The following is a 288,358-nucleotide window of genomic DNA, read 5'->3' as shown; positions in this document are numbered from 1 at the left end:
TCTGGACAAGCCGAGGAACTCCTAAGAGTTCTTTTATGAATAGATTTTTAAGAGTGTAAGTATTCATGAAGAAAGAACTATAGCCTACCCAAAGTATGACGGAACACCAAGGGCGTGAGTTAGCGCCCTAGAAACGAAAGATGTAGAGAGGGAGCAAGGTCAACGAACATGTATGCTCAAGCAAAAATATGGAAACGGAAGCACTCTGGAGTCGGGCGTAGCGATGGAGCAAAAACAGAGAAGATGGCGGAAGTCGCCGAAACTTTCGACGTGGCGATAGCGAGTTTCCGGCTCATCTGCCCTCGATCCTGGGGACGAGATACAAAAAAATAGCAGACAAAACAAAATGGCGCAAGTAAAAAGAAAAAGAGAGAGAGAGAGAAAAAGCGAAAGTGGTGAGCTTCCTCTCCGCACCCAAGAAAGTTATTGGAACTCGGCGCCTTTTTTCCTTCCCCCCACTGCTAAGAATGGTTGTTGAGATATATTTCTTCGTACGCTTATCGCTTTGAATTAAGCAAACTCTGGAATAGCGCGAGTCGGCCAATGATTTTCAACCGACCGTAAAGAGTGTACCCTTTCGGTGGTATTCGCTCCTCGACTTTATTTTGGCCCCGCTTGAGAAGATTAGAATAAAATAAGAGGGCTTCGGTGCAGGCGAACTTAAAAATGTTTATTCAAGCAGCCGCTTCCTACGAATAAACTTTGAGACAAATAATTTTGTCGTCCCAGAGACAATCAAGCACGATCGTGTAAATTTCGTTTTGCATTTTGTGGGCTCGTGTTTTGTTTGTTTTAGTTTGATCCCCCAAACACTGCGAGAAGAAAGTTTTATTCGCATCGACCGAGCGGAGTAAATGAATTATTAGTTTGCGCGTTCCTCCTTAAGCGAACGCGGACTGATAAGTATACATGCGGTTTAGAGAGCGTAGAATAAGGAGTATTCACTGGGCGCCATATTTGTGGGTGCTGTCTAGAGCGCATGCTCAGAACGAGCCCACATTAATAGGCTGCTAAGACCGGCAACCTTGAGGGTGCGGAATGCACGTTGCAAAAGAACTGTGGAAGCTCGCCATCAGCACGCGCTCAGCAGTCGCGCACACAGCTATGGCCGCCAGCGAATACTTTCTATAGGTTTGTTTAAACATTTCTTCCATTGGCGATTTTTATTCGTGCGTTTGTTGTGCTTTCGTAAAGCATGTAATAAAACAGAGATTTATTGCACAAGAAGCCAAGTGAACAAAAATGTGCTCTTTTGAGATTACCTCGCAATTTTAGCTGTTCCGCATCTTAGATAGGAATTTAAAAAAAATAAACAAGAAAAAAAAAACATTATTATAAAATAATATTTTAGCAGTTGAGAAATGATTTAGTGAACAAGTATGCATATTCATGTCTGAGTCAGATCCCTCCATAACAAATGACAATAGAGCCCTCAGAGTGTCGAGGACGCCTCGGTCCGGTTCCCAACATGTTTTTTTTTTTTTATTGTTCTTAGGTTTTTTATCTCTTTATTGATCCTCTTGGAGAACTTTTTATATTAGGAATTTCCAGTGAATCGGACATGTTAAAAAGTTCTTCGCGTCATATTGAGACACGCAGATATCTTCGTGAAAGCACACATAAAAAGAGTTTTTTTTCTTCTATTTATAACAGGAGTAAAGTGGGTCAGCCTCAAACTACGTACATTTGTTTGATCGTTCTCTTGGAAGGGTTAAAAAAAATGAAACTAACAATTTCTGAAGACACGAGTTCCTCTTCTTGGCTTTTGCTTCAAGGAAAGTTGGGAAGAAAATTGGAAAGGGAAACGGGCGGGGGGGGGGGGGGGGGGGGGGGCGGGGGCGGGGGCGGGGGGGAGGTTGCAAGGCAGAACGGATAATAGCATTATTCCGTCACCAGGATGTAATTATTTGGAGTGTCTGAGATACACTAATGAACGAATAAAATGAATAAACGAAGCAAGCACACGCTTCAATAAAAATAATTAACAAGTTGCGCTTTTTTTCTTTTTGCTTAAGTGAATTGACACACTTATACAACTGGACCAAAGTTCAACGGCTGTTTCCATGCAAAAGTTGGTCCAACCTGACTTTCGTTGAATAATACGAACCGCTATGCACTCTAAAAGAAATGTCAGTGAGTTCACTTTTCTGCACAACACACAGACAAGCAATACGAGCGAACAACAGGAGCCTCCTAGCAAATGACAAAGCTCATAATAAGACTGGGCAAAAAATAAATGCGATGTGCGCTGCGACAATGGTCATAACATTGCACTGGCACGTTATTGCTGCAAACATCTCATTTTTCAAATCTAGTCGTAATTCGTGCGTCGTCATTGGCTTGGATATTTTGTTGTCCATCGTGATGATTACTGTCTCCTTGTGTTCTACAGGGAAGTGAACTCATACTTTTTTAGAGCGTGGAACAAAACATTCACAAACCTGAAATAAAACAAAATAAAACGTGGACTCCGGTGTCTCCCTTTTTCCACATACACGTCCGCGGCAAAAAAAAAAAAAAAAGAATTACATGGTTAGTTTTTCTTTTTTTTTTTGATAAATGGCTTAACAACACTCGAGCAAACTTAGTTTTAGCGAGTGAATGTTGATAATTCATAGTGATGGATCTAATCTCAGAACGTGCATCCAGACGATCTTTGAAAGAAATCAAAAGAAGCTAGGGGTAATGGTAGAGAGAAAGAGAGAGAACAAGCGAGCGAGATAGTAAACATTCATTTCTTGCTGAGGCACGCCCAACTATCCTGCTGGCTCCGCAACGTAAACAACACTGTTTTTTCTGTCCGCAAAATATTGGGAAACGGAGACAAAGGATGTGTATTTTCGCTGCCACTTTTTGCCCCTTTTTCTTCGCCAACGCTGCCTGTCCTCGGGGCGCGTAAGGGGATACGGGCGCGAAGCAATTTTTCACGCGCCGACGACGATGAAGGCAGCTCAAGCACGAATATATAAATATAGAATTTATTATCCGCGCCGAAATGCCTTTTATTCATGAAGGCGAGACACAATCCTCATAATAACGCCATCCAGAAACGCTGCTCTCCTTTCCTTCCTCTTTCGATGGGAAAGATTATCAAAATGGTTTGGCGTTTCCGAAATATTTCCACGACGTACTTCCGGGTGAGGAAAGATATTGCCGCGCGCCAAGTAGGCACCGCGGCCGTAGCACAACGGTTATCGCGCTTACCTCCCACGCGATGGGCCAGGGTTCGATTCCTGGCCGCGGCTACGCATTTTTGTTTACACTCTAATGTGATGTTCTAGTGAATTCGAGAACCGTCTAGCTGATTCGAGGTTAGAATGTTCTCTGCGTCGAACCTTCTACATCGAACGCTCCAGAAGCCAACGCGTGTACAAAAGCGGCTCCGCCTGGCAAGCAGAGTTCAGTTTTCGCCCCAGCGTTCGACTGTGCTGCTACGCCGACTTCGACGCCCGCGACGCTCTGTTATTATCTTTTGTACCCTTTTATTTTTGGCACAAGTTCGCCACATTAAACGTTTATTTATTCCTGTTTACTTCTTGTTTATTAGTCACCACCCGTGACAATATAAAGCGTCTGTTTGATGTACCAGAGCCCGTGTAAACGTTCTGGCATTGCAGTCTTCTTGTGTCCACGCCAAGGGACGAATGGTGGTGATCAGGCTTTTCTGAAGTTGTGGCTCGGAAGCTGACATGTCGGACAGTTTTCGTCGAATTGCCGTTTATGAGCGGCAGTCGTTTAAAATTCATATAGTAGTGGCATTGCAGACTCTACCATTTGGCATGAATATAATTGTGTTTGTCTTATTTTTATTCGAAATACATGCTTCCAATATCGTGCGAAAATGCATATGCGACGCTATACGGTCATCCTCAGTGATGTTTTTAGACCTATTGACGAGGATACCTGCGCAACATTGCAGACGCCCTTTTTTTTTTTTTCACCAAAGCGTTATGTTTTATTAACTTCACACTCGTAAGTGCAAGTCTATTGTACCTTTATAAACAGTTCTCATATTTCTGACACTGTAGATGTCTGTCGTTTTCTTTCGCTCCATGTCACGTGGGTCCCGCATCTGGTATGTGGAACATCGCAAACGAGTTGCCTTTTTCGCGTTTTAGAAATAATGCGCCATGTTTTATTACCTTCACACTCGTAAGTGCAATTCTATTGTACCCTTAAAAACAGCTCTCATATTTTCTGACAATATAGATGTCTCTGGTTTCACTCCGTTCTCAGTCACGTGGGTTCCGCATCTAGTATGCGGAACGAAAAAATAATAAAACATTTCAACCTGGAATTTGCGAGAAAATATAGGTGAAGCAATACAAGAACGTGTGACAACCACGAAGGTTTTCGCAAACACCTTCCAGAGGTGTGGAAAGATCAAAACGATGCTTTAACGCATACCAAAAATGACGACATTCAAGATGGCTGCGCCCTCCTGGAAACGCTGCATAGGGAGTATTCACTGGCGGCCCTATACTCCGTTTCACCTTATCTTGTACCGCAGCGAAGGCTAGAAGCGCGAGCTCATAGCATTGGCAGCAGCCCGTAGTGCAGGAGAGCTTGTGCCGCCAAGACGTGCCCTAGAGCAAGGAGCTCGCGCTTGTAGCCTTCCCTACGGTAGATCATAAGGTGAAACAGAGTATAGCTGTGCTCGACTAATGAGCGCGTGCTGACGGCGAACTTCCCCAGTTCTTTCGCCACGTGCATTCCGCACCCTCAAGTTTGTCGATCTTAGCAGTCTATATTAATCTGAGCTTGTTTTGAGCATGCGCTCTAAACATCGCCCTCAAATATGGCGTCCCGTGAATACCCTCTATAGTCACATAAAAGTTATGAACGCGCCCGAAGGTCTTCCTACGCCCCATTACCACCAGGCGCTGTCCATCCGCGATGCTCAAATGGCCCCTACCTAGGCGCCTCGTCGCACTCACATCACTTAACTCGTCATCACTTCTTACCGCAATATTTTTTCTTTTTTTTGGAGGGAGGGTAAGTTAAGGGTTTGCGGAGCGATGCGATGCTGTAGCTGGCACATGGTCTCGTTTTAATGCGTCCTCAAGCTGTCCCCGACTATATCAGTTCTGTATTTGTATTACCATACTCTACGAGCTCGCAGCAAACAGTACAGAAAATAACGGTCGTTAAACCCACGTCCATTCGTGCAGCCGATGTTACGTAATGCACGTGAAAGACTCTACGTTTGCACTCGTATACTTCACTGGCAAGACTGTCCATCCAAGCGGACACCATCGGACGCAGGTTGGAAACAGACTACGTTTCTTGCTTTCTAAACAACGATACGGGCTTTGCTTTTTATTCATGACCAAACAACCACATAGCTGGATTTCTTTTCGCTAGCAAATTAATATTATGTTTTATGGCGGCCCAAGCGAACTTCAGAGGTCACTTGTACTTTTTTTTTTTTTTTTAAGATTGTTGATGACGTTGAGGCATAAAGAACCTCGCTAACAGTGTGAATGTGTTGTCTATTCTTCTAAGAGAAGGACATCTTAACAAAACATTACACAAACATAAAATGAAAGCTTCAGTTGTTTCTTAATTACCTGAAAAAATATGTAGTCAAAAAATAAAGTCGTCGTGAATTTTCCTCATCGCTTATTCGGGTAAAATAACCAAGACGTGTCGATACAATTCCCATTCCTTCCAAAAGGAAATCAGCGGAGAAACATCCAAGTTTACTCCTTTATTGTTTTGTCCTGCTAGCTGTAGGAGAATATACGTATTTTCTTAGAAACACAAAGGTTCCTTGGGTACGGATAATGACGTGTTTATTTCACGACAACGCCACACGTTTGCCCGAGGGCTAACAATGGTGGAGATGACGGCGCTGTCTCTTTTGACAGGATCGCCAGTCGGGAGGGGGAGGATTAGATAAAGATAGGAAGGCTCCGTCCAGCAAAGCCTCCCCCAGCGAGAGTCCTGCCCGTTGGATTAGGGCCGTCTTATATAGCCTGCGGGAATGGACGCGCCCGAGGTGAGTCGGATGTAGGTTGGCTTCCTCGGAGGGGCGGACGCGTCCAAGTCATGATCCCGAGGTGAGTGCCTTCGGCAAATCACCCGAGAAGGGCGAGGGAAAGCCGTTTACAATAGGCACCTTGCACTGACGTCACATCACACGCTTTTCAACACCATGTAAAAGGAGGAGAGGGAAACTGCTTTTGTAAGAATTTTGAGTGACGGATTAATCTTCGATAATTTTCTGGGAGGAGAACAGCGACGTCTGTGCTTATCCAGGAGGCACAAAGCTCCCCTCTTATCCTGATAAGAGGGGAGCTCCTTCTTCCCCTTTTCTCTGGAGGTCATCGGAAAAGACGTCTTGTGCAAGCCACGTATATATTTCTCTGGAGGTCATCGGAAATGACGTCATGCGCAAGCCATGTATATATTTCTCTGGAGGTCATCGGAAATGACGTCATGTGCAAGCCACGTATACGTGGCTTGCACATGACGTCATTTCCGGTGAACTCCAGAGAAAAGGGGAAGAAGGAGCTCCCCTCTTATCAGGATCCTACTTTGTGCCTCCCGGATAAGCACAGACGTCGCTGTTCTCCTCCCAGAAGATTATAGAAGATTAACCTGTCACTCAAAATTCTTACAAAAGCAGCTTCTTTCTCCTCCTCTTACATAATGTTCAAAACCATGCGATGTGACGTCAGTGAAGGAGCCTATACGGCTTCCCCTCGCATCCGGGGCGCGCCCCCACGGCATGTCTGAGCTAGGCCTAGATAGGGATGCGAGGAACGCGTGGTTCCCACAATATATACATAATGTGGGAACCACATATATATATAAATAAATATATATATACATATATATTTTTTTTTTTGAAAAGCAAGAAAATAATTTCCGCCTCATTTTTTTCACGAACAGTCAGCTTTTTTATTGTTGCTCCGGTGAAACAAAAGTTCAAATGGACAGGCGTTACCTTTTTTTCTTTTTTGTCCCATTTTTGTGCGATTCGGAAAGCTAAAAAAAGTACTTATGGGCCCTGCTGAAGGCTAGAACACATGAGCCGAAAATTAACCGAAAGATCGTGCGCAAATTAAGGACACGGGAAAATTTTTTCATGCTATCTTCGAGAAACCAGGGTATACACGAACTCATCTCTGCTACGTCTCGCCGCGGTGGTGACGCGTCGGGCGTACTTCCGGTCTGGGGCGGTAAGCAGAAGGCGCCGTGCGAGACATGCCTTCCTGTATCTTTTGGGAGAAACCAGAAAAAAAACCTACCTTCTCGTCAAAATGCTGCGACGGGGATTGTACCAAGAGAGTCTGGAAAAACTTGAAGATCAGTTGTCATGTGTTTCTGCCCCCTCCGTTCGTCCGAGAACGGGGATAGTAGCCGTGAAAAGGGCAAACCAGACGCTATCAAACTACGATTGCTTGTGCTGGAACACCTTGTGGTCGCCAGATGTATTTGTTTTGTTCCAACATGAACGAGAGAAAACCGCCAAGATGTACGGACCACCCGCGGGTACAGTGCGTCTTGAAATTCCCACGGCCGCCTGATCGTTCGAACTTTCGTCTGCTCGTTGAAACTTGTCTGTTTTTTGTTGTCTGGTCGTTCAAACAAAAGCGGCTTGTACACAAACCTTTGATCCGGTGATTGCAATAAGGAGTAGTTGCAGGCCTCAAAAAACTTAAGTAGGCTCGGTAAACAGTAGATACACGATCTTGATCATTGGTACCAGTGGCCATCACCGACTTGTTACGCTCGGTCTGTTCCCGCTTCCGATTTTCAGTATCAACGTCGATCATCGCCGCTACCTTCTACACTTTGGCAGCACGAGCGACGTCGTGAACGAAAATAGCTAGAAGAATCTCATCATGGTTTTGGCGTCCATTCTGCGGCGTTCATGCGAATAAGTCGCCGCACGTCAAATTATTTACGCAAAGTTTAGCGGAGTAACGAGCCTTGATAATTTCGCTCAGGCGAATAAAGTGCTAAGACATTGCTACGAGGACGCAGAATCGAGAATTCCAACGCGAAAAAGAGTATGCACACTCACACAGACGCCGACAACGTGACATTCCAATGGTGTGTTGACGCGGGACACGGTGCGTCTTGCCCGCACTCCATTGCGCATGCGCTCGAATTGTTGTCTGCTCTTTCAAACTTGTCTGCTTTTTGTCGTCAACTCGATCAAACGACAGCGGCCCGTAAACCAAATGTTGACCCGATAATTGCGATAACAAGTAAGTGCAGGTCTCAAAACACTTTTGAAAATTGGTTGGGGTAAGTAGGCTATGTGTAAACAGTAGATACAAGAAGATGTGAGGTTAAAAGCGTTAAAAACAACGGAAAAGTAAAAGCGCTAAAAACAACGGACAAGTACTTTTACTTGTCCGTTGTTTTTAGCACTTTTAACCTCACATACATGAATCAATACTAGCCCAAGGGCATACGCTTCTACAAGAAGATGTTGATCATTGTTACCAGTGGCCATCACCTACTTGTAATGCCCGATTCTACTTGCGGTTTTAGTATCGACGTCCACCATCTGAGCTACGGTCCACGCTTTTGCAGCCCGAGCGACGTCGCGTCTGAAAATAGCGAGCAGAATCTCATCGCGAGAGTAAGACTTTAGCGCCCATTCTGCGGCGTCCACGTGAAATGAATCGCCGCACGTCACATTTATCACGCGATGTTTTGCGGAGTAACGAGCCTCGTTAATTTTGCTGAAGCCGCTCAAGTAGTCAGACATTGTTATAAGGACGTAGAATCAACAATTCCAATGCGAAAAAGAGCACGAGGACTCACACCGACGCCGACAACAACGCAATTCAGTGGTTTGTTTATGTGCGACGGCAAGTTTCTTGTCCACCGCGCATGCGCGGCGCCGGTGGCGTCCGCTAGGGGCGCTCTGGTTTGTTTGTAAAAATGATTTGGTGTATATATCGAATAAAATAGAAGATGTGGTTTTCGTAAGAGCATATTAAAGATTGCTTTGCGCTAAATAGCAGCCAGTGCTTCGTTTTTCAACTGACGGCCCGTTCATACACCTGTGTTTGACTCCGACCGACGGAAGCAAGACCGATTCTTAAGCCTCTTGCGACGGCTCAGGACCGGGTTCGCAGCAATGCGGCCGGTTCTAAGCCGTCACAAGAGCCTTAAAAACCGCTCTTGCATCAGTCGGTATAGTCAAGCGCAAGTCCGGGAGTGGGCCTCAATGGGGCAGAACTATTTTTCCCTGTTGCAAAATTTGTGCGATTGTCACACGGTTTTTCGCGCGTGTTCCCGCCTTAAAGGATGGTGAACCGAAATTTGGATTTCAGAAAAAAACAATGCAGGAGATGTAGGCGGGACGCTACAATCCCTACAACACTACTCGTAAATCGATATCTTGAATGGACGGCCGTATTTTTGGAAAAACAGGTCGAGATTGAACCAGGCCGACGAGGCGCGTGACGTCAAGATACCTAGTTTCCTCCTCTCTTCGCTTCGCTCCCTGAAGGCTGCGAGGCGGAGAAGACGCGAGGCTGTTCCCTCTCCTTCTCGGAGAAACATGACGTGATCATTTCTCTCAAATGCGCCTCCTTTTCTTGAAAAGTATAATCATACGTTCAAGATATTGCTATATGAGTGATGTTTTGGTGTTTGTAGCATCCCGTTGCACGCTTTTGCCGCGTGTTTTGTGGAATCCAGATTTCAGTTCAGCATCCCTTTAAGTCCTTTGCCTCACGTCATCAATTGAATCGCATAATAACCAATCTCAATATAAGTGAGCATTATATGGTGCCTTTTAAAGTGATAGCTTCATGGGCGACACTTTGCAGAGATTTCGTCCTCGTCGCTTGTCGTCGCGACGCGTTCGGGTAAAAAGAAAAAGTATTCATTTTCTTCCCTTGCCGGGAAGAAAAGGAAGTCGAGATTTCCTGTACGGCCGTTCCGCGCAGAGAGCGAAGAGGGCAGCTCGGGCGTCCCGCCAAGAATTGCGCAACGAAGGGAGATATTTTTTTTTTTTTAACTTTTATTTTGTTTCACGGATCACTGGTCGCAGCCGTCAGTGGCATCCAAGACGATAACCACGACGGCTATGAGAATTAACCATGTCGCACCTCCGTCCTCAAGTGCGTGACGTCACCATTCCACCCGCACTGCGCGACCGTGCTACAGATATCACTTGCGTTTCTTCGCACCAATCTGGGCAAAAATATATTTTTTTAGTCTTTTCTTTTTTTTTAATTTTTAAATAATTACCAACGAGTAATGACGTATACCATCCGTAACTGCTTAGGTAATTTTGTGTTGAATGCAAAGTGTATTTTAATTCAGCATAACATTGACCACTTTGGCAACGTTTTTATTTAGCGCGTGCCTTTTGTTTTGTTTTGTTTATCTAGATATACATCTTTTGACACGCCCGCCCAATGTATCACTTAAACTTTCTTGCTGAGTATGGTTCGTATTCTATTCTAAACAAGGCAACGTCAAAGGCTCGTCTTCTTCAAGTATCAGAAAATAAAAGACGGGCTTAAACAAGAACTTTCGAGAAATCGTACTTCTTACGTGAGACTTTTTTGGCCATCCTTCTTCCGCCCTTCCGCCATTTTCTTTTATCCCCAATCCCTGGATTACGTTAAAAAGCAGATTTCGAAGTCTCATAAATTGCTTTAAGACATACGAGGCATGAGCTATAATATAATACCAAAAAACGTCGCAGACAAAAAAAAAAAAAATAACCGTAGAAAACGAATTGCGTTTCCCAATTTTGTCTCGTGCCTTAGGCGCTTATTCAAATCCTTCGTGTGATTAAGAGCACGGCAACCTCATTTCTTTTCCGTGTACTGAGCGAGAAGTTGATACGACGCATTCAGTATTTTTCGAAAAGAAGTGCGAGATACGCAATCGCTAAAATGTACCGAAAGACTCTACTTTCGTTTTATATTTATTAATGAACATCTCTATCTAATATGTCCGCGAAAAAAAAAAAAAAAAACAACTTCAAACGTGGAGTGCATAAGGCAAAGACAGAGGTTTTATTCCGTATCCCCCAAATTACAGAATAAAGCTACTATAATGAACGTCGACTATTGAGACGTGCATCGGTAAGGCGCGAATCAACCGATATGAGGCAGTTTTAGTGAACCGTTTTTTATTTTGATTTGTGTGTCAACAACTTTTTAATTTGAGTTGTGTGTCAACAACTGAGGGGTACCTTGGCTTAAGTTATGCTGGGGTTTGTTTGTGAGTTAGTTCTAGTTGGTTGTGTATGTGTTACGGAGCTTGTTGCAGAGGCCTCGGGAAGGCAAGTATTTTTGTTTTTTGCCCCCGCAGCCTACATTAGTGGTTTATGATGCCTGATTTGAAATAAAACGTTGATTGATTCATGATTTAATTGATGTACTGCTCGATATGCTGGTTGATTGGTTAATTAATTGATTGATTGATTGATTGCATCGACGACTTTTTATGTCTTGAACACAAGCACTACTATACGCTTTCGGATATCTGTAAACGTCACCTTCTTTTCAAAGTCAGCACTGGTTGAAGTAAACAGATTATTTCGATGCTTTCAAACAGAAAGGAGAGTGACAAAGGAAAAGAAGAATGGAGACGAAGACGGACACACATGGAGTGCCAGAAGGATAACGACTAAGACAAAGACGGGGTTTAAAATATATATATATATATATATATATATATATATATATATATATATATATATATATATATATATATATATATATATATATATATATATATATATATATATATATATATATATATGTATATATATATATAAAGAGAGAGGGAGAAATAGACGGTGAAAAATAAAGAAAGAGGATTTCTGAAGACGGAAAGATGCTAGCTCATTCAAAATCGGTACATAAAACGAACAACTCTCGTTTAATTGTTTTCTTGCCTTTTATTTCCGGTGGGAGCGGGGGAGATTGGAAGAATGATGAACAAAAGGCAACTTAAACCAAAGGGACAGAGAATCCTTGCTTTGTTTTTGGGTGGCACGCGAACAGCGGTGCCCGAACGAGCACGCCGGCTTTCGCTCCCCGAAAACGGACAAAGACTACGTATCGATTGAATTAGGCCCTCGGGGAACGCGGTGCATGGCGAACAAAGGCGCGCCGACTTCTTCCCGTCACGAACGAGTAGAAAAAAAAAAAAGAAGAAAAGAAACATGATAAAGTTGGCCAATGAAATTTTCAACTTATCAAATTGCTCGGATGAAACTCTGAAATTCCGAATATGCCGAAATCCAATTTGCGCCGTCCTGACTCCAGCCCGCAACATATTCGCATTCAATTCGGTTTCATATTTGTGTGTGCGTGTGTGTGCGTGTGTGTGTGCATGTGTTATATATATATATATATATATATATATATATATATATATATATATTATCTTTGCCACCATAATACGTCCAAAAACACGGAGATTTCAATCATAAAAAGCTGGGAGCACACGTTTCCCTTTTTTTTCATCTTTCTTTTATTTGCTAGATGCTTTACCTCACGTGTCGATTTTTACTTTTCATCGCTCGTTGTCTTCTCAGCCTTGTTTGTCACCGAAATACGGTTGGCGCTAAAAATTTCGCCCCACATCCGCAATCGGCTGCACGCCTTTCTGCGTCCAGCAACTTTCTTCTTGCTTCACAGATTTATTTATTTTTTTTTATTCCAGCTCCTTTTTGTTAACTAATAATACCTCAAAAAGGGGACGCAAAAAAAACGACACAAATAAAATCTAAGACACCATGCGCAAAAAATTTAAAAGAATTTCATACAATAAAGTTTACGTTTGTTCCAGAATAAGAATTGAATGGCTATTCAATCCTTATATTGCGCTGAACGACATTGATTTTGGGGGGCAGACACTGAGGGAACGGTGTTGTAATTTTTTTTTTTTGCCATGTCTTTGAGAGGCGCGGTCCAGAAAAAAAGAATTGCCAAATCAATGCTCAATGCCTTAAAGGGCAACTCCGCTCAATTCCGAAAAATTTAGGCTTACATGTGATTCCATTTCACAAAGCACTACTAAACAGCTCTACGTCTTCGGATTCGCGAAATGTGGAATATTATTTGTGTATGCCTAATTTAAACATCAGCTGATACCGAAACCGACACTTCGGTTGCGTCAGGCCACATTGGTCTCGTGTCGTCAGAGCAATGACCACGTCCAATCGAACCACGTGGTTTTGTGACGTTCCGGGGGAGGGGGGGGGGGGGGGAGGGGGAGGGGGCGAGGGACAGGATACGCGGCGCGGGCAGGTCGCTTCGCATGGCGTGGACGGTGATGGACCGGGGCAGAGGGGGAAGGGGAGAAGACGAAGGCGGAGAAGGAGAGCGGAGAAACAGACCGATAAGCGCGCAGGGCAGCGCAAACTAGCGCATCCGCGTTAAGGTCCGTTCACACTCTTGCAACCGAGTACGACCGAGAGAGACCAGACCGGTTTTTAAGCCTCTTGCGATCTCTTAGGACCAGCTCCGCTGCACCGCATCCGGTCCTAAGAAGTCGTAAGAGGCTTAAAAACCGGTCTGGTCTCCCTCAGTCGTACTCGGTTGCAAGAGTGTGAACGGGCCTTTACGGTGATCACGTGGACGCCGTTCCGCCAACACCGGGAAGAGAAACTCATGACGTCATCGTTCAATTTCGCTCTGAGAAGTAAAAACAAACAAAACGTGAGAATGACGTAGTAATGCCTCTGACGTAGTGGCTCAACGTTGGCCGCTCCAACTCCGTCGCATTAGGGAGTTTTCGTAGACCGCGCTTTCCCCTCCGCTGAGCCCTCCGCGACGAAGCAGCCGCTACTGCGCCGGCGCGCCGATGGCCTTGACTGTAGAGTTCCGAGTATCCTATAGCGGGTTGCGGAGAGCGTTGCGGGACAGTGGAAACGATCTACGAAAACTCCCTGTTGACTGCGCTGACGATTGCGCCTCACGTCGCACGCTAGAGTTGGCAGATTTCGGCGACTTGGTTCACTTGAAGGTTTCCTAGCCAGTTTATTAAATATGTAGACGGAATTAGATCGTAATATTTGATATGGGGTCTTCCTACGTGATACTGAAGAGGGCTACATAGTTTTCTAACTGTCAAAAATGAAGCGGAGTTGCCCTTTAAGCGCACTGGGCTTTGATTCATTGACCCTAATCTTGAATTGATCCCATCTTGGGGTCAATGCACCGAAGCGCGTTTGGCTTGAGTGCATTAATCTCTATCATGAATTTATTCGAACCTTCAATTGATCCCAATCTTAAATTTACCGCAATCTTGAATTGATCCTAATCATAAATTGATTCCAATCTTTAATCGGTCCCAATCTCTAGAGGAAGGGTGCTGACCGATACTCCTTTGTTTCTGTGACGTCAGAAAAATGTATTTGTTGTACTGAGCGACGTGGCGAAGCCATTGTTCTCGATAAATTCAGGGGCAGAGCATTTCCTGCAGTTTTTAATGCTGCAACAGACTACGCAAGACAAGACCAGGGCGTTTAAATACCTAAAGACGCGGCATGACTTCATACTTAGCCATTTTGTGGCTACACCTACTTCCACTACACTTCGCTTCAACTAGGAGGAATACGAACCACTGTTAAAGAAGAGAGAGGTATATGAACAATACCTGCCAAGACGGAAAAAGTTTGCTCGGGCTTCGAGCATCTCCCGGCAGGGGCACTGTCGGTTTAGGGGCATTCGCGCAGGCACGGTTGCGCGGCCTTGTAAACGCGTGCGCCAACAAGGACGGTATCTCCAATGGTTCTCATCGGCCACCTAATGCCCATTAAGATGATCATAGACAGGTTGCGACATTTCACGGCGTTTGCCCGATATGCGAGTGAAAAGGAAATCGTCAAACGGTCAAAACAACTGGATTTGGTGTCTGTGTATCGTAGTTTCGGTCGTGACTCCGCCGGGACAGCCTTTCACGCAATACCGGCGCGACATGGCCCCACATGTCACTCACAAAAATCCACTGCGCCTTCTTTTCGACCTCACACCGTTTAAAAAAATTTGAGATCGCTGAAGGGGCCCTAAAAGAACTTGAAACTCGAAAGTCAAGCGTCGCCTGTTCGCAGCGATTGGTGGCACACCCGGTGAAGGGCGGCTGATCGCGGGACGCGCAAGAACTCGACACTTCCTTCGGCGTTTCGGTGGAGGCGTCAGAGAAACTCGACTCCCAGGGCGGCTCAGTATTTGACCTCACTGCACTGGGTTTGAATTTTTTAATTCTAAAATTTTATAAGTCTGTCCGTCCCTGCATTTCCAGCTAAATTTAGCGGGTAAATTGATATCACGTGACTTATACACCAGTTCGGTTTCCCCGCCAAATTTGGCGAGAAAATTGATGTCACGAGAGTCTCCTTCGACAAATTCAGTTTTTTCCGCTAAATTTAACGGAAAAATTGACGTCACGTGACCCATACATCAATTCAGTTTCCCCGCTGAATTCGGCAGGAAAACTGGTGTCAGGTCGCCTGACTTCACGAGGGCTATACATCAACTTAGTTACTCTGCTAAATGTAGAGGGAAAACTACACGTCACGTGACTTGACGTCGCTTGACCCATTGCACCAGCTTAGTTCCCCGCCAAGTTTAGCGGGCAAATTGACGTCAAGAGAACATCGTATCGAGTCAGTTTCCCTGTTATATACGCATATATAGGGGCGAAGCTCGGGAATAAACATAGGTTCTCCACTCCCCCTACCCCCGAAAGGACCGTTTAATGTCTCTAAACAAATGTAAACGATCATTTCTCAAATACTGAATATCATGCATTATATAGACAAGGTATGAAAATAAAAAAAAAAAAATTAATTGCGCTGTCATTTTTTTGTTTGTTTATTAATTAGTTATGCACTTGAAGATACCTGGAGTGCCTAATTTCCCGTAAAGCACTTGGGAGAGCCAATCGCTGCAATCTACGTAGGCAACTGGGCGAACGACGGCGCTGAAAATATGTCTATACCTAAAAAAAAATAGCACGGTTTGTGATGTGATATTGAGCACACTCGCTAGAAATCTATTTTCTTTCTTCTTTTTTTCTAAAAAGTCAACATTTTTTTTTATCCACATAATAAGGACTTTGATTTTTTTTTTCAGGTGATATTATGTTGTTTAGTGATCGGAGAGAGTTACTGCGATTCCGGCCTTGAAGGGGCGCTGCAACAACTTTTTGACTAGTTCTTAATTTGCACCGAACCTGCCGCGCTGAAGGTAGTAGATTAATAAAACTTTTCTGTTCTCAAATTTTGCTTTATTTTAAAATTTACAGGCAAATTAAGATTACAAAAACAAGCAAAAAATAACCTCCTTCGTGACGTCCTTGGTTGCTTGAGTGGCCGTGAACTAGAGTAAAGGTAGTGAGCTCAGCGAGCGCTCACGCCTGCCGCACTCCGTTTCGACTGCTCAAGAGGGCGCCACCAGAACATGTGCTGGATAGGCTGTGTGAAGCGGGCCCCCAGGGCGACTCGCATTACATTTGCTGCGCGATTAAACACTAATTCGGCATAACGATTCATTGGCCACAAACGACATCAAACACGGGGTAAAGATCAGTTCAGAACGTGAGCCACTTCGCGCTGCCATACCGTCAAACGGCCAAACCGCAAGCCAAATCTTCTCGCCGAAGGTCTTCGGAACGCTCGGAACCGGTCAGACCCTCGAGTCCGTATACGACCGCAGCGCCGCCGCGTACATCCGGGACTTTTCTACGCTCGCCGCTCGTCGGTGCCTGATCCCACTACCCTTTTCAAGTATGTGCCGCCTTTTCCACCACCTAGTGGCTGTGGAAAAGTTTCATGGGCTTAGTGATACACGCACGAAGTGGAGAATCCTTTTTATAACCAGCGCCCCTTTTCGATAAACGGCGTTTCTCTGAACTGAGGCTTCGCTTTCTCTCAGCCGCGCATCGATAAAACGTGCCCGTTCTCTAAAACGTATTTAGATGAAATGGTGTCTATTTTTATCGAATCTCAGATTAAAGAAAGCGGAGTTTCAGTTTAAAGTAATGCCGTTTATCAAAAGGGGACGCTGCTTAAAAAAAAAAGGCTCATGGACTTCGTTCGTGTATCACTGGGGCGCGCGTTAAACCACCCGGGCCACCCGTTTACGCCGCTTTCGGTGACTGTCTGTGGCGGCTCATTACAAGAATGTTAACCTAGCCTACACGTACACGCCGCTTCGCGGCGGTCGAATACGCTAAAAGAAGGCTCATCGCTATTTTCTCTAAACTCAGTTTTTTTATGAGGCGGTGCGATCAACTGGGGTCTGTAAAATGGGTTCGCTAAAACCAGGTTTTCTAAACAGCATGCCTCCGGCGGCGTTCCTGTCGCCGCGAGACTAGACAAAGTGGTTGTTGTAATCATGCGGGATTGGCATGTAGCATTTAACCAGGGTGTCGAACCGAACCCGGATCGAGAACCAGAGCAAAACCGTTAGTTTTAACTGAACCGGAACTAAATTCTAGCCGAAATCAAACATTTGTTTTCCGCAAGTTTCAGCTAGGGTGTTGCCGCCCTGGCGGCCAACGTGAGAAACGAAAAGAGGGTGATTGTTTTGCTGTGCAGGCTTGCAACGCAGGTGACGGAGGCTCATAAACACCGCCATAACTAATATTACACGGTGATAGTACGATAAACGGGCAACGTGATGTGCATCTAAACCCCTCGCGGCAAGGACACATCGAAAGAAGCACGGCCTGCGTTCGCTCGTCACCGGATCTACCGCTCGAAGGTGATCGTTCGACCCAGTGCCATGGGTTTCCCCCTCCACGGGGCTTTGCTCCTACATCACACTGACAATGTTGAAAACGTATTCTTCGCGGTCTCTGTATTTGCTCGGTGGTTGGATGATTCTCACAGAGCTGACTTCGGACGCGAAAATGGCCGTATAAAGCGTAAAAGTCGATGTGATCATCCTCGGTGCTCCTGCCCCGCTGGCCGAGAATGCACTAGCCCTAAACGAAAGTTGTCCCCAGCGTTGTTGTCACGGTCGACGGATTGTCAACAAGTGCTCCCGTGTAGATTTTGAAGATTAATTCTGACAACAACGTGGGTTAAACGTTGCTTCATTTTTTGGATGTAACAAATGTAAGTATACTCGATGTGCATTAGGGACACGTAATCGGGATTTTAGTGCCCACTCATAATGACTCGACCAACTCCGCTACATTGCCTTTGTCCGAAAGCTTTGCACGGGTTACCTTTGCAGCTTTTTTTTTTTTCAAATGCAATTCGCGATTGACGGCGTTGTTTTATTAGGGTTTGATTTTATTGCATATGAAAAGTGCGGAAATGCATGGGTCGAAGTCCTATCGTTGCTGTCTCGAGTTCGCTCCATTCCGAGCATAGCATAAATGAACCCTTAACTTCTTGAAATTATGCTGTTTGGCGTCAAATGAAGTTATTTCTTAGGGATAGTTTCCTCGTTAGTCTTGGACCGGTGTATGTACACGGATCGCAAATGAGTGCAGTGTTTGGACGTGCGTAGTGTACATAATGTTTGCGGTACCGGGCAAAGTATATGAGAGGGATTCGGAGCTTCTGGGGAGCTATTCGTTCATGCAAAGTGACAATATCGCCGCCCAGTTTGGTCAATCGCATTGTGATATGCCCGTAAACAAAATAAAGGTTTGGTTGATGATCACGAAACTGAAATTACCTTAAACTGCTTCTCTTGTTCGTTGTTTCCGGACGTTTTCGGCGCTTACACAAGGAGGACGTTGATCAAGTTCGTTCGCTCGTCTCACTCCTTTTCTCTGACCGCACGTCGTCTTTAGTGCTGTAGATTGCTGGCGATCAACGCTTACCGCATAAAACAAATCGTGACAAAACATAAATCTCGGTTAACGCAGTGGCGTTTCGTTTAGTATCCATGAATAGCGGCGTATCAAAGTGGTCGCGCCGCTCATTTTTTCATGCTTACGTTGCGCGACTAGTCAAGTGGTAAATGACCTCAAAGGTTCTTGCTGCCCGTTATCGACTGCCCATCGCATCAAACTTTGTGTCTGAGTAGTCTTGCAGAAAGGAGTGCCCATCGCGAAACGATCCTCCTTCGACGGTGCCGGTGCCGATTTTTTTTATCCTTGCGTTCCGTTGTCTGTGTCTTCAAGGAGTTTTCAAATGTACGACAATCTGGCCGTTCATATCTAGAAAAAAAAAAAAAACTAATGAAATACTGAAGTCAATTACATAGTATTATTTGTCGAAGAACGCGTCGATTCCGATGAAACTTGATGCCCACAGCGACCCTAGCGAACCGATCGTCATTTTGACCACCATCTTTGATTTCCGCAGCACCCCCTATATTCGCTGTGACTTGCGACTTGAACCCGAACCGGGACGGAACCGTAATCGCATGCTGCGGTCACCGGTTCATTCGAAACGGTTTGACGTAATAAAAGGTGAGCCGCGCCTTCTTGCGGGTGGCGGAGCCAAGTCAATTCAATATTGGCGGCGTTGGCATTAGCGGCTCAGTTTGGACTAAACAAACGGTCGCGACGGCATGGAGACAGCTCAGTAATAATAAAACATATACGTATACTTCATATCTATGCAACACAAACTGGCGTCGGCGAGTCGGCGTGGAGGCGTATACTTCTATACTTTGTTTCGATGGACCGGAAGGACGCGTGTCACGCGTCCTTCCGGTTGGGCGGAGAGTGTTGCTCGTAGCGTATATCTGGCTATGCCGAGAGGCTAAAGAGCTATTCTTTTTGCGTGTGTGTGTGCGTTTGTGTGTTTGTGTGCCTACGTGTTGTGTGTTTGTGTGAGTATGTGTGGTTGTGGTTGTGTGTGTGTGCATATATATAGTTTGTGTTCTTGCCACTAAGCAGTATTCCTCAAGGAAGGAGAAAGTGAACATAAATATCAAAATAAAAACAAAAAGTTGTCAGCTGTCGGCGCGTTTGTGGCGAAATCTGGAGGCGAAGCCTCGACAAGCTTGACACAGTGGCACCGGTCGCCTGGACGTCAGTCGCCAAGAACCCTGGACGCTACAGGAAAATAAAAATGAAATAAAAATATTTGTCGGGTGCGTTTTTTAGGAAGCGGAAGTCAACTGTGGTCTCTTTGTCCTTTTTTTTTTTTTTAATAATCTTTCTATTCGCCCTCACTGTCTTTCTCCGCTTGAACACAGTCGTTCGAGCAAGTCGTTCGGGCGTGCAGGTAGTTTGCCGTTTCGATCTCGATGGCCATCGTACTTATGCGCGGTCGTGTATTGCTACTGCGTGATGGTCGTTAACGACCCCAGGCTAGCAGTCGCACTGCACTGGCTAAATTTCCCATCTACAGTGGGTAACTGTTTGTTTTCGTGGGTAGTTTGCAAGTACGGTACGTACTACCGTCACAGTATCATTGTGCGTGCTATCTTATATGCTTTACATGTGAATATTGTACTTTTTTGAGCACCTGTGTAACTACCCTTGCAAAAATCTGTAGTTAAATTCTTTTGAATTTTTGTTGAAAATTTTCTGGAGTCCTATTGAATTTCTTTTTAAACTTTTTTGATGTTTTTTAGACTTTGTTTTGACAACTTATTTAACTCCTAGTTAAAATTGGCCACTTAAATTTTTTAGAATTCCTTCTTACATACATTCTTTTGAATTCCTTCTTACATAAATTTTGTTGAATTCCTTTTGACAAAACCGCAGATTAACGTTTAAAAAAAACACTAAATTTCTTAATATATTTCTTACTTTCGTTAGGAAATAGTGTCTTTTTGATACATACACATCCCACAAATAAGCAATGTAAACAAACACAAACACCATCAAGCACTCAACACCAGAAACACAGTCCTGTTGACAGCACCAGAGCCTTATATAGCCTATATATTGAAGGTAATCATTTGGCCGGTGACCACCTCAGCACTTACTAAGTTTTTAAGTCTCCGGTCTCCTTCTCGAAAGTCTGTCAAAAGAAAGACAGTGTTTCGAAGTTCGTGGACTCTATCTCTTACTAAAAAGCATTGGTACAACTAATAATAATTTCGTGCGGTCGCTAAAACAACATCCACAAAAACGGCTCATAGAACGAACAAATGTTTATCGCTTCTCTGCATAGCAACACTCGGGACGAAGCCAGTCAAGGCGGTTGCTCCATTTTAAAATAGTTATTTTGCTCTTCTTTACTAGTTGAATAGGGTCAATAATGCAACGATTGCCATTTACAAAGTGAGAACGGCAGGGCGTGTTTTTCGAACGCCTGCCCTTCAGCACGCGCCCCATGCCTTCCGTCGTGCTTTGACTGCGCAGTCGAGCTCGAGGGGCGCGAGACGTTGAAGAGTTGTCAAGGATAGAATCGAAGGCTCGCGCTGGAGGCAGGAGAACGGAAGCTCTTCCCTATGGTTCTCAACTTCTGAGAGACTATTGAGAAACTTAGTGACTTTTGACATTTAGTCAAGATGTATTATGTTCAATAAAAAGTCAACAGAAAGTCTGTAGCTTTTCTTTTGACACTGGCTACAGAACGTCAACTGAATAATTTAAACACGAAGTAAATAGAACGTCTGCAGTATTTCTGATAACACTTTCAACAGGAAGTCAACTGAAAAAAGATCCAACGTAGAGTTAATAGAAAGTGAATAGAAAATCATAAAAAAAGTTTCAACACAAAATCAACAAACTTTTTGTTGACCATGTCAACAGGAAGTCAGTCGAAATAAAGTAATCAAAGTGAACAAGAAGTCAACACATTTTCAATAAAAAGTAAAAAAAAAAAAAACAACCGTCATATCGGACCCCGCAAAAGACCGCAGACCAAATAAAATAATAAAAAATGTCTCTTTTTATAAAATATTATAAAGAAATAATGTCAATAGGTTTTTTTTATATTTTAGAAAATAACCTACAAAAAACGTTGTTACAACTTCTTTTTATTTCTTTTATAAATAAGTCTACAAAACAAAATCTATCGTTTTTCCTTTTGAATTTTTTTAGAAAATAATCTACAGAAAAACGTCTTTACAAGTTCTTTTTAATTTTTTTATAAATAAGTCTACAAAACAAAATCTATTGTTTTTCCTTTTGAATTTTTTTAGAAAATATCCTATAGAAAAACGTCTTTACAAGTTCTTTTTAATTTTTTTATAAATAAGTCTACAAAAAAATTCAATATTTTTTCTTTTGAAAGTTTTTTGACAATAGTCAAAACAAAGTGCGTTTATAAAGGAATTCAGTAGGATCGCGGAAAGTCAATAAGAAGTCTAAAAAAATTAAAAAGAACGTTGAGACCCGTTTTTGTAAGGGTACCTAGTTTTCATATGAAGCATATATCTGTTTCGTTGTCCTTGTTTCTGCAGCACGACTACTGATGACCTAATTTTTTTTTATGCAAAAGACGCCGTGTTGAACTCATCGTAATCTTCTTAACGACTGGAAGCGGTGTTCTTTAATTCTTTTTTTTCTTTTTTAAAGAACCAGTTTGAAATGGTTCGCGCTTGGTGGAACCTGCAACCGAACATTTACTTCAAAAGCATCACTGAACTAGAACCGAACCGGAACAAGATGCAAGGCTACTGAACGCGAACCAAAACCAAACCGGACTAATGACCGGTTCGACTACGTGCTTTTAACCCAGTCAATCTTCTAGTGTTTCGGTGGAACACATATAAATAATTGGATTGAATATGTTAATAAACCGCAAGAATCGTACAGAAAACGTAAAAGTTTACCTTTTAAGACAGGTTTTATAATATGTTGCTATACAGTCCTTTGTGCTGGCGCTATACACCATTCGCACTTCGTCAGCGGTTGTCTGTTCTTCCAGCAGTGAGTGAAGATTTGGGGCAGGTTTGCGCGGCGTCGCTTCTAACAGCGCACTAACGGTGCTGTTGTGAAAGTACCCAAAGCACAGAACAAGGTACCTTCTTGCGCCATAGACGAACTAGACATTTTTAACGTCTTATTAAACAAACAACAGGCGGTAGCTGCATACGGTTCGTTTGCGAAGAAAAGTTGTGGTTTTAACTTTTAGCGTTTTTTTTTTACTCTCAAGCCTATTACGGTTAAACGCGCGATCGATGTCTGCACTGACACCAACTTCTACAAAACGCTTTGTTGGATCACCCTTCGGCTTCGTAGAATGAGGAAGTTTTTTCATACTTTTGCCGTCGCCTCCGCATTTCAAAACGGCAGCAGGTTTATGCTGTCTTTTTTTTCTCGGCAACACAATGTGGCTGTCCGTGGTCATTTCTAACTTTTAGAAATAAAAGGAATCAAATGGTGGAACTCGGCCATTTTAGGAGTGGGAATGGGTCCAGTGTATCCATTCTGAGGAGTTGAGAGGAACGGAATTGTCGGAAACTCTAATTCCCAGGAATGAAGGTGGAATGGAATGGAAGTGCCCATTTCGCAACACTGTTCTTAACTACACCTCGAGGTTGATTAGTAATTGAAATTCTATATTGCGCCGTTTATCACATATTGAACGGCAAAAACAAATAGTAATAATAATAGTAATAATAATAATAATTTTATGACTACTGTGCATGAAAATTAACGAGACCGATTAATCGAATTATTCATCGTTAAAAGGTGACGATTAATGGGGTTAACATTTTAATCCACACCCAGCCCTAGTATTTATAGCGCTCTACTACAAGTACATGGCGCGCAATGTACTTTCTACGGTATTTGAAGCACATAACCTCTCCTTTACTTTGTACTTCAAGTACTTTTTATATGTGCTTTACCCAACACTTCAAATGCGTATCGATGAGAGACGTATTTAGAACGATGTCGGTTTTTTTGTTTTCGTTGTACTTAACGAACTATTTTTTTCTAAGGAAACGAGGGGGATGCATTGAACTTTGGCATTGACTCTCAAAGAAGTAAGTTTTCATCTTTAACGCAGTTTTCGCTGCTTAGCTTCTAGGGAATTCTTCAATAAACCAAACAGTTTTAGTATTAGGATGCTATACGAAGGTCTGAGGAAACGCAATAATCGACGCCAGCGCACACACCTTAACTACAAGTTTTTAAACGAAGATACGAACGAAAAAAAAAAAAAAACACTACAACGAACAACAAGAATAACCATATAAAGTCGTTATTAATTCGCTGCGGCCACCATGCCTTTATATGCTGTATAAATTTGTTCTCCAATTTTTCAATGTTTGTTATGTCTCTCTCTCTCTCTCGCACCCCTCCCCCATCCAAAAGAAAAAATAGGGGTCGATACGCATTCGGGAGTTTTAATTAAAATTTTGTCTCACGTGTGTCAGACATTTTCAGCTGGAAGAAAAATGTCTTCCAGTTTAAAAAAAAAAAAAAAAACTGGAAGACATTTTTCGGCGGGAATTAAAACTGAGCACATTCAAAAATTTCCTAAAACAAAAATAATGTTTGTCAACGCACCTTGTTCTAATGTTTTTTTGTTTTGTTTTTTTATGGTCGCTCAACTTGAACTCGTTTTAAAAACTCCGAGGGAACTAATTAAAGTCGTTCTTCTCCGTCTTCCTTAACAAATAAAACCCTCTCAAAGTTTCTTCTAAGTGAATGAGAAACTTAGGCATCGCAAGGCTACCAGGTTCGTTGCCACGTGATCTTTAGGAGAAGCTCCGCACCCGAATTCCAGGGGAAGAATGTTCTACAAACTAAAGACACAATTTTTCTGACGTCACAAGTTTGAGACACAGCTAAAGTTTTGTGCTTCTATGACCACATATAGTCGCTTAAAAATTAAGATTATATAATTTGTAAATGCAGGGTGTCCTCAAATTAAAAAATATATATAGTTTTTTTTTCTTTTTGCAAAAATCAATTATGCATTACCGAACGCTCATTATATACTCCCAAATGCAGCACTAGAGGTCCGAACCAGATGCTAAAGTTTAAAAACTACCCGTTATCCCAGTCAAAAGTTATACGTGATTTTCTCAAAATTTCAACAAGAAAATGTCGACCCTCTTTGCTGACTGGCCCCGTATATCTGCATAATAAGGGGTCTATCAGCCGCCACTTTCTTATTGAAAATTTCAAACAAAATATTTTATAAAATTTGAATAATAGAACGGTTGGAAAATAAACGTTCGGCGATGCGTAGTTTATTTTCGCAGTAAAACGAAAAAACGTGTAAGTTTTTTTTTTTTTTTTTTTTTTTTTTTTTTTATGGGGGGGGGGGGGGGTCATTCTGCAGTTTGACAGTGGTTAGTTTGATGATGGAGTGCCCACTGCTTTCGTTACTCCTTCCTCATTCCTCTTATTGAGTGATGCTCCGATCTCATAAGCTGCCGAGTGATAATGATATGATCGGAATTGGCCAGCTTTATATTGCAGAAGCTGTTACGGACAACCTACAGACATTTCCAAAAAAGGGCCCGCGGCACGACTTCCTCCCTCTGCGAAGCGGCGAACATTTTGTGGGCGGGTGTGCTAGAATGGGGAGGTGTGCCGTCCGGCAGCCGTGAGATTGTCGCGATGTGCAAGCACGTCAGTGAGGGCATTGGGGAGGGGGGGGGGGGGGGGGGGGGGGCAGAGCTCGGTCAGCCGACGGCTGACAGAGGCCTGATGGTTGCAGCAGAGATGCTTTATTTGGCGTGAAAATGGGCGTATTCTTTGTTATTTTTGTTGGCTCGGTTGTGTGAAAGAATAAGTTGCATCCTATCTCATGCCTATGTGAAGAAGCGTCACTTGCGCTGGGAGCAGAAGCTTTTATTCAAATTGCAAATGCCGTTTAGAAGTTGTCAGTTACTTACATAATGTCGCTTCTTTAATTGTATTTATTTTAGTTGTTACGGGAGAATAATTGTCTATCTCACCTTACATACCAGCATTATTAAGAATTTGGAGTTTGAGTGATATAATCTGCTTTCCTCTCCCCTTTTCTCTTGTTCCTTGTCTCTCCAGCACAGCTAACAGCCACGCGATACTGTATCGCTTTACACACAACGCAAAACAAGAAGAAATAGTTAGACCAACACGCTCCAAACCAGCCTCTCTAAACGGTGCCCGACCGGTTTCCTGGCCCCGCTGTGACTGGCAGCGTCACCCCAGGCCTCTGCGGCAGACAAGGTCAACACGACACCCAGCTCGTATGGAAAGGCCGACGCAATCGGCACAGCTCCCAGTTCTAGTATACTCTAGCTGTGGATTTGTAAATATTGGAATGGAGTTACTCTTGGCGTATAATTATGGTTATTCTCGTTTACCTATAATTTATATGGCGTTGTTACTTGTAGATGCCGCGACCACATTAGCTGTTCATGGTATGCTTCAGCCAATGACGCATAGCACGCGTTACATACATGAATATGAGGAAGACACAAGGGACGGACAACAACGAACAACGACCAACTTCCTCGTATTCAGTATACCCTGAGCAATACGCTCGTCCTTTATTTACACACATAGTTTTGGTTTACTGATAACCAAAGCAAACATGGCCATTAACAGCATAAAAACGGGTGGGCTATATATACGACACAGCCGCAAATTTTAGGCGTGACAATGTATACGTGCCCAGTAAACTGAAGCTTAACGCATGTAGCGAATGTGACAAGTTTATCTTGATGTAACATAATTATTAAAATTAATCACATACAAAAATTAAACACATTTATTTGTTAGTCAAAGAATCAATTAGCAACTTACAGTGATGGGATGCGTCCTTACACCTTTCTTACGTGGCAATACGAAGTAGGACCCTTATATCGCTCGTAGTTTACAAAACAGTATTTTACTTATGCGTCGCAGACCGTACTTCCCCCTGCTGTTCTAAGGCGACCATTCAGCTGACAGCCATTTAGATAGACACCAGTGCGCTCCCTATCATTCGTGAAAGTTAAGAATTGCACGAAACAAATTATTAAACATTAGGTAAAATTATACTACTGAACGATACACATGAAATCGAACGAAACCAATGTCAAGTCACAACACAAGCGTATTCAGCTTAGAATCACACAAGCAATCAAAAAAAAAGTGCAGATTGAAACGCGAGTTACATTTAAACTTCGAAGACAAAGCACGTCGATGGACTCACGTAATGGTTATAGGACGATGGTAGGAGAAATACGAAATATATCGTAGCGTTTCAGCGGTGACATGTGGCCTCGCGCTTCTCCGGGCGCCTACCGATGGCATTGCACTGTCTCCGGGGTCGTCTACAGTTCATTACTTTGCGACCGAAGACAACCTCCCCGAGCGCCAACCATAGAGCACGCCCTTAACTGGGAACGCGCCTTTAGAGTTACACCAATATTAACTGCAGCTTGGGGGTGCTTGTATACGCGCGCCGCTCTTCATTTGATATTGGGGAGCGCGTCTTTAAACGCAATTGCTCTTTTTATCGTCCGGGATCGCCATCTATCCCCAATCATCGGAAATGATTTTGTTTTAGAAACCAATGCATAGATGGCGGCACAAAAATATTTGACATAAAGTCCCTTGATATTTCTTTTAGAAGTATCAAGTATCGATACAAATGAAAAAGCACATTCCGCTGGAACAAATAGGCGCCATCCAGTTCGAAACTCTGCTATGCTCCGCCATTCGCTTCCTAAAACCTGCACCGTCACGGAGTAGGTGTTTCAAAGAATGTCGCTACTTGTAGGAAGTTCTTATCTAGGGACTTTAGCTTGACGAGGTAATTGATCGAGGTAACAAATTATACTGGCAAATTGGGGGAAGGGGAGGAATTCCCCATTTTGAAAATATTTTTTCGTCAGGGAAGTTTTCAGTCAAAGGGTTAATATAATCTAGCGGGAAAGGTCCGATGAATTCGGGCCGCTTCGGAATGGCGGGGCGTAGACGCGGACATCGGTGGTCCCAGTTGGTGATCCCGATGATCGCTTGTGACGCCTTTATATGCAGAAAGAAGCAGCAAGACATCGCCTCTAAGGTCTCCACCTAGTTATTTTCTAGCTTACTTTGCTGGAAAACGCCATAATCGCGCATTGTATACAGGGTGTGCGTAGGTAAACAAAACCAAATGATGGCCAGACTTCCTGAAGGTGTATCCTACTTCCGGTGTGCTATTGCTTTTGCTTGTTTCTGAAGACCCGCGGAGCGTAGCCACTACTTTAAAAGTTCCACCGTCGAGTGCTAACTGTATACGTCCTAAAATTCGCTTATACGGGATCGACATATGCCTAGCTGATCTCTTGGGCGAAAAAAACAAGAGCTCTTGTTCTTTAAAAGAATTACAAATCTGCCGAAGGCACCGTGGGCGCATTTTCAGCACTACCTATTCGACTAGCCTAGTCCATATACCTGAGAACGACGTAGAACCTACAAATCCTGAAACCCATTTAACTACCTTGTGAACGGTAAGGCATTAGCGGTGGGCGCCGAAGATTCGTGCCGAGCTTCCCCGCAATGATGGCCGACCCGAGTTGTTTTAGCAGACAAACTTCCGGAAGTTTTAAAGCGAAGCTTTACAGGCGACACTTTGCGAAGATTTTGACCTTGATTGTTGTCGTCGCCGCGCGAACAAAGGGAAAAAACCTTCTCGCCGTTCTTGGCGGGAAGCCAAAGAAGTCGGGTTTTTCCATCGGCCCCGCAGGACCGGGAGATACGAGCGGGCATCCCGCCAGCTACGCGCCACGAATGGAGGGTCTTGCTCTCGTCTGCTTGAAATACTTGTCTTCAAACATTGCTAGCGTTACGCGAAATCCCATTTTGGCGGTATCAAGTTTCTACGCGTAATGTTGAATGGTTTACAAAACTTCCACCGCGCTTTCTCACTAACTTCACGGATCACCGAGCACACTTGGCGGTCGTCAGTGGCATCCGCGACGCCAACCACGACGGCTATGAACCACGTCGCACCCCCGTCCTGAGGTATGTGACGGCATCATTCCACCCGAATTTCGCGACCGTCCTACAGCTATCGCTTTCGTTTCTTCGCGAATTGTGGGCTAAAGATACTTCTTATTACACTTTCTTTGGCGCGACGCCGAGTCTCTGTAATACCTAATCTTCTACTGTTTTGACTTGTTTGCTTCGGTATACAAGGTTTGTTTCCCAGATCACCGTCACATTGCATTTATACCTGCGATAATGGCCCATAGTTCTACGGAGACGAATCGGTCGAATTGGTCCAGGCGCGGAAGCGCCGCAAGCCCGCGCCGCACTTTCGCGCAAGTCGAGTTTCGCCACATGTCGGCAGCATATCGAAGTAACTAGAGCCGTCTGCCAATACTGTCGTCCTGCGATCACCCAGGTTTGGCGGCGTCGGTGGTGTCACTGGCGTAGCCAGAAAATATTTTCAGGGGTGTTTTAAGGTGCTGGAGCAATCACACGCCCAATAAATAATAATGTATATATATATATATATATATCATCATCATCATTTATTATTCCTTGAAGGCCCAGGGGGCATTACACAAGGGAGTGAACACTTAAAAAACAAACAAGTAACAAAACAATTTATCTACAAAAACAGGCTGTAATCTAGTTATGGGTTAGAAAAAATAAGCTAATGGCTGCAGAAAATTTCTTAGTATCAGATAAGGTAACAATTACGTCAGGCAGTGAGTTCCAGTCGTCAATGGCCAATGGTAGAGTAGACATTTGGTGAGTGACGGTTGACGATGAAATCGGACGGAGTTTACAAGAATGGTCGAGACGAGGGAAAATGCGGTAAGGAGGTGATACCAAACTTTGTCTGAGATGACTGTTGTAATAAAAGATCCGATGAAGAAGAGAAAGACGAGACACCCTGCGGCGGTGAGAAAGAGTGTCAAGGTTAGCTGATTGGCGAAGTCCTGATATGCTTGCGTATGGGGAATAGTCAGAATAAATAAAACGGAGGGCCCTGCTTTGAACGGATTCCAGGTTGTTAGTTAGGTATGCCTGCCACGGTGACCATATGGAAGAAGCGAATTCTAGTTTAGTTCTGACCAAGGTAGTATAAGCTAGTTGTTTTACGGGGGATGTAGCTTGTCTGAGGTTACGGCGAAGAAATCCGAGAGTGCGGTTAGCATCGGCGATGACAGTTGTTATATGAGTGGTCAATGACAGGTCAGATGTCAGATGAATTCCTAGATATTTATACGATGAACAAGCAGTTACTGGGATGCCAGAAAAGTGGTAAGAGGAGGATAGAACATGTGAATTGCGGGAAAAAGATAGCGATTTACATTTATTATAGTTTAAAGCCATTTGCCATTTATGACACCACTGAATTATAAGTTGGAGATCGTTTTGCAAGGTTAGCTGATCGTGGCATGAATGAATGGGTCTATATATGACACAGTCATCGGCGAACAAACGTACTTCAGAAGTGATGCAATGATGGAGATCATTAATGTAGATTAAAAAAAGAAGGGGGCCAAGAACGCTTCCCTGAGGGACGCCAGACGTTACTGCGCTTGTGGTAGATTTTATATTGTTAATAGAAGTGTACTGTGTGCGATTAGTAAGGAATTCAAAAATCCAATTGACTACTGAGGGGTGAAGATTAATATTTCTTAGTTTCATTAAAAGACGTTGATGAGGGACCCTGTCAAATGCTTTGGAGAAGTCAATAAAGATGGCGTCAGTTTGAACATTGGAATCGAAATTTGAGTAAACGTCAGTTAGAAATGCTGTTAGCTGAGTTTCGCATGAGTAGGACTTGCGAAATCCGTGCTGGTGCTTAAAAAGGAGGTTATGAGAGTCTAGGAAATTTATTATGTTAGAATAGAGAATGTGCTCCAAGAGTTTGCATGAAACGCTGGTGAGCGAGATGGGACGATAGTTGCTGATTAGTTGGCGATCGCCTGTTTTATGAACGGGTATGACGTTAGCAACTTTCCAGTCTGATGGTACTTCAGAGAGATTAAGAGATTGAGAGAATATGTTGCAGAGGAAAGTGGAAGAAATGTGTTTAGTGTTTATTAATACCTTAGAGTTAATTTGGTCATCTGCGGAGCTGGAGGACACCTTTAGTTGATCTATAGCCTTAAGTACTCCAGTACGGTCAATTACGATAGGATCCATGAGGGGGTGAATGGATTGGCACGAGTCGGGAATATTTAGTAAGTCCTCGTTAGTAAAGATGGAGCAGAAGAAATTGTTAATAGCAAGAGCGCCGTGTTTATCAGAAAGCGGAAGTCCGTCGTCATCTACAAATTGCAAAGGAAGTGAAAGTGCTGGATTGATTATTTTCCAAAACTTCTTTGGTTTCGTGGTTAGTATGTTGGGGAGGTCGATACTATAGAATTTTGTTTTGGCGTGATTTATTGCTGATTTATAAGCCCTAGCGCATTCGTAGTAGGCGTTCCAAGAAGCCGTAGTGTTGACAGCCTTAGTCCGCTTATAGAGTCTTTTTTTCCTATTCGATTGACTATGAATATTTTTATTGTACCAAGGGTTAGTGTTGTCAGATATAATACGGGTCAGCGGAATAAAGCGTTCGATTAGATATATCATTTTATCTTTGAATAGAGTCCAGTTTTCATTAACCGCTCTTTCCCAGAAGTTAACTGAGAAAGTATGATAAAAATCTTCGAGGTTCGAGTTGATTGATGCGTAATCAGCTTTCGCGTAATTGCGAATGAATTTGCAGTAATGTGACCTACGAGGAGCAGAGAGAGAGAGAGTTAAATCGATGACGAGATGGTCACTAGTGCCGGGTAAGTATGTGATGTTACTGAAGAGTGAGGGGTCTTGGCTTAAGCACAAGTCGAGTATATTGCTACAGTGATTAGTAATCCTAGTAGGCTGAGTGATAACATTTGTAAAGTTGAAATCTAAACAAAGTCTATAAATTCTTGAGACAATGCGCAACTAGAAGAGAGGGCAGACCAGTCAACGTTCGGGTAATTGAAATCACCAAAGAGAGTAACAAAGGCGTTAGGGTATTTAGTGGTGATTTCAGAAATACACTTATATAGCTTGTTAACAAATTCTTTATCACTATCTGGCGGTCTATAGCACACAGCCACTATTACGGGGGGCGTCGTAGCGACGTACACAAATACAACTTCTAAGTCAGTAAGAATTGGTATAACCCGGGACGGAATGTGATTATTTATAGCTAAAAGCACACCACCCTCCCTCCTAGCGGATCTATCACACCTATACACACGAAAGTTTGGACACAAAGGAAAAAGTTCAGCATCGGATATATCGGGGCTTAGCCACGTCTCGGTAAGCACAAGGAAATCTGCGTTGCATGCCTCAACCAAGGAAATCACATCATCTCTTTTTGGTATCAAGCTTCTAATATTAGTAAATAAAATAGAATGATAAGAAGGTTTGTTACAGATATCACGGCGTTTTGCAGGTTGATTGGGTGACGAAAAACGAAATGAACGCTGGCATTGCTATGCACTTTTTTCCTTCACGGCACCAAGAGCGGCGTCATATACATAACACTTATTATCCAAAAACAGCTTATCGTGACGCAGCTTGTAAGTCGTGCCTTTAGGCTTGGCAAAATCAAGAAGGTGACGGCGCGCAAGTCGGACAGAAATGGGAAACTCTTCACTGATGGCTACACGTGTTCCCTTGAGCTTAAATGCCGACGAAAGAATGCCCTCTTTATCCTTAAATGATGAAAACTTCACAATTATAGGGCGACATTTCTGTGGATTGAACGCTCCCAAGCGGTGCGCTCTTTCAATTTTGCTTGATTCGATATTCACGCCTAGGTTACTGGAACACAGGCCGGTTACCAAGCCCTCGGACTGGGCCCACGTTTCCCTATCGGTGTCAGTGACGCCAAAAAATAGAAGGTTGTTACGACGGGATCTGCCCTCCGCGTCGTCACAACGAGTTTTCAGCTGCGAAAGTTCGTTTAGAGCTGTAGTAAGCTGAGGTTCGGTAGGTGCTATAGAGCTGTAGTAAGCTGAGGTTCGGTAGGTGGTATAAAACTACTTTTATATATATATATATATATAAAAGTAGAAGCCACTGAGGGTCAAACAAACTTGGAAGGTTTAATTCAACATGTATACGTTACACAGAAACCGCGACGGTTCGAAGGGGGACCCTTCTTCCTCAAGCGGGACTTGAAAAAAAGTCCCGCTTTCAAGTCCCGCTTGAGGAAGAAGGGTCCCCCTTCGAAACGTCGCGCTTTCTGTATAACTTATACATGTTGAATTAAACCTTCCAAGTTTGTTTGACCCTCGGTGGCTTCTACTTTTATAAAAATACGCTTGCAGCCTACTTAGCCCCCAAAATGTCATATATATATACAGGGTGTCTTTTTTCAAGCTTAACTGAATTTTTAAAAAGAAACCATGAAAGCTAGGTTAATGCGGTATGCGCAGGTGAGTTATACGGCCAGGGGGACATAGTATAGGGGGCTAATCGTAACGATCAGTCGGCTAATTAGTTAAAATTTGTTAATTAACTTTTTAATAATGAAAATAGAGATATAGTTCCAATTATAAACTTGCTCAGCGTCATCGAAAACCACTAAATTAGTAATTTTCAGAAAGACTTTGAATGCGTGAGAAGCGTAGTAGTGCACTAAAGTTACCACTCGTGGAGCAGGTACAAGGCTGGGGCTAAATAAGAGACGGAAAAATTGCGCGGGCGCCTTATTGCAACCGCTAGCTTTGTACGTGCTCCACGAGTGCTAACTTTAGTGCACTACTACGCTTCTCGCGCGCGCTCAAAGTCTTTCTGAAAATGACTTATTTAGGGGTTTTCGATGACGCGCAGCGAGTTTCTAATTGATACTATATGTCTATTTTCATGAATTAAAAAGTTCATTAACGAATTTTAACTAATTAGCCGACTGATCGTTACGATTACCCTCCTATATTATGTCCCCCTGGCCGTATAACGCACCTGCGCAGACCGCATTAATCTAGCTTTTATGGTTCTCGAAAAAAAAAAAATTCTGTTAAGCTTAAAAAAAACACCCTGTATATATATATATATATATATATATATATATATATATATATATATATATATATATATATCAGGGATGGGCAGTATTTCAAATACAAGTATTTGAAACACGTATTTCAAATACTTTGTGTATTTTGCATTTGTATTTAATTACAAATTGGGTAATGTATTTGACGTGTGTATTTAAATACTAAAACGTAGGTATTTCAAATACAATTGTAATTAAATACAATTTTGTTGGCAAAATTACATCCCTCAAATTAATTGTCACTGTCCGGAGCAGGAAGAAAACTACGTTCTGCACCGAATGCAGTGTCTCTCAAACAAGCACAAGCGTTTAGTGACTTTGTGATTACGGTGCTAGTCCAGGGCAAGAATAGTGACGAAATCGACGTTCACAGGCAGACTGGCTAAATAAGGGCCTGCGACAACTTGTGATGCTTTCCAGGCTTATTGCCATCCATATTTTTGCCTGGAACATTCTAAATGCGCGGGTCGTCCAGATTTTCGTAACTGGTGCGGGTTACATCAATAGAAAATTCTCTAGCTACTGCTGTACGCCTTGGTCGTCTCGGTTCTTTGTTGGTCTATACCAAAATGTAATCGACAAAAAAGGCTGCTTGAAGCTCTGTACTTTATTCACCTATTACGTCCAAGCTGATTAAATTTTTCTTTGATTACATTTCTATTACGTTGCTATAGTCGGTTACAGGTTAAGAAGGTAGCGGCAAATGCCCCTTAAAGGGACTCGTATATCCCTCCGCCTCCACCGCATCCAATAGCGTCCCATCGTTTCCTTGACATCGCGGCCAACGTGCGAGGAGGGTCTTGCCTTTCTGTACATATTCGCTTTTTATTTATTTTTATTTATTTACATATACTGCAGGCAGCGGCGCTGCCCAAGCAGGGGAGGGTTACAAAAGGGGTTTGGTCAATAGACGTTCGAATTGGTTGACATTAGTACATCCCGCAAGCAATGGCGCCAAACAGTTCCATTGTTCCATTGTGTTAGGGAAAAATGACTTCTGAAAAGGTTAGTTCTGGCATAGTATGGGGCATATGACTTTGGAGTGATTTAGTCGAGCTGACCTTTGTGGCACAGGGGGAAGATAAGCGTCATTTGATAGACCAGATGAATTGTTATAAAGTAAGTAAAGAAACTTCAGCCTAGAGATTTGTCGGCGAAGGTGGAGCGGTTCGAGGTCAAGCTGCTTTAACAAGTTAGTTACTGATGATGAAGTGCGGTAGTCAGATAGGGTGAATCTTGCAGCAAGACGTTGGATCCGCTCCACCTCCGCAATGTCTTTCACAAAGTACGGGTCCCACAGAATAGAGGCGTACTCTAGAACTGGGCGAACCAGAGAACGATGAGCTACAAGTTTCACAGCCGAGTGACACCCTTTGAGTTTTCTTCGAAGAAAGCGTAGCTTTCTGAACGCTTTGGCACATATGTTGTTGATGTGCTGGTCCCATTTGAGGTTGTTTTTAATTGTTAGACCTAAGTATTTCACAGAGGAAACTTCTTGAATGCACTGATTGCCAATATGGTAAATGTAGGAAAGGGGCTTTATTTTGGTAGTCAGTGTCATTGAGACGGTTTTAAAGAAGTTAATTTTCATTTTCTGGAGGTCGTACCAGTCCGCAAGTTTACAAAGGTTTTCATTCAGTGTAGTCTGACAGGAAGAACTTTTGACAAGACTATACATTACGCAGTCATCCGCGACCAATTTTACACTAACACAGTCATCAATATTTTTGGAAATGTTGTTAATATAAATAAAAAAAAGTAACGGTGCGAGCACGGAGCCCTATGGTACACCAAACAAGACCTGTAGATTATCAGATTTAGAGCCATCACGTTCAACGAATTGAGAGCGGTTTTGTAGATAGGCCTGTATTCAACAAACCAGCTGATCAGAAAGTCCTGGCTCTTTCAATCTATCAATGAGCAGATTGTGAGGCGTGCGATCGAACGCCTTAGATAGATCTAAAAGATTTGCGTCAATTTGGTGATGATTGTCGATCGCGGCTGCAAAATCGTGGACTACAGATATTAGCTGAGTCGTTGTGGAAACGTTTCTACGAAATCCGTGTTGGTTCTTGTCAAAAAAGATTGGTCGACTCTAGGTAACGAGATGATATATGGTTAGCGATTATGTGCTCAAGTAACTTGCAACATGTGCGTATTAAAGAAATAGGTCAGTAATTTCCGGCGTCTAATTTGTGACCTGATTTAAATACTGGAACTACTCTAGCCGTTAGCTAATCTGCTGGTAAGGAACATTGATTAAGTGAGGCACTGAAAAGCAGGTAAAGGTACTCGGAGACTATTTCGAGTAGCGATGAAGAAAAGAATTAGGTATAGCATCAGCACTCGCATGATTTTTTTACATTGATATTCAACAAAAGCCAAAATATGCCTTCATGACTGAGCACCACATCTGGCATTTTAACAGAAGCGGATGACGAGGCATAATTGTCATTCTCAATCAAAAGGGAATCGGGTGTAGTAAACGCTCTGTGAAAACTGGCATTGAACTCATTTGCAATTCTTTACCGTTAGTTGACACAAAACCATTAATTCTTAGTTGTTCGATTCGTTCACTAGTAACAGATATAAAGCGCCAAAACTTTAGACTTTAACTTAGCATTGTGGAAGCCACAAGAGGGAGATTAGAGTTTCCCCCCTCCGATGGAAACAAATACGACTTTTGGGGATTAGCTTCCCCCTTCGATGGATACAAAGGCTGCTTTCAGTGAACTCTTTCGACTGCGGAGACATTTGAAACGGGCGCATCCCGCTTGTGGGAGGAGCTTCTCCTACCTCCTTGACTTGTAACCGACTATAGAGCCTCGCACACTAACCCCCGAGTGTGCGATGCAAAATTAAAATGAGATACCCAGAAACCCGTTGCAGGTGCCCTGAAGTCGCTGACGCAAATTTGGAGGAATGTATTTGGAAAAGTATTTGGAGGAGACCAAATACATTTGGTTGTGTTTGTATCTTGCACTTAAATGCTTTTTTGGAAATGTAATTAGACTTGTAATTAAATACATTTTTGACGAAGTATTTTGTATTTGTATTTCGATACATATTTGCAAGTATTTTGCCCATCCCTGATATATAGATATATATATATATATATATATATATATATAGATAGATATATATATATACAGGGTGTCACAAAAGAAAATTTACACGGTCTTTTTTACCGCAAAAATAAACTAGGCATCGCCGAACGCTCATTCTCCGCCCAAAGGTAGAGCTAGAGGTCGCAACCAGATGCCAAAGTTTCAGCCCGATCCGATAACTTAGTCAAAAGTTATACGTGATTTTCTGAAAATTTCAATGGGAAAATGGAGCCCATTTTTGCCCGTTTTCGGTTTCTGGTGCCATAGAGCCCCCTGTGTTTGAAAACTCCGTCGGCCGCCATTTTCCCATTGAAATTTTCAAAAAAATTACTCATAACTTTTGATTAAGTTATCGGATCGGGCTGAAACTTTGGCATCTGGTTGTGACCTCTAGCGCTACCTTTGGGCGGAGAATGAGCGTTCGGCGATGCCTAGTTTATTTTTGCGGTAAAAAAGACCGTGTAAATTTTTTTTTGTGACACCCTGTATATATATATATATATATATATATAAGTAAACATTCGGGGAGTGTTCTGACACCTGAACACCACCCCTGGATACGCGCCTGGGTGGCGTCCTTCGTCTCGAGATAATCGAAATAACTTCGCTTATGACATTCTGTTCCTACCGGTACTCCTAGGCAACTTAAAAGTACGATACTGGGGCATTTCTAGAGCACACCTCTCACGAAATTGTTTCGCTAGTGAACAAAGAGTCCCCTCCCCACGCACCCACCCAAACACAAGGTATGCATAGGAAAGGAGTCAATATTTCTATCCCCCTGTCAGGGTGACCGGAAGTGGCCCGCACACCCTGTATAAAAATTAATAAAAGTTACAAGACCTCGACCAGCTTCAACCCGTTGCAGAAAAACGAACACGCCTGGCCGTTCGTCTGCTTTCATTTTCAGCTCTTCGGGCACCCTATTCCTCGTTCTTTGTTCGTGTGACCACCGATGTCAGCGCTCAGGATTTGCATCGTACTGCTCCCCTCTTTGCCCCCCCTGGCGCCGACCGACGGGTATTGCACTGCCTCCGGGACCGGCTGCACTGTAGAGTTCACAACTGCAACGAACATTTCACGAAAGAAGAAAGGATTGAAAATTATAATATTTTCTAAATAAAATAGATAGATGAGTAGATAAAGTAGGTAAATACTTTTAAGTGGTTGATTTGAGTTTACATAGCCGAAAACGCTTACATTAACGAGAAACGCTGTCAGTGCGATGGCGAGTCACCGCGATTTACGGGCGGTTCATTCAGAAGGGTTCGAAATTGCCAGGCGAAGTGCGTCACGTGGAACCGCCCTATAGTGAAGTCTCTTTCCGCTACCTAAGTTTCTGCACGTGCACCCTTTCGGGTGAGGCGGCACGTCAAAACTATCCGGCAGCAACGTCTCCAGATTGTGTGAGCAATTGTTTTGAATTGAACGCGAGTTCAACCGGTCAAGGCTGCCCTATGTTGTTTAATATTATCCAAGAAAAGTTCTACATACATCACGAAGAGCAAAACTAATACATGGCCCACTTATTATGAACATCAATTTACTTCTATATAGTGTAATGCCGAAATTTAAAAAAGCTTAAATTACCATCTTTTCAGATTCATGCTGTATGCATTGCATTCTCGCACTCATTATTAATGCGTTAGCATTGGTACCCACATGACGGGTAAATCTGACGGCGTCCGTCTGTGGACAAAAAAGTTAAAAGGGAAGCTCGCAGCGTAGAGAGGAGGAAAGTAGTGAAGATCAAAGGCGAGAGAAGCTATCGCGCGCTCGGATGAAGGGGCGAGTTTGAACTTGTACATGTGCGGAGCGAATGTGCCTTAATTTGTGCTACAAAATGGAATGTGAACCAAGTACTAGCGCTTGTCGAATAGGCGTCGAAAGAAGGCGGGTTGTGAACAAAGGAGGCGGGCTGCCGAAACCGGTGAACAGCGAAAGCAGCGTCAAACAGCGGATGCCGCTGGCATTTCCCAGGGGTCATGCTAACGCATTCCCTACGGATCCACCAATGTATCTTCCTTTAATTTTGCAGTATTTATTAGGGGCGAAGCTCCTTAAGGGGTATTCACACAGGGGAGAAATCCCGGGGATTTCTCCCCTGCACGCGCACCCCACCACGAAAACGTCGGGCTTTGCGATGGGCGAAAGCCTCGCGTTTTCATCTCGTGATGCGCGCGTGCCGGGGAGAAATCCCCGGGATTTCTCCCTCGTGTGAATACCCCTTTAGGGCCTAGCCTTGTCCGTCCGGCGTCCGTGCTCACATCGATCTTGCTGGTGCTCGTGCTTGTGATTGGGCTCGTGAGCTCACGTGCTAACGTGCTCACAAGCACGTGAGCACGTGCTCAGGTGCTCGTGTAGGGCAAAAAGAAAAAAAAATGTTTGGTGCGGGGAGACCCCAATGGATTTCTAGTCCATCGCCTTAACCACTCGGCCATGATTGCGGGACGAGTAGGGGGCTCTGAGGTATAGTAGTAACTCAAGAGCTGGGAATGTCATGGATGAAACGTTGCATGTAGCCGCTTAACGTCTATACATGAGAGGGCACTGCGGTCAAATGCGTATACAATCGCGTTAAACGTTGCATGCATTGGCTCAACGTTTATAGACGAGAGGGCCCTGCGGTCAAATGCTCAAATGCGTATATAACCACGTTCCATACCACACATTCTCTTTCTGACATGGATGAAAACGAACGAAAGGCTCGGCATGCTGCGGCTCAGCGTCTACGCAGACAAGCACCACCAGAGCTTCGCCCCAATAAACATCATTCACCACGTGTCGATGCGGTCAATTTTATTTGTTGATTCATTTATTAGGGCACATACCAATAGTCAAGGGCCTATAATATTAGAAAAGTCGTATTTTTCGCCCACACTGTGCGAAGAAACGAAAGCAATAGCTGTAGCACGGTCGCGCGATGCGGGTGGAATGGTGGCGTCACGTACCTGAGGAAGGAGGTGCGACGTGGTTGATTCTCATAGCTGTTGTGGTTGCCGTCGTGGATGCCAGTGACAACTGCCACCAGTAATCCGTGAAGTAAGTGGGTAAGCGAGGTGGAAGTCTCAAAATCCATCCAACATTACGCGTAGCAACTGGATACTGCCAAAGTAAGATTTTGCATAACGCGAGTTACGTTTGAAAACAAGTCTTTCAAGCAGACGACACGATGATTCAAGCCCGTATGCCTTCGTTCCACGATTCTCGGTGGGACGTCAGGGCTACCGTCTTCGCTTGCCTTCGCTCGCTTCGAGCGGCACGGCGGGCGGAGTCCCGACTTCCCTCTCCTGGTAGAAAAAAAAAAGATTTTTTTTTTTTTCGCGCGCGCGGCGACGACGGGTGAAGAGGACAAAATCTCCGCAAAGTGTCACCCATAAAGCGATCGGTTTAAAAGTGGCAGACGCTAGACCACTGCCCGGAAGGGCTGAATCACATCTCAGTGTATCAAACTATTTTATGTTCGCTGAATCTACCAGTGAGGAATATTATATATTTTGGCTTCAGCCCTACAATACCTGATTGCGGTGGATAATATCCGCCGCTGCTAACGAAACTTAGCAGCCATTTCCCTTTGCCTATCTACAAATAAGACATAATTTCTGTGATATAACTTGAGCGACAATGGAAGAAACTCATCGACTGCATCGAGTCCGCACGAACGAGAAATCGCCGCTATAAATTGTAGGCGGCCTCCGATAATGTTCTCCGCCGTCCGTCTTTCCTGATTCCCTGCTATGACAGGACGGTCGATTGGCTCTAATAGCGCGCTGCTGTGCTCCGTTCACCCGTAAGCTGGTCGACAGTGCATGCGATGGGAACTAAGTGCTCGCCTGACCAATCAACCGCCTACCTATCATCTCCCGGCCTTGTTCTCTGCGCGGGGGTAGGGGCGGGAACGTGGTCGCGTGGCGAAAGATAGAGGTGTGACTGGTGGCTAACACGCACTACCTCCCCGTCAGCCGAAGGGTGAACGGAACACAGTAGAGACCGCGCGCCTTCGGCATTTGTCATTTCCTTTTTTCAACGTCTTCGTACGCGTTTCAAGTGTCAACTACCCTAGAGGGCATCATCAGCGCTAATGTCAGGCTCTCCTGACGTAACCTGCAGAGCAACAGAGTTATCATAATTTTTATACAGATTTGTTTTCTTATTGCGATAGCTGGTAATGAGAGAAATGTTTATAGTTTGGAAGTTTTTTTGTGTTGGGTGAAGTTTATGTTTCTTGGGTGTACGGAAAAGTGTAATTCAATTTGCAGGCCCCACTACACCGAGGGAAGATCGAAGTAAAAGGTCAATGAGTATTGATACGTCCGAATCAGTTCATTCTAGAAATACTAATTAATATGTTAAACCCAAGACACATTAGAAGTCCTGAACTTGTCACCCAAATTACGGGTGAACATCACTTTTCCTGAAGTTGCCGAATTTGTAACATCATTCCTCACCGATATATTTTTTTTTGTTTTGTTTACAAGCTGAAAAGTTTGATTGGTAACACTAGCAACGTGACGACAAATACTGTAAATTGGGTCGAAGTTAGGCGGTAGAGCTTGTTCTCGAAGGGTTACGAAAATTTCGACAGCGTGCAATAAATTATCGGGAAGGTAGCTTGAGCAGAAAATAAAATAATAATGCGCGACATACTGTGTGTGTGTCTGTGTTTTTTTTTTATAGACCGCGGGAGGGATCGGTGGCCGAGTGGGCTAGCACACACCAGCTCGGAGCACGAGAAAACTCGCGCTGCAGAACCCAGGATCCTCCCTGCCCGTTTCGATCTGGATGAGCATCGTACCGGCGTGGGGTCGTGTATCCCTATACTGCGTGATGCACGTTAAAGACCCCAGGATAGCGGTTGTACTGCACTGGCTAAATTTTCCTTCTACAGCTGGGAGACTCGTCGCCCGTTGAGGCAGACCAAGTTCTAGGCAATATAAACGTACACACAACCCCATTTTTTTTTTTTTACCCTTGCTCTACTTGAAAGTTTTAGAACTTGTCACGTCACCCTAGTAGAAAACGTGGGGTAATTTGAATGCTGGTTGTGGCACAACCTTGACGTGCCTTTTTTTGTATATCTATTCTGAATTTATATGAAACAAATAGCATGCCCAGAAGTATAAAGTCTGGACATTATGAAATTATGCTTAGTCTGGTTAACTCAAAAAACAGCCGCCGCTCCCTTTAAAGAAAAATATTGCTTTTGCGTGCGCACTCGAGATCGAAGCAATGTTTCAAGTACCAATTTGAAAAACAAAAACGTAAATTTAAAATTATGTTATCTTAAAATAAATTTAAAAAAAACGCCATTCCAATTTTACTCTTTAAGAAAATCTCAACGCCACTTAAGTGTCCCGAACGGGAAATATCTTTCAACAGATATTCCTGTATCAATTCCAGAAGGACGCGATTTCGTGCAGCACTAAAGCTTTTATCAATTTTAAATATAAATTCGTACAAAGAAAATGCTCGACGGACGTATAGATTATCGCAAATCGTCTGAAATCCACCCGAATACGCGCTCCAAAAAGCAGCGACGACAGTTGCGCTGAACTGATAAAAAGCTATTAGGTGCGACCTCTTTTCAGGAGCCGTGGGTCTGGCTCGTTTCGTCCAAGCAGTATTGAAATGCACGCGGCGTTTAATGGCGGCAACCATTGACTGCCAACGAGGCCGCTTTAAATTAGCTAAACGGGAGGCAACTTGAACGAAGTGGACGGGGACCAGACCCGACGCATTGGGCCTCAACTCCGCCCCGGTTCATTAGAACGAGTGCGCTGGGAAAGCGAGTTCCATACATATATAAGGGCCCTCGACGAAGAGTTTACCGTGAATCGAAACGCGTTCACTGCGTCTTCTTACGACGTTTGTTTTTGTTATATACAGCGCAGTCCACTCATAACGATACCATATGTAACGATGTAGCCCTTATAACGACACCACTTATAACGATGTACCGCTTATAACGATCAGTTTCCAGAGTTTCTAGACTAGAAACGACTGCAGCATTCTAGTAGATTATAGATACAACGATAATCGGTTATTACAATCGAAATTTCCGATTTCTTTCATTGCCGTTATACGTGGATTGCAGTGCACTTCATTTCCCTTTTAAGTCAGATAACAGCCGACGATCCGACGGGGCCAATCAAGCGGCGTCAAAAAGTGCATCGTCACGGCGCTCGTTGTCTTTGTGGGTTCGCCATCCCGAGCTGAACCAAGCGCCCTCACAAAATAAAATTGCAGGATCACGGGTCATACCCTCTGCGCGATCGGTGTAGTCGCCGGGACACACCGGTCTGGCCCTTTCCCCTGTTTGAGAAGGTCACAAGATTCTAGGAGTACCCGATGACTTGGGCGGGAACTGGCAAAGAACTAAAAAAAAAAGAAAAGAAAACGTTCAGCCTTTGCATTCTGGTGAAGAAAGAAGACCAGCGAGGCTGTACTATGGTGGGAATCGAGTAATGGCCGGCCGCAAGTCGGCAAGCCGGAGTGGAAATGCTCGAAAAGTTGCCGCCATCTATGAACGACGGCGGCAACCAGACAACCGGCAAGCTTGTTGACCGGTTACCGCCGTCGCTCATGAATGGCGGTAGCTGTCCAGAGTTTTGTGTCATCATTTGTTTGCTGACGGACACGATCCCGGGGAACTAACCCTTAAAAGCTCCGCTGCAAAAAAAAGAAAAAAAAAGCAGTAACCACACACGAGATATGCACACACGAGAAAGGCCGCCGAACTCACTCACAATGAGGGACAGAACGGTATTGCTAGAGTGTTTAGAGTCAGAATTGGCTCTCATTCTTGTTTGTTCGTTTCTCTGTGAGCATCGTATACCGGCGTGCGGTCGTGTATTATACTACTGCGTGGTGCGGCTCAAAGACCCCCAGGCTATAGCAGTGGCACCGCACTGGCTAAATTTCTCATCTAGAGCCTCGACACCAGATGACGCCCATTGGAGATGGCTAGCTTCTCGCTGTAAAAACAAACGCAAAACACAATTGTTTCTTTGTTGTTGTTGTTGTTTTGTAAAGATTGAGAAGCTGTCAGTCCACAGAAAGACATCCCCTCTGTCTGGCCCGTGGTGTTGTCGCATCTCTTATGGATCTGTCAGGCACTGCCTGACGGCCCACTTCCACGCGAGCAGAGACAGGCTGTCTCGCCTTTCAAGACTTCGCGGGAAGACCTCTAAAAGAGAACGTGATGACGATACCGGAGGGCAGGAAGGAAACGGGCGCCCATCCCTCGCCCTCCCTCTGGCAGAGACGCCTCCGGTGAAAAACCGTCGTTCCGGTTCATCTAAATTCGGCGGACCGACCGCCGACATGCCCAAGAACGGGCGATGGCCGCCTGCTGTAGACTCTGTTCGCTTTTGTTTGAGGTTTCAATTATACGGGTAAACAGGCCGAGGAAAAAGGGCGAAGCAAAAGGGAGGAAAGACGTCAAATGGATTGGAAGGGACTGAGAGGACAGGAGGAGATCTATTCGCTAATCCCATCATTGGATTGGTCTTCTGCGCAGCTCTGTAGGAGCGTTGGTGGATGGCGAGCAACGTCATGTTTAATTCAAGACACCTTGTCTAACTCCTTTGGGGCGTGACTCTGTTTGTGTTGGGAGTTGTCGAGCTTCGTTTGGGTCTCATTTTCCGTTGTCATGTTTGTCTTTTTTTTTTTCTTTTTTTTTGCGCCGGCGTCAGGGAAGTTAATGTCATAGTCTTGAAGCGAAGCTTATATAAAGCCTTCGGCAAGAAACCTTTGTGAAGTCATAGTCGTGAAGCGAAGCTTATATAAAGCCTTTGCCAATGGGCAAGAACGCGTGAGCTCCACATAGCTAGTTATGTACAAGAATAGTAAGGGCATGAACACCGCAACACAGCATTTCCCATATTGCTCTGTGTTGCCCCCACCGCACTCACAGCGAAAGTGCTTTCTAAATCTGAAAGCTCGCACCCGTGTTTTCGACAACGCCGTGCGGAATTGCTCAGTTGGCATTAAGAAAACAACAAAATTGTACTGCCCTGGAAGGACCAAGACTGTTTCCGCGTGACGCTATCGCTGGTCGAGAAAGTTGATCATATTTACGTGGAACACAATAGTCACGGCGATGCTCAAGAAACGTAAGGCGTGGCAGCTCCGTAAATATTGAGGTTAAGATCTATGAGGCCAATAAGGCATGTATACCTTATGGAACCTTTAAGCTCTATGAGGACTGTAAGAACGCTAAAAAATGAATCAAATCGAGTGGCCATAAAAAACACGACCTGCGTTTCTTAAGGCTGAGGTCCCATGGCGGCCATATTGAAAAAAGTTTAAAATTTAACCCCCTAGATGGCGACGCCTATCCGTGTGGCCTAAAGTCCCTTGATAAAAGCGTTTTTCACAAGTACCGCCAACCATTGTTGTGGAAGCGCTCGAGACACGTGACATGAGCGGGTGCTCCGCCGCCATTCGCTTCCAAGGCCCGCTCATTTCAGTGCTGCGCCGCCATTTGCTTCCAAGGGTCGCTCGAGACATGGGCCTCATGCACTCGCGCATTTGACGCTACTTGCAAGACAAGCGCAAAAACATCGAGGGGCTTTAGTGTGGCCCAGAGCCGTACATTGGGAAAGTTTGGCCATTGATTAATTTGAATAGGCGAGCATCTCGTGGCCAACCACAGGCCGCGAAACAGCCTTTAGCGGTGGTCGTGAGCTCTAAAAATGCGACTCAAATAATTTAAGCGGTTTTAGCGTCGCTAGAGTAGAAAGGTGTAACTCTTGGTGACTGAAAACTTGGCGCCTGTGAGGTTTTCGTCAAGTCCATATTCAACGATAGAATACACGAACGCACGTTCCGAACCAGAGTAAACTGCATAGTTGCGATCATTGCAAATGTAATGTAATTTGATGTGATGTAATATAATATAATGTGTTTATTCGGCTCTGGAGAGCCGCGGCACCGCGGAAAAACAACAACCCGTACCATGGAGGCCCGCTTTGCCGCGTCTAAAGAACATGATAATGCGATGAGTATACACATGCAAGATGACGACGAGATGAATCGTTGCTATTGCGGAGGGTGTCAGTCCGATTTGAAGATGCCCACATTTCGTTGAGACGGGTCAGCAGCGGGTCAAGAAATTCTGCAGCCTGACGTTCGATCGGTGCACGGTTGCACAAAGGAGCCCCAGGAGCATGATGGTGCTGTCGCTCACTGGGGTCGAAGCATCAGTATCCAAGGGTAGGCCAGTCAAAGTAGAAAGCTGTCGCGTCCGAAGTACCGTGGCCCAGGACTTAGATTGAGGCACCGCCGACGCCCGGTGTAGCATCCTCTCAACGTCGTCGTCGTCGTCGTGCTGCTGCGAGATTGAACGCTTCTATTTCACGCTTTAAATATCGTTTCCAGCATTGTGACGTCGAGGTCTGCTGATTGGTCGACGCTGTCTCGCCCTTTTAGTATACGGTCTAACCGCAGGAGAAATATTCGGCGCAGGCAGCGGCATTTGCTCCGCCCATTGGCCGAACTCTCCCAATATACGGTTGATATACGGCTCTAGGGTGCCTCAATGTCCTTCTGTTAAGGGTGATGCCACCCTTTGTAGTACCCGATGCCGACAGCACGCGCTCACGGGGAAAATACAAAGAAATCGACGAAAACAAAATGTCGCCATAGCGCAGTCAGCGCCACAAACGCGTGCAGGGACACGCTCTTTCACGCGCTTCTAAACAAAAAATAAAAATAAAAGTGTGAGACAAAATGGCCAGATGTCTCCACCCTAAGCAAAGCGCACATGAAGGCACCCTATGCGGCTCTGGTGTGGCCAAGAAACTGTGGAATGGCTCCTGGCGCCGATGTTCCGGCTATAGTCCGTTTCACCTTATGTTGTACCGCAGGGAAGGCTAGAAGCACGAGCTCATAGCGTTGACAGCTGCCCTTCATACACGAGAGCTCATGCCGCTGAGATGTGCCTTAGAGCAGAGAGCTGGCGCTTGTAGCCTTTCCTGCGGTGCATCATAAGGTGAAATAGGGTATAGTCCCCTGTGCATGTGAGACGTTCAGCGCGTGTTCCCGCCCACGTCACGCTGCCCTAGCACTGCCTGTTTGCTCTGGTTTGCTCGACTGCTAAGCAAAACCAGAGCCACTAAATGAGCTGCGCTTAGAGTATTGGCACTCTGTTCACCGACATTGTTTTGGGCGCAGCCATTTTGGTACTTGTGCAGAGCAAACGCAACTGCCGATCGTCATGAATGATTTCCTCAGCATTAGATTCGGTGTTAGGAAGCTCATGTAATATTCTTTGCTCTGTCGCGAACTGTTGAAACATTTGTGGAGGGCGGAAAAGCGTTTCCTGCGAATTCGTATAAAGCTTCAGATAACTGGCCACCAGGGCCCGTTTGCTCGAAGCGCTAACCGCGGCTAAAGTTAGCCGCAGTACCTAGGAGAGGGATTTTTTTAAATCACGTGACTGGCTCGGTAGGGATGCGGGGAAACATGGCGGTGCCCCAGTGAGTGAGCGCCGCTCGCTTTGGAAATAATATGTCGTTGGAGCTGCAATATCGGGCGCGTTAGTCAGCAATGAATGGTGCAGGAGGCTTTCGCTTTGCTTTACCTCACTTAAACCGCAAAGCATGGGCAATGACATCGCCGCATTTTTTAGATAGTCTCTCGATTCTGGGCGTTCCTAAGCCTAAATGAACGCGATAATTGTCGGCATGGCAATGTCTTTGGAAAGCGGATTGTTTATAGCACACAAAAGCAGACAGCGTCCCAACAGACCTTTTTTCTAAATTATCCAAGCGTCGAGGTGCATGCTACGACTGTAGTTGCACGCGTCGCACGTGCTTGCGTCTGCAGTAGTAACCGTTCTAAAGCAAAAAGTATAAAACAAATTTGCCTTGCACGCGCGCTCGTTAAAGCCTTATTATGATTTGTTTTACTTCGAATCTTTCATAAGAGGACGGCCAGCGCGCGTGGACCGTAGAATTACACTTCCAGCGTTCTCCTCGCGATGCTTGGATAATTTAGAAGAAAGTCTGTTGGGACGCTGTTTGCTTTTGTGTGCTATCAATACCCAGCCGATTGAGTCAAGGCAATCCGCTTTCCAAAGACGTTGCCATGCCGACAATTATCGCGTTTATTTAGGCTTAGGATTGCCCAGAATCGAAACATCATCTAAAAAAATGCGGCGATGTCATTGCCCATGCTTTGCGGTTTAACTGAGGTAAGGCAAAGCGAAAGCCTCCTGCACCATTCGTTGCTGACTAACGCGCCGGATATTGCGGCTGCAACGACATATTATTTCCAAAGCGAGCGCCGCTCACTCACTGGGGCGCCGCCATGTTTCCCCGCTTCCCTACCGAGCCCAGTCACGTGATTTCAAAATCGCTCTCCTAGGTGCTGTGGCTAACTTTAGCCGCGGTTAGTGCTTCGAGCAAACGGGCCCAGGTTCGTTACTCTGAAGCGTAGCTTATTTAGTGGCACTAAGCAAAACAAGCTTGCACAGCCAGCTCATTTATAGAGGCCGTGCACACGTGCCAGATTGTAGCCGCCATTGCTCACTTTCTCTTGTCTTACCGATATGCCGAGTCACTGAAGCAAGCGTTGGCGAGCCCACACAAATGCCAATGCTGAGAGAAGGACAGAGTGGAAACTACAATAGCAATAACCTGCCCTGCTGTGGTGATCATGAAGGGAATAAGAAGAAACAAAAACGGAAGGTCAGTCTTCGCGGCGCCCATGCACAGCTGCTTGCTACAAAGCGTCTATATCAGGAACTACCCCAGCTTTGAAGTCTCTGATATGGGCTTCTGATCCGTGGTGCAGCAATTTTTACATGCTTTTGTGCAAGACATCATGAAGTGAGAAAAAACTCTTGAGGCATAACTTCTTAATTTTTCGCGAATAAAAAACAAAAGCAAAAGCTCGGCATAAACTTTTTGCAGGACCACCCTTTCAAGACACAGGTTCACAAGGACGTCTGCTAGAAATTTAGCTACGCTTGGCGATTGACTTATCTGATCAATACGATACCAGTTGAAGAGCGACTGGCTGTCACAAAATATTGCTTCAATGAACAAAAAGTTAGGGCTCAAATTAAAGGGGCTTGGTTGAACATATTTTAAAACAGAACCCCGAGACTGGAAAAAGAAAGGACTTTGTTTTTCCCAGTCTCGAGGTTTTGTCTAAAAATTCTGTTTCCCAGGAAGGCGCTTCATATTGCTTAAATTAAAGGGCCTACATAAAAGCTGTGCCTACAGACAAGTGTACTCTTTAAGGCGCAGACTAAGTTAGGTAGTTTGAGTAGATCGTTTATCACTAGTAACTATACTCGACACTTCGCAGCTCCTTGGCGCATGCATACCATATTGCTATCAAAGTGTAAAACGTACTCGGATGCTTTCATATTAATTCATGCACAACTTGGTGTCAATATTTCAATTTTTACAAATATGTATAATTTTTGGGTTCATTCTTGAAATGAAAGAAAACGCAAACGGCAAGGTTGTCGGTTTTTCTTTTTTCATGATATATACCATTGAAGCGGCCGAGGCCACAACTAACATTTCTCCCAAGAGTCGGGGATCACAAGTTTGACCACTCGTTATTTTGTCACTTCTCAAGCAATGCACGAAGACACTTCTCAGACAATAAAGAAAAAATTTTGCATTTTCAAATATTAAAATAAAATTCCGAACAATCTCCTGTTCGTCATTTTCGGCAAAGTTCTGCAAGTTCTTACGTGAGGACTATTGAATATATTTTAAGTATCTTGATATCACAAAAAAAACTCATATTACGCTATGTTAATTTAATATAATTTCAATTATATTCCTACAAATGAACATTTCCTATATACATTTGCTTTATTTACCAAGTCATTATCGTGATCAACAATTAAATGTAAATAAAACAAGGTTTTCTTTCGTATATAACCGGAAATAAAGTTTAAATCTTTCTAAATGTGCATTGAAAAACGACAAGTTCTGTTGCGGATTAATATAGCATTTACCCCTAATTCCGTACAATTTCAGGTATATTAGGTAAAAGGGTTAATAATTTTTAGGAAATTAACCTTATTAATGCAACAGTATTGCCCAGGATATCAACTATGCGAGAACTCTGTCACAAACTGGGCCCGTTTGCTCGAAGCACTAACCGCGGCTAAAGTTAGCCGGAGTACCTAGGAGAGGGATTTTGACATCACGTAACTGGCTCGGTAGGGATGCGGGGAAACATGGCGGTGGCCCAGTGAGTGAGCCCCGCTCGCTTTGGAACTAATATGTCCTTGTGGTTGCAATATCGGGCGCGTTAGTCAGCAACGAATGGTGCAGGAGGCTTTCGCTTTGCCTTACCTCAGTTAAACCGCAAAGCATGGGCAATGACATCGCCGCATTTTTTAGATAGTGTTTTGATTCTGGGCACTCCTAAGCCTAAATGAACGCGATAATTGTCTGCCTAGCAACGTCTTTGGAAAGCGGATTGTTGATAGCACACAAAAGCAGACGGCGTCCCAACAGACGTTTTCTCTAAATTATCCAAGCACCGAGGTGCATGCTACGACTGTAGTTGCACGCGTCGCACGTGCTGGCGTCTGCAGTAGTAACCGTTCTAAAGCAAAAAGTATAAAACAAATTTTGCCTTGCACGCGCGTTCGTTAACGCCTTATTATGATTTTTACTTCAAATCTTTTATAAGAGGAAGGCCAGCGCGCGTGAACCGTAGAATTTGCACTTCCCGCGTTCTCCTTGCGATGCTTGGATAATTTAGAAAACAGTCTGTCGGGACGCTGTCTGCTTTTGTGTGCTATCAACAATCCGCTTTCCAAAGACGTTGCCATGCCGACAATTATTGCGTTCATTTAGGCTTAGGAATGCCCAGAATCGAAACACTACCTAAAAAATGCGGCGATGTCATTGCCCATGCTTTGCGGTTTAAGTGAGGTAAGGCAAAGCGAAAACCTCCTGCATTATTCGTTGCTGACTAACGCGCCCGATATTGCAGCTATAACGACATATTAGTTTCAAAGCGACTGACGCTCACTCACTGGGGCAACGCCATGTTTCCCCGCATCCCTACCGAGCCAGTCACGTGATCTCAAAATCCCTCTCCTAGGTATTGCGGCTAACTTTAGCCGCGGTTGGCGCTTCGAGCAAACGGGCCCTGATAAGTTTCAAGTTTCAATAGCAGTCATACCTACAAAATACCATATTTTTATTTATATTTTTGATAAACCACAATCATCCATTAGTGCTAGAAAAACACAAAGCAAATATATTTTTTTTATAAATATAGGTTTTAAACTTTCCAGGCTTCTGAAACATTTACTCATTCAAATGTACAGCGTGCACCCCCCAAATATATGCTTATTTTCACCGCAAAAATGAACTACTCATGGTCGAATGTTCATTTTCTGCCCACAGGTAGCGCTACCGGTCCGAACCAGATGCCAAAGTTTCAGCAATAACCGTCATGTTATTCAGAAGGTTAAATGATTTTTTTTTTTTTTTGAAAATATCAGTAAAATATAGAGCCCATTTTTTTAGCGTTTTCGGTGACTGGCGCAATAAGATACACTCGAGAACATTGTCGGCCGTTATTTTTTTATTAAAGTTTAAGAACATCCCGTATAATACTCGAATAAAGTAACGGTTAAGGCTGACACTTTGGTACAAGTGATTAAAATTAGCGAGCAATTTTAGGAAACTGTTGAAGAAAACAGAGGATAAGAAAGACGCTGAAACTCACAACTCAATGTATCTTCCAATGAAAAGAAAAAAAAATGACACAGAATATACAGGCAAGCAATGACACGTGCCTGTATATTCCACGCAAAACACACGGCGTTTCCGTTGGCAACAGCGAAAGTTCTGACGTAACATCAGGCAAAGAGAGCCACCTCAGCTTTTGACTGCTGTCAGAGTAAAATAACGTTGTTCTAAGAAAGACAAAATTCACGGTATTGAGGGAAGCTCAATTTTTTGACCAGGATCTCTGTACGCACCGTGAACCGTGTTGATCAGTGTAACACTACTGCGTGATGCACGTTAAAGACCCCAGGCTAGCGGCTGTACCGCACTGGCTAAATTTCTCATCTACAGCTGGGAGACTCGTCGCCCCTGTGAGGCAGACCAAGTTCTAGGCTGTATAAACACACACACAACCCAATTTTTTTTCAAAACCGCGAAGAAGTCAACGTCCTCGACTCTCATGTAACCATGCCTGGGTAGCTAAACTCGCCGAGCACAACTTTGTGTCCGAAAGTTGCGAAACGCGCTAATTGGACTCTCGCGACGCTGACGTCAAGCCGAGCGAGGTGTCAATCATCCAAGCTCTCTCGGTGCTCAAATTCCAGCGAGAATGTAAAACACAAAGTCGCAGCGAGCTCCATCGAAGCGCGTGCGAGCAACACCGTGGTGCCAGCCGATTGAACGGCTGCACTGATGACGTCTCGCCCGAGTGTCCCTACATACCTACGCCGCGTTAGAGTCAATGATGCGTAGATTGTACCTAGGCGGCCGGTAAATACTCTGAACTTTCTCGTCGCAAGATCGTCGTTTGTGGAAGTTATTGGTGACGACAAAGTGACGTTTCACAACTTTGGGAAGGAGTTATTTGAGGCCAAAATCTTCGCTTCGGAATCGAGGCGAAGATTGAACTTTGTGATGTTGTGGAGCCGTGCGCAGTGTACGCTGGCGGCTTTATAGAGCTCATCTTCCGCCACTGTCAACAACGTCACCGGGGTCACCCACAGGCGGTTTGTGTAGAGACGTCGGTAATGTCTGAGAAATAAGGGAAAACGGAAGATAGATAAAAAAAAAAAAGCCAAAGAAAGGGAAACAAAAAAAATTAAAGACGTTTACAAATCGTTGCAAAGCGAAATTAGAGCTCAACTCTTGAGGAGGAATAAGGGAGGGTACGGAGAGGAGGGTATGCCCCTCCTCCTCCCCTCCTTCTCCCATTCTGTTTCTCCGCTAAATTTAGCAGGGAAAAGGACATCACATGACAATCTAGCGGAGAAGTGAATTGGCGTTGAAGTCACGTATCTGGGAATTGAATTGGTGTTGAGGTCATGTGACGTCAATTTCGCGCTAAATTTAGCGGGCCGGTTACGCCGACGGCAACGCCCACGCCGCGAAACCCGGAAACGGGCGCCGAAGAGCTGCGCTCTAAAGAAAAATTAAAGTACGACCAACACACACAGACACACACACAAACACACACAAACACACACACGCACAAACAAATAGGAGTCCCAAGAAGGGCCGTAGAAATTGTTCGGGAGAGAGAGAGGGGGTGATGGTGGTGAAGAAGGGGGATATTCCTTTCCCCTAATATTTTATTATAACTCTCTGAAATGCTGTGGGGTAGGGGGGGCTAAATTCCCCCCCCCCCCCTCCCCATCCTCCTGTTTCGACGACCCTGCTTAGAGGTGTTCCAATGAGCAATGACGAGGAACAGCACAGCCTGCAATTTTCGAAATAACGGTTCAAGAGATTCTGGAATTAAAACGGCTCGCGTTCCATGAACTGAAGAGTGGCCATGACAGACTTTCAAGCGAAAGACTCGTGCCAGGGCACGTATATAGTGTGCGGGCGCGTTCAGTGGCGTCATTTTATAGTTGATACCTTTGACGATGGAGTCAGGATTATCAGTTGTGAACGACAAATTTGATGGTGCGTGTTCAAATCTACGATTTCAAGTTTCAAGTTTAGTGTCCTTGCGTTCTTGAAGCATCACCGCCAATATTGAGAACCTGACATTACTTTTATTTCCTTATTTACGTTGATAAACATACTTAATCCCAAACTGACTGATCCTCAAATGTCTACCATAAAATGATTTTATCCTGCCGATGAAGGGACAACTGCCCGGAGGCGAAATTCGCCCGAAAGTGGACAACGGTAGTCGGCTGGTTTTGACCTAGCCACGTCGGGCTACACTTTGGCCAGCCGAGATAAATCAAAAGAACGGCAGGGACGTTTTTTAGTAAATTCTGCTTTATCGGCGGAAATAAGAACGATACCAGACTATCAACTTCGACGGTGTTGATTTTAATATGCAATTCCCAAGCATCCATCTTGCTTTTTAGAGACCATCAAACATGACGGTCACAGCTGATAATCTTTGTTGTGACGTCACAGGTATGAGCCACGGTCGTCTCCGCGCGCTCTCTAGTGCTGCTCTTGTTCGGTGCCTGGAAGCGTATGGATTTTTCGTCCCCTCAATGAAAAACGTCACGAAGACAGACGGATCTGCGGGTTTGTGAGAAACGAAAACTTCGCAGCAATCTTTCGGCTCCTCCCCCCACTATGTCATAACACAAAGAATATTTTTGTTGACGAGTTTAGAGACCCTGATGTGACTTCACGACACGACTAGCCGAGCATACTCGCGAAATTTGACCTGAAATTTCGTATTGGTGTGCATAATTGATATGACGAATATTGGGGCGTCTTTAATGCAATAAATATCACATACGACCATACATTCAAGCCCTCTCTACGTGACGCGCAAAACCTTAGTAACTTCCGGATATCACCGGACAATTTCCCTAACGGACTACACCATGATTTGCTACAGTTTGTCCCATGTTAAGAACCCAGTAGATGCTACGCCTTCAAGCACGCGCTCGTCGCCTGCACGTACACCGTAGTGTTGTCAAAAGCAGAAAGCTAGCTCGCGCTCAAGGAGGAGCATCTACGGTCATCTTATGGCATATTCAGCTGGTCACTTTCGAGCACTCCAATCATCCGAGTCGTAGCCACTAGATCCCAGAGCGCCTCCGCATCGGAGCGAGAGAATCGGCGCGCCCAGCCGAACGCTCCTCAACTTTTCAGAGCGGCAAGCCGAGCAGATAGAGAGTGGCGTGCGCCACTAGAGGACGGCGCAAGCCGCCCTCTAGCGGAACTTTTGCTCTTTGGATTCAAAGGGTTGAGCAGTATTCAGTGATCCATCCATCCGTAAATCCTTGAAAAATGGCAACCGTCAACGCGGACGCTGATAAGGTCATCGCAAGCCAGCCGTGCCAAGCGGAAGTTCCTGCGAAACTATAAAAAAAAGTGAAAGCCGTTTACCACTTCCTGTAACGCCGAATTGGAGCGCAGCTCTTGAGGAGGAGGAGTGGAGGGTATATTCCTCCTCCTCCCTCGTGATCATGCCTGCTAGTCCTCCTACCCTCCTGCTCCTCCTCCCTCTCCTTTACCACCTTTACCGGGCGGGGGAGGAGGGGGGAGGAGGAGGAGGGGGAGGGGCGACGCCGACGCCGACGCCGACGCCGCACAGGCTGGAAACGGGTCATGTGACCCCCTCCCCCCGAGGTCACGTGACCCGCCCGGACCTTACTACACAATGAGGGGAGGAGGGGGAGGAGGAGGAGGGGGAGGAGGAGGAGGGGGAGGGGCGCGGTTACGCCGACGGCGACGCCGACGGCGACGCCGACGCCGCTCAGGCTGGAAACGGGCCCCTAAGAGCTGCGCTCTAAAAAAGAAACATTACAGCTTGAAAACTCTCGTACTTTTGTACTTACCGCTTTGTCCGAGTATGTTCGCACTATAAAAACATAGGCCTTGACCTTGGGCACCGTACAAGACAACGTTGGTACAAGGCAACGTTAGGTACAAGGTGCGTCAAACAACTCGGCAAACTTCGCTTCGCAAACCCGGTCCTTGTCGTCGTAGTCCGAGCTGCTGGTGTTGTCGCTGTCTGCTAGCTTCGCCAGTAGCACTGGCGGTGCCACCACTAACATTAAACGTCTTCGTTTCAACGACATTTCACCTCAATTCGGGGAGCACAACATAACGGTGACGGCGTCAAGACTGACGGCTGTTTTTCGCAGCCCTCTTTTTGCGGAGTAGCTGCATTCTCGCCGTCCGCTTCCAACACAAAAGCAAAATGGCGGAATGGCTGGAGTCATGTGACCGGTCGGCAGCCAGATCTCTCGCGCGCTCCCACTTCCAAGTCAGAGCGCCTCAAACCGCTCCGATTCGGAGGCCGGCGAGAGTTGGAGCTTCGAGAGCGCTCCGAAAGAACCCGGCGAATATACTTGGAGCGCCTGGCATCGACCAGCCGAATGCACACCCGCTTTTCAGAGCGCTCCAAGAGGCCGAAAAACGACCAGACGAACATACCATTAACCTGCCGCCGACGGTAGACTTACACGCGGCTCTGACGCCAACCTGCTGCAGTGACACTTCCTGTTGACATTGCGCGTGCGCGGAGGCTTTACCTGACGCAAATCTGGTTTCTGCGCACGCGCAGTACACCTCGTGTGGGAACTGTGTGTTTTTCCACCACCTCGCGTATGCATGGGCAAACGCAGTCTGGTTTGTAAACGGCGTGCTTTCCTATTAGCGGCGAGAGGTTTCGGTGGTGCCCTCTTACGGTTTCCTTTCCTGACGTCACGAACAGGATTTGCCTCGCCCTGACTGGCACAATTTTCCCCTGCCTCGCCGTGACTGACAGGATTTGCCTAGCCGTGAACCGGCGATGGGGCAGGTATCCTAATACAGGAAGCTATGGGTTTGCCAATCAGGAACTTCGAGCACAGCGACGCTTTTGGTTGAACACGTCGCTAATAGAGATAGTGTCCGTAGGTGGTGCATTTATTATTTTAAAGCATGTGAAAATATAATCTCCCCTGAATATTTTTTTATGCTGATGACCTTTCATTTAAGCCTTTCTTTCCCGAACTAATTAGTTGCAATTAAAAGTCCCGTCTATTATGACGAAAGAAAACGGGTGGAAGGAAGGCTAATTAAAAGTGGCTTAATAGTTAGCCCTCTTTTCTCAAAAAAAAAAATCTCACAGTGGCCCACCGTGTTCTTTGATAACTTCAGGCAGGGCTTAGCCGATGGAAAAAAAGATGCACTTTCTATGTCATCCTTTACTCGGGTGGACTAAGTCAGACTATCATATTTTTGTAAAGAGAATTAATCAATTAATTATACCTCTGTTAATATGTTAAACAATCTCTTTAAAAACCGATTTGAGCGGCCCCTACAAAGGGCATACGCTTTATCGGGATAGCAGGAGCAGTGTAGCTGAATTCGCGGCCGCAACTTGACGCCGTTTAAACTAGCGTCATAATTGTCCGGCTAGGGAGCGCCGAAATAAAAGGCCACGAAAAGTTCGAAACTGCAATCCGCATCCGCCGCAAACCCTGCACCCGCCAGCGACTTAAATAAAGTGCGCAGCAATTTTGCAACTTTAAAGGGGCGATGCAAAGATATTCAATTGGAATGTGTTTCACTTTACAGGAGCTTACTGGCACTAGTGGGACCCAAGTACACTCGCACGCAACGCCACTGGCCAAGAAACTCCTTTGTTGCGGTGTAATTTCAAGGGCAAAAGCGATCGTTTTCATTCAATCTCTCCTTTGAAAAATTTGATGACGTAACGTGGGGATCGCAATACACCCCAATGACGATATTTCAATGCGGTTCATAGATTGGACCCGAGCACGGCGTGGACACTCGATTTGGGCTCGCGATAATCGATAGCTCTAGAAGCATTCGGGTAGTGGCCCGTGTCCAATCGCTACAGTGACGTCACTAGCCGAGCCATAACAATGTCTGGAACTCAGCTCGTGTCCTGTGCTTTGCCAACCCCAGCGCGTTGCTATGATCAGCATTGGCGGCATATAATCGGCTCCGGATTACGTAACCGCGTGTTCTGGCTGCTCGTTTTTCTTTAATTTTTAGGGGCGAAGAATAGGGTATACACACGAGGGAGAAATCCCGGGGATTTTTCCACGGCACGCGCATCCCACGAAGAAAACGTCAGGCTTTGCGATGTGCAAAAGCCTCGCGTTTTCGTCTCGTTATGCGCGCGTGCCGGGGAGAAATCCCCGCGATTTCTCCCTCGTGTGAATGGCTAGCCATGTCCGCATGTCCGTCCGATGTCCGGCGTCGGGTGCTCGTGCTCACTAGCACGTGAGCACGTGCTCCCGTGCTCGTGTAGGGCAAAAAAATAACGCATCTCCACGTGGTGAATGATGTTGATTGGGGCGAAGCTCTGGTGGTGCTTGTCTGCGTAGACGGTGAGCCGCAGCATGCCGAGCCTTTCTTTCGTTTTCATTCATGTCCAAAAGAGAATGTGTGGTACGGAACGTGGTTATATACGCATTTGAGCATTTGACCGCAGCGTGACATGGATGAAAACGAACGAAAGGCTCGGCATGCTCCGGCTCAGCGTCTACGCAGACAAGCACCACCAGAGCTTCGCCCCAATCAACATCATTCGCCACGTGGAGATGCGTTTTTTTTTCTGGAACTTCTATTGCGTGGGGTGAAAAACGAACGCGTGTTTCATAGGTCATTAGAGAGTTTTCGTAGATCGTATTCGCCTCTCCGCAACGCTATCCGCTACCCGCTACGAGACCCGCTAACAGAGGCATAGCGGATACTCAAAAAAGTGCTTTCGTAGACCGTTCTCTGCGGGCTGCGGTCGATTAGGACAGCGCCACTAGCGGTCGTAAAAAGCACTATATAAAACATTAAACGCATACTATTACCGCAACCACGTATTGCTTTTATCAGAGAGCCTCTTTTCGAACGCAACACATGGTTAATTTACTGTTATGAATGTTAATCTTTTTTCTGGATAAATTCTTCGTAGCACATCTTGCCAGCTTGCGGTAATCGCGCTTTGCTTAAAGCCAGATTCAGTTCGGCCAAGCCAATCCTCTCTTTGCCACCTCGCGCTCTTTTATGTTCGTGGACGCGTTCTCCGCCAATTCCCGAAGATGCAGCGGCTCAGCGTTTTTGAGGGCCAACTTTTCTTGTACAGTTTAAGTTGGAGGGAAATAGAGGATGTGTATTTGATTTTTTCGGAAACGCCAAAGCGGTGTTATATTATTTCACTGATGTGCGCCACTGGTATGGTGTAGTTTTGGAATTTGTATTCTATAAACGGGTAAACAACATTTTTCTTTTTTTTAAGGCGCTACCGACTGTTGATTAGCAAAGAATTTTGTCTTTAGTCTTTAGACTATTTATTTGACTCTGGAAAGCCGCGGCAACGCGGAAAGGCAGCAGGAGACGTATGTTGCGCTTTTTGGACTCCCGCGGCGAGTATGGAGAAGGAAGTGACGTCAACAGCGCAGCAAACGCAGATTGGATGTTGATCAGTGACAGTTGCTGATGACGAATTTCCACAGAAGAAACATCCAATCTGCGTTTTTTGCGTTGTTGACGCCACTCCCTGCTCCCTAGTGGCCGTGGGAGTCAAAAAGCGCAACATAGGAGTCCTGCTCGTACCATGGCGGCCCGCGGTGCCGCGTCTAGTGAACATGATAATGTCATGAGTATATACATGCATAATGACGACGACATGGATTGTTGGTATTGGGGAGGATTCGCAGAAATCCTCCCCAATACCAATTCGCAGAAATCCAGATTTCGTGGAGGCGGGTTGGGCGGTTGAGAAGCGAGCTGGGGGATCTGGCACGCCGTTCGATCCGTGCATGAAGGAGCCTCCGGAACATTATGGTGCTGTTGCTCACTGGGGTCTACTGCGGTCGAAGCATCAGGCTCCAAAGAGGTAGCCCAGTCAAAGTGGAAGCTGCCGCCTCCGAGGCACCAGCGCTCAGATTGAGGCACCGCCGTCGCCCGGTGTGTCATCCCATCAAGGTCGTCGTCGTTGTGTTCTTTATTTATACGCGGATATATGCATAAATAAAGTAAGATAGATAAAAAGACACACAATCGAACGGCCAGCGTATCTCGAGATCCGCTATTTCGTGAGGCGCCCCCGCCAACCACGTCCGCAACTCCGCAAGATCTGCGCTAGATTGGCGCATGGGCAGTAGTTGCGGAGGCGTAGCGAATAACGTAACGGAGGCGTAGCGGAGACGCCAGAACGATCTACGAGAACTTTCTATTAACGTCAGGAATCCGCTCTTAACGGTATTTGCGCAAAGTACAAAAATTGTTGCATAGTTCCTTTAAGCCATTGAACGGGCAGAGTTGGGAATTTCAAGCGGTTTTTTGGGGTTACAGACTGTTTCAACGAGGTTTTCGTTTCCGATTTTATATCGCGCCATCGTGGTGTACAAGGCCACCGTGGCGCGCGCATTTCGTACTTAGAACGGCGCACAAAAGTTATCCTTTTTTCTCCCTCTTGCCGGGAATCTGTGGTGGGCTAGAAGGGGGAGGTGTTACGATCGCGCCTGCGAAAGTGACTCGGTGATTCAGCATGCGCAGCTGTGGTGGGTTATAGAGGGCAGGAGGGACATCGATAAGTGGTTACCAGTGCCACTCTGCACCCCAGGGAAGGTGAACGAAGTACACCGAGGGGTATCACACGCCCACCACTGCGGCCTGTCTTCATTGCGTCGATCCCAATGTGCCGTGCCCAATTTTGTTATGGCTAACAATGAAAGATTTACTATGCGGCGGTTCACGATTGTGACAAACGGTGAACAAATTTTCTTCTTTTTTAGCGTTCACAGTGTGGCGGCGTGCCGTTGTTGTGCTGCTGCGAGCAAATCGATGCTACCGCTGCGGGCTGAACAGCCAGGCCATTTTCTCCCGCTGAAATAAGCGAGCGATTGTCAAGCCTCCCCTTCTTGCCCACTGTAGTGAAACCAAGAGGCTGGGAACGCCGACTCGTTAGGGCTTACGTTGTAACGCTCGATACACAGATAAAATGTTGTCTTCTTTGTTTTCTGAGAAGTAAATGGCGAAGTAAATGCCAAGACATGTGTCAGCTCTGAACTCTGAACTATTCGTTGCTTCTGTTAAGATCGAATATAGAAATCAAAGCAAAGAAGAAAAAAAAAGTTAAAATATCTAAAGAAAGGCGTTTTTCATGTTGCCTTTTTCCTTTCTCTTCGCCTTCCCCCCATTCAAAAAACGCTTATTTACCTTTTTTTTTTTTTTTGACGGTACAAAGTAATTATGCGAAGTTTGCTTTTTTATTTCGTGCCTTCAGTGCCACTGCGTATTTATCCCTTCGGGAAGCATGTTGAAAGTACAACTTACTTATACAAGTGGTCATAGTTTTGGTTTGGTCGTACTAAAGAAACCCCAAAGGTAATTTTAATAATAATAATAAGAAAAACGTCAATTTTTTTTTTTTGAACGAGTAACTTAGTTTTTATTATTGTATAGTGGCAAATATTGGGACTCCAGCAGCGTCATACAGTTATAACTAATAACGTCGTTTTCATCGTAGGCGGATGTTTACCGGTGTGACGGAGTACGACTATAGTGTTTTTTCAATTCGAGTTTCTGCTTGCCTACTTTATGCTAGGAACGGTATAGCTAGACCTGCACACGTTACTGAAAGTGAAGTGGGCATGTACCGCTGCTCATTACTCGCTCAAAAAGTAACTAAGCAGGCTGCTCGTTAGTGAGATCCAAAACCGGCGCAGTGCTTCGGCTGAGAAGTAACGAGCTACTTTCTCGTTACCTGGGATGAGTTGTTTCATTTTTGGAATAAGTAGCCGCCTCCCAATATTCCGTGTCGTTAGTAATGTCCAGAGCAATATAACGCATTATTAATAATATTCGTATTTATTTTTGTTGGCGTTTTTTTTTCCCTTGAAAATGCTAGGTTTGGGGAGGGGGGAAGGGGGGGGGGATCAAATAGGGTAGCTTGCGTTTTACGCGTACCTCTCTAGAAGCACCTAAATACTTATACTCTTTACTCCGTCAAAAAGTATCGGTAATACGTTAGGCTTTCCTTCTCTGGAAAACTATGTCGTAACTTCGTTACAGACAAAAAGAAAAAAAGTTACCATCGTGCAAGCAAGGCATTACGCAAAGGTCGGGCTATAACGAGCAATGCCGTGCTCCATTTGGCGTACAGAAAGTCGCTCTCTACCCTAATTGCTTTCTTCGTTTGTTTAGAGCTTTAGACATTGGGAAGTTAGCGCCAGTGAGCATCTGATGCTGACCCCGCTTCGGATGAAAAAAACATCTCCAGCGCAGCAGTGCCACTCTTAGCCGGGGGGTAGTGAACGTACACCACTCAGTAGCAACACACGGCCGCGCGCGCCGGTGTGCGTGTGTGCTCGTCCGAACCGAAACGGGCAGGGGTGGAGATTGAACACGGCATCCCTGGGCTCTGCCACTCCCTCCGTTTGTAGCGCCCCTATTTGCTCGCCGCGAAGATAATTTTCTTCCGCAACGTCTTCCCTTGTCATTTCTATATTTATATTTGATCAAATGTATCTTGAGGAAGGCCATGCTGTCGGGCGGACAGTGCCCCGTCGACAAGAGCGAAGACACGGGCCTATCGATTTCCCCCATTGTCCGGGATACGGATCCCGGGGCTCTCTCCACGTTCGGATCCAGCTCGGTGTCTCGCCATTTTTTTTCTCTTCGGTTGTCGTTTCTTTTGCTATTATTTATATTTATATTCCTCGCAACTTTTCGCTGCGTTCCTTCATTAGGTTTGTTCCGTTCCGTGGGCAGAGTTCTCCTTGCAAAGACAATCAACGTATCTTGAGCAAAAAACAAAAAGAAACTGCTCCAAAAAAAAGCCAGACAAGGAAGAAAAATCTGTAGGGAGAGCAATCCTTTTTTTTTTTTTCAAAAGGAGTCGCAAACTTTTTTTCCCCTTTTTGTTTCGCTTTTAAAGGTTGCTTGTTTTAGTCTGGAGAAAGAAGGCGTGACTCGAAGGATTGCGGTCCCTCGAGCATGAGAATGAGAGAAGGGAAGAGAGGGCCAGGGACATCAAAGACACGGCCGGAACAATTATCAAGCCCGGGACCTCTTTGAGCACAGACGGGGAGAAAGCATATCGCTGAGTGCCGAGAACATTTTCGCAACCGCTGGATTAAATGCGCCCCCTTTTTCCTGTGCGTTTCTTTTTCTTTTTGCTTTGTTTTGGTTTTGGAAGTAATCTGGGACGTTGTACAGAAATGGGAGAAATAAAAACAAGACTGGGCGTCCACTTCTGAGGCAACTGCGGCCGGTAGCAAAGCGACTGGTGTACAGATGTTTGCGGCACATCCTCTGTAAACACGACATCTGTTCAGTTTAATGCATATTAAAGTCGCTGGCAGCTCCAGAAACGCACGGCGTGACGGATTATGTTCACGCTGCTTGCTTCGGAATTCGTTCTTCAAAACGTTCCTATCGACTGATGAGGCAACCTGATTGGCTCTGAAGCAATGATGGCAGTATAGGGTAAAGTAGTACATCAAAAAGTACACTCCAAAAAAAAATGCCTGCGCCGCTACTTACCCGCAAAACAATCAAAGAGCCCACCTCTGCGATCTACGAAATCAGCTCAGCGAATGATGAGGCAGAACATCCGTTTAGACCTAAAAATAAAGCCTGCGCTGTGGCATTGCGCAATGTCATAGCCTCCGGTATATTCACAAAGCTTGGTAGTTCGACGACGGAGCCATAGAGTGCCCAGTCAGATTTGAAGCGCGAGGATCTGGCAGCACAGAGCATTTCTCGGGGAATCTGGTCGTCAGAGCACAGCTTTTGCAGCGGCGAAGGCCCGAAACAGTTTTCGAACCCGACGAGTAAAGAAGCTGTGGCGCGAGGAACGTGAGGAGCACGAGCGGACATTCCATCGCTCGGGAGAAGTGTGTTTCGGCGTCTCGCCGCAGCGGGGCGCCCGTCACCGGGCTCTCCCCTGATCCGTTGTCTGCCGCTCTACCTTTTCAATTTTGGCGGCCGCGTTTCGTGGCGATCTGCCAGGCTTTGTCAGTATAGAGGAGGCGATGACAATGCAAAGCGTCACGCTTGGATTCCATAATGTTACAGAGCAGACTTACTTTTGAGTTCTAAACAGATGTTCCTTATCATCATTCGCTGAGCTGATTTTTCAGATCGCGAAGATCGGCTTTTCGAGTGTTTCACGGGTAAGTATAAGCGCAGGCAGTTTTAAGAGAGTACTTGTGGTAAAGTAAAAAGTATGTGAGAGTAAAAGCCCTTAAGGGCCATACGCACATTCGCGTTTGGACGCGGTTCGTTCAGTAGCGGAAAGGCGTTGCGGTGCGTGCAGCGCGTACGCGGGAAGCTTGTCCACACAGTTCCGTTGCAACGCAGCCGACCGCAGTCAACAACCAATAGAATCTTGCTTTCGGCGTATTCGCTTAACCAATAGTAATGAACCTCGTTGAGCAACCCAAATAAACATGGCGGAGCCCCGCGGTAGCACGGGTATGGCGGTGGCTTTTTAGTCTTCATTGAGGATCTCCTCAGCGCTCGAAATTGAGCGACTGGAGAACTTGTTCCTCGAGTGTGTTCGCAGGTATGAGGCACGGGCGGGCAGTGAATCCAATTGGCCCCTACTTGCGCGATCCACCGCCGCGATGATACTCATCCTGCGTCGACAACATCCCCGCCACGAGTGGGTGCGATATCCGCTTCGCTCCTGCTTCCCTGTTGACTCCCCTGACTCCGTTGCCTCCTGATAAGTACACGCTGCCACCGATGTTGCCGTGCTGGCCATGGTCGTTTGCTGCAAACTGCGTTCCGCAAACCAAACAAAATTAAAGAAAAAAAACCGGACGCATTGGACCCGTGGACCCACGTGGACCCTTCGTTCGTTGACCGGAATTGCTGATGGCTGGCCGTTGCGCATGCGCCTGACCCTTTTCGTTTCCCGGCTTCTGATTGGTTGAAACATAGCCTCCTCTATACCGACAAAGCCTGGCAGATCGCCACGGGAAGCGGCCGCCGAAATTGAAAAGATGAGCGGCAGACAACGAATGAGAGGAGAGCCACGTGACGGGCGCCCCGCTGCGGCGAGAAGCCGAAACACACTTCACCCGAACGATGAAATGTCCGCTCGTGCTCCTCACGTTCCTAGCGCCACCGCTTCTTTTCTCGTCGGGTTTAAAAACTATGTTTCGGGTCCTCGCCGCAGCAAAAGCTGTGCGCTGACGTCCAGGTTCCCCGAGAAATAGTTCTTTGATGCTCTGTGCTACCAGATCCTCGTTCTCCAAATCTGCGACCGGGCACTCTATTGCTCCGTCATCGAACTGCCAGGCTTTGTGAGTACAGAGGAGGCTATGGTCGAACGCACCGCAACGCTTCGGAAAGTTGAGCAAATCTCTATTCGCTTGCGTCGTTGCGCGTAGTACCGCTAGCGACCGCTCCTGACCGCAAGGAAGCCGCAACACACTCAAACGCTTTCAAACGCGAATCTGTGTATGGGTCTTTACGCAGAGTTGCGTTTGAGAGCGTTTGAGTGCGTTGCATCGAGAAACGAAAGCAAGTCACCGGCACATCTGTGCTTCGTATGAAGCGTGGAATCCAATTCAAGTAATAGCTTGTCACGATGCATAAGAAGCATGGATATCCTGATTTCTCGCCAGCCGCAACGCACTCAAACGCTCTGAGACCCAACTGTGCCTTCCGGCCTTAAAGGGACCATGAAATGATTTTAAAATCGAATTTCATCCACCGCACGTCGTAAAAGGTGTGAAAAGAAACACAAAAACACAAAAATAGGGAGCCAAAAAAATTATTTGCTATAGAACTTTTAAAAGAAAACTGGACTCTTTTGCGCCTTCTTCCTTCGAAAGCTCTCTGCCTTTTCACTACGATGCATCCGCGGAAACGGAGCACGTCAGTCGAATCCACGTCGCCTATTGGGTAAGAGCCTACATCACCAGCACCGCGATCGTAAAAAATAAATAGCCGGCGAATGTTTCCTAAAAGTTTTGTTAAATAATATTCAGATCCACATTTTGTAGCATAATTAGAGATGTGTGGCGAAAATTGCCAAATTTGATAATGCTGAGAGCCAAGCGCCATCTATCGTGTGGTAAACGAAGCAACTACTGCGCGTGCGCAGTAGGGAAGGGCCGACTTCAGTTACTTGGGTCGCGACGACCGACGAGCGGTTATTTCCTTTGATTTCCTTCCTCTCAATTAAAACTGACTGACTGAACGTTTATTTTTATACGTGTTCTTCTCGCGCGTGCCGACTTCAAGCAGCAAGAAAAAAAGTACTTAAAACAGACCACGACGAACAAGAACGCTGGATCCACAAACACCCGAGAAAAGCGACAACGGCTACGAATCCACCGATTCCGACGAAGCGAGCTGCTCAGAATATAGGCCTAGCAGACACTCCGACTCGGCGCAGCGGCAGCGTTCCTTCGTCGCAAGACCGTCTGCCTACGACCGGCTGGCGTGCTGAATGGAATATGCCCGCGCTACCCTTGTGGACCCTTCCCATATTATAGTTTCATCGCTGACCTCAATTTTAGATTAAGAGGTGAGGTCAATCTCTTCCCCTTGTTTTCCGAGGCAGTGTTGACGAACACTCGTCGAAAAGGGACTCTCGTCGATTCTATCTTCTTGTTTTGTGTGATATTGAGCTGAAATAAACGCCGTATGGATTACCTTCGTAACACGGTATATATACTTTGTTATTGGTATGCCATTTTTATTCTGACAAACTGCACGTCACTGTCGAGCTATAACAGTTTCCGGGAGGTATACATGCAATGCCGGTCCAACCTTTCTTTGCCGAGTGTCGCGTCAGTATCGAGTTGCAATCGTAAAAGATCGGTCCCGAAGCGCTTACCTACAGCGCGAACACAGCACTTCCATCAAACGCGCGCGTCCGCTCCGAGTGTGAACAGGTATTTACGTGGCTCTTGCTGACACTCGTATTTCAAACGTATATTTTTTAACGTCGGCTCGCTCCTGCACCTCCGAGGCCGCGAAAAACGCCGCGGCAATTTATTTCCATCTACGTCGCTTTGCAAACGACTGACACGGGCCGCCTTTTACAATGACAGTTGGGTTGACTTCTGGAGTCTTCACCGGAACACTCGCTGCACTTCCCAACTGGCATACCGGCGTATGGGACTAGTCCCATGCTGTCGCTGTAGCGCAACATATCTCATTGAATTTCGCTCAGCTGCGATGCGGCGATGAGAGGCGCCGATTCAGAAAATACGACTGTGACATCAGCGCAGTAAAACCTACCGGCGCACCTAAACTCGTCGCCGCTAACGCTCCCATTCTCCTACTGCCGAGAGAACTTCCGGTTCCGGAAACAGCGTACGTCACGGCTTGTTTTGCGGTCAGTTGGAGAGAAAGAAAAAGTCGATATTTTATTAATTTTTTTGTGTAGAAGTTAATAAACCAAGACGAAAACGGATGCCTGTTCGGCATTCAGTGAACATTGACGGTTTAATGCAAAAGTTATCTGGAAAAAGTAAAAAGGTAATTTCATGGTCTCTTTACAGAGCTTCTGACACGCCAAAAAAAAAATTTTTTTTCGTGCTAGGCGGTAAAATGGCATGTCAGGACATTACAAAAAAATTGTTTCACTATAGAGGTGCGTAGTTTTGTTACAAAAAAAGAGAAATACGAGTCCCAATTCAAAGTTCTTGCCAGTGCACTGTGACGTAACAGTGTACCGCAAGGTGTCGGGGCGGTCAGAAGGGAGGCTGAAGGGAGGCATCGCCAGAAGTCACGTGAGTTGTATCCCTCCTCGTGCTTACTGCGAGCGCTTGTAATATTTTTTTTAATATTTTTGTTATTCTCCGCACCTCCGCGAGCGATCCAAGCAGGCAAGGTTTCCTTTATCTGCTTTCCATCGCTTAATGTTGCTGTAAACGTAGAAGAACAGGAGTCAGTGAATTGACGTGATCAACTACAATGCCTAGAAGGTGCTGTATGAGGGACTGACCCGGTATTTCAGCAACTGAAGAAGAGATCACACTGCATGCATTTCCGAGAGACGGCAGGCATCTTCAGCCGGGAAAGTATACGATAATTCGACGAACTTTCTTTTTTTTATTTGTGCAGCATAGCTTGATTGTTTAGATTAGGTGCGCTATTTGTGCATCCCGTATAAAGCCCAAAAGGGCTCCGGCATGCGTGTTCACTCTGGTCTAGGGTGCCTCCATGTGCGCTCTGCTTAGGGTGGAGACATCTCGCCATGTTGTCCCACACGTTTATCTTTCTTTTTTGTTCAGAAGCGCGTGAAAGAGCGTGTCCCTGCACGCGTTTGTGGCGCTGACTGTGCTATGGCGACATTTTGTTTTCGTCGATTTCTTTGTATTTTCCCCGTGATCGCGTGCTGTCGGCATCGGGTATTACAAAGGATGGCATCACCCTAAACAGAAGGACATCGAGGCACCCTACTCTGGTCCATTTGTAGTACTCCTCAGGGGAAGCCAGGCTGTCTTGTGCCTGAGTCAGGGAAAGGAGGCGGTGCTGAAGATTTGAGCAATTCCAGAGAATGTGTCGGAGGCCAACTGCGGACGGCCTGGCAAAGCAGTAGGGGCACGCCTGGCTGGCATCATCGGGGCCTCGGCCCCAGGAGGAGAAGGTGTCCGAACCTTCAGCAATGCAATCCTAATTTCTGCGAGCGTTCTTAATTTTTTTTGTTGAACTTGATAGTTTGTTTTGTGCCCAGTATAGCTCTGTATCATCGGACTCACGGCATGCACTCGTACACTGGCTTGTACTCGCAACGCTTTCATCATTGACCTCCATCAGGTCGATCCACTGACTCTTCGTCCTCAACTTTTACAGCACGCAAACTAACCAACGGTGCAGCAATAAAAAGCTACTGGAACTGAAACTTCGTTTTCTACGATCGCTCGTACAAAGAGCAGAATAAAAAAGAGGTCTTAGGCACGGTCGCGGAAAGCACGAGGAATGAAACTCACGTGACTTCCTGCGAACCCACTTTTAGTGACGTAGGTCGATGCCTCCCTTCTGACCGCCCCGACACCTTGCAGTACATTGTTACGTCACAGTGCACGGGCGGGAACTTTGAATTGGGCCTCGTATTTCTATTTTTTGCAAAAAATACTACGCACCTCTATAGCGAAACAATTTTTTTGTAATGTCCTGACATGCCATTTCAACACCCAGCATGAAAAAAAAATGATTTTTTTTGGCGTGTCAGAGGCTTTTTAAGGGTGGCGATGCGAGCTAGTTGGTGCATACTTCGAAAAATGAAGCACAACGCGCAAACGACGATGACACAGAGAAACGGAAGGACACAGTACAAGTGCTATGTTACTTTCGACTGATACGTTAATTGAAAGACAAACATCAGCGGTAAACAACTCCGTCATGGTCTATCAAAACTTGTCAAGGAAGGCTATTTTCTTTCAAAGTCAGGGCGACACTCACAATCTGCGCTGTGTAGAAAAAGGTGCCCTCGCCCCTTTTCTTCCGACAAACATACATACACTGCTAATCGCATGTTTCAGTCATGCCCTTTCGTTCTCAGGTTTATGCAGCGCCCTATCTGTTCGATGTACGCTATTCCACAGGTAAGCGGTATCTTGCAAACAACGCCTAGAGCGCAGTCTGTGTACGTGTTTCTACTTTTTTTTTTTCTTTTTCTGTGTGGCGTTTGCCTTGTGTTCTATTACTTTCTGTCCTCGTCGTTGGCCCGGTGTGTTTCATATTTCGAAGTAAGTAAGAGGTTAGATACTTCAAGTAAAATAGCAACCAGTACATCGGGCGCAATTTATTTGACGTGAAGTACAATAAATATAATGTACGTAGTACATTCAAAGTGAAGTACAAACTCTAGATGATTTAACAACATCGCGCGAACGCCGACCGGTCGGTAGATCAGCGCCTTATCGCGGCGTGAAACAGCAAGTCAGCGAGGCTAGGTGTGTGCCTTCTGCCACACGCGCGTAGTTTCGCTGACCAGCTCTTTGACGCCTCGATGGGGCGAAGATCTACCGGCCGATCGACGTTCGCGCGATATTGTTAAAAAAATCCTGAGGCTGTACATTAACTTTTTAACGCAATCTTTTGCGGTGGAGAGAGCATGACTAGGAAGAGTGCATGACGTCAGCCCCCTAGCTTCCGTAAGCATTCCTTTCATGGAGAAGGGTGCTCTTTTAAAATTTTTAACCTCCTCGCCTACGCTGACCGAACGAAAAGTAGCAAGAGTTTTAAAATGCAGCGCCAAAGCCGCTTTTAGTATGAACGGAGAGAGATGCGTTGTCTGCTCGTGATTCTAGTGAAAATAGAATATCCCACCCAGCTCTTCTTTTCTTTTTTTTTTTTTCCAGAGTTGTTGAAGCAGGTTTTTGTGATACAAATTTAAACAAGACCATATTTGGGGAATGTAGTTTGAAATCAGGAGTTGTACTTTCGTTGTAAAGTACCAGCAAAAAAAAAAAAAAAAATTAATGCAAAGTAGAGATAGTATACTTCCCGGAAAGTACAAAATTTCTAAATCTACTTGAAGTATAGCATTTTAAATGCAATGTACTCAAAGAACTTCCCAACATTGGGTGGCATGATACTCGAGACTCGCCTCGTCCGGTCTTTCTTTACCCGTCAATGGCTATAACGCTATTGTATTGGCTCCGATGTTTGCCGCAATGTTTAGGGAGAAGTCTCGCGCGCTTCCACTTATTTGCATAGCGCACCGTTTGTCATTCATTATGATCTATGGACTAGGCTGGTTCGTTAAATATAATGAGATTCGTTTGCGTTGCGTTGTGGACCACCAAGCTACTGCTCAGGTTGCATTTCTGCGTCGTGAAAACCTGCCTCGTCATGTCTCAAGCGGCAAACCATGACGATTGGCGGTCTCTAAAAAACAAAAAAAAACAAAAAAACATGGAATAGTTTTGTTTATTATAACGTGGAGAATCATTCAAGTTAATTCTTATTTGCGAATAAATGACGCATCTACTGAAATTAAGTGGAATAGCGTCTTTCTTTAAGCCTGCGCGTTTTTTTTTTTTTTTGTTGTTTTTTTTTTCCAGAGGGTACAAGTAAGGTTAATCATTGCCTCTAGACATTCGACTTTGGATTATAGTTGTATAACATTTCACTAGAGCCTCCCACATAAACGGATTATTCGCGGATCTTTCGCGGGTATCCGCAGTCCACTGGCGGATGTAAATAAGAAATTAATTAGATTTTGCGGATTGCGGATTGGACGTGGATGCCCGGGACTGCGGATATATGCGGAACAGATGAGGATATCCGCGGGTCTAGATTTGCATTATTGCCGAGGCTGCCCACCATTGTGCGCGATTGCAGAGGGTAGACTGAAGGTACTATGAAGTGCATAATCAAATGTTGAGCGGGAGAAAATCACTCTCTTAGAAAGAAGTAGCCAATATGGGGATAAAACTGTTCTTTACACCAAGAAAGACCTGATTCTCACCAAGGATCGCTTTAGAGCGTTCTATCTCGTCAGAAATGCTGTCGCTAAATAAAGTAAAAATGCAGGGGCATAAATTTTCTTGGAAAAGCGTGTTCTTGGTTTGGCAGGGAAACAGCGGAAAACGTCCTCCGGGCAAAGAAACCGCAAAACGTACAAGCCATACAAAAAAAAAAAAAAAAAAGCAGAAGCCTCCTCGACGAGTGAAACGTGGCGTGTGTGTGCGTTTTATTTTCCTCGAAAGTTGGCTAGTTTCAAATAAATATATTGTTCGAAGTTCGAAGCGCGCAGTTCGGGGTAGAGTTTAAAACTGAAACTGACAGGGAGCGCTAGGGGCACTTCTGTTTCGAAGCCCCTCTATTACACCGTACCTCTATCCCGGGAAAAGTGACGCCCTTAATTGTTGTGGAAATGCTCGAGACACGTGCCGCGCGCCACTTCTGGGAAGAACATGGCGCCTGGAATCTAGCTCAGCGTTGCGCTGTGCCACCATGAACTTCCCAAGGGCTGCACGTTGCACGTGCCTCATGCATCGACGCGCCTTGCGCTAGTTTTAAAATATGAAGGGGCTTTATTCTGTTTTTCTCACTAATGGGTAGTGCACGTGCTATGCACGCGGTTGTTTTAATTTTCATAGTGCATAGAAGCTTGGCATTGCACGTACTTGCACCAGCAGAGGAAGTTGAAGTACCCTCACTCTGGGTTGTGAAAACAGTCCACCAGGCGGCGATACCCAAACTCCTCACCGCTGCTGAGCGCGTGCTAAAAACATGCTTCCACAATTTTTAATTTATACGTGCATTGCACACTATTGCCGGTTTTAGCAGCCTCTTAATGTGAGCTCGTTCCGAGCATGCACTCTAAACAGCGCTCTCAAAACGGCGCCCAGATAATACCCCCTATAGTACTGTACCTATAGCAAGTATTCACTGGTGGCCATAGCTGTGTGCGCGACTGCTGAGCACGTGCTGATGGCGAGCTTCCCCGGTTCTTTTGCAACGTGCATTCACACCATCAAGATTGCCGGTCCTAGCAGCCTATTAATGGGGGCTCTTTCAGGGCATGCGCTCTAGACATCACCCACAAATATGGCGCCCAGTGAATACTTCTTATAGGGAGTATTCACTGGCGGCCATAGCTGTGTGCGCGACTGCTGAGCACGCGCTGATGACGAGCTTCCCCGGTTCTTTTGCAACGTGCATTCACACCATCAAGATTGCCGGTCCTAGCAGCCTATTAATGGGGGCTCTTTCAGGGCATGCGCTCTAGACATCACCCACAAATATGGCGCCCAGTGAATACTTCTTATAGGGAGTATTCACTGGCGGCCATAGCTGTGTGCGCGACTGCTGAGCACGTGCTGATGGCGAGCTTCCCCGGTTCCTTTGCAACGTGCATTCCCACCATCAAGATTGCCGGTCCTAGCAGCCTATTAATGGGGGCTCTTTCAGGGCATGCGCTCTAGACATCACCCACAAATATGGCGCCCAGTGAATACTTCTTATAGGGAGTATTCACTGGCGGCCATAGCTGTGTGCGCGACTGCTGAGCACGTGCTGATGCCGAGCTTCCCCGGTTCTTTTGCAACGTGCATTCCCACCATCAAGATTGTCGGTCCTAGCAGCCTATTAATGGGGGCTCTTTCAGGGCATGCGCTCTAGACATCACCCACAAATATGGCGCCCAGTGAATACTTCTTATAGGGAGTATTCACTGGCGGCCACAGCTGTGTGCGCGACTGCTGAGCACGTGCTGATGCCGAGCTTCCCCGGTTCTTTTGCAACGTGCATTCACACCATCAAGATTGCCGGTCCTAGCAGCCTATTAATGGGGGCTCTTTCAGGGCATGCGCTCTAGACATCACCCACAAATATGGCGCCCAGTGAATACTTCTTATAGGGAGTATTCACTGGCGGCCATAGCTGTGTGCGCGACTGCTAAGCACGTGGTGATGGCAAGCTTCCCCGGTTCTTTTGCAACGTGCATTCACACCATCAAGATTGCCGGTCCTAGCAGCCTATTAATGGGGGCTCTTTCAGGGCATGCGCTCTAGACATCACCCACAAATATGGCGCCCAGTGAATACTTCTTATAGGGAGTATTCACTGGCGGCCATAGCTGTGTGCGCGACTGCTGAGCACGTGCTGATGACGAGCTTCCCCGGTTCTTTTGCAACGTGCATTCACACCATCAAGATTGCCGGTCCTAGCAGCCTATTAATGGGGGCTCTTTCAGGGCATGCGCTCTAGACATCACCCACAAATATGGCGCCCTGTGAATACTTCTTATAGGGAGTATTCACTGGCGGCCATAGCTGTGTGCGCGACTGCTGAGCACGTGCTGATGCCGAGCTTCCCCGGTTCTTTTGCAACGTGCATTCCCACCATCAAGATTGCCGGTCCTAGCAGCCTATTAATGGGGGCTCTTTCAGGGCATGCGCTCTAGACATCACCCACAAATATGGCGCCCAGTGAATACTTCTTATAGGGAGTATTCACTGGCGGCCATAGCTGTGTGCGCGACTGCTGAGCACGTGCTGATGCCGAGCTTCCCCGGTTCTTTTGCAACGTGCATTCACACCATCAAGATTGCCGGTCCTAGCAGCCTATTAATGGGGGCTCTTTCAGGGCATGCGCTCTAGACATCACCCACAAATATGGCGCCCAGTGAATACTTCTTATAGGGAGTATTCACTGGCGGCCATAGCTGTGTGCGCGACTGCTAAGCACGTGGTGATGGCAAGCTTCCCCGGTTCTTTTGCAACGTGCATTCACACCATCAAGATTGCCGGTCCTAGCAGCCTATTAATGGGGGCTCTTTCAGGGCATGCGCTCTAGACATCACCCACAAATATGGCGCCCAGTGAATACTTCTTATAGGGAGTATTCACTGGCGGCCATAGCTGTGTGCGCGACTGCTGAGCACGTGCTGATGACGAGCTTCCCCGGTTCTTTTGCAACGTGCATTCACACCATCAAGATTGCCGGTCCTAGCAGCCTATTAATGGGGGCTCTTTCAGGGCATGCGCTCTAGACATCACCCACAAATATGGCGCCCAGTGAATACTTCTTATAGGGAGTATTCACTGGCGGCCATAGCTGTGTGCGCGACTGCTGAGCACGTGCTGATGCCGAGCTTCCCCGGTTCTTTTGCAACGTGCATTCCCACCATCAAGATTGCCGGTCCTAGCAGCCTATTAATGGGGGCTCTTTCAGGGCATGCGCTCTAGACATCACCCACAAATATGGCGCCCAGTGAATACTTCTTATAGGGAGTATTCACTGGCGGCCATAGCTGTGTGCGCGACTGCTGAGCACGCGCTGATGACGAGCTTCCCCGGTTCTTTTGCAACGTGCATTCACACCATCAAGATTGCCAATCCTAGCAGCCTATTAATGGGGGCTCTTTCAGGGCATGCGCTCTAGACATCACCCACAAATATGGCGCCCAGTGAATACTTCTTATAGGGAGTATTCACTGGCGGCCATAGCTGTGTGCGCGACTGCTGAGCACGTGCTGATGGCGAGCTTCCCCGGTTCTTTTGCAACGTGCATTCACACCATCAAGATTGCCGGTCCTATACTTCGTTTCAGCTTCGGTCCAGACGCAGCCGATGCTACAAGCGCGAGCACGTGGCCCAGAACAGTGCTTGCACTGCACGAGCGGGCGTGCTTGGGAGGGATGCTGAAAGCCCGGAGCTCGCGCTTGTAGCTTTGGCTGCGTCTGGACCGAAGCTGAAACGAAGTATAGCAGCCTATTAATGGGGGCTCTTTCAGGGCATGCGCTCTAGACATCACCCACAAATATGGCGCCCAGTGAATACTTCTTATAGGGAGTCTTCACTGGCGGCCATAGCTGTGTGCGCGACTGCTGAGCACGTGCTGATGGCGAGCTTCCCCGGTTCTTTTGCAACGTGCATTCACACCATCAAGATTGCCGGTCCTAGCAGCCTATTAATGGAGGCTCTTTCAGGGTATGCGCTCTAGACATCACCCACAAATACGGCGCCCAGTGAATACTTCTTATAGGGAGTATTCACTGGCGGCCATAGCTGTGTGCGCGACTGCTGAGCACGTGCTGATGGCGAGCTTCCCCGGTTCTTTTGCAACGTGCATTCACACCATCAAGATTGCCGGTCCTAGGAGCCTATTAATGGGGGCTCTTTCAGGGCATGCGCTCTAGACATCACCCACAAATATGGCGCCCAGTGAATACTTCTTAGAGGGAGTATTCACTGGAGGCGATAGCTGTGTCACGGCAACTCGATGAGGGATTGAGTGGCCGTGGCTGTGTGCGCGAATGCGGAGCGCGTGCTGATGGCGAGCTTCCACAGTTCTTTTGCAACGTGCATTCCGCACCATCAAGAGTGCCCTTCTTAGCAGCCTAGTAATGTGAGCTCGTCCTGAGCATGCGCTCTTCACCTTCACCTTCAGTGAAAACACCCTATAATTGCAACACCTTATAGGTGTTGCAATTATAGGGTGTTTTCACTGAAGTCATCATGTCCATTATTTTGTTGTTGCGAGCTTCTTGGCGCGTGCCGGATGCGAGCGTCCGAAGGATTCATCTGGCACCATCAAGCACGTAGTGAAAAGTCCATAGGCTTCATCACGTTGAAATCTGACAACAACATGGCGGATTGACGTAACATGAAAATAACTTATTCAATATTGCTGTACTATCCCAGTGATGTACTCGCGTTTTACCACGTACATACGAGTAGTTCGCTGCGGTGAATGACCATATTTCCTCCCCCATTCTTTTTATTCTTCCTAATTAAAATGACAAAATGTCATTAGTTTGCCTTTTATCACTTTGCATGTTCAGAAACTACGCGTCCATTTGAAGAGGGTGTTACTTTTTTGAAGAGGGTGTTATAAAGAAAAGGAAAACATGAATTTTTTTCCTATTTGGGCGCATCTTTTTTGCAGAATGTCGCAGACCCCCAGGGCGGTCTCAAAACCGCAATCGTCTTCCAGCGACGGGAAGTTTCTCTGGAAATATGATTGATTATAAGTTGTAGTATAAATACGATAAAACAAAATACGATAAAATGACCTCCCCCATATTTTGACTCCAAGAGTTCTTGTACAACGATAATGAAACAGCTCACAAAATACCACTCGACGCTCTTCTCTTTTTTCTTTTTTATTTTGGGCTTAATTTAATGATGTAACATGATCGGCGCGGATTCCAGGTAGAATCCGGTTTCAAATTTCGTGGATGCGGATCGGATGCGGATACGAAGTCTGCGAATGCGGATCGGATACGCATGCCCAAGCTGTTGTCCGCGCAGGGCTCTACGTATCACGTATATCGAATAACGTATTAACGTGTAACGTACAAGGTATGATACATAACCTAGAGCATAAAATGTAGAATCAAAAATGTATAACGTATTAACGTATAACGTGTTATGTATCAGGCACGTATCCAGGGGGGGAAAAGGGGAGGAGGGCTCCCCCGCTCCCCCCCCCCCCCTCCCGCCCCCCGAAACAAACTCCTGGCTACGTGTCTGTTACTTATAATATATAACGTGTAACATATTATCGATAACGTATAGCTTATAATGTATAATCTATAACATACAACGTATTATTGTGAACTTATAATGTATAATCTATAACGTCTATAATGTACAATCTATTGCGTGTATAATGTATAATCTATATGGTATTTGGGGCGTACAATGACGGCCCCGTCTCTTCTCTCCCGCAATGTGCAGTGGGTCGCATCCAAGTGGACCTCGAGCTTCGCCCCGGCCAGTTCCGGCGTCGCACGGGCTGGCCCAAGGGAGCGGCCAGGTCCACGCGACACCGCAGCCCCCCGTCGAGTCCCCGGGTACCCTCCGGGTCAGGGGGCCCGGCCTCGCCCCTGTGGAGCCCGGCCCTGTGCGCTCCCCTGCACCGGGTGGCCGTGATAGTGCCGTACCGGGACCGGCGCCTGCACCTCCTCATCTTGCTCAAATACCTGCACCCGATCCTACAGCGGCAGCTGCTCAATTATCGCATTTACGTTGTCGAACAGGTACGTGGTGCGAGCGCTTATTGACAGGTGCACAGTTTTTGAGACCCTGCTGGGCACACGAAGCTTTTATGACAGTGTTAAGAAAGTTCATTGGTAAATTTGGAACTATACTCTGTTCACCCTTAAGCTGAGATTGCAGCCAAAGCTACAAGCGCGATCTAGCCCGCGCTCCTTCTTTTGATACGTGAATTTCTGCCGCGAATGCTCGGTCTTCGGAAGAGCGCTTCAAAGCAGCAACCTCGAGCTCTCGTGTTCCTGACATTGGCTGCAGTCTCCACTTGAACTTGAAGTTGAACTTGTTTATTTCAGCACTATTGTGCTGAGGACACCAGACAAGAAGCGTCCTTATGGTGACTTGACTGGGTCTGGTGCCCATGCACTTACAGGGCAGGGTAATAAAAAAAAACACTACTCAATATAATTTGCCTGAACAAAACACGGGCGGGCATCTTTTTTTGTTAAGCAATGAAGATCAATGTCGTCTCTAATAAACTTGTTAAGCAATTTAGGCAGGTTATGTGCAGTTGACTGCAGTGAGTAATTGGTACGAAGATGAGGCACATTTCAAAACTCGGCCCCGGATATGGATAGAAAATTCGCGTTTTGTCAGGTGGAATAAATTAGACAAAAAAAAGAAATAAATTCGTCAGTTGAAAATAAATAAAAAACATAGCAAACAGTACTTGTATACACTAGGAATTCTCATGACGTTGAATTTCGAAAACAATGGCTCGGTATGAGTGTCGTAAGGCACGTTTGCATTAAAATGCAGCATTTTCTTTTAGAGGACTGTAAGCTTGTTAATATTACATTTAGTCATTGTACCCCAAACCAAATGACAATAGTTACTTTGTAAGCTAAACAGAGCGTGGTAAATTTACATTTCAATCTTTACAGGCAAGGAAGAACGACAGTGAAATATTACTCCAACAACTTCCTACAGTTTCTTAACTAGGTATTCTATGTTATTATCCCATTGCATATATTCTGAAAAAAAACGACACCTATAGCGTTTTGTGCTGTTTGGCTATTTCAATCTCGTCGATACCAATCTTTATATAATAATTACTAGTAACGTGCATATTCACAGGTCTTAAAACGATTGCTTTAGATTTTACAGTGTTAATTTTGAAACCATTAATTGTTGACCACGAAATAAACTTTTCTAAAACTAATACCCTTATCAGACGGGCCCCTAAAAGGACCTTCACGCCAAAGGACCTTTAGTGTAAATGTCATTTAGGCAGTGCCACGCGGCAACTCAAATGGAATTTAGCGTACAGGTCCTTTTCGTGACTATGAGTTCCCGCAACTCCCTTACGGCTGGTAAAGGCCTACTCTCGTCAGCAGCGGTCTACACTAGAGAAGCGAATTGAAATAAAAGATCGTACCATTATTCAAAATCAATGCGTTCGCATTTTTATTGTTGAAAAAGAGCGTCTTTCACGTATATTTCGTACAAACATCGCTCTAGTAATAGTTTTCTGTACTCTCGGCCTCGCCGTCGCCTGCTCGCATCGTCCACTTCGGCACTTCGGTTTTCCTTCTTCTATGTTTTCTTTACAACGGAGATCATTTTACTTTATATTTTATCATCCTTTAATAGTGTATTACTATCCGTACTGTACATATTTAATGTTTTTGTACAAGTATATATGTCTGTATATGTCTGTACTCGCGTCGTGCGATATGTCGAACGACGGAGGAGCGTCCACTACTTGGTCGCCGCGCTTCCATTGGAGCGTTGAGGCGACCTGGGCGCTGATAGGAATTTGGGAGGATTGGCTGGAAGACCTCCGACGCGTGCGATGAACCTCAAGCGCGAGCACGACGGAGAACTTAACAGGGCAGAAGCGTAACAGAAGCACGGAAAGGAGCGGGAGCACTGAGAAGCGTTAGGACTGAGCAACGTTACTAAAACATTCAGTTGGGAAACTCGCCATCGAAACCCGGGCCGCTGGCGTCCACCGAGACCGAGCTAAATGCGACAACAGCGCCACTCTTTATCGTTTGTCTGTACTGTGGACACCTTGAACTTTTTGAAAGCCTGCTTTGGCGTAAAAACAAACGGAAAAGACTCTTTTTGTATGAAATTTATTGGAGTTTAGTACAAAAAGAGGAGCGCGTTAAGTTTTCAAAATCTTTAGTTTGCAGGGTTTTGCGGCACAATTAATATTGTTTTTATATAACCATGCCTCAGCGGGGCTTTCAGGTAGCGCGTCCCGACCTAGGTGCATTTTAACTTCGGTAGTTCGACGCGGCGCGCCCGCCGGGGAGACGGGGGTGGCACCCCCTGTAACCTCTTCCGCTGTATCTGTTCTTAAAGCCAAAATAGAAGTCTCGTGCAGTTCCTCGAGTGGCCGCTGCGGGAGAAATGGTGGCGTTCTGTTCGTCAATAGCTCGGTGCTCGGAGACAGATTGGGCCCAGTTTTTCAAAGCTGTCTCTCTGGATGTTTCCCAACTGAGTGTTTTAGTAACGTTGGGACTGAGTGAGCGGAAGGCGACCAGGGTTGCCATTAATTGCCAAAAAAACACTTTGCTTGGGCTCAGAGGTGACGTTGTTGTAATCAATCGACTGAACTCGTAATTTATTTTTAATATATTGTTTGCTTAAGAAAAGCTTACTTATAAGAAATATTATTTATACCGTCAAAATATTTTTTTTTTCTGGCGTGAAAGTGATTTACGCATTTGAACCGAGCTACGAGACTTCCATCACGTAAACATCGTCTAAATTACATTTGCTTGAGCTGCCTGGTACGGCAAAACTTAAAGGTCATTATAAAATACTAAAGGCCTTTGGCGTAAAGGTCCTTTTAAGTGCCCGTCTGACAGGGGCATAAGTCTCGCTTGCTTATGAGTTCGTCCATATTCGACGCAGACAAAAAATACAGCCGTGTCGTCTGCATACGTAACAAAACGTGATTGGTTTCAATTATTGACTAGATCGTTTATATACACATTGAACAACAGAGAACAAAGTATGCTGCCCTGGGGCACACCACGCTACAAGAGTTGAAAAAAAAACATGAGCATTCACTGAGACGCATTGCTTACGTTGTTTTAAGAATGAGTAAATAAGTATCAAAGACATTCCACGTATGCCATAACACGAAAGGTTAACGAGGAGCGTTGAATGGTTAAGAAAGTCAGATGCTTTACTAAGGTCAACTAATATTTCTAATGTCAACTGTTTACGTTCTATTTTATGTAATTATATATTGCTGCGATATCAATGCGCATTCCCTGGACTTTCCCTTCAGGCTGAACGGAGTATACAGGGTGCTTTCACGTGACGTTAATCCGCCGTTGGGTTGTTTGGTGTCAGCGCTATAAAGCCTGTAGACCTATGTGCACTACATGTTCGAGTATGTAAGATGCATATGTAAAAGCACGCCTCCGGCACTCGCATGACGGTTCATGACAACAATACGTTGGACGTAATGACGTCAGTGATAACACCCCATACTCCGCCACCCCTCAGTGCCAGCGAAGCAGAAACTACAACGACCTCGATCCCCCCCCCCCTCTTACCCGTGCCGATCTGGATGAGCATCGTACCGGCTTGCGGTCGTCTGTCCCTACTGCGTGATGCACGTTAAAGACCGAAGGCTAGCGGTTGTACTGCACCGGCTAAATTGCTAATCTACAGCTGGGAGACTCGTCGCCCGTTGAGGCAGACCAAGTTCTAGGCTGTATAAACATACACGCAGCCCCAAGTTACAACGACCTCCCTTCACGTGCGCGCGTGCATTGGGGTTCTCTCAAGTAATTGCGCTGACTTATGCACCTTCTCTTTCGCTCACGCTGAGCAAGTTGGGATAACAGGTAGTAGCACCTCTTGACCGATCTTTCCTTGTGGGTGCAGTCACCGGTTAATAAAACAATTGCTCTAGAAGCATGAGCATAAAGCTTCTCGAGGTCGCTTCAAATTCATGACCAGATTGCGTCGAAACTTCAGAACTTATTGAACGGAGCGTTCTGTATCGTACAAACATGGATATTACCCGTTGAAAGTGACCAGAAACACAGTATCGATTTTCAGTTCATATTGTTGAAACCAGCAACGGGGTCCGATATTTTTTTCTTTTTTTTAACTCACTTGGATTTGCATTGCGTGTGTACAGGAATGCAGATTGCACTGACATTTATGATTGAGTGTACAAAGCCCAACACAGTTACCACAAAAAAAAAGAACTTTTTTTTTAATTTTTTTTTATTTAAAAATTGTGTTCTAGTATGAAGAAAATTTCTCATTTGGAGCACAAACTAAGTGCCCTATGCCCTATGGTCATTTTTATTTGAGTGCACGCTAGCTAACTTCCAATTTTAAACAACATTGCGAAAAAACAAAAAAAAAGCAACAGCAATTTTCGCAAGACAGTCGACGTTTGAATTCAGGCTGCGGCGTTGGGCGTCGCACTCTCAGTGGTGTGTTCACGTATTTGAGCTTGCCGTTTGCTATGCGGAGAGTGCAGGTTCGTCTGCTTCTGGCGCAGGAGTTATGGCGACGTCAAAACAACGCCGAGCTCTGATTGGTTTTGATTGGATGGATAGAGGGTAGACCTATAAGGCTATAAATTCCTTGAGGTTTTTCCGCTGTTTTCTTTTTTCAATCAGCCAATAAGAGCTCGGCGTTCTGACGTCATCGCAACGCTTGTGCAAGAAGCGGACGAAATTACGCTCCGCATAGCTTAAGGAACGAAAGGCGTGACTTACGACGTTCACGCTTCGCAATTGGTTCTTAGGTGTCTTTTTTTTTGGGGGGGGGGGGGGGGGGCTAATTGCCACAATCTGATTGGCTGTGGCGCGATAATAAGATGCCCGGGGACTCGCCATATCCTACGTTTTTTTAAGTTGTCGGTGAGTATAGCTGGAAAATATTTCTATGAAAACAACCTCAAGACGTTGCCGTTTTTGTGCCCCTCTCTTTGTCGAGTAACTTGCTCGACACGCCGACGGAAAACTTTGAGTGAGGAAACGGTAGAGTCCAAGACAACTGTGAGGAAAGTGCACTCGTCGCGAGTTACATCAAAGTCGAAAAAAAAAGTACCACAACAAAACTACTTCACTCGCAGTGAAAAAAAGAAAACAGTTCCTCTCGGTAATTTCGTTTTCGAAATGCAATCAGAAAAGGAACATCGTTTGTTTTGTTTTTTCTTGCAGCTATTTCTTTGGGCCATGCCGAGATAACGCTTTTCTGTGGTTTTTATTTCAGTTTTCTAAGTTTATCTATTGACTCATGTTCCCCAAGGACGGTCTGAGTTCTGAGTCAACTATTTTCTCCGGCTCTATCCTTCCCTAGGATTATTTATGTTAGCTCGGGCGCGCCAGCTGTACCAATATAACGCGAGGTTCATTCGGGCAATCCATTTGTTGCCAGGCTTCCGGATTTAGGGACCCGTAATATAAAAGAAGTAGTAACCAATAGCGTCCAAATTAGGAGATAAAAAAGTTATCTTTCTAAGAAACTGGAAAGAGACTTTGGAGCAGTGGTTCTCAACCATTGTTGTTTCGCGTATCCCTTGTGGATCGGCGGAGATGATGGGGGACCCGTTCGTGGACAGGGGAAGGGAAGGGTATGGGTTAATTATGATAATGATTTAATAAATTAATATAACTAAGGGCTACTGTGAAGTAGACCTCTCTCATTGATATAAACACAAAATACTTCATCCGAAAATTGGAACATTTTTTTTTCTATCTGAAAAAAAAAAAAACTTTGATTGCCGGGCTTGACGACACGACGACACGCTTAAGACAGGCACGACGTCGGGAACCCCTAGAATGCCTTCGCGGACCCCCATTTGAGAACCTTTTCTTTAGAGTAAACCAAGTGAAGTCTGGGTCACACGCTTGCGTTTCACTGCGACTGAAAGTGCTGTCATCTAGTGCAACCACACTGACTGCACACTAGCGCTGTCTATCTAGTAACCATGGAACTTTTCTGACCTGCGTATACGTTTCTTATTATTGTTTTTTAGACGTATCATTGCTCTACGCTGGGCTTTAAAATAACCTTTGCAATTTTATAAGTGACCGTTTCCGACCAATAGTGCACAGGTTTGATCTTGCAAATACTGCGAAACCTTCGGTCAGATTATGCGCACGTCAGGAGTGTTCCAATCTGCCCGACAGACGGGTCCAGCGTGCCTGTCTTAAGCGGTTATGAAACATCGCAACGTAGTCGGTCGTAGCCAAAAGCAAATGCGTGAATCAGCCATTAGTGCGAAGGCGAGCTGGTGGACGTTTACCACCATAAAACTAACCCGAGAAAGGGTCACAAAAACAAAACAATAAAGTGGCAGATAAGAAAAAAAAAAGAAATGGGACAAACAGTATATCGAACCAAGCTACAACGTACATTTTTTGCTCTTTTACTTAATTACTTATCTCGTTGTTTGTGCCACATCCTTGGAGTGATCAGAGAGAAAGTTGCGCATCTTTAGTGGCGAGGGCTAAAGAACGCTCAGGGGTGTTCGAAAAATACGCGTCGCTTCTCAGAAAACAATGGAAAAATGAAAGTCGTTTACAACTCCCTGTAACGCCGAATTAGAGCGCAGCTCTTGAGGAGGAGGAGGGAAGGGTACTGAGGGTCACGTGTTCTCGGGGGGGGGGGGGGGTCACGTGACCTGGGAGAGTGGTCACGTGACCCCCAGAAATATTTTGCGCTAGATTTAGCAGGGACATTTTCCCGCTAGTTGTAGCGGCGAAATTTTTCCGCTAGATTTAACGGTGAAATTTTTCCGCTAGATTTAGCGGGGAAATTTTTTACGCTAAATTTAGCGGGGAAATTTTTCTGCTAGATTTAGCGGGGAATTGTTTCTGATAGATCTAGTGGGGAATTTTTTCCGCTAGATTTAGCGGGTAAATTTTTCTGCTAGATTTAGCGGGGAAACTTTCCCGCTAGATTTAGCGGGGAAATTTTTCTGCAAGATTTAGCGGGGAAATTTTTCCGCTAGATTTTGCGGGGACATTTTTCCGCTAGATTTAGCGGGGAAATTTTTCCGCTAGATTTAGCGGAGAAATGTGCCCATAATGCACCGCGCAGTTTCGGCAACGACGACGGCGACGCCGACGGCGACGGCGACAGCGACGCCGACGGCGACGGCGACAGCGACGCCCCTCAAGCCGGAAACGGGCGCCTAAGAGCTGCGCTCTAAAAAGGCAATTGGAGCAAATGTCAAAACTGCAGTGCAGAAAAAGAAAACAAAAACTACTATAGATACCTGGCAGGCAGAGCAAGCATCTGAGGGCCTTACAGGTGTCTCCAACTACACCATCGCCCAAATATTTTAATCAGAAAGGAACGTTTTGCGAAGTTTTCTTTTGAAACTTTTCGTAAAAGATGAGATTCTGCAAGCTGGTGCAGCATGGCAGAAAAAAAGAAAATAGTGCTGAAATCGTCTAAGAACTCACTGGAAGGAAAGAAATAAAAAGATTGCTGACACTCGGATTAACCTTTTTTTTATTAAGGTTTCTTTTACTTTGAAACGTTTAACACTTGGTTAAAATGCCCACTTCTCGTTATAAGAAATTAAGAATTGCTTTTGTCCATGTTACATCGGGGATATTCCGCGTATCCTCTAAAAGTGACTAACATCTCTTTTCCTTCTTTAATAAAAGCTAGTTTCATTTTTTTTTTTGTTTATTTGGGAGTCTGGTACTGTTTGGACAACTCCCATAATTTGTTTTAGCAATATTTCCCTCTTTCATACTGCTCTTAATACATAATGTGTTTTATCAGCCGATTTTTATGAAGTTCTCTAGGGTTTGGCTGTAACAGCCGGTTGTAACGGCTGGCTGCAACAGCCGGCTGTAACGGCCAGCTGTAACAAGATATCTAAAGAATCTAAAATATCTAAACAAAAAAATTTTACACAACCTTAAATTTTTTTCTGCATATTACCAATTATAAGCACTACATCTGTAGCTTATTTCAGTGCCCTAGCGCTTGTCATTAAAAACATATTTGTGCTGAAAAATGTCAATTTTAGGGCAATATTTGGAGGGATGAAAAAAACAAAGTAGTGCCAATACCAAAAAAGTGTATCGTTACATTCTGCTCCGACATCATCTCAACAAAACTGCTATATTGGAACCGTGCTATCTTTAATGGATCGTTCATAAAACATGAACTAGCGGAGCAAGTGAGGGTCCGCGCCATCATGTTCGCAACGCTCCAAACGCGCATGAACAGTAAAAACCAACACATCCATAATATCAAATGAAAGAGGATTGCATTGCCTTTCGAATGACATCAATCCCACAAAACAGTATTTAAAAGGAGATGAGTAATGACCTGCCAAAAAGTACCTAAACTGCCACATTCAGTGGGACCGTGGCCTTAACGTTTATCACGCAGTAGTGATGCACGACCGCACGTCGGTACGATGCTCATTCAGATTAAAACGGGCAGGGGAGGGGATTGAACCCAAGGATCCTGGGTTCTGTGGCGCGAGCTTTCGCTCCACGTGCTCCGAGCTCGTGTGCCAAGGGGGGATCGATGGCCCATACGGCCACCGATCCCCCCATCACCCTAAGCAAAGCGCACATGAAGGCACCCTAAGCTTTCCAAGGTCGGTGGTCGGAGCAGGCTAGGACGAAGTCATTTGCGCGGGGCGCGATGGCGCGGTCGCGTGCTTCGAGGCCTTTCCTGTCACGCTGCGCCATCTCACGGGGAGTGTCAGTGGGGAGGACAATGACGGCGTGATGAGCTGACGCTTTTTCTCGAACCTCTGATTGAACCGCGGGTTACCTACGAAGTAAGCGAACCCCAAGACATCTAAAGAGGCAAGGGGGGGGGGGGGGGGGGGGCTGAAACCATCACGAGTAATTTCAATAGAACAACAGGGGTGAGCAAATTCTTTTCCCTTTCTAAAGAAAGGGAACCAAAGGCCCGAACGCCGGGTCGTCTTAGCTAGGCCTAACCGATTACTCTAGATCGCGCATGACTACTCTGGCTGCCGAGCAGGCCGCACAGCCCAATTTCAACGCTGACACTAACGACACGGACGTCGCACCCTACCGTACCGTACGAAGAGCAGTGATCCACAAAAACGACTTCGAACGAAAACAAGAAGGACGACTTCGAACACGTGACCTTGAATGCCAAGCAGAAAAGCAGTGACACCGATGGCATGGAGATCCTCTGTGAGGCTAAAAACAGATGGAAGACCGTCATGCAGAAGAAGACCAAACCTGCACAAGGAACCTACATTCCACGATTCAACGAGCCAAACATACTGATAGTCATCAGACCCAAAACACAGGCAAGGATAACGGACATCCAGCCCAGCCCCTTCACGAGTCAGGTGAAACGGGTTCTCACGACACCTTTTAACAGAGACAGGCTTTATTTCGGCCCAAACCCGAAGAACACCATAGCTTTCACAGTCTACGACGAAAAGCACGAAAGAGACATCCTCCAGCTAGACACTTTATAGTTGGAAAACAACAAGGAAGTGGAAATACAGGCGTACAGATCCGCCACAGGACTCATGCCCAGAGGAGGCTATTCACCATATGTAGTGGTCTACTACAGCGCAAGACATTGTCGCTAATTCGGACTCCGACTACCACAACGTAATAGACGCAAGGCCACTTGGAAGGAACAGCTCCTTTCTGTTAACGTTCAAAGGCGAAGGAATTACTCGGAAAATCGTCTACCACGGCAAATTGGTCACAGTCTACACGCACAGATCTACAGCTGTGATTTGTGTCAAATGCCACGGCACTGGGCACAAAGCAGCTGTGTGCAGAAAACGACAACGGTGTAGGAAGTGTGCAGAAGCCCATCCGGAAGAAGAACCATGCGGGGACCCTTTCTGCCCTAACTGCCACGTGTTTGGCCACACAGCCTCAAACCCCAAATATACAAGCAAGATGTATGCTGATGCCAAGCTACAGAAGTGGGCAAGAGCACCCCTGATGGCCCACACAAGAAGCTCAACAGCAGATGCTGCGAAAACAATTACAACCAATCCTCCCATCTTGCGCACCCCACACACGCTGAAGGGGGATATGCCTCTAACAATAATAGATTTGCGCTACTGCAAAGCCTTGAACAGTTTTCATTACTAGAGCTAAAAAACAAGGGAAACGGTAGCAAGCAACATCAGTAGCATCATCGCTGTTGATGCCACCACAATCGCAACTAACAAGCAGAGCCTTCAAACCACCACAGACAGGACTTAAAAAAATGCCCCCTCAAGTAAGACAACGCATGCGTTCAAAGAAGAACGACTCAAGGAACACGAAAAGATCATTGTAAATCTCAACAAACAAATGAATCTACTCAAGGCCGAAATCGAAGGCAGTCTAATCGAGGGAAGATCCAGGCAAAAAAACGAGCTAATATGAAACATAAGCAACAAAAAGACGCCAGGCAGAAACAAGAACAACCGCAGCAGGTGCAGGTACCGATGTTCTCAAGCATTTCTACCTCAAAACTCGCTAAAAATACAGTAAAACAACCCAAAAATCCCCCGCAGCTACTCACACCACGCAAAGAGAAACCTGGGAGGAGCAGATGCAAAGTATAGAAGAGCAGATTCGACAAGTACAACAACAGATACAACTACAACAGCAACAAATGTAACAACAGATGCAGCAACTGCACTCCATGTTCGCGCTGTACCAGGCTCAACAAACACAAGCACAGCAATGCAACGTATAGAGTACCCCAGTTCCTGGTCAACATGGGCTCTAGTCCACATAGAAATGACAGCAAAGCTACTGCCCTCAATATTTTCAAGAAGAATTGTCGGGGCCGTCGCAGCCATAAAGCAGAACTCAACATAAAACTACAAGATGAAACTAAAGATGCACTATTATTACAAGTTAACGGTGAGAACATTGGTCTCAAAGGTTACAGAAGCTTCACATCACCATCCATAATACATAAGGCAAAAGAAAGTGCAGGCTCAAGCAGCGGTGTATCTTAAAAAAAAAAAAAACAAGTAACCTATCAACAGTTAGACTCTACTAAATGGTGCAACGAAACCCAAAAAATGGTAGCCATACGAACAACTCAAGACAAACAAATTACTGGCGTCAGTTTACTACCGACCAACCTTGTAAAAGGACTACGATCACAGCTGGCTAGCCCACATAGCGCGTGCATTCCCCGGACATAATGTCATCATATGTGTTGACTTCAATGCCTGGCACAAAGACTGTGGTCAAGAACAACGTAATGCTCGAGGAATTTAGATAAAGAGGAATATGATAGAACAGGACTCAAGTTACTAAAAGACCCACAAATTAAAACGCGACTGAGACAAGGACATTAAAACAAGGACTCGACTTCCGACCTAAGTCTCTCCACAACTTAACACTCTCCGCAACAATCGAAAATCTCCTAGTCTTGCGAAACCGCTGACCCATCTGGTAGCGATAACTTTTTGACACACATCGGATTACATTTAAAAGGCGAGCTAGAGCACAAAAGATAAACAAGAACCATAATTCGGGGCGACTTGAGATCTGTTATGAACCAAGAATACCACATAACAAGCATAGAATATCTCGTCCACGTGATGCGAGACGCAACCGAAAAGGCCACTGTTCAGAAAGAAGTCAACGCAGGTGGCCGGACACCAGACACGTATCTCATGTCGCTGTGCCAATGCAGAAAACAACTGGTCAACAAGTACTGAGAATCCCGAAAACGCAAGGATCTCACCGCAGCCAACAAGATTGCTAAAATAGCACAAGTCTACGCCAAGAATCTCTGTCTGGGGAACTGGAACGAGTTATGCGAGTCATTTAACGAGCGCACCTTCATAACTCATATGTGGAAAATCTGCAATTCCATGCTCGGCAAGGGGAAGGAATATGGCACAACGGCAAACATAGCCCTTCGCAGCAGCAGGACACTAAGGGAAGTCCTCGAAGAAACAGGCCCTATATTCTTTCCGCAACCCGCTAACACGCTGCAGACGAAGCAATCTACAAACCAGCACATTTGATGAGCGATAGGGAACATCACTACAACTTTATTTCATCCTACAAGAACTTGAGGTGGCCAAAGCCAGCAGCAAGACCACGACCGCTCCAGGGCCGCACCAGATAACAAATAGCATGCTTAGGAACCTGTCAGAAGCAATGAAAAGCGTGCCACGACGCTGGATAAACTCGGCATAAATGAATGACCGCTCGACTTCATTAAAAGTTTCCTACAAAGCCGGAGTTATGCGTTCAAGGTAGGCAAAGACCAGAGTAGCACGAAAGAAAATGCCACAGGAGTACTATGAGGGCCCGTGTTATTTTCTGCACTATTTAACCTTGCGATGGCACCATTGGCATGGAAATTGGAAATGTCAAACACTTACAATAAACGATATATGCAGATGATATCACGCTTTGGACGAATCATGGGGCCGCAGAATAACAAACGACCACACTACAGGAAACGCTTGCAAGCATCGAGAACTTTCTGGCAGTGGCCGGAATGGAACCCTCCGCCGAAAAGACTAAACTCATGGTATTCAGAAGAGACAGGAACGCAATCAACCCCACCCTGAATGGGCACACCTTAAAAAGGACAGACGAGCACACTATACTCGGGACACATGTCAACACGAAGCTCAATTCGGACACATAGATCAAACGATTGGCGAAGACGTGGAAAACAGCACTTATCCCAAAAAATCATCTACAGATGCCGTTTCTATGGGCTCAACGAACACAAGTGGAAACGTCTTGAAACGTTGTTTAACGACGCAAGAAGAAGCATCTCTGAACTTCCGAAATTCAATAAACTGCAAGAATTGCGCAAATTTGTGCCATTCCCAACATTTAATGAACTGACCAACAACCAGGAACAAGCACACCGCATCAAGCTCTAGCACACAAAGCAGGGCAAAGAAATTTCTAAACTGCTAGGCTGGAATGTAGACACAGCAGAAAGCGAACCCATTCCTGAACAGCTACTTCCAAGGGAAAGAAAAGTAGTGGCACAATCAGATCAACTACCCCGAAAAATGGGTCGAGGCAACCAAGAACGACGACAACATAATGCCAAGAGGCACAAGAATGAAGTGCAGGCACTTCTAGAAAACCCACCTAAAAAGACGACAATCCGTCACACGGATGTGGCGTATTCCGAACAACGAAGAACGGCGCTGGCGTGGCACATTGCCAACACTAAGATGACGCGCACGAAAGACGCTAAACACAGTAGAACAGCGCAAGAAGCCGAAATTACGGCAATAGCAGAGGATCTAGAGGAGGTAGGCAAAAACGCACAATGTGACACACACATCGTGATATACACTGACTCGCAAGAATCCATTCGTTCTTTGAAAACACCCCAGGGAAGATGCGAAGCAGTTCGCGACATCATGAATATGGCTATCGAGCTGAGGATGCGCAATGTTCAAACCTCTTTGCACCGGATCCCAAGGCACGGGGGAATTGAAGGCAATGAGCTTGTCAACGAAGCAGCGGGATAGTTCAATCGTTCATTCCTCCACTGCTCGAAATGCAGTTCGGAAGCCTCCGCATCCACACTCGATCCTACGAGGTCCTTAGAAAAACAAAGCACCCTGGAGAGCCGTAAAGGCTAAAATTGGCGGGTTTTATGAGCCTGTGTAAAAGATAATGGCGGCCAAGACTGCACTTAAAAAGAAAATCGACAGGAAAAAAGAAATTGCACGAGAGAGTTTCCCCAAAGGTTTTCAGAAGACACGAAACTCTTCTACTTCGAAGACTTCAGGCGGATGAAGCGGTAGCAGCTTCTGTAACAAAGAAATGGAACGACACTGCTAAGAGAAGAAAGCACCCCGACTATCACCCAAAACCAGACAAGTGTAAGTACTGCCTAAAATATACCCCTGCATGCACTTAATACTTGCTCTGGGGGTGGAAGCAGCACACACACAAAAAAAAGGACACCGATATTGGTGCCCTCAAGCCGGAAGACAAGCTTACAACGCTACACGAATGGATAAACGCCGTAAGAATAGCAGAACGACGCCAGCTCATCCTAGGAACCTTGGTTGACTTTCTAAGGACGACCGGCTTAGAAAGAGACGTGTAATAGCAGCTGCCCTAGTGTAATAGTCATTTGTATGAGAAATTTAGTGTGTCCAATAAACACATATGAATCACACAAGACACATAAGAACATTGAAGAACGATATAAGAACTACATAAGATATATAAGAACGTATAAGAACCATATAAGGAACTTATAAGAAACTTCTCACAAGTTTTTTATATGGTTCTTATATGTTCTTATATATCTTATATAGTTTTTATACGGTTCTTATATGTTCTTATATATCTTGTATGATTCATTTGTGTTTATCGGACACAGAAATGTCTCGTACAATAGAGATTTTTCATTAAGGTGGGCGTTTTCAGATAAGAACGAACAATCATGTCCTGTGACCATTTTTAATTGTGATGAAGAAAAACTAATTCGCTGGCTCCATGCCCAGAAAAATAAAACCAATCCTTGTTTTAAAAAAAAAAATTGTTTTTGTAAAAATATTTTGTAATCATCCCATCAGTCACGTGCGCGTTTTGCTTATCCCGCGATGTTGGCCTTTCGGGCGGCTTCCCACAAAAACTTTTGGCTATGGGTATAGAAACATTTACTGACAAATTAGGCATAGGAAGGATTGACAAAAAGTATGAATCACCGACTATTAAGGTCGTTATTTTAAGGAACGAAATCGCAAATACGGCCCATTGCGCCATAACGCTCTGAATTAAAGATTTTTTTATCCGTATTTACAAATGCTAAGGTCGTCAAACCTTGCCAGTGTGTTGACCTCTATATAGTTCATCTGTGCATAAAATATTGTTCTGGTTAGGGCGAGAAATTTACATGAATCGCACACACAGCGAATGGGAGCAATTCCATGCAATATTTTGGTTATTTAGGCCTTGCATTATTTTGAAAATCTTTTTAAAAAAGCCCATCTTTAATATTCTTTAAACTCTCCGAATTTAGCGTTTATAATATGTGCTAATAGAATCTGCAAAAACATAATGCAATATTTGTGTGGATTTCAAGTTATAAAGCGAGAAACATGGCTAAACTGACGCTAACGCGGTTGGCATAAATGAATCGTGCACATACCCGTTCTTCACAATTTCATTATTATTAAAAGCGTAAAATTGCTACAGGGTGGTCAGGGAAATACAAATTGACAGCACAGAGCTGGACGGTAGTTTTGGAGGGAAAATTCCTAATACATTTTCGTACAACCGGCCCGAAAACGCCCATGGGCCGGAGCGATCGAGAGACGCCACCCTGCAGCATGCTTCGCGGTGCTTGTTTTAACGATTGAGAGGCGCCACCCTGCAGCATGCTTCGCGGTGCTTGTTTCAACGATCGAGAGGCGCTAACCTGCAGCATGCTTCGCGGTGCTTGTTTTAACGATCGAGAGGCGCCACCCTGCAGCATGCTTCGCGGTGCTTGTTTCAACGATCGAGAGGCGCCACCCTGCTGCATGCTTCGCGGTGCTTGTTTCAACGATCGAGAGGCGCCACCCTGCAGCATGCTTCGCGGTGCTTGTTTCAACGATCGAGAGGCGCCACCCTGCAGCATGCTTCGCGGTGCTCGTTTCAACAGCCGGCGTGTAGCTACGCGACGTAAAGGAAGCAACCGGAGCGACTTCGCAAAGAGAGACTTTGGCGCTAACATGATATAGGAGGTAGCGCGTGGCAGAACCTTAACGTGCGCCCCCTGTGAGCGCCAATAGATCCGTCCCAAAAAATATGACACAACGCAAAAACAATAATAACAATAATAATAATAATAATAATAATAACAATAAAGATAATGCAACAAAAAGAATTGCGATTGAATATGACTTTCGGTAACTTAATTCAAATGACAACGGTTTGGAGTATCGTGAAATTCAATTTGGATATGTTTATGTGACCTACGTCAGTGATGGTGCATCAAGCCACTTTAAAGGAGCTGTGCAACGATATTCAATTGGAATGTTTTCTCTCTACACGAGCTTACTGGCGCACCTGGGACTCAAGGATACTCACACGCAACGCCATTGGCCAAGAACCTCCTTTGTTGCGGTGTAATTTCAAGGACAAAAGCGATCATTTTCATTCAATCTCTCCTTTGCAAAATTTGATGACGTAACTCGGGGATCGCAGTACACCCAAGTGACGATTGTTTGAATGCGGTTCATAGATTGGACCCGAGCATTGCGTGGGCACTCGACTTGGGCTCGTGAAAATTGCTAGCTAGAGAAGCATTCGGGTTGTGACCCGTGTCCAATCGCTGCAACGACGACAACAGCCGAGACATAACAATGTCTGCAACTCAGCGCGTGTCCTGCGCTTTGCCAACCCCAGCGCGTGGCTGTGATCAACACTGGCGGCATATGACCGGCTCCAGATCACGTGGCCGCTTGTTCTGGCTGCGAGTTGAGGGGGTGAACGCTGCTCGTTTTTCTTAATTTTTTTTTCTGGGACTTCTATTGCGTGGGGTGAAAAACGAACGCGTGTTTCATAGGTCATTAACGTTAGGGATCCGTTTTAAGCGGTATTTGTGCACAGTACAAAAATTGTTGCATAGCTCCTTTAAGATTTAGTACCAACTACATAGGCTGCATAACAACAAGTACACGTCAGCGAAGTGTATTTTTATGCAACTGGAGATGGTAAGAGTGTGTGCTATAGAATCGGGGGTCGTGTCAAGCGCCAGGAAACAATATACAACCTATGACGGCCCACGAATATCGTGATAAAGTCGGCGTCAGGGATGGTTACCCCACTCAACACTAAACTGCCGAACGTAAAACTAATACAGTTCCCGAAAGCTGACGTCAAAGCGTTTAGGGACATGGAAGCAAAAAAAAAAAAAAAAAATGGGACTCTAGCTGTTTCTGTTGTGCGTGGAAATCAGTCCTGTCACTCGTGGCAGTGTAGGCTGCCCGAAACTTCGCTACCACAGCTGTCTTAGCAAGAACATTCGACGCGGAAAAGACGCGGACGATGTTTTTGCAGACTGTTAGTACATATTATAAACGTTAATTTCGGAGAAATTAAAGAATATTAAAGATGGCATTCTTTAAATGATTTTCAAATAAATGCATATTTAGTTAAATGCCTCTGCGTGAACAATTCTTGTAAATTTTCCCCCCTAACGAGGACAAGGATATTTCATGCAATTATGAAATATATACAGGGCAACTCACTGGCAAAGTCTTAATATCTTAGCTTTTATAGATACGGAGAAAACGCATCTTTAATTATAGTGTTATTACGCCATGTGTCGTGTTTACGATTTGTTTCTCAAATTAATTACCCTAATACTCGGTCATTATTACTTTTTGTCAGTCTGCCTAATTTGTCAGTAAATACTTCTAGACCCGTAGCCAAAAAAAGATTTTTTTTTTTTTTGGGGGGGGGGGGAGGGGGGGGGGGGGAGGGAAGCCGCCTAAAATGCCAACATCGCGCGATACGCAAAACGCCCACGTGACTGAGAGGTGGTTACAATTTTTTTTTTCGCAAAGACATTTTTTTTTCTTAGAACAAAGATTTTTTTTTTATTCTGCTGGGCATGAGGCTAGCAAAATATATATTTTTTTCACCAAAATTAAGAAAGGTCAACGGACATGGTTGTCCGATATTATCTGAAAACGCCCACCGATGACCCAAACTTACCCCTCTGTAATGCGGATTCTTGGGCTCCCCCTCTGGCCCTACCGTAGGGTATACACTGCCAGTTGTATCCTCATCAATAAACGTATTCTGAACTGAACTGAGTGTGTCAGATATGAGATGAAATCTTCGGTAGGCGCTGTCGTTCAGACGTAACTCTCTTTCACCCTCGAAGGCCTATCACATCTTTCGAGCTTACCGGTTTTTGTCAGAAGGATCGAGCTTGAATACTATTTTTTTTGTAGTTTCCTTGCGGTTTAAGAAATCACTAGCTTATTTCATGTCTTAATTTTCTCACTGCACACAGTAATACTGATACAAGTGTAACGCGTGGGAGCTATCTATATTTACACCTCTTTCGATAAGCTAATCAAACTATAGTCAGCGGCAGGTCAAGAACGAAATGGAAGCTCCTCCCACCTCTTTCCCCTTCAGCAGAGCGAACGCTGGAGAGGAGGTTGACTCCTCTCATGCGTTCGCTCTGCTAAAGTGCAAAGAGGTGGGAGGAGCCTCTACTTCGTTCTTGACCCGTCAGCGACTATAGTCGCGAACCTCTTGGATGTGACGTAGGTCTGGAGGTCTGTGGGGGGCCCAGTTTGAACATAAGTTCTGAGTCAGCGTTCGGTATGGGGTCTTGTAATGCCTCATTCAACACGAGCCTCAACCAAACAGGTATGCAGCACTCAAGTATATTTTCTACTCACGCACTGGCGCGCGGTAGGTGAGGTAGAATATTAAGCGCTTCGGCCTTGCCATTCAGGTGTCTGAGAATGTGTGTGTGCTGGTCGCGAGTCGGGTGAAGCTTAATGGTGCTATATTTTTATTTTTTATTTTTTTTTTATTAATTATCTCACACAATTGCTGGTGCACGCAGAGGAAAAAAATTAAATTACGTTTTGCATGATATAACTGTCAAGATGCAGTCCTACACAATAATGAGCGAAAATGACACAAACAAATCTGGTTTTATATGCCTGATAAAAATAAGGTTCTCCCTCGTTTTCCGTCAAGCGTTCCTGGTTAAATAGAAAGAAAAAAAAAAACCGTACAGGCAGCTTAGTTTTTTAATCGTGACTGTGCGCGCACTTAGACACATTTTCGTGGAGGGTGCTATTAATCGTAAATAATCAATAAAAGAACTAATTGGGCATTGAAATTAAACCTGCTGCGCAAGGCCCCTTAACATCCGTGCATCGTAAGAAGACGACTCAACAGGGTGAAACCTTGGCCCTAGTTTCCTAAACCCCTCCTGGACAAAAACACGGGAAAGCCCTCCACGGTGCTCTGTTTAATAATAAATGAGGTACACGGGAACCCACACCGAGAATTATTTGCCGAGGGAGGAAAAAGAAACAAAAGTAGCTGCAGAACGGTGTATGTGCGCGGGATATAAGATGTACATAAGTGGTTCCCAAACTCTGGGAAAGTCTCTCGTATGCTACTCAGTTTGCTCGAAGGCTAACAAAAAAGAGGAAGTCATTTATCGCGGCATCCGGAGCGTTCTAATAACCGGCTAATCTAATAAAAACATGACTGCATAACTGTGCGGACATAACACTGAAACTTGGAGCTCTCTGGCCTCCGTTCAGTGACACATAAACACTTCTCAAAAATAATTAGTTGACCGAATTTAGTCCCTGGGTAACAACTCCCTTTGTGAAACATGTTGCCCATCTTAATTGTGTTGTGTGTAAAGATGGAGAGCGGGAACTTAGCCGGCTAAAGTTTGCGCCTGGTGTCTCTTTCGTAGATTGGAAGGTTAGCCAGCGCAGCACGACTGCTAGTGTGGGGGATTTAAAGTGTATCACGCTGGCAGCAATACATGACCGTGCGTCGGCGCGGTGCTCATTCAGATTGAAACGGGCAGGGGTGAGGAGTAAGCCCAGGATTCATGGATTCTGCAGCTCGAGGTATCGCTACACGTACGGGGGCCGGTTGGGGGCCGGCCCCCGTACGTTTTACCTTTTACGCACCATAGTTAACCGGAACCTTTTAGTTTTAATAAATACAATAAAAGATAGGTTTCCAGGCCAAAAAAAAAATCAATTTTCTTGTGAAGGCAGCTCCCACCGATCCGATGTAGCGCGCCTCTCAGTATACTCAGTAGTGCCGAGACCATAACTTGCAATGAGATATACACACACACAGACCACCTCAAGGCTGGTTGACGCCCTTGCGTTTGATCACGACCGACTGAAACAAGACCGGTTTTTATGCCTCTTGCGACGGCCAATGACCGGCTGCATTGCTGCTTAGCAGGTCGTGAGCCGTCCCAAGAGGCTGGAAAATCGGTCTTGTCTCAGTTGGCCGTAGGCAGATGCAAGTGTGTGAACGGGCCTTAACTCAGACTGCCGCTGTATATGGACATTTGAAAGAAAATTTCCCGACCTCATGGTGACTGTTTACATAGTGTGTACGTTACATGACGGGTTTTCAAACCCACACACTTAATTTCGCACCATTCAACGTGGCGTCCTTCCTCTAATGGAGCGCTATCAACCACGTAAAACGCGACTGAACTTTGATAAACAGCACTACGAAAAAGAGAGAATGTGAAAAAGACACACAGTGCTTGCTCTCTTAGGTAACGTTTTTCCTCCCCAAAGTAAGCACCGCTTAAAACACGAATAAACAGCTGGTTGAAATCAAGAACCTCAAAGCCTTACAGAAGTATGCCTTCCTCTTACAATTCAATCTCGTCATCTTAAAATGTCAGAGCAGCTGCTTTCCAGGTGGCATAGTTCTTTGGACCAATATCCTAATTGTGCCTAAGGGGTTTAGTGCCTTAGAAAGTTCGAACAAGCAAAGGTAGAGCCAAACTTAAACGTTTCTGGCCACAGTCTGGGTACCTTGGCCCTACTTCAGGTAGCAAGTGTCAAAGTACGGCTTCGGTGCTGGTCGTTTTGCTGTCCTCTGACAACTGAAAGCCTAAATTGCCAAACAAGTACCAGATTTAGGCTCAACCGCCGGTATTCGGTTTCATACGGTCACGAATGACAGACGTTGAGCCAAGTAAAAACGGAAAGAAGTAAAGGTTTAATGAGAGTGAACTTGTGTCAGACAAAAAGAAGAGAATACAAGGCAAGAAAGCAGGGGTAGGCGACGGTACGTCGGCGTAAGAGATGGTTATTGCAAGAGGGAATTAGTGAATGAATCGGCAATACGGCGCTCGTTTCTTTATGTAGTATGCTCGTCATCTCGAATATTCCACCTAGAATGTTCGGGAAACAGCTAGGGCGACGCTGACTAGACAAAGTCATTCTGGCCTCCTTACCGTTTACGCTCGGTGTAAAAATGTACGCGAATCTTCTAGATGAACGAAGAGGCATATCATACGCGCGGCAATACATGGCATCTTTGGTTTAGGTCTAGTAATTTGGCAATTTTGTGGCGAGCCAGACGAAAAGCCCCAGAAACGCCAACAAAAGTACTCTGGCAGACTGACACTAATTACCGCCTTGGAGTAAAAACGTATTAGCCCAAGGTTACGCCACTAGAATTACCAAGCTTGTGCCAAGTTAGGCCTTTCTCTAGCGTGCTAACTGGATGTAGTCACACGACTGATCAAACCAATTTATTTAGTAGTTCTCCTTTATATTACTTGCTAATAGATTACTTTCATTATTAAATTATGCCTGGCATACATCAATTCACAGCATCTCCTCGGAACGACTATCTCAATCTTTTAAGCTAAGTTAAGAAGACTCAAACAACGTCCCCTTATAACCAAGATCACGAACGACGGGTGTCGATAACTTTCGTGCCATCCTTGATTATCTTGAGGTGGCAAGGCACTCATCAAGGCCGTAACAGGGACTGACAGGCATTAGCCGCCCTACGTTCTTTAATCATTCTGGGTTGTCTCCATGTCTCAGTTGAACCAGAAGGATGGCTCCCCTACAAAAAAAAAAAAAAAAAAAAAAACTTTTCCGTACGTCTTGTCTGGTTACACTAACGTCACTCACTCACAGAGGAGTCCTTGAAAACTTTATATCACTAGCAATCCACGGCGCATTTCCTTGTGTGTAACCCACGCCTAGTTATGGAAACTGTCCGAGTTGCTACTGGCCTGTGAAAGAAACAGAAGCCAGCCACTACTTTTGTAGGAATAGAACTAGAGATTTACAGGTAGCATTTGCATCCACAACAAAAACAAAAGCTTAAATTTTGAGCTTCTGAATGTCGTGCTCATAATTCCAATGAAACTTTATGATGGAAGCTCCAATGTTCGCTGATACTCCCTATATGCTAATCCTTAAGCAACCTGCAATATTTCTTCCCGCGTGCATCGCTAAAAGTAAATGAACACGCCTCCTTTCCTTCTTTCTTAATCCGTGCCTCTCAATCTGTGCCTTCCGAACAAGCCAACCGTCCCAGAGAACATTGCCACAATTGACTGAGGGCTCAATTAAGAAATTGATTACATTATTATATTTAGTGAAGCAACATTATGCCTTTCTACTAAGTAACCAATCTATAAAAGAGTAGGTTGTTCAACTAGCCAGGTTTGTGTTTGTGAGCATTTACAAGATATTGTCCGGCGCCATGTTATTATTGTTTTGTGAAGAAAGCCGGTCGTTCGCACGTTGTACATGTTCTAGTTTGGTAGATAGCAGACATGGCCGATATTCCCTAATCTTCCTATGTACCACTCCCTATCCCTGTCCTCTTTTTATAACCGCATCCTTTAGGAAGAGGAAGACCCTACATTGTGCTAAGACATTTTCAAAAGCAGCTTAGATATAAGATTTTTTCACTCTTTGTTGTTCACTAAGCGCAGAAGAGGTGGTGGAAGGGCCCCACTGAAGAGACCTACATCAACGGTCTCCATAAAAACTGTCGTCTGCAGGGTTTCGAGCCACGTAACTAAAGGGACCATCACGAATGTCTGCACTACAGTTTACCCAATTTTTGCCATCAGCCGCTCCAGGATATCAACTATCGGAACCAACATGCGTGTCCCACCCAACTAGCTGAAGCAGTTCAGCCAAGGCCATTAATCTTCAACGACGTCTTCGAGCAATGCACTATAATCACCAGGTGAAGCCATCAGCTCAGTAATCCTGTTCGCGAAGCTATCGGCAGCACACAAAAGCCGGCCAACAGTACCCCGCAGTCCGATCGACCGTGCTTCCAAGCTCACTCTACACAGTTTGAAATGGAAGCACAATCCATGACCTTATTGCCCGCAGAAGCCACTGTGCCCCAGTTTTGTTCCCTAGCCTTTGCTTGATGAAGCCGTGATATACACACTGAACATACACTAACTAGACATAGCGAACATTCCAATACTTTGTTTTCGGTTATGGGCAAAATCAAAGTATTTTTGTTGCGCTGCTTACGGAAGGGGACCTTAGAGATATTTTGAACATGTCGAACGTTCCAGATGTGGACACGGTAGGCCATGATAGTGCGCATTATTTTTCAACGTTCTGAGTTACATTCGGGCGCAGAGCAACATGTAGCAGGTGCTACACAATCAGAAGGCCAATATCCGGCTATTTCCAGCAAAGAGCGCCCGTTTATCTATCCTCATTGCAAATCCTGGTTCCTGGGTTCGTACACGTCAATATGAGGTTAAATGATCATGACCGCAGAACGTTCAAATTTCTCAGAAATTCCGAACCAGATAGCACTCTACTGTGCCCTTAAGCCCGTTGCACGGCGCGCTCATCACTCAGATAGACGGTAAAGTCGACTTGTTAAACACATCAAAACCGGTATTTGATCTGTAAAAGGTAAGTGCGCTTTTCCATATGACATACACGCGCCATATGACATACACGAGCCAGTTCTCGCGATACCAGCAAGCACAAAAAGCATCTGCGATGTTTGCGTGGTCCCAGTCCCTGTTTCCATCTCACGAAGCCAGATCAAAAAGAAAACGCGCATGATGGAAACAGAAGTGGCGTTTCCCGGGAGTGCAATCTTACGAGTTTATTGAATCGGTCGCGCCGGGGTCATAACTGTTGTCGAAAGCGACGTTTTATGAGTCGAACTGGGAGCCGTCCGTCATACTCAGAGACACTACTATCGCGTTATTTATGGGCCCAGAGGGCGCCTTGGAGCTTTGTGTGAAAAGGATCGCTCCCCGGGCGGAGTATATTTGGCCTTGTCTCGAGAGTGTTTCCTTTTACGCGTGGTTTTATGTTTTCATTTTTTTTTCTTCTTTTTTTTTTTTTTTTGCTGTTGCCCAGTGGTATTGATTTCTGTTATCGGCACGTGCATTCCCAGCTCTAACCACGTGTTTTTTTTTTTTTTTCACTTCCTTTGTTTTGCGTATTACCCATGATTCCTCGCCGGTTTTGCTGCACGTTCCAATAGGCCAGAGCTTACCGGTTTCCCAGCTTCACGGTTTTGCTTCCGAACGGCGACGCTTCAACTGCCCCCGCGAAAAGTGCAGGCTCAGAGTTCTGACTTTAGAAAGTGATTTGCGTGCGCGAGTGTTTGTGGGAGAGCATGTTCTAGGGCGACATTATCTAGCCTCTTCATACCTTTCATAGCCCTGCGCACAACCTAAGATAAAATAAAAATATACAGCGATCATAAACCCTGTATATAAATAGATCCATCTAAACATGATTATTTGGGCGACTTTAAACTTATTCACCAGGTATACTTCTTCATTGATTGAACCATTACAATGCTCATGATATCTGGATAATACCTCGTTGGTACAATTCCTCGCTTAAAAGCCAGATGTTAGTGAGGTGAATAGTTTGTCTTTAATGCAAGAGAGTAAGTACTCCGCGAACAAGGCAAGCAACCCTATTCGACAGTTCTTGACCATTTTATTCTCATCGCAGTTGTATTTTTGCTTGGTCATAAAGTTCTCCAAAGCACTACCTTTTTTCTCATTCATTCCCGCTATTTCTCTATCTCTCTTTCTTTTTGCCCGAAATATTGACAGCAGCGTTTACTCAAGGTTACAGGTTACAATGAGGTTGTATCTCATCCCGTAATTATAACTGATTCTCGCTTTCTACCTAAGACATTTGCGCCTTGGTCGTTGTCTAATGCCGGTATCTTGTTATTACACCAAACTACAAAATTAGCTATAGTTGATGTATCAATCTAACCGTGAGATACTGCATTTTACGGAACCTAGGGTCTCTTAAAAAAAGTGCTTGCTCTACTGCCGGCGCGGACAACACCGTGCACTCGAGAAGCAACTTGCAGGACCTTCTTTCTCTGATCGCTCCTGCATGGCGTCTTCATGGTGCCCCAGCTTATTGGCATTCCCTACCTACCGATCCAGTCGTTCGGTACAGATCTCAAAGAACACATATAAACACATACGGGACACGAAACAAAAACGTAGTCACAAGAAGCGAAAAGGAAAAAAAAAAAAAAAGCGGAAAAGAGGTTTCCGCTCAGCCATGAAAGCAAACGCCGACGTGACTCGATCACGACCGTGGTTCCGTGTCGCCGCGAATCAACCCCTCATCTAAAGCGCATCGGCGTACGCTCTTCGAAACACCTTGTATTGTTTGTGCGTGCGTCCGCGCGTGTGTGTATGTGTGTTTGTATGTGCGTGTTTGTGTGAGTGTAGTTTTGTGTCTGGGTGTCTTTGTGAGTGCTTGTGCTTCTTTCTGCGCATGTTCGTGTGTGTGCCTGCCTGGCTTTGTGTTTATCCGTGGATGTGTGAGTGGGCATGTGCATGTGTGTGTGTGTGTGAGATCATGTGTGTGCGCGTGTGCATGTGTGTGCCTGTGTGTGTGTTAGTGCGTATGCACGTGCGTGCGTGTGTCTGTGTGTCGCGCTGCGTGAGTCTCTCTGTTTCTGTGTTCATGTGTGTGAATATGTTGTGTATATGTGTGAGCAGGCATCTACTTGTATGCGTCAACGTGCGTGTGCGTCGGTGGGAAGACGAGGATGCCGCCGTTCTTCGCCCCCCGTAATCCAGACACGCCGTGACGGCGAAAGAGACACAAACCACCGGGTGAAGTGAGGCCGGGCGGGCGAAATTGGAGAGGCGTCTCGTGAATTGCACCGTGTCCGCGTCCAAGGAGCGGGGAACGCTGTTCTCTCGAGCCGTCCGCGGAACTCCCAATCGAGTTGCCTCGGTGACGGCGATGGCTTTCTGTTTGCTCTCAGAGACGTAGACAATATTGGGGACATCTCGCCGACTCCTGACTGTCTCCGGGGGAAACGCTAGGACGCTGTAATACAACCTGCGCGCCCCAGACTGTTTTCCTTCTTTTTATTTGTTTTTGTTTTGTTTTAGCGCTTGGAGGGGCCAAAACTGGTACTATAGCTGCGGTGAGAGAATTCTGTTATGACTGTAAGATCTTTGTCCAGTAGGAATGTTCGTAATCACGAGGTTAGCGGCGAATGCCAGGAGGGGCGGCCTGTTTTCTTTCTTCACCGGACGTAGTGTACAGAGTGCTTAATTTCAATTCGAACCGAATTTTTTTTTTTGCAGCGATGACTGTTATGGAATGTTCTCACCACTACAAATGATATTCGTTGTAGCTGTTGTAGTTGTTAATGTTTTATTTATTTATTTATTTATTTATTTATTGAAAGCACCCTCAGGGCCCGAAGGCATTACAGAGGGGGAGAGCACATCCATGAAACAAAGATAGTAATATAGTAACAAGTCAACAATATTAAATATACAACAAACAAAGAATAATAATAATAATAGGTCATGGGTCACTTCTAAAATAGCTAGTGATGGAATTTCTAAACAAGTTAGTATCAGTTATAGTAGCAATCAAATCGGGGAGGTGGTTCCATTCCTCGGCTGTGCGGGGTAAAAAAGAAGATTGAAATGTTGTGGTAAACGAACTTGGAACTCCAACTTTATGCTGATGGTCAAGACGGGATGAAATATAAAAGGGGGGAGTAATCATCCGATTGCGTAGGAGAGGGTTATGAAAATACATTTTATGAAATAGACATAGGCGTGAAATTTTACGTCGCAAGGAGAGAAGTGGTAAACATAAACTATTTTTCATTGATGTGACACTAGCAGTACGATGGTAGTTGGAAAGAATGAAACGGGCTGACCTATTCTGAATGGATTCCAATGCAGTGATTAGAGTATCGTGACCGGGATCCCAGATGGAGGCTGCATATTCTATTGCATAGTCGTAGTTGTGCTGTTGCGCGCATGATGTTGCAGTTTACGTTGTAAGGCCTCGGTCGTCGATGTTGCCAAATCCTTGAAAAAGTTCGCCCGCAGCCCGGGAGAACCGAGCCCGAATCCGCTGCGTCCGAAGCGTATGCTTTACCACTGAGCTACTCCACAGCTTTTTTATAGCCTTACTACATGCAAGTTACATAACTAAAAGCAGATCAAACTAGTCATTCATGCATATTTATGTGCATACATCCTAAAAAGATTTTATATAAAAAGGAGACTCATTCGGCTTTGTATATGTTATGGCACATTTCACAGTTCGACATTCTCTTGAGTAAGTAGCGACACGCAAATACAAATGCAAGACTTAACACAGTCTTTAAAAAGAGTTTAGTTGTTCAGTCTGATAGAAATATTTGCACAAGCAACATAAAATTTAAAAATAACACAAAAAGTTTGGTTGTTTTTTGTAGTCTTGACGGAGACAATCTTTGCGGGTGCTTGGCGACGGGTGATAGTTCTTAGAAGCGTGGCTAGTGTTGTAGGGATTTAGCCTCTGAAGCCACGTCTGCAATATCTTCGCGACGTCATGTTCTGTCTTTTTTATCTTTTCTTGCTTTTTGTGGGGTCGAATAAACTCAGCTCTTTGTGAGATTTTGCGTTGTGCTGCCCTATTTTATTCTTCCTAATCGCATGGTATTAAGTTACCGGCCACTTTCTACGCTCTGCAATAGAGCAGAATCGTCGTACACACTTTGTCGGTTCTAGAGAATGGGCAGTTTTCGTAGACCGCGTTCTGCCCTCCGCTAAGCCCTCCGCAACGAAGAAGCCGCACCGCGCCTGCGCGCCAATGGCCTTGACTGGAGAAACCCGGATCTCTTAGTGGGTTGCGGAGGATGTTGCGGGACAGCGGAAACGATCTACGAAAACTCCCTAATACCTCATTGGAGTCATAGTCATGAGGCGAAGCCCCTATTGCGAAGACAAGCGAGCTCAATTTGATTGAAGGTTTGTGGTCGCTTTTCTCAATTGGAGGTGACATGCCACAATCTTCGGCCATTACAAGTTAGTTCAAGTGACTGCAAGGAGATAAGAAGCGTTTAAAAGAAATTAAAACTCGCGCATTTTTTTTTTAATAATGACGTGCAATTTTTCTATTTTTAGAGAAATTATGTTTCCGAATGATTAACAAAACTACAATAATAACTACGCAAGTAAATTTTATATATGCAGTAAACTGCATTTCAAGACGCACATTTTGACGTATTTGTTTGACATATTTGACAAGTTGTTGGTAAATAATTTGTGAAAGTGCATCTAAAAAGATTTTTTACGTTTTTCTTAATTTGTTTTTATAAAAATAAATAACTGTAATTTTTAATATAGGGTGCGCATGTTGTAAATTGTTAATACAATAAATGAAAACATTTAACTGCGTGCCTGGTTTGGTGTGGCATTGGCGGCTGTGCAGATTATCACAGTGAAATCTCGGCGATGTCCACGCCTCGAGGTTCTCAATTTTATATATATCTAAGTGAAGTCATCGTTGATAATATACTTTCTATGTCCTGTGGTATTCTCGCTCACCGCTTGTCCGGAGGAAGGGGCCAAGTCATGATGGAGACATGTTTATTCTTCGAGCCCGGTGTTCGGTGGCTTGCGCCGCCATGGCTGAACTGTCCTGTCCCCCCGTCACGCGCCTTGCGCGCCGTGCTTTGGCCCCGCGCTCGTTTCTCCCGCGCCGTCCGCATAGTCGCCGAAGTTCTCACTGTCCAAAATCCCCACATCTTCCCCCCCTTCTGGATTGCTCATGTATCACAAAATCAGCAGGTAGTTCATTACTCCAGACGTTTGCACCAACCCTACTTCGCGGGGCAGAACACCTCACAAATATGATTAACTTCATGTAGCCAATAACCGGGTCCACATCCTAAAATTAAGAAGAAGGAAGAATAACAAAATATCTGTCTGCTTTCCTGCCGGTCTCTCCCCAAACGAGCATCGTCAGTAGCGCCGCTTAACTTTAAAAAGTCTTCCAGCTCACACCGCGACTAGCTCGCGTGAAGAGAAAGAACGTACGTCAATGGCAGTCACTTTCGCTTCCCAATAAACACTGATATAAAATTAAGGGAAAGAGAGAGAATAACAAACGGTTTGCCTGTTTTCTGACCAGCCTCCCTCCCCCCAACCGAGCATCATCACTAGCGCCGCTTAACTTAAAAAGTCTTCCAGCTTGCACTACGACTAGATCGGGGGAAAAGGGAGAACAAACGCAAACGCCAGCACTGTCGCTTTAAAATAAATTAAAATCCAGCGATAAGCCCTGCATTCTATAAACTTTCCAACCTCCTTGGCTGATGCGCCAAAAGCAATACAGGAAGAGCAAAGCGGGAGAACTGGACAGCTTAATCTCAAAGCGGATAACTGACGCCTCCCGTGATCGCCTCAGTGTCTTCCTACTGGTTCTTGCCTTTCTCGAAGCCTCTCCTTGGCGTCTCTGATCTATTCAGCGTTGCTGTTAAGGGTGCTCTACCGAGATGGAGAAGCACAGCAGAAAGTGAACGTCCGCCGTGGCCATCATTTTGGAGATCGCGGCGCTCGCAGTCAGGGGTCCCTCGCGCAGCCGCCCGCGGACAGCCCGAAGATATTCGCTGCTCCTCTAGTGATGTCTGGCAGGGCGTTCGACGGGCTGCACATTTGCCGCTGCTCGTAGCAGCCCGAGTACCTGGAGTAGGCCTTTCCAGTAGGGTCCCCCAGGACTTGCCTTGGCCTGGCAGTGGCGTCCAAGCAGGCGTCCATCGCGGATGATGTGAATCTCGTCCATCGTGGCTTTGTTTTACCGGGCTCCAGACAAGCAGCGAGCCCCACGTTGGTGCGCCATTTGTGGTATTCTCGCTCACCGCTTGTCCGGAGGAAGGGGCCAAGTCATGATGGAGACATGTTTATTCTTCGAGCCCGGTGTTCGGTGGCTTGCGCCGCCATGGCTGAACTGTCCTGTCCCCCCGTCACGCGCCTTGCGCGCCGTGCTTTGGCCCCGCGCTCGTTTCTCCCGCGCCGTCCGCATAGTCGCCGAAGTTCTCACTGTCCAAAATCCCCACAGTCCTTAACATTTCCTGTGGAGATAATTTTACCAAAGATCTTCAAGTAGTAGGCATGGAATTCTCTAAGATTGAGGATGGTTCGTTGATAGTCACGCTATCTTGGTCATTTTCTAAAATCCCCTTGGATAATGCATATCGTCATTCGTCACCGAGAGATCGTTTTGTCGACTGCTCACGAAGAAAACATATTTTTGGTGCGAGAACGAACGACAGCTCCTCGATATCTTTCGGTTCCAAATTCATGAAGTTGGGCTCTTTTAACTTTAATATCACATTTGTGAAAAAAAAGGAGTGGTGCACTCTAGCTAATGGAATGGCAAAAGAGTTTTATAGAGTTCGCGACATTCTTGGTTTTTTTTTTTTTTTTTTTTTTACATTGTATTTTTAAGAAGCCTACAATCGCCAAGTTTTTTTACCTTTTGTTTAAAACTGTCACAAATTGCGAAAGCCTGCATAGTTGGATTTTAAGGCATTCCAAAATAATCATTGACACTCCCTTTGAAAACCTTTCATCGTTTAAAAGTTTCACGCTAAATTTCCATAACTCTCAATTACGCCGAGGAACTCAGCTAGTCTTGGCTCCAAAGCGAATGAAAACCATGCAATGATCAGAAGAAAATATTGGTTTAACGTCATAGTTTGTCATGTCATATATTTTGCCAAGACGAGCATGCGAGACGCTTTGAAAGGGAGTAAAACATAATGAAGTGTCTTTCTGACATGCCATATCTACCAGATTGTGCTCTTGGAGCGATTCTTTGAGTTAGGCCGCACTTCTATTGTACCGAGTATGCAGTATTTCTCAATCATCTGCATTACATACGCAGTTAAAATCATTAGTAGTACTACCGTTATATCGGTGTATAGACCGACACGCGGAGCGGCTCTGTCTACCAACACGCCCGGAAGGCCGCGCATGCGCGGTAGCTATGTGGGCAAAAGCAACCCGACCCTCCGTGTTTTCGCCATTGCGTTGTGTGGCGTGCGCTCGTTGTTCACGTTGTAGGGACGCTTCTAGCTTTATTTGTGAGTTGTATTTCCTGGCAACTTATGTCGTATGCTATGCCCGACTATTTGAGCTCGTTGCCCGAGTCTGAACGGCGGCGGTATCGAAACAAACTGTGCGTGGACGGCGTTGTCTACGAGGATCCGTACCTCGCAAACAAGGCCTGCAGGACTTCCGACGTGAAGTTGCTGCCACCGAAGTCGATGACTAACGTCGTCGTTTATTTAGTTTTTTCGCCAAGCCAGTTCACGGCCGACACGGAGCAGGCGTGCAAGTCTCTCGAGGCCTACGATTACTTCGAGTCGGTTTCCGCACTGCCGGCGGGATCAGCAGACTGTGGGTCTGAGGAAGTGTATTTATTAATTAAATAAATACACACAGCGTCTTCAAGTCAAGGTACGCTATTTTTCCTATACTCTCATGACCACAAGGCATGACAAGCAGTAAGGCTTTGTCCGTTCTGCAGTCTTGGCGGTAACACGTTTCAAGTAACGACGTTACCAGGAACGCGATACTTTTTTCAGTAACGTAGTAACCTACTTCCGCTGCTATTTCAAGTAACGGGTAACGTGCTTCCGCTACTATTTCAAGTAACGTAGTTACGTTACTCGTTACTACAATTACATTTCAAGTTTTTTCGTGTTTTGAGGCGTCAAGCCATGTTTTCCTTAGCGTTTTTTCTCGACAGTATTTAGGTGAAACGGTAAAAAGGGATAAAGTAATTATGTTATGTTTCTGCATGAACATAATGTTTTTTTATATATGAGCTTATGCATACCTGTATCGTCAAAACCGTAAAACGTGTCAAATCATAATTGAAAAAGTAACGCAGAAGTAACGTGCATTACTTTTTATCGGTAGCGGTAACGCGTTCCTTTTATTTTTAGGCAACGTAGCTCAATAACGTGTATTTTTGATTTGCAAGTAACGAGTAACGTATTTCGTTTACTTTTTTTTGGTAACGCCTACAACACTGCCGTTCTGTCGCCGATCCCCTTCTGCTGAGTAGCACGGGCGTAGCGAGCCTCCGACGAGCGCTTGGCCGGTGCTTTGTGCGCAAACACCGTGGGAACAAAATCCGGGTGGTCTCGATCAGAGCACGGTTTCCCTGCACAAAAGCAAGCCTCGGGACGGAGATTGAAATGGAAGCCGCACTTGCCTCCAAGAAAGTCCTTGCCGCACAAACGCGCGAGGCGACCATAATTTTCGATCCACGGATATTATCCACCTTCTATGCCTTTCAGAGTCTGCCGGGAACTTGTAGAAGCTCACTCCGCTCCTTTTCTTGTACATTTTGGTGATATTAACGGCAACACAGCTTCGCGGCAGGCTGAAATACTATGACGCCCATGCAAAACGTGCGCCATTTTGCCCACACCCATCGGCTCCGGCGCGATCGCAGCGCCGCCGCAGCGCCGTGGCGTCAAGCCCGCGTATCGGTCTATAGAAAATTTGCGAGGAACTTAAATATAAACCTTGCATTCGCATTATTACGAGCATATACACAAAGAAAACGCAAATTATTCTGTTCAAAAGTAAGGTCGCATAAAATTAGACGCCCTTCCAGGTCAATGGATAGAAAACCTTCCGAATGACGAAGCGATTTTTGCGGAAACAAGAAACAACCAGTAAAGACGCCCAATGCGGCGCGCGCGTGACTCACAGATATCCCAAATTCTTACTGAAAGGGCTCTGAACCCACTACAATGTCCTCGTCTACAGATAATTTAGCCTCCTGTACGGCCGCTACGTCAACACACTCATGCTTCAAGAGTCTTAAAAGTTGGCAATGTTTCCACTCAGCCATTATGCCTCTTACATTTAAGGTGGTAAATGTAAAGGTAGGGCGGGAACTATGATACTACTTTAAGGGGATTCGAAGTCCGCGCTCTGGTTGTCATCGAACACTTCTTGATCACCATGTGGTTTAGAATATGCCTGATGCCTAGGTCTTCCCTTCTTCCGATGTTTTCTGAGTCGTGTAAGGGGCCCCTCATCAAGAGGCACATAGTCAATTTGACGACCGAGTCCTTCTAGAAAGACTTCGGTCCGTAGCACTGCATCGGTCTCACTGGCTGCCGACGCTGCCTCACAGCTGGCCGCGATATCTTCTTCGCATGCTGCAACATCTTCCCCGACCACTGTTGCGGTTCATGAGTTGTCATCATCATCTACAGGTGGAGTTGTCGGTTCAAGTAGGAGTCTTGGGTCGTTTTCCTTGACACCGGGGTCGCGCACTGTAGCAGGGTGAACGTCAACTTCGTCGAGCCTCAACAACACTGTGACGGGAGGACCGTATTATGAAACGTCGATAACCTCCGAGACATCCATTTGGAGCTCAGAGTGCTCTTCAGTGTCCCAGGACACAATTCCTCGAAGTTTACTTGCGTAAGTTTTGACACAGGCGTCAGCGATGTGACTGTTGCGTCCACACTTAAAGCAGTGCGGTGTTCTGCATTGCCGACGAACGTGGCCTACCCTGCTGCACCTGAGGCATAACGGAGGCCTTCCCGGGATAACAACAAGACACTTACATCCATACACCTTAAGTGGGCGAGGAATACTATCCGTCGTCATACCTTCGCGCAAGGTCAGGTTCACTTCCCTGTTCAGGGTGTCCATGTGCTCAATGCCGGGGCAACGCCATTTCTCCCGTGATATGTTACGTACTGTGCCAAAAGGCGCCTTTTTTTTTTTTTAGAGCAAAAATAAATTACGCATTGCAGAACGCTCATTCTCCTCCCGAACGTAGCGCTGGAGGACCGAACCGAATTCTAAAGTTTCAGCGCGAACTGATATTTTATTCAAAAGTTATAAATGATTTTTTGAAAATGTCAATGAGGAAATGGAGGTCGACGGAACTCTCGAATACATGGTGCTCTATGGCGCTAGAAACCGAAAACGGGCGAAAATGGGCCCCATTTTCTCATTGATTTTTTTTTGAAAATCCTTCTAACTTTCGAATAAAATATCGGTTCGTGCTGAAACTTTGGCATATGGTTCGAACCTCTAGATCTACCTTCCGCTGGAGAAGGAGCGTTCGGCCATGCATAGCTTATTTTTTTGCGGTGAAGAAAACCCTGTACATTTCTGTGTGTGTCTTCAAGGTAGTCCGGAAGCCAGAGAAGCTTTACCTTGAGTTCCTGTGTTTTTTGGGTCGAGTATACAAGGCACTTCTTGCATTTCACGAGCAGGTCGCCATGAAGGCAAATCTTTCGTGGCTCATCTGAAGTTGTCCGGTAGATTTAATGTATTATAGATTAATTACGTCCTTGAGAGCTCCTCGGAAGTCCGGAACCGAGTAAGGCCTAGCGGTTATGTCGGAGTGGAGCAATACGGAAAGGAGGACGACGTTACCGGTTTACAGACGTGGAAGTATGATTTCGTTCCCACTGGGGACAATATCCGAAGATTCAGAGATAGCTTGGTCAGTGGTGGATGCGGTGTTTCCACCAGAGAATATAGTTTCACAGCCCTTCGAAACGGCCACTTCTTGTTTTCTATGTTTTTATCAAGCTTGACGGACATTATATGAGGGGATAGTCGCCATAATAAAACAGAAACTTTAATCAAATTCGTTCATTAACTTTTAAAATATTGGTTTTAGGGGTCACCCAGCAATCGCAGTACTGAAGGTAACGACTGCGTGCGGCCAAACACACATAGTCATGCGCGCCACGTTATCCGAAGCAGCACAGAGTTGGCCAAGCATTGGCCAATGGCTGGCAATGGTCCTTTGGCCAGTGGCCAAACTGGCCGGAGACTGGCCGATGACTGGGCTTTCTCTGGACATTGGCCAATGGCCACTGGCCATCAGCCATCGGCCAAGCATTGGCCAATGAATGGCCGCTCTTTGGCCACTGGCCACAAGACCATCCCCAGCCATTGGCCATTGCTTGACAAAATCCGTGCTGCTTGGGATTACTCCTATCTTATCAAAAATTGAAAAAAACCGAAAATATATTTTTATAACATATTTAATCAATATTCGCCTTTTTTATCCCGTTTTAAATATTGCGAGCCAAAAAGAGCTCCGAAAGCCCTGCCGATATTGACGCCTGGAAGAGTGACGTAGTCATTTTCATCGTGTCGTCACCATCATGGCATCGCTTCCTTCAAAGGTTTGCCAACGACACGAGTGACGAAGTAACTAAAACGACTGCGTCACTTTTCTAAGCGTAATCGCAGGCAGGGTTTGAGACACTCCTTTTAAGGTGCAATTAGATCTGGCTTGAGAACGTTATAATTCATAATTTATTACCTTAAAAACTATGATATTTTTACAAATTATTTTATTTGGTTTGTCCTCTAACGGCAATTCCCGTCAAACTGCCGAAGCAACGTGATTGTAAAATCGATAATTAACAAAAGTTATTTAACGGATTTTTGTTCATTAAGCAACATATCGTGAGGATTGTTCCCTCCTACAATGTGCGTTCAGCCGAATAAATGCAAGGCGTAGACGGCACTCGTGTAACTCTCACCCTCTTTTCTTTCCCCCAAGAAACCTGCTTAAATTAAATCGAACACCTTGTATAGAGAAGTGACGGTTTTTTGCCGTGTGCGGGAAACAGACTGCCGCAATAAGCGAAACGCTGCACCCTCTGCTGCACGCACTTGTGCATAAATTTAGAGGCCTCACGCCAAGCTGCACTCGGCGAACGGCGTTTATGTAACACAATGACGTCACCTGACGCCATGATATCACGTCGCACTGAGGCCTCACGTAAAATTGTGGTGTCACGCGACAGCATAACGTCACGTGGCGTAATCACGTGGCACTGTGATGTCACGTGACACTAGCTTCCTGCTGAATCTGGCTGAAAGTTAACGGGAATTTAGCGGGGAAATTATGACGTCAAGTGACCCTGTGACTTTGCAGTGTCACATGACACAACTGCGTCACGTGGCATTGTATGTCTCCGATAAATTAGCGGAAAGAATCTTCCGCTAAATTTAGCGAAGAATTCATTAGTGGGCACCAATGGACATAGAAAAAGACGCAGCCCGGAATCTGCCGCGAAACATCTCCAGTAACTGTTATCACCCATAACAATGCACACACGGGCCCACTCGCAAAGAGTCGCGCGCACACGTGCGTGTCAGTGCAGCGTACTTGCAGAAGTGAAGACATAGATATTGAGATGTCTACGCGCGAAAACACACATAAATACATCCGTATATACAAACATACATACGGGCGAACAGCCCCTGCTCACTTACATACACCTGTGCGCACACAGACACATGCGCAAAGACACATACACATATGCCGTATATGCACAGGCACACATGGACGAACGCCTGTTTACGTACCGATACGCAAGCACGAAAACTCACAAATACACAATTAAATCTTCAGGCGCACGTACAAGCACTCATCCGCGTGCAGAAATGAAGAAATTCACCCACTCACGTGCTCGCACGTCGTACTCTAATTCGGACGGGAACTTCCCGGAAGCACCACTCCTCTGAGGGGGCTTCCCCTCTACTGGGTGGTCGTTGCTGAGAAGCCTCGCAGGCCCCGAACGGATAGCCTCCCAAGTAAGGTAGTTCAACGAACCCCACAATCCTTGACGTGATGTTTGCGACATCAGTTCTTATGGGCTGTTTTCCCGAATATCGTTGTTAGGTAACTCCAGGCGACTTCCTTTGGGAACGTTTGAATTGCTGACAGTCAGCCGACTGCAGAATATTTATTGTCCACGCGGATATTTCGTTTTCGACTGCAACTGTTAATTTAGTTAACTTAATACAGAGCTTACAGAGAGGGTCCCCAACAACGTATAGAAAGTAAATTATTTAAAACTGAAGACATATCTCCAACACGCATATCGTTGATGTTCATATACAAAAGACGCCTCGGAGTCGGTTGCCATGCCCCATATGGTTAGAGGCAGCGGCTACCGCTTAACTACTAGAATGAGAGAATTAACGGCCGCGTACGACAAGATAGGAGGAACAGCGGAGTGCACGGAAAGATGAACCTCGTTAAATCACGCAAAGGTCATGAATACAAAAAAAAAAAAAAATGCATATATATATATCTTTTTTTTTTTTGGGAGGGGGGGCGGGGGGGGGGGGGGGGGGGTTAGGGCCGAGATTAATTTTGTCCGACCTGACCTTTCCCTAACGCTACCTCATTCGGAACAGTCGTCCATGCCACTTAGAAACGCATGCATGCGTTTCTAAGTGGCATGGACGACTGTCCGAATGAGAAATTCGAACAGTACCAAAAATCAACTAACCTGGAAGTAAAGGGAGTGCCCGAGGAAGTAGACGCGTACGACATTGTCCAACTAATTTGGGAATCTTTTATTGGCGACGTGCGCGACCGAAAGCGTCGCTGTGGTCGGCCTTCCACGATTGGCCCAAAAGCTGACCATGACGTCGGAAAGGGTATAACATCGACGGAAATAAGAGGAATGAAAGAACTTTTATTTCGACGGTGTTGGCAGTGTTGCTTTGAGAGCGCAATGATTTCAGGCTTCCACCACGCTATTTACAAACACCATCGAACTTGTTGTTCCCAAGGCAATGACGTCACAAGGGGGAACCACAGGAGGGCGCCACCAAAACATCTCGCCGCTAATACGAGCCGATTTCGAGCCGATTACTATTCTTCTATGATTTGATGCCGTCTCTGTATGTGCATTTGTTTGTTCTAAATAAAATGATCATCTGGGATTAAACATTTATTTCAGACTGAACAGGAGCAAAAAGCAGTGCTGTTTTGAGTAATCGTGGCGTTGATCTTTCTTCCTGCCATCCACTTCATTTGTCGGTGATGCAAATCCGGAGGCGAATGAGAAAGCACATTCAGTTTTTTTTAACTAACTAAACAATCAAGCTTCTTTTGATCTAATTTGGCAGGCTAACATCTATAAAATGTTGTTGATTAAACGACTTTAACATTCAGTAATTCTTACTTTCGCATTATTATCGGTGATTTCACGCATTCGTCAATTAATCCGCCATGTTTAAAAATACGGCTTGTAATAAAGAACCATTTAGGCTAAAGCAATTTAAATCAAAGAAAACATCGACTTATTTGAACTTGTTTTATTTTAAAAAAAATCATAATTTTTTTTTTCGAGGGAAAGGAAAAGGGGGGGGGGGGGGGGGGGCGAGGGCGATGAGGCCAAGCCTCTTCGGCTTTCCTCCTTTTTAGACGGCCACCGCGGGCCGCGACAGAACAGATTGACAGGCGCACCATTGGCCGGTTGCGCGTGTCGAGATTCTCGCGAGCACCGGCGTCACAAATAAGCTGGGGGTAAGGGGGGGGGGGGGAGGCAATGGGAAGAAGGGGGAGGAGGAAAACCGCGCTGTTTGCGTGGTTCATGTCCAAACTAAAACGAACGGGCGTACAGCAACTTTCAGTTCATATGAAGGTACTGTGTCGCTTTACGCCGTTTAAAGTGTCCTGTTTGGACAGGCCTCAATCATGCTGCTGCTAGGCTTTGAAGTTAGAATACAGTCGCTGTCATCTCAAGGAACGAAGGGCGGGACTTATTATCTTCGCGCATTTTTCATCATGATTTGTTCCCCGGCCATCTTTCCATCTCTTGCAGTAATCTCGTTGGCAACGATGCGATAATACGATGTTCGGGAAATACCCCGTCCAAGTTTTTACTGGCCCTGCTCCGCGAGAAAATTAAAGAGCGAACTACTTTAAATATTTCCGGAAAACGCCAGAATAACTCGCGGCAATCCCAGATTGAAACGCGAGACGCAGGTAAATGTGGGGATGTTTTAATGTACGCACATGTTGACTCAAGAGCTTCATATTTCCTGAAATCCAGTACGATCTACTCCCTCTTATCCTTGTAACTTATACTTATCATTGAAACCTGTAGCTTAGAACACACACAAAAAAGAACAAACGCAAAAAAAACGGGTTTGATATTACTCGGTTTCCTTATTGTCCGGACTTCTTTGCCTTCTGAGACCACAAAATGTAAAACCAACATCAACTTGTTCATCTAGTCCTGGTCAATCTTTAACATTCCGCGTACATCGGATTATCATAATGCAGCCGAACAACGGTGAGCACATTTTTTTTTTCTAACGGTCTATTGGTGAACCTGCCCACGACGCCGAGCACGCACACAGTCGAGATTGGGAGCTGATTCGCCGATTCTTTCATGGAGCGCGTTCCGAAGGCCTTCGGTGCCCCTCAAAACAGGAGTATTTATTTAGCTGTCAGTGACTCACTCACTGAAAGCCTAAGAAACGCAGGTTGCGGCCTTAATATTTTCACTCTCCTCGTTTCAAAATTTGTTAACTAAAAATGCAAACTGCACTCGCAAAAAAAAAAAATGTTGTTATGAGGGAAGTTTTTAGGCCCTCCTCCCCGGAAGGAAGACGCACCCGCCACACGGGTTCCTTGAGACATTTGGGATCGGAAACGAGCCCTCGTGTCGCCGCTCTTTGTTTGCCCGACCGGGAAATGACGGCAAAGCGGGCGGTGAACACCGCCGGCCTTGGCTCGCACACGGACAACACTGGGCCCGCAGCCGACGGCGAATGAGAACGCGGTTATGTACAGAGCCTTGGAGCTTATTGCGCCGAACATCGTTTGGGCCGAGTTGATGCGCTTCTCGGACGGGCTTGTCCTCCATTAAGCCCTCTCTGTCTTGGACTAGCGGGCAGGACGGAACCACTGACGTGCTATGGTGGCTCACAAAATCCTTTACCAAAAAGTTCTTCGGGCACAGATTCGGTCGTGTTTGCAAAAGCTGGCCTCACTGGCCTGACTGAACATACAAACACGTGCATTAAAGTACATGAAAACTCAAACGACGTTTTAGACGTAAACACGCGCTTGTGAATGCATCGCAGGATACCGGGTATTTTGAGAGAAAAAGGTTCCGTGCTTTTATCTCGGCCAACATTAACTACGCGTCACTGAAATTTGACCGAACGTAACACTAGCGGTGGGAACCAAATAACGAAGTTTCACTACTTGCCGTTTTTGTTTCAAAACTTGCGAACGATTTCTGAAAATTTACGATGAGAACAATTGCGGTAAAAAGCCCGCGAATACATAGTGATGAGTAACATTCCTGTCCTAAAATAAACACAATTTTCTAGATGAAAAAAAAAAATCACAGCATGCACCATGATCATGCTATGATCATGTTGTGCATATGCACTTGTTTCTTGGTTTTTGTTTTGTAAGCTTAAGTTTTGGAAACTATTTGTTTCATTTCAAAGCAAAAACTTCCAAACTTAGAAACAAATAAAGCGACGTTTTACAGAATTGTGTCGTCGATTTTTTTTTTAATTGTTAAACAATATTTGTCATTTTCCATAGAAGCTCAGCTGATGATCAAAAATAATTTTGTTTCTGGCTAGCTCAAAGGTTTGTAAAACCGTATTAAGTCACAAATAGTTTTTTTTTTTTTTTTACATATTTTATAAATTATGTTGTAAACCAGGGATCTCCAAACGTTTTACCCAAGGGGCCCTTTTAGTTGTCTCTCGCAGTCTCAAAGCCGGGAGAAAAGAATAAATATAAACGAAGAAAAACGAAATAAATAAACCTAAATATGCATCTAAACAAGAAAATTAATGTTAAAGCTTGTATGAAAAACAAAAATCCTAAGCTGGATTAACACGTATACTTTAATTTCAACACCTTTCGACAAGTAAAGCCGCCACGCATAAGCACTCTCGAGAAAAAAGGGTGTAAAAGGGTGTATCGTTACACCCTTTGTCTCATATAATACACCCCAAAACTTCAATTCGACGTACAGCGCCCTACAGTCGAACGGGCGGCCAAAATTTTACGAGGGGCTTGGTAGCCGTGTGACAGAACTTATTAATATAGCTAATGTACGCTTTACTGACTACAAAAAAAAAATAATCGGGGTTTTCTTGGCCCTACTGTAAAAACTCGGTGTTTTCTTTGTGCGGTCTTTGATACGTACTTTAGCTATTTAATAAGTTATATCGCACCGTTATCAAGTCCCTCCTAAAATTTGGGGCCGTCTGTTCGACTATGGGGCTCTGTACGTTGAAATGAAGTTTTGGGGTGTATTATATCGGATAAAGGGTGTACCAATACATTCTTTTACACCCTTTTTTCTTGAAAGTGTGGGAACTCTGGCGCATTCCCGCAATGCAAAAAAATAACGAAAATGTTCCAACTAATGCTAGCTGTCAATGTGCAATATTCGTGACAGAGGATACTAAGCACCCATGCACAATCCCGAACCAAAAAAAAAAAAACGCCAACGACGAAGGGACAGCAACTCGTGCTCGTCGCGCCGCTCAACGGTCGTCAGTGGAAGCTCTCGCGGAGCTCGTGGTAGTACGCTTCGAGAGTAGTGGCCGTGACAAGTGGCCTGCCCGTTCAGTAAATAAAATTTGCGCCGACTTGTTTCAGTTCACCGCCACATGTGGCGCTAATCGCCCAGCCTTCGTCATGTTGACACTGCAGCAGAGGCAGTTCAAATGCGCCGGGATGACACACAAGAATATTTTATCAGTCGCCGACTTCTGTGCAATTCGTTTTATAACGGTAATATCGATACAAGGCTGGTTCATTTTATGTGCCATCCCTCGGGATCCAAAACGCGCGGGCTGCATTGTCAGCTTCGCGATTTAACGCCGGATGTGGTGTGAAAGACTGAAGCAAATGGGCGCGAATTTGTTTTTATCGAAAGGGTCGGCCACTTAGCACTGTCGTTATTCTAGAAGCGCATTACTGCGCTTCTAGGCTGCACGAGTGCTTCCGCTTACAACCGTTAAGTGATGCGAATGGGGCAAAAGGCTGTCGCACTGCTCTTCGCGTATTTTTTTTTTTTTTTTTGTGGATTGTATACGAGAACGCAATGAACTTTTAATTAATAGGCCTGTTCGACTCAGAAAGAAAGTTCTGAAATAGTTCCGACTTCAGAGAAGTGCACGATTCGTGCAGCGGCGGCGCAGAATCAGTGCAGCCACCGTGTTAGGATCGGCGCTGTGATCGGCTTTCGGAGCAGAAGCACGGGGTGTTTTCTGCTTCTCCATGCCACGCCGTATGGTGCATTAAATGTTTCTATTTAGTTTTGAAGTATATAAACGAAATGTTTTGTGTTAATGTTTCTTTATTTGGGTGTTCTAAAAACGTTTCCAACACAAAATCCTTTCCTGCCTGCATTTTTACGGTTACCATCCGCTTTCTATCGTTTCCAAGAGCATTCGTGTCTTTCGACCACGTGTCCCACGATATTATTTATATTAATTTAGCTATAGTCGATTCATTTCGAGTCTTCGGAGTTTTGCACGTCGACGATACAGTTTCGCGGCATCAGGATGATTTCGCGTGGGTAGTTGCGGCAGTGCGCGGTGGCGGTCACTTTGAAGACGAAGGCCTGACGAGAGCGTCGCCTCAGCCATAGCAGTTATCGACCGTCACCTCGACGTCAAGTTGAAGTGTTTGTTCTGATACTCAAGAAATATCCGCTTGGAACTACCAAGCCAATGCCGACTCACGGCGTTGTTTTTTTTTTTGTTTTTTTTTTTTTGTTTTTTTGGGGCGAAGCTTCTTAGGGTCTAGCCTTGTCCGTCCGTCCGTCCGTCCGTCCGTCCGTCCGGCGTCCGTGCTCACATAAAAAGAAAAACATGTTAGCGCAGTCGACAGGATTCGAACCTGTGCGGGGCGACCAATGGATTTCTAGTCCATCGCCTTAACCACTCGGCCACGACTTCGGGATAAGTAGGGGGCTCTGAGATGTGGTAATAACTCAAGAGTTGGGTTTTCTGTCAAGGATGAAACGTAGCATGTAGCCGCTCAAAGTCTACACAAGAGAGGTCGCTGCGGTCAAATGCGTATATAATCGTGATAAACTTTGCATGCATTGGCTCAACGTTTATAGATGAGAGGGCGCTGCGGTCAAATGCTCAAATGCGTATATAACCACGTTCCATAGCACACATTCTCTTTCTGACATGAACCCTTGACTTAAGCGATGGAGACGCGTTCCCATGGCTTCTAGCGGATCCAAGCTGATCCGCTAGAAGAACCACTGACTCTGCATTTTACCGACCATAAAGCAGTAATAATGAAGTCGAAACGCAACCCGGAACTCAGCACTACCTATGAGCGATGAAAAAAAAATCAGCACCATCATCAATACCTGTAAACAATAAAATCAGTATCATCAGCACCACCAGAGCTTCGCCCCAATGAACGTCATTCACCACGTGGAGATGCGGTCATATTTTTTTCCGAGCGTGTATGAGGGCAGTTACCGACACCAGCGGACAAAGTATGCTGTAATATGCTCAGAAACTGGGGCATGCGAGTGGCAACGTAGTAAATGGCAGACCTTTGCAATATATCGGAGTGGTCAAACTGCATCCAAAAACTACTAAAGGCGGAGGCTATCAAGAGTGCCATACTTTTCGCCGGTCTCTTAAGAAGGCTATCGACATAGTACCAGATGGGATAAAAAATAAACAATTTACGTGAACAAACTTTAAACCCTTGCCACTAGGAGCCAACCTGCGCGAAAAGGTGCGTAGAACCCTTTAAAAATATTGTACTCGAGCTAATTCCTATCCTCCGTTAGGATCTCGTTTCGGCTTCTACCAGGGGTATATTATTTTAATGTATGGGAGGAAATGTAATCTCCGTCTAGGCGTTATATCATTAAACGTGGCAGGCATTTGAGCAAGAGCTCCGAGAAATGGCATTGCGAGTGTCGTCTGCTCTCTCCGCTGTTTTCGTCCGCTTTTGCACGGACGCTGAAATTACTTTGAAGCAGGTGCAAGACTCCGAGGAACTGGGTTTGAGCTGGTTCAGAACTGGGATGAATTGAACAGCGGAGCGGCCGTGTAACTTCCAGATAAATCAAATCCGCCAGTTTCCTGCACTGCTCAACTACAGTTCAGCCAGTTCTGGCACATAAAGCAGGTGACCACGAACGGTAATGATGGTGATGACAATGTTTAATTAATATCATGGCCAGAGGACCTGCATTACGATGCACTTTCTCTCGTTCTTTTATGTATCTTCGTTTGCACATTGAATGTGCGTCACGGCGTCGTTTTGTTACTCGCACCTCGTTTGCAGCGGGTCTGCTGGAAGCTGGCAGCGGGCAGGCCGGAGAACTACCGCTGGTCGGATATGACCAGCGAGCCGGAGTTTGTACACCCCTGCCGTTAACCAACTTATTCCCCCTTTCCCCCTAAAAAGAAAAAAAGAAGAAAAAAGGTTTGAAAGTAGCATTGACAAGATCGTATACCTAAAAAGTCCCGCCTCACAAAAAAAAAAAAAAAAATTCCGGTGAAAACCAAAAAGTGATTGCTTGAGTGCTAGCCGAAAATAAACATTTACTAAAAAAGGTATGCGGAACAATTATGTCTTTTACTTGAGCTTAAGTAAGGAGGTCACCCTGAAACGTCTTAAAATCAAGAGAAACAAATTTTTAAAGCCATGCGCCAGCAGCCGCACATTCCAGACTTGAGATGGGAGAAGCGTCTTCGACCCCAGACGCCGATTGCCACGGTATTCACTATCTTCACGCTGTCTAAAATGTACACACAACACAGTTGGGGACTCGCACGCTGCGAGACCGTTCTAACCCCTCGTCCACTGTTCTGTCCCCTCTGAACGCAGTACGGCAACGACACGTTCAACAAGGGCGTGCTGATGAACGCGGGCGTGCGCGAAGCCCTCCGAGACGCGGACTTCCAGTGCTTCGTCTTCCACGACGTGGACCTCATCCCGGAGGACGACCGCAACATGTACTCCTGCCCACCCAGCCCCAGGCACATGTCCGTCGCCATAGACAAGTTCAACTACACGTGAGTGACACCATCTAAACTGAAGAAAACAAAGTTTATAAAAAAAAAGAACGACAGTTTGTCGGCCATTGCACTGGAAGTTCTTGGAACCAAGTTTCAGTTTAAACAACTAGCGTTGTTCTACACAACAACAATCTCACCAAGCGTTCCACGCATGTGTGAAGCCACCTTAGCTTTAGTCGACAGAAAACAGGCGGGATTGCCCGAGTCATTTCGTGCCGCCTCACACTCTGGTCGCGCAGTCCCGCAGCAAATGTTCTCCCACGTGCAGAAAGACTAAAGTTCTCCTAGTGCATTGCGGTAGCGGTGCCGTAGCGAAATTGTCTAATAAGATTCCATTTAAAAGTCATCCCTCAAATTTGGCTATTTCTACGCTCTAAGAAAGGTAGAGCGCCTGTATTCACGTAAATCAGTTGGGGCAAGCCATATGAGGCAGTCTATGGAAGGAACTCGGTTAATTTCGAAAATTAAAAATATGTTTAGACCTAAAAAAAAAATAAAAACACTTCACGCCGTGCTACTGAAGATAGTCTTGTTTTTTTTGTTTGGTCTAAACATATATCCATGTGCATTGTGTGCCGCATCCCATCCCTATATTGCAGCGATTTGCTCTGCCAACTGCCCGGCGGCAATGTATAGACGTTTCAAATGTCTTACAGTGTACCTGATGTAAATTAGGTAGATATTGCCCAATCAGATGGTGACGCCTTCCGTCATCGACGGCTTATTTACAGAAACATCACACGAATACGTAGCTTGCAAGTGCTGCCATTGCTGCACATACTGATTGTTATTAGGTATATACTTACTGATTTCTTCGAACTACAACTTTTGCGGTCAAAGCTAACACGGCGAACCGAACGCTCGCGTGGCACATAAAACACTGGCATGGCCTTGAATGACGTCACATGCCAGCCATATATACAAGAGCTAATGTAAGATTTTGGGAAGCCTCACAATGACCATCCGTCGACGATTCGCCGTTATCCACGCTTCAGAAATAAGTCTCTTAGCGAAGTTGAAAACTGTCGTCGTGAAATGTATAGGTCGCTATTACGAGGCTGCATCGGAAAGTGACCTCTTCCTCGTTTCTCCGGGGAGCTTCAGCTACCTTTGTGCTCTGTTGAAACCGAAGACAAAAGCATGTCCAGAACGAGACGTCCGCTCAGACGCTCCACTGGGTAGCCAATTTACGATTTCATTGTCCCTGGCGCAGGAGGTTGCTTATTAGGTTCACGCACCTTTCTTCGTGATGGGTTCTACGGCGATCGAATCGACTAATGCTGAAATCTTATTGGTTGTTGAGCCCTAATAAGATTCTAGACACTGGCCACGCCCTGCGTTTCTTCAAACTTGCCAGTGACTATATTAAAATATATATATATATAACTACAAACTTTTTTTTTTTTTAATTAAGTTTGTGGACAGGGTTTATACGGAAATTCCACGCTCACAACTCTCGTTGACTTGAGGTGTGCAGCGTCAAAATGTGCATCGCGTATTTATATAAAACAATTTACTCTTCCAATCACATTTTTATCTCTTCCATGTACTTCTTATTTGCTAGTTTTTTCTTTTATTATTATGATTTATTACAAAAATAATTTTCTTTGTTTGTAGCCGGGCGTAGCTAGAGGCCATCCGGCACCCTCACACTTCATTTGACCTTCAGTCAAGACGCAGCCGACGCTACCAGCCGATGGGCGACCAATCAAACAGCTTCAAAAGTGTAACGTCATGGCGTCCGCCAGGTGTTGTACGTGCTCTGTCATCGCCGAACCAATCACGTACAGGAGAGACCCACTAACTCGCGCTTTTTAAGCTGATTGATTGGTTCCATGAACTCGTAGCGTCAACTAAGGCTGGACTTAAAGTGATAGGATGTATCATACGGTATGCAGATTTGTCTGCTGCTTGCGCAGCTCGTACCTTTGTTTACCCCCGAAAACGTGCCCGCGCGTTTTTGCTTCCTCCCGACCTCAACCGATGACGGCGTGCGCTTGGCCGTCTCCTCGTCACGCGTTCCCTGCGCGCTATCTGTGTTGCCGTTCGGTCGGCGGGCCGATGCTCCAGAGACGCATTTTGGAACACTTGCCTGCCGAATAGGCCTTTTGTATTCACTCCCCGAGGTCCCAACGAGAGAAGTGGGGCGGCAGGGGGGGGGGGGGGGGGGGGGGGGGAGGGCAAGGCAGCACCGCCACAGGTGCCTTCCCCGTCTCCCCTACATGACTGGGACGCCTGGTACCCAGGACCAAACCCCCCCCCCCCCCCCCCCATTACTACGCCACCGAGCAGGACGCTGCGCGTTGCCTCTAGATCAGGTGAGATTATAAAGAACGAAGACGATTTGGTGACTTGGTTCATTTTTGAAAGTACAAACGGCGCAACGACACGAAGAGAGTAAAAGAAGACTGACAAAGAACGACGTTGACTCACAACTAAACTTCATTGGTGCTTACATTGAGTATGAATATTGCGTGTGTTACAATCGTACGAGTCAGAAAAAGAAAACATACAGAAGATAGTGGTCACGTGCTCTTAAAGTCACTCGCGCGCGCTGGCCTTATCCCAACCTAAATATCAACACTTTGTGGTGGACAGTAATAGTGAGGGGGCCCCTGGGCATGCTTGGGTAGTAATTCAATACAGTAATTGAAATAATGTAATTTATTTACTTTCTTTGTAACTCGTAATTGTAATAATTTACTCTCGGCTAAAAGAAATGGTAATTGTAATTTAATGACTTTCTAGCGTCAGTAATTGCAAAATTTCAGGCAGAATTTCAATTACTTTTGCGAGACTTTGCGGCGCCGACGGTACCTCTCTGAAAGCCTCAGCGGTCGCACAAGCGGCCCTAGCTCTCGGTGAAACACTCGCACACATAGACACGTACAGTGCGCCGCAATATGAAAGACCCACTGGGAGCGCGTGGCCAAGGCGGTGGCTGGCGGGACCGTTGCGAGCGCTCCGCGGCTTCGAGGGGAGGACGCTCACTCGAGGCTCAGCACAAACTGATAAGCGCGCGCTTTAGCTAAGTCTCGAGTGAGCGTCCTCCCCTCGAAGCAGAATGGAACTGCCCAGAGCACTCGCAACGCCCCCGCCAGCCACCGCCTTGGCCACGCGCTCCCAGTGGGTCTTTCATATTGCGGCGCACTGTACTCTCACACACACACAACAAAACCAGCGTTGCATTGTTTGTTGTTTTGCTGCTCACACTGCTGGCTGAGAGACCATCCTCTTTGGAGCCTACCTCAACGGTGCCGTGTGGCACCGTCTGCGGTGCGAGCAGAAAACAATAGTGTAGACATGCCAAAATATTGAAAGAAGCAAAATTGAGCTTCAGCTTTCAGCGGAGGTTGGGGATTTCATTTGTTTATGAAGATTTCTGTTTGTTTGTTTTTTTTGCCAGTTTTTTACGTCTTTTTTTTAGTACTATCGTATTTTTGTTTCTTTGTAATATGTTAAAGTTTATTTCGTGTTGGGTTTATTTAAAATATTATTCGCTTAAGCATTTTGGAGACTGACATCATATCCGTGGATATTGTCGCCATTGATTTGGGGGCCCCGAGTCGGTTCTTACATATTTCTAAACGATTATAATTTCAACTCAATGTAAACAATTTACAATCGCATAAAACGTTTGTATGTTTATGTGGTCGTATTAGCGCATGAGGATTGTGCTTTTATATTGACACAATTAAGATATTCAGATATGACTAATTGTCACAGTTTTATTTGCCTGACTGACAGAAGTACGTTAACCCAATTTTACTTTAGCGATCTGGCGTCTTCGAGTAAAAGAACTAATTTATTGTTAGTTATTGAAAATATAAGAACGTTGGACTTCCTTACCTCAATCTGTCAAGTTATTTTATTCATTTAACAATATTCACAAAAGGGAAAGTACGAAACGTGACATTTATACCGCGGCGCTTAAGCCTCCCCAAACATTGGGGAAAGGGATGAAGAAATGCGTTGCATTCTCAACAACTAGTTTAGAGTTGTATGACCCAGGTGGCTTCGCTCCCAGAAATAAGTAATTGCAAAGTAATTGTATTACTTTTTAAAAGTAATTTGTAAGTGTAATGAAATACTTTTCACGTAGCAGCAATTGTAAGTGTAGTTAAACTACTTCTGGAGCAAAGTAATTGTAATTGTAATTAAATTACATTTTGGAAGTAATTTACCCAGCATGCCCCCAGGATGATCGAGACTGTAATAGTGAAGAGTTTGCCAATCTCGCGTACTTCTACAGCGTTGCGGGTTAGTTTGTCCTTATGTTTACTAACGGTTCTACACTTTACCAAAGGCCGGGGTGCATCCACAATCGCATCAATGAATTCCAGGGTGTTTCAACACTGCTCTAGAAACATTTTACCGGTGTTTATTCAAACATCGCCCCGTCTGTCCCTACGCAGGCTTCTGCCGCAGGACAAGGGGATAGAGTACACGACCCTCACTACGCAAGTCACAATGTGGTTTTAACATGTTTTTTTATGCAATCGTTGTTTTGTTTCGTTTTTAGGAGTTAACTATTTTGATGCAGCTTAGACAGTTTCTCCGGAGCCGAGAAATCCACGTCATCACCAACGGGACGTTATGACACGTGTATTATTTACACTCAATGTCAGCGCTGTTATTTACCAGTCGTATTTCACTCTTTCCGTGTCGTTGCGATCGTGGTACGGAGAAGCGTACAAGAAATAGGCGCATAAGTTAAGCCGCGAAAAAATATATCAATTAAAAAGTAGGCTTTCGAGGATCACCATATACACTCCCAAATATATCTTATCTCGTGGTATTTCTTATTGATAACAAATGTCAATAATAAAGTACTTATGTACTTACGAAAAACTGAGATACGCGAGGAAAAAAAACTGAAGCATTCAGGGCTGACCATGCTAATGAGCCATAACGTCTTCAGGCCAAAAATATAAGGTAAACGTTCGTGTGTTTTTTTTAACTGTAAATGGCTTTTTTTTTTTTAATTTCTCCCGGGAGCAGTCCAAACTTTCCCAGACATTTATAAAGTTTAGAACGGCTCAAGATCACTAAAATGTTTTTTTTTCATTCTCACTTCTTGAAAGTGAAAATTGATAAAAAAAAATAAAAGTAAAAAAGAGTGTGGGAATTTGAGTCGTTCCTAAGTACACTCGAGAAATAGGTTGACTCTTACGAACATATATACCTGAAAAGAAAAACGTTTTTGGAATCTACGCTTACTATATTTTATCAAGACGCGAACTAGGCTCTATTTGTCCTTAAGGCTAAGTTAACTTTCCCCGAAAGTAAAAAAGCAAAGTAAAATCAGCGAAGTCGGTATTGTTTTTTTTTTTTTCTTTCAGATGAGCCTTTCTTTTACTTCAGTTACTTTATAAAAAAAAAGTTTCAGGGATGGCTTTTTTTTTTTTCTTGTGCGACGTGCCGTGTATGGCGTTCGTGTCGCACAAATGAACTTGGTTGCCAGGAACACTAATCAAACCAATCTCCTCCTGTCAAAAAAAAAAAAAAAACAGAAAAAAGCAAGTTATCCACGATTATGGGCGTCTTTTCCCGTCTCACTGTGGTTCCTTTGTATCTTTCCATATGAGAAAAGAGACGCGCTTGTCAGGCTCGGCAGAGCTCCGAGTTTTTCGTCGCAAAGTAAAAACGACCAGTTCAATTGAGGGCGATTGCCTCCGCAATCCCTTAATCAAGACGTGTAAGGTTGCTTATCTTTTTATGATGCTGGTTGGGGGGGGGGGGGGGGGGGGGGAAGGGGGGGGCGGACGGATTTGAACCAGCTGAGTAACTAGATGCGCAACAGGCCTTCATGTGAAAGTTCAAGTAAACGAATAGCGCTGCGCAAGGGCCCTTTTGCATCGCACTTCGCAGAAATTATTAAAAAAAGTGTTGCTGTATTTTTCTAAATAAAATAAATTAGGTTGACTTGAGTTATATCCGCTTTAATTTTTTTCTTAAGTTTTTATTCGATTTGGTTTATTCATGAACCTGGAACTCCAAGACAATTCTTCAGAAAAAGTAATACATTCTAAGTTTAATTCCACGTACAAGCACATCTCCTAACACATTAATTTTTGCTATAAAAAATCAACCTGCGTTTTTTCAAGTAGGACAACCTTATTTGCTTTGTTCTATAACGTGTGCTGTATAGAGGCCACCCAGTTCACATATACCTATGTTATGTGATGAATTAGACCAATTCCTTCAAAAATTCAATAACAACAAATCTGGCAGGAGACTTCATTATTGATATTCTAAACGAGAGTAAACAGGGGATACCGTATCATTTTTTATCCTCGCATCTTTTGGTCTCAAAAATGTTATTCAAAATTATGCGAGGAAGGAATATTATGGTGATAAAATGCCACAATCCTGTATAGACCACATAGTTATAAAAATTAGTAATTTAAAAGCAATGTTTGGGTCATTAAGCAAAAGCTAGCTAACCATTACGCTACTGTACTCTCAATATTAGGTGAAATAACTGTTGCAAAATCAGATCCAAAAAATGGGAACAAAATTATTCTAGATACTACAAAAATCGATAAATTAATAAAATCGTTTGACTTTAATTCTTTATGTGAGTTAGATCACAATGTAACCTAAGATACACTATTGGACACGTTTTAGAATATTTATTCCAGAGGGATCACAAAAATAAAATTGAAGAAACGAAAACATGAGAATGCTTTGATAAACGAGGAAATATTAGAATTGTGTGATCAAAAGGAAAGGCTTTGGAGCAGATGTTAGCACAATCCTAAGAACACACAACTAAGAAATGAATTTCTTTCAATGCGCAATAAAGTGACAGCTAAAATACGTTTAGACAAAGGAAAAGATTATTTAAATCAGTTAACCTCTTCGACAAGAAACATAAAAAGACTAATAAACTAATTAACTGGTAGAAAGTCTAAAAATAGCGTGGATGATACTATTCAGAAAACGTTTCCTGGATTGGATTGTTATTTACCGCTATTAGAATTATTTAGTAAGTATTTTGCTGACTACGTAAAAAGTATAAAAAAATAACATTTCAAAGATTGATCTTAATCCTGTAACTCCACAGGTCAGAATTTCTAGTTCGGTGTACTTACCTCAGATGACGGAAAGCGAATTTTTGAGGATTATAAAGGCTATGCCAATAACTAAAACACCTGGATTTGATAATATTAGAATACGAGATATTCGGTATCACTTTGACAAATTAAAACAAGTCTTAATGAAAATAATTAATGACACCTTTCATACCGGAAGAATTCCCAAGGGCTTGAAGATATCTATTATACGTCCACTGTACAAAAATGGTAAATAAGAGGAATTAGAGCTACAGACCCATTTCCATTCTACCTGTATTAGATCATATAATTGAAAAGTTGGTGCCACTTACCATGACCAGTTTTTGTGATAAATTTAATCTGTTTTCTAGCACTGAATATGGTTTTCGACAGCAAAAAAGTATTATTATACTTCAAGAATTTTTTTCTGACTGTGGTAACAAAGCGCTATACAATTATAAGATAGCCCTAGCACTTTTTATAGATCTAGCGAAGGCTTTTGAGACCATTGATCATTTTCTATTACTTGAAAAGCTCTAGAGATTAGGTTTCAGGGGACAGTTTTATAACTTTTTGGAGAACTACTTTAACGGCAGACTACAAATGGTTAAAATTATGAACGATGTAAGCAGTACCGCTAAAATCAAATGTGGTGCACAGCAAGGTCGCACTCTGGCACCAGTTATTTTAATGTTTACATAAATGATCATGGTATTCTACCACTGCAACCTAAGTTATTTCAGTATGCTGACGATACGGTGCTATTTTTACCCTATGAAAACTATGATCAGGTTGTTTTAGACTCCCAAAGAGATATAAATGTATTAATAGGTTTGTTTAACTCAAATGTCGATTCAGTGAATTTTGCCAAAACTAAGCTGCTGTGTTTCCGAAATTCTTATAAACGTGTTGATATGTCACCTAGAATTTTGCCTCATTCGACACCGTGTAACAATTCTACTTGTAAACCTTTGTCATACGATAATTGTGTCAGAATCTAGTATTATACGTGGACGAGCATTTAATTTGGAATCAACATGTGGAATTTGTGACTAAATGAATACGTCCCGTTTCAGCTTGATTGTACACTATAAGAAGCTTGTGCAACGTAAAGATGACTTCTGGTGTATAGGGCGTTATCTGAATCTTTCCTACGATATGAAATCCCTTTATATAGGCACTGTTCTCCATACAAGACGAATGCAATAGACAGAATTTTAAAACATATGGCGAAAAAGATTACATACGGAACACCGTGGGCAACATTATATTTGAAAGATAAATCAAGGAAGCTCCAAAGTTTATTTTTGAAAAATTCGCATAGGTATGTTACGTTTATGAATTATTTCTATGATTCTGCGTTGAAGCTTCTAGCGGACAAGCCTAGGGACCTAAAACGTAAAGAAAGGTTTAAAATCCCCAGAATTGAAACACGGTGTGGAAAAAAATGTAGAACTCACTATATTCTCTCCTTATTTATTGAGCTCACTGAACTTTTAAAAAAAAAATCGATAAAAGTAGTAAAAAATTATTGGTGCCTCTCATAAATAGTGCTTTACTTTGATCCCTGTATGCTTGTCTCATAATTATTTTTATTAGTTTCGTTCATTTTGTTTTGTGCCGAATTTGGGCTTTGTGTCGTATTAATGTTGGTATCAATGGCCACATTACTCTCGTTCGATTTTTTTATCTCGCTGCATTGATATGTATTTCGCTGGATTGACTGGGCCTGCGCACAAGCAGGATACGGCTTTTGTAGGCCAGCATTTTTTTATATGTACTTGTAAAGTGAAAAAGAATTATTATTATTATTATTGGGCCTATGGCTTTGACAGACCCGTATTTTTATTGTGCTAATGGTTTCCTGTTGAATAAACTATTATTATTATTATTATTATTATTATTATTATTATTATTATTATTATTACCATCGATACCAGCCGGCTCCTTTGATCAACGGCAAAGCTCTCGGACCAGCTACTACTCCGTCCAGGCGTGTAAATAAACGAGGGGGCCAATTGGGCCACTTCAAGTGGCCAAAAAAGAGGAAGTGAATGTTAACAGGCACTCCTTCTAATCGCTCTGAGCATTGTAATTTAAAATCTTTATCCGATGACCTTTAACTCGCCTGCTGAATGGTGTAACGGGGAGTTAGACGGCCACATCTTACCGGCTCAAGGATCGACATCCAGTCGTGGCTTCTGATTTACTGCTTCGAAGATCGTGACTGCGGCCCCGTTCATCACCGCCATTACTGTACATCGACCATTCAGTCAGCAGTCGTTGCCCATGCTCATCCGAGCCTTTCGGCGACCTTCTGCGACTCAACATCAACCTTGAACCAACCAGCGAACATCCGCGAACGCGCCTTGCCGGTAACCGACCAACAGTGCTTTGAGAAGTTTCATTTTCTTGGTGACCGTGCCAAGCTGCTCTTGATATACTGTTTAGCTGGTGTAGCCTGCCTATTGCCAAAAAGGCATTTTGCCTGATGGTCGACTCACGACATGCTCAGTTTGCGAGCATAACTATCATCTGGGAAAAACGTGCTCAGGCATTGCCGAGTCCGCGTTTACTGCCATGAGCCCCGACAAAAAAGAAAAATGGAGATGTAAAGTTTGCCGTTCTAAGAACAATCGTGCTGATCTTGACGGGAAAGTTGCTAACTCTGACTCGATTTCGCCCTGCGAATCCACGACACTCGCGACGCCAATCCTGAACATCAACGAAAAGCTAGATTCATTACTTTCTCTGAAGGCTAGTGTAAATTTACTACTCGAGCTTCCCGCAAAGGTGAATGAGCTTTTGCTCCTCAAGCCTACCACAGATCTCCTGAAAGTGACTGTGGAGGAGGTTCAAACTTCCACTTCTTTCCTTGGAGAGAAATACGATAGCCTCCTCGCCACGGTGTCTGCTCATGCGACCGACATGAACGAGCTGCGTACGGAAGTGGCTTCTCTGAAGGACACGGTTTGCGAACAGGCACATACTATCCAAAGCCTCCAAAGCGAGCTGAACGACGCTGACCAACGCGGTCGCCAATATATTATGAAAATTCATGGAATGACCGCCAAACCCGACGAGGCTCTCCCTTCCATCTTAGCGGGGCTGGCAGACAAGCTAGAAATTCCGGGACATCAACCAATTGATGTCGTCTCGGTTTTCAGGCTACCAGGCAAACGAGCTATAAAACCACCTATTTTGGTAAAGTTTACATCTGTAGCCACTAAAGACAAATGGATGCAAGCTCGTAGCAAGCTCAGGCAATTGTATCGTGACAATCCACCCGAAAGACTGTATTTCAATGACAGCTTAACCCAGACCAACAGAGAACTTTTCTGGCAGGCACGTGCTCTTGGAAAAGAACGCGGTTACAAATTTGTGAGGGTCAAAAATGCTCGAAGTTATGCCAGAAAAGATGAGGGCGCTTCTCCGGTACAGATTCAACAGAGCAGTGACCGGGATCTAATCACATAACCGACATGGCTAGTTTTTTACAGTACGACGATTTTCTCTCGTTGAATAGTTCGTTTTCCTCTTCTTCAACCGATTCTTTCACGGTCTTACACATAAACATTCGCACTATTCGAAAATACTGAGATGAATTTGAGACAGTTATTGATCAAATTAGGACCAAATTGATACAATTGAGCTAACAGAAATCAATGTCAGTGCTGATCATCTTCACAGTTTAGGATTTTAGGATTTCAAAATTTCTTTACACACGGCCAATTACTCGAGGAGGAGGAATAGGCGTATTTATAAGGAACTCATGGTCAACAGCTCAAACTGATGTCACATTTCAACAGTCGAAGAGCTTAATGCTAAGGGTTTCTAATTCTAACTATACGGTTTGCTTGCTTGCACTTTACCGTCCTCCTTCGTCTAACTGCTCTGGCTTCTTAGAGGAGCTGAGGGAAAGTTTGGAAGAATTGTTTAATAAAGCACATTTATATTTTTATTTTTATTTTTATTTGGTGGGAGATTTCAACATTGACACCCTCAAAACTTCCAAAAATTGTGTTTGTGATTATTTATCACTACTTGCAGAGCATGGAATCATACCTACCGTTCAGAGTGCGACCCGTGAAGAGGTATTAAATGAAAATCTTGTATCATCCTGCCTAGATCATATAAACGTCCGAGCTCCAGATGCTTCCATACACTCCGCTGTCATTTTACAAAAGCTTGCAGATAATTTTTTTTGTCGCATGTAAATGTGTTTTTCCCTCCAAAAAAGGTTATAATTTCGAGAGTGCGTGCCGTTTAGGGCGGGTTGACTTAAGCATTTTTGATCGACTAATTAAAGAATATGATTGGATTGAATTCCTATCCTCGGTTAACAGCACAAACTTGTACTCAGTGTTTGTGGACATCATTAGAAATTTTCGGGAGTTATCGATGACCGTTATATATGTTAAAAAACGTAAGCCCTCACTGCCTTGGCTTACTTCGGATATTATTAACAGTATAACGCAAAAAGAACAATTGTGGAAGAAGTTTCGGCGCTCTCCCAACAATGCCAATCTCAAAATGGAATGTAAACACAAAGAAATAGGGTGAATACCCTTATTCGATCAGCAAAAAGAAAATATTATGCTAAAATGATTGCAAACGCACGTGCTGATTCCAGAAAAAACTTGGTCAATCGTCATTGAGCTTCGTGGACATGAAAAAAAGGACTCGATTGAAACATTGAAAAAACATTTCGGGGCGGACTTGACTTCTATTGTCAATGTCTTTAATGTGTTCTTCGCGAATTCAGTCGCACTCTCGATAGACAGTGATGAGGATCCTGCAGACGGCACTTCATCTATCTCTGATTCCGCTTTTCTTCCACCTCTCTCAGAGCCAGAGCTGCGGTCATACCTATATGCCTTCAAGGGCTTTAGGTCGGCCGGTGTCGATGGAATAACAGTGCGTGACTTATGCCGAAATTATGACTCTTTGAAGAATGTTCTCCTTGTAATGATAAATAACTTTCTCGAAACTGGAGAAGTTCCAAACGACTTAAAGCAGGCCATGTTTATTCCACTCTTTAAGGGTGGAGTACCAAACCATGTTTCATCCTACAGGCCTATCTCAATATTGTCCAGCATTTCAGAAATCTTGGAAAAACCTATATGTATTGCTATGTCTGGGTTTCTTGAGAAATACAGCATAATTTCGCCACATCAATACGGTTTCGTCACTGGTCATGGTACCATTAATCTTGTTGAAGAATTTTCGGACATTCTACACTCTTCCTTTGACAATAACAGGTTTATGTGCGCACTCTTTATCGGCGTTGCCAAGGCGTTCGATTCCGTAAACCATAATATCCTCTTAGACAAGTTCTATAGAGTGGGCTTTCGTGGCCCATTTCATGCATTGTTAAAAGGTTTTCTAATATATCGTAACCAAGTTGTTTCTGTTGGTAGCGTACGCAGCTCCCTCGCTTTCCTAACTTCCGGAGTTCCACAAGGCTCTATTTTGTCTCCATTATTTTTTTTAAATCTACGTAAATGATATTTCAACTTCAATCACAACTTCCAAAATATTTCAGTATGCCGATGACACCCTTATATTTTCTCGGCATCTAGTGTACGAGCGTGCAATTGAAATGCTTCAGATCGATGTCGCTAAAATATTGGACTGGTTTTTCGCCAACAAGCTTCGGGTAAATGCTTCAAAAACGAAGCTGGTCTGCTTTCATAGCCCTTTAAAAAATGTAAGCTTGACTTCTCAGCTATTTCTCCACAACACCAATTGCTCATGCTGTAACTGTACACCTGTTGAATATGTTAACTCCGTAAAGTATTTAGGCCTTCACTTCGACAGTGACCTCTCATGGAACTCTCACATGTCATATATGTGCCACCGATTGAGAACTGTTTCATGTTTGCTTTACAATATCAAATCATTTCTACCATTGTCAATTAGAGAGAGCATTATGCACGCGTTATCCTATAGTGCACTAAGGTATGGCATAAGCGTATTTTTTACCTGTCCACTCTTTTGGCACTCAAGAATTGATCGTACGTTAAAGGGAATTCTGAAGAGTGTAGCATACAACACACACATGTCATCTAGTGCGAGCTTGTTTGCTTCACTTTAGTTACAGTGTTTTCATTCACTCTTTCTTCAAACAGTAATTTGGCGACACTTCTGGGAGAGTGAGTTTAAGGTCTCGGCCAGTCCATCTCGCGAACTTAGATCTGTTCTGCTTTTTCAAACTCCTGGAGTGAGAACTCACTATGGCGAAAGCATGCGTTCCTTTTATGTGCCAAAAGCTTTTAACAACGTTCCAGCTGCTCTACTTGCCATTACCTCAAACAAAATGCTGAAGACCTCTCTGAAAAACATGTTCTCCGATGTGGCTAATAATGAATTTTTCCCATGTCGTTATTTTCCTTTTCTTTTGTAGTATGGCGCTGTACGTGCTTTTTGTGGTAATCGCTGGACATGCCAAATGACGACTGCATTTATTGCCTGAAGTTTTGTTGTCTTCGACCCGTTGACTGACTGATTTTCTTTCTACTAATAAGTGTGTTTTTTTTTTGTTTTTCTTTTTGTTTTTTACTGAACATATGGAATATTTGAGAGAAAGACTCATGAATCAAAGGACTGTGTCTTCGAATCTACTCTTACTGTGTTTAAAAATACTCATGCATGAGTGTTTTTTTTTACTTTTATGGGCTTTAATGATTGTAATTGACACAGTGATCAAGACAACCTTTGCTATAGTTTCATCTTCACAGTTCACCCAAATCACTGACACAAACATTCCAACTACATCCTGTCAAGTGAATCATCTGTATGTTATTTGCTTTTTTTCCTGCACGCAATGTTATTCCGTGCGAACTTCCTTTTTTGTATTTTCCAGTGAAGGGTCTGGTCTTACAAGTCCCTGATGGTTTTGATCGGACCCGACACTCAACTGGCTATACTTGCACTACTGAATAAATTTATTATTATTATTATTATCATTATTATTATTATTATACTCTTCAATTATTATTTACTCTTCGATATCTATGTAAATGATATGTCTACCTCTGTTTCGAATTGCTTTCTTTATCAATACGCGGACGACATTCTTTTGTTAACAAGTCATCTTATTCAATTGCTATGGAAACGCTCCAGGAATGTTCTTTAGGATTAATGAACTGGTTTGCCCATAATCTTATCGGTATCAATGTCTCAAAAACAAAATTAGTATGTTTTCATAATCCCCTTACGGTAGTTGACCTAAATACTCATCTTTTCCTCCACACATCGCACTGTGTTATCTGCCATTGTACTCCCATCGCCTTGATAAATTTGGGAAATTCATCAAGAATATCCCAAACGTGGAGCACGCGATATCTGCCGATGATATTACGATGTGGTGGAAGTCCGGGAGCGACGGTCAAGGGGAGGAGAGGCTGCAGGCAGCGGCCGGTATTACGGCAGAGTACGCGCGGAGCCGAGGGCTTCAGTGCACGCCGGAGAAGTCGGAATTGCTGGTCCTGAGGAACCCACGAGAAGGACTCATAACTCACATTAATGTCAAAATGGACGTACAAGAGGTTCCCAAGCCACAGGAGGTGCGAATCCTGGGACAGCTTACCCCACAGGGAAGGAACAACAAGAGCACACTTGACAAGCTTACAAAGGCGACGGTACAGATCAACGGCATCTTACGAAGAATTCGCAACAAGCAACACGAACATAAAGAAAAGGAGGCCATGCAGCTCGTGCACGCGTTTGTAGTGTCTAGGGTGATGTATCGACCCCCCCATTTAAACCTCACCAAAAAGAAGGTAGAGAAGCTCGACATACTGCTTCGCAAGGCATACAAGAATGCGCTGGGACTGCCGGAATATGCAGCCGTTAAAAGGCTACTTGAGTTTGGAGTGCACAACACCTTCGAGGAGCTGGCCAACGCCAAAATTGGAGCGCAAATCAGAAGACTCGGAGGAATGGACAGCGGTCGCTGGCTGCTCGACAAGCTGGGGTTGGCGAACCCGAACGCCACCTCCTTACTTCAACAGATCGAGCTGGATGACCATACTCGAGCCGGTGTTCGAACAAGCAGAATTCCGAGAAACATGAACCCGTCACGGGACGCGGAAAAGCGTATGGCAAGGTCCGAGGCCCTCGCTCGGACCTGGGATTGCTGACCAAGCACCCTCTACGTTGACACCGCGGCGAGTGTTAGTGGGGTGGCCACGGCGGCCGTGGCTGCCTCGGACGGGAGCAAGATCGTCACGAAAGCCTCCTTCAGAGTGTCTTGTGTTACAAGAGCGGAAGAGGTGGCCATCGCACTGGCTATCACTTGCAACCCAAAAGCAACTATAATACAGGGCTCTCAGGGCACCGTTCGCAACTTCACCACAGGTTCCGTGGGGGAGATGGCGGCCGCGTTGTTCTGTGGATATGCTCCTCCATCCCAAATAAATTATGAAGTATGAAATTATGAAATTAATATTGATATTATTATTATTAACAATTTCTATAATCAGTCAACCTACTAAAATATAAGCCACATGCGAACGCCAAGCGTTCGATACCCACTGAACCATAGAAATGATGACAACACCTGGGCGGTTTGCCGGTGTATTCTTCTTGCCGATAGAGATAAAAAGGAGGGTTTCAGAAGTATTTAATTTGTAGGTCTCAGCTACACTGAGGTACCAAAAGCAAAGGGTAGAGGTACACTTCAATTTACGATGTGCCTTTGTCTCAGAGGTGCACCACTTCGCATATCTTTTTATTCTGAAAACGAATGTTTTTTATCTAATGATTGTTAAAACCCTTATTATAGTGTTTAAAGTACCGAATAATTTAGACTCCGAATGTCCATAAAAAACTAATAGAAAGTATTTTTTTTTTCGAAATTACATTTTTGGGGAAATGATTCATTTAAATACAGCAGGAACTTTTATGCAATGTCATTACTTCAATCATAGTCATAGTTTTTCCATTCCGTTCCATACGAATTCTAAAATATTTCTTTGACGATCCAAACTCAAATACTGTAAACGACTTAATTTTCGCGGGCTCAAATTTTCGCGGGCTCAACTTTTCGTGAATCAGTCCAAAGCTGACAATTTAAAATTATTCGCGGGTTCTAATTTTCGCGAATCGAGTGTAGCTTCCGTAGCGTTCACCTATTGCCCGAATTGTTTGCGGGACGTATTTTTCGCGAATTGTAGGCGATTCGCGAAATTCGCGAAAATTTGGTCCCCGCGAAAATTTAGTCGCTTACAGTATATCTAAATTTACACGGCTGGGAAAGTGCATCTACATATTTGCTTCTCTGTGTTGAAGCTCACATAGGATGATTTTCAAGTACAATAGCCAATATAATAAATAAAGATGATGTTTGAACAGCGCCGTTTTTACTGTGATATCATAGTGTCGAACACAGATGAGCCCGAGTATATCTTATATTCTGATACCGAAACTGTTTCAAAACAGCAGGAGGTAAGACGTTTTAGTTTAAAAGAAATTGATATTTCGATGCCTTTATTTTGTTTTATTATTATAGCCGTCAGGTACATGTCGCTAAAGTTATAAAATTTCAGGACTTCCCAAACAAGATAATGTTATTCAGTCTCACCATTTTTCGTTCATTAGAATAAGATTGAGGTTTCTTCGTCGTTTTTTTTTTCTCGTTGAGCGAATGTAATCAAATGTACAAAAACACACAAATCGCGTACTTTTCTTAGTTGCAACACCAGCTGTCACGCTCACCATCTTTTTTTTGGAGATTGTAGGCGTTCCAGTCTTTGAAGTCATGCCATTTCAAAATGCGGCCACCAGCTGGCGAAGTCAGCTTATAAAATTGTCAACGGAAGACCCGACGGACTAAGCTACAAAACACCGCGTTCAATTTTTGCCCATAAACTTCAAAGCTTGTCGTCGCAGAGGAGACTCTTAGAAGATTTTCATATGCGTGTGTGCTGTCAAGATCAGAAACATTACATCGCGTTTTCGCAAAACGACGCCATCTGTCTGTGAAAAGCTGCCAGACGAACTTCCAGACCTTTAGAAGACCGTAAGTTAAGAGCATCATATTTAGAGAACTGCAACACAACGTCTCTAACACAAGACGCCTACACACACGTCGACGCGCTCGAGCGCGTCACAGGTCAGGAGCACGCGTGGCAGCGTCTGCTGAAACCGGCTGTCAAGCACGACAAGCTTGGGGAATGCGGAGGGCTACTTGATACGATTCCAACGGAAAAGGAGTAACATACTTCAGTGCACAACGGAACGCCGCATTTTGAGAGCTAGTGCAGCGTGGTTGTCTAGACTGGAACTTTATCGCTGCGTTCACTTTGTGAATTACAGTCAGAGGGAGCGTTTGCCACGCCATGAACTTGCGTCGCTCTCGAAGTTCCCTATACATGACTAGACCTCTAAGTCAATTAAATCAGACGAGTTGCACGAATGTTTAATTGAGGTGAAGTTTGTCTTGCTTGGAGTATCATGAAATGCGTCGCAGCTGTAGTGAGATATTTTTTTTTTTAAATGCGATACAGCTAGCTTAGGGCACTTAAAATGTGGGAACACGCAGTATACTCCATTTCTCCTTCCGTTGGACCCCAAGCCGAAGCTACGGATTGAAAAAACCAATCAAGCGCCGGTTTACAAGTGGCGTCATCTTTCTCCTGAAGCGCGTATCTGCGCGTATCAGTGCACGGGTTGCAATGGCGCTGTAATGGCGCCTGCAGAAATTCTGTGGCAGGCTCACTTGAATGAACCGTCCTCGTGACGAAAATAATCCCTGGGGAAGGAGAGCAAGGGGTACAAAGGACAAACACAAATCTTTAAACACAGCTGGGTGACTGATGCGTGACCGAAAAATCCGCCTGGTCCTTCATCGAACCAGGGACCTCTCCATTTCCAGTGGAGCGCTCTACCAACTGACCTAACCAGGAGTTAGACGTCAGTTGAACAAACGGGTTTTATCAGCTGCTACCAGTCTAACACCAACAAGTTTCAACGGCTTGCATATTAAGGTTATGATAATAATATAATTAAATGCACAGGTGCAAGCGAGCTCGACAAGAATGAGAAAATAATCCCTGGAGAAAGGGAACACGGGGGACAAAGGACAAACACAAATCTCCAAACACAGCTGGGTGAATTAGTCACCTAGCTGTGTTTGTCGCGAAATCGACGCTCCATGCATTCCATCTTTTTTTCTGTGTGTGGGATAGGCACGCATAGACACCTTTACGCATCGAGCAGAAGCAAACTTCGCAGAAGCCTTTCGATTGACTTCTTGTAGCACACTGAAAGACAGACACGTTTTGAGTCACTCGTCAATTCTGGTAAGCGCTAACAGTCAAACCTTGACTTAAACCTAAACGCTGTAGCTTGCTGGAAATGAGCTTCGCACGCTCCCGCGCGCGTTCGCACGCAAGCCAGGGTTTCATGTATCGGTTAATAAAAGCGGATAAAAAAACCAAAATTAGAAAAGTTTCTTTTTTCTTTTTTGTAGCTTTTGCTGCAAAACCATACATGCGTTTCACAAGAACTCGTACCGTGGCTGCCATGAGATAGGGAAAATCTTATCAACACTACATCTTATCAACGCCACAAAACTACGTGCAGCGGAATGAAGCGGTCTTAGAGCGCAGCTTTTAGGCGTGCGTTTCCGGCTTAAGCGACGTCGCCGTCGGCGTAACCCTGACGTCACGGGGGACACGTGACGACACAAGGGTCATGTGACGAAGGGGAGGGAGCAGGGGCATACCTTCCCCTCAGTAACCTCCCCTCTTCCTCCTCAAGAGCTGCGCTCTAATTCAGCGTTATAGGAGGTTGTAAACGTCTTTCATTTTTGTTTTCTTTCTCCGAAAATTCCACTGAAAGCATGCGGCATCGACGAATAAACGTCATTTCCTTATCGAAACAAGAAGCGCTGTCAGTGGATGTTTTCTTTGGCATTCACTACCATGGCATACCCGCTCGTCCATCGTGATCCCGGCAATCACCCTCCCCTCCCCCCCCCCCCCTCCTCCCTTTGCCTCCTGATCCCACGAAAGCTTCCGAGACGGCACCAACGTGCGAAGTCGAGAACTTCGAACTGTGCGAATTCGGACCTAGCGATGTTGGTCAAAATTATTCCAACTCGAACTTTGGAAGGTTTGGAACATCTCTAAAAACGGTGTAACCCTAAAGAGGAATTTAATGTTCCTCGCATTTCGTGAAGTTAGAAGTTAGCAGGGTAAACCGGCAAAAAAATCACAACCCCCTGATGGTGGTAACCTTGCCTCTGTGTCTCCCTCCAAGCATGCGTCCGGCAGAAAAAATGTACCGGAAAACAGAGACTCCCCATGTAACAAGACCTTAACTCTGGTTCTTGATATTGGCAGAGGCTGTCTAAGACGAAGCTACTACAAGCGGGCTCCTATAGTATTCAGTCTGATAGATTTCATTTCGCCGAATTTCCTAGATTGGCTCAATTTAGTTAACCTTTTTATGATATCCTACGCCAAACTACTCTCTTTCAATTGAATTCAAATGGCATTCCCTCAAAAATGTTAGGCTTCAAACATTTTGTGCGAGAACACTCTTTCCCCCGCTAGCAATATCAGATGCTCGAATAGATGATATTTCAAAACTTCGACTTTCAGGATATTCGTACAGTACATCAAAAAGGGCAAACGTATTAAGTCGGGTGTTAATAGTTGTCCGGGTTGACCTTGTCTTTAATGAGTATGAGGTTTCCCCACATGAAAGAAACCAATATGCATGCGTGATTGTAAGAAACAAATCAAAAATATTTACACTCATCTCCGCATATATTAAGCCTCAAGTGCCATTGATGTTGGCGGTCTGGAAGTCCTTCTAAAAGCTACGCCCTCCCATCATATATAGTGTGGCAATTTTAACGCTTACCATGAGCTTCAAGGGTGCAGGTATAGCGACAAGCGAGGTTCTGCACTAATCAGTATGAGTGAAAATTTGATCTATGCCTCTTAAACAACGGCAGCGCAACTTTTCACAGGGGAAACAGTAGAAGCGCACTAGACTTAACTTCCGTGTTAGCGGAGCAGTACCATAACGTTCGCTGGACTACCGACCTTGAAGGTAGAGGAAGTGACCACATGCTGCTTCTAATATTTTAATAGATTTATTCAGCGCAAAAAGACTCATACTTTGACTGTCACAAACTGGGAAACTTCTACTTAACTTGTGAGAGTCGATTACGGCTAACACGTTAGATAAAAAACTCGGACCTATAATAACTGAATGCTTAAAAAAATCTACATTTCAAACAACAATACCCATCAACAAGTGATATAGCTTCAGAGTACGAGAAACTACTAGCTATTAGCCGAAGAGCAGAAAAGAGCTGAAACAGGAGCTCAAAAAATGTCAGACGCTCTTGACATTCCCTTGCGCAGAACTCATGTCGAGAACCATGTGCATCATTAGACGCCAAAAACAGCCTTGCAAAATTGTGGCGAATAGCTTACGGAATTAGACACCAGACACCATACCAACGCTATCCTTTCAGAGCTATTGCTCTCAAAGAACACTGCACTGAGCTCGAAATCGCTGAGGCTTATTGTAAACTAATATCAAACAGCGCAGCTATAGAGAATAATAAAAAAAAAACACAACTCCCATGCAAGTTGACTACAGACTCAATCAGCCATTTACACTGAGTAAACTTGACAGCGCGCTACAAAATACCAAGGAAACGTCTTGGCCTGGTCCTGATGAATGTAACGTACACTGCCGTTTCTCGACTGAAGAAAGCTCCACGGCGTATGTCATTTGAAGTATTCAACATATCCTTTACAAATAGCTCAGTCGCCAAGAAATGAAAGAGATTCAAGATTATGCCTATTGTGAATTCGGGCAATTCTCGATTACATTTACGATCGTATAGACCACTCGCTCTCACAAGTTGTATAGTAAAATGTATGGAAAGAATGATACTAGCAAGGCAAAACTAGAACCTTCAAAATATTAAGATATACCCTGAAGTTATGCCTGGTATAAGACCTGGGCGGTCAGCAGCAGATAATGTAATGGTCCTAGCTACTTGTGTAGAAAATGGCATATCACAAAGGCGAACAACAATAGCCTTCTTCTCGACATTAGCAAATCGTTCGATTGCATTCAACGCGTTGCCATATTAACGACTTTATCTGAACGCGGAATCGGTGGCCAAATATACACATGGATCCAAGATTACATTTCTGAAATAACTATATTCATGAATACAATGGAATGTTGCACCTCCCCTCATACTGTTAGTATGAGCGTCCCACAGGGTTGCCGTCCTCAGTCCTACGCTATTCAATCGAAGTCTGATGTCACTCGTGCAACATCTATGCAGGTAATGTTTGCATATGGACGACTAACCGAAAGCGCTTTATCTCTTAGAGGAAGCTTCAACAGGCCCTTCGATTAATTAGTAATTTCTTCCATTCACGTGGGCTCAGCTTCTCACCTGAAAAAAAAAACGCATGTTAATGAAAAGATTTCTTTAGTCCTTGCGGGAAAATTTCTTTCTTATGCCTCCCAACGCGCATCTTTAGATTGACTCCAGACAGGAACCTGACATGGACGCCCCACATCGAGCAGTTTAGCAAAAATATAGACTCCGCGTGGTCGTATTCTTCGTTGTTTTGACTGGCAGATCTTGGGGTAAATCATCGTGTTCCATGCTGAGTCAAAATATATATTTTTTTGAATGGCTTTCTGTGATATCCATTACGCGTACTACACACATGGGCTAACAATTTTTATACGTATTTATAGTCCACCAAAATATAAGGTCATGTCTCCATGAATGACAAAAGACACGCGTTATGGCACTTTTGCTTTGACTCGGGTAACGCCTGTTTAGGTTTATTTCTGCACAATTGCTAGCTCACTTTAATCGATAAAACAATGTATTGCTTCCAGAATTTATTCAAATGGGTTAATTTTTTTTAAGTGTATCACGCCCTCGTGAACGAATTTTAGATACGCCTTTTATTATAATTATTGGGATAAAGTACACAACTTTTATGAATTAACTGACAATAGCAAGAAAGCGTTTCCGTAACCGGATGTTGCCGAGGAAAATACAAATTCGTCGCACTAACAAAAAAAAAAAGTCAATGATAGCATTATTGTCGTGTGAGTGTGTGTGTGCCTGTGTCGACACTTAGACATTTCTTTCGCTGAAAGGTCTAGTATTATCAAACAAAGTGGGTAACGCACATGCAATTGATGCACCTCGGGCAAATTCCTTGGCCGCTATGAAATAAAATGACACTTCAACCAAGGTAACGTTTTGCTACCGAATTCACAGCAAAAATATCGTGCGTTTCTTATTTCCCATCTGACAATCCACGTGCAGCCTTATCAATGTCCCAGACGCGAAAGCACAGCTTCGCGAAACACTTTCTCGTAAGTGTGTATTTCGAGAGAACAGACTATCTAAATCCACGCATTAGCGCCCGCGCTTCTCACGCATGGCTACAGATAAATCCCTCGCGCGGCTTCAAATGGAGCATAGCGACGAGCGTCGTCGAGGCAATATCATCCGCTCGAGAGCACAGTGGCGAAACGAGAAGACAGGTTGAAACTGAGGGAGGAATCAAAGGAAAACAGAAAGCGCCATTTCAAAAGAGCGCCCTTTCCAAACGACGGCAGTCTTCGCGCCGTGCCGGATTTAGCGTCGGTCGTCCGCGCACGCTTGAATGCAAATCCACCCGATCGCCAGCGAGGCAGGGATGAAAGAGACGGGGACGTTTCATGAGCCCAGACGAAATCCCCACCCGCTGGGGTAAAAGAAGATGCATGGAGAGAGCCGAGTTGGCCTCGGCGTTGCTTCTCATTAGGGGGGCTGGAGTCACCTGGCGCCTTCGCATCCCGATGGTCGTTGCGTGCTGATGAAACCGGCCAACCCAAAGGCCGTCCAGCCGAAACCGGCAGATGCAAGCCACACGTGTGTGTCTGTGTGCGTGCGTCTGTGCATGCGGGTGAGCGGGTGTATGTGAATGTGCCTTTCTGTACGCGTCTGCGTCTGTTTGTCTGCGTGTGTGTGTGTGTGCGCGCGTGTACACGCGCGTGTGCGTGTGCTTATATGTATGTATGTGTGTTCGTGTGTGCGTGTATGCACGTACGCGCGCCTGTGTGCCCGTGTGTGTGTGCGTGTCTGTACGTGTGTGTGTGTGTCTCTGTGTGTGTTTTTGTGCGCTCCGTCTTCTTCGTGTGCGTGCGTCTGCGTGTGCGTGCGTCCGCGTGTGGGTGTGAGAGATGTGAGCTCGGGTCGAGGGTAGTTTATTATGATTACTGCTTCCGCGCTCCCGCATGGGGCAGAACTCGGCGGCTCTCGGCTAGTTAGGAACTCGGAAGCCTGCAGTTACTGGGCGCTCCACGAGTGACACGAAAAAAATCAAGAGCTGAAGGAGCCCCTCTTCCCAGCAGAACGGAAATGAAGGGGGGGGGGGGGGGGGGGGAGGGGGGGTTGCGAAATGGGAGTATGGAATGGAAGTTGGCTAATGGGGATTCAAGAGTCGAAAAAAACTGCTGGGCAATGAAAAAATTTGTTGGTTTGATCTAAGGGTTTCAATGTACTTCATTTCAGACTATATCTGTCCCCTTACTATCTTGTCCAATTGTCTGCACGGTACAAAACGACCAAAAAGCGTTCTCAAACACATTAGCAAGATTACTTATATGTACGGAGAAGAAAAAAGGGGAGCGCTCACAAAGGCGGTAGCCCACTAAATACTGCCTGTGCGTCGTTACGGTACGCGCCTCCGTTATTTATTTCCTGTTTTTGTTTTGATATACTTTGATCTACTATGCCTTCTGTTCCTAGCCCATCGTGTTTTTACTTTCAAATCAATAAAGAATCCTGGGGATGCAGCTAATATTTGGCGTAGATGACCTCCGCAGAAAATTGTAAATAAGTACAATCGTAGCGTTAAATTTAGAAAATATTCTGATAGATCTGTGCAATAACGTTTTGTGCCTATTTTTTACAAAACACGAATTACTGAAAATAATCATCTCTGAAGTTTCTGTTCGAATTACCCCCGCATTTATAATACGTGCTTGTTTCTGCGTTTTGAATTTGTCACCCTTATTCCTAGATTCACCTTGTACTTTCTTTTTACATTACATTAATTTTGTTTTTTGCTCCCGGAACATTTTTATTGTTCTTTATCTTGTTACGAAGTGTGACTCAGAGGGCTGCGAATCTCTTCAAATACAGCATTTATGTGCTCTCCCTACTTCTGATTCAGGCACTGCCTGTTGCTGTTGCTAGTCTGCACAGAGGTTTCATTCATTATTTTCACTGGAAGCGAGCCTGTACTTCGATTCCCTCGTTTCGTCTAGTATGCTCGTCTAAAGTGATCACTTTCAGCGCTCTGCAGCATAAAGTCTTGTTGAAGTAATAAAAAAATCATATATTTAGTTTCCATGCGGAGACACGCGCACACACACACACGCAAACACATAACATAAATATCAATGATCCGCAACTTGCAAATGCGTACGCAGCCCTGAACGCATAATACAAATCTGGTGCAACGACCATCTTCATCATTCAAGTCTCCTCCGGAAAGAGACAGCAGTCCTTCTGAGCCCACCAACGGTCTCTCAGAATTGCAAAGGAGTTTTAGATCCCCATCGCCGAAGATCGCTCAACGTTTAAGTATATACGTCTCCGTCGGAAAATGAGGCATTTGCAGAACAGTGTCGCCATCAGACTTATCTTCAAACAATATGCAATACCCTTTCAAAAGCGCTCGCAATCGTGAGCACTTCTTTTTAGATACAAGATTACGTTACCAATGGCTCAGTCAGACTTCGTCGCTTCTTTGTCACGCAGTGAACTTTGATATTTCAACAACCTCGAACGCCTCCGCTCGACGCTACTCAAGGTCTCTCTAGTGGGTAACCTTCAAAGTATTTACAACTTTCAGCGATTTTGGTAGTGCCGTCGTCTGAAGATAGCGCTCGCCACTACATTGAAGAAGGACTTCACAATGAAGATGCTTGCTTACACCTTCCTGGTATAGAAAGATAATTTAAGCCTCTAGGGTCTCTAGCATTCAACGAAACTGTATAATAACTAACGCGTCACAAATCTAGCTTCGTACTACTGTTCAACGGCGATCATCATAGATGTCCGCTATTTTTATAGGCGCCAGAGCACACCCGCATAGGTTGCGAATACTGCAGACTATTAGAACGTGCTTCGCTGTTGGTCAAAGCAATCTGCGATCATGTGGAACTCGACGATTTATGAGGGTAAAAAATGAACCGTCAGTACGAATAAGCTGGAGCCCGCGTGATTGGTAGAAGAAAATGAGTACAGAGCGCGACGCTATTTTGGTATGAACCTGGTGGAATTCTCAATTTTGCTTGTTTTATATGGGCCACGCTGACACTGGCAGTAAAACTTAGTATTCAACACTCTACCGTATGAGTTAATTGCAAAACTGCTTAAATACCAATAATCAGTAACAACCCGAGAAACGCGAAGCGTGGTGAGTCGTGTGCATCGTGTTATCACTCCTCAGCCAATCAGAATGCGCCATAAGCCGATCAGAACACCGAGGAACCAATCAAAAAGCAAGATAAGCATAAACATCTTAGGCCACACCGCGAGTCTTTTAAACAGGCAGCTATACTCGGCGACAACTTTTCTTGGCAATGCAGTGGAAGGTGCAGGCACGGTTCTCCTCTCCCATTTTGAGCGCTGGATAAAAGCTGTGAGCGGGTTCTCCTCCTCTTGCCGGAAATGCCAAGACAGGTTGTCGCCGAGTATAGGCTATAGGCTCCTTGCATTGACGTCACATCGCACACATTTGCACACCAAGTAAAAGGAGGAGAGGGAAGCTGCTTTTGTAAGAATTTTGAGTGACGGGTTAATCTTCTATAATCTTCTGGGAGGAGAATAGCGACGCCTGTGCAAATCCGGAAGGCACAAAGGAGGGTCCTGATAAGAGGGGAGCTCCTTCTCCCCCTCTTCTCTGGAGGGTATCGGAAATGACGTCATGTGCAAGGAGCCTATAGAAGCACGAGTGTGAGCACTTAGTACGCTCAGTAGAATCTGTTTCAAATTTTAGAATAGGTTTTAAGTTTTAAAGCGGTAGCTTTAAGGAGCTCGTGTCGCAGAAAAGCCGGCGTCGACGTCGGCGTCGGTGGGACTGAAAAATCGTGATTGGTTGATAGAGTCAGGACGTCTCAGTCACATGACCTCGCGCGGGAATTTCAAACAACCCACAACGCTCACGTACAACGTGACTTCACGCGTGAAATGAAACTTATTAAAACATGACATTTCCTGTGTTTGGCTATCGGGTTCCACTCTTATGGGGGATTCACTTGCTTGTCAATCAATGGAAAAATTTGGCTACACAAACCTCAATCTCAGGAATGCACGAGAGTATTCATTTCTTCGGAGGTTAATTATGAATACGTAATGAAGGTCGTACGGCCCTTAAATTTTTCCTAAAGAGCGCTGGAGAGTTTTAATAAAATTCAGATATATGACCGCTTTGACGGTTTTCAGTGCGTCTTGAGGCATATTTTAAAATAAAATTATTTTGAAGACAAACGTGACAAAACGATTGGCTGTAGGTACTAGGAATGCCCCCAATCTTAATTTTAAAGGGGCACTGACATCCCAAAGGTCGTATTTGTTTGTTTATTTGTTTTTGTAAAAACCGACGCCAGTTCTAATCACAGACACAAAACAAATATACCAGAACGCGAAACAAAGTATGCCACACGCGCGCGCGCCTTTTTATTTTTGGCGTTTTCCTTTCCCGCTCCTCACCTCCTCGCTTCTTTTTATTTTTGACGTAATCAATTGTGAAATTTAGAAGCTTTATAAGCGATATTTCTATAATCTTTATTAAAGGCATTCGTAAAACATGAAGCTGCGTCCTCCTCCCATGTTTGGCTACTGCGCGTCAACAACGCCGTTTCCTCGCAAAGAAAAGAAAAACAAAACAAAAACAAGGCTATGCATTATAAATGTGTCGTTGAAGCTACGTTTTCTGGAACTCGGGCGAAATTCAAAAGCGCAGGTTCTACACAATGGCAGCCATGTGGTCACGTTACATCTCGCAGCTTTTCTAGCTTTCGTCCACGCAACATCAAAAATATATAAATTTAATGTTATTTATCTTATACGCTGTCAAAATGTGAAGGGGCGCTACCTTTCGTTTGCATATACATCGGACAACATTTGCTTAAAGGGGCACTGACACCCCAAAGGTCGTATTTATTTTTATTGTCTAAAACGATGCAAGTTGCAGTCATAGACACGCAAAAAGACCGCATCGCGAAAAAAAATATTCCCGCGCGCGCGCGCGCCTTTTTATTTTTGGCGTTTGATTTTCCCGCCTCTCGCCTCCTCGCTTCTTTTGATCGGTGACGTCAAAAATCAGGAAATTTAGAAGCTTTGTAGGCGACATCTCTATAACATTTATTAACGGCAATCCTAAAACATGTTTTTTAACGCAATTGCGAACGCACTACGGCCCTTCTTTTTGAAATACCAAAAATCGGGAGTTCGTTGTGGTGCCGTCTCCTGGATTTGTATCCTCCAACGGAAAACAGGCGACACCGCTCAAAATTTGTCCGCCGGCGTTCGCTTGCGCTCGCTCCTTTCCTCCTCGCTTTGGGTCGCCATGGCAACAGCAGGGAGTGGTGAAAGAAAGGGGACTCTCAGGTCTCCGCAATTTTTGACGTCAAGGCACCGGCGCCGATCGCGCGGGAACTTCGAATTCGGCATTTGGAAATTGTTTTTTTACTTCACAAATACTGAATTCCAAAATTTCAAATTTTGAGGGTAATGTCCCGGCATCGTTTTCAATCGTTTCGGATAATAAAAAAAAAATATGATTTTGATGTGTCAGTGCCCCTTTAAGTAAGTGTCAGAACCACGTAAACACTAACAATAATGTTCGCTCATAATTTAAAGTGTCGTTTTAATTTTTTTTTATATGTTAGGGCCGAAAACGAATATTCGCTAATGGCTAGCCCAATCTTTATTTTGGTGCCTAATTCGAACATAAAATTAATTTTGCCTACCATCGTTATGGATGCGGGCTCCTCACAGCGTCATATGTTTCCTTTTTAATTAGGAAAATGTAATTATCATATGAAATACGTTAAGCAAGTGTCAGCAACATAATAAAAGAGCTAAACTAAATTTCATTGACTCTAAAAAAAATCTACGTTTTTTTATGTATAACTTATTATAAAGCCACTTCATTCATTAGTTCCTCTTACTTTTTACCTCCTAATTATATACGAAAGCGAAAAACCTCATACTCATAATATTCGTGAACTCCGTACCAAGATGCAATTAGGTAAAAGCTTTTGTTTGTTTGCTTGAATGTTTGTTTGTTTGTTGTTTTTTTTTATGTTCCTTCATTTTTGGTCTAGACAATTACAAACTTATATTCTCTGCTATCTTATATTGTTTGTGCCGTAAATGCGGGAAGCTTGTGGCGGTGTGTGTTGATTCGCCTTTTCCGATAAAGCCCGATGACACCGCAGATTCAAAGCGAAGAAAGGATAAAGAATAGCCCGATCGAAAGATAACTACACAGGTGCTGTTTTGCTCGTTGTAATTTTGTTTTACTGTTTCATCTTTTTTTTTTTTTTCATAAAAACTTTTTTTTTTTATTTGTGTAAGAGGGCTCTAATCAACGCCGTCGATGTCCAGCGAACGTTTTCTTTTCCAACTTATATCGCTTCATTCGCAAATTCGACCAAAACTCGTTAATCATAACAAAAACGATATAAACAAAAAATTGGTCGTCTCGACAAGGGACAGCCGCTGCCCTTGTTTTCAACGGTCGTTTTCGGGATGGCGATCCTTGGAGGTGTTTTAATGGGTTAGGCGATGAGATGCCCAATGAGCACCACTCCCCAATTTTCGGAACGAGGACAGCTTTTCACCAAATAGTTTCGGGAAACTAAGCATATACAGGTTAGGAATTGCGTTACACACCCGCAGTGTTACTGAATTCAGATGTAAAGTCGTATCTCTTGTTCCTCGAATATGAGTGTTCTTTTTTGTGTGCGTGTGTGTGTTTGTGTGTGAGTATAATGAGAGGACGGGCTTGCAATTTTCCATTAATGCATTTTATCGTCGCATCTGCGTGCATAATGCTTGTGGAAATTATAATACTGCCTTATGCCCGTTTGCATGTATTGTTTGCAGCTGAGAGGCACGCAAATTGAGTCATTGTAATTAGTTCAAGGTCTGCTCGTGCCGCAACAATGGGTATCTAACGAGCAAGGGCAAAACGAGAGTTCATCTTTTGGTGCACATTTAATTTAACGACCGGAATACGGCTGATCTGTGTACTTTGATAAAAGATTTGGAAACAATCCTTTAAAAATCATGTTTATTTCTTATTCACAGCTATTTCATGTAATTTTTGATTTTTGTTAGAATGATTTGTAATGTAATTATACTACAATACATGTGTTACTAATTTATTAAATTACTTATATACACATAGTAACGTGTTACATTAATTAAAGCACCAATCAGTCATTTGAACAAAATCCATTGGAGCCGAGAATTACAAGATACGAACATAAGTAAATAATTAAATATACAATAGAAATGGCATTACACATACAACGGCCCTAGCTTGAATCTTGGAATTTTAAGATTTTAATTTTATTCGTGTATTTAGAAAAAAAATTAGGCAAAACCACAAGTAAACAAGCATGAGCGGCTGTACACCCGGTTGACATCCTAGTTATCTGATTACTTGCGCAAGTTGAGCCACTACTAACTACTGTGATTTCCTATTCACCTGTGTTACATCTCGGGTGACTCTACCGGACTTAATCAGCGTAGATCGCCGCCACGATTTGTAAATGATATGCCGTATGTATATCTTCCTTACCTCTTCAACTTTAGACAGTGTATTTTACGTATCTATACATTAGGCAGTTTTAGTCGATCGTTTTTGCGCTCCGCTAGCGATACCCCGTAGCGATACGATGCGTGTCCCGAAGCACCGGCGGCTAAATCGAGTATCATTATCGGAATGCAAAAACGGTCAAATAAAGCTCCCTAATGGGCAGTTTTATTATATTGCACGTTCATCTCGATAACGATACCCGACACAGCGCCTGTGTCTTTGCGCACTCGTCGTTTCGTTATCGTACCTTCCACTAGATCGCACTTTCACGTCTGCATGTCCTCGGATTATATGTTTTTGTCTGCATTTGTTTGGCAAAAGTCTGTCTGATAAAAGGTATTTAGACGAGAAACATGATCTGTAGCGTAGGACATTTGAAAGAGACCAGCATGCCTGCTCGCGTCAATGCCTTCATCAATACTGCACGGGATTAATCAATGTAAAGGCTTTTTGTTTTCTCAACAACTACCGTATTGTCATTAATGTGGGAAATTTTTTGAAGACTATATAAAAGTGTGTTGCGATACATGTTTGAAACCGCCAAATGTGTGTTTTTTTATCTCTTTAGATGTACCTGAGACAAGTAACGTGAAAGTGATTTGTGGCGTACTAAAATGTTAAGGTGGGCTAGTGGGTTCAACATACTGAAAATATAAAGCGCAAACGGACAAACACAATTGGCGTTTTAGTTAAAAAGAAAAATTAGGAAGAAAAAAAAGAAGTGATTATTACACGAACAACAAAGAAAAAAAAAAAGAAAACGAAACCGAAAAAAGAGAAATAGAAGGAACCTGATAAATCAAAGCAAATGTAATACCCCTGTCAGACGGGCTAGTTTAGTGTCACTACAAGCGAGTGCACTTCGCCCTTAGTGTCATTTCTGTAGTGTGCCACACGGCTCCTTCCTGAGGAACACACTTGGCTTGGAGTGAGTTTGACGAACTCACTTCGCTTGATCGAGTGCGTGGCATCAATAGGAGTGTGTCAACAGTAAAACATAACAACACAGAAACCAAAAGCGTGGAGTAAGTTTCATTTTATGAAGAAAAAGAAATTCGTGAAAGAGACGACATGTAGAAGAGTTGCATTGCAAAAAAAAATAGTGGGGTGGACTTGGAGTTCAGGCTGATCTGAATCAGGATTAGCGCAGCGGTGAATTGATAAAAGACGACGACAACGCCAGTCATTCATGGCTATCTTGGTTAGCAGAGAATGATAGAGACTACTTTTGTTTCAGCATGTAACTACTTGAGACAACACGATAATTATGATCTGATTAGGCAGTGTCAGGGCCTCCTCGTAGACTTCCGTGGAACGAAGCGGAACGCCAAAGTTGGATATGCTTCGTTCTTTATCTTACTTAATGCAACGTAGTTTTAGAGCACAGCTCCTAGGCACCCGTTTCTGAGTTGAGCGGCGTCGGCGTAACCGCGCGTTGCATGGGCCTTTCGCGTTTGAGCGCGGTGCGTTCCGCAGCGGCAAGTGGACGCGTTGCGTTGCGAAGAGCGCTTGCGCCAAACTTGTACGCACAATTGTGTTGACACGCAGTCAACCGCAGTCAAGAGCCAATAAGAACGCGCTATCGTCGCTAGTGGCTCACCAATAGTAAGCGAAATCCAAGGTAACATGGTGGCCCACAGCGACAGCGTCGAAGTGTTCGATCTTGGGACAATCCCGCCGGCTTCCCCGACGTTTTGTCAAGCTTGAACCATCGTAGCCTTGGAAAATACATTTCCCACCGCTCCGCAAAACGAAAAAGCAAGCTCTGCGGGCGGGGAACCGGATACGTCTCGCCGAGTCGGCCGAGTGGGGCGAGCGAACACGTCACCTTCCTCTCCTCTCTCGGATTCTGATTGGTCGAACGCACCGCAACGCTTCGGAAAGTTGAGCGAGTCTCTCCTCGCTTGCGTCGCGCTACGGAGCGTTGCGGGTATAGGCGCGCGTCCCACCGCAAGCGACCGCTCCTGCAGGGCGCAAGGACGCCGCAACGCACTCAAACGCGTTCAAACGCGAATGTGCGTATGAGCCTTGAAGGGCTGTTTCCCAAAATGACGTCACACGTGTCGTCACGTGTGTCGTCACGTGTGGCGTCACGAGGGTAAAACTTTCCCTCTAAATTTAGCGGTAAAAGTTTTTGCTAAGTTTGGCTGAAACTTTTTCCGCTAAATTTAGAGGTAAAATTTTACCCGTGTGACGTCACGTGACGTTACACTTAAAATTTCAGATGACGTGTCATGTGACGTCACACGTCAATTCAGTGGGAACATTTCCCGGTTAAATTTAGCGGGAAATTTAGCGAAATTTTTACGCTAAGTGGGATGGGAACAGTAGAGGAGGATGGGAGGGGGAGCAGCTGGCATACCCTCCCCTTCGTACGCTTCCTCCCTCCTCCTCAAGAGCTGTGCTCCAATTTGGCATTACAGAGAATTGTAAACGTCTAATTTTTTTAACGTGTCTTTATTAAGGGGTATCGGTGACCGTGTGGGTTAGCGCCCACCAGATCGGAGTACGTGGAAAGAAAGCTCGCACTGGAGAACCCAGTGATCCTGAGCTCAATCTCCAGCCCTGCCCGAAGAACACACTTCCAATGAAGTGAGTTCGGGGAGCACACTACGCTCGCTCCGGTAGACCGAGTGTGTAATCTCGATAGCATTGTTCAAGGAGTAAAAATAATAGAAGAAATTAACGCTGCGTAAAATATTATTTTGATAGGAGTAATATTAGATGCGCACTTGTTTTCTGTTGGCAAGAAAGTAGTGCATTGTAGAAAAATAAGCGGCTAATCTAGTTTCCAGCCGTGGCCCCTGCGCGACGGCCAGCGACGGCCAAAAGGCACCTGCAAGACTCTACCAGGAATCTGAAGGTGGCAGGAGAGACGCGGAAGGCTTGCTTGAAATGGAACTCGCCCAAATGGGGCAAGGTATCTTCGAACCACCATTCGTTCCTCTGGAAAGTCCACCGTTCTCGACTGATCACGGGTAGGTTGTCGCTCATGAGAGCGGCAATGGTGAAGGCATTGGCCTGCAGCTGCTGATCGATGTCACTTGAAATTCTTGCCTGTGCGTCGGCATCCAGGTCCAGCTGCCTCTCATCTGAAAGGCGTTGGGCTCTCACGGAAAAAAGTGCCCCAACCACGCGCTTCCACTGTCGAACATCGCGGATATCACGCTCCAGCTCGTCCTCCACACACTCCATGATGTTTCGTTATGGCGAGTGGCGGGTGGCGGGTGGCCAAGTGGGCTCGCGCACACCAGCTGGGAGCACGCGGAGCGAAAGCTCGCGCTGCAGAACCCAGGAATGCTGGGTTCAATCCAGACAAGGATAGAAGCGCGAGCTCATAACGTTGGGAGCTACTCTTAACGCACGAGAGCTTCTGCCGCCAAGATGGACCCAAGAGCAAGGAGCTCGCGCTTGTAGCCTTTCCTGCGGTACATCATAAGGTGAAACAGTGTAGAGACCTTTTTCGCATAACCTCAAACCAGCCAGTAACTGACGTACCCTCGACCTGGCGCATTTTTGGATTACCCGCTGACACAGGGTACGCAACCGCCAAGGGTATGGCCGAAAAGGCTTAAAAACGGACGTCGTGCATGAGTTAGTTCCGAGTGCTCCTTTTTACCGTGCTGCAATTTCCGAAAATCTACGGTTGCCTGGCTACCACTGCGTGGTCGATGGATAAATAATTTTAAAAAGCATAAGAACAATAGAAGCAAGTGTGCCATGAGCACAAGAAGCTGCAGCGCGAGTGTGGCTGCAATGTTATCGAGCTTCACATTTTCCCCAAGTATCCTTATTTATGAAGTCAGTCGATTGCGAGCTTGAATCGCGAGATTCGTATCAGAATCAACGTCAAGTTTAAGCTCACGACCACTTCGTCTACGACAAGAGGACCGATTTTAATTCCCGGTGCAGGTGGTCCAATTAGGTTATCACTGCAAGCCCCATGGTATGTGAAAGGTATGAAAAAGTTTACATGCCACCACTCAAGATGGAGCTATCAAATGTCGAGAGCTTACCTGCATAGCCTACATTACACAGCTGATATGTACAGGGTGTCACAAAAGAAAATTTACACGGTCTTTTTTACCGCAAAAATAAACTAGGCATCGCCGAGCGCTCATTCTTCGCCCAAAGGTAGAGCTAGAGGTCACAACCAGATGCCAAAGTTTCAGCCCGATCCGATAACTTAATTAAAAGTTATAAGCGATTTTCTGAAAAGTTCAATGGGAAAATGGAGCCCATTTTTGCCTGTTTTCGGTTTCTGGTGCCACAGAGCCCCATGTGTTTGAAGACTCCGTTGGCCGCCATTTTCCCATTGAAATTTTCAGAAAATCGCTTATAACTTTTGATTAAGTTATCGGATCGGGCTGAAACTTTAGCATCTGGTTGTGACCTCTAGCGCTACCTTTGGGCGGTGAATGAGCGTCCGGCGATGCCTAGTTTATGTTTGCGGTAAAAAAGACCGTGTAAATTTTCTTGTGTGACACCCTGTACTTCGCTGTGGAAACTCAATCAAAACACCCCACCGTCTTCGTCCTCGTTCTCTCGAGCAGGCAAGGTAATGGCCTGAGAGTAGCCAGCTGGATTCAACCGGACAAGCTCAAACCAAGTTATTGCAGCCCACCATAGCCAAGTCTAGCCAAGTTCCCCCCATAGCCACACCGTTGCCTACCCAGATAGCTGTGCTGCCAGAACAAGCCGGTATTTTTTTTTCTAAGCCGCTAGACGGCGTCGTCGGCGCCGCGATTCTGAAGATGGCGGCGCCGTTAAAGAAAAGGTCTATAGATGAGCATTGTACCGGTGTGCGGACATGTATCACTGGCTTGTAATGGCTGATCGTAATGATTAAATTGGACTCTAATTTGGATTAAACCTCGTGACTTAGCGCGACAATGTGTGGTAACGTGTTTCTAATAAGACGACGAGGTTATTTATGAAAAGATCCGTATGCACTGTAATATTTTGCGTGCCCATTACTTACCCATCGTTATTGCCATCATTTTGGAGTGACACTACGTTTTCCCGTGTCGCGCCAACACACTTGGAGTGTGTTTCGACGGGTTGAAGTGCTCTCGCTTGTAGTGACACTAAACTAGCCCGTCTGACAGGGGTATAAGGGGATTGATGGCCGAGTCAATAAAGAAAAAAAAAAAAAAAGGGATTGGTGGCCGAGTGGGCTAGCGCACACTAAAGCCCCTCTGGGAAAAGTAGGGGGGATCGGTGGCCGAGTGGTCTAGCGCACACCAGCTCGGAGCTCGTGGAGCGAAAGCTCGCGCTACAGAACCCAGGGATCCTGGGTTCGAGCCCCACCCCTGCCCGTTTCGATCTGGATGACCATCGTACCGGCGTGCGGTCGTGTATCACTACTGCGTGGTGCACGTTAAAGACCCCAGGCTAGCGGCTGTACCGCACTGGCTAAATTTCTCACCTACAGCTGGGAGACTCGTCGCCCCTGTGGGGCAGATCAAGTTCTAGGCTGTATAAACACACACACAACCCAATTTTTTTTTGGGGAAAAGTAGCGTCATTCATTGTTGTAGAAATGCTCGAGGCGCGTGCCGCGCGCCACTTCTGGGAAATACATGGCGTCTGAAATCTAGCTCAGTGCTCAGTGCTGCGTTGTGCCGCCATGATCTTCCCAAGGGCTGCACGTTGCACGTGCCTCGTGCATTGACGAACCTTGCGCTACTTTTGAAACATGAAGGGGCTTCAGCGTTGCTTCAGCGCACACCAGCTCGGAGCATGAGGAGCGAAAGCTCCTCATGCTCCGAGCTCACGCAGTAGTGATACACGACGTGTTGTCGTGTATCACTACTGCGTGGTGCACTTTAAAGACCCCAGGCAAGCGGTTGTACTCCACTGGCTAAATTGCTCATCTATAGCTGAGAAACAAGTCGCCTGTTGAGGCAGACTAAGTTCAGGCTGTATAAACATACTCATAACACAATTTTTTTTTTCAATGAACGCTTTGTTGTTTTTAGTTATGCAACATATCGGGCTAAAGGGCCCCTACGCGTATTTGTGTTTGAGATCGTTTGAGTGCGTTTGACTGCGTTGCTTGGCAGGCAACATATAGAATAGCTTGGGAGGCAACAGAATAAGCAGGGATGTCCCATTTTCTCGCAGCCGCAATGCAGTCAAACGCCGTCAAACGCACTCAAACGCAACTGTGCCTAGGGGTCTTGGGTAGCTCCACGAGCGAGCCATACTTTACCGCGAACTAGCGCTGCTTCTTAGGAACTCATGACGGGCGGCATTCCAACAGAGCTTCACAGACCGCCACCATACATAAGCAGCAAACCTGTTTATTCGTCGCGAAATTAGTTTTCTTGACTTCTTCTGCCGGCAGCCCAAGAACACTAGTCTAGGCTAGTCTTTCTGGACTGCCGGCACAATATACACCACACCAAAGCAAGGAAATAAGTGCAGACATTTCGTCTCCGTATCCCTCTAAAAATTAATTTAAGTCATTTCAATCACAAACGATTCAAAAGCCTTTAAGACGGACTTTGTTCCGTTTATAGAATAGGCGAATGAGTCCGCGGTCCCGACTCTGCGCGTACGCCTCGACCTGCAGTGGTCCGCCGGTTTTATAAAGTCTGAGGGCCTTCGAAATTCCCGTGACAGGGGGGTATAGAAAATGTCGGTGAGGGAAGTCTTAGTAATTAGTCCGCTCGTTTTCACATCAGACTGGCCTGACGTTCGCAACGATCAATAGCGTCATTATAAGAGGAGTACATTTATTTTTGGTTTCACGTCAGGAAGAATGTGATGCCGCCGCCGAAACGTCAATGTCTGCCCATTCCTAAAAGCATCTATTCATTCTCTCTTATCTTGTTTTGTAGTTCGTGTCGTTCAGATATTATGTTCTCCGTCTGTGTTTATTTGGCAAGCGTCTTTTTTATTATACTTTTTGTATATTGAAAAACTCACTAGTTCGTTTTCCTCTCTTGTTCTTGATGTTGTTGTTTTCGCTTGTTTGTACTTAAATTATGAAATTTTACTTGTAGCCATCGCTATCTTGCCGTATCTCATTAAAGAGCCTGAATGTATGTCAACTATTTTGTGCTACGTTATCAAGGCTAACGAAGCTTCCATAGTGCTGCCGTCCCGCACTGCTGCGAAAGCACGCACGATCTTTTTACATCTTCTTCTCTAGCACTCGCGCGATTAGCATTGACAACACTGCCGAAGCTATCCTAGTCTTGGCAACGTAGAACAAAATTGTGGGCGTCGTTGACATTAAAGCAACTCGATGAAATTTAAGCTTGGCGTTTCTTACAAGTACCGCGGCAACGTTTGTTGTGCAAACGTGCGAAACAAGCACCACGAATCGCTGCTGCGCCGCAATTGGCTTATAAGGTAGTGTGCACCAACCAGCAACGCTGGTGCCACTCTATCGTTCACTCTATCCGAGGGCTGCTCATTTCAGTGCGACGCCGCCATTTTCTTCGAAGATCCGCACAGAAAATGCGCCTCGTGCATTGGCACATTTAACATTTGATGCTCCTAGTAAAACGAGCACACACACACACGATTTACTGTAATCCTGACCGGCGCACAGATTGGCTCACGAGGGGCTGTCGTCGATGGAGTGCCTCTCTTCACCATTGAGGGCGCTCGGTAAAGACTTTTCTGCGACCCAAACTAACGCCCCCAAAATAACCAAAGCATGCGCACTAAAATATTGACGTCATCACTGTGAAATCGAGCGAAGACGCAGATTGGATACGAGCGCAGAGTCAGGACTCGGCTTGGCCTCGTGTCTAATCAACGCGTCGAAGGACGCTCGGCATCAGGATCGATTCCAGTAGCTTAGTTGGCACCATCCGACTGTGACGACGTTCCATGGAGGAAAAGAAGGATGTTTCGCAGGCTTATGGGATTCTAGATGGCGTTTCCCAAATGCGATTCACAGATCGGCTTCGCTCTTGCGCGCAGCAGCTGATTGCAGCTGCCCGCAGTATTGTCTGGTCCTTACATCTCCTTCTCACTAGGCAGTTTTCCCTTTAAGGACGGGATTTGTTGCGGTTGCTTGGGACCAACACATCCTTTGTGTCGCAATAAAAAACAAATTTAAGTGTTTTTTTTGTTCGGAATAATTAGTAGAGGAGACTGTTTTTGATAGAGTAAAACATTACATGAGCAGTCACGGGTTAATATATTCGAAATGCACTTTAAATGGAAACATATAAGTCGCGCGAACTTTCTCGTTGGCACGAGCTCCGTCGTTTGCCGAAATTAACTTCGGCAAACGAGGACATAAAACTAAAGGGGGTTCCCGGATCAGTCCCCATGGCAGCCACTATGCAGGCAGCCGGCGCACCCTAGTGATGAATTCGCAACGCGCCCACTGACGAGATACCTCGAAGAAAGCCGATTCAAAGTAGGGTCAGGACCAGATAGGGCCGCCGCACCTGGTGCGCCTTCGATTGATATCTGGGTAAGCCAGGAATCAAAAAAATACCTTTACGGACCGCTACGCAGTCATATGGAGTGACACTCTTCTATGAGCAGGTCAGCGTTACAGTAGCTCGTGTATACGAACATAGCAAGGCGCTCTAATTTGCTTCACCCGCTAGTTTCATCATTCTTCGAATACCATTCTTAAAATGCGCCCGCGGGATTTGCTCGCGGTCGCCCGATTCATATCACGCCAGTTGGCACCGTTCACACTGCCCTGAGCAACGGGCCAAAACAAAAAATAATAAGACTTGCATGACGAACGTGTCAACATGGTACGCACTATCTTCCGCCAGGTTGCCGTACCAGATGCTCGTGGGTGGCGTGTTCGCCATCAAGCGGGAACACTTCCTCAAAGTCAACGGCTTCTCCAACCTCTACTGGGGCTGGGGCGGAGAGGACGACGATATGGCCTATAGGTGAGTGGCTATACGCGGACATGTGTCCGTCGTCGGTGCATGTGCGTGCAGATATTACGTGATATTATACGTGCAGATAGTACGTGTCTAAAAAAGAAAAAGAAAAAGTGTCAGGTGCAAATATTTTACTATAGGCGCTTTGCACAAGCGCCAGATTGCAGCCGTCATTGCTGACCTTCCCTTGTCTTACCAAGATGCTGAGTCACTGAAGCGGGTGTTGACGAGCCTCCACAAGGGTCAGTGCTGGGGAGAAGACAAAGTAGAATCTCAAATGGCAATAGCAAGTCCTGCTGTGGTAACGACGAAGTAAAGTGAACCGTACCAAAGTTGAAAGCTGGGCTAGTTGGTGTAGGCTAAACATAATGTAGGTGAAACAGCGCAGAACGACATAGACCATAGAAGGTAGGAACAAACAGGACGGGACAAGCTTTCATTTGTTTAAAGTGAACTGAACAATAGGAAACATTACCTGAAGGTCTGTTATGGCGGCGGCCACGCACAGATGCTGCAAAGAGTCCATGCCCTATTTTACTAAGCGCAAGCGAGGTCGAAGCTACAAGCGCGAGCATGTGACTCTGATAGGTGCTTGAAGTGCACGAGCGCGTGTGCTTGGCACGGACGCCGAAAGCCCGGGTCTCGCTTTTGTATACCTTATGCCACGCTCGCACTTAAAAGTGAAACGGAGTATACGGGGTGGGGTATTCACCTGAATGGGACTAACAGAAATTTAAAGCACGGTTGTGCGGTTATTGTGGATTTGTGCAGATCAGATTAATAAACAAATGGTCAAGCGCTAACGACTCCGGTAACACGGTTTGCCACAGAATCAACCACAAGCACATGAAAATCATCCGGCCCCCGGCATCAGTCGCACGGTACACGATGATCAAGCACATCCACAGGCCAGAATCGCCGGACAATATCCGGTAAGTGAAGAAGTTGCAACTTATTTGACTTATATGTCATCTAATTCAGTGTCAAGGACTAACATAAAGGTGATTCCTCTCTGTGTCTGCGTCTATACGGCCAGCAAGTTCGCCCGGTCCTTGCGCGCCTCGTGCGTTTGTTTACCCCCAAATGCTCCCACATGTGTTCCCCCCCCCCCCCTTCGACCTCAACCAATCACGGCCATAGATTGGCTGCTCGTCATCACGCGTTCCCTGCGACTTCTCTGTGTTGACATTTGATTGGCGTGATCTTCCTCGCGTGCCGACGTGCCTACGATGTTCTTTGGAACACTTGCTCTCCGTATAGTTTTCTTCTAGCTTATCTTCGTCGTTTTTGCGTGCTTTTTAAGAATATGAATCGGCATCAACTTGGCCCTGATTTCAGCGGCCTTGATCGTCGTCGGCTCTGAGAAACACTGAAACGCTGCCTTCGTGAACAAGAGCAGATAACCTTCTTTAAGGTTATCCTTCAGTTTGGCAGAAACTTTTTATGTTTTGTTTATTATTAATATTTACTTAAGCACCCTCTTTCCATAGCGTAACTTGAGGGTGGCACCCCGTTAGAATGTACAAACAACTGAAAGTAGAAAACTCATAATTGAATGAGAGTGTAAGGATTCTAGTCATGCTTTGACCCACCCGCGGTATTCTCACTTTTGTTAATTTGCGCTTTACCTTAACGAGGTGCTTAACTCTTTATTGACGAGATATACAAAAATGGCTTAAAACGTTGTGAGCCGAATAGACCGACGCTCTAACATGAGGTCGCCAAAAAATGTCCGCTCTTGCAGTGACAAGGCATCTCGTTCTCATATCGTGCTCATCGCATTTATGAACTGCGCTTTACGGCGCGGGTATTGGGCAACATTAAACTTCATTTAAGCTTTCGTTTCTGCATTTCGACTTCCCTCTTCACAAAATATATATCTTGAAAAAACTGTCTAGCTGTCTAAACTGTCCTAACATACGAGATGCGTTTAGAAACTTCGTATTATACAAAAACAGTGATCTGCAGAAAAATTAAACGCCCCAAAATGTGAAAAACAAATAGAAACAAGAAACACGGAACCCTTGTTAATCTCAGATTCGGGAAGTAATCCGTTACAAGTAACATATCACTTGTAATCCGTTACTTTTTCAGGTAATTTTGTGATTGCCTTGTTACTTATTTTTTGGAAGTAATTTGTAATGTAATTTCGTTACAAAACTTTGGTAACGGATTACTTCAATTACCCGTTACTTTTCTTAAAAAATATGAACAAAATACAGTAACGGGAGCAATACGAGCAGATCATTCAGCACCATAAGGAGAGCAAGTTCAACAAAATAGAAAACATCAGGACGAGCAGAATAGCCAAAAAGAAATCACGATTTTTTGTATGACCGGTCACTAGAACAACTAGAAAAATTGGTAAGGCAGGTACAAATATACGAAAGACAAAGATAAATTAAGACAACGCCGAGTAGGCTCTCCGTCGCATTCCATCGCACTTTTCTTCTCCCGGGCAGGAGAAAGCTCTTAGTGTTTATTTGTTTTTGTCTTTTACACCATTTCACTCTTTCCAACTTCTTCGACGTCTCCGGCCACCTGCACAGACATCAAGCGCGGGTCCGTACCTCCTCGATTCACGAATTCACAACTCACGTAACAGACGATGTAGCCTCGCGCGAGTGGGCCGAATTCTCTTAGTCTTTGGTGTACGCTACTGTATTCTAGCACGGTTTTGAGGCACGGCTGAAAAGCGCCCGGCGCGAGGCTAAGGGCATCGTTTTCCAGTGTACGGACGATACTTCTTTTGGTTTCCTTGTAAGGGCATGGTGGTCTGGTCCACTCCTCACTTAACAGCGAACTGTCAACATAAAGGGGGAGGGGGGGGAGGGGGCGGGGGGGGTGGGGGGGTCAGGCCATCTAAGGAGTGCTGACAGAAAGAGAGAGAACACGTAAAAGTGGTGCCCTCCTCTATTCTTTTCTGAGACCGATGGCCACCGCCTCTCTCGCGCTCTATGCCCTCCCCTCCCCTGGCCTCCACGAATATTGGTATGAAAGTGAGAACCGATGAACGATCGATAACCCGTAACCGCCACTTTTTCTCTGAGTGGTCGAGTTTTCGGTCATGGAGTGTCCGTCGTCTCCATGGCCATCTCTTAATAAGATTTTCCAACTTTAGGGCATTAAAGGGTAACTGCAAAAAAAAGTATTTTTAAACAGCCTAATTGGAACAAGCATGTCACAAAACAATTTTTCCGCCAAAAACAAAAATTTTTACAGCAATATTTATTGCGCGAGACTGATTTTAATTTGCGACTATTTCGTCCGTTTTAGATCGCGCGCCACAAAGTTGGTATTATACGTCACGAAGTGTCTGCTAAACGTCACGGAGTGACGTATTGCCGCCACTCCGCGCGCGTCGAAAGAGCGGGAGTTTCAAATGCGGAGAAGTTGTGACCCCGACTAAATTACGTCCTGTGGCGTAAATATTGCTAGAAAAAGCTTGTTTTTTCGCGGAATATTTGTTTTGTGACATGCTTGTCCCAATTAGGCTGTTTAAAAACACACTTTTTTTTTTGCAGTTACCCTTTAATGCCCTAAAGTTTGAACACTTACCCTTTAATGTTCTAAAGTTTGCTTGGAAAAAAACACATTGTCATCAACAAGAAAAAAACTCTAATATACGCAAAAACATCAAGGTAAGCTGGGATACCTGCATTCTGCATTGGCTATACATTGTAACGTTAGAACAAAATTTTTGTTGTTTTTTTTCTTGTGAATAACAGGCGAAACACCCGAGTCAAAAGGGAGCTTTCGTACATTCTTCTTTCGCTCCGAATCTCGTAGCAGAGGTAGACGCCACTACTGAGAATGCGCACCGCTAGCTTTGTCCGCACAATTCCAGGGGGCATTTTCGGAGGACGTAAGCTAGCGGGATGGCGGTTGTGGTTGCAGCTTTCGGTGCCTTGTCAGCTTACAGGTGATGGAAGTGCACCTACACTCTTTCTCTTAAATACAATATTTTATTTTTACAAGGACTACCATAATACGGGTGAATGAGAAATCAAAAGTAGTGTTGTGGAACACATTTGAAAAATATCAGAATTGTTTCTTTTGTTTTCTGAATAAGTGTACTCAAAAAGTAACGTAAAAGTAATATGTAACGTAACAAGTATAATCCGTTACTTTTCAACGAAAGTAATTTGTAACTGCAATTCATCACATTTAAGGCTCGGTAGTTTGTAATTGTAATCCGTGACATTGTTCAAGTAACGAGTACAAATCTGGGTAATATATATCCGATTAGATTTTAAGACAACCACTAAAAGTCTTGTTTTCGTGGGTATCTTAAAGGGGCGGTGAAACAATATTCAATGGACCTTTTCCGAGAAGCGTTCTGCGCACGCTCGAGCGCCCGATGCCAAGCGCCGGAAGTCGGAACGAAAAATCGAGGAAATTCGGAGGGAGGCTGCATATCAGCGAGTAGAACACGTAACTGCAGCATATATATAATTGTGTTACACGAAAGAAGAACGTCGACGGAAAGAAAAACACAACGTTTGGGTGGATGCCACGGATGCCCCTCTTTAAAGTCGCGTTGGGCACGCGCTGCTGCTCAGAGAGCGAAGAAACTGGTAGCGTAGCTCCCATTATCGATTGGTAGCGCAGATAGGTCACTTCCTCGATTTTTAGTTCGTGCAGCCACTGCCTGGTGCCGTCGGTATGTGGAAAAGGTCCATTGGATTTTTTTTCTTAGAGCGCAGCCAACACCACCTAGACAGAAGGTCTCCGCATGGTTTCCTCTTCCTCTATGAAACGTCATCACAGTCGGATTGCGCTCGGTCGGCTATCGGACCCGAGCCCGACCTACGACGCGCTGATTGGCCACGAGCCGCAGCCGAACACTGACGCAGCACTCGTGCCCAATCTCTCGCCTCGATCGATCTGACTATGATGACGCGTGTGGAGGCCTTCTGTCTAGGTGGTGTTAGCACAGCTCTTAGGCGGCCGTTTCCGGCTTGAGTGGCGTCGCCGTCGGTGTAACCGCGCGTAACCCTCGTAACCCTAGTGAGGGTTATGAGGGTTACCCTCGTAACCCTTGTGAGGGTTATGAGGGTTACCCTCGCAACCCTCGTGAGAGTAACCCTCGTAACCCTCGTAACCCTCACGAGGGTTTCGAGGGTTAGTTACCCTCAAAAAGGTTACCCTCACGAGGGTCACGAGGGTTATGAGGGTTACCCTCAGGAAGGTTACGAGAGTTAGCCTCACGAGGGTCACGAGAGTTACCCTCACAAGGGTTACTAGGGTTACCCTCATGAGGGTTACCCTTATGAGGGTTACCCTCATGAGGGTCACGATGGTTACCCTCACGAGGGTCACAAGGGCTACCCTCACAAGGGTCACGAGGGTTACCCTCACGAGGGACACGAGGGCTGCCCTCACGGGGGTCATTTTGTGGCACCTCCCTCAGCGGGTGCCACAAAAATTGTGGCACCCCCTGAGGTCACGTGACCTCAGAGGGTCACGTGATGTGACATTAGGGGGTGGGTCACGTGACCACTAACATCACGTGACCCCTTGAGGTCACGTGACCCCTAATGTCACGTGACCCCTGCTGTCACGTTACCCACCTGAGTTCACGTGAACCCCCTGAGGTCACGTGACCTCAGGGAGTCGCCTATTCCTTAGTACTCTTCTATCCTATCCCTCAGTACCCTTCCACCCTCCTCCTCAAGAGCTGCGCTCTAATCCGGCGTTACAGGGAGTTGTAAATTTTTTTCACTTTACACGAGCTTACAAACACTATTGGGACCCAAGAATATTCGCACGCAACGCCAATGAACAAGAAACCTCTTTGTCGCGGTGTAATTTCAAGGAGAAAAGCGAACATTTTCTTGCAATCTTTCCTTCACAAAACTCGATGACGTAGCGTGGGGGTCGCAGTATCCCCGAGTGATGGTATTTGAATGCGGCTCATAGATTGGACCCGAGCTCTGCGTGAGCTCTCGATTTGTTCTCGTGATAATTACTAGCTCGACAAGCATTCGGGTAGCGGCTCGTGTCCAATCGTGGCAACGACGACAATAGCCGAATGTCTGGAACTCAGCTCGTCTCCTGTACTTTGCCAACCTCATCACGCGGCTATGATCAACATTAGCTGCATATAATCAGCTCCAGATCACGTGGCCGCTTGTTTTGGCTGCGAGTTGAGGGGGTGAACGCTGCTTGTTTTTCCTTATTTTTTTTTTTTCTGCGCCGTTTATTGCATGGGGAAATAAAAAAAAAAAAACGAAACCCATATTTTTTTGGTCGTAATCGTCGGGGATTCGTTCTAAGCGATATTCGATGAAAGTACGAAAATTGTGGCACCGGAGCGGTGCCACAATTGTATTTTAAAGGAGCCACGAAACGAATTTTCAGCTTTCGGCAAATAGTACTTAGAATCACTCTCTAACGACAATAACTGAAAAAATTGCCTTAGATTTTTTTTCAACGCAATTGTACACGCCAAAAATATTCGAGAAATATGAGCATAGTCTATTCCCTCAACTGGCAGCCAGAACAAGCGGCCACATGGCCTGCATGGTGCCTATCTTAAGCGTGTTTCACATGCAGCGATTTTGGCCCTAGGGCGGCGCGATTTCTGCCGTCGCGACGCTCGTGCCGCTCAACCACTGCGGCTGGCCAGAGCGCCGCGACGGCAGAAATCGGGCCGCTCTAGGGCCAAAACCGCTGCATGTGAAACACGCTTTATGCCGCCAATGTTAATCATAGCCACGCGCTGGGGTTGGCAAAGTAGAAAAATCGTCCTGAGCTCCAGGCATTGTTAAGCGTGCTTCACATGCAGCGATTTTGGCCCTGGAGCGGCGCGATTTCTGCCGTCGCGACGCTCGTGCCGCTCAACCACTGCGGCTGGCCAGAGCGCCGCGACGGCAGAAATCGCGCCGCTCTAGGACCAAAACCGCTGCATGTGAACTAGGCTATAGAGTTCTGTTATTCTCATCCCCGCAGTCGTTGGACACGAGCCAATATGCAGCCTGCATACAGATTCCCACACGAGTCACCGCGAGATCCGTGCCTCGAATACCGCATTGCAATGAGTTTAAGGAGAAAACTTGGCACGCGACGTTCGAACCATGAACATTTCGCTGACTCGTGTTTGCAGGCTGCCCTTTGTACGCGGTATGAGCAGTGTGTGCCTCCGGCCCACGCTCCGGCCGAACATAAGTATCCTTGACTAGAAAAAGCGGTTCTGTAGCTCATGCCTCGTACGAAAAATAAAAATGAATTGAAGTATGCTGAAGTTTTGAAAGGAAAGCCGAAAACCAAAAAACATTTCGCTCGCTGTTTTTTTTTTTTTTCTCTCTCTCTTTTTTTTGCGATACATGTTTCGTGTGTACCCTATTCCCGACCCTGCATTTTCCTTTTGATCGCATACAAAATCAAATAAGAACGAAAAAAGAAGCACAACATCCACACTCCGGTCAGCTGCGTTTCGCTCGAGAGGCGACAGCTGTGCATCACTATTCGCCACCCTTCGCTAAGAAGTTTCTGCTCTCCTAAAGTTGGCGCGGCTATAGGGAAGTTTGATTTCCATCGTGGCGCGCGAAGACTAGCGCAACGAACGACAAAAGCACGCACACACAACAAAATTGTTCCGAAATTGTTCAGGAAGAAAAGGAGCAAAAGCCAGGCACCACACAGAGTCTCCTTTTTCAATAACCTTTTTCCTCGAACTTCGGCGAACAGCGTCGTAGCTCCTCGCTTGGTTAGGAATGAAACAACAACACCAAACGAAAACAGAGACGTTGTCAGGAACAAGGTAGCGCGGCGGGAACTCCGCGAATAGTCGTCGTTCATTTTGCGAAACTTGCGGGTGCCGCACTATCGAGAAACACCACCCCTAGCGGAAGTCCTATGTAATCAATACGGAGAAGAACAAGTGCTAGCACTTTATACTTGGACGCAGTAAGCGAATTTTCAGGGCGAACGAGGATAAGTTACTGCAGACGAAGAGCTGTCTACTGCGGCACAAGTGCGCTCGTACGCAAAATATCAAAACATAATACAAATAACGTTTCTTTCTTTTTCTTTTGACAGAGGAAGTTGTTATGGGCTCTTCGCACCACTGGAAATGGCGTTTGTTGTTGATGTTGTAGCTATTGCCGTTGTTGACGTCGTACCTGGCGTAGTAGGGTGTAGGTTGTCCGTCATCAATGTTACCGAATCCTTGAAAAAGATCTCCCGCGAGAGTCGAACCCGGGTCCGCTGCATGCAAAGCGGAGGCGGAACCACAAAGAAACGCCACGGGCTTTTTCGGACGTCACGACCATTTTTGAACGATGCTCTTTTTGTGCCGACTTTTGCGCAAACGTTATGTCTAAATCATCTGGAGATCGTGTTGGTAAAATTGACTGACTACAGTAAGAATAAAACAAACTCGGGACGAAAGACGACGAACATTTATTTCAGAAAAAAAATAAAACAAACTTGGGACGGTGGACGACAAACATTTCTTGAAATTTTCGTCGACCTTTGTCCCGAGTTTGTTTTATTCTTCCTCTGGTCAGTCAATTTATGCTTACCATAAAGGAAAGACCGACAGAATTCCTTTCCACCCCAGGTGGAAAAAAATTCTTTCGGTTTTTTTTTTTTGTTTTTTTTTGCTGCTTCGGAGTGTGAGGTGCGGCGGTCATGCAAAAAATGGTGGGAGCTGACGCGGTTTGCTGCTATGGGTTTGTCATTGTTGGCTTAGTCAGCTTCGGTTTTGCTAGCATCAGAACGAATTTCGGTGGTTCTTCCTGGTAGCAGCGACTGGCTCGAATTTCAGGTTCTTCGTGGTGTATTTGCGAGGTTCGTTCTTGTAGTACTCGCTCGTCTTGCGGTTTTTCTGCTGGGCTCGGAATAGGACTCGGTTCAAGGCTCGCCGGGGGTTTAAGACGCGGGAAAATCCGGCACCCGTGTTCCGTTATCGGGCAACTCGGTTTAGGAGCCACCGGGGTGCACACAGACTGAAGGGCTATGGGTAAAGTAAGCTGCACCTCCACCAGAACATACGATGACAGCCGAGCACGGCCTGTAGCTTTCCAGAATAAGAAGATAGGACTGAAGCAAGCATCTGTGACAATATAAAAAACCTTACAGAAGAGAGTCAATCCTGACCACTAAAGAAACTGCATTGCTTTAGTGGCATTCTGTCCGAATAAATCCTCTCCTTCTGCGTTTGGCGACTGCCGTGGACGAACTTAACTGAAATGGATGTGGGACCACTTTTCTGGTAATGAGCCGCTGCAGACTGTCGCCGCGAAGCGACGTGAACGGGTGGGGTGGATAGGTAACACACGCGACGAAATGTAACACGCGCGATGCATGATGAAATGAGTGTTAATGAAACGTTTGTGTCGACGAAACGTGCGACAGACCAACGGAATCAATACCAACTGCAACAGCTGTGCTCTGTGAAAGTGCACATCTATACGCCAGAACAAATTAGTAAGCAGCACAGCATCACCTAAAGCACGGCACAGGAACTACCAGCTTGAAGGCAGCTCTCCGGGGCGCCGCACAACCAAAGTGAGCCTTCGGCCATTCGAACGAAGCGGCATCACGATTGCACGCTGCCAAGTACGACTCACGCCATTTTCGTCGCCAAACTGTGTATCCAAATCAATTGCACACGCTTCACTGCAGACCTCGAAGATTCTGATGGTCAACGACAGCACAGAAACGCCAGCTTAAAATTTATCCTAGCGGTATCCGAATCAATCCGAGGTCCGAGCAACGCAGGGCCGATTGTCTCTTTCGTGGCCTAATGCCCGTCGATCACTAGCGAAATGCACACCGTTCCTCCGTATTTTCACCTTGTACCTACGTCAGACACCACGCTGAACTCTGAAGTCGCTTTCGACCGGCCTTATATGACGGCTTCCGCGTCTGAAATTAACTCGCCGAGACGAACGACAACTAACTAAGCATCCGACAAGCTCTGGCCCAGCTGGGGCCAGCCGCTGCCTGGGCGCTGCCATCTTTCCTGGGACGTCACGTATTTGGTTTGGTCACGTGACGAGTGTACTATTACTTCGCTCTGCCGCAAACTGTTTAAATATTTGTGGAGGACGGATAAGCGTTTTCCGTGATTTCAGACAAGGCTTCGGGTAACTGGCTACCATGATTTTATACCACAAGACGGGTACGTGTCGTTACTCCGAAGCTTAGCGTATGGCACTAGCTGGTCCATTTCGTTCGTTGAGTACTTTACATTTACACATTCCACAAAAAAGACAGTGTGAAGACGATGTCCGAGGCGTGCGTCTTCCTTGTATGGCGCTCGCATTGGGCGTACAAAGACTGTGTGCTGACATGTCGGAACCCTACATATGCATGCCAGCAGAGATGCTTGGAACATGCTTCACGCGCGTGCGCATAGAATATTTTCCTCGTGTCTGCAGCGAACATCGTGTCTTTCGTGTGATGTACGAGCAGTGCGAGTGTGGCCTTCAAGGGATACTTCAACGAAATTTGAGATATACCCGTCGTGCTCAAAAATAGGTCGAATATGATCTACAATATCCGTAAATAACAATCCCACGTTTCTATTTTGAGCCTGGTGGCTGTATTTTTCGTTTAAACGGCCCACTCTGGCAAGAACAGCTAGCGACCACCACGTGACATCCAACGCAATTGTGACGTAGTTTGTCTCGGGACAAGCAAAGCTACGGTGAGGCTGTACTTGAGAGGATGGCCTTGTCGTTTGAGCCACCGAAGCGGCTGCTTTTGCGCGAATTTTGAGCGACGGGTTAATCTTCTATGACCTTGTAAAGGGACAATAGCGACTTCTGGGACACACAAAAGAAATTCTCGGGAAGAAGGCAGTTCCTCCTTCTCCTAATTTCTTGTCGTTGCCGGAGGCGAGACAGTTGCCGTCACTACCTCTCAAAGTTCCTAGACGGACATTACAAACGAGGCGTTAGCGACATCCACCAGGTGCTCTTTGCTAATCGTTTAATTCGTTTTAAAATTCCTTTTCGTGACTTTTTTAACGAGACATTAATGTGTTCGATGTTATACTGCTCCTTTGAACAAATATAGACCAAAAAATAAGCGCCGAAATTTCGTTGTAAAGAGGCACTGACGGGGTATTTACGTTCGTCAAGGTTTTTATTTCTACATGACATATGAGAGCCCAACTACACAGAATACAATTTGCGACTCGAAATTCGTTTCTCTTCCGCCCGAAAACCGCCGATCAAGAACTCACCGGTTTCGATAGCGCTCACTCTCTTCTTTGTGGTCACGTGCCGTTTTCTATGCATGGTTTAGACACAACCACCGAAGATGATCAAGGTCGTGAGTCATGGAAGGCACACGCTAAATATAAAAATAAAAACAATCTATGATATATATTTTTCTGGCTTAAAAAAAACTGCAAATACTTTGATTGAAAAAAAAAAAGTTGCACAGCCACGTCACGTTTAGCATTACTTACCTCCTCTATATTTCTTCTTCTTCTCTAGTCCAGTTTCGATTTTGATTTCGAGCCGTTATGTTTTTTTTTTTTTTGTCTTTAATAAAAATATACTTGACGCTGTTGCAAAATGTTGATTGGGTAGTATTCTGACACTCGAATGAATCGCCTAACATATAATAAGAAGAAGAAGAAAAATTTGAGGGTGTCAATGTCCCTTTAAGCCGGGGCCGCACTGCTCATACATCATACAAAAGACAGTCTGCAAACAGGAGTCACCGCAATATCTGTGGTTCGAATGCCGCGTGCCCAAGTATTCTCCCTGAACTCACTGCCATGCGGCATTCGAAGCATGGATCTCGCGGTGACTCTCGTTCTAAATCTCTTTTGTAGGGTAACGTGCAAGCAGTGCGACCCCGTTTTAGAGACACTCTCGCGATCAAGTGGGTTCACGGGCTGGATGGACTCGGCTGTGACCAGGAAGGGAACTGGGTCCATGAAAGGAACGTCGGGAGCTGGAAGTTTCTCGTCGAACTCTCGAACTTGAACTTGTTTATTTCGGCACTATTGTGCTGAGGGCACCAGACTAAAAGCTTCCGCAAGGTAGTTTGACTGGGTCTGGTGACCTTGCACTTACGAAGCATGGTAATGAACGAAACACTATACATCATAATTTGTCTGAACAAAACACGCGCGAACATCTTTTTTTGTTTAGCAGTGAACATCAATGGCGGTCTTTAATAAACTGTTCAGTAGCCTAGGCAGATCATCAGCAAATGACTGCAGTGCGTATTTGGTACGAAAATGAGTCACATTTCAGAACGCTCTGCCTGGGATATGGATAAAAGATTCACGTTTTCTCATGTGGAAAAATTGACCGCATCTCCACGTGGTGAATGATGTTGATTGGGGCGAAGCTCTGGTGGTGCTTGTCTGCGTAGACGCTGAGCCGCAGCATGCCGATCCTTTCGTTCGTTTTCATTTATGTCAGAAAGAGAATCTGTGGTATGGAACGTGGTTATATACGCATTTGAGCATCTGATCGCAGCGCCCTCCCGTCTATAAACGTTGAGCCAATGCATGCAAAGTTTAACGCGATTATATACGCATTTGACCGCAGCGCCCTCTCCTGTATAGACGTTGAGCGGCTACATGCAACGTTTCATCCGTGACATCCCCAGCTCTTGAGTTACTACCACATCTCAGAGTCCCCTACTCGTCCCGCAGTCGTGGCCGAGTGTTTAAGGCGATGGACTAGAAATACATTGGGGACTCCCCGCACAGGTTCGAATCCTGTCGACTGCGCAAACATTTTTTTTCATTTTTTTTTTTTTTTTTTTTTTGCCTTACACGAGCACGTGAGCACGTGAGCTCACGAGAACGAGCACGAGCACCAGCAATATCGATGTGGGCACGGACGGCGGACGGACAAGGCTAGACCTTAAGGGTCTTCGCCTCTAAAAATTACACAAAAAAAAAAAAAAGAAATAAACTTATCAGTTGTAAATAAAAAAAGAACATAGCAAGCTCGTTTTTCGTAAGTCTACAGGACAGGTTGAAAGCCGAGAGCTAGTTCGTAGCGGTACTCAGATCATTGTAAAGACTCGAATTTTCTCTAGGACCCCAGGTAGAGATCCCCATGTCGTCAGACGGCAGCCAGTCACCTTCGGGTGGTAGTTGCTTTTTCCCTTCAGTCTCTGTCGCGTCGCAATCACGCGCACAGACGCAAGGCGATCTCAAGCCCTGACTCGCGGACATCCGGCTAACCTCACCACCTGGTCGCCGCGCTCCTTGACCGGGTAACCCTTGGTAGTCCTATCTGACGTTTCTGAGCTCGTGCGGGTGAACACTACACCACGGGTCCGCGGCGCCGGTCGTACGATGCCACTCGAATCAGAGTACGAGGAAATAGGCCGCACACCAGTAGTCACGCAGGACAAAGGCGATATCAGTAGGGAGCAGAACGCGGCAAATCGTAAACGCTGACATCGGTGGCCTTAAGCGAGAAAGAGAGCGACAGACGAGAAAGAAAGAAAGACGATAGGTTTGGTTTGTGTGTTCGTTTTACCGCTACCAGTTGAAGTTGTTTGAGGGCTCGTCAACTTCATTTATTTTTATACAATGCGTGACGCCGTAGTTTCCGTGCAAAGTAAAACTAGAAAAAAAAAAAAAAAACTAGATGGAGACCTTGCAAGTAATAATTTCGTCATTCTTCGTGTATCTCAAGGCGATGCTAGAAATATGTTTCCATCGGCACCGCCGATGTCTGCGTCTATGCTCTGCCGTTCAGAAGCGGCCCAAAATGCATGGGACCTATTCCCATGGATTGTAATATCAAGTACCTCGTCGGACACCGGCGGGAAAGATTGCGAGAATCATTCGCTCGCTGCAGTTCAAGTTTTCTGCTCCCCCTTCCCCCCCCCCCCCCCCCCCCCCCCCCTCCCCTCACTTCGGTCGGAGGAAAAAACCGCCATACGTAACAGTACAGTTTCGAAGCCAAATTGGATTGATGTGCTCATATTATTCTGAACTATATTGCGCGTACAGCTCTCAGAGCTCGAACCACGAATGCGACGATCTTAATTCGGAGGGTGAAGGTGGTTGAGTAACGACACACAGGAATCGTATACTCTGCACAGCCTGGGGCGACAAGACCACCGAAGCAAGAGTGATCGAAGGAGAGGCAAGAACACGGCGGGCTGTGGTGCGTCTGCGGCGATTAATCACGTCGGGATCCCAGACGGATCGTATGTTATGAGCTTGTTAAGTTCTCCGCTCGCCTTGGTCTCGGGTTTCTATCGTGATTAATCGCCGTCAGAATAGTCGGCTGTCTGTGACACTCAACCACTTTTGGCTGATTTTTTTTTCTTTTCGTGGGTGTGAAGTTTAGGAACAACCATGTAAAGCAATTCGCAAAAACAATGCGAAATTTCCGAAACCCTTAACAGCATCGAAGGTATTACCAACTTCAATGGCACTATTTTTCAGCCTATAAATAAGTTGAGGCAATTTTGGATGCGCAGTGATATTGCACGCTGATGTTTAATATTTATTTCGCCCGAGTCGTGTCTACGCACCATTTTTTTTTCTCTTTCCATGTTTTAGACTTCGTAACTATATCAGTTACTTTTGTTGAAAACTTCAAAACACTTGTTGTAGTCTCGTTTCTTTTTTTACGGTGTAGTTGTTGTACAGCTTCGTATTTTTTCAACAAGTCTACATATATTATTCTAAATCAATATTCAGAGTCAATTTTCTAGAGCTGAGAAAAGAACAAAGACCTCGTCAGGCATCACAGGTTAGCCACACGGGCGGAGTGTCATCGATGGCATCTGACCATATACTAACGCCAGTCGGGATGAGGACGAGTGACAGAAGCAAAACAAAGGGGTACAACACTCAATGGAATGTCGACAACGCGTGCCAATTGAAATCGCTACGCGTCGGTGTGCGCAGCACTGCTAAATGAGACGCAGAATAACCGTTACACTGGAATCTAGAAAAGTGTACTGTTCACGAAACTCCTACGCTTTTTTTCGCTAAGGTTCGGTCTTTAATAAAATAAGGATTAACTAACATTTACCACTTCATAAAAAAATTAAAAAATAAGCAGATAAAGTGCCGCACTTTGAGGAAAATTAATCTCAACGTCATTCCATTCATATAGTCATCGAGTTAGCTATCTGTTTGCCAGGCATCATATATTCATATATTGCCAAAATCAAGGACTTGCGAACATAAGCGGCCTAGAGTCACTTTGAGCTGAAGAAAGGCAAGGCGTGCCGAATCCTGAACACCTGAGGATAGGCCCACAGCCAATGATATCGCGTCATTATCCAATACGAAATCCGGAGGACCAATCGGGAAGCGAGAAGCGCAGACCATGATAATCCCCGCCCTGTATTTCTTCAGCCTTTAGTGACTATAATGCATTCATGGTATGCACGTGACGTCATCGCGGCATGCTGGTGGTAATTCCTGCCTGTTCTCGCCAGGAGAGAAAAAAATAACTGGAGGGTGCGATAGTTGGTTAGGTGGGCGCTCACCAGCGAGGTTACCACAATGACAGCTGACGTGGCGTCAGGGCTGCAGCCATGTATGTTTCTCTGATCTGTGACATGATACAATTACGTGAGCCAGTTCGATTCATTGCACGAGCTGGTTTGTCCTCAAGGCGCGCAATGTACCACATGAAATTCTGGAAGGGGGAGCTGAAAAGGGGGGAAGACAAAGAACACACGCGAGGGCTTTCTCGCAAGCACTCCATATGAGGCGACAGCATCAACAAGAAGTACACGCGAGGCTGCAGCTGCAATCAGTGTGAACTCCCAGCGCTCAATCGGAGCCCGAAAGCAATTAACCTCTCGGCAAATGTCGCCATGCTCCGCCGGGTTCGCCGTGCACCCGAAGCTCCCTAGGAGACATTAAGGACAATCCCCTCGATGTTTTTCTGGGCGCATTTTATTCGTGCTTGGTAATTACCAGTTCGAACGGGGAAAAGCATCCGTCCTCAACGAGTGTCCCTTTAATGTTCGGTCTATAAGGTGCCCAATTCGTCATGTAGCTTCAGCTCAGCCTGGCAAATTGTTCGAGCTGAAGGCGGACACGTGTAAATGGGTCCAAAGGACCTGTGGACGCTATAGCTTCCAGCGTGCACGAACTTATTGGCACACACAGCAAGTTCACTGAAGCGCTACATGGGGGTGCCAAAAGAATTGTGCCCAGACAAGGCAATTAAAACAAGGTGGGAGGGAAGGGGGGGGGGGGGGGGGGAAAGGGCTGTTTTCAAGTAGTACTGCACTCGTTTCTTCTGTAAATGGATCCAATGTGATTTTCTCGAAATGGTATTGTCACCCATTTAGTTTTCAGTAGGACTGCGAAGTCGCTTGAGGTGAGACCTTTGGTAAAACGTCAAGAGATTGCTTTAACCTTTTTCTAAACACATCGCAAAAAAAAATATCTTAAAAAAAATAGAAGTGATTGATGAGTTGATTCAAGAATTTGTTGATAGACGACGATACTTTGTAATGACTGCGTAAACGTACAACAATTACGCCGAAACGATATAATTTTACACCTTTGCGAGAATTGTTCTTGTCATGGCATCACCTCCTCTCCGCTTTTCCTAGCTTAGTAAACGACAGGGAATACACGGCCTGTTGGTCCTAATTATCGAAGCAAAAGCAGTGCCCCTCTGAGAAATAAAGGTGATGCTCGAGTGCTTTAAACGAGAGGCTGGCACGGACAGCTTAAGAAACGCTTGACGTGGCGAGTCACAAGCATATACTTTAAGCTGCACAGCCAATCAGATTGCATCGTTAGCCGATAAAAATGCCCAGGAACCAATCACAACGCAGGACTCGTAAGCACGATAAGCCGTGCCCCGAAGCTATACCAGTGACTTTAGGAGGTTTTAGCTCAGTGGTGTCCATGGATATTTCTTGGTGGCACATTCGCAGAGACACATTCCCAAAAACAAATACCGGTTTTAGAGGAGAATAATATAGAGGACGAAAACCGGACCACACGTCCGGTTTTCCGCTACATGTTCTAACGTACCGGCGCCACGTGTTCTAACGATGCAAGGTACAAGACCAAAACTAGGATTACTTCTTGTAACTTTGTATGGGAACTTTTTTAAATGCACCTAAAAGAACGCTTTTTTTTATTATTCTCCAGCCTCTTGTGCCTTTTTGCAATAGTCTATCACTCACTCGCTTTAGTCACAAATAGCACAAAGCTGTTCTCGTGCTATTTAAATCTTAACATTATTGTTAACATCGCAGCAATGTTCTCTGCCTCGCACGTCTGAACCTCCTCGTATCGAGGCTCATTTGATTCTGGGGTGGTAAGTTTCGTCGGTTTTTAAGTTATGGTGGGACCAGATATCGCTTATATATTTGCATATATTAAATATATTATGTAATTATAAAATGCATGTATATTTATGCTTTTGAGTGTATATCAGCCTGTCACAGGATGTTACTCGTATATCTCTCAATAGGTAAATTGTAACAAAATCAACGTAAAAAAGCTTCTAGAACTCTGGCGGAAAACGCGGCACTCAATGAACACCTCTCGTTTTGGTGCAAACACAGGGCTATAGACGAGCGTCAATCGGAGGCGCTGGTAGCGAACACAACAAACAAAGTAAAGTAAACAAAGTGAGTACAGTAACAAAGTAAAACAAAGTAATCTTCCCATCACAGAATGCATTTGCTAATCTGTGTTTGAGCTCTTCGAGCCATCTAGACGTTGTAAGATTGACGGCCCGGTTAGAATGCCTACCCATCCTCGATGACGCGGATTTATTGTGGTTCCAACAATAAATTACGATGAAGTAGGGACGCTACGGCACTATTCGGGTCTTGAATGGCAAGCTTCCCCAACCGCGTTTCACCAGTGCGCATATTTTATTTTCGCTCTGCAACCAATGAGACTGTAACATTAGCCGAAAAATGATTCACCGTAGCAATATACAACCATGATATAAAAAATTAGATTAGGGCAGGGTCGACAGAGTCACAGTCCACGCCAAAGTTTCTCCAAACGAGGGGCGTTCGTTTCTAAAACCTATTTGTCTAAATCTACTATCCCTTTAACGATGAGCGATATCAATACTGTACCGTCTAGACGATTTGAGCGTTGCTCTAGGTTAACTAATTAAAACGCGCTTCGAGTGAAAAGCCATAAGTTCCAATGGCAGAACGGAAGGCGCCGCGAATTCATTCAAACGCGGGTTACGGTGAGCCCTATAGAGTCACTAAATCTACGCATAAAGTACCGGCGCTCCGAGCACCGATTTTCTCGAGGGCGCCGCCATTTTGGTCCCTACTGTTGAGGGGCGCAACTGGTGGTCGTTACGATTCGAGAATACCACTTTCCCGAGCTTCGTAGACACGGCGTCAGCAAATTCAGGCGATTAACGCGTTTCGCTTTGACGCGGACTGTTTTAGCATTCGTGGTACGCGATTACCGGTTTCTTGAAATTTCAGATCAAGCTTATATGACCGAGACGGCTGAAGTGCCATTACTCTGGAGAGTATATCTCATGTCTAGTGGCTCTGTGCTCCAACGACGGAACGGAAAGTGGCAGGAATTACTTCAAACGGCGGCGATGTTGGAGCCCTTCCGAGAGCGGGCCTTGCAGCACGCGGACATGCACGTGTCGTGCGTGTCTTTCGGGGGCCACGGAGTGGGCGCGCGTGTCCGAACCCGGCCCTGCGAGGCAGCAGCGAGCTCGAGCGCGTCGTTAATCAGGGCGCGGTAGTCTCGGCAAACAGGCGCCTTCCCGCGAGGCCTGCCCTCTCGATTAATTAGAAGAAGGCCGAGGGAAAACTTTTGCCCCGGTGCCAGGACGCAGTCATTCCCCCTTTCCCGCTGACATGATCCGTGCGCGGGAATTTTCACGCGTCTGTTCCGGTGGAATCCCATTATACAAAAACCGCGCTTCGTCCATTTTGCGCGACGGCCTATATTTGTCTTTCTTTAAAAACAATCGCCTCGTGCTTGATCGAATGGCAATCGCTATCGTCTGTGACGTCACAACCGTCCGTGACGTTACATATGCTCATGACGTTCCATCTGCTCGTGGTGTTACATCTCTTCGCAGCCCCCCCCCCCCCCCCCCCCCCCCCTCTCATCGTAGCCCATAAATCCACCCCTGCGGCGGCCCTGGCGGCCCTTTTCCTTTCAAACAAACAAATCTTGTCGATGCAAAAAAGAAACGTAGGCAAAAAAAAAAAAGTTACAACTGACATTCTTGCTTGACTATCTGTAATACAAGTGTTTACGACTTTTAAGGGAAAACTGAAGGGGCTCTTTATTTGAGTAAAAATACTTCAATCGTCTTCATTTGGCCTCCAGGTTTTCAAATAATGAGATTTTGTTTCAATTGGGTGCACGGAGGCTGCAAAAAATAGTTTCAAAGTACCGCTGAAAAGCCCTTCTTCCCGGAGCGTTACGTCATAGAAGGAGCTTTCGGAATCTCCGCCCCGGCGCATCTTCAGCGGCTATCGAAGCTATGCACGCCCACTATTACGAATTTAAAAAAGGTAAAAAAAATAAAAGGTAAAAAAAAAACGTCACGACTGGTGTCAGCGCGGGTGAATATGCCTGGGAAGCTTGCAATTGCACGCGTTGCCCACACGATCGACACGCGCTTGGAGGCCGAAATATCCTTTTACGACGCGAGGACTGGTCGGAGGCTTTTCGTGTTTTCTCGCGTTTAGTCAGATTTCCGGGAAAAACGAACGTGATAGTCAGATTCACAGGATAAAAATACTCTATAATGCACTGCTACCTCGTTCCTTTTTTCTTTCTTTTTTTGATAATTGCTTTAGCTCTTCTTCACCTTCGTAATTACGTGTTCATATTTTTGTTCTCTAAGTATGAACTGTGAATTTCGTGACGTCATAGACTTTGCGCGCAGAATTTCAAATAAATCTCTCGTCATCAATATTGATCTGTTTTGTTTTTTTTTCGTAAAATAAATTTTGTGACACGCGTGTCCCAATCAGTCTGTTTAATATTTGTTTTTTCTTTTTACGGTTTTTTTAAGGAAGTCTTTTTTTTTAAAGTTATCAACTTTCATGTTACAGCTGCAGGAAGTACGTATGAGATGTGCAGACCTCATGAGCGACGCATAATAAATTAAACATCTACCGTATTTTCCGGGATATTGTCCGCGGAGTATACATGTTTAAAGATGAGGCAGTGCGGACTATACAAAATTTTAGTTTTTCACTGCCGTTAATTATGACGAGACGAGACGGATTTTGTGAATGAAAGAGTACGTTAATGATGATTTATCTATATTACAAGCTTCTTGGTGGGCTAAAAAAGCAGACATTTGACAAGGTGTGCCGTGTATCAGAAGGTTTATGTGTCGACTAAGCACTAGGTGCGGACTATGCAACGGGTGTGGACTATCTAAGCAAAAGCTTTTAGTTTTGACCACAAATTTGCACCTCCGCACTATACACCGGGTGCGGATTATAGTACGAAAACTACGGTACTCGAAGATGCGTATTCTTGTTCTCTCTTTCATAGTCTTATCCTAAACGCCATTTTCACTATCAATATAACTTCACTTCTGTGATTATGTAAGAGCACGTCTGGAATTTGCTGACCGCTTTTGCAAGGGGCTTTTTCACGCCGCCGAATGCGTGTTGTGTCTTCAATTATGTCATTCGTCAGTTAGGAGTGAAACATTACATTGTTCCGCGTACTTCAACGTTTATGTCCTGAGGTTAAGAGTGAAATGTTACATTGTTTATTTAAATGTTTAAGTCTTGAGAGTCGCTGCATTCTCGCATCGCACTGTAACACTGGGTGTTATTTTAATGTTAAACAGTCAAAACTAACGATAAAACCCTTATCAGTGTGAGGCAGAGAATATTTCTAAGGCGTATCTCTTTTGAAACAACGGTCTCAGATTTTCTTATTAGGGGCGAAGCTCCTTATGGGGTATCCACACGAAGGAGAAATCCGCCCCTTTCCACCGCGGAGCGCGCATCACGTGAGACATACGTCATTCCTTTCTGACGCCTCGCGGCGCCGTTCTCCTCCGTGGCGGAGGCGCGGAGGCTTCGTTCTGTCAGCACGAAAGCTCCGCACGTGCACGGGGCGGAGCCGCAGACGGAGTTTCCCGGGTTGTTGACGTCACGACATCCGTCCGCGGAGTTCTCCTTCGTGTGGATATTCTTTTAAGGGGTATCCACACGAAGGAGAACTCCGCGGACGGATGTCGTGACGTCAACGACACGGGAAACTCCGTCCCCGGCTCCGCCGCGTGCACCTGCGGAGCTTTCATGCTGACAGCACGAAGGCTCCGCGCCTCCGCCACGGAGGAGAACGAGAGAACGGCGCCTCGAGGCGTCAAAAAGGGATGACGTATGTCGCACGTGGTGCGCGCTCCGCGGAGGAAAGGAGCGGATTTCTCCTTCGTGTGGATACCCCTTTAAGGGCTCATTCACACTGGAAGCGGATCCGCGTTCGCAAAGCGGTTGCGAACGCGGTTGTATAAGGATTCAGTACAATTGCACGCGCACACGATGACATCAAATGCGCGTGCAATTGCACTGGATCTTTATACAACCGCTTTCGCAACCGCTTCGCGAACGCGGATCCGCTTCCAGTGTGAATGGGGGGATTTCTCCTTCGTGTGGATACCCTTAAGGCTGCGGTCCCACGGCAGCCATCTTGAACAAGGCGTTAGTTCAACCAATAGATGGCGACACGCACCCGTGGGGTGGCCGAAACATTGGTTCACAGTGGGATGGCTCGAGCACCATCACGTTCCCCTCGTGGCCTTGCTCGCGCCGCTGCCAGCTGTGCTCTGCTAGCTCAAGTAGCGTGGCCCAGCAAACGGATGTATGCGAGAATGTCAGGCTGGGTATAAATTGTTCTCTGATATAGGGACATACGGTTCGGCGGTTGTAACGGGCTTTCGCAATAAATCTTACCAAGAAGAAATCAAATGTTGATTGACGTGTCAATATTCTATCAATGAACATTTCCTCTGCAGGAATGCACGCTCAGTAGACTCAACCAGTGGAAGCGGACGTCGAGTAAACTGCTTCGCGATTTACGGTACTTACCTCACCATTTTAATGACGACTAAAATAACGTCACGAAATATTGTGTTTCACGGGGTCCGGAAGATGTTGTAAAGGTTGTTACATTATAGTTCCCGGAAAACAAACGCCGTTGCAATATTTTCGGAAGTACCGACACACATAATGTTGTAATAACAGCTTAGGAAAATCACCAGAAGAAATAGGAAGACGTTTATTTGCAATGAAGACGCTATGAAAGAACGGCGTTTAGCGACGGCAAGTTATGAGCGTTCGGTAATTTATTAGTTGACGTGATTGCTAACTATGGACATGCGAACAATGAAGACCAGTTTTGTCGGGAGATGGTGTTGCGGTGATGACCTGATATCGGACGACTCATGGCAGACGAACAAGCAAGTTTCTTTTCAGCGAATGGTAAGTGTCCAGTGTCAAGCACAACACGTGGCTACCGACGTTGTCGACGTTTCGAACACTTACCGCTTTCGACAAAAGTCCTGGCACCTGGGCTAACTTTGTGGAAAGACTCGAAGTCTTCCTTGAATCCAACGCCATCATGAACAGTAACTGAAAACGATCCACTATTCAGTCGGTGGGTGGCGAAACGTATCGGCATCTACGGAGTCATGGGCGATGCGTACTATAAGTGGCTGGAAGTTTACACGATGCCTGCCACGACGTCCAAACACGTCATTGACGTTCTACCTTCTCTTTTACCTACTTTTGCCCTACCGAAAATACTTTTCTCTAATAACGCGCAAAATTTTGCTTCAAATAAAATAAACAAGTTTTTAAAGAAAAAAAACCGGCATGAGGCATCACATTGGTGCAGCATACCATCCTGCAACTAACGGGCAAGCAGAGCAGATGATGTGCAAAACGAAAAAAAGCCGTTTTGAAGCTTACGGAAGAAGCAGATCAGTGAAGAATCGCCAGGTTCTTGTTCCGGCAGCACGCGACGGTCTCATCTTACACGAAAAAAAACCCCGCCGAAGCAGCATTCGGCGGACGAAGAGCCACACCCCTCGATCTCATAATACTGTAGCCTACGAACAAAGATCGAGAGATTCCCAGATAGAGAGTAATGGCAGTTTAATCGGTCGGACAACTCGTCTACGTGAGGAATTTCAGCGGAAGTGGGGCCTTCCATGTAAAACTTGAGTAGAAAAGGCTCTATGTTGGTTGACCAGGAGGTGTCATCTCTCTGAATACGTTGGATATCAATGCCCTTCAGTGTAAATATAACTAAATCACAAAACTCTCGTTGTGCATTGTTTAACTGCCCTTGTATTTGATAGTAGAAGCTATGGTGGTGATTTGGACCTTTCCCACCCGGCTCCTTTTTCTTATTTTTCGCCTCATACTCCTTTGCGGTTTAAGAATGCTTCAAGAATCTTTTGGAACGGGGACACTTTACGTCAACGAGGCCATTTGTTCCAAGTAGTCAATCAGGGAATGCTGCTAGAAATCCGTCCCTCATATTAACGAATAAGCCGCACTTCCGCACAGTGCAGTTTTCCTGTTCAACGTACAGTTGTAAAGCAGCATCCTCATTGATTGTACCTTATACTGTTGCGGGTGAAGCAAGTCTTTGGGTACACGATACTTGAAACAAGTCTGGCACTGTACGTTGTGGTTCGACACCCACTAATGTCGTCGTCCTTGTGGAGCCTCATCAATTAATAATTACCTTGTCACCTCATATTGCTCTTCATCAACAGTATGTACAATAGGCTACCACCATATTACAATCCAAGAATTGAAAAATTTTGTCGTTCAGTCCTTCAACAAGTTTATTATTTATACATTGTTATTACGTTACATTACCTCGAGACGATCGACGTCCATCGTCGATCTTCAAATACTTATAACTGTATATAAATTAGACGCACAAGAAGGGGGGGCGGGGGGGGGGGGGGGGGGGGGTCGGTGGCCGAGTGCATGGTCTAACGTAGAGCCACTAAATAAGCTGCGCTTAGAGTATCGGCACTCCGTTCCCGGACATTGTTGTGGGCGCCGCCATTTTGGCTCGTATGCAGAACAGACGCAACTGCCGATCGTCATTATTCAAAAGTGGGACTTCCTCAGCATTTGATTCGGTGTTAGGAAGGTCAAGTAACATTGCTTTGCTCTGTCGCAAACGGTTTAAACATTTGTGAAGGGCGGAAAAGCATTTCCTGTGATTTCAGATGAAGCTTCAGATAACTGGCAACCTTGATTTTAAGACACAATATGGCCAAGTGTCGTTACTCTGGAGCGTAGCTTATACCCCTGTCAGACGGGCTAGTTTAGTGTCACTGCGAGCGAGTGCACTTCAACCCGCCGAAACACACTCCAAGTGTGTTGGTGCCACACGGGAAAACTTAGTGTCACTTCAAAATGATGGCAATGACGATGGGTAAGTAATGGGCACGCAAAATATTACAGTGCATATGCATTCTTTCATAAATAATTTCGTCGTCTTATTAGAAACACGTTACCACACATTGTTGCGCTAAGTCACGAGCTTTAATCCAAATTTAAATTCAACTTGATCATTACGATCAGCCATTACAAGCCAGTGATACACGTCCGCACGCCGGTACGATGCTCATCTATACTCTGTTTCACTTTATAATGTACCGCAGGAAATGCTGCAAGCGCGAGCTCCTTGCTCAGGGCACATCTCGGCGGCACAAGCTCTCGTGCGTTAAGAGTAGCTCCCAACGCTATGAGCTCGCGCTTCTAGCCTTGTCTGCGGTACAACATAAGGTGAAACGGAGTATAGATCGAAACGAGCAGAAGTAGGGATTGAACCCGGGATTCCAGGGTTCTGCAGCGCGAGCTTTCGCTCCGCGTGCTCCGAGCTGGTGTGCGCGAGCCCACTTGGCCACTCGCACGGTGGCCACTCGCCACAACGAAACATCATGGAGTGTGTGGAGGACGAGCTGGAGGGCGATATCCGCGATGTTGGACAGTGGAAGCGCGTGATTGGGGTACTTTTCTCCGTGAGAGCCCAACGCCTTCGAGATGAGAGGCAGCTGGACCTGGATGCCGACGCACAGGCAAGAATTTCAAGTGACATCGATCAGCAGCTGCAGGCCAATGCCTTCACCATAGCCGCTCTCATGACCGACAACCTACCCGTGATCAGTCGAGAACGGTGGACTTTCCAGGGGAACGAACGGTGGTTCGAAGACACCTTGCCCCATTTGGGCGAGTTCTATTTCAAGCAAGCCTTTCGCGTCTCTCCTGCCATCTTTAGATTCCTGGTGGAGTCTCGCAGGTGCCTCCTGGCCGTCGCTGGCCGTCGCGCAGGGGCCAAGGCTGGAAACTAGATTAGCCGCTTGTTTTTCTACAATGTACTACTTTCCTGCCAACAGAAAACAAGTGCGCATCTAATATTGCTCCTATAAAAATAATACTAATTCTACGCAGCGATAATTTCTTCTATTATTTTTACTCCTTGAACACTGCTATCGAGATTACACACTCGGTCTACCGAAACGAGCGTAGTGTGCTCCCCGAACTCACTTCATTGGAAGTGTGTTCTTCGGGCAGGGTTGGGGATTGAGCTCAGGATCACTGGGTTCTCCAGCGCGAGCTTTCTCTCGAGGTACTCCGATCTGGTGGGCGCTAGCCCACTCGGCCACCGATACCCTTTAATAAAGACACGTAAAAAAAAAAAAAATAGACTTTTACAATTAGCGGCGAGATGTTTTGGTGGCGCCCTCCTATGATTCCCCCTTGTGACGTCATTACTTTGCGAACAACAAGTTCGATGGTGTTTGTAAATAGCACTGTGGAAGCTCGAAATCATTGCGCTCTCAAAGCAAAACTGCCAACACCGTCGAAATTAAAGTTCGTTCATTCCTCTTATTTCCGTCGATGATATACCCTTTCCGACGTCATAGTCAGCTTTTGGGCCAATCGCGGAAGGCCGACCACAGTGACGCTTTCGGTCGCGCACGTCGCCAATTCTCTGTAATGCCGAATTGGAGCGCAGCTCTAGAGAGGAGGGAGGAAGGGTACGAAGGGGAGGGTATGTAGCTGCTCCCCCTCCGTACCGCCCTATCCTGCTCTCCTATTCCCATCCTACTTAACGTAAAAAATTCGCTAAATTTTGCCGGGACATTTTCCCGCTGAATTGACGTGTGACGTCACATGACACGTCATCTGAAATTTTAAATGTGACGTCAAACGGGTAAAATTTTTCCTCTAAATTTAGCGGAAAAATTTTCCGCCAAACTTAGCAAAAACTTTTACCGCAAAATTTAGCGGGAAAATTTTACCCTCGTGACGTCACACGTGACGACACACGTGGCGTCACGTGTGACGTAATTTTGGGAAACAGCCCTTAATGCAACGCGCGGTTACGCCGACGCCGCTTAACTCAGAAAGGGGTGCCTAGGAGCTGTGCTCTAAAACAACGTTGCATTAATGAACGATTTCTACGCCAATTGGATGATTCTGATCGATCATCGCACGCCAATATAAAGACGAAGCATATCCAACTTTGGCGTTCCGCTTCGTTCCACGGAAGCCTACGAGGAGGCCCTCACACAGCCTAATCAGATCATAACTATCGCGGTGTCTCGAATAATTACATGCTGAAACAAAAGTACACTCTATCATTCTCTGCTAACCAAGACAGCCATAAATGACTGACTTTGTCGTCGTCTTTTATCAATTCACCGCAGCGCTAATCTTTATTCAGGTAAGCCTAAACTCCAAGTCCACCCCACTACTTTTTTTGGAATGCCACTCTTCTACATGTCGTCTTTTTCACGATTTTTTTTTTTATTTATAAAATAAAACTTACGCAACGCTTTTGATTTCTGTGTTGTTATGTTTTACTGTTGAAACACTCCTACTGATTCCACGCGCTCGATCGAGCGAAGTGAGTTCGTCAAACTCACTTGAAGTCAAGTGTGTTCCTCAGGAAGGAGCCGTGTGGCACACTACAGAAATGACACTAAGGGCGAAGTGCACTCGCTTGTAGTGACACTAAACTAGCCCGTCTGACAGGGGTATTATTTAGTGGCACTAGTCTAACGCACTCCAGCTCGGAGCACTTGGAGCGAAAGCTCGCGCTGCAGAACCCACCCCGCCCCTGCCCGTTTCGATCTGGAAGAGCATCGTACCGGCGTGCGGTCGTGTATCACTACTGCGTGGTGCACGTTAAAGACCCCAGGTTTCCGGCTGTACCGCACTGGCTAAATTGTTCATCTACAGCTGAGTCACCAGACGCCCACTAAGGCAGACTAACTTCCGGCTGTATAAACATACACACAACAATTTGCAATTAGACGCATAACAAAGAACACAGCGTGCCGCATCTTTTCTTTTGGTGCCTTTTTTTTTTTTTTTTTTTAAACCAGCGCAAGTTTGTGCGTTCTTTCTTTTGAGACGGTTAGAACGGTCGCACATAAAACCCGCGTTTCTCCTACCCGCCCGCTTCCTCCTCTCATTATGTGTATTTTGTTATAACTAAATAAGCTATAATAATGGTGTATTATTCATATTTACTTTCAGTTTGAGTCAGGGAAAAGGAGTTTCGCGGGAACTAGAGCCAATAAATGAGCTGCGCTTAGAGTATCGGCACTCTCTTCCCCGACAGTGTTGTGAACGCCGCCATTTTGTTGCTTGTGCAGAGCAGGCGCAATTGCCGATCGTCATGATTCAAAAGTGCGACATCCTCAGCATTAGATTCGGTCTTAGGAAGCTCATGTAATGTTGCTTTGCTCTGTCGAAAACTGTTTAAAGTGGAGGACGGAAAAGCGTTTCTTGTGATTTCAGATAAAGCTTCAAATAACTGGCAACCATGATTTTAAGCCACAATAAGGCCAAGTGTCGCTACTCTGAAGCGTAGCTTATTTAATGACACTGTTCATGCTCTTGTTCAAAAGGCTTGTAATACCTGGAGGGGCCATGACGTAAGCCCCGTGGATTCCACAAGCCACTACCTTTTGACACCTGCCTCTTCATCATTGTTCCCGCTTGTGCCAGTAAATTAGCTGCGGTTCCGAGTAACGACACGTGCTTAAAATTGTGGCTTAAAATCATGGTTGCCAGTTATATGGAGCTTTATCTAAAATCACAGGAAACACTTTTCCGTCCCTCCCAAATGTTTAAACAACCCGCGACAGAGCATTTCAATATTGCATCAGCTCCCTAGCACCGCATCTAATGCTGAGGAAGTCCTACTTTTGGATCATGATGATCGGCAGTTGCGTTAAAGTGAACTAGAGGAGGGGTAGTGAGGTCAGAGCGCGCTGACGGCGGCCGCACTTCGTGTCGACGGCACGAGAGGGCGTCGCGAATGCATGGGCTGGATGAAGCGGGTGGCCAGGGCGGCTCGCATTGCATTTGCTGCGCGTCTAAACACTCTTTGTTGGAGCGTTTCGGCTCGAAATGTTTTTCGTTTGAGGTCCGAACCACATAAAAGAAATACGCTACACAAAATTAACGCGATTCGTCCGGCCGTGTTCGCTTTAATGCGCGGGGTACGAAGCAGAAATGCGCGACGTGGAAGGCCGAACACCGCCAGTTCAATTTCCCGGGCGGCATTTCGAAACCAAAATGTTCGTGACATTTTTTTTTTAATGGCGGGTGGGTTTTTACGAGTCTCTCATTAGAAATAGGGTGAAGCTATTTAATGGTCAAGAAGTCCTTCACTCGCGCGCATAAATGGCTAGTTGTAATATTTACGAGATAGGATCATATTGACGTTTCCTAGACATTTAAACAATCACGGCTCAAGCCTCAAAAATGGCATGCAATCGTTAACAGGGCATTCCTTTTATACCTAGTATTGAAACCGTGCATAGCTAGCCCCAAGGTTTAATCTCCTTTATTGATTCACCATCATGTGTCTCGTTAAGCCAATTTCAAAGAAACCTGTTGGGTAAATACTACTGGACAAAAGGAACTCGTGTGACAGCAAATCCAGTTATTTACACATGAATACACTTTTGGCAGTTTGATACTTTAGACCCATGTTCCGGATAAAAAAAACAGGACGCGGGATGGCCAAAAAAACCTGCTTTTCGTGCAAGGCTCGTCAAATTATGAGGCGCTGGAGAAATGCAGCCTTCTGCGTTAAGTCCTTATTTCGAACTCTTTTTGTTCGCCTTCCGCCCATTGAAAAGCATGCGGCAAGGGCCTTAGAACGCACCTGGTATCGCTACGCCGCAGCGTTCTTCCGCATCAAAAAGTTCGTCTGCTTTCCTCGCCGTCACCATGGCAACGAACGCCGAATGAATAGAAGCACGCACGGTACCGCCGCGTGAAGCTAGCAACAGCTGACGCCATTTTTACGAATGCCGTCTGCTAGCCAAAGCCGAACGCGGTGTGTCAGATCAACCGCCTCCGCCGGTGCGCCGCAAGCAAAGACGACGAAGCTGAGGCACGCCGACGGCGAATGGGCGAGCAACAACACCGCGGGACGGCTGCAGCGGCGGCATTTATTCGGATCAAAGGCCGCCTTCGCCGGTGCGCCGCTAGCAAAGACAACGAAGCTGAGGCACGCCGACGGCGAATGGGCGAGCAACAGCACCGCGGGACGACTGCAACGGCGGCATTTATTGGGATCAAAGGCGCGAAATAAGCAAGAACAATTTTTATTTGAATCATAACACCCGATATCCAAGTTGGGGACCACATACCTTTGCTGGGTCTTTCCTGTGAACTTTTTACAGAGACAGGGGGTGCCGCATTCAAAACACAGCTCCGTTTGCAAAATATGGGGGCCCTGAAGAGGACCGTTGAGACCGCTACCAGAACCTATAACTGACGTAACGAGCACTTGACGAGCGGTTGGCGCATAAGCCGTCTTTACGCATGCAGGCGGGTGACGGGCTCAGCGCAGCGGATCGCTCGAAGTCACCGGGGCCGTCAGAATCCTCGCCCTGTCTGCGTCGGGGCTCTAGATTTTGGCGGCCGCGGCGACGAACGACTGGAATCTATCAGTGTTTCCGCGCCTTCTCTCTCCTCCAAAACATGAACTTTGCAAGGTGACCAGTGAAATGGTGGCTCTCGCGCCGTCCACGTGGAAGAGAGTTTTTGACGTGGGCCCAGGTGCCCTCCACCGTATTGGTGTGCGCACCAGTGTTCGGGTCGACAAAGTGCAGCTTGTGGTTAACGGTGAGGTGCGTGAAGCGAGCGTCATCTGCAAGCTTGCGATAGCCAGCCCAACAATCTGTGATTATTCTTGTTCCAGGGCGGACCCACTTGGCTATTAGCCCTTGCAGGGTTTTAGCGTCACGGGTCTCCACGGGAACAAAAAAGCAGCACCCGCTGCAACGCGCCACACCACCGAAAACCCACTGGCCAGGCCTTAAATACCCGCGATGGTACTTGTGCCGACCGATCATACTCTCGTCTAGTTCTACAGTCAAGCCTTCGCCACCAATCATTTCTGAATGCTTACAGACGGCATTTACCACAACCTCCCGACAAAGGCTCGCCCAATCAGTTATTGTCTTACTTGCGATATCAGCCTCCCGCTGAATGACGGCGCACGGTAGGTTCTGGCATCCGGAGGATGATTTTCATGAGTTGGAGAAACGTGAGGTGCGTGCGATCCTTCGAAAAAGGAACCGCTCCGTACCGAGACCTCGCCCCGGCACTGAACTTTGACCGGCTTCCTCTTGGGCACCTCACGAGTCATCCACAAACCGCAACCCCCCCCCCCCCCCCCCCGTGTAGCCATCCGCAGATCTAGCGCGGACTTGCAGCTTGTCATCGCAGCTTCGCACTTTGGACACGCACGAAAACCCAGGAGCCAGGAGCAGGCCAACGCGCTGAAGCAAATTAATTGCTTCAAGAGGGTCTTCATGGCGCCAAGAAGACGGCACAAGTTGAACGCCATGGCACTGCGATGCTCGCCTCTTGAAGAATAAAGCGCCGAAGGGGAACTGCGCGCTTCTTTGCATTTATTATATTTATTTCATCCGCCATTTTATACCTCGTGACACAATTCTAACAAACTCATTGGTTGATCTGTCGGACCACACCATCGCGTGACATAAAAAAAAAAAAAAGAAAAAAAGAAACGCCAAACGTATGTCCACGGACGGCATCGTCACAGAGAAGGGAGCAGTCGAACCCAACAACAAAATGAAGTAACAAAGTGAATAAAAATAAAAATAAAAAAATAAGAAGGGAGTCGTTGGAGTTTCGGACGGCGTCTTCTTTGATGAGAGGAGCTGCTCTGTCCAGAGCGGCCAGAGCAGTCGTGCTGCTCTGGCTGCTCGGAATGTTCCTTTTTTATTCTTTTGCTTACTCTACTGGGTGCCACGACCCTTATTTGAAGCTGATTTGTTAAAATAATAACAAACAACGCGTTGGAACGGAGGAGGTAGAGAGTCTTGGCGTCAAAATTTGACGTGGTAGAAAAGAAAAGAAAATAACGAATGCACAATACATACCGTATGCCAAGACCGTTATACTCCGCACTTGGCGAGGCCTTATGACGCAGCCGACGACCGTTAGGCTATTTATTTTGTTTCTTTAGATTTTTTATCGTGACGACTACTCCACTGTGCCTCGGAGTCTCCAGCGGAGATCCGGCAGTTTTTAATTATTATTATTATTGTCGTTTGAAGGGTACTCTTTCTATGCTGCTTCGTTCCTGACGCCATAAAAATATGGGGCGGGATTACTTTGCACCACGTATAAAAAAATAAAAAAAATGCATAAAGACGACTTATGCGCCAACCGCTCGTCAAGTGCTCGTTACGTCAGTTATAGGTTCTGGTAGCGGTCTCAACGGTCCTCTTCAGGGCCCCCATATTTTGCAAACGGAGCTGTGTTTTGAATGCGGCACCCCCTGTCTCTGTAAAAAGTTCACAGGAAAGACCCAGCAAAGGTATGTGGTCCCCAACTTGGATATCGGGTGTTATGATTCAAATAAAAATTGTTCTTGCTTATTTCGCGCCTTTGATCCCAATAAATGCCGCCGTTGCAGTCGTCCCGCGGTGCGGTTGCTCGCCCATTCGCCGTCGGCGTGCCTCAGCTTCGTCGTCTTTGCTAGCGGCGCACCGGCGGAGGCGGTTGATCTGACACACCGCGTTCGGATGTGGCTAGCAGACGGCGTTCGTAAAATGGCGTCAGCTGTTGCTGGCTTCACGCGGCGGTACCGTGCGTGCTTCTATTCATTCGGCGTTCGTTGCCATGGTGACGGCGAGGAAAGCAGACGAACTTTTTGATGCGGAAGAACGCTGCGGCGTAGCGATACCAGGTGCGTCCTAAGGCCCTTGCCGCATGCTTTTCAATGGGCGGAAGGCGAACAAAAAGAGTTCGAAATAAGGACTTAACGCAGAAGGCTGCATTTCTCCAGCGCCTCATAATTTGACGAGCCTTGCACGAAAAGCATGTTTTTAGACCGGAGTTTGGAGATAGTTTTTTTTTACAACAACATGGGTCTAAAGTATCAATGTGCCCACTTTTTATTGGTTAAACTCAGCAAATACACAATACTGTAAACGACGTATTTTTTGCAGGCTCAATATTTCGCGATTTAGGTCGAAGCTGAAGTTTCAATATAATTCGCGGGTTCTAATTTTCGCGACGCGGGGGGATCTCACTATAGGTTCCAATGTGTTTACATTTTACCGGAATTGTTCGCGGGACCTATTTTTCGTCGGCACGGCACCTCCACAGAGACGATAGGAGACAACGTCTCAGAGAAGAACCTCCGGTTCCTCGCAGCTGACGACGCGTCCTCCTTTAGATCCACAAAGATGAACAGTATATACAACACCAGGCATGCTGTCTCGTGAACAAATCACTACTCTCTCGGATAAAACTTCATTGTCACACATTTTAAGTTTACAATACGCGAAACCACTGAGGCTCGGAGCTCGGTGACGGCTCCAGTGCTCGGAGGGGACACGCAGCGTGGAGTATTCTTCGGGCATTCAGGCTTTATCAAACGCCCCGGTATCGGCTGCAGCCGGTGTGGTGCTTACAGTGCTGCTGCAGGCAGTCGGAAAGGCAGTGTGTGGCCTTTTTTTTTTACCGTCAACTGAGGAAGCATATGCGTTTTTTCGCTTTCCCGTGGGCCTTGGCTGCGACGCTTTCTTTGATCAGTAGCTCGGAGCATTCGGAAGCATTGTAGGTACAAAGCCCGGCAAGAGCTGCGGCTTTCCACGCGGAATGCGCACCTCTTTATCGTTTATAATGTGAACGAAGTCTCGCGTAATAAACGATCGGTCGAAATGAAACTCACGAACCGAACACGGTTCGTCCAGGAGCTTATCCTGGCGATGCAAGTTCCGTTCCCAAACTTTTCCTTGCTCTTCCTCCTAAGGCACTGAGAACAGCTACGGCTGCTCACCTTTCCGCCAGCTGATAGCCCCTCTGGCACCCCGGAGCGAAGCAGTGGCGTTGTCGACGTCGATTTGGCATGGCACTTCAATGACCATAAACGACCGCAGACACGGGTAACACGGGATAAAAAGCGGTTCAGAATGGGGGCCACTTCTATCTGTCAAAAATGCAAGCCAACTCTTCTCACCCAGGGCCTTCGGAACGCTCGGAAGCGGTCGGATCCTACAGCCACTACAGCCACTACGTCCGCAGCGCCACCGCGTACATCCGGGACCTTTCCACACGCGCCGTTTCACAGCAATGCATGGCGCGCCTCGGCGCCTGATCTCACTACCCTCCTCTAGTTCACTTTAGTTGCGTTTGCTCTGAGCAAGACCCAAAATGGCGGCGCCCATACCAATTTTGGGGAACTGAGTGCCGATACTTTAAAGCTCATGTAGTGACTCTAGGCACAAAGTGAACTCGGGTGTATTATTTTCCTCTTCGTCTTTATTGTTTATTGATTTCAATCATATCGAACAATGAACGCATTATGTCACGCTACGCTTGTGTAATTATTTGTCTCAGATTTATTAGCCTGACCCAGTACTTAAACCATTCATTTATCGATAGTAAATCTTCCAATATATTTTTTAAATGTGAAGGTAAAGAGACACGGAGATTGATGATGATACAGACGCCAACGCCGCCCTCGGAAATTTTTTGAACACTAGAAATCAGCAGTTTGTCTGCCATCCGCCAGGTAGCGCAACAAAACACCCAAACAGTTTTTAATTGTTTTTAAAATTAGCTAAGCTCTACACCTATTAAGAAACCAAAGCAAGATCATTGTGAAAATTTAATACATCGCAATGTATATCTATTCCAAACAATAAATGTTATTAAATGCCAATAAATCTGTTTGATGTCCAAAACAGATATGCGTCAAAAACAGATAAGTTTGAAGGGCTCCTGGAGCGTTATGACTTTGAAAATGAAAAAAAAGCCATCGTCCACCTCTTGGGCAACCATTGTAGCTCTAAATTTTATAAAAGATTTTATCATAGTTTAATTATTTCTTCAGCGGCATTTGAACTACCATGACTCGAAGCACAAAAAAGTGCTACGTTTGATACAAAATATCTAAACAAAAAAATTTTACACAACATTAAATTTTTTTCTGCATACTACCAATTATAAGCACTACATCTGTAGCTAATTTCATTGCCCTAGCGCTTGTCATTAAAAACATATTTGTGCTGAAAAATGTCAATTTTAGGGCAATATTTGGAGGGATGAAAAAAACAAAGTAGTGCAAATATCAAAAAAGTGGATCGTTAGATTCTGCTCCGACATCATCTTAACAAAGCTGCTATATTGGAACCGTGCTATTTTTAGTAGATCGTTCATAAAACATGAACTAGCGGAGCAAGTGAGGGTCCGCGCCATCATATTCGCAACGCTACAAATGCGCATGAACAGTAAAAACCAACACATGCATAATATCAAATGAAATAGGATTGCATTGCCTTTCGAATGACATCAATCCCACAAAACAGTATTTAAAAGGTGACGAGTAATGGCCTGCCAAAAAGTACCAAAACTGCCTCATTCAGTGGGACCGTGGCCTTAAGGGTATCCACACGAAGGAGAAATCCGCCCCTTTCCTCCGCGGATCGCGCATCACGTGAGACATACGTCATCCCTTTTTGACGCCTCGCGGCGCGTTCTCCTCCGTGGCGGAGGCGCGGAGGCTTTGTGCTGACAGCACGGAAGCTCCGCAAGTGCACGCGGCGGAGCCGGGGACGGAGTTTCCCGGAATGTTGACGTCACGACATCCGTCCGCGGAGTTCTCCTTCGTGTGGATACCCCGGGGCTAGCCATGTCCGTATGTCCGTTCGATGCTCGGCGTCGGGTGCTCGTGCTCACAAGCACGTGAGTACGTGCTCCCGTGCTCGTGTAGGACAAAAAAACAACAAAAAAACGCATCTCCGCGGGGTGAATGATGTTGATTGGGGCGAAGCTCTGGTGGTGCTTGGCTGCGTAGACGGTGAGCCGCAGCATGCCGAGCCTTTCGTTCGTTTTCATCCATGTCAGAAAGAGAATGTGTGGTATGGAACGTGGTTATATACGCATTTGAGCATTTGACCGCAGCGTGACATGGAAGAAAACGAACGAAAGGCTCGGCATGCTTCGACTCAGCGTCTACGTAGACAAGCACCACCAGAGCTTCGCCCCAATCAACATCATTCACCACGTGGAGATGCGTTTTTTTTTTTTTTTTTTTTTTTTGTTTTTGTGGCACATTTGTTTTTATATTAATGTGCCTTAATGTCCCTTTATGCTTTATGCAGACCCTACGGGTCTGCGTAGGGCGTAAAGTGTATCCACTCTTTATTTTAATAATGGTGCCTTACCTTAAGACTTTCCCAGAGGCTACGCGTGTAGTTTCTGTATCTTCGTTATACAATGTACTTTAGGTTCTAAGCTCCCACGGCTGGTACCCTCTTGAACGACAAGTACTGCGAAAGGCTCAAAATTAAACGCGAACTGGGAAACACTATCACCATCACCACGAAATAATGATAGATTTTGTTACAGAAGGATTCACATCCATCGTTTTAAATATGACAAAAAAAATTAAAAATGGGACTTGGCTACTGGCTCTCAGCGCCGGCTACTCCTTGGCATGGGACACAACGATAATTTTACAGTACGAACATGTGCCAGATTCATATGATGAACATTCCCTGTACTTTTTTGAAGAAGCTACCTACGTATGAGGCAAAACGAATCATGGAAACCAAACCAAGGCCCCATTTATAGCTGCAGATGTGCCACAGCTAGGGTTGTGCGAATAGTAGTTCGAATCGAATAGCGCTGCGTCATTCATAGCCTTTACAGTGTAAGGGAAAGCCAAGACGACCGGTTCTTTCAACAGTACAGAAGCTAGGGATGACTCTGCGTTTTTCGATTCGAACCACTTTTCGCACAGCCAGGGAAAAATGCTGCTATCACACTTCCCTAAAACAAACCTTGAATAACGGTACTAAGGAGTGACACTTGTATACAGCAGTTAACCTGCGGAAAGATGAGCACACGGATACACACGTAACATTAGAAACATATTTGCTGAAATGACTATTTTCAGGCCATATAAAATTAGCGCGTATGACGTATCGGTTTATAGCCGCGTAGTTAGGAGAAAAATAGTACTCAGTAATGCTCGACCAGCTATAGTTTAACGAGAAAACTTTCTCAACGGGAGTAGCGTGAACGCTGGTCATGGTCCACCACGGTGCCATGGTCCCAATGTTCTTCGCGATGGTCAAGGGTCTTACACTAATCGCTGGTAGCCTCAGTTCTTGAGTCTCCAGCATCTTTCAAAACGTGTACATTACATTACTTATTTATTGAAAGATAAGAAACACACGATGTCGCCGCATCGCCCGTTGATGCCCGTTTCAAACGCGTGACTTGCCCCGGCATCACAACAGCGGCCATTGCGGTGACTTTTCTGCTGAGCACGCATCTTCAGCAGTGTACACCGGCCGGCAACATGAAGGTGAACAACTTACCTGGCTTCTTGCTTGTTTAACGGCTCCCTAAAGCTATGTTAACTCTCAACGTCTCAAATGGTACGTGGCTTGGGGGTCTAAACTTTGCGTTCTAGCCCTCTTCTGGAGCAGAGCTTGTTCCCAAACTTGCAGGAGCGTCAAAAACAAGAAGAGGGCTGTTCACCTTCATATCGCTCACGGGTGTACATTTTACACCACCGAATTCGTTTGTCTCAGCGAGAACAAGTAAAAATAACCGCCAGCAGAATGCGATGGCGCCAGGCGCAAGCCACGTATTCGATATGAACAGCCTCTTCTGTACCGGCCTACGTTCACGTAAAACTATACCGGATGATGCACGTCAATGACCCAGATTGGCAGTCCTACTGCAAGTGCCAAGTTTCCCCTCTGTACTTCGTTTTTCTTCAAATCCAATCGCGGCCGGCGCGACAGTCCCCATAGAGACAGTCAAGCAGCGCCGAAAGTGCTTCGTCACGGCCCTAGTTTTTTTTTTTTTCGGTTTGCACCAACTAAACTGATCACGCAGCGAAAAAAGAATGCAGGATTGTTACATAACGATCATCGCCGATTTCTTTGAAGAAAAAACGGAAGCGTGGTCGTTTGCTAGATTATAATGGATTCTCGCACAATATTTTTTTTTAAACAAAATCTTGATTACGTGAGCGTTCTTAAAATGTCTGCAGCAAATCCGAACTAGGAGGTAAGGATGTCGGGGAAATTAGTAAGTATAATAGGCTCTTTCAATTACTTTCACTGCATATACTCTGCTAAGATATGGCTTTTGCGTGTGATGCCAAGTAACAGCTTTACTCTGTTGATATTTTGTGGAGTAAACAAGCAGAAAAAGAGACACGTTCGTCGCTTTTAGCTTTTTAAGATATTTTTAAACCTCCTCTGGCCTGGGCTGAAAACGATAAAGCGAAGAGGTTTCCCAAAAATAAATCTCATAGTTACCCCAAGACCCATTTTTCCTGAAGAGGCCCTTTTGATAAAATTGTGCGGGGCAGCTCATTAGGCACATCAGCTCGTTACCTTGTAGTTAAAATTTGCTTATGACATGAATTTTGATTTAAGCGAGAAAAACATTTTTGAAGTTAAGCACAGGCGTATCGGTCTTCGTAGTACCCTACCGGGCCTTCACCACACAACACTTTGTTTTAATAACCATACGGTTTGTTTTATTAATGCTGATTCCACAACAATGCAGTTCAAGGTAGTTCACGAGGTATATATAGCCCAAACCCCATGCACTTGGGGCTCGAAGGCATGTGGTGTGTCACGGATTACCAGAGCACGTGCATGCTGTGTAGTGAAGGTACTATGCGGTACCACGCAAACTACACAAAAAGTCACACTTAAGAAGAAAAAAAAAGTTCCTGTTTAAAACAAACTTTAGTCCAATAAATTTTCATTAATTAAAAAGTAACATGCTGATATACAAAATGAGCCGTCTCGAATATATTTATCAGAAGTGCCTCGATGCTTAATATGGGTCTGAATCTTCAGCAACAGTGAGTTCTGGGCAACCTTGATGTTTATTATTTGGAAAACTGTTTGCTCTTTCGTTCTGAAATAATTTAAGTATAGCAACAGCCCAAGTGACTTAAGGTTTTAAAATATCTTCCAAGGTCAACTGTGCTTTCTGTTTTAAATACCGAACATGTCTCGTTTCCTGCTTGTTTAGTAAAAAAAAAGTGAAAGCCGTTTACAACTTCCTGTAACGCCGAATTGGAGCGCAGCTCTTGAGGAGGAGGAGTGGAGGGTATATTCCTCCTCCTCCCTCGTGATCATGCCTGCTAGTGCTCCTCGCCTCCCGCTCCCACTCCCTCTCCTTTACCACCTCCTCGTCCTTCAAGCTCCTCCCCCCCCTCGCCTCCGGCTCCTCGTCTCTCCTCCCCCCTCCTCCACCTTCGCACTGCTTTCCTCCTTGCCGCTCAAGCCGGACAATGAGGGGAGGAGGAGGAGAAGGAGGGGGAGGAGGGGGAGGAGGAAGAGGGGGAGGAGGGGAGGGGAGAAGGGGGAGGAGGAAGAGGGGGAGGAGGGGAGGGGAGAAGGGGGAGGAGGAGGAGAGGGAGGGGCGCGGTTACGCCGACGCCGACGCCAACGGCGACGCCGCTCAGGCTGGAAACGGGCCCCTAAGAGCTGCGCTCTAAAAAAAGCTGTTATTTAGCGCGAACTATGCATCACACGAAAGGACAATCTCGGAAGATAACGTAAAAGTAGCTCATCTATCTTTTTCAATCGCTCTTTTTTCGAAGATTTTTAACTTGTATCTATACTTCGTTTCAGCTTAGGTCCAGACGCAGCCGACGCTACCCAATGGAACAACTCAAGCGTCAAAAGCACAAGTCACTGGTCCCTTTCTCTATATGATTGGGGATTATAGAACACGTACAGGAAGCATGGCGAGCACCATGAGGGTGCGCTTTTGACGCTGTCTGATTGGTCCCATCATCTCGTAGCGTCGGCTGCGTCTGGACTTAAAGGCCGACTACCAGACAGGAGATTCTGCAAGGCAGGAGATTCTCCTCACCCTGGTGAAAGAGGAAACAGGCAACGGTGGATAGGGTAGAAGGGGGAAAGGAGGAAGCGGGGCAAAAGTGAAAAGCGCGAACTGGTCGTCGGTCTTTAAACGAAGCATATTTTTCGGCTTTGCTGCAAAATTAAAAAAAAAAAAAAAAGCGTTCACGTGTTTAGACTTTTTTCTTTTTTTAAATCGTCATTTTTGGAAACCGCTTGGGACGTTTGCATTCAATGACCCAGGATGGCGGCGTATTCACTGTGCGTAGCGTCAGCCTAGGTTTAAGGTGAACCAAAGCATAGAGTTCCGGTTGTTCAGACATTCATACAATCTGCTTCGATCTGACCCTCGCTGCAGGATGGCCCTCGTACGGATGGCCTGGTACCGGATGAACCGCGACGGGCTGAGCACGGCCAAGTACCGCGTCGTCGCCAAGCAAGAGCTGCCCCTGTACACCCACGTCCTGGTGGACATCGGCCACAACCACAAGTGGCACTTCTCTGGCTCGCACAAGCTCATCATCAACCTATGACCCCCGTGTCCCGCGGCCTTCGGAGGACGCCGGTGGCCCCCCACTGCTGCTTCTGCCGCATCTCCGGCCGCACACAAGGACAGTCGTCGCACTCGCCGTGTGCTGTGCACGCGCCTGCGGACGTGGACGTTCAGCACGCGCCACGCCGCCAAGTGGTGCACGCTGTGAAGCGTGAATGTGGACTCGAGGGGAAGGAGACAGTGTTGTGAAACGACGAGGAGCGTTGAGGAATGCAGGAAAACGTTTTTTCGTTGTTTCTTTTTCTGCGTAGTGCCGAGAGAAAATGCCGGTTCACACATTTGCGTTTGAGTGGGCTGAATGCGTTGCGTTTCCTCTCAACTGCCTAACCCCCTGGCACAACTGACGCCATTTGTCGGGTGCCGTATTACACTTCTGACCTGCCTATACATTTTATAACTTTTGACGCATCACTCAATGACGGTGGGCACGAAGTAATGCTTTCACTCTTATCAGCGATTATCCCTCACGGGTAGCGCGTAGATTTCATCTCGCAAACACAGCAAAACCTTGTTTTTTTATCTTGGAGTGAAGTGAAAGGGAAAAGCGAGGAGCTGCAAAACCTTTAGTCTAGTCATGCACAGGTTAGAATAAAGCCCCTTAATGAAATTCATCTTTCGCGTTTTTTTTTTTTTTTGAGCGCAGCTCTTAGGCGCCCGTTTCCGGTTTGAGCGGCATCGCCGTTGGCGTCGGCGTCACCGCGCCTGGTCGCATTATGGGAATAATGCAACCGGGCGTAACCGCGCGTTGCATTATGGGAAAATTTTCCTGCTAAATTTAACAGGAACACTTACGTTAAGTTTTCCCGCTATATTTAGCGGGGAAATATTCCGCTAAATTTAATGGGGAATTTTTTCTTTAAAATTACCGGGAAAATGTCCCTTTAAATTTAGCGGAAAATATTCCCCACTAAATTAAGTGGAAAAATTTCCCCACTATGTTTAGCGGGGAAATTTGCGCTAACTTTAGCGTGAAATTTAGCGAAAATTTCCCACTAAATGGGAGGGGAGTGCGAGAGGAGGAGGAGAGTGTATGGAGGGGGAGGAGGGGAACCCTCCCCTCCGTACCCTCCCCTACTCGTCCTCAAGAGCCGAGTTCAAATTCGCCATTACAAAAAATTGTAAACGCCTTTTTTTTTCTTTCTTTTTTTTTTGCCGAGAAATATTATTGTGCGATCGCTCGAAACACATTTCTCGAACGAGTGCTGCGCCACCATTTGCTTCTATAAGCAGCACGATGCACGGACCTCGTGCTTCGGTACCTTCTCTCGCTGATCGTAAAACGATCACGAACCTATCGAAATACTTGAAAGGAGCAGTGCAACGATGTTGGGAAGGAACGTTCCTCACTTTGTACAAGCCTACTGGCACTAGTGGGACCCAAGTAAATATTCGCACGCAACGCCAAGCTTCTTTGTCGCCTCGTTATTTGAAGGATTAAAAGCGGGTATTTTCTTTCGGGCTCTCCTCCTTAAATCTTGATGACGAAGTTGTGGGGATCGGATTGTTGGCATTGTCAACGATGAAATCCCCAGGATTTTTCTGTCAATCATTGCGATCCCCGGGGTGACGATACTTCAATGAGGGCTCGTACAATGGACACAAGCACTTCGTGAGCATTCGAATTGGGCTCGCGACAATCAATGCCCCATGCATGCATTCGGTTAGCGGCTCGTGCCCAATCGCTGCAATGACGGGAGTGCCCGATTCTTAACGATGTGTGGAACTCAGCACGCGCCCTGTACCTTGCCAACCCCGGTGCATGGATATATGACCAACAGTAGCTCGTTTGATTTGCCTACACCTCGTGCATCTGTAGGGTGGTGTACTTCTGGTCAATACACATGCCGGGAGTACACTGCAAGTACTTTTCTGCACCGGTGCAAGAGGGGCGGGTAAATCGAACGAGCTTATTCTTTGGCATATAGTTGCCTTCAGATCACGTGATCGCTTGTTCTGGCTGCGAGTTGAGGGGGTGAACGCTGCTCGGTTTTTCTGGACATTTTTTTTTTTTCTGCGACTGCCATTGCTTATTGCAAAAGCGACCTACAAACCACCTGACCCCGATCGAGCCGCTGTGCACTCTCTGTAGTACAGGCACCCTATATACTGTTGAGCGGCTACAAGGGGACGTAACGCATTCGGCACACTCAAACGCAAACGTGTGAGCCAGCTGTCCGATGTCTTAAGCCCAGATTTCGCGAGAAAGTAGCCGCTTGTTGGATGCACTATGGCGGAGACGTCCAGAAAGTGACTCCATGAGTTCCCAATGGTATCCGGATTGCTGCCACGCTGGTGCCGGGCCGATCTATTTTGAATCTCTTTGCAACGCCAACGTATGCTCTACTAGTCTCACGCAAGCCTGCATCATTGAGAATACCGGTATGCAAGGCCAACTCGATAAGACTGAAAGCGCAAGAAGGCTGTTCGCATTTCGCATGCATTGATACCGTCAAATATGTGCTTTTTGAACGTTTTGAATAGAATATATTTTGACTTGAGCATGAAGTTGGGTGCCAACATGACTGTATCCAGATTCTTTAGCGGGTTACCAACATATACAATGCATTCTCAAGACGTTGGCGGGTTGTTGTTTAATGTTTCAATGCGTACATACACTTGATAGTGAGTGAGCTTCTTGAGCTCACATCTAATTCAGTTGTAACGACTGGCTCGATTGAGTAGTCTTTATTGGTAGAGCATTGAAATTTTGTTACGCAATTAAAGGGACCACGAAACGCTTTTTCTTACATTAGATAAATACTGGTTAGCCGCAATCACATGTCCATAATACGATACATAAGTTTTCTCTTTTTTTTTTCTAACTTAACGCGTGAACAGTTACAGAAAACAGCCGACAAAGTTGTGTAGTGGGTCGTACCACCAATTTTAGCCGCAGCCACATGCTTTGCCTGTAAATGCTTGGGGCGCGTGATGTACAGTACTTCGGACATCTATGAAGTGCCGCTATTTGTGTAATCGTACCTTTCTTTTTTCTTAGAACGGTGGAAACATCGATGAGCATGCCGGAACTGTAGCCCCGTGCAAAGCACGCCTCTGAACTCTGCACTTCCAGTCTGCTCTTCAGCGTTCCAGATATCTTGCAAAACTCATCGTGCGTGCGAGTGAATTCGACGTGCAACTTTAGATGCAACAAGCGCGAGCACGTTGTCTCATATGACGCCTTCACTACACGAACGCGCTCGCTGCACCAGGCCCGCTCAAAGCGCTGCCTTCGCTTTAGCATCTTCCGCTTCGCAGACAGCCTAAAAAACGCATGGACGTGGCCCAGTTCTTCGACGTTCTTATCGGCATGAGCCAATAAGAACGTGCGCTTCATGTTCTGTCTTCTATGTGCAATTCTTTCGAGTTTTTCTTTTGTTTGAGGGGAGGGACCATAACGACGCGTTCGCCTCAATGCAGCGTGAAGCAAGATGCGTGAAGATGACTAGCCACGCCCTGTTTTCCTTAAGCTCTCAGTGACCATAGCAGTTATGGTGAAACAGTGCACAGTCACCGAGCACAAACTGACCGGTGTCGCATATGCTCGCGTCCAATATCCGTGAACCGCATCCGGCACCATTTAGGTGTTGGGCGCCCCGCGATGACAACCTATGACGAAGATGAGAAATAACAAAATGTAACTCGCTCCGATTCGTTGTCTTGTAATATCACAGCGAAATCGCACTTTTTCCTTGTTGACCTTATGTGACAGTTCTTGTACATTTAAAAACGCAATGCGCATTCAGTAAAATTTGAACTTAATATTGTCTCATGGTCTCTTTATTGCATAAAACTCTCATCTTGATCTAGCGGGCGAGGTGAGTTTTAAGCCGAGAAAAATTCACTTAGTCGCCGTTCATGAAAAGCTTACATCTCGCGGCGACTGAACCACGTGTCTATTTTGGGGAGAGGTGAAGAAAAACGTATTTGAAGACTGGAATAGCCACTGGAACAGCTTGAGTAGCACATGGCAGGAATAAGACTGTTTGAGCTCTTCGCTTTCCAATTTTTGTTTTATATTATAATGCAATTACCTGCTTGCTATAGTCGGTAACAGGTAAAGAACCCAGTTGATGCTCCGCCTCCAGCACGTTCTTGTTGCCTTCCGTCGTGCTTAAGCTGCACGTGCGACGAAGTACATGTTATCAAGAAAAAAAAGCTCGCACTCGAGCTGAATTTCCTGAGTTCTTAACCAGTCACCGACTATACGCTTTATTGAGACGCTCGATGCTGAGCACGCCTTATGTTTGTTCTTTAACGTCGGGTAAAACCACCAAAACAGAACTTTCTCGTAATGAGTGGTGGCAGTGTTTTTCCAGGCTTTTGTCGAAGGACAACGATAGCCTGTCCTCTCTAGGCGTCGAAGTTTTGATGTTCCCCCTGGGGAATCACAGGTGTTCCCAGGTTGGAACAGAAGCCGTCCGATCTCGTTGTGTTTGCGACACTGTTGTATGCATAACGCCAACTTCGCAGTGAAATGTCCTTACTACACTACTTGTCTTATTGCGAGAGTCGTTATTTGTGCATTCAATTAACTTTTTGGGGGTCGCTTCGTTGAGCTCTAAGAACAGAAAGAACAAAAAAATTCAAACAAAGAATCTCTGGCATTTGTCGACCGAGAACAGACCCCAGATTGTACTTTTCAACTGAGAGTCAACGGATCTTCCAGATCTCTGCTTATCCTAGCGACGTTTCGTAGTAGTCTGCCGTCCCTTCGAACATACAAAGCACGTTTTTCTCAACTTTGAGGCAATCTATGAGTCTTCATTTTGAAAAGCGAAAAGCAATGTCATGTTCTGCAGACACGCTGTTTGCAGGTGTCAAGATGTGCAAAACATTTTGTGGAATGTCATCTAAAGCTCATTCATGCTGAAAGCAATATAGGTGTTCGGCTCTCACCCACGATTATGGTAAAAGGTCAGTCAAGATAAATCAGCTAAAGCCTATGACCAAATATTTTTTGCAATTCTATGGAAGCGCAATTCGAACAAATAACGAGATGTTGCATGAAGTGCTCCTAGCATACACGCTTTCTTTACAGCGTGTGCACACAGTTAGTGGTATTCTGCACGGAAAGTGACGGATTCCAAATGTTCGTTTTGGATAGCTTCTCATCAACCGTACCCCTGCGTCGAGGGGGAGAGGCGCTGAAGACATAAAACAAAATAAAGTCATAATTGCGAGCGTGCTGATGTGATTAACAACGCACCTTAATTCAACAAGTTCAAGCTTCCCAATAGAATCTCGGCAAGTCTATGGGACCTTTTTATTGAACCATTAATTAACTCTGCTTATCTCACCCTGTCCGTTCCTCTTCCTGAAAAAAAAAACAGGGAAACAGAAGCATCCACTGGATTAAGGTTAACATGACATAACATTACATAACATCAAAACTGACGATAATAATTCTTACATAATACTACAGACGCCCTCAATAATCAGGTGTAAACCTAAGATGATTCCACTAGCGGTGGGCAAATGCGGCAATACGTTTCTTTGTGAGGGTTCAGCGCTTCTATTTTCTATTATTGGGCACGTTAACAAATCGGCTTTTTCAGCATTCACTGAAACTGTGCATAAGATTAGACGAAAACTTCGAATCTATTCGAACATGTCGTCGGCTGCATTCGCTGTCACCGAGGGACAGAGACCGTGTGAGTTGCAGGGACAATTGTTTACATGTCGCGTGCACCATGTGGCAAGCAACGCACTGTGTGCATGGCCGTGGCTATTCTTGCATTGGCCCACGTCCCCTCGATCCGGCAATGGTAAGTCGTAAACGATGCGACCGACCTTTTTGGCTCTAAGTTCCTGGCCTCACGGTGTGCCAGGCACGGTTCTCGTGGCGACTGGCATTGGCCAGTGAATCCGTTCCAGTCAACGCCGCCGACGGGGATGCCTGAACTAAAGCCCCTTGATAAAAGCGTTTTTTACAAGTACCGCCAACCATTGTTGTGGAAGCGCGCGAGACACGTGCCATGAGCGGATGCTCCGCCGCCATTCGCTTCCATGGCCCGCTCATTTTAGTGCTGCGCCACCATTTGCTCCCAAGGGCCGCTCGAGACGTGGGCCTCGTGCACTTGCGCATTTGACGCTACTTGCAAGACAAGCGCAAACACATCGAGGGGCTTTAGCCTGAACTAGTTTACAATATATCATCAGCGAAGACACGTGCGAGCACTGGCGTCGCCGCGATCGGCGTTTTATGATTTATCCGGATCTCGCTATGATGTATCTTGTACGAACTACGTTTTCAGCAGTGTGTGCTGGGATTATGAAGCATCTGTTCTTTATTCGAGCAATCGAAGTTTATTTTTCTCGAGTGATAATAAATGGTCAAGGTATAAGACACTACAGAATGACCTCACATTGTCGTCACGGTATGAACCGTGCGTGAGCGAGACCGAGACATCTCCGCTCAGCTCTCTGAGACGCTCTAATGGTGCTGAAAGAGTGCAATACTGGGTTTCCTCCTGGAAGCCGATGTTGGAATACGTGAGCTCTGTCAGCGTTCGGTATCGCTCTCACATGTTCAACCTTGAGTTCGGAAGCGATCAATCCATTAAATTTCCACACAAAAAAAGAAAAATAATGATAATAAAGAAGTTGATGGCCCAAACGGTATGTCATTCGATAAGGTGTATCTAAAACAAGGATGCCATCTTGAGTCCTCCAAACGTCCTGGAAATATGTTTCTTACTTTTCTTCTACACATATTTTAAATTTTAATTTAAAAAAAAAGAAAAACCTTCAGCTACAGTGAGCTAGGGAATCAAACATGTAAACCATTTTTATGGCACATGCCACCAGGTGGTACTCCACACTTTGACGTCCCAGAGAACTCCCGGTTTATAAAAATTTAAATGAAACTTGTGATGATAATGCAATTAATGCAAAGTTGCAAGCGACCTGGACAATAATGACGATAATAATCCCCGGAGAAGGGTAACAAGGGGTACAAAGGAGAAACACAGATTTGTGTCTGTCCTTTGTCCTCCTTGTTACCCTTTTCCAGGGATTATTATCATCAGCGGTTCATGCGCGTTGGTCAGGCAAGTTGGCACACGAAAGAATGTCGTTTTCGTCGTTCAGCACGCGGACCACCCTAAATTTGTTGTACTGCAGCGTAAAATCGGTGTTACATATTAAAGCAAAGCGATTTTTTTTACGGTGGAAACCTTCTAGTCAGTGCGTATAAATGACATGGCGGAAGCATAAAAATAATTACTGGAAACGATGCTTGTTTCTATGCTGCCTACGAGAACCATGCAGCGGTAGCAGACGACAGAGTCGAAAAGACATCCTCCCTTGATCTTCTCGGGGTTGCCGCTACGCGGCGTCGATTTCCCTGGAGTCGCAATCTGATGGTGTGCTGTGTGAAAGAGTGTGCAGGGGATTTGGATTGACTTCGGGTTTCTTGACCGCGCCTCTTCCAACGAAAGCCACAATAACGCTGCATAAAGATTTAATTATGTTTTTTTTTTTTTTCTGTTCCCTTTTATTATTTATTTGGATCAATACGAATTAAATGGCAATCTAAATGCGTGAAAATTTAACATCAACGCTATTGCCGGAACGAGGATCTACTAAAGATTACGAAATGCGCAAGTTAGGCCTTCTAGGCTTTCTAAATTATATAAATAAGATTTATTTGACTTAAATCAGCTTTCTTTTATTTACATATGATTAATTTGACTTAAAACAATTTTTTTTATTTACATATGATTAATTTGATTTAAAACAATTTTTTTTTTAATTACATGTGATTAATTTGATTTAAATCACTCTAGCTACTAAATAGCGACTCTTCATCACTGTAGTATGTGAGAAGCTAAGAATTCAGCCCTCCTCCTCCACGCTCCTCCTCCATGTTGAGATTTCTGCCTTTTTGTAACACATTGTCGCACGCGCAGCCGAAGCCCGGTGAAAGGCAACAAGCGAGTCCTATACAAGCGGAGCTTCCACTCAATTCTTAGCCCGTCTCCGACTATAGGTGTGTGTTTAAACATGGCAGATTGATTGATCAATCCGTCCAATCACTGAAAACAATGCGGAATATTTACTCCATAACCTTTTAACAATCTTTAATTGACGTAAAACACAGCCTTACTAAAACTGAAACAACTTGATTTTTTTTAGCTAGTGAAAAGGTTTATTTGCTCTTTATTTCAAGTTCTGACGTTGCTTGCGAACAGTCCAACGAAGTGGAAGGCAGAAATAAAGGTCAACGCTTCGATTTGCTCAGAAAAGCAATTGTTCGCTTATCGCTCATGTTCAGTCTCATATGAATCTTCCTTGCTCAATAGTTCTTTGATTTAAATGCAAAAGCCAATGCACATACAGAAAGCATCAAACTAGAGAATAGCGGTACGTGTCCTTTCAAGTGGTCTGGCATAAACTTGCGATTTAAATAATCTCGACGTTTATTCTTCTCCCTGCCTTCTATAGGATAGTATTGGCGAGAGCTGTTCTCGGTGATGCATATATATCTATAGATATATATATATATAGATATATATAGCTTCCTGACGAAGGCCGGACTCCGGCCGAAACGTCGAAGATTAAATCGTCCGTTGTTGCTGTTTTCACTAAGGGTTTTTTCTTCTCAGTTATATATATATATATATATATATATATATATGGGTGGTTTCATCTCAAATCGTGCAGGCAAAAAGGGTCGAATTTTTAATTTCGATGAAAAAAATATATGTTATGGCGCCGTATCTAAAACCGCAGTCGCCACAAACCGCAAGTTCGTCGGATTTGTTGTTCTCGACTTATGGATTTTTAAAGAGGCCGCGGCGAAAAGCAGTGTTTTTCACACCCGTCGTGGGTCGGATGTTTCGCTTAAAGGGGTAGTGAAACGAAATTTTAGCGCCGATCTTGTTGCATAAATATGGGCTAGGGACAAGCACCACCTCGGAAATATAAATATTGCGCTGTAAAACACAGGAGAACTAATTTTAAACATAATTAAACGATTTCAAATTCTCATCTGGTGGATGGGGGGAAGTTCTCGTGACATCACTTGTGCCAAAATAGCAGCGCCGTTCTGCGGCAATACGGCGTGCCGGCAGAGCTCGCCTAGGCCTGAACGCGTTCGCAAAGCCTTGGCGGAGAAAGCCAAAGCGTAGTTGGCCACAGTGAGCTCGTTCTCGTTGCGGCTCTTTGCACGACACGGCCCGAGCATGCTTCTGGCACGGCCGGTATTAGTTGCTGCGAGTCGCGAGCTGCAAGCCGACGTTAAAAAGGATATGTTTGAACTACGAGGGTGTCAGCAAGAGCCACGCAAATGCCAAATACCTCTTCACACTCGGAGCGGACACGCGCGTTTGATCGAAGTGCTGGATTCGCTCTGTTAGACCGCGTTTCGGTAAGCGCTTCTGGACCGATCTTTTACGATTGCAACTCGATACTGACATGACACTCGGCAAAGAAAGGTTAGACCGACATCGCGTAGCTCCCACGAACTGCTATAGGTCGACACTGACGTAGCATCGAGTCAGAATAAATATGGCATACTAATAACAGAGTGTACATACCGAGTTGCCAAGGTAATCCGTATGGCGTTTATTTGAGCTCTATATCACACAAAACAAGGAGATCGAGATGACAAGGGGAAAATATTGACCTCTGAAATTTAGTTCAGGGATCAAACTACTCATCCGGTAAGGGTCCACAAGGGTCGCGCGGGCATATTCCATTCAGCAGGCCAGCCGGTCATGGACAGACGGTCTTGGTGGACCGCCGGAGCAACGGTGCGCCGAGTCGATGTTGCTGCTAGGCCTACTATATTCTGCCGAGCTCGCTCAGTCGGCAGAATCGTGGCTGTTGTAGCTCTTCTCGTGTGTTTGTGGATCCTGCGTTCTTGATCGTGGTCTGTTTTAAGTACTCCTTCCTTTTTTCTTGCTGGTTGAAGTCGGGACGCACGAGAAGAGCACGAAGAAAAATAAATGTCCGTTGGTGGCCGATACCAAGTAACTGAGCGACGCTGTCGGCCTTGTTGATTTGATCGTAAAAAGTGCGTAAGACAGCTTCGGAGCTGTCGTAGGATTCTGTCGTAACCTGCGCAAAGGTTACGACAATTTCGTTTCGAGAGCACGGGTTTTCTCTCAAATTTGTCGTACGCACTTTTTTCGTCGTGAATTCGCTTTGAGAATCCGGCCTCAGAGCTGGTTTTGTCAGTGCTGCCGTGGTTGCCGACTTGCCGTGGTCCCGTGGTGCAGCGTGCGTGCAGCCCTTGCACATCTCAAACGGCCACGTTGTCACAGGTCGTATATCGTCGACGCGCCACCAAGTGGCAACGCTCGTAACCACAACATTCACGCCGTAGCCTTTCCCGACCGGCACAAGTGACGTCACGAATGCGCCCAATATCCCAAGACGCATCGCGCTCTCCGATGACCGATTTTTGAGCGCGCGCCCAATCGGGCCCATCAGGGTGAAAAATATAGCCATCCGTTCAAAATACAAACGCGCGATTATGATTTATCAATATCATTGATCATATTGAGCCTATTTCTGACCATAATAGGTGTATTTCAAGTTTCGCTTCAGTATCCCTTTAATCTCCCGCCGTGGATTTTCAGTCCACATTATATTAACTTTTTTTCAAGCACTCTGTGAACACATTTAAAAGGCTTCAATACCATAAAATAATGTTAGGCGTTTTGCTTTTTTTCTGTAAAAATGTCAAAAACGCCCCCTCGGTCAATTGTTGACGAACTTTGACAATTAATTACTGGCGATCTACTTGGGTTACATTGATATTTTTTATGTCCACGGAGAGCCGAAAACTCGCTCTTTATACGCATTATAAAATGACTCGGCTGTATAAACTATCCTTTGCGGTACGTTTACGTTAATATTATGCGAAAACCAAAAAAGTACCGTTTTTGAAATTGATATTCTAAAAAAAAAACTTTTTTTTATTTTTTATTTTTTGTTCAAATGTGGATATGATAGTTGTCTACACGAAAATCAAGCCGAGAAAGTGTGTATTTTGTTTGTATGTTTTATATTTAGGCCTCAATATCGGAAAAAGACGTCTTTGTTTTGCAAGACCTAAGTCAGACATAGCGACCCATGCGTCTCTATAAATTGTGAAAAAGTTTTCTTGAATTTTCTTCTTCATTTTGTAATCAGTTAGAAACGGAATTTGTGGTATTGAATATTTACTTATGTTTTGATAAGAGCGGGAACGACGAGATACATATCTAACCAAATCAGCAGGCCTAGTAGACTTTCAATAACCAAAAGGCATAGACGTTGTATTGTTTCGATTTATAAATCTTTCACAGTAAACTACCACGACTAGCTATTAGCTGTCATATTGCTAAGACATAGAAAGTCACCACATCGTTGATGTATTATATACAATTTTTTTCGAAACCAAACGCTATAGGGTTTGTTCAATGGCCTTTCACTTCCGTAATACACAAAAGTGATGACAATGAAACGGTCCGAAGCACACGGAGAGACTGCCGCGGAGAGGGGTAGGAAATAGAAAAAATAATAAATAAGAATAAAATTACCCAACTCCGATCTTCACGAAAATTGCGTTAAAAAAATAAAAGATTTAGGTTCAAGCGGTGGCAAGGCGATAGGTCCACGCCTGGTGGAGAGTCAGAAAAAAAAAAATGTCGACGACACGTAAAGGTAAAAAAAAAAAAGAAAAAGAAATTAATTAAGACGGAAAAACTTAGCCGCACACCGCAAGAACAAAAACCAACTCCTCCGGGCATTCCCTAAACGGGACGCAACCAAATGCGTGCGAACACGCTCTCTACATCACCGCCAGGCCGCTACGCCATGACGAAATAATCCCAACAACTGAACAGTGCTTACAAACAGTTAGTAAGAAAACATTAAAAAAAAAAAAAAGAAAAACGTTCAGAAAAGACCGCACCCGAGAAACAAAGTTCAGCGGGGCGAAGAAACACACACGAGTCGGTCCCACGACACTGAAGTCTGGCAGGATGACGGCGTCCAGATGATGCTCGAATCTGTTCCTCCCTCTATTACGCACATCCGCGACGGCTGTGCGGAACAGTGGCTGTGCGAAACAAAGTGAAGAAAAGATTCGAGCAGCGATGCGCGAGAAGGTAACCGAGACTATGCCTCAAGCTTCATATCGGGAGAGGAGCTTTCGAGGTAGTTTCTGCAGTTACTCAAACTTTCTCTTTCCCCTTCCCTTTTTCAAAAGAACACGTCAGCCGGCGCTAACTTTTCATCTCGGAAGAAGCCCACTCTTCACAAACGGTTATAGTTGACAAGGAGGCTGACTTGGACCCAACTAGTCTCCGGGCAGAATCCGAACACAAGTATATTTACCAACACGCTCGTTTTAATGTCAGTCTCCGGGCTTTGCTGTTTCCAAAGGAGATAACCCTTTATAAGGACAGAACGAGGGGGTTGGTGGGGATAATTAAACTTAAACAGTCCCTTCTCGTTTTCTTCCTCAAGTTTAATAGATAACCCTTCGGTGCTATCGGATCTCCCCGGAGAGAGATAGAGCACGGCCGTTTCAAGGTAAGGATAGGGCGCTCGAAGGTAGGGCAAACAGGCGGTATAGTTTCACGCATGCACGGATGGCTGGTTTCAAATTTCCCCACATCCCTAACGAAACCGGCCCATCTTCGTGTGTGCGTCTGCGGGATTTGTGTCCCGCGCCGCCGGTTTTAGCGCGCACGCGGCGTTGTTTTGGCTGGCAGAACAGTTGTTGACCGTCGATATTGCAAGGCCGTGGTGTCCTCACCCTTTCAGGCAACGATTCCTTTGCTTTCCCTTGTGACAATACTCTGACTGACTCCTCCTGGGTGGCTGTCACTGTTCGCCGCGTCAACGACACATTCGTACCATTTCACTCCTCGTGACACAGGGTGCGCTGCTCGCTTTACTGTCACGGGCCGTCCTATCTAACACAACGAGCGCGAAAGGTCGTGGTCATCTGTTGGCTCCGAAAGGGCGGGACGTTCATGCAGGCCCATGAGGGCCCCGAATCAATACGACGTCTGCCGACCCTTACACGTTAAAAATTTACGACACCTGCTGGTCTGTTAAGAAGTCTTGCTTTCTCTTTTGAACTCCTCCGATGTAACTTGCCGCCTATAATAAAATTGAAATAATCAATAAATATAACAGGGTGGAACTACTATATTAGATTGTTATGTGGGAAGGTTGGAAAAGGCAAAAATATTTCCAAGTTTGTGAAGACGCGCAATTCGCAAGTCTATTTCGAGCCGTAAGAACACGTTTTTGTACGATATTGATGCTGAAATATAGAACATACAAACAAAATACGCACTTTATCGACCTAATTTTTGTGTAGAAAACTATCACATCTACATTTTAACAAAAAATAAAAAAATAAAAGTAAGTTTTTTGAGAAAATCAATTTCAAAAATGGTACTTTTTGGTTTTCACATAACATTAACGTAAACGTACCGCAAAGGATATTTTATACAGCCGAGTTATGTTATAATACATACAAAGAACGTGTTCTGGGCTCTCCGTGGACAGAAAAAATATATATGTAACCCAAGTGGATCGCCAGTAATTAATTGTCAAAGTTCGTCAACAATTGACCAAGGGGGCGTTTTTGACATTTTTACAGAAAAAAAACAAAACGCCTAAAATTATTTTATAGTATTGGAGCTCTTTAACTATGTTCACAGAGTGCTTGAAAAAAGTTAATATAATGTGGACTGAAAATCCACGGCGGGAGATCAAGCGAAACATCCGACCCACGACGGGTGTGAAAAACACTGCTTTTCGCCGCGGCCCCTTTACAAATTCATAAGTCGAGAACAACAAATCCGACGAACTTGCGGTTTGTGGCGACTGCGTTTTTAGAAACGGGGCCATAACATATATTTTTTAATTGAAATTAAAAATTCGACCCTTTTTGCCTGCACGATTTGAGATGAAACCACCCATATATATATATATATATATATAGAGAGAGAGAGAGAGAGAGATATACTGTTGCGTAGGACGACGTAAAGTGCATAGGGAAGTAAACGTACCTCGAAGCTTTTCGTGAAGTTTTATTACATATAGGTCGACGTTTCGGCCTGAGCCAGACCTTTTTCCTGGCTCAGGCCGAAACGTCGATTTATATTTAATAAAACTCCACGAAAAGCCTTCGAAGTACGTTTACTTTCCTATATATATATATATATATACAGGGTTTTTTTTTTTTAAGCTTAACAGATTTGTTTAAAAAAAGCCGTGAAAGTTACACTTATGCCGCTTGTAGAGGTGAGTTATACGTCGAGGGGGACATATCATTGGGGGCTAATCGTAGCGATCGGTCGGTTAATTAACCAAAATTCGTTAATTAACTTTTTAATTAATAAAAATAGACAGATGGTTCCAATTAGAAACTTGCTCAGGGTCATCGAAAACCACTACATCAGTCATTTTCAGAAAGACTTTGAGCGCGTGAGAAGCGTAGTAGTGTACTAAAGTTACCACTCGTGGAGCAGGTACAAGGCTGGGGCTAGATAAAAGACGGAAAAATCGCGCGGGCGCCTTATCGCAACCACTAGCTTTGTACCTGCTCCACGAGTGGTAACTTTAGTGCACTACTACGCTGCTCACGCGCTCAAAGTCTTTCTAAAAATTACTGATACAGTGGTTTTCGATGACGCTGAGCAAGTTTCTAATTGGAACCATATGTCTATTTTCAATAATTAAAAAGTTAATTAAGGCATTTTATTTAATTAGCCGACTGATCGTTATGATAAGCCCCCTATATTATCTCCCCCTGGACGTATAACTCACCCCCACAAGCGGCATAAGTCTAACTCTCACGGCTTTCTTAAAACAAACCTCTTAAGCTTAAAAAAAACACCCTGTATATATTGTTATAGATCGCTTTTTTCCGCTGCTGCCACTTCGTCCTTCTCCCGTCTACGACCCACTTCTTCCTCTTCTTTTCCTCCTTTTTGTCCCGCTCGTTGCACCTCAATGTCCTACTGTCACATCTTGCCCCCTCCTGGTTGACTGTCCGTCCTCGGCAGTCTGTGTCCCATGCTGGTCTTGACTGAATGTGTGTCTTGACACGTACAGCTTCAGTTGACTGCGGTGAGCCGGGAAAGTCCGGGATGCTTCTCGAGGTGCATTGAGGTCTCGTAGCCGGTAGCTCACGGGTCCTGTTTGTCGAAGCACTTCACAGGGTACTTTGTATTTTGGAAGTAGCTTGGTGGCCTTTCCTTTCCTGCTAACGGGACGGCGTACAAGAACAAGGTCCCCTGGCACGATGGGGACATTCGGTCATCCTGTCGGTGATTGGTTAGCATCCGCTGCTGGGCTCTGGTTATTGCGACGCGAGCCCGGCGGCGAGCCTCATTTAATCTGTCCTCAAAATGATCGCTCATTTCTTGCCTTCTATGGTTCCACGTGGTGGATAAGGTTGATTCCTGCGGCAGAAACAGAGTTTTACCGTACACCAGTTTAAAAGGGGTCGTCGTGGTACTTGCTTGTTGCGACGTGTTCAAAGCAAACGATGCGTATGGTACGTACACATCCCAGTTGTCATGCGAAGCATTAACATAAGCGTACAATATATCGGCGATAGATCGATTAGCACGCTCAACGAGTCCGTTGGTTTGGGAATGGTAGGGTGCTGACTGGGCGTGGTGTATTCCATGAGTTACCAACTCGTGTTTAAAAATACGAGAGCTGAATGGAGTTCCCCGGTCAGTGAGTACGGCGGGGGGTACGCCGTGGCGAAGTACTATTTGCTCGCGTAGAAACTCCACAATGTGATTCGCTGACGTTGTAGACACGGCACGTAGCTCAATCCACTTTGTAAGGTGGTCAACAGCAACAATAATGAAACGGTTACCCTTTTGTGATTTCGGAAATGGTCCCAAATGATCAAGTCCAATAAGTTCGAAAGCAGCTTGCGGTGGTTGAGTTGGATGAATCTCGGTGAAAGGTGAAATACTGGGCAATTTCCTCCTTTGACATGATTCACAGGAAGCGACATACCTGGAAACATCTTTCCGGAATCCGTGCCACCAATAGCGTTCGGAAAGTTTGGCCGGAGTCTTATCTCGACCGAGGTGACCCGCTGTGGGGTCATCATGGCAGAGATTCAACATGGTAGCCCTCAGAGAAGCTGGAAACACCGGTAGCCATTGTTGTTGACCGGGATTTCTGTGACAGAGTAGGCCATTTTCCACTCGGTATGCTCGACGCAATTGCTGTAAAATGTCTGTCGAACCGGATAATGCGAGGCGCTGTACAATATCTTGTACTTCTATATCTTGACGTTGACTGTGACGTAGGTCGAAAGTCGCATCACAAAAACAAGTGTCACACTCCGGAGCCTCAGGGATCTTGTCTAGGGGGTTGCGGGATAGAAAGTCAGCGTCCTGATGACTACGTCCGCTACGATGTATGACTTCAAAATCATACTCTTGCAGTAGAATCGCCCAGCGTGCCAGTTTGGCCGTCAAGTCTCGTTTGCTCTGAAGCCAGGTCAATGCTGAATTATCCGTCACAACAGTAAAATGGCGGCCATAAAGGTAAGGGCGAAATTTCTTCACCGACCAGACAAGGGCCAGACATTCTAATTCAGATGAATGATTCCTCTCTTCTTGTTGTGTAAGCCTGCGGCTTGCGTACGAAATTACTCTTTGAGTACCGTCGGAAAATTCTTGAAGTAGTACAGCTCCAAGTCCTTGTCCGCTAGCATCCGTGTCGAGAATTGTCTTTGACAAGGACGGGTCGAAGTGAGCAAGCACTGGGGCGTTTAGAAGGGCCATTTTTAGGTCTTGTAACGAGGACTGCTCTTCGTTGCCCCATCGCCATGCTACGTTCTTCCGGAGTAAGTAATTCAAGGGAGCAGTGCGGGTAACAAAGTTAACAATAAAACGGCGGAAACATGACGCAAATCCCAAAAAACTTCTGACGTCTTTGATAGTTGTTGGCGTCGGATATTCAAACAAAGCCTCAAGCTTCGAAGGATCGGGTTTAACGCCGTTTTTGTTTACCACATGTCCGAAGTATGTGATCTCTTTGAAGCCGAAAAAATACTTTTGGGGCTTCAGACGAAGGTTGGCATCACTTATGGCGTCAAGTACGAGTGAGACTCTTCGAAGATGTTCTTCAAAAGTGTTTGCGTAGATTACAACGTCGTCTAAATACACCAGCGCCATTGTCCACTTCAGATTGCCCAAAACTCGGTCCATGAGTCTTTGAAATGTCGCTGGGGCATTGCAAAGGCCGAAGGGAAGACGGTTGAATTGGAAGAGACCATCTGGTGTGATGAAGGCTGACTTTTCAGCGTCCCTTTCATCGAGTGGCACCTGCCAGTATCCCGACATCAAATCCAATGTTGTAAAGTATTCCGCTCCCTGCAGTCGGTCAAGGGTATCATCAAGACGTGGAAGAGGGTAGACATCGAGCTTGGTTGTACTATTAAGCTTCCTGTAATCTACACAAAACCGCACAGTGCCATCTTTCTTTCTCACTAACACCACTGGTGATGACCATGGGCTCGTTGACGGACTCACCACACCGTGGTCGAGCATCTCAGTCACTTGCTGTTTGATGGTTTCACGCTCTGTTGGGGCTAGGCGGCGTAGTGGCTAATGTATTGGTCGCCTGTCACCGGTGTCAATGGTATGTGTTGCATACGGTGTGCATCCAAGTTCGTCCGAACTCAGGGCGATGCAGTTTCGATGTGACAACAATATCCTCTTGATTTTCGTTTTCTGCTCGCAACTCAATTCTGGTCCAAACTTAAATTGTTCCCACGGTAAAGCATTATCCTGACTGTAAAAATGGCACTCGTTATCTGACTCTAGAGAAATACTGGCAAGTATTGAGATCTTGTCCTTCGCCAACGGTTGGAGTACACCAATCTGTTTCCCTGGACTGAGAGTGATGTCGTTGGCACCTAGATTAACGACAAGAGCGACGAATTCTTCATTGGTACAAGCTACGAGTGTCCGGGGTGCAGCTAGTTCTTTCCCTGGTTTCGCACAGAGCCACGAGTCGAAAACAGCTTCACCGTAAACCTTTTTGTTGTTTACAGTCAGGCGTATCATTGAAGCAGTCTCGTCAGGTATTGTAGCAGAGTCTTTAAAGCATACGTTTAATTCATCCGATAGCTGTACTTGAGCACATATGATGTTGGTATATTGGGAGAAAAACTTTAGAAATCGGTGCCACTTTTCCCCGGCGACGAGGGAAAATGAGCGAACGAGGTACACAAGCCACACAAAAATACTTTCACATCGTGGAACGCTGGCGTGTAATGTTTTCGTGGGTGGATGCGAGGTTTTGGTGGCCTTGTTCTGTTCGGGGTTCAACTTAAAAAATCCGTTTTTCTGGCACCACTCATAACCCAGAATGATCAGAGAGACGGAATTCGACAAAATTACGAAGTCCACTAACGACGTCTCACCGAGCGCAGTGACCAGTAACTTCACTTGTCCACCGGTGTGAACTTTGACGCCGTTGGCTGTACAAAGTTGTGGAGCAATCCGGGAGACATTACAATCAGCCGGTACAAGCGTCGCGTCAATTATGTTAACCGCTGCTCCAGTATCGAGGAGACTTTCTTGTATTCCAATTCTTTGAATCTCCACTTTGGTAGTTGGAAGACCAGTGAAACTCCTTGAAAGAGAGACGAGGGCGACTTGGTCCTCTATACCCGATCCCGCCCCTGTGGACCGGGATATCCGTTTCCCGACGCGCTGTAACACTCTGCAGCCAAGTGTCCTTGTCGCCCGCATTGAAAACAGCGCCTCTTGGTGTTAACTCGTTGGTTGCTGGCGTGCTCCGCGTCTCCAGATGAGTAGTTGGCTGTAACTGTGCCGGGCAAGAAGCCTGGGCGTTTGCTGTTGCCTTTTGAATGGCTGAGATCTCCAACGCCTTAGCCAAAGCCTCTTGAACTGTCTTTGGCACTCCAAGTCGAACAAACTGCTGAGAAGGTGAAAAGTGTCGGCGGAAACTCCCACAAATGATTTTCGCGCTAGGCACTCAACTTCCGTTGCCAGGGCTTGGAGTGCTTTCCCCGGCTGTTGTCGACGGCAACGTAACTCGCCATAGCGGACGTGTTGTAGATTTACCATTTTTGACCACCTGAGACTGGGTGGAAGAAACACGACGACGTCTCAATTTGAGACGTCGTCGTGTTTCTTCCACCCAGTCTGAGGTGGTCAAAAATGGTAAACTTACACCAGCTCGCCTGCGCCCTAACTGTTTTTTCATTAATCGTGTTGTAGATGTTTGTCGCCAAAGCGGTCTTCAGGTGCCGCTACCAACGTTTGGTAGGTTAGAGCTCTTCCTTGAAGTTGGGCCAGTATCGCGATGGCTGGTCCCTGTAGTTGTGCCGCAAGAGCGTAAGTTGTTTCATCGTCGGACCATTGGTTTGCTTGAGCAACAATGTTAGCTTGCTCGAGGTAAAGGTCAAGTGGCACGCTACCATCGAAGGGCTTCAGTTTCAAACGAAGGGGATTCGAGGTGGCAGGAAATGTGCGTACCGTTGCTGAGTCGGTCCGATTCTCCGAGTCTCTCCTTTCCTCTAGCGCTATGATTCTTTGTCGAAGGTCTTCTTGTGCAGACGTAACGGGTTGAACCTGCGCCTGGACCATAGCCGCCATCGTTGATTCGAAGCCCTGTCTCTGTTCCACGAACAGATCCCTCAGTTGGGCGTAGGTAACTGGACCTTGAGTGTTGCTTGTGTCCTCGGGAGAAGGGGAAGGTTCGCCAGACTGGGCTTGTTGTCGTGTGAAGGGCATTTTCTTTTCGCAGATCCCACTTCTGACACCAAAATGTTACAGATCGCTTTTTTCCGCTGCTGCCACTACGTCCTTCTCCCGTCCACGACCCACTTCTTCCTCTTCTTTTCCTCCTTTTTGTCCCGCTCGTTGCACCTCAATGTCCTACTGTCACAATATATATATATATATATATATATATATATATATATATATATATATATATATATATATACATATACAGGGTCTGTCCCAAAACTTCCCGGAATGATTTTTTGTGGTCGGCAACGCCGCCTGGCGGGGTGGGGCTTCAGGTGGAAAAGTTAGTGGGGGATATAAGCTTCGAAACGAGACCGGTCTCAGTTGTCTGCTATCACTTGCTGAGGCAGGTCACGCTCCGCGCAGAGGCATCTACAGCACCCTCGTCGAGAAAAAAAATGGACCAGTTTTTGGAGCTACGTTATGCACTCAAGTTTTGTGTGCAACTAGGTAAAAACGGGGCGGAGACGCTCGAAATGCTTCGGAAAGCCTACGGCGACGACGCGATGAAAAAAAGCCAAACTTTCATTTGGCACAAGAGGTTCCGGGAAAGTTTGGAGTCCGTCAACGACGACGACCGCTCGGGACGCCCGTCGACATCGCAAACGGATGACTCGGTGCAAAAAGTGCGTCACGTTTTGGACAAGGACCGGCGATTAAGCGTTCGAATGGTCGCAGATGAGTGTAGAATACCCAAAACAATCGTTCATCGCATTTTAACAGAGGATCTCCAAATGAGGAAAGTCTGCGCGAAAATGGTGCCAAAGGTCCTGACGAGTGAGATGAAGGAAGAGCGTTTGTTGAAGTGTCAGGAATTGCACGAACGCTTCGAAACAGACCCAGAATTTTTGGACAGAGTGATCACAGGGGATGAGACGTGGATTTTCGAGTACGATCCCGAATCAAAGCGTCAGAGCAGCGAGTGGCACACCACGGAGTCTCCTCGCCCGAAAAAAGCAAGGATGAGCAAATCGCGAATCAAGGCAATGCTCATTGTGTTTTTTGACAGAAAAGGTGTGGTTCACAGTGAATTCGTGCCACAGGGACAAACAGTCAACAGGGAGTTTTACTGTGAAGTGCTCAAACGGTTGCGAAACAGGGTTCGACGAGTCCGAAAAGAAATTTGCGACAACTGGATCTTGCACCATGACAATGCGTCAAGCCACACCGCGCTCATTGTCTCCGAGTTGCTGGCCAAAATGTGTGTGCCAACGCTACCCCAGCCAACGTACAGCCCCGATTTGGCACCACCGGACTTCTTTTTATTCCCAAGAATCAAAAGAACCCTGAAAGGAACTCGGCATGGGACGCTGGAGACGGTAAAAGCAGCTGCGACGACCTCACTGAAGGAGGTTCCTGTTGACGGCTTCCAGGGCGCCTTCAGTGATTGGATTCAGCGTTGGCAACAGTGCATCGAAGCAGGGGGAGATTACTTTGAAAAGTTCTGAAAAGATTGTAAACTTATATTGAATAGATGATTTATAAAAAAAACAATTCCGGGAACTTTTGGGACAGACCCTGTATATATATATATATATTAACGAGGTATTAGATAGACGAGTGCCGTCTTCACCGCTTATTTACCAGACTCGACGGACATTATATTGAAAGGAGAATCTCCGCGTTAAGTCGTTTTGTTTATGGGTCACGTGTCAATTGCAGCCTTGACAGCAATTACTATTAGAGGCCAGACCAATTCAAACGATTCGCGAAAATGTAAAAGTTTTCTAGATATTATAATTGATAAGTTTAGAAGAGTGGCGCGTAGTCGTTTCACTCACATCGTCCCTTGTGTCGTGGGCGCACCCACCAAAGACACGCTGCCGAGATAGTGATAACATAATAAAGAAACAAACTGTCACTCTTCTTTCATTGTGTGGGCAAGGCTCTTTTTGAGTGCAATTTCTAACTTGGGTGAAAAAACGCGAAAATTGATTGATTAATATCTAAATTCCATTACTTTTTGCAAATTCTTTAAATCGGTCTGACTTATAATTGTAATTAGTAATTGCTCACAATACTGCAATTTGAACATGACCCCCAAAATCAATAATTATGTTAACTAAGAGATTTTAGTTCATAACCCAACTTACCAAGACGATAATCCCCACATTTAATTTCCTCCGAACCTGCAGCGTCTAAGATTTTGTTGTATTCGTCCGTTTCTTTTTTTGTTTTTGTTTTATTGTTCCTTATCTTAGGGGTTTCAAGATGTCGATTCATTACCAGATCGCCTGCACACTATCACTGCTTACAACACTGCACAAAATATACTCGTTATTGTTCCTTATCTTAGGGGCTTCAAGATGTCGATTCATTACCAGATCGCCTGCACACTATCACTGCTTACAACACTGCACAAAATATACTCGTCTATCTCTGACCTCCTTAAAAAATAATAATGATAGTGGTGAAATTAAATTAAACATTTTGTATATAAGTAATTCTACATAATGTTAGTATTGCTAAAATAGTGATACTGTAAACAAGAGTGAAACAACCAACATAAAAAACGTTATGCTGGACAGCTCCTATTATCAGGCAATTTTTCGAGTCTGCAGCAAAGCGCGCGGTGTCCAACATGAGAAGTGATGTAATATTTAACACGTTATCAGAAATGACATATTATATCTTGATGGGAACACGATGTGCCAAACGGTTCAGTTAGTTACACAGAGGTCGTAACTGTTTGAGATTAAATCATATGCGACTTGGTGGCAATTTTTATGCATCTCACGTTGTATATCTGCATGAGCCTAATCACAATATATAAGCTAATTATTACTATTACTTCTTTCACTTCCACACATCAAAATAAATACTGGAATACAGCAACATTTATGTTAGCTAAGAAACTCCACCTTAGCATCTGTGTGCAGCCCTGTCCCAAGCAGCACCCAATGGTGTGCGAACATTTCCTGGGTCAACCATTTCGTCGTTTACCTTGAGACTGGGTTTTTTTTTTAGAAGAGCAGAAGTTCTGTTACTTCTGCTCTTCTAAAAAAAAAAAAACCAGTCTCAGGGTAAACGACGAAATGGTTGACTTCCACCAGCTAGCCTGTACTTTGACTCATTTCCTGGGTGTTATGAATGTTGAAGGAACCTTACAACATTATTCGGGACGTTCTAGGAACGTTCGTATGCGAACATTCCCTTCAAGGTAAGCTGCTCAACATTCTAGGAACGTTCGTTGGCGAACATTCGTATGCACAATGTTCTTGGAACATTCCCCTTTGAACATTCATATGCGCAACATCCTTGGAACGTTCGCTTGTAAACATGCCTAGAATTTTCGGAGGTGAAGCCAACTTTACGGAGCTCTCACGCAACCTGTGGTTCGAAACACCATCCACTATATGCCACTTTGCGCCAAAAAGATGCAAATTATGTGGAGTTTCTGGGAACTTAGCCTAAAATATCAGTTTTATCTTATATGAGTCTACCGAGGAATGTGACATAAGATGTAGGAGAAAAGCAATGGCTTTTAAATCTTCAAAATAATGAACTTGACACTCACTGCGTATGTAGAGGGGCAGTTTTGAATGGACCAGATTTTTAGTATCTGGGGTTTAGAACTTTTAAAAAGTATTTCCTAGGGTGCCTTCATGTGCGCTTGGCTTAGGGTGGAGACATCTGGCCATTTTGTCTCACACTTTTATTTTTATTTTTTGTTCAGAAGCGCGTGAAGGAACGTGTCCCTGCACGCACTCGTGGCGCTGACTGTGCTACGGCGACATTTTGTTTTCGTCGATTTCTTTGTATTTTACCCGTGAGCGCGTGCTGTCGGCATCGGGTACTACAAAGGGTGGCATCACCCTTAACAGAAGGACATTGAGGCACCCTAGTATTTCCCAGTTGAATGTGGATACCATGTGTATCTCTTCCTAAGCTCGGAGTGAATATTTGGTTATGTATACAAGCCATTTTGAATGAAAGAAGTTGACAAGTGACAGATAGGAGTAAACTGTCATTAGTACGTGCTCAAGGTGGTGCGCTGGGAAGGCGGCTAGCTTGTGCTTGCGCCTTCTAGAAATCTGTTTCGATTAAAAAATATTGCCCCGTGAGGAGTTTTATCAAATCCATATATGTAATGCGGCTCATTGGGGCTGTAGCCTAAGCGAGCCATAATTGTGTAATCTTTGTAAATAGACCTCAGAGGGTGTTCCCTGAATGTAGCGATGTACCCACGCCACGTTCTGGGGAGATTGAAAGGATGTCCATGCATAAATTTGCAACATTTCAATAAAGTTACAGAAGTTCTTTGGATGTTCTGAAAACGTTCTTAGAACCTTGTTAGGATATTTGAATGTTGATTGAATGCCCTGGTAATGTTCTATGTCATTCTAAGAATGTTCTAAGAATGTCCCTTAGAAAACATTCCCCGAATGTAGCGATAAGTGCCTGCACCACATTTTGACAACGTTGATAGAATGTTCTTCAGCAAATTTGCAACATTCCAAGAATGTTGCCTATGTTCTTTTGAACATTCTTGGCATGTTCTCAGAACGTTCTCGTGCTACGTGGGGTCTTGGTCATTTGCTGCTCAAAAGCTTGCAAAACGACATAAAAAAAAAAGAAGTTTGCTCCCTTTTTTAAGGCTATACATTGCCTGAACTGCCACCATCAGGCAGGGGTGGATTTATGGCCCAGTTAAAAATTCCCATTAGGTTTCAATTTGAATTTTCCTATTGGTACCAGTTAGGTTTTCGGAGAACCAATTAGTCACTACAATGTGAACCTATGTGAACCAACGGGAAGCAAAAACCATTCAAGTTCTAACTGGAAAGATAATTCTAATTGGCGAGATTTATGGCTTGTGTGCTTCCGGTTGGAACCCACTAAAACCAGTTGGTTCCAATTAAAGCGAGTTAGAATTCCAATTGGATCTAATAGGAACTTTTAGCTGGGTGGTCCGTCTTGGGGGTTTGTGCAGACAGATGTGACGTCCGGACGGACGTGACGTCACGGGCAATGCGTTGTCTAGAACTATTTGTCGTCTCATTATTTTCCCTTTCAACCAAAACTAAACATTTCTTTATTAAAAAAGGCTGTTGTATGTCGTTTTTCCATGTAAAAGGTGCTACACGCAAAGCGGCATGTATGCATCCCACCGAAAAAGAATGATGCCGCATTTGCCACTGCCGACGGGTGTCTTATGAGGTGCATAATAAGTGTTGTGTTAGTTTACGTATATAAAATGAAACTACCATATAAATCACGATTCGAAAGGTTTCAGGCGCATGCAGCGTTTCAACGCACCCTGAAATATCTGCAGGTTTCAACGGGAGACATCCTGTTTTAAATGTCCCATTGTCCATAGGTCAGGCTGGGCAAGATACTTAAAACAGCCTTAGCCTCAGCGTCCACTGAGGCTGGGGCTTTCTGCGATGACAAGCATATTTTGCATTAGATCTTCGCCCCCAAAAGATTTCTTATTTCTTCTTTACTTTTGTTTCGAATATTTTTGTTTTGAGATAAGACTATAACCTGGTGGGAATTTCTAATGTGTCTCAAGTTTTATATATACATGAGCCTAATCATATCAATATAGGCTAATTATTACTATCACTTCCATCAAAAAAGATATTCGGGAAAAAGAAAGTCCTCAGTTTGATTTTGAAGCACCTAATTAGATCTTATTGTGTCTCAGTACCACTGTTTCGTTCAGACACCAAAATCCAGCTAAAGGGGTATCCAAAGAGGACACTACAAAACGCACGACTCCGACAAATCGTGAAAATTGAAGCGGGCGCGAAGCGGGCGCGTCCGCTTCATTTTTCACGATTTGTCGGAGTCGTGCGTTTTGTAGTGTCCTGTTTGGACACCCCTTAAGGGGCCCTGCAATCATATTTAAGCAACTACCTTTTTTGCGGTTTCCACGTCTCTTGGGGTCCGGGCAAGCCAGCGGGCACGGAGAGAGTAACTAAATATCAGTGCGTCATATTTTAACCGGACGACGCGGAAACCACCTCCACCGACGAGGGCGACCCGCGGTACCGAAAGCGCGCAAAGTGTGACGTCTTTGGTCCTAGGCTTACTACTGGTCAGAGCCGCTAAAAGCTTTTTCGTAGTCGAAATACAAAATATAAGTGGCCGCGAACCGTTTCAATTATTTATAAAAGAAGTTTTTGTTCAGTATTTTAGATCAGAAAAGAAACAAATGCAGTTTATAAAGTACGGAAACAAGAAAAGACCCGTCGACACACCCGCCACCAAGCGGCGGAAGAAACGGCGCATACTAGAAAGAACTAGTGGGATGAGGCTACGACGAACGACCAGCGTAGAAAAGCCCCGGATGTACGCGGCGGCGCTGCGGTCGTATACCGGCTCAACGATCCGACCGGTTCCGAGCGTTCCGAAGGCCTTCGGCGCGGGCCCTGCTGGCGATGTGGCCATTTGGCGGCATGGCAGCGCGAAGTGGCTCTTGTTCTGAACTGATCTTTACCCCGTGTTTGCTGTCGTTTGTGTCCAATGAAGTGTTATGCCGAAATAGTCTTTAATCGCGCAGCAAATGCAATGCGAGCCGCCCCGGCCGCCCGCTTCATAGAGCCTATCCAACATATGCTTTAGTGGCGCCCTCTCGAGCCGTTGACCCGGAGTGCGGCAACCGTGAACGCTCGATGAGCTCACTACCCCTCCTCTAGTTCACGGCCAGTCAAGCCAGGACCTACTACGTCATGAAGGAGGTTATTTTTTGCTTGTTTTTGTAATTCTAATTTGCCTATAACTTTTAAAATAAAGCGAAATTTGAGAAAAGAAAAGTTTGATTAAGTTACTACTTTCAATGCACTCAGGTTCGGTGCAAATTAAAACCAGTCAAAAAGTCATTGCAGGGCCCCTTTAATACGACATAAAGCTCTGACGCAGCCGCGAACAGTTCGACACCGAAACTTCGGGAACGACTCAAGTACGCCAGCCCCCTCTGTCCTCCTGTCAAGTAACTGGTCCGGTGAAAATGTCCATTTATGGTTAAACTAACATTGGCTAGAGTACAAACTTCTGAATATTCTAAGCTTGTCTAGGTTGGAGCACTATATAGCTCCTTCGGAGCAGAGTAACGCAATCTAGAACGCCGTCTCTCGGCGACTAGCATCGAACGCCCGGAGGTTCCAACTGCGGTCAGAAATGCATGGAGAACGTGAGAAAATCGTTGTTTCTTCAGTTTTGTGGGGATGTGCGGAATGGAAATCATTTTTGACATAATAATGAAACATTTTAGAATAATATGCGATAAGTTTTGTGCCATACAAGGACGTAACTTTTTTTTAAAAATTGCCTGAGCGGCATCATGCAGCAGACGACACGGCGACGTCACACCATTCACGTGACCCGCTCCGGCCAACCCGAAAAGCCCATCTCCGCTGCGAGCAAAAATCGTCTGCTTCAAACGCCACAAAATTTGCACACGCATCCGATATTATTAAAACTTTGATAAAGTGTTTAGCGCTTTACTAACTTCACGACAGGCTAGTTTTGAAAAATGTGAACTCGCCGTTAGTTTTTTAATCAGCCGTGTTATGTCGATCTCCATGTATTCTCCCATAGGGCGGGCCGCCTCCTGGAACCCTGAGTACCACGTGACTCGCACCGAGCCGCTCTGTCGGCCATGTTGTCGGCAAAACACGGAGTTCAAAGGATTGCGCTACTCTGCTCTGTAGGAGCTATATAGTGCTCTAGTCTAGGTGACGTCTGAATGTACAGCAATCCCAGCAATCAGCTCAGTGGAGTAAAGCGGGACGACGCACCAGTTGGAGGTGTGTTCAATGGCCCACGGCGTAGCTGAGAAAACGGGTCTGGCCACGCTGTTCAACGAAGTCATTTTAAGCATCCGATCCATTCCAATCCAATCCAGATCAATCCGAGGGAAGCTGGGGCGCTGAAAGAGCATTGGAATCATTAGAACGATTGGAGGTTTGGAAGCTTGGGAGTTTGGGTAGCATGTACAGTGATCAACCGAGTAAACTGAAATAAGATGGATTCTAAATTTAAAACGATTGCGTTATGGGCTGGTTTAGGCGCAGGTGTAACCTTGTCGTCTATTCTGCTTTACCTGCTTCTTAAACAAGAAGAAGAGTACGAGGTAAAGAGGCAGAAGGTAGAAACAACGAAGCACACCGTCGTTCGTGTGACGGTCCCCAAAGCTGTTGTCGGAGGTGTCATTGGACGTCAAGGGGCAAACATCAAGCAAATCCAAGAGAAGACCAACACGAAGATTAATTTCGACAGCCCAGGTGAGGTAGCGCATCCTGTAAGCGCGTTTCTCCCGATATTTACCCATTGTTATAGCCGCGTCCCACTAGAGCGACAGACAGCAGCAAACAACAGCGACACACAACAACGAGCGACAGACGACACCGACAGACAGCCTGTTTGTCGGAGTCCGCCGTCCCACTTGGCGGGCACGACGCAGAACACGGGGGCAAGGAAACTTGTTTCCTAGTGGTACTATAGTTGTCAACAAAACACTCCAAACTACACAGACAAACAGAGTCTGGCGACGCGGTTTTCGTGTTTTGCTCTTTGGGCATAAAACGGGCTGACAAACAGTGAAAGTGGAGACGATTACTTTATTTCTTGACTAAAGCTTCCGCTTCTCTTCATTTGCCGTTGGCGACTTTCCGCGAACAGTCGTGAAAATCGACACCAAACTTTTTCCGAACTGGAATACCCGAATCGTTCCTTTTTTTGGCCGTTCGAGGCATTCTAGGTGAACGCCACAGAATTTCACACCGCTTTTGAGGATGTTTATAACTTCATATTCCAATGATCAAGGGCAGGCGTTTTTTTGTGGACAGTACGGCATCCTGATTATCACAGAACGTGATAACAAGTCTCATCTGCTGGAATGGCTTGCCATAGAACGTCGTGTCCTACTTCGTGGTGAGCGGTCTTACTTGGGTTAGTTCTCGCACATTGCTATATCCATCCTGATGCAGGGCCGTAGACTTCGGCGTCTTGAAGCACCACCTCGCGCACCAAGTTTTCGCGAGCAAAACCAGTCACAGCAAATTCACTTTCGCAGCAGGACCGCCCGGCGCCAGCCAGCAAGCCGCACCCGCGAGCACTACCTGCAATCGAAGGACTGGAACTGCGGGGCCGGGAACGGGAAGTGGCCGCCAAGGGCTTCTCGTTCCGGGAGGAAGGGTAGAAGGGTGGGAAGGGAGGCAAAGGCAACAGAAGGCATAATTGGGCGAGGAGGATAAGTTTGTCTCCGAGAGACGCTCCTCAGTAAGACTGCTTGCTGTGCTTCAAGTTCGAGATCGACGACAGACAAGAACTCGTCTGTCGTCGATCCTTTGTCGGCGCTTGTCGGCGATTGTCGCGGTTGTTGGTCGTTGCAGTGGGACAGCATCGGCGACACGGAACTTTATGGTGTCGTCGAACAGAAACCAGTGTTTGTCGCTCTAGTGGGAAGAGGCTATTATTGTAGGAATTGTCTGGGTCGATTATATTACGCTCTGTCTCTACATGAATTGCATGTGACGTCACACTAGAAGGACGGGGTCGTGCGCCATGCTGGTGGTGGACTGCACTGTGCGGATGTGCTTACAAAGGCGTAGGATGCCGCTAACTGCCCCGACATGCGCTTACATGCACCATATTTTCATCAAGGGTACCTAGTTTTATTAGATGTGAACTTGGAAAAACGAGCCGAGCTTACGATGATGATGTTTAGCCAGCACATGCGGAATTTTCTGGCATTGGGGGGGGGGGGGGGTTCGATATGCCGCCGACTAAGTTTTAATGCAAAAAACTGTCGTGTCAAAAAAAAAAAGCCCTAATTGAGCGCCGCAATTAGGTTTTGCTTGTAGAAAAATTGTTACAATTTTGCAAAGTACTGGTAAACAACGCAAGGTTACTGCATAATCTAAACCCTGATACAAGGTTAAATAAAATAACAGAGGACGATCGGTGGCTGAGTGGGCTAGCACACACCGGCTCGGAGCACATGGAGTGAAAACTCGCGCTGAAGAACCCAGGATCCTGGGTTCAATCCCCACCCCTGCCCATTTCGATCTGGATGAGCATAGTACTGGCGTGCGGTCGTGTATCACTATCACGTGATGCACGTAAAGACCCCAGGCTAGCGGTTGTACTGCACTGGCTAAATTTCTCATTTACAGCTGGGAGACTCGTCGCCCGTTGAGGCAGACCAAGTTCTAGGCTCTATAAACATACGCACTACCCAATTTCTTTAAAATAGCAGACGAGACAGCTTTTATTGTTTCAGAGTTAATATTATTATGTTTCTTAACCGGCTCGCCTGCATAAATTCACTCCTTGCAAAGGTTACCTTGTCTCAAAAGGCACAAACCGATGCCCCGACAGCGGCGTCTCGGCGAGCTTGCGCACGGGGGCCGCCGTCAAGCCGGGCTCGCGGCGCAACACTCGCTCGCACTCGGCCGGGAGCCTTGAAGGTGCGCTCGGAAGCGTGGAAACGGCGTGATGTAACGAAAGGCAAAGGGTGAAAGCCGATGTAAAGGCCTGCACGAATGTAAACAGCGGTAGAAAAGTGCCGTTGCTTGCCGCTATGAGATGCGTCCCGCAAACTCAGTAATCCGCAGCCGCATCCCTTTCCTGCCACTCATACTCTCTCTAACTTGACGGCTACTCCGTCGGGGCATGCCAACGAAACGATCGTCAGGATACGTAGTAATTGCTACAGCCGAGTGCGGCGCAGTTTACCATTGCTCTCGCTGCGAAGGGCCGTCAAGTCAACCACCAGCATGGTGGATACCGGCGTTCAATGTCGTCGTGTGACGTAGGTGCAAGGCATGTATATATACGTCGAGAGTAACCCTTGCAAGTGGCTTGTTGAAGCAACAAGCCACTTGAGCGTCTTGTGAAGGTTTGCAGCATGTTCTGCTTGTTCCTTGCCGAAGATATGCACATTGCCCATGAGGTTAAGTATACACCATTTCGAGTTGGGCTTCCTGGGCAACGCTATTTCAACGAGTGTAGCGCCGTCTACCCTCATCTGGACATTTGGGAGAATGTGAACCCGTCTGAATGACCGACCGCCATTACTGAACTGTTACCCTGCTCACCGAGTCACACCGATCGCAGCTGCTTCTGCCGGCACGGCTGCCATATTCGGCGCCCTTTGCTCATCGTCTTTGTCCATGGAGGAAAACACTATCCTAGTCGGTATGTCAGGCACGGGGAAAAGTGCATCCTGCTTTCCTGGCATCTTTTTGTGGGTAATTTTTAGCGCGGTTCTGGGGCAGTCGTCGCTCACAAAATTGAACTCGGCGCTTCGATCGCTAGCAAAGTTGGGGATCGCCAGTGAAATTGAGGATTGAACGAAGCAAGGATGCACGAATTAGGACATGTGAATTTGCGCTGAACTCGAGTTGTCGCAGCTTGGGGGCGCCAGGAACATTTGAACTAACTGCGCCGTTAGTGGCTCAGAACTGCGCTGCCACGTCTGCTTTAATTGAAATAGTAGAAACCTCAAATTTAGATATGAATCGATATATAAATACCGAAATATAATACAAAGACAAGGCGATGCGCCTTGTCTTCGTCACTTTTTCTCTCTCCTGTCAGTTGCTGTTTTCCTAAGAAAAAAAACATCTAAAGTGATACACCGCACAATGGATGTTGCCGAAATTTTTGTTTTTGTTCCGCACCAGGCGTCGCCTACCACTTACAACCTGAAGAAAAATAAAGTTATTAAATCAGCGGACTAGGAGTCACGCAACCGTTTTCATTTTTCAATGTCTAAGCTGCCCCGCTTACTTTTCGGTCGTAGCCCAGGCGAAGGAACGGCACAGGGTTCTCCGCAGTTCGCCGGCCGTCCAAGAAATGGTCAGAGCCAGCGGCGTAGACTTTCCACTTTCCCGGGAAGGGGGGGGTGAAGGGCTGTGGCGTTACCTTTTCGTTAGAGCTGGAGATTGAAGCTAACGAAAGCACGCTGGGATTCCATTTCCCTTGTATTTTGTCAATAAAGGCAACGTGGGCGTTATTTTGTTTACATGCAACTACTATAGAAGCTCGTTACATGGCACTTAAACAGCGTCTCGCTAAGGATCATGGCCCGGGCTCGGAGTGGGGGGGGGGGGGGGGGGGGGGGGGCTCGGGCTTTGCCCCCCTCCTGGATCTCACCAGAGGGAGCACGAGCCCCGATGCCCCCCGAAGTCTATGCCTGTGGTTGGAGCACACACGACTGCTCTTCGATGGCAAGAAGTCTTTCCTGTTTAAATTCGCCAGCCACCGGCGTTGTAGCTGTGGAGCAGCGGGGAACCGGTGCAGCATAAACATGCCGCACCCTTATTCATTCTGTTTGACAGCGTGGGTCCCGCACACTGAATCGGCGTTTATTTTACGGTTTTTTTTAGTTATTTCTACAACCAATTACAGCACAGTGCTGCCCGGTCGATTCTTTTCTTGCATAGGCCATGTCACGCGCAAATACACGCTTTAATATCAAAGCGGCGCCTAACATTGTTGAAACAACTTGCCTCCACACACTGCGTACGTGCTTTCTCCACCCTCTGGTAACTTTTCACTCCATGAAGCAGACGAGCTTTCAAGGGAAAGGGTAGGCGGAGCGTTGGCGCAGCGCTCTGGTTCGAGAATGTTTTTCCCTTTCTGCATCGACCTACTTGGAACGGTGTATACTTGGCAGGAACCTACTCAAAAGCTTTAACGTAACATTATTTTAATTTTTTTTTTTGTATTCTGAGGGAGTTGCTTTTTTAAAAGGAAATTGTGTGATTGTCTGAAGCAGAAACAACCAACTGGTGCAATGAAAGTGACAGCTCTTGTCATGATTGAGAGGGACTTGTCTGCTGAAACTCGGAATTAGCTCTCAACTTCAAAAACAGTGCTGCCGGAAACAGCTTCCCAAGCGTTTCTGGTACAGTTGGAAGGATGTACCTCATATGTAAGACGGACGCGTTGATCCTTTTTCAGCTCTTGAACACCGGCACTTCAAAGTAAAATGGGCAGGCAGCGTGCAACACACAGCAAGAAGGGCACTGTGGCTGGGTCCAAACAGATACTGTACCCACCTGGGATGCTCTCTAGGTTATTGAACAATTGGACAGAGTGCATCTCAAGGTGTTCTGTGCTGCAGAGAAACTCGACGAATCCTAAATCCGGCGGTTGCACATCTGCGAAAGGCAGAGCAAAGCTGTCAAACGTCATAAACAATGTGCCTTATGGACTTGTCTATCTACTGTCAAACTTCCCCAACTCTTGCTGTGCACGTCCAGTGGGTGTCATAGGCACCTGACTTGCTTAGGGCAGGCCAGAGGAGGATGTTCTCAAATATAGAACAACTGAGATGTCTGCATCGGTATCAACCTTTGCAGTCGTGGGGAATGTGTTACACTTATCGTCGTAAACAAAGCTTTTGCTTCCTGCTAAGAGGAAAACATAGCTTTTGCTTCCTGCTAAGAGGAAAACCGCGGGTGTCTATGTCTGTTCCAGCAAAGATATCCTTTTAGCTCCTTCGGAAACTTACCAAAAGCATGTGCGTGACGACCCTTGGTCTGGCACTGAGCACTCTCTCTGGCACACGCAGGGCATTGGAAATGAGTGTGAAATGATCTCCCACAGAAACCACACTTGGAGTTTAGTAGTTTTGTTTGGGTTGTTAGCTTTTCCTTCAATGAAAGTAAAATGCCACGTTGCTCACTTGACGAGCCTCTACTGCGAATTACTGCATGTAGTCCGTCGTCTTCGGTCTTGACTGATGCTTGGGTTTCAGTCTCCCTCAACAGACATTGCTGATGGTGAACTGACTTTTCTGTCAGGCTTTAGCAAGTGCTGACATTAAAGGGGCACTCAAGTGGATTCTAAGAATGTCTATTTATGGTGATAACTCAATTTATGGGCTCTAAGCATTCTAAAAATCTTGAAGTTACACTCATGAGTGGCTGATTTGCCTATTACAAATCTAATCAAAGATCACGACCGGGCATCTTTTCTGCATCTTGGGGCAGACTCAAGGGGCCACTATTGGATGGCGTTTTCATATAATAATTGCTCTATTACATCTTTTACACTCCTAAGATTTTATGTTTTTGTCAAAATATAATGCACAACATGCCTGAAAAGAGCAATAGTAGTAATGTTCAGAATCTCCAAGCAATTAACTATTTCCATTGGCCAAATTCTATGGTAGTGGTGGGTACCCAGAGATTCCCCCCCCCCCCCCCCAAGGAAAAAATAGTACTAGTATTTCTATTGCTGCTAGTTCACTAGGATGTGTTGCCATCTAGAACTGGTCATTTTTATTGACTAAAGCCCAACAAACAATATGCCATCAAAAACGAGGTTCTACAAAAAGCACTGGAGTGCCCCTTTAAAGGGGAGCTCCTACATCAACTGTTCAACTTTTTTTCGAAAGAGGATGAGAAACTGAGACAGAGCAGCAAGTAAATTTCCCAAACGCTTATAAAATAATTTTTAATAATAAAAATATGATATAACCGAAACCAAAACTAACCTGCAACTTTACAGGTCCACCATCTTGTGACGTCCGATGTTGTAGAAACATCAACACATGGGCAGCTTGAGTCTGTTTTGCCCAGCACCAGAAGCGGTCAGAAGGTCGTCGCAATCGTGGGAATTAATGGACTACGATTCATCGAGCAATGACCAGCAAACGTTTTAAGATTTTCAGCGTGAGATTTCAGACGATTCTCCATTCGTATTTGGTCCACCGGCACCGCCTCCGAGGGAACCTCCCGAGGGTTGTCTGCATTCGTGATCCGCCGACACATGAATTCAGATCCCGCTTGGAAGCAGAATGGCATGGAAGGTTTTATTTGCTTTCAATGTCTGAACTGCTTTCTAGCACGACGCAAATGCTAGGAGCCAGTGCTCGCGTTGGACTGCTCGAACCCACTTTCGTCGCAGAGACTTCTTGATTGGAAACCAGCAAGATGTCACTCTGCTGTATTTCTTCGTGGTGGTATTGCACCCCACAGCCAATCACCAATTACCCCCCCCTCCCCTCCCCCCACCATTACCCATTTCAACTTCAGTTTTATTTTCAAATCAAGTCATACAAAATAAAGAGCTGGCCCACAAAAGCAGCATTCTGCTTGTATGTGGGGCCAGGCGACCAACTAGAATACATGTTACAAAAAACAAAACAAAAAGAAAACACTCTACAGCACAAAAAAAAAATGAAACGAACACAAAATTGGCAACAGAAATAAATACAAAAAAGGAACACTTTACAACATGAAATATAGGTGCTTATAGCCAAGTCTACTCACGCAACCATGAAATAGAAGTATGAAATATCTCCAACGGTCAGGCTACGATATCTACAGCTCAGATGCTTCACACCAATTCCTTAGTTTCCTTTTTAGTACCCTAGTGGAATCTATATTCATAAGGGACTTTGGGAGTTCGTTAAATAAGGAAGGAATGTAATGATTCCTGTTTTTATTTCCATACAGTGTGTATATTTTCGGAATGGCGTATTTATTTATTTATTTATTTATCTATTTATTCATTTATTCAAAATACCTCAAAGGCCCGGTGGGCATTACATGAGGGGGGGTTATTTTCCAACAAAGGCATATAGTACAACGCAAAAACATTGAAACAAAATAATAACTGAAATTAGAACATACTGATGTGCGACAAATGACGACAATAGGCACAGGACAATAACTAAAAGTAGTTAAATCAGTCATGGTAAACACTTTGGGACAAAATAACATAATACAATGCTAATAACAACGGAGCACCAAAGAATGTCAGCTTGCATACTAGCCGGGGATGAGAAAGAAGTTAGTAAGTGCACTGCGAAACATTTTTGCATCAGATATGGTGACAATGTCGTCGGGAAGACCGTTCCAGTGTTTGATGGCTTGAGGAAGTGCTGAGTTATTAAATGCTAACGTTGAACCAAAAAGGCGTTTAAAGCTTTTGCTGTTATTTTGATGATGTGACACTCTATTCGGTGGTTCTAAAAGTGATGAGCTGGAAAGACCGGGGTTATAATGCAACCGATGAAGTAAGCAAAGAAGTGCGATTAGTCGACGAGTCTCGAGGGGATGAATAGAGTTATTTTGCTTAAGAAGGGAGACGCTGGCAAATCGGGAATAAGATGATGATATGAATCGGGCGGCACGGTTTTGGACAGATTCTAACTGGTTAATTAAGTACTTCTGATGAGGATTCCAGATAGGTGAAGCGTATTCTAGTTTTGGGCGTACGTAGGTATTATAGGCTAGATGGCGTAGATGCGCGGGTGCGGCTTTTAGGTTTCGCTTTAGGTACCTGAGAGTACGTGATGATTCAGCAGTTGTAATGTTAATGTGGGTAACCCAAGACAGATTCGAGGTCAGATGCACGCCGAGGTACTTGTAAGAAGAGACAGCAGGTAGAGAAGCGTTATTTAGGGCATAGCAGAAAGATGAGACTGAGCGTTTCCTAGTGAATGAAACCAGGTTACATTTATTTACGTTTAGTTGCATTTCCCATTTTACACACCAGTCGAGGACCTTGTTAATATCACTTTGTAGGATGTCATGGTCAGTTTGGTTGTTAATTTTTCTATACAACACACAATCGTCAGCGAAAAGCCGAATTGTAGATGACACGGTGTTTGGAAGATCGTTAATGTAAATCAGAAAAAGAAGGGGCCCAAGGACTGTGCCCTGTGGGACACCAGAGGTTACATCGGTAGTCGAAGAGTGAAAGTTGCCAACCACAGTAAATTGCTGTCTAAGGGTTAAAAAGTTACGTAACCAAGAGAGCGTGAGGGAATCCAGGTTTAGAGCAGAAAGTTTGGATATTAGGCGACAGTGGGGTACCCGGTCAAATGCTTTAGAGAAGTCTAGGAAAATAGCGTCGGTTTGGGAGCCGGAGTCCATGTTAGTATGAATATCGTGGGTGAACTCGAGCAGTTGTGCTTCGCATGAGTAGCCCTTCCGAAATCCATATTGGTACTTGTAAAAGAAGTTGTTGCTTTCAAGATGTCGTATGGAATGGGAAAATACTATATGTTCTAACAATTTTGACACGACACTGGTTAAGGATATGGGGCGATAGTTAGCTACAGGTGATTTATTGCCAGACTTAAAGACTGGAACGATCTTCCCAATTTTCCAGTCCTCAGGAATGGAACAAGAAGACAAAGATTGTTGAAATAACAGGCACAGTAGCTGCGAAGAAATTTCACTGGTATTTTTCAGGATTTTAGAGCAGATGTTATCAGCACCAGACGACGTGGATATATCAAGGTTACTTATAAGTTGACTAATACCAGAACTTGTGATAGAGATGGGATTCATGAATGGGTAATCAAAATCTGCCACAGGTGGAACGTTCGATTGGTCCTCTCTAGTAAATATTGATGCGAAGAATTCGTTAAAAACGGAGGGACAGAGAGCATCAGCTATAGGGTTCCCGGTATTATCGGATAAGGAAATAACCTGGTGAGATTCCTGAGGTGATATTATTTTCCAGAATTTTTTGGGGTTGTTAGTTAGAAGGGAGGTTAAGTCGGAGCCGTAATATTTTTCTTTGGCCAGGATAATAGTGGAGTCGTATTCTACCTTGCAATTTTTATAGTTTGCCCACGCCTCAGGAACATTTGACCAATTAGCAAGGCGAAATAGTCTTTTCTTTTTTCGGCTTAGGATTTTAAGGGATTTATTGTACCATGGTTGGTTGCTATTGGAGTGAATGTGGACTAATGGGACAAATGCATCGATTAGTTCAGATATTTTAGTCTTAAACAGGTGCCAGTTTTCTTCAACAGTTCTATTTTGAAATCCATCAGCATAAAATGGAAAAAAGAGAGAAAGTGCTTCGTTAATTGAGGAAAAGTCGGCTTTGTTATAATCACGAATTTGCTTAGTCATTGCTCGCTCTATATCGGTATGAAGATTAATGCTGACATTGGTCAACTTATGATCACTGAAACCGGTAAAAAGTGACAATGAATGAACAGACTCGGGATTTGATGTAAGAACTAAGTCCAAAATATTGTCGCCACGTGTCGGTTCATTCACAATTTGTACCAGGTTAAAGTTTTGACATACATCCAGGAAGTTTATTTCCTGCTGAACATGTGAAGTTTGAGTGGACCAATCAATCAGTGGAAAGTTGAAGTCACCAAATAAAAACAGGTTCGCGTTTGGAAAGGCCTGGTGTAGGGCATAAAGTTGATCATGAAGTATGTTGATAAATTCGGGGCCACTGTCAGGGGGACGATAACACACACCCAGGATGTTCTTTTGGAATGAGGAATAAAAGCTAACCCAGATTATCTCTAAACTACAATTATTTGGAATCTCGTATGAAGGAATCTGTTTTTTAACGGCAATCAGCACGCCACCACCTCGCCTGTCCGGTCTGTCTCGACGATAGAAGTTAAACTCAGAACCATTATTAAGGATTTCTTTATTTTTAATATCAGGTTTCAGCCATGTCTCAGTAAGAATCGCGATGTCAGTATCAGTGTCGCAAAGATAGGAAGAGAATGCATCGCGTTTCGGTATCACACTTCGAATATTTGTGAATGATACAGTAAGTGCAGGGGGGCTTATGACGGGGAGAGAATTCGTCGAAACAGCACGTCGTGGGATCGGTGGCTTATTTTTCCTGAGCTATCTTGGCATGAGTTCAACGCAGTCTGAGTCAGGGTTGTACATATAGGTAGTGTTATCAATTTTTAGTTTGTCAAATGATAGTCTAAAAGAAACGTTTTTATTCTTAGCGAATTCGATTAGTTTCCTCCTTGCGTGGCGGACTGAGATAGAAAAGTCTTCTCCAACAGAAAAGGGTGTTCCTTTCAACTTAAAACCTGAAGATAGGATGCGGTCTTTTTCTTTAAATCTGGAAAACTTTACAATGATAGGGCGTTTTTTCTCAGTGTTAAACTTTCCAATTCGGTGGGCTCTTTCGATACTATCTGGGTGGATGCTGATTTCGAAATGATGAGAACAAAAATCTATCACCTTCCCTTCGGACGAGGCCCATGTTTCATTTGCATCATCGATAATACCATAAAATAGCAAGTTAGACCGACGAAGCCGATTTTCAGCGTCATCGCATCTATATGCCACATCATGCAACTTTGAAGAAATGACAGTGAGTTCACCTTCGGAGGCAGGGGTATTCTGCGTGGCTTTGCATCTCGTCAGTTCGGCCTCCAACTCAGCATTTTTCGCAGTTAGTCTTTGTATCTGCCCGTCCGAGACTTTTTGTTGTTCCTTTAGGGTTTTTATTTCCGAGATAATTCCTGCCTGACCATCTTCTATTCTCTGAACGGTAGCCAATATTTTTTCCTGTATGTCCGGGCTGTCAGTGACAGGTCCGGGGTTAGATTCTACATCGCCCGCCACTAGCAGCTGGGAGTGAGACAACAAGGAAGCAAAGAAAGATTCAAATAATGCATAAACACATTGAAGAAAGGCTAGGGTGTCGGTGGGGCATGACACAGCAATCAGACAGTAATTACTAGATCGGCAACTAAGACTGGTGGTCCGATAACTAACCTGCAACAGCAGAAACGGTGAGCGCTCCATCTTGCGCGTGTCATGCCCCAAGAAGAATGCGTTCGGGGCGTCCTTATATACGGCCCCGCCGGTGGCAGACGATCCAGGTTGCCTGCACAGTGTCGCCCAAGCATCCAGAACTGGGTTTGGTGTCGCCGTTGTGTTGAAGAAGTCGGTAGGGGATCTGGCTGTGTCGCGTAGTCCAGGCTTGGCGCCGCCGCACAGTGAATTCAGAAAGACGAGAACCTGCAACAGCAGAAACGGTGAGCGCTCCATCTTGCGCGTGTCATGCCCCCAGTACGTCTCAAATCTCTATTTTTATTTACGACAGTTTTGTAGGAACTACTGAAATAACTATTTGTTATTGCTACGTATGTAAAAAAGCTTTTAAAAACAGGATGCCCAGCTCTTTAGCTTTCTCTTGAGTTTCCAATACTTGATATGAAGTTCCATATGATATGTTGTTTACCATGTGTTTTAGTATCCTATCTATCGCTCGTGTTTTGTATTCTGAACAATGACCGTACAGTGTAATACCGTACCGTAATGCAGCTTCCGTCAAAGATTTAAGCACAAGTAATCTTATCTTCAAGCTGCACATACTTTTGAGTTTATACAAATACGCAGATATGACTCGTAGTTTTTTTACAACACATTCCACCTGCGCGTTCCACAGCATGTGTTCGTCAACAAAGACGCCTAAATATTTAACTGAACTGTCATATGTTAAAGATTTACAGCTCCAATCAAGACACTGTACCGAGTGCAAGCAAATATTGGGAGATGTTACTATCTGTTTGTGCGGATTCCGAAAACACATCAGTTTCGTTTTTGCAACCATTCACAGAAATAAAATTCACAGCAAACCATCTAATTATCATATCAATGTCTCTCTGAAAAACAGAAATTGCTTCATCATACTTTTCATGTGGTAAAACTAATTTGGTATCATCCGCGTATTGAAACATTTTTGACTGACGGGGCTGAAATCCTAACCCATTTATATAAATGTTAAATAACATAGGCCCCAAAGTACTTCCTTGTGCCACCCCGTACTGGACTTGAGCCGGGCTGCTAAGATTATTCATTATCTTAACCATTTGGAATCTACCCTTGAAGTAATTCTAAAAAAATTGATAAAATGGACCTCGGAACCCCATACTATATAATTTTTCCAACAATAACGAATGATCGATGGTATCGCATGCCACAAACAGCCTAAACCAGGTGCAGTTCGCAAAGCCACAGACTCTCACTCTCACTACAGCACACAGCGCCCGTCGTTTGCTTGGTTTGTTAGGGCCTATTGTGTAGTTTCTTTTTTTTTGAAGCGCATACTTATTTTGTTGTTGTTACACTTAGACCGACCGAATGATTCGGAGGTGTATGTGCAAACTTCAAAATTGATTTTATCGAATGAAAATTAGAATTTTCAATGAATGTGTCGTAGACATACTCACAGGTGAATATTTAGTACATGGATGAAAATTTTATAAAAATGAATGATCATCAATATTTCGACTAAAGCTTTACAAACCCCCCCCCCCCCCCCCCCCCAAAAAAAATAATTTTTTTTTTTAATTGGTTGGGGCATGCGTGTCAAAAAATTAATTTTAGGCGAGAAAAAAAATTGGAGCAATATTGACGCCGCAAGATTTATTTTTTAATTCTGCGCGCAAAGTCCATGACGTCGCAGAATGGTCATACACTCTCTCCACCTCAACGAGATGGTCATACACCCTCTCCACCCCAACGTGATGGCCAAGCCGATCCACCTCTCCTCCACGCGCCCGAAGTGTTGAGAGAGAAAGAAAACAAAAGGAAAGGAGGTGATTACCAACTAAATCGCGTCTCACGCCGTCAATATTGCTCTAAAACCCAACCAGACTGTTTAAAAAAAAAAAATGTTTCTTTTCAGGGGCCCTTTAAGGTGAGAGCAGTGTCTAGTTGAAGAGCTTCCGAGATTGCCTCATCTAAGGCCCGAGAATGAAGTGTTTGCGGATCTGGAGGCCACAAAGTCTTCCATGTTCGTACTGATCCGCCATGTTGTACAGCACAGTGACATACTTGTCTACTGTTTCTGTGGGCCCCTGTTCCTATCTGTTGAAACATACAGCCTTGTAGACTTCCTTCCCTCGAACCAAATGAGCGTCAAACCTCCCTTTCATTGTGCCCCATTTTTTGGCGTTGGCGTCTTACAACTTGAAAGTGCTGAGGACTTGCTAAGCCTGGTGACCCTTCGTGTAGAGGAAAGCTTATACCTTTGTTTCCTCGTGCTGTGCCTCAAGTCTGAAAGTGTAGCGGTAGTCATAAAATTTCTCGATTCACGCCGGCCATTCTGAAACATTCCCCAAGTCAAAGGGCTTGGGTGGCTTGAGTGAACTCAGGCCATCCAAGCCTTCAACTCGACCCCAATGACGGCTCTCGCTTCAGCCTGACTAGTTGTCACAGTCATCTGCAGCAAGGAGACACCCAGAGCTTTAGAAACAGCGGGACACCACTTCGGACGCCATGTCTAGTGCTTGGTAGCACCGAAAGGAATCGAGACCGACTGCGTTTGTCCACACATGGAATAGAGTGTTTTAATCGGCCTCCCAAGCCTGGCAGCACCGGCCGCTGCATGCTCAAACTCGTGCATGCCTCTTGTTACATTTTCCTGGTCGTTTCAGTGTGAAGTATGGATGACTAAAGTGCTTTCTGTGACTCTAGACACCGTAAGCCATCACCCGGAGCAGCTCACTGTCAGGGCAGTGACCCCCTGCTCGCCTGGGCTTGGGCCTTTTGTGACACCTTCTCGAATTAACAATGTTTGACACTGTTGGCTCGTGCCCAAAAAAGGACTGTTGGACCTCCATTTACCTTTGCTCTTGCAATCATCCTTGTGCAGTTAAGGTTTGGATTTCTTTCGCTTAAATGACTTGTGGTGGTTTTCTTAACTACCTTATGTCTGTCTTTCACACCGTGTTACTAATATTTATTGTGGGCACTTGCATGAATGTGTGAGGTGTGTTCATATGTGTGTCAAACACCTGTGCAGTCAGGCATAAATGTCACGAATGGCATAAATATGAAACCCTATACACATTTTGTTTGCTATGACTAGAACTAGAGAGGCAAATGTATTATCTATCGTCTTTCATAGTGCAAGAATCTAGTTCACGACTGATAAGTGGGCGGACCTTCAAGCCGTTGTTGCATCCAAACATCTGCCATCATAGGAGCCTCTGCACGCCTCACGGGAAACGAAAACTAAGATACCCACACATTTCGCAAGTTACATGGGTGCTGACAGTGCATCCACAAGTAAGAACTTGTAAACACAGTTCCAACTAGTGTCTGAATGCAGGATTTTCTACGAAGTAGGAATTATTCTGAGAAAGTCTAGTGCTGTAGTGTGCCTCCTGCCGGACAACTGCATATTTATTTACATTATTTACTAACATCACTCGTCGAAGAAACCGGCCAGTGCTGTCTGTCGATTGCCTCTGCTGATGTCTGGTGTTCTATCTTGTAGCTAGTGCCACGAATTGCACAGTGGGAAACCTCTCTTCCTGGTGAAAAGCCTGCAGTACCTTTTAACAGTGTCGGAATATATGGTGTAAAAAAGGGCCAAGAGTGTTGTCAAGGTGAACCTCTGGTAGATAGTAAAAGAAGGTTTGTCTATGTTGCATCTCTCTAATGTTTTGACTTAGAACTATGTCTTTCTCCGCACTTGGAAGGCGGTGCAAAGTTGGGCATTCAATGTCACGAAAACTTGGTCACCAAAGTGATGTCACACAAATACCGCCACACTCCCTGGCGGCGCACCAGGTCCGCTGCCCCGCGCCTGCTTGCCTGCTGTCGAGAACCGCGCCAACTGTGCGGTGCGCACGTGCATCCTTTCTTATCTGCTGGTTTGCTCGCTTCAACGCGACGTGCTCGTGTTTGATTTAAACGGCGAGAGACGCCGTTCTGGCAGCCGTGATCCACAATCTTTGTTCATCGCTCTGGACAGGGGCCGCATGGCAGAGCTCGCATGCCCTGCCACACGGGCAGTTCACGTGACTCGGCGAAGCGTTAAAAACAACCGCACGCAATTCCGCATATCCGCCACAGAGATGGCGGCGCGAGGGGCTGCACATTTGCCTCTATCAGACTCCGAGCCACAGGCATTCGCTTTTTGCGCACCCGAGATTGTCGTACGGCAGGAGCATGTGGACGTTTGTTCAGCTGTGGCCGTAGTTCTATGGAAATCGGTGGCAGCCTAATAACCTATGCACCGACCCATTTTTATTTTTGTGCTTTGAAATATACAAGGTGTTCTTTTATAGGCTTTGCAGATTGTTTTAAGAAAGCCATGAAATTTACTCCAATGCAGCCTGTGCATGCGAGTGATATGGCCTGGGGGACATTATCTAGGGGCTAATCGTCGCAATAAGTGAAATAACTAAAATTTCTCAATTAGCCTTTTAGTTAGCAAAGGTAAACCTATGGTTTCAGTTACGAACTTGCTATGCATCATCAAAAACCACTAAATAAGTCAATTTTAGACAGATTTGAAGCATGTGGGAAGTGCGGTGTTGCGCTAAAGTTACCACCCGTGCAGTGATGTGCTAAAGTTACCACTTGCACGTGAAGAGAGACGAAAAATCTACACGGACGCGTTTTCACACCACTAGCCTCGCTCCCGATCCACAAGTAGAAACCTTAGCGCGCCGCCGCACTTCCCACTCACCCCAAATTCTTTGAAATATAACTTGTTTAGTGGTTTTCGATGGGGCTCGGCAAGTTTATGATTGGAACCATATCTTTATCTTCTATGATGAAAAAGTTAGTTAATCGACTTATTGCGACAACTACATAGGTCGGCATTTCCGAACCCACTCACTCACCATCACATCACTAATTACAGCAACATCCAAAAGTCACAGCCCTTCACATCACAAAGTACATCGACGTCCAAAAGTCACAGCCTTTCACATCACAGAGTACACCGACGTCTAAAAGTCACGGCCTTTCACATCACGAAGTACATCGACGTCCAAACGTCACAGCCCTTCACATCACAGAGTACACCGATGTCTAATATTCACGGCCCTTCACATCACAAAGTACAACGACGTCCGAAAGTCACGGCCATTCACATCACGGAGTTCAACCGGACAACAAACTCATCCCCATCACGTCACCGCAATCTCTGAACTCACAAAGTCATTCACCGTCACTTCACGAATCCGTCAAGTTCACGAAGTACTTCACCGTCACATCACGAATCCTATAGAGTTCAGGAAGCATTCCCCATCCCATCACCGCCAACTCTGAATTCACGAAGTCGCTCACCGTCCCATCACGAGCTCATCGAGTTCAGCAAGTCGTTCCCCTCACGTCCGTGAACTGATCCCGTTCATGAAGTCGTTCGACCGGTTTGACTTCACGGCCCTTCACCGAGTCACAGCCGTTCACCGAGTCACAGCCATTCACCGAGTCACCGAGTCACCGAGGTCACGGAAAGCGGCGTCGGCCCCTGCAGCCGCGGCCACCGCCACTGCCTCCGGCTCTCAGCCATCCTCGAAGTTCTTTCGCAGCGGCGCTGACGACTCCAGATGTGTGTTTCAGTGTGTGTCTGTGTGTGTGTGTGCGTGTGGGGGCGGGGGGGGGGGGGGAGTATTGGGCTGGGCCGGGCGACGCACCCTGCTCTTGTCATTTTGTTTGTTTAGCTAGTTCCCTCTGGCTTTTAGTTTTGTTGTCCGGTTTCTTTTATTTTCGTTTTGTTTCGCGCTTTCTTCATCGTGTGCGCATGATGTGGAGAGCGAGCGGCTTCTTGACTTCCCTGCTCCGAACTTGTGAGATAAGGTGCTTGTTTCCGGGAGAGTTATAAGCCCCACGGATGCCCAGAACCAAAATGACTGCTGGTTTGTCGGCGAGCGGTATTACAAAGGGTGGCATCACCCTAGCAAAGTGCACATGAAGGCTCCCTAGACTTCGCCTCGTTGTCGGCGTTGTGATTGTGGAGGGGACCCCACCTCAAAATCTTCTGGCCTGTCTTTTTTTTTTTTTTACTTTCGTTGCGCACGGTTTTTTCTACGAAAAAAAAAAAGAAGGCGCTTATATTTTTGCCAACGACCGCCCACCGAGGGGGCAAAAAGGAGAGACAGACACGAACCTGCGTGCACGATTTTTCTGAAACATCTTACAAACATTAATACGAGTCCATAATATATGAACGAAGACGTTTTAGCGAATTACATTTTAGCGAATAGAGATCACATACGCGAGTCGACGTTTAGGCATGTGTAGGGGCGGCAAACTGGGCATCCAAACAGACCGCGCCAGGCGGTCTGTTAGGAACGATAGCAAGGGGTGTTTTGCTATAGTTTGGGGAAAATTAAATGAACTCAAGTTCGAGCGTCCATCGCCAAAGGTTCGGCAAGCTCGAAAACAGGACGGCGGCGGCCTCCATTTTATCTATTCGGTCAAATGAACGTCGCCATTCGCTAAAGTGTCATTTGATGAAACGTCGTGGGCCAGGTTTCGCTCGCTAACCGTCGTTCGATCAGTACAAAATTGTTTTGTGTGTTTTATCTTAATAATTATGATCCATGGCAACCAGCCTATCGTTGCCTACCTCACTTTACGTCGTAAAATAGCGCGATGATGTCACTTTCATAAGAGATACCATAATAACGCAATACTTCACAACCGACCGCTGAATCACCCATGTAATATTTTGTCACGGATTTCATCATATATATATAAAGTAGACATTCCAAAACAAGAGTCATCCATTCCCAAAAATTTTAGGGACTGGAACTACCTTCCCTCATCTTGTTGCCACAATTGCCACTTACTATATGTTTAAAATTGCCGTAAATAATCTATACAGCTCAGACTGCGCTCCAAAGTGTACAGCTTTGTTCTGTTCTCTTCTAACTCCCGCTAACCTCTGTAATGCCGATGGCCCTGAGGGTATGTCAGTAAACAAATAAATAAAAAAAGTAAGTTCCTCTCCTGAAAAACCTCTTCAAGAGGTGACCTGCAACTTGCCGAAGCAATGAAATCTGTTTTATTCGAACCCGTTGGTCAGAGTACACCTCATCATTAATTAAACCACTCATTGGATCATTCACCTCAAAGCAATATGTTTACTTCTGAGCGTGTTCGTGTCGCTCAACCTACTTTGAGCGAAATGCAGTCGAGATAACTAATGATGGCGGTCGACTCCACTTTTTTCAGCTTTGAACCGAGGCGAGGCGCGCGATTAACGCGCGCCTCGCGCTCGTGGTTTTACGCCGGGGTTTGGCTGCGCATAGACTCGTTTTATAGGTAGCGTACTGTGTTTTCGGAGTTCATTTTTGAATAGAATCGGAGCGTGTTTTTAGGAGTTTATTTTGTAGCGTAGGCTGCACTGGCCGAGGTTAAGCAGTTTCGCGTGGCTTCTGGCGAGCCGTGCTGCGTCACACGTGTCAGTCCCCGATGCACGCGCCGCGCGCATGGACCCGCTCGAGATCATGGCTCGCGCTGTCCGGTGTTCTGGGCGGCAGCTTGGTTGCTTGATACATAACACGGCGCACAGCTGGCCAAACCAACGACCACCCTACCAACGATGGGTATCTGGCACGCCCCAGCGGAGAATTAATTTGGACCATCTGGGGATCTTTTGGCGTGCAACCGAAGGCTCGGTTATACGGCGCCTCCTCCGCAATAAGAAGAGCGGAGAAGCTTAACTCATCGGATCCCGAAGTAGTCACATAATCCGTAAACCGTCTGTGTTATTGAAGCAGCAGTAAGCATGATAATCAAGCTAATCGTAGACAACCAGGAAAGCTAAGAATAACCAGCTGAACCTAAGCTTACGCTACGTATATGCTGGCATAGCCGAGCTAAGCCACTGCAATTTTTTACAATGAATTCGGGGTGTTTTTCGGAGCTTTCTTTAATGGTATACAAAATTCGGAGTTTGTCGGCTTCTTCGGTGGTGCGAATTAAATTTAGAAAACAGCAGTTTGCGAATTTAGTAAATCAGCCTTTTCATATGCGAGACTTCGACTGTGGTCGTAAGAGAAGCTACCTCGTTTCTATAATAACGGGATAAGTTCGTAAGTTTCAACTAGAAAGGATGACAAACGTAAAGCTTGTTGTAAATTCCGGGGAAATATGAAGACCTGTCGGGCGTTATTACTTCTGGCAGCCCCAAATATTCGGGGTTTTTCGGATAAACCCGAATCGGCAAAAGTTTAAACGGCAAGTGTTCTTCGGATTTCATAGGGTTTATTCGAAAACACGGAGCCCTAATTATACTGTAGTGGGCTCACGCAAAATGCGGAGCTTACTGCATTCTTAACTTGGTTAAAACTGCAGTTTGAAGCCCCCAGCGCGCACTCGCTCCCTTCCGCCGAGCATTCGCTGCGCTTGCAAGCTTGTGCTTTTCTGGTGACGCAGGTCCACTAAAATAACATGCATACAAAATCAATAAAAGACAAAGTTCCCGGGGCGCGCAAAATACGCATGCCTCAAGAGTCGAGGCACAAAGAACGTATACCAGCCCCAACAGTCGGATGCGCAGTGGTGACCCGGAGGCTAGAAACCTCGCGCTGAAGGCAGACCTTGCACTGCGGTCTTCACCGGTCACTGAATATAAGTACAATAGCACAATGTGCTGAATGTACTTGGCACGCTACACCTATGTCGATACCTGTGGGCGGCATGTTTCCGTATTTCGTTAAACTGCTACGCATCCGAAGCTCCGTTCGACTAAACATGAAAGGAACCGCGGCGCAAAAGGACACACACACAAGTAGAACAGCGACACGTGCACAGCGCTGTCTGTCCTCTACTTGCTTTCCTTGGGTCCTCTTGCGCCGTTTTTCCTTTGATGAACGGCCTTTGTCAAAAGTTCACAACCAACCAAGCCGCTCCGGCCAGGCCGGGGGCTCCGAACTGGGCTACGGGCCGTTCGTCGAAAGGCAATTCGTAACAGGGCAACTCGTAGCAGGGCAATTCGTCGCTTAGGACAGTTTGTCATAGGGCTATTCGTCGCTAGGGCAACTTGTCGAAAACCGGCGTGTGTGTGTGTGCGTGTGCGGGAAAAGGGGGGGGGGGGGGGGTCGAGTCATAGAAGTTTGTGTAGAAGGCTTCGATGGTTCATCTCTTTTTTTTTTTCTTTTTTGCTTTGCTTTTCTCGGTGCTCTGTCGTATTCTGTTTAGAGGGTTCACGATCCGTTGTCCGGTTTCTAGGTCCCACAAGCAGACGTTTGGAGACTTCTTTGATGCCTACTATCTTTACCACCTTTCTTCCTTATCGTTCGCTCCCTGTCATCTTTACCGCTTAAGTTCAGAAAAAACTTTTCAAGGCTGACCGCTTACCGGGGGTTTGGGGACATAGAACATGTATGTATAAATGGTAAAGTTCAGAAGCATTCCAAGAAAAGTTCGACCACCACCTTGTTGTCCGTGTACTTCTGGGGTTTCAGAAAAGTCGGAGGCTTTTCTTCTCTAGTCGTATCCTGTTTGGAGAGTTCACAATCCTTTGCCCGGTTTCTAGGACCTACAAGCAGAAGTTTGGAGACTTGTTTGGCGCCTATTATCTTTACCACCTTTCTTCCTCCTGTTCGGTCCCTGTCATCTTTACTGCTTTTCCCTGGCGTTTTGTTCTGGTGATGATGCGACTGCCTAGACCCACTGTTGACTTAAGTGCCTTTGTTATTTCGATTTCGCTTATCTTTTTTTCAGAAAGTTCGGGACTAACTTTTCAAGGCTTACAAGATAAAGTTTTGAAGATTTCTTTGTTAGCCTCATCCTTTTAGGTCCGAGGGCATGTTCGTACATCTGCCGAATGCTATAAAATATTTGGTCTAAGCGTGTATCTTCGCAGTCACTATGGAAGTCATCGGGACTGCAAGAGGCGGAGAGATGCTGGTTTGCGAAGGATTTTTATATGCTACTAACCAAAGGGCTGAGCAAACCATTCAAAGGGAAGTACCAAACAAGCGAGGAGCTCCGTTCGTGAATATTCATTTCGAAGCACTATACTTGATAAACTGAGAAAATTAAACACATAAGAAGCTTTTTCGATAGGGTGACGAATTGTCATCATGACGAATCGCCCTATGACGAAATGCCCTATGACGAATTGCCCTATGCGACGAATTGCCCTGCTACGAGTTGCCCTGCTACGAATTGTCTTTCGACGAACGGTCCTACAGCCCTCCGAACTTGCTACAAGGACTGTGCACTATGCACCGACTGGCCCACCTTCAAACTTTACCACAGTTCGACTAAACATCTGTTGGACAAAGAGTCAATCATTTGCTAAAGTCCGACGGGGCGGTGTTCGCGAATATAATAGACTCGGAAACCTGATGGGACGCAAGTTCTTGAGGTGGGAATCTCTACGAAGCGTTTTATTAGAGGACAGGGTCTTCAAGTTTTCACTCCTTGGCATTGCTTTCAGTCAGGATGGCACGCTGTGCGATTGATTGGGAGCTAGTGCGCCACTTTCCGCGAGAACACCAGTAATGCAGGCGGCTGCTAGCTACGGAGAAAACTCTGCGAATGACAAGGACTAAAGTATCTAGACTTGTGAATTTTCTAACGTTATACTCACATGACGTGACGTGAGCATGTAAAACGTGGTGCTCAGTGGCACCTCATTTCACATCATTTTTCCACTATATTTTATACACCAACTCATGTTTACAAACAAACTGGAGCGCTCCTCGCCGACGCCATCGTAGCCGGGCATGCGCGATGGGGTGTGGGCAAGAAGCTCGCCGCGTCGCCAATAAACAAACCATTGAATTGCGTTGTCGTCGGCGGCGGTGTGAGTCCCCGTGCATTTTTCTACGTTGGAATTGTTGATTCTACGTCTTCCTGGGCAATGCCTGACTACTTGAGCAGCCTCAGCGAAATTACCGAGGCTCGCTACACCACAAAACTTCGCGTGAATAATGCGACATGCGGCGATTCATTCCGCGTGGACGCCGCAGAGGATACGCTAAAGCCTGATTCGCATGATGAAATTTCGGTCGCAATTTTCAGTCATGACGTCGCTCGGGCTACAACAGCGTGAACCGTAGCTGAGATGTTCAACATCGATACTGAAAATCGCAAGCAGAATCGGACCAAGTGAATGAGGCATAACAAGTCGTTGATGGTCACTGGTAACAACGATTAACATCTCCGAACTCACTTCTTATCGCAAGTACCGGGCCAACATTTGGTCCACGGGCCGGTGTCGTCTAAAAGAGCAGACGCCGAGCAGAAGCGTTTGAAAGAGCAGACGACAGTTCGAGCAATCAGGCGGCCGTTCGATCTTGAAGACGCACTGAACGTCCGCATGCAGGCGGTCCCAACAACTTTTTGGTATTCCCGCTTTCATGACGGAACAAAACAAATAAATCTGATGACAACAAGTATCCGTGAATTTAACCCAAACTGCTTCCCGCCCAAGCAATCGTGGTCCGACGGCGACTGGCTTTCCATTTTCACGGCACATATCCACGTTCTCGGACGAACCGAGCACATGAAAACTGATCTTCAAACCTTTCTCGACTCTTTTGGTACAGCCCAAGCGGCGGCGTTTTGACGAGAAGGCAAGTTTTTGTCAGGTTTTTTTTAATACAACGCTAGAATACACGTCTCACATAGGGACTTCCGCCTTCAGTCCCAGACCGGAAGTGCGCCCGACGCGCGACCACCGCGCCGTGACGTAACAGAGATGAGTTCGTTGGTTCGTGTATTGCCAGAACATAATTTCGGCGACATATTCACCTATACATGAACTCATCTCCGTTACGTAACGGCGCGGTGGTGGCGCGTCGGGCGTAACAGAGATGCTCCTTAAAACAAAAACCAAAAGGCTCCTTAAAACCGAAACCGACAGACTCCACACGTAACCAGTAACAAAAAAGAACAGGCCACAACGGGTCGACAAAGGACGTAAAAGAAAAAAAAACCCGAACAGCGAACTTTTCCCTACACTTGGCAAGGTCAAACTTTGTACCTACAGGTTGCCTCAAGCTTGAAACACAAAAGTTTATCCCAAGCTTGAAACACTAAAGCACTAATCACGAACGAGCGTGTTGGGGACGAATTAAGTAAGTGCTTATACTTCCTGTTTAACGTCTAAGAAACTAGGGAGTTTTGTGTATTGTTCCAATAATTCCTGTAAGGATACCCGATACTCCTCTGTCGTCTTAGTGCATGCGTAGTATCGTTATTGGGTATCGTTACCGAGCACAAAAACCGTCTACAAGAACTCCCTACCGTTTATCGTTTTTCTAGTGAAATTAAAGACGACGTTGGCAAGGAAAAGCAAGCTAACTAATCTCGAAGGGAAGGGAAACAGAGGTCGTCTTCGCTCCTTCAGCTCCCCTTGCTGCGCTGCCACACTCTGTGCTTGCTTTTTTCGTAAAACTTGATCCATGTATCCCTCCTACCTTGGCCGCCCCAAGGCGGCCGGTAGTATAAAAAAAAAAAAAAAAAAAAATAGCCGGTGATTTCTTCAAGCAGACAGAGCCAGTGAGGACGCCTTCAGCGAACATCAAACATAGTCTTTGAGATGAATAGAGGCAGGTTCTTAATTTTGTTTTCGTTACAAAAGAAAGGTCATTTTGGAACAAGGTCTGGTGGGAAATGCAAGATGGGAGGACGGGTAAACAGCTCGTCCACACTTCTAGACGGGGAACACAGCCTGTCATAAAAACTGGACATGTCAGGCTCTAAAGAGCGTGGGAAAGTAAAAGCTCTTTAGTGAACCGACGATACGTGCCCCAGAACAGCACGGCGACGTGCATGAAAAAAGTTTAAAAAAACGCGGCAAGCCCGGTTCAATAGTTTTCCACGTTTTAAAAATAACAGGCTTATTCTGCTCTTTGCGCCCCTCGTGTGTTTGTTTACCCCTCAGACGCTCTGACGTACCTCTATTTACACCTGGTTTTGACCAATGACGGCGCGCGCTTTTCTGTCTCGTCTTCGCGCGTTCTGTGAGCGCCCTTTATGTTTCCCGCTGATTGTTGTGCCACTCTTCGTATTTACTTCTTTTCAATAAGTCACGATAACGTTCGCAAGCGCGGAAGACACGTTTTGGTACCCCTACTTGCACGTCGTATAAACACTTACTTCGAATTTGACTTCGACCTCGACCGCGCACCTTGTTTTTCATTGGTAGCCTGCTTGCAACAGCAGGGTGACGGTGATGACAACGCAATCGCGGTCTGCTTGGGGTCCTGTGTGATGGGCTCTCACTTCCGATCGAAGTGAGAGCCATTCGTATCGCTCCGACGCTGTTGAAAAAACTCAGCAGACCTTTGAATGAGTCACTTTCTCAGGAAAATAGCGAGGAGACGAGTGTCTAAGCGCTTATGTAAGAAGAGTGGTCTCGATTTCAAATGAAAAGCACTCCAGAAAAATGTGGCCGATATGGTTCGTATGCAAAACTAGCTAGCATAAAAAAAGAGATAAATTCAGAAATGGGGACGGACTATCTGTCTCCCCCCTTGTAAAAGATTTGTCATTTTATCAAGAATCTTTGAACACTCGTACTCCGCCTTCGCGTTCGAAGCTCTGTTCACGGAGTAAGGCTAGGCTGCTTAGTGGATTGAGTTTCGCCACGTGTTCGTCGCACATTTCCTGATGGGGTCCGGCTTTTACACACAAGTATCGTGCCAGTAGCTGACTTTTGCTGAAGTAAACAGAAACAAAAACCTCTTTACTCAATACTCACGTTCAACGGAAATCAAAGAACTCTGTTCGTATTCCTAGAATTCAAGAACTCGGGAATATGCACGACTGTGATGAAAACTATTATCGGCAACAGCAAGCGAAGCCCCCACCTAAACGCCTGAGAGCACGTAAAATTTTCTCCGCCTGTTATTGCAACGGACATGTCCGCGCGCTTGTTAGGAAACGTGGGCGACAAACCGTGATGCCAATCGGCTGCTTCCTCACATTTTTAAAATTATCCTAATTCTCCGGCATATGGATAAAGCCCGTAATCTTCCGTGATTTTTCTCGAATAGCGTCAAGCCTTCCCGAGATCTTAGATGCTAAATAGCGTTTGAAAAAATCCGGAAGGCGCCGAAACAGATCAAATCCGGCGCACGCTTTTTCGTGTGGACGGATAAAAACGAGCGTATGCCGCATATTACCAGCATCATAGAATATCTGTAAGCATTATATTAAGCGAGAGCGAGAAAACCAACATTGTATAGTCCAGTTAGGGTCGCACCAGTACTCGCGTAAAAGCTCCGGGAAGACGGTTTTATTTGTGTTTCCTTGAGGGGTGCGCGCACGCACGCGCTTGCAAAAGACAAAAACATGGTCGCACGGACACACGCAGATGCAATCAACGCGAAGAGAAACCCTCCCGTGGCAGAATAGCACACTGGCAAAACGACACCTTCCCCGGCCCCCCACAGACAATGACACACACAGACACACACACCGAAAGGAGGAGCCGCCAAGCCGCGCCGCGTAAACGGAACCCCACGGCCATGCAGGAGGCTCAAACGTCTTCCGCGCACAGAAAAAGCCTCCCCTAACGTTCGCTAAGCTGCACATGTACTACGCGACGCGGGTACGCACGCCCGCAGTATCGGGGCAAGGGAGCCGGAGGTCCGCCAAACTCGTTGGAGTCGCCGCTGAGTCTGTGCCGGTCCAAACATCCCCCCCCCCCTCCCCCCCAATCCCCATCTGGGAAGCGCTGGTGCCGCTCCGTCTGCAATACACAGTCCCCTCCCCATTTCCGATTTCGTGCTTAAGCCGCGCACAGTCGCACACGCAAAATGTCACATCCTCTCTCAAAGTCCTCCAAAGCAAACGCCCCCTGCAGTTGCTTCCCCCAAACGTTACCAGACCACCCCTACGAATCTCGTTCTGGGCTCTAACAGAAGTTCCTTCCAAGTTTCTGCTCCGTCTGCACTCTATACTAACCGCCACAGCATGTTTGTGCGTGTAAGGGCACCAACATGCTGCAGACACTTCCAAATGTCAAGTCGGCTATCAGTCGCGAAGAGTACGCACACGGAAGCAAATCCATAACGACATCTCCTGAGTCCTGACTCCTAGTTCACGAACTCAGTCCCCATCACATCACAAATTCAGTTCACGAATTCATTCACCATCACATCACGTATACACCAGAGTCACGAAGTCCTTCACTACTGCATCACGGGTGCGTCAGAGTTCACGAGGTCACTCCCCGTCACATCACGGCTCCTTCCAAATTCATGAAGTCAGTCCCCTTCGCATCACGACTCGTTCCGCATTCACGAAGTCACATCCCCTTCACATCACGGGTTCTTTCGCGTTCACGGAGTCACGCCCATTCACATCACGACTCCTTCCGTGTTCACGAAGTCACATCCCCTTCACATCACGGGTTCTTTCGCGTTCACGGAGTCACGCCCATTCACATCACGACTCCTTCCGCGTTCACGAAGTCACATCCCCTTCACATCACGACTTCGTCCGAGTTCACGAAGTCATTCACAGCCCTTCACCATGACGCGGTGAGCGTGAGTGAGTGTGAGTGAGCGAGTTCGTGAGTGACTTCGCCGAGGTATGGACAACTATCCCCTTATATCATGTTCCCCTGGCCGTATCATTCACCTGCACGGACAGCATCAGTGTAACTCTCATGGCCTCTTTAAAACAAATCTGTAAACCCTTAAAAACAAACACAATCTAGAACAATTGCAACCTGCTTTAATTTTTGTTAGTTATCTGTACCAATGAGAGTTTGCATACGGCTCTACAACTTGAGGCGTTTCGATCCAACCCTTCTTCATCTTCATTTGCAGCTGCCACTTCAAAGCTGAAATACTAGCATATGAGTACCGAGCCTGAGGCATGGAATGTTTCTGACTCAACCAGCATTCCAGTGAGCTCACGGTTTCAATGGTGCGACTCCTTTTTTGGTTGTAGGCAATGGCGAGGAGTGCGACCGCTTTGCCGTGATCCGAGGAACGCCGTGCGGAGTCCGAGAGGCGGAGGAGCTCTTGAACGCCTGCATCGAAGAGCAGTCGAACGTCATCACCGAGACCGTCTTCGTCCCTAGCAGGGCCTGTGGTCGCATCATCGGGAGGAATGGAGAGAGCATTCGGTTCGTGCTTAGAAGGAGACGGAGTGTTGGTGATAGGAAGGAACCACGTATGCAGTACTTTTAGCGTTCTGGAAATATGTACATAAAAAAAAAGTGTAGCCGCGGTTTCTTCTTTTTTTAATATACAATTGACTAAAAGTTTTATGTTTTAGGTCACAATCCTATCAAAGTTATGTTTCCTATGTTAAAGGCCAACCTGCCAAATATCTTTAAACCAGGGTGAAGATCCTCCTCGCCACCCTTCACCATTTCCACCTCTTAACTTGATGGTGGGGAAGGAACTTTACTTCTTGTTGCCTATTGGGGCTGGATGATGGGGGATAAGCTCCTGGCTTATCCAGCCCCAAGATTCGGCAAGTTGAAAAATAATTTGCAGATCTGCCCTTAAAGGGATGCTGAACCGAAACCTGGATTCCACAAAACACTGCAGCAAAAACGTGCAACTGGATGCTACAAACACCAAAACAGCACTCGTCCCGCAATATCTCAAACTGATGACCATAATTTTCAAAAAAAAAAGGAGGTGCATTTGACAGATTTGTTTATGTCTTGTTTCTCTGAAAAGGAGAGGGAACGGCCTCGCATCTTTTCCGCCTCGCCGCCTTGAGGGGACGAAGCAAAGAGAGGAGGAAACGAGATATCTTTACGTCACATGCCTCGTCGGCTTGGTTCAATCTCAACCTCCTTTTCCAAAAATACAACTATCTATTTGAGATATCGCCTTACGAGTAGTAGTGTTGTAAGGATTCTAGCGTCCCGCCTACAGCTCCTGCATTGTTTTTTTGAAATCCAAATTTCGGTTCACCATCCCTTTAAGCTTGTTTTTTTATATAAAATGTTTGCTTTTGCAGCTTATCGGGTTTCTGCATGTGGAAGAATCAAGTTTTTATAATACGAAGTAGAAGTTGCATCGACAGGCACAGCTGAAAACTTATAATTTTTCATCTATATCAGTTTGTAATCTTTGCCACCGCATAAAGCATGAATGAAGCCCAGTTTGTCGGCCTGCATAAATAAACTGCGTCACAGAAAGCTGGAACTCTGCGAGAATGTGATGTTAGCAGTAGTGATAAAATGCTAAAGTTCAAGCACATGACGTTACATGGGTCAAAAGACAAGAGACATTATTTCTCTTGTGAGCCGACGTCCACTAAGCCTAGCATTAGTGAAACTGAAATATGAGATTTTCTTAACTGACATGTTTTTTTCACTGAAATGAATGGTACTGGTGCCCACAATTTCAGATTTCAGTTAGATGAATATTGGGCTTACGTGGATGTCGGCTCGTAGAAAAATTTTGTTTCTGTTTTGTACCTTTTGATCCAGTTAATGTCGTGCGCTCAAACTTTACCATTTTATCACCACCCCCGGCGTCACATTGTCACGGAACTTCTGCTTTCTGTGAGGTGTGGTTTACTGTATTTGTGCAGGTCGAAAAACTGAGTTTAATTTTCTTAGTCATTCTTGGCACTTAGCAGTTGTCAATGCAGCTCAGAAGCTCCACTGAATTGCTGTACTTTACGACTGAAAGATTTGTATCAGAAAAATTAAGCACATATGGCATGAAACAGAAAGGCAACTGCAAAAGCGCTCAAACTGAAACCAACCAAGTTGAAGCCTGCCATTAACAGCAGGTGCACCAGCACACTTTTATGTGTCGGTCAGGTAACTGCTCAGCTTCTCAAGAAAGCTGGCAAGCAAACCTGCCATTACAGCCTTCTGTTTAAACTACCAGGTGCCATTGATTTTGCAGAAGTCCCTAATATGTTTAAGCTATGTTGTTTTGCAAGCTTCTTCCATAGGTTGCAAAACTAACCTCTTAGAGAAATCATAAAAAAAAAAAAGTTTTGGAGCTGTATTGTAGCAGGAAAGGAAGTCAGTACAGTGCACTTCTCTTTTGCATGTTTGCTTATGGAAATGGGGCAATGGTATGGCCATACCAGCTCCTCAGGTTGCTTTGAATATCAATGGTACAAATACTTGGCAAGCAGTGAAGGCTACAGCATCCCATCACAACCACCAAAAAAAATATAGCCTTGATTTGTTTTTTTTGCTTTAGAAGTGAATGAACAGACGTGACAACTTTTCTTTTACTTTTTTTTAGAAACGAAGCGAGAAACTTCACATACTTTTCTGCATTTACTGAAAGGGGCAGTGCAACGATTTTCAGACTTTGGCGAATTAACTGCGGAAATTAATCTGTGTCACCTATGGAACGGAAAACCGTAAACCGCATTTTCTTGCGAGAGCTAGTTGTTATTTAAAAAAATTAAACAAATCGAAGGTCGAAGTGGCTCTCAACTCTCCACGCCGACTTTCGAGTGACGTACTCTAGGGGTTCACGTGGTTTCCCCTTGGGCCCTTTCTTGAGACCCCAGTCACTTCCTCCGCGATTGTCGACTTTCAAAGGATTAGCCCCATCGAAGGTCGCGGTGAGCGATGGACACAAAGGACGGTTCGCCACGGGGCTGACGGCCGGTGCAGGAGCGGAGGGGACAGGTTTTGTTGACTTCCGCGTACTCCCAGAGACGCCGTCATTTTAAATCCCGTAGCCGCCACAGGCGGCTGCAGATCGGCAAATAATTTGTTTTTTGCCTTGCGATTCCGCAGCAGAATAGCAGCTTTTGGGGGAAAGGTGACGCGTTTTTGGTCACTTGGGCTTGTAGTATAAACAATATGAAAAATGCAAACTGGCAATTCTTTCAACATTAAAACCGTTGCACTGCCCCTTTAAACAACAATGTCATATATGCATTTACTGGCTCCGCTCTTTTGTGAGCCACTGTGAGGGCCACATTCCATGCATGCGCTCTCCCATTCTTGCTGTGTTATCTAACCCATTTAGCAAAACTTTCTGAAACAGTTGTATGCACTATTGCCAAAGGACACTGACCTGTGTTCTTTCATGCATGTTTTAGTTCCATTCCGCTCTATTTCAAAAGAGCAAATTTCACGGTGTTGCAAGCTTTTCGATTTCAGTGCACGAACAGAAATAGACAAATTTATTTGATGGTTGATATGGACGGAAAGAATCTGCTAAACTAGAAATTGCTGTCGAAAAGGGATGCCAAAATCGCTGCCGTCACTACTCTGATTCTTGGCGAAATGCATGAGCATTTAGCTAGGGGTTCCAATTGGCAAAGGATGAGAATTCTAGTCTCGCAACGGCCCGCATACTGTTATCTTCATTCCAGAGAATCAGTCCGTTCTCCCGGGTGTCGGCAGTTCAGGATGCAGCCACCACAACTTCCCCTCGATCGTTGCCTGCATTCTGCACACTGTTTGCTCTTCATTCGCGAAATGTAGATCCTACACCGCAGTATTGCGAGCTGGAACCCTCTTGAACCTTCGGACATTGTGTGCGCCACTTAGATACATGTTGTTGCACTAATTTTATAACCCGAGCGCAGCTTCAAAGTGGCCATGAGCTAGCAGACGACACAACAACCACAACGGCCAAGCCCCTGTGCGCGCACTTCCGAGTAATTTGGGAAATGCGTGACGGCGAATGCATAGTAAACTGCATCTTATGTCATCTCGCCTGTCGTGTCCCCTGGAATAGCTTGAGAAAGTGGACGTAACAAGTTAATGAACAGAGCGAAAGAGCACGGCAGGAACTGCGTCGCAGCCTCGCTACTCCAGTCGCATCAAGTCCAAACCACGACGGTCCAAACAAAAGACGGCTGCATGCACCATGGCAATAAACGTTAATGTATTTAAAACAAGAAAGCATTCCAGCCAGAAGGACTGTTTATAATGGCTAAAGTGAGCACGTTTGTTAGAGCACAGATTTTCGCAGCGAGGGTGAAGTTTCAACTTCACAATACTCTCGGATCTGTCGCGACGTCAACCCGCGACATGTAGCTTCCACCGTTTGCCGAGTCGCCACGAAACAAAGTGTAACATTGCCGCCCTGCCCGTCACCTTGCAGCCAAATGTGCCGCATGTCATCTGCCAAGATCCTGGTGGACCGTTCGGGAGACGAGCGCGACCCCAACACTCTCAAGTGCATCACCATCACGGGCACCAAGGACCAGATCCGCACGGCCGTCATCATGATCGACGAGAAGCTGGCCGAGGAAGAGGCCTTCCAGCAGAAAATGGCCCTCTCCTCGGTCGGGCGCGCATCCCTCTACCGTGGCCGCCCGCTGGCAATCAGGCCCAACGTCTCCTCGTCAAAGGTACCAGACGTTGTTCTTGTCCCAAAGCAGAATCGGCCGATGCAGGTTCTTGGGACATGCTTGCCCACACCTTCGTGTTTTTTGCACATCTTCGCATACACATTTTTTAAGCACTTGGTAAGCTAACTCGTGCTGGCAGAGGCATATTGACACATGCACCAGCAGAAAGCAGTTCTGCAAACATTTCCTCGTTATGAATGTGAACATTCGGCAGAAGTCTGTCTGGTTCGACGGAAGAAGGCAAAGCCAAAAGTACTGCTCTTTGACGGCCATCGCCACAGAAAAAGAGGCCAATTGGGCCTCGAAACGTTGGGTCTGTAATCGGGGTTGGTTGGACATTATTTTTATTCATTCCCTGGTGATAAAAACTGGCAAGTGTTTTAATGCCCACTGTCAAAATATCTGCCTGTGCTCGTCTTAGTACAAGAATTGTTTCATTAGGTTTTCGTCCCTCATTAAACTATTAGATATGTTCTTTTAATATGCATTTTACCCACCTTTACTCTGTAGGGAGGGGCAGGACTGAACTTCCCCACAGTTAAAAACTCTGACTCATTTCGTGAGCAGTTCAAGGTTATGTGCCGTACTACACCGCAATTTCACAATGTCGTGATCGGGCGTAAAGTCGACGCAGGTGGTTTTTAAACGTTCTTCCTCGGGACGAGCACTCACGCAATAGCACATTTCAAAGTTCACAGCATGGACTAGCTCACAGCTGTCGTTTTTGCTTTCTGTTGGCTGAAAGGTTCCCAGTGTGAAGCCACATCAACATAGATCGCAAACTGTTCCTGCCGTAATGATATGAAAACACGGGTGCGGCCCTGATACGGCCATCGGCATTGTAGGTTATGAAGGCGCTCCATGTCGCGCAGATGACTACAGTCCCCTTGCGTTAATTCAACCTCCATTCAATCGACTCAGCATCTAATTTGACCCTGTTCAGAGGTCGTGGCAAAAGAACGTACATTTCTATTGGAAAAAAAAAAACTCATTATTTTGATCTTCAAATATAAAATATTGGCTAATTCGATTGGCTGCGCCCGTTGGCCGGGCGGTCAGCCGCAATTGGCCGAATGGCCGCGCCGACGAGCGTAATCGGCCGTGCCCGTCGGTGAAAAAAAACGTTTTCAAATTTTGAAGCACGTGCTGAATTGCGAAGAGAGAGAAAAAGAGAGCACATGTTGAGACACGGGACACGGCCGGGCCTTAACACATAACAATCATCGCAACACTGCTGCAGAGCAGCGAGCGCTGTTCTGCAGCGGTGCTGTAATGGCTGCTGGCGGTGGTGCCGGCACCGGCGCTCACAACTAAAACAACTATTGCAACACCCCTACGGAGCGCTGCTCTGCAATGGTGTTGCAATGGTTACCGGTGGCGGCGGCACAGGAACAAACAACCAAAACAACCGTTGTAACACTGTTGCGGAACAGCCGCAGCGGTGTTGCAATGGCGCCAGCGGCGGCTGCCGCCCCTGGTCAACGTTGCCGCCGCTGCACCGAACCTTCGCACTTTGAGTGTGAAGGACATGCACAGCTGCTGCCAACCCCGTGGCGGTGTGCGGCAGCTGATTATAAAAATGTTAGCCGACCTGACCTAAAGTACTGGATATTGCAGCGGGTGCAGCTGGCCGAGCAGGCAGCACGCCCGTGGCCTAGTATTTATCGAGCTTGGCTCCCACGCAAAGAGCCGAGGGTTGATTCCTGGCTGCGGATGCACCTTTTTGTTTTTTCTGTAAATGTCGCGTCCTGGCAAATTCGAGAGCCCTGTAGCTTATTCGAGGTTAGAATATTCTATGCGCAAAACCTTCTACGCCAATTGTTCCAGAAGCCCACGCGTGTGCATAAGGGGCTCCGCGTGGCGAGCCGAATTCAGTCTCGCCCCAGCGTTCAATCCTGCTGTTTCGCTGCCATCGACGCCTGCGACGCCTGCGACGCTAACCTTTTTCTATTTGTTTTGGGCACAAGTTCGCCCCATTAAATGTTTAGTTTGCTTCAGTTTTCATTGCCTCATCAATTGTCATTCGTCACAACATTTAGAATTGTGCCTGCATCTTTTAATTCGACTTTCGGATAATTCAACCTAACTTTGCATGTCCCGGCAAGGTTGAATTAACGGAAGTGAACTGTACAGTGTAGGCCACATATAACGTATGTCACAGGAGTTGTGAAAATCCGCACTATAAACGGTACCGCGCTATAACCAAAACATAAATTTTTCAGGTTAGAATGCATGCCGTGAGACAACTTACCCTTGTAAAACAATTTATTTTATGTTAAATGAAAAATGAAGCTCACTCTGAATAACTTTCTTATTTCACTAGACTAGTACACTTCTCTTTCAAACGTGTCACGCATTTTGAAAGGAACTAGTGGTTTTTGCCTGGCACTGCCTTTTAACGGCGTTGCGGACGACTTGGTCTTCAATCAGGGATGGGCAGTATTTCAAATACAAGTACTTACAATACGTATTTAAAATACTTTGTGTATTTTGCATTTGTATTTAATTACAAATTGGGTAATGTATTTGATGTGTGTATTTAAATACTAAAACATGGGTATTTCAAATACAACTGCAATTAAATACAATTTTGTGGGCGAAAATACATCCCTCGAATTTATTGTCACTGGCCAGAGCAGGTAGAAAACTATGTTCTGCCCCGAATGCAGTGTATCTCAGTCAAGCACAAGCGTTTAGTGACTGTGATTATGGTGCTAGTCCAGGGCAAGAATAGCGACGAAATCGACCTTCACAGGCAGACTGGCTAAATAAGTGCCTGTGACAACTTGTGATGCTTTCCAGTCTGATTTCCATCCATATTTTTGCCTGGAACATTCTAAATGTGCGGGTCGTCCAGATTTTCGTAACTGGTGCGAGGTGCAACAATAAAACATTCTCTAGCTAGTGCTGCGCGTCTTGGTCTTCTCGGTTCTTTGTTGGTCTATACCAAAATGTAATCAATAAAAAGAGCTGCTTGAAGCTTTGTACTTTTTTCACCTATTACGTCCAAGCTGATTACATTTTTTTTGTGATTATAATTATATTTCGTTACTAGAACCTCGCACACTAACTCCCGAGTGTGCGATGCAAAATTAAAATGAGATACCCAGAAACCCGTTGCAGGTGGCCTGAAGTCGCTCACGCAAATTTTGAGGAATGTATTTGGAAAAGTATTTGGAGGGTGACCAAATACACTTGGTTGTATTCGTATCTTGTACTTAAATGCTTTTTTGGAAATGTAATTAGATTTGTAATTAAATACATTTTTGACGAAGTATTTTGTATTTGTATTTCGATACATATTTGCATGTATTTTGCCCATCCCTGTCTTCAATTATGCTAAGGCATTTGAAAACCTCAATATTGAAGGAGTTCTGCTCACAGTGAACCTCCAGCTTCTGTAAGAATTCCAGTGCGTCTTTACTTGAAACTTCCGGCGTGCTCTCTTTGTCTTCGTCCGACTCATCTTTGGGTGAACTTGCCCCTGAACCTTGCACTGCTGCAACAATAGCTTCATCAGTAGTTGCTTCCTCATGGATAACAGGGTCATTGCCATCCTCATCTGCATAGTTTTGAAACATGTCGTTTGCAGAAACAAAGTGGTTTTCCACAAGGTCGGACCACACGTCGTCCGCACGGATCACCTCGTCAATCGCATCACTGCGCCGATCAGTGTCCTCCGAATTCCCAGCATCGCACACAAACCCTGCGTTGCGAAAACACTTTTGGATGGTTGTGGCTTTCACTTGCCACCACGATGCGATGATCACGTTAATGTCGCCCCTCAAGTCCACCTTGATGGGTCTGTCTCGTTGCAATTTCAAGACGACTCTTTCGCTCATGCGCTTCTTGTAGGGCACCTTGACATTAGTGATGACGCCCTGATCGAGAGGCTGGCTTTTAGCAATGGTGTTCACCGGCAGGAACTTTAAACTGACTGCGCTTAATTGCGGCTGCACATTGAGAGCACTGCGGTTGTCCAGGATAAGAATGACGCACCCTTTTTCTGCGACCATGGCCTCATCGAAACTTTTCAGCCAACTAGCAAGGAACTGTTGGGTCATCCAGGCCTTTTGCTCTGTACACCACAGGCAGACATTCTCGCTCCTTCGAGCAACGGGGTAATTTTAATTCCCGATGATAAACAAGTGCAACTAGTCGAAGTCGTCCATGTTTGCACAAAACAAAACTTTGACACGTTTCTTTGAGACTTCGTGGCTGGAACAGGGTTCACCTCTCATCGTGAGAGTGTGATCGAGAAGCATGTTGTGGCACAGACCAGCTTCATTGGCATTTAGATGTCTTTGTCAGTTTACATGGAAAGCATCATATTGAGATGAATGCGAAACCATGCCTGCATGCTGGCATCGTCGACTTCTCCACTTTCACCCGAGATAACTTTGCGGCTAATGCCGTGGCGGTTTCTAAACCGCTGGATCCATTTGTTGAGGGGGTTGAAGCCTTCGTGTTCAAACAGATGTCCAAAGGACCTAGCCTTCGCTTGTAGCATCTGGCCACTCACTGGGACGTTTTTGGCTCGCACTTCGCGAAACCACCTAAACAAGGCTTGGTGGAAGTCCTCATACTTTGACGTATAAATCCTCTTTCTTGAGAGCGACGCAGAATCTTGCTGTAGCTCCTTTCATACCTGCTGCCGGTTCTTCCAGACACTAGAAACCGTTGTGTCAGCGATGTTGTAGTTGGCCGCAACGGAAGCTTTTTTCGTGCCACTTCGGACATCTTTGACGATGCTCTGTTTAGTTTTGAGAGACAAGGCTTGTCGTTTCTTGGCCATCTTGGGCTTGGGAAACAGAGACAGATCAGCAATGGACTGTAGATTTCCTTACAATATGCTTGACGTGGTCCAAACAGACGTAGAGCAAACCAGCAAGCTGCAAGAAGCGAAACTAGAAACTATCCAGCTACCCTACCCAGCCTTCGTTTTGCGCGCGGTGTAAGAAAAGAGGTTGGTTTTGCGTCACTCGAGCGAGGGGGTGAAATCAAAAAGGTGAAAAGCTTGGGTGGCTCGTTGAAGCTTTCGGAGTTGTGCGTGTGTCTCACCTCACTGCGTTGTAACTCGCTGCGTCGTCATTCGTTTCTCACCTCTCTCTTTGCTTCTCCTCACTTGTTTCGTGTAACATCTTCCTCAACTCCTTGTATTAGAACCGGGGGAAAACCGGAGTGTTCCAAACGACATGTCTGGAGGTCAGAACTATCACGAATTACATGCGGACAGGACTTCAGCAGTGCCGACCAAAGGCACAGCGAGGCGATGCCTATCCTTATCAATTTAGAGTCGGCTGAGTCAAAAGCCAAAAGGGCCTTTTTTGTGCGTGGCCTGTACACGCACACGCAATCAAGAAGTTAAAAGACAACCGAACATCAAAAAAGTGTAAAAAACTTCCAACGGAAGTTCAAAGGCAAAATGTAAATGCTTAGAACATCTGCTGAAAACCGATGCGATGGAATGCAATGGCTCCTCCACTCAGTCATTCTCTAGCATGAGGTATGCAAAAAACCCTCACCCTAACTCTGGCACCTGGAGCACGCCTCCGACTGATGTGATCGCCACATCCTTAAAGGTGGTCCCTCAATTTCCTCCCGACGACATAGATGTGGTACGTTATCGCCGGCCACGGGCAGTGCCACAGCGGTGGAGATGGACGTGAATTTCGGTCCCGGAACGGCACCGAAATTCAAGATAACAACAACAAAATTTTGTTGAAAAAACAGTGAGTGCGCAGGCGAGCTGGTGGTAGTTGATCATGATGTAGAATACCTGAGACTGTGATAAAAACTGGGAAACTTGGTCGAAGAAAAAAGTTAGGGGTCTTTGTCACCATCACAATATGCATCCAGATAAATGCCAACTTACGCAATTCCCCTTTTCTGAAGAACTTCCCAGGCCACAAGGATCTATGCAGAGGGAGACACCAGTCCACTGCCACTTTTTGCGTTGTCTGCTACGTCTCCAGCCAAGCCAGTCGGCAGCCGCATTTTGAGTTGAAACCCCGCATGTTTGAAGCAGCTGGCGATGGTCGTACATCACCCTGTGTTCTAAGCAGCAACCCTCGGCTTCAGTGCCACAAAGAAATCCACTTTCGTTTCCCTGTCAAAGGGGTTTAGCTTGGTTTGGATGCATGGATTTGGATGCGGCAGGCAGCAGACGTAGATGCAACGCAACCCTGACACAAACTGTTTTTTTTTTACATTTCTCGTCTTTACTGGGTGTCTGGAGAGACTGGAGCTGTGGCAGAATGCTTTGCTACATCAGTGACAAGGAAACAGCGCACCCTCAAAACAAGCACTCTAAAGGTGAGGGTGCACTGTTTCCTTGTCAGTCATGAACAACCAACTCGCCCGAACGTCCGTTTTAACAACTTCGCTACATCATCATCGCCATCAAACAATGTTCCAGTTGCAGCCTCTCAGTAGCAGTTTGCGTGGCACCCATACTTTCTTTGACCGTTTGCCTAGATCAAAATGCAATATCATTCAATGCATGTGAGTGGACACACGAGAAGATGATTTTGTATTTCATTAGTTCACAGGTTTAATGACTGAGTACAGCTGTTTCTTTTTCCATGAGAGCTTTGTTGAACTGAAGGAGCATTCGAAAAGATTTTTGATGTGGAGAGAATTTTGATACATCACCATCTATGAGTCACTGGCAAGGAATTGAAAATGCTTTGTTGTCCCGGGACTTTCGGTCAAGTGGCATTTGCCGTGGCATGATTCACAGCGATGTGATTGCTGCTTTGTTTGTGCCAAACTGCGCCCAAGTGCATACCCTGCTACATCCTGCTACATTTGACAAAATGCGAGGAGTTTATGCCAACATTGTGCCAAAACTTAATTTCTCTTTAATGATACTGAATGTATATACCGTAAAATCCTGGGGGAGCACTTACCCCATTTTCATTGAAAACTGGTTAATCTAGACATGGGCGCCTGTTCGGTCAAATCGGGCAGTTAATATATAAGTTCGGGAAATCTCAATAGTGGGCGCTCGAACGAAGTGGGCACTTTTGCGGTATTTTCCGGTGGTAGCTGAGGCCTCACTACCTGGCCCGATCATTACTATAGGCATGTTTTCAGAACTTGCGATTATCGCCTTATATATAACGTACTATTCTATTTGATTTTGAAACACTGACAGTACTCGGAAGTTTTGCATTAATTCTCATGTTCGTGGTCTGTCCTGGCAGGTTGGCTAGTTTCATTGACTGCGCTTCGCACCGCGCACTGGTGTACTGGAGTGAAGCGACAACCACAAATTATGCTTCGCGATTTTGCGTGTCATGCTTTGCCGCAGCGCACTTGTGTGCTAAGAGGGAAGCAATCCTCCAGAACGAGACGTGACATAGTTACTGAGTCGTGATGTTTAAAACCCGAGACTGTAATAAAAAACAAAATATTAAACTTTTTTTTTTTTTGCACTGTGAACAAAGGATTGTGTTTCAAAGGTTAATTGCAGCTTTTTGAACGAAAAATGTGTCTGGGAGGAAAGTTTATGATGATTGTTTCGAGAATGACTGGACCTTTCTATGAAGTCATTTAGTTGCTGATTCATATGTACCACCTAAGAGTCGATTCGGTGCATTGTAAAGTGTATATCCGAGAGAGGAGTTGTTGTTGTATATCATGGGGTATATAGGAACCAGAGAAAATAAACAATTTAGCTGCGTTAGAGACTTCTCTCCTGTGCCTTTTTCTTCGACTTAAAAGTTTCCTATTTTTCCCATACCACAGTCTCGGGTTTTAAACATCATGATTAACTAACTATCGCCAGCTCGCCTGCAGACAGACTATCTCTTAATAAAATTTTTGAATAAAACTTCGGCATGTATATAATATAATAAACTGCAATATTCTGGCGGTATCTTTTTCAAAATCGAGATTTTGCAAGGATGTTCCGGCATTTCAAGGTTATTTGTATGGACTCTTCTGTGGGTTTATTATTTATGCTAACTTTTTTTTTAATTATCACTTTTATATGGGCGTGACTAAATTCAAACTAAATTAACAGGCACAGTGAATGGAAGCTTGGTAAAAACGTTAACGAGTTTGGCGAGATTGTTTTTAAGGAGGCATAATAATCGTTTACATGCCAATTTTTGTTATAAACTTCTATGTATAAAATGTAATTGTTCATAATCAAATGAAAAAGGTTTTATTTTTATGTGAATGAAAAATCGGTTTTATTACAACCCCTTTAACTTAAGAAAACACAAATTTAGGTGCTCAAAATTTTTGTATTCTAACTTTATTTCAGTGAAATTCCATGCCTAAAATAACCATTCACACCAATTCATGCTGTCCTTCATTGATTAACTTCTTGTTACCATGTCTGGTACTTCTGCACGCAACTAAACAGCTACTACTGTTTTTGAGAGAATTGCTTCTGCTGTGCAGTTGATGATAACAAAAGGTTGCACATAAATGAGAAGGCAAAGTAGGCATTGCCTTTTAGTTGGACACGCAAACACATTATAATCTTTGTGGTGGAATGAATGAAATTGAAGTCTGCTCTAATGCTTCAAAAGTTATTTTTGCTGTTTTAAAATGGACTTTTGGCTGCTACAAGAGCTGCTACAAAATGACTCAAGCCAATCACACCACTGGATTCAACTGTATTGTTCAAGAGAGCTCATAAACCCCGAGTGGCATCGCACCTGAAGGGGGAGCAGTATGGCACACTGGTCTGACTTCGGGGGCAGTGTTCTTCGGATTTTTTTTATTTTTGCCATTTTAGTCTTGCTTTTGCACTGCCGCAGATGCCCGAATATGGCATGTGATAACTCAAAGTAGAATTTTGTTTTTTAAAATCTAACAGTGCACAAAGGACAAGACAAGAACACACAGGTGCTGACATGCAACTGATATTTATGAGAGGAAGACAAATATGACATTCATACATAAAAAAAGAAAAAGGACGAAGCACGATACATTTACATCATGAATATTTACAAAAAATATTAAGAAACTAAGAAAACTAAACATCTATAAGGGCACATGTGCAGGACAGATCACAGGTTCAGGTAACACTTAGTCGTTAAAAGGACTGTCTAGAGGAAGCACTTACTTCTCATACAGCATTATCGATGACTTGCTGGCACACTTCATGCCTCAGTATTAACTGGCTCATTTCACTGAATTGCTGCAATAAACCATTTGCTAAATACCCAGGCCCAGCATGTACTTGAGGTATTATGGAAATGGTGTTCCTTCACTTCCCTAGTGATTGGTATTTTCAACCAATTCAATGCTTACACACTTTCGAGTGTAATCCAGAGTCATCCCGAATATGCGTCAAATAGATTACAGAGACCTGTCATATCACTTTTAAGATTTCTCGTCACTGTCAGCATTTTTCACACTGTGCATGCAATTCACCCTTCAACCTGGCTAAGCTGCGGAAATCTCTTAAAATATTGTCATTCTCGTGATTGTTGGTTTAGCAGGAATTGCTTAAAAAGCCGAGAATCCACAACAACCAAAACCAGGATTTGGCTTGTAGTCAGCTTATAGGCTTTTTACAGCGGGGCTGTTAAAGGCTAGGTTCTCGAGGATCGTGTCCGGTACCAAAAAAATATTGACACAAAACTCCGGACAGCTACCGCCATCTCTGAGCGACGGCGGCAGCCAGACACCCGGTTTGTCGTCCTCGCTCATAGATGGCGGCAAACTTTCCAGGCTTCCCCCTCTGGTTTTCACCATAGTGGAAAGGCTGAATTTCTCTAGACGTCATCCTAGATGTCCTCCTCGAGGTTGTCCCAGAAGTCGTCCTTGAGGTCGTCCTAAGCATCGTCCTTGAGGTGATCTGAGAGGTTGTCCTCGAGGTCATCCTTGAAGTCATTCTTGAGGTCATCCTAAAGGTCGTCCTAGAAGTTGTCCTTGAGGTCGTCCTATCCGTTGTCCTCGAGGTTCTCCTTGTAGTCATCCTAAACGCCGTCCTTGAGGTCGTCCTAGACGTCCCTGAGGTCGTCCTCGAGGTCAACCTAGAAGTCATCCTTGAGGTTGTCCTAGACGTCATTCTTGAGGTCGTCTTAGATGTCGTCCTCTAGGCATCGTCCTTGAGTTCGTCCTTGAGGTCGTTCAAGAAGTCGTCCTTGAGGTCGTCCCACCATAGTACAGCTTCGCTGGTCTTCCTTCTTCACCAGAGTGGAAAGGCTGAAAGTTTTTTGTTTCTAAGTTTCTAAGTAATCTTCTTATTATGAAAGAATACTTATCATATTACACACTGATATAACACATGTTGCATCTATTCCAAATATGCAATCAGGTATTGAATATCTTCACGAAAACTTGAGTTATGGGAAATTGGTCTAATATGATTAAATCATTTTTACGGGTCGTTAAATTTTTTCTTTTTTCGTGTATCAAAATTTTTAATGCGACTGCATTCATAAAGTTGTAATTTGTGCAGTGATGCTATTTTAGATCTCACCTGAGAGGGTTATATTACTAAACCAACCATATTAATTATAGTGTAAAAGACATGCTTTTTTGTTATTTAAGAAAGTAATTAATTGAATAGAACTCTTAAGTTGGAAGGCTATAAAAATAGCATCACCGCACAGCTCCATTCTTCCCGATTAAAATGGCACCAAACATGTTAATATTGTCCAAGACAAACTTCAGAAAACACCTGTAAGGCACAGTACTTGTGAAAGAAGTGTGAACAGATAAAAAAGCACTTGGAGTATGTGTATTCCTACTGAATGTTCATAGAAAATTAAGACTTAATTTTTTTTTCATATTTGAAAATTAGATAGAGCAATAATATTTTGTACAGAGCTGGGTGGGTATGTCTAAAAATCAGAAAAGCCATTTTTTCAAAAATGACTTTTTCCCAAGTTTTTATTATTTAAAGATCAGTCTTCCCCCTTAGTAGCAGAGTCTTTGAAGCTGTATGAGAAAGATAATATTGTAAGAGATTTCTGTAGCTCAGGCCAGGTTCAAGGGTGGATTGCATGCACAATATCAAAAACACTGACATGGACGAGAAATTTTGAAAGTGATATGACAGATCTCTGCCATCGACGCTTATCCAGGATGACTCCGGATTACACTCACAACTGGGTAAGCATCGAATTGGTTGAAAGAACCGATCACTAGGGAAGTGATTCCTCGAGCGCAGGATTGGGCACTTCGGGGATTTATCAAATGGTCTATTAAAATGTGCCAGCTAAAAGAACCGATAAGAAGTTAGTTTGCCAATTAGAGTTAATTAAGCCACCAATTGTTTTTTTATGGTCTTGCCATGGTCGTTAATGTAGAGAAGCCTTTCTAGTAATTTTTGGGCTGGTTCAGAATTTGAATCAAACGTAGGAACATGGAGGAAATACTTTTTTCTGGAAATGCAATTTTTTTGGGAGTTATAAACAAATGAAGATTATAAAAACAAGCAAAACATTGTAGATCCGTGTTGCATTATGGACAGTTCATTGATTGGAGGGTTGGAGCAAAGTGGCTGACCAATTGGCTGCGGGTTATGTTCACTGCTGTCGTGTTGAGGATGAGTATGCATTGTCGTCGTAGTGGTCAAGTAGTGTTTATTTCGACGTCTACGTTCAAAATATTTTCAAAATCATTTTTCTGTCCCCTGTCAAACTGTTTGTTCCTCCTTATTTTGACATCTCAGACCTAGAACTTCGGAGCTTTGGAGTTTGGACTGAAAAGTGATCAAAAGTAGTGGTCAAACAAATTCATCTTGCTTGCAGGCGGCGTTGCGATTCAACACACATTTTGCGAAAACAAATGTACAGTCGACTGCAGTTTTTATGAATGTTTAAGTGATGGGGGATGCAAAGTATAACATCAGCTATACTCTGTTTCACGATAACGTCGTGAACTGTGGAGGCTACGTACGGCCCTCGCAACCCAATAAGAGCGTCGGGAGCGAGGCACGTGACACCACGTTACGGGAGCATGTGTGTCACTGCGCCAAGGAACTGGCTGTCGTCTGCTGCAAAACCAACCAACTTTGGATAACTGTCGACTGCCATAACATTGCCGTCTGCTAGAGTAGTGAGATCTTCGGGAACAGTTCATGAGACAACCATACGCTCAATTTACCCCCGGAATCTATGATGGATGCTACTAATTCCAGTGCAATGTCTTGAGCGGAAGCGGTTGATTACACTGCTGCGATCGCCAATGCCCACGGTGCTACAAAGAGGAAAATATTGGGAGCAGGTACGGATGTGGCATCACTTCTTTGGTTTAAATATAATTGAAACTAATAAATGTGTCAATATTTATTTCTTATTTTTTATATAATCTCGTTAAAGAAGGAAATGCGCAAGTTCAATTGCTGTTATAAGAAAAAAATCCTCAAATTACTTTTTGTTGCAGACGGCGCAGTTGCTGTGGCGGTAATGAGGCCTCGGTGACTTCGACAATTGAGCCTTATCACGTGACGTTGTCCGATGCTCTTGTGGATTGCGGAGGCCGTAGCCTCGACAATTTGCCAAGTTATCATGAAACAAAGTATACCTTTCTGCTCGTAACATTTGCTTGGTTGTGCCCGACATTACAGAATGCAGCACCGTAGCTTTTCACGATTAGTTTTACGTGTTTTATATAGAAAAGGGAGCTGAACGGTCGTGTCATAACCGCGCCAGAATCCTTGTTTGTGCGCACAGGTCAAGAAACATAAAGGAGGCAATGTTTGCATTTATAACCTTTATTTAAGGTTCCAATCATTTTGTAGTTAACTTCCTCATTACAAATGGACCAAAAAGAAAATCTGTACTAAAGAACGAACTCTTGAAACCCGCCTAAATATAAAGCAGGAGCCAGATGCTAAGCGGCTGCAAGCATACGAAGATGTGCTCGCACAATATCGAAGCACAAAAAGCATGCTAAATTTCTCAGTGTTACGTAGTGTACACACTTATATTTAAGACGTGCAGGCAAGACAGAGGCATATCCAGCTCACCCACCTTTGTTGTAGATTCAAAAGTTTAAGTGAGACGCGTGCCAAAATGATGTGCGAGAGCTAAGAACATTGCCGCCAGGCATGTAACGTCCGAAAGGATCAACTGTGGAGCCAGCCCCACACACCTGCTGAGTAAGACATTTCCACTGCCAACTAGGACTGAAACGTCTCAGGCATGCAACCCATGACTCTGTCGATGCAACAACACAACACCGACAACACCATCAGAAACTAGAAAGAACGAAACCACGAGACGGCTACCACTGCAATGGCTGCATTGACAGGGGGACGTCGAAATAATAAGGCCACTATTTTGACATTTTACAAAAGTTACGTCACAGTCGTCAAAATGGTTGTTGAGATATTTCAATAGTGGATGTCGAAATAGTCACTACCTGGTGATTATAGTCCCTTGCATCGTCCTAGATTCAGGCTCCGGACACTATCGTGCCAACGTTGTCCACGAAGCGGTGACCCGCTGGACCCGCCGCGCCCAGCGCGGTCTAGCGCACTCCGCTCCCCATTTTTTCTGCTTCTGCTGATCGGTACCAATGCGATCAATGTAATTGAAGCTGCGATTTGGCTCGGGGATAGGTTCAAAAAAAGAAGGAAATGATGGGCATAACGAGTTCAAATAAGCATTTATTTTCTCCAAAATGTCACACAAATGTTGGCAGAAAAGGATCATTTGTCGTTTTGAGTGGAAACGGCTGCAGGCACATACGACTAGCACATGATCGTACATAGCTTATACATGAGGTCATCCAGAATTCTAATTACCTCTACCTTTGGCTGGTCATCCAGAATTCTAATTACCTCTACCTTTGGCTGGTCATCCAGCTTCAATCTTTTGGCGGCATTTCAGGCCAGCGTGTCTGGCTCGTTAGGCCTATGAAGCTTCTCAGGGTAACGCCAGTAGCATGCACGGATTGAATTCACTGATGTGAAAACCAACGCAAAACACACGAGGACCGGTGAGAAGAGCTAGCGCACGACATATGGCAGGAGCAGCAGATTCAAACCGCGAAAATGAGCGTCCTGCTGGTTCTGTTCTGACAGCCCCAACGGCAATTCCCGAGTAGGTTTGATGGGGCGCTGGGGTGTTTGCAAAGCTGGTTCACTGGTCCCGCCGCCACTGCCGCTTGAAAGCAAGCGTCTCAAGAAGTGTTTCTTTTTTTCTTTTATTTCTGCACATATAAAGCATCTTTTTCTCTTTTTCTTTTAAGCCTTTGTCACTAAATAAAAATGACGTTTTGAAAGAATAACAATATTTCACAGAGTAATACACTTTATTTAGCCTGCATAAAAGAAATTCTGACTGCTCCTGGCAACACTGCCACTCACAAAGTCAACCACAGAACGTCACCTGGTGCGCATTTTGAACACAATGGGGTGCCACCAGATGTTGTATTGTTCTTGCCTGATCAAATTAAAGTATGATGCGCTAATATCTCGCGGCTACTGCTTGTTCCCTGAGTAGCCCGACCTACAAATGAGGCAATAACATAAAACTTGCGGAAGCTCAAGTATTCCTGGACGGTCCCTTCAAGGGCTACAAAAAATCAGTCGAAGAGGCCAACTCTACTTTTTTAATATCACATTACCATCCATGCTAATAAATAATCCCCAACAATTTTGAAAAGTTATTAATCCCGCTACCAGTGCCGATGTAACGCTCAGAGATGGCGACGGAGTGGATGTACCAGTTGTCATGTGCCCTTCTGCATTGAAGGATGTGTTTGCAAGTTCTTTTCCAATGCCCGCTAGCTCGAGCTATCCAGTTCTTTAAGTTTGTGATATTCTGCAAATGTCTTCAGTTATTGTGGACTGTAAAGGTGTTGGGAACATTTTTGGAAACCTTAAAGGGCCCCTGAAAAGAAAAAAAAATGTTTTTTTAAACCGCCTGGTTGGTACACACGTGTTAAAAAAAAAAAAATTTTAGAACAAAATTGACGGCGCGAGACGTCACTTGTTTTCTCTCTCAGCATTTCAGGCGCGTGGAGGAGACGTGGAATGGCTTCACCTTCACGACCGAGATGGTAATTCCGGAATGACTTGTGACGTCATGGACGTCGCGCGCAGAATTTCAAATAAATTTCTCGCTATCAATATGGCTAAAAAAAGCAAAAAAACATTTAGCATAAAATTTATTTTTTTACACGCAGGTCCCACCCAAACTGCTTAAAAAAAAAAAAATTTTTTTTTCTTTTCAGGGGTTCTTTAAAGCTTTAACTACTGTAGACATTGATAGTATTAATGCGAAGTTTTTGAAGAATACTAAAATTTATTCTAGCATCATCTTATTCTAGCTATTTACCATCACTTCAACAAATACTACCAGGAGACTGGAAAGTGGGGAAGGTGATTCCTCTGCACAAAGGCAGCATTCCGTGCAAAATATTTGAGCTTGTAATTTATTCCAAGCTTATTAACTTTTTGGATGCAAACTCTTTTTACGCCTCTGCACAACACGGCTTCCGTAAATTTTATTCATGTTAGACCCAACTTCTAACTTTCCCTCATGACTTTTACGCCAATCTTGACTGGGGTTCAAGGAACGTCTGGATATTTCTAGATTTTTCTAAGGCTTTCGAGAAGGTTCCTTACGAGCTGTTTTTTCATAAACTTTGTAACCTAAACATAAACTATAATTTACTCGCTTGGATAGAATTGTTTCTAACAAACCGCACCCAATTTGTTTAGGCCTTAAAGGGCAACTCCGCTTAATTTCAAAAATTTTGAGATAGTGGCCGATTTTGCTTTTTGAAGCACTCAAAAACAATCCCCAATCCTTTGTTTCGCGAAAAATAAAATATTTTTCGTGTAATTTCACTCTAGCCATGATCACAAACCGAAACCGAAACGGTGGCAAAGCCGGACAACATTGTATATTCGGCATCACTAAGCATGTACACCCACGTGATATACAAGGGGAAGAAGGAGCTCCCCTCTTATCAGGATCCTCCTTTGTGCCTCCTGGATTAGCACAGGCGTCGCTATTTTCCTCCCAGAAGATTATAGAAGATTAACCTGTCAATCAAAATTCTTACAAAAGCAGCTTCCCTCTCCTCCTCTTCAAGCCGCGCTCAACGAGGCGATGGGCCTATCAGTAGTATCAATAGTCGAGCGCCGGGCCGGCCGAGCGCGTCACTCACGTCTCTCACGGCGCTGGCGCCACCCGTGCTCTCCCCGGGAAAAAACAAAAACAAAATTGAAAAAATTAAAAAAAAAAAATTAAAAAAAAACAACGAAGCTGTACATGCTTGATGACGTAACGGACGTGCCAGGAGAAGGAATTTGGAGGAAGCGGAAATGCAGCCGGGCAGTGTTGTATGGCCCGCACGTCTCATCCAAAACCAGCGGATTCGTGCTTGTCAAACTTTGACAGCGATTTTAATGAACTTCTAGGCGGAATTCAGTCGTAATATTTGCCATGGGGGTTTTGTAGATGATAACAAAGAGAACTGTATAGTTTTGCACTACTGGAAAAGAAGCGGAGTTGCCCTTTAAGGAACCAATTCATCACTTTCGCACGTCAGCTCTAGTGTCTCACAAGCAAAGTTTTGAACTGAAAGTTTTATCAGTTCAGGTTCGGGGTTACAGGTTTTGGTTCAGCTCCGGTTCAGTTTCGAGGAGCAAAAATAACTATTCGAACCAGTTTGAACCGCTAAATAGAGAATATATTTTCTGCCTAGTGGTGATTATAGGCACTATTTATACCGTGAGACGAGTAACTAGTAGGTATATAGTTTTTTGTCGTCCGTACAATGCACTTTTATTTAGTGGTACCAAAAATAAGAAATCCTTATTTAATTTCGTCGCAACACTAAAAAAATCTAGATTAACTTACAAAATGTTGTGTTTATTTGAATCAAGATCCTTTTGTTTACGTCAGTCACATATAATTTACCTGAATTGAAAGGTTGTCACGAAGTGTGGTAGGTTGCAGAAAATACCCGTGATTGGTACAACTTTGCGTAGGAGCTTAAAAGTTGAATTGTAGCTGTGCTCTTGAACAAAGGAATTAATTACAGTGCATAAAATTGTGAAATTAGCACCTGATCGCCATATATATCGTGAAATATAGTTTACAAAATATGTTTCACATTGTATATGACGACGATGCAACTGAGCTAAAAGCCATAATATTTCCAAAATGTCTCAAGAGTTTTAGCACAAGCGCTTTCAGTCACTTTTTACAGAAACACTGAGCGGCAATCACGACGCTTGTTTTTTTTAACCATCACTGTTTAGACGCAGCACCGTGATGCAGGCGAATAATGATGCACGAAGGAGTGATCAAAATTGTTCACTCTAATCTATAAGCACCTTCATATTAACATTGAATCTGGCCTAAAATAGTCCATACCCAAGTAAAAAGATTTTTATACAGTATAAATAGGCATAGCCTGGCTATTGATGTATGTTCCTGACAGTATGCTGGTCAATTCAATTTGCATATTAGCATCACCCTTGCCAATTGATGATTTTTGTTAAATAGAACAAAGTAGTACTTCATGCTCTACTCGAGGGGGCAGCTATCTAGTTAATCACTTTCTGGTTGTATGCATGTGTAATCATCATATTTCCTCCACGCACCCCTGTGTACTTTGTTTTTGTCCAGTTTACAGACACACAGAATTGCTGTCCATCACATAAAAAGGGCAATAACAGACTTCTATGTCTCTGAAAATTTATTTATGTGTCAGGAACACGTCTATATTTAAATCGGCTTCAAAACCAAAACTTTTTTTAAGGCTTTCTTAATTCACTGATACATGTACTGACTATTGAGGATAAAAATGCCGGAAAAGATTTCCAGAGAATCTTTCAGATAATTTGGGGGTGCATTTGCTTATGATGTATATCTTTAGGGTGATCAGCCCTTATTTATGTTATCATGTCTTCAGGCAGTAATAAGTATTTGTTATTGTCATCAATAAATTTGACTGTATGAAGTTCACATAAGCACTTGAGACCAGCTCGGAAGGACGATACTCGAAAATATGCCAGCTGTCGAGCCACTCTGCAGAAGTGTGATTTTTTGTTCGCTCTTTGACAGTGCGAAGCACAGAATTGCGGGGTATGCCAAAAAGGACATTGTGCTCTCATGATAGATCTGAAGGCAAACACACAAATGTTCAGAAAGGGAGGGATAATGAATGGTGTTCTACGAAGCGATCCGATACACGATGCTTTACTGCAAAAACAAATATATGGAGATTTAATGGTATTCCTAATTACCCATTAATACCACAAAAAACAGACGAAAACATTTTTAATCCTAATATAAATCCTATTTGGGCATAAACTTGCATAAACTCGAAACTTTGCGAAATAGTGCCTCAAGAGGATAATGTTATACACTCGACTCTCATTAATACACACTCTCTTAATTCAAACTTGCGGATAATTCAAACAAAGATGCAGGTTCCATCTTATAGCTCTCTATGAAAGGAAACTCCCGGTAATTCAAAATTTGTTTTATTCAAACAAATTTTCGGTCCCCCTCGAGTCTGAATTAGCGAGATTCGACTGTATTCAGTTTTATGTGCACTTGTTTTGGGCCCTTAATCTACGATTCTGCTTTATTTGTCATCCGGTCTAACATTTTATTAGACTGCCACATATCATTCTGAGACTGCTGTATGTACTGCCTAACTTTCCAATTTGGACATCTACTTTTGCTTGTGTTGCAAACATTGCATTTCACCAGAAAACTTAGGTAACTGTTTAACATGGTTCACATGTGACGTCATCACACTATATGCTGGTGGTCATTGCAGTTTGTTCTGGCTGAGAAAATAAAATCCGGTGGTGAAAATGCACGCTGCGCAAGATTCGTGTTTAGTGCAAGTCATATATTTTATACACACAAATAATTTTTGCCTTGGTGCAGCGTCATGAGCAACGGCGCAAGCATCTGGCACCACGAAACACGCTTTGTCGCAAGATTGTTTTTTGCGAAAAAAAGTGGTAAGGGTTCACGCTTGCTGGTCTGTGCTGAGGATGCGGAGCGGAGGAACCTTTACAATACAAAACTACACCCCCCCCCCCCCACCCCCATCCCCCTTTCTTTTTTTCCGTTGCTCCTGATATTTTTTTTTTTTTTTCGTAGGAATTAATTTATTGTTTGGGTGTTAACTTGACACTTATGTTTGTGTCACATGTTAACAGTAATCCTTCATTGCTTTTAGTCTGTGCACAAAATATTGTGATGTTTATAAACAAAATACAAAGGTGCTCAAAGCTTTGGGAATAACTTCAGAACAATACACTTGTGAGACAGAGCGGCTGCCAACTTTCAGCTGTCCCTCCAAGGTCACTAGGATCTTTCTTTTCAGGTATCCCTCCCGTACACACTTGTAGTTCTAATTAACGTCGGATTCATAAGGCACATTTAGTCCTTTTAATGTTTCTATTTTCCGGGACAACTTTCTGGGGCAGTTCAGCAACAACGAAAACAGGTTTAAATGCCTCAGTGATCAGTACATGTAAAATAAGTCATTCAACATTTTTTGTACTTTCAATAAATACGGCCCAAAACTAATCCCTCACGTTTATAACTTGCAAAAACACCTTCCAGTTTTTCTCTCCACGCAATAACAAACACAGCAAAAATAAAGGGAAAAAAATGCTTTCCCTTCATCAACTAGGACAGGGATTCTCAAACTTTTTGGTCTCACGGAACCCCAGGAAGCCTCAAAAACTGCTACGGAACACTGCTCCCCCCCCCCCCCCCCCCCCCCCCTCTTCTATATTTGCCGACCGAGAAGCAACAGATGCACAATTGTAGGCAATTTTGCTTGTGTTGCTTCCCATATATCCCCACCATATCAGTCGCGGTGTCAGTACAAAGTGAAATGAATTGCATGGTCCTGCCGCGCAGCCTGCGGCGGGGGAGGGGGGATTAGGGGGAGGAGGGGGGGTGGCAATTTGGGTGTTCGCGGAACCCATGAGACCAGCTCGTGGAACCCCTGTGTTCCCCGGAACCCAGTTTGAGAACCCCTGAACTAGGAATTAGAACAAACAGCCACTTGACATGACGCTAATTATATACTGTCAGTGTTTATCATAGTCATGCACTGGGATTAGCAAAGTATAGAGCATTAGCTGAGCTTCAGACATTGTTAGAGTTTGGCTATTCTCGTCATCGACTGAACATAAGCCATTACCCGAATGTTTGACGATGCTGATTGTGATGAACCTGATCACTCGACTCGGGCTCATGACAATCGAGTATGTCACAATGCCACGTGACTCGCGGTGCAAAGTCGTGATGTCATGTGACGTCACGGTGCCAACAACACTAATAAATCTAGTGATGTCTTTAATTTAAATTGACTTGATGCAGTGAGTCACGTGACGATGTCATGAAATGTCACTGGGCCACGTGACGTGACATTACTTGACACCGTGTCGTGACACCATTACATCACGTGAGCATGTGATACATGATTATTTATATTGCCAATACAAAAGTGCCACAAAATCCCACATTTCCTCATACATTGCAGTTTTGAATATAAGGATTGGATGAATACATAGGAATACAGCTCCTATTTCTTATTCTCGAATATTAATTTTGTGATACTAACAAAACAAACAAAAAAAAAGCAAAAAAAAAAAAAAAGCTACCATGATTTTTTTTTTAATTGGTTACCATTATATTTTTCTGGTTCAGTTCCAAAATGGCATTGCAGATTTCAGTTTGGTTCAGTTCTGTTTAGGCTAAAAATAATAATTAGGTTCCGGTTTTCGGTTCGGTTCTGGTTCTACACTCTGCCCATAAGGTTCTGTACTTCTGCATCTGTCTCTTTCATAAGCCTATATACTGACGGTTGTGTTATTCATAAATGAATGCTTAAGGATTCTGATATCTCCGTCCTTCAAACTAATATCAATAATGTCACTCATTGGTGTGCAGATTAGCTCATGGAATTCAACATTTCTAAATGCAGACTATGAGAGCGTACCATCAAAATAACACCTGTCCTTCCACTAAATTAATAATTCAATTCTGCTTCTGTTTCCTCCGATAATAATTTTGGGGTTCATCTAGCCAATAACTTCTTTTGGAATATCCATGTCAATTATATCACTGAAATTGCTAATCAATTACTCGACTATCTCAAAAGAAACTTTTTGCTAACTCCTGTGTCTCTAAAGCTTCTTTTATACAAAACTTTAGTTTGCTTTAAACTGGAATGTGCAGCCTCTATCTGGGACCCCAGCATCACCGTTGCATCTGCTGTTAAGGCCATCCAGAATCGTTTCGCATGTTTCATTCTTTCGAACGATCATTGCACAGCCAGCGTCCCCACTATGAGCGCATCTCTATCGTTACCTAACCTCTCTTTTCGTACATAATTATCTCGTTTATGTTTTTTTCACTACATTTTTCACTCTAATCCTCCACTCCGGGAAACCTTGTTTATAGAACCATCTTACATATCATCACAAACATATCACCAGTTAAAGGTAGGCGTCCCCCATTGTAACACCTCCTCGTAATGCCTGTTTTCTTCCTCAAACCTAAATAGGTTGGACTTTCCTTTCTGCACCCACAGTCTCAATAACTGAAGCTGCTGATTTTAAAATTGTGATTACTAATTTTTTTTTTTGTTTTTTAGCCATTGTTCTCATTTTTGCCTTGATCACTCATATACTCCTATATTTTTGTGTTAAAACTCGCTCCTCTCTGTAGTGACTTCAGGCCTCGAGAAAAAATAAGTCAAATGAAATGAAATACCTTACTCGGTTGGCCAATTCTTGCTAAATCAATGGTTGTGGTGTTTTTGTCTTTTGAAATGTGCCAACGTTCAGCTAATAAATCCCAGGGAGGGAAGTTCGCTCAACATTCTTCCACAAACTTCGAAACGTGCGGACGTGAGCATGATCGATAATACTTTTGGGCTGATGAAGCCTTACACAATGCACTGTGAGTACCACTCTTCCTTCATAACAGGCCAAGACTATCAATAAACATGCCAGCCTTTTTTTTTTCTAAACATATATGTCACTCCCATGCCTACTTAACTGACTGATCAAAGCTGGCGGAAGTTTGACTTTCCAAGATGATGTATTCAAGCGTCGGGACAAGAATGGCCTCTGGTACTACTTGAGTTTTCATTTAAAAAATGGCATTGAATCTGAAACGTTCCTTTTACGTGTATTGTGTCTGTTATTTCTGTCATTCTTGTTCCAATATAGTGATTTAACAAACTAAATGCATAGAAATCTTGAAAGTAATGTTATTGCCTATATACTTTCAAATTAAGCAGCAGGTCATAAAATAATTTGATAATACATAGCTTATCACATTGGTTGCGAAATTAATCAATTACGGTCGGGTTGCCAAAACAACACGCTTATATTTAATATAACTACTGAAATGTTTACATGATATACAGGTTTTTTTGTTTTTTTTTTAAGCTTAAGGGGGGAGGGGCGTTAGAGTAATATTCTTATTTATAAAAGAATACTTATATTATACACTGATATAACACATATCATACTTATTTCATATATGCAATCAGATATTGAATATCTTTACTAGAAGCCGAGTTATGGAAGATCAGTCTGATTTGATTACCGTAAAATACCGGACAAGCGCCCACTCAAAATTTAGAGATAATCGCGAAAAAATGGGGGATGGGCGCTTGGCCGGTCATCAATTTTACATATAAATGTACTGTGCATATTTTCTCAGATCTTATGAATTTGGGGATGGGCGCTTAGTGTGGAATGGGCGGATGCGCGGTATTTTACGGTTGGCACTGGGATGCATGCGTGAACTAGCCATAAGTGCGAAGGTAAGTGCTGGAACTTGTCTTTGCTGTATCCATGCCCTCGGTAACATGAGAATGTAGTTCAGAAAATACCTATTCTGTAAACCATTGGGTGGGCATCAGACATGTATGTAATGTGCTACTAGTAATGAGTTACTTCTACCTAGTTAATTTTTGTTTTTGTAACGAGTACTTACTTTTGAGGCCAAGTAATGAGTAACGGTATCTCATTACTTTTGAGGAGTAACGTGTACAACACCGTTTAAACAGTCTGGTTTTAATTCTAACCTGAGTATGTGCCTGCAGGGAATATTCATTAATGCTGGTGTGCACACAGCAGGTGTGCTGTGTGCACACCTGCTGAGCACGTGCTGATAGCTAGCTTCCACAGTTCTTTTGCAACGTGCATTCTGCACCATCAACATTGCCGATCTTAGCAGCCTTTTAATGGGAGCTCGTTCTGGCCATGCACTCTAAACATGGCTTCAAATATGGCGTCTAGTGAATAGCCCCATTACGAAAAAGGAAGGTGGGCAACCCGAAAAACAACAACAGTATGACTACAGTGTACTAGAATACTTGGGTAGTGTTGGGACCGAAGGGGCTCGCCTGAAGCGCGTGGTATTGATCGCGACAGGTGTCGCGTCCGGCGCCTTATCCGGAAGGTGTGCGCATGCGCGGCTGCACGCGTGAAAATATGAATCTTTGGTGCCGCTTTGGTGGAGTGCATGTAGGATTTCTGATACAGCTACGACCTGCCAGCGGTCGTACCGCGGCATCAATTACGCAGTGGCACGATCGTTAGCAACATGATGCTTCAATGTATTGGACGGTACAAGCTACATTACCCTTCCTTTACATAAAAACAGTTGCGACTTTAAAGGAGCGGTTTCGGTTTGTCGGATGGTGAGCATTTTAAATGAAATGCCCATTTCCTTGGTCTCAAATGCCGAACATTAGATATTTGAAAGAAATATCTAAAACTCGGAAGCGTTTTTTTTTTTTTTTTTTCCTATCTTACTTTATAACGGAACGAAGCAGCACATACTAAAGTTCGAGATTGTTTTAGTATGTTTTTAATACCCCAGGTTAACTTCTCTGTCTTCTTTTCTGCCCGTCTTCTTTTTCTTGACCTTAATCAGCTCGCTTCACTTGTCACTCATTCTTGTGTCCATTTATGCGACGAACCACCCAAGCGACGGTCGCATTGGGGTGAGAATCTTCTATTTCTTCGTGGCTGCCACGACCATCCGAGAATCACCCGACGTTCACTTGTAAGAAATGGCTTATAAGCCGTGACAATTTTTATCACGCGTTTTAACATTTAACTTAAAGGGCAACTCCGCTTCATTTTTGATATTTAGAAAACTATGTAGCCCTCTTCAGTATCATATAGGAAGACCCCATGTCAAATATTACGATCTAATTCCGTTTATATATTTAACAAACTGGCCAGCAAGCCTTCAAGCAAGCCAAGTCGCCGAAATCTGCCAACTCTAGCGTGCGGTGCGAGGCGCAATCACCAGCGCAGTCAAGGCCACGGAAATGGAGCGGCCAACGTTGAGCCACTACGTCAGAGGCATGCATACGTCATTCTCACGTTTTGTTTGTTTTTACTTCTCAGAGCGAAATTGAACGATAACGTCATGAGCTTCTCCTCCCGGTGTTGGCTGACCGGGCGTTCACGTGATCACCGTAACACGGATGCGCCTGGGATGCGCTGCCCTGCGCGCTTATCGGTCTGTTTCTCCGCTCCTTTTCTCCTCTTTCGTCTTCTCCCCTTTCCCCTCGCCCCCGGGCCATCACCGTCCACGCCATGCAAAGCGACCTGCGCGCGTCGAATAAAAAAAAAAAAAAAGAAAAGACCTCGCTCAGTTTCTTGCTCCCTCCCGAACGTCACAAGACCACGTGGTTCGACGTGACGTGCCATGACTCTGACGACCCGAGACCAATGTTGCCTGACGCAACCAAAGTTTCGGTTTCGGTATCTGCTGATGTTTAAATTAGGATTACACAAATAATATTCCACATTTCGCGAATCCGAAGACGTAGAGTTGTTTAGTAGTGCTTTGTGAATGTGAATTACATGGAAGCCTAAATGTTTCGGAATTGAGCGGAGTTGCCCTTTAAGTCCAAAAACTGAGACAATGTGGGCTGAACAAGTAATGCTTTATAAGATTCAAAGAAAGCAAGAAACTATTTCACATCATTTTGAGCAGAAAACATGAGCACACGTAGATCAGGCAAGGAAAAAGTTGTAATAGTTTACAGCACGGCATTGAAATATTGGCTACAATGTGCAGCGCATACATGGTTACAATATGCAGCGCATTATCCTCTTGAGGGTAAACCATCTGAAACCTACACGCTCACAACAATACATTTAACCGACAGCTGCTTTCTGACAACCAGGTAAGTCTCGCCTGAGCTGGGTATTCGAAGGGAAACACCCATGGTTCCACAGGGGGCGTATCTGGTTCACGCAGACATTCAGGGGGTTTTTGTTTTATTCTTTACAGAACTTTACATATTTTACAAAAAAAGAATGTGGCAGATATGTGGATGCCGTCTTTCGTTATATCTGTAGGGTTTGGTGGACAATGAATGGGTGTATAATAACCGTTGCAATGTTTAATAATGAACCAAGATCTGTTAGTTAACTTGTTTATTAACGGCTTAATTGGCCATGGTGCAATTGCAGTTTTAAAAGGAGTCATTATTAAAGGCAAATACAATTTCGACAATTCGCGAAAAGGCAACGAGGTTCGCTAAATTAATCATAAAGGTTTGCCTTTCTTCGCTTGATTCAGAAACCGCGTTATGAAAATAATACGTAGAATAGTAACTTAGTCGTCTTGATCTGTGGCGCCGGCGAGTCCACCGAAGAAACGCTGTCGATTTAGTGACGAGGGGACAGAAACATCCTGCGTCATTCTTCTACGCATCAATATCAGCACAACCTCATTCGCGCTTTCAGCGCGCAGTTTTTTTAATTAAGTGAAGAAAGGCAAAATTTTAGCGATGAATATCTCGGGACAGAACGAGCGGGTTGGTAGAGATAATTAAGCTTGAGGAAGAAACGAAAATGGATGGACAAACACAATAAAAACGAACGCCTTGTTACTTTCGCTCAAAGCTCGTTGTTTGTTTGCGAACTTTTAAATCAAGTTGGCCTTAAATGATGGCTCCCTTTAAAGCTGCAATTGCAACATGGCCCATCAAACATTTCATTAACCCTTTGCCTACCGCAAAAATTAAAAAAAAAAAAAAAATAATAAAGATTTGAAAATACCGATTTTTTTTACGTGCCCTATACTCTGTTTCACCTTGTGTTGTACCGCAGGAAAGGCTACAAGCGCGAGCTCCTTGCTTTAGGGCACATCTCGGCGGCACGAGCTCCCGTGCACCAAGGGCAGCTGTCAACGCTTTGAGCTCGCGCTCCTAGCTTTCGCTACATGCACCGCTCAAGGAGAAAAAAGAAAAAAAGAAAAAAAAAGTCGGGCTGTGCGAGCCGGATAACTCGACTACAGCGCCGCCGCAAACTGCCAATACACGCGTCCTCACGAGCTCCCGTTGCCGAGCCGCTCCGGTCCCAACACTACCCAAGTATTCTAGTACACTGTAGTATGACAGATAGCAACATTTCTTGTTAAACATGTCAGTCAAACACTACAGCTGGGAATGTCCTTCACCCAGCAAACACAATAAGGTTATTTCGTCTAACCTTCTAGAATCGTGTACAGACCGAATGTAAACCCAGAGATTACCAACACGGGAAAGCACAGAACCCATTGTCACCTTCAAACTTTAGGTGCCGAGAGAACAAAAGTGAAAGGGAAATCCTTGATTCCCCAGCTCTTTCTGAAGCACAACGCTGCCACTCCTTTGGGCGCGTCAGTAGGAGTAGAATGACTCTTCAGCGTTACCGGAGATGTATTCTCAAGAAAGCGGAGAAACAACTTATGAAAACTTGGAGGCAGCTACTGCTTAAGTGCAATGACTACTGAAAAGAAAACAATAAAGCATGAAACAAAAGCAGTTGTGTATTTGGTCGTCAAAGGAACGAGAAAAGTAAATTGCTTCATTTGGAGGTAAAGTAATGCATTCTTTTTGAGAATCAGTAACGAGTAACATATTTAGTTACTTTTTAAGCGAGTAACGAGTAACGGTATTTAGTTACTTTTTTGCGGTAACGTGTACATCTCTCATGGGTATAAATCAAGCGAGGTATAAATCGCTTTATTTTAACCCTGTAGAAGTAGATTATGCATCAACTGGCCCTTCCGTGAACACTGATGTTGGGGATTTCGGTAAAGCTGTTGCAGAGGCTTCAAGGCCTGTGTATTGGAATGTATCCTGCTTTTTCGGATGGTTTGTCGTACAGTTGGTAACGCGCTCGACCTTAATGCCGTTTATTCATTTTCCGCTCTCGTCCAGGAGAGCAAGGAGGCACCGTACCAACAGGAGGAGCTGGTGGCAACCTCCCAGGACGGTTTCATCGAGGTCTTCATCTCCACCCTGGAGAGTCCGTCTTCCTTCTGGGTCCAGCTGGTCGGCACCCAGTCGACCACACTTGACAAGCTGGTCACGGATATGACCAACTTTTACGGGCAAGAGGCGAATCGGGACTCCCACCCGGTAGCCTCACCCTCGGTTGGAGATGTCCTCGCATCACGCTTCGTCCAAGACGACTCCTGGTACCGAGCCCGCGTCATCGCCGTCAAAAAGAGCGACTACTCCGCCGACGAAACCGAGGTCAAGATTCACTATGTTGACTTTGGCGAGACCGGCAAGTTCAAGGTGAAAGAACTTTGCACCCTTGCTGAGGAGTATCGCTTGCTCCCGTTCCAAGCCATCGAATGCTCTCTGAGTGGTGTCCAGCCGAAGGATGGGACCAAATGGAAAGACGAAGCGATCGACCTGTTTGAATTGCTCACTCACGCAGCCAAGTGGAAAGTGATGATGGCCAAAGTAGTGGGTCGCAGCAAGAGAGAGGACGGCGGGCCGGGTTTTATGTACCAGCTGGAGCTCATGGACACAAACGGTTCGGAAGACATAAACGTTGCGAAAGAGTTGCTCAGACAGGGGTTCGCTGTCCCGGCCATGTAATTTAACGGTAATCGTGTTAGGAGACCCGACTAGTACTTTTTTCGTTGCGAGCGTCGCAGCCTTGTTTCTGAACTTTAAGCTTGGTGCGTTGGTGTTTAATAGTGGCATTTATTTGGTTCTTGGGAGCTGTTGGTCTTCCTCTTCTGTAAATTATATGAGCCTATTTGCTGAGTGAAAACCCACAGAATTTGTTGTGTATATTGTTCACTAGTGATACTTTGCAGCAATAAAACAATGTGTGTTAGCATTGTGGCCAATTTTTGCTACTTCGAAACTAATTCAGTACCTCTAAGATATCTTCTACCTACTCAATTCTTGGGGCAGAGGTGAGTGTGATGTTCCAAGACAATTTTATAAGTGCATCCCTTTTCTTACATACATTTAGTATAGCTAGATTTTAATGTAATCTGATCTTTTGGAAGAGTTATGTCTCGGAGATGGCATGGGTGTCAGTTTTTCGTTTATAAATGTCCAAAGCCTAGGTTTTCAGATTTTAAAGTTGACTTTTATATAGCTGGCCACATGAAAAAGTCTGTGCATCCATTTCCTCATGGAGTGCACACAGAACCAATCAATACTTTTAA

The 288,358-nt window shown here is 45.1% G+C and overlaps 2 protein-coding genes across 2 annotated transcripts; both read left to right on the top strand.

Moving 5' to 3' along the window:
- The first annotated feature begins 76,644 nt into the window (after positions 1 to 76,644).
- Positions 76,645 to 200,387, top strand: LOC8029011 (beta-1,4-N-acetylgalactosaminyltransferase bre-4). Its single transcript, XM_040504199.1, has 5 exons — positions 76,645 to 77,001; positions 121,452 to 121,639; positions 160,364 to 160,486; positions 161,311 to 161,412; positions 200,213 to 200,387. The coding sequence occupies exons 1-5, from the start codon at positions 76,645 to 76,647 to the stop codon at positions 200,385 to 200,387; spliced, it is 945 nt and encodes a 314-aa protein (XP_040360133.1).
- A 27,637-nt stretch (positions 200,388 to 228,024) lies between these two features.
- On the top strand, positions 228,025 to 288,021 carry LOC8033894 (tudor and KH domain-containing protein). The gene is made up of 4 exons (XM_029970197.4): positions 228,025 to 228,419; positions 255,570 to 255,747; positions 259,679 to 259,928; positions 287,103 to 288,021. The coding sequence occupies exons 1-4, from the start codon at positions 228,161 to 228,163 to the stop codon at positions 287,772 to 287,774; spliced, it is 1,359 nt and encodes a 452-aa protein (XP_029826057.2). The 5' UTR covers positions 228,025 to 228,160; the 3' UTR covers positions 287,775 to 288,021.
- The last annotated feature ends 337 nt before the right edge of the window (positions 288,022 to 288,358 follow it).

The sequence above is a fragment of the Ixodes scapularis genome, unplaced genomic scaffold (genome assembly GCF_016920785.2).
Source record: "Ixodes scapularis isolate PalLabHiFi unplaced genomic scaffold, ASM1692078v2 PGA_scaffold2__306_contigs__length_199485367, whole genome shotgun sequence".
Classification (NCBI taxonomy): Eukaryota; Metazoa; Arthropoda; class Arachnida; order Ixodida; family Ixodidae; genus Ixodes; species Ixodes scapularis.
The sequence above is the reverse complement of the archived record's forward strand: the minus strand, read 5'-3'. Positions and strand labels throughout refer to the sequence as shown.

Excerpts from the sequence above, each read along its gene's own strand:
- LOC8029011 (XM_040504199.1), top strand. The coding sequence starts at position 76,645 with ATGGTATTTGGGGCGTACAATGACGGCCCCGTCTCTTCTCTCCCGCAA. Across the intron at positions 121,640-160,363 it reads ATAGACAAGTTCAACTACAC|GTTGCCGTACCAGATGCTCG; the intron begins GTGAGTGACACC and ends ATCTTCCGCCAG. Across the intron at positions 161,413-200,212 it reads GAATCGCCGGACAATATCCG|GATGGCCCTCGTACGGATGG; the intron begins GTAAGTGAAGAA and ends CCCTCGCTGCAG.
- LOC8033894 (XM_029970197.4), top strand. The coding sequence starts at position 228,161 with ATGGATTCTAAATTTAAAACGATTGCGTTATGGGCTGGTTTAGGCGCA. Across the intron at positions 255,748-259,678 it reads AGGAATGGAGAGAGCATTCG|CCAAATGTGCCGCATGTCAT; the intron begins GTTCGTGCTTAG and ends GTCACCTTGCAG. Across the intron at positions 259,929-287,102 it reads CCAACGTCTCCTCGTCAAAG|GAGAGCAAGGAGGCACCGTA; the intron begins GTACCAGACGTT and ends GCTCTCGTCCAG.